General features: G+C 38.7%; 4 protein-coding genes and 2 non-coding genes across 10 annotated transcripts; 2 read left to right on the top strand and 4 right to left on the bottom strand.

Annotated features, from left to right (window-relative positions):
* The first annotated feature begins 85 nt into the window (after positions 1-85).
* Pigu (phosphatidylinositol glycan anchor biosynthesis class U) lies at positions 86-91,192 on the top strand. Of its 5 annotated transcripts, none has more exons than XM_076851719.1 (13): positions 140-225; positions 2,740-3,553; positions 11,471-11,535; positions 15,669-15,728; positions 17,170-17,232; positions 22,838-22,947; positions 25,265-25,365; positions 40,597-40,694; positions 66,025-66,179; positions 68,681-68,824; positions 70,573-70,697; positions 76,995-77,137; positions 90,759-91,192. In XM_076851719.1, exons 2-13 carry the CDS (start codon positions 3,547-3,549, stop codon positions 90,870-90,872), a joined length of 1,185 nt encoding a protein of 394 aa, XP_076707834.1. In that variant the 5' UTR covers positions 140-225; positions 2,740-3,546; the 3' UTR covers positions 90,873-91,192. The 5 variants fall into 5 exon arrangements, with proteins under 5 accessions (XP_076707832.1, XP_076707834.1, XP_076707836.1 ...); XM_076851721.2 differs by having other exon boundaries at positions 189-225; positions 2,714-3,553; XM_076851717.1 differs by lacking the exon at positions 2,740-3,553 and having other exon boundaries at positions 86-225.
* Positions 27,597-27,715, bottom strand: LOC143396171 (small Cajal body-specific RNA 21). Its single transcript, XR_013091044.1, has one exon.
* A 200-nt stretch (positions 91,193-91,392) lies between the features above and the next one.
* Map1lc3a (microtubule associated protein 1 light chain 3 alpha) lies at positions 91,393-92,997 on the bottom strand. The gene is made up of 4 exons (XM_076849057.1): positions 92,782-92,997; positions 92,430-92,485; positions 92,246-92,352; positions 91,393-91,992 (listed from the first exon to the last, which is right to left on the bottom strand). The coding sequence occupies exons 1-4, from the start codon at positions 92,819-92,821 to the stop codon at positions 91,830-91,832; spliced, it is 366 nt and encodes a 121-aa protein (XP_076705172.1). The 5' UTR covers positions 92,822-92,997; the 3' UTR covers positions 91,393-91,829.
* A 10,133-nt stretch (positions 92,998-103,130) lies between these two features.
* Dynlrb1 (dynein light chain roadblock-type 1) lies at positions 103,131-119,996 on the bottom strand. The gene is made up of 4 exons (XM_076851716.1): positions 119,917-119,996; positions 114,650-114,725; positions 107,755-107,922; positions 103,131-103,514 (listed from the first exon to the last, which is right to left on the bottom strand). The coding sequence occupies exons 1-4, from the start codon at positions 119,917-119,919 to the stop codon at positions 103,471-103,473; spliced, it is 291 nt and encodes a 96-aa protein (XP_076707831.1). The 5' UTR covers positions 119,920-119,996; the 3' UTR covers positions 103,131-103,470.
* A 4,784-nt stretch (positions 119,997-124,780) lies between these two features.
* On the bottom strand, positions 124,781-252,269 carry Itch (itchy E3 ubiquitin protein ligase). The gene is made up of 26 exons (XM_076851715.1): positions 252,184-252,269; positions 248,305-248,381; positions 204,239-204,308; positions 195,796-195,937; positions 191,668-191,792; positions 190,731-190,868; positions 178,788-178,833; positions 176,465-176,622; positions 174,257-174,446; positions 173,343-173,438; positions 171,708-171,882; positions 166,990-167,059; positions 160,233-160,317; positions 155,431-155,559; positions 148,332-148,404; positions 147,826-147,897; positions 145,846-145,934; positions 143,394-143,553; positions 143,078-143,211; positions 142,603-142,743; positions 138,518-138,638; positions 137,595-137,699; positions 135,328-135,424; positions 132,066-132,138; positions 127,853-128,070; positions 124,781-126,168 (listed from the first exon to the last, which is right to left on the bottom strand). The coding sequence occupies exons 3-25, from the start codon at positions 204,285-204,287 to the stop codon at positions 127,971-127,973; spliced, it is 2,568 nt and encodes an 855-aa protein (XP_076707830.1). The 5' UTR covers positions 204,288-204,308; positions 248,305-248,381; positions 252,184-252,269; the 3' UTR covers positions 124,781-126,168; positions 127,853-127,970.
* A 5,808-nt stretch (positions 252,270-258,077) lies between these two features.
* LOC143396006 (U6 spliceosomal RNA) lies at positions 258,078-258,183 on the top strand. The gene has a single exon (XR_013090907.1). It is a non-coding gene; the product is annotated as a U6 spliceosomal RNA (small nuclear RNA).
* The last annotated feature ends 30,175 nt before the right edge of the window (positions 258,184-288,358 follow it).

The following is a 288,358-nucleotide window of genomic DNA, read 5'->3' as shown; positions in this document are numbered from 1 at the left end:
GCTCCCAGTCGCGGAACTACAGACGGTGGTGCGCAGATCGCCAGGCTCTTCCGCTTCGCCTTTTCCTTCCCGCCTGCGCGCCCGCCCCAGATATCATGGCGGCTCCCTTGGCCCTGGTGCTGGTGGTGGCCGTGACTGTGCGGGCGGCCTTGTTCCGCTCCAGTCTGGCCGAGTTCATTTCCGAGCGGGTGGAGGTGGTATCCCCACTGAGCTCTTGGAAGAGAGGTGAGACCGCCGGCTCGAATGGGCGGCCAGACCCGGCCCGAGCTTGTCACGGCCTCTGAATGGGAGGCGGGTGGGAAGTGGCCGCACGGTTCTCAGGAAATTGACCTGCTCAGGGGGTCTTTGGAGATGTGAGGGCGCTCCTGAGGAGCGGAGGGGATGTGCGGGAGGTGGTATAAAGTTTGGGCTCAAGAGGCTGGACCACCCTAGAGGTGGGGATCTGAGGGGGCGTGCCCTACTCGCTGTTCTGAGCCCAAGGACGTGATCCGTAGAAGGTTTGGGATAAGAGAAGAGGATTCTGTGTGGAGCAGAATTTGTGAAGAGCGTCCGAGTTTGGAGCGGGATCACTAGTAGTGACCCAGTGTAGCGGAGGGGATGGGGACCCGAATGAGGGGACCAGTCTTTTAGTGGGAAGAGCGTCTGTAGATGTCCTTAGTCGCCTCTGACCAATCAAGGACCTTAGTGCAGTTTTTCCTACTGTTTCTTCTTATTTCTGTAAGTTATTCATCAAACTTTGTTTTATACTGGTGGCTACAAGGAGACTCAGAAATTGGGCTGAAGGAGCCACAGGCAAAGTGTTCATCCTGTGTCTTCCCATTTCTTTACTTAGTGTTCTAGCCTTGAATAAACTGCCCCTCCTTTTCCAATTTCCTAAGGATGGAGGATTTGCGTTGACTCTTGAAGGACGTAGTTTGCCAAAGATTAGAGAAAAGGAGAGTTCCAGGTAGCAGAATTTAAACAGGATCAAGAAATGTTCAAGGATGTGAAATGTCCAAAAGGGAAAGTAAGGAGGGGAAAGTAAGTAAGAAAGTAAGTAAGATTGGGGCCAGAGTTTGATAATTAAAAAGGTAAAGATTTTTTTTTTAACTAAAGTAAAATAAACATACAGCATACAAATTATAAGTGTAGATAGATTTCAGTGAATTTTTATGACTGTGTACAGCATATAGCCAGCACTCCAGAATTCCCTTCCTCTCCTAGAATTTTATTTTTAAAAAAATTTTTTCTTATATTTATTTTTTAGGTGTAGATGGACACAACACAATGCCTTTATTTTTATGTGGTGCTGAGGAGCGAACTGGTTCGCGCCTGTGCTAGGCAAGCGCTCTACCGCTGAGCCACAATCCCAGCCCCAATGCCTTTATTTTATTTGTTGATTTTTATGTGGGTGCTGAGGATTGAACCCAGTGCCTCATGCATGCTAGGCAAGTGCTCTGCTGCTGAGCTACAGCCCCAGCCCTAGAATTTTAAGATATAGAGTTTTGATGTTTTGATGTTACACCATAGACATTTTGGAATGGAGAATGGTAAAATGAATGAGTGTTTTAGGAATAGCATTGAAGTTCCTAAAAATACTTAATATGTATCAAGGACTATGGTAAGCCTTTTATGTGCCTTTTCTCATTTAGTCTTCACAGTAATTCTATGGTGTAGATGGTATTATTTCCCCCATTTTACATATGAGGAAACTTGAAATTGAAAGAAGTAATCTGCCTAAGTTTCCCAGTCGGTGAATGGTGATAAAGATGGTTATAGTTCATACCTGAGATGGCAAAAACTTGGGTTTATTATCTTTGCATGTAATTTTTGTTGAACTGAATTGAATCCTGCTTTCTTGTGGATACCAGAACACCCTTCTTCTGAAATCTTTTTTTTTTTTTTTAATATTTATTTTTTAGGTGAAGATGGACACAACACAATGCCTTTTATTTTTATGTGGCGTTGAGGATCGAACCCGGGTCCCCGCCCGTGCTAGGGGAGCGCTCTACCGCTGAGCCACAATCCCAGCCCCTCTTCTGCAATCTTAACCCTTTAGACATATTCTTATTAAGAGTATTTCTCATCTTATGTTATAATTATTTGTTTCTTTTTGATTTTCCCTCCACTGTGAGCTTCTTCAATGACATTGTTTTATTCCTGCCTAAGTTCATTGGTGTTTGGCCTAGAGCAGGTGCATAGTTAATGTTGAATAAGTGTGGAAGAAAAGATACCATTAAATTTGTTATTTTATAGGATAGGCAGATTAAAGGATCCAAAGATGAGGCATTGTTGTGTGGTGCTTGAAAGCATAGGTTCTGAAATCTCGGGAAGGGTCTTTCTCTGGCTTGCTACTTACTAGCCATGTGATTTCCTGTCTCTCCTTCCTTCCTTCTTTCCTTACTTCCTGGGGGTTGAACCCAGAGGTGCTATACCACTGAACCATATCCCCAGCTCTCAGGATTATTATTTGTCTTATTTTAGGGGAGGGTACAATATCTGTAAGTATCATTTGTCTTCAAAGTACACTTTAAATGGAATAGCTTAAGCCCTAAAAGGCAGGCATTTCAAAATACCAAAGCCCTTTTGGTTTCACCATGTCTTTGACCAGTTCTTTGAAAGGGCCTTCGATCCAAATAGATTTTGGTTGGCTGTAATAATGGGCTAATTTTTTAAAATGAGAACAAGTGAGAAGTTGTATACTTGGAGGGGATGATTGTTATCTTTAAGTCAGTATATTATTAATTCTTTCACATGCAGATGACAGAATCCCAACGCAAACTGGCCAGATTGCAATAAAAAAGGAATTTATTGGCCTTCATAACTGAACAGCCCAAGCAAGGATAGACCTGACTTCAGGCCTAACTGGATCCAGCATTGGCTACGTTCAGACAGGTTCTTCCAAGGTGTTGGCAAGAGTGGCCACTGACTTTATATCCTCTCAGTTTCAAGTCAAGTGAAAAGAGAGTGACTCTTCATTGAACACATCAAAAGCCTTGGAATTGAATCGCATTGAACTGATTTGGGTCATATACCCATCCTTCAACCAGTTGCTGTGGTCAGCCTGATTCATGGAAAGGAGGCAGCCTCATCCAAAACAGGGAGTACCCTATAAGGAAAATTAGGGTGCTGTTTCCAGAAGAGGGGAAAATTGAGACTAGGCAGGCAAAGATACCAGATATTTATTAAAATAGAAAAGAGATCTTTTCTTTTACCCATTTCTATAAACTCATCAGTTTGATAGTATAACTAAACAAAAAATATATATATAAATTTCCTTTTTTATGAAATATAAGCACTAGCTTCTCAGTCTAATACAAATAATAAGGATTTACATTGATATAATGCCTCCTGCATGTCAGGCAGTGTTCTAAGCATGTTAGTTATATTAATAAACAACTCTAAAATCGCCCATGATGCCAATACTGTTATTCAGCCCATTTTATAGATGAGAAAATTTATTTATTTATTTATTTATTTTAAATATTTATTTAATTTTTAGTTATTGGCGGACACAGCATCTTTGTTTTTGTATGTGGTGCTGAGGATCGAACCGGGGCTGCATGCATGCCAGGCAAGCGCACTTCCACTTGAGCCACATCCCCAGCCCTAGATGAGAAAATTTAGGCACAGATTAAAGCACTCGCCTAAGATCATATAGCTAATAATATGTGCCCCCATTACCAGCCCCCATAACTGTTATTGAACCCAGGGGTGCTTTACCACTGAGCCACATCCTTAACCCTTTCTATTTTGGGGGGTGTGTTGGGGGAGGATACTGGGGATTGAACTCAGGGGCACTTGACCACTGAGCCACATCCCCAGCCCTATTTTGTATTTTATTTTGTGACAAGGTCTCACTGAGTTGCTTAGTGCCTCGTTTTTGCTGAGGCTGGTTTTGAACTCGTGATCCTCCTGCCTCAGCCTCCTGAGCCACTAGGATTACAGGCGTGCACTATCACGCCCAGCTATCCTTTCTATTTTTTTTTTTTTTTTTTAAGAAAATATTGAAAATTTATTTAGGTTAAAGAAGACGTATGTCAATGAAAAGTTGCACATGTTCACACATCAAAATGATAATAATATTGAGGAAATAATACCACATATACCCATAGATTCAAGTCATTTCATACCAAAATGTGCATATCTACAGTCAGTTGATTTTGACAAGTATCCCAGGACAATTCAGTCAGGGAAAGAGGTATCTTCCAGACATGGTGCTGGGACAAGGGAGCACTGATAGGGGGCCACTTCATTATAACATACAGAAAGATTGTTTCAAAATGCACCATAGACCTAAATGTGAAGCTAAAAATAAACCTTTGCTGTAAAATGAAAGGGTAAATATTCTTCATTGTGGGTTTGACAGACTACTTAGACATCCCAGGGCTTAAGTAACAAAGGAAATAATGTGGCTATCATCAAAATTAAACAATTTTGAGTCACAAAACCCTACATTGAGAAAATGAAAATATAACCTCCAAAATTAGAGTAAATATTTGCAAATTGTATACCCAATAAGGAAATTAGAATATATTTAAATATATAATTAAAATGTAAATAAAGACCTGTTATAAATCAATAATAAAAGATAACTCAGATGAAAATTTGGCAATGAGTCTACATTGACAGTATTCCAAAGAAAATTAAAAAGTAGCCAGTGAACATGAAAAATACTCAAATCCAATAGCAAATCAAAAGATACCAACCACTTTTAAAGATACTACTTTAAGTCAAAGTGAACAGTTATAATCAAGAAGAAATTGAATCTCAAGTGTTGGTGAGGATGTTGAAAAATTAAAAACCTGATACCTTACTGGTTGAAAAGAGAGAATGCAATCATTCTGAAAAACAGTCTGTCAATTTCTCAAAATGTTAAACAAAGTAACGATGTCTTCTAAGTATTACAACCTTCTATACCTAAGAGAAATGGAAGCATATAATCCACATACACAAAAAATATCTTGTACACAAATCTTCAGGGTTGTCTTACTCTTAGTGGTCAGGATTGTGTACCAAATTGATGAATTAGTGAAAAAAAATACAGCATATATATATCAATGGGCTTTGAATCAGCCATATAAAGGAATGTAGTACATGTACATGATACAACATGTATGAACCTTGAAAATATACTAGGTGAGGGGAGCCAGTGATCAAAAAACATAATGTACAATTCTCTCTTTATTTGAAGCATTCAGACCAAGAAATACATAGACACAGAAAGTAGCCTAGTGGGTGTGGTATTTTCTTTTAGGATACCCTTTCTATTTTTTAAAATATTTTTTTTTGGTTGTTAATGGACCTTTATTTTATTCATTTATTTATATGTGATGCTGAGAATTGAACCCAGTGCCTCACATATGCTAGGCAAGTACTTTACCACTGAGCCACAACCCCAGTCCTTTATTTTTTATTTTGAGACAGAATCTTGTTAAGTTGCTGAGTCTGACCTCAAACTTATTCCTCTTGGGCTGGGGATGTGGCTCAAGCGGTAACACGCTCGCCTGGCATGCGCGGGGCACTGGGTTTGATCCTCAGCACCACATAAAATAAAATAAAGATGTTGTGTTCACTGAAAACTGAAAAATAAATATTAAAAAATTAAAAAACAAAAACAAAAACACTCCTCTTGCCTCAACCTCTTGAGGTGCTTGGATTATAGGCATCTGCTGCTGCACCTGACAAAGGTTTCTTTCTCATTTATTCATTCAGTCATTCTTTATTAGTATGGACCTATGGATGTTTATTTTATAATCCATACCATTTTTATTTTATCATTTAAGTTGTTTTGGTTTTGGCCTTTGGGATCTCTTTCAGATTGGCTACTTTGTCCTTTTGACATATTTCCCTCTCACTTTTTTAAATACAACATTACTTTCTAGAGCCAGAAGATGCTCCAAATTTAGCTTGTCTTTTTCTTAGTCTACTTCTGGAATTGGCTGCTTCTCCAAGGAACCCTGGCTCCTTTTATTGGAAATTTTTGTGTGTGTGTGTGGTGCTGGGGATTGAACTCAGGACCCGTGCATGCAAAACACTCTAGAAACTGAGTTATATCCCCATCCCTGGAAATTTTTTTTAAAAAAAAAACAAGATCTGGGGCTGGGGTTGTGGCTCAGTGGTAGAGTGCTCGCCTAGCATGTGCGAGGCCCTGGGTTCGATCCTCAGCACCACATAAAAACAAATATAATAAAGGTATTGTGTCCAACTACAACTAAAAATAAACATTAAAAAGAAACCAAAACAACAAGATCTGGATGATAGTTGTGTTCATTGGTACTGGAACGACTGCTTCTTTAATACCCTCTCAGCTAGGAGTATAAGAATACCCCTGCTTTAGAACAAGTTCAGTGTTTGCCCTTGATAGGGGAAACTCAGATATAATGTTTGAATAATTCTAAATGATATACTTTAATTGTTATCCGTAGGAAAATTACATAAGTATATCGAGTTACTAAATAAGAATTCATGCTTCATGGGATTATTATCAGGTAAGAGTTGAGAGTCAGGGCTGGAGTTGTAGCTCAGCGGTAGTGGTACAGTGCTTGCCTAATGTGTGAAGCACTGGATTCAATCCTCAGCACTATATAAAAATAAATAAATAAAATAAAGGTATTGTATCTATCTAAAAGAAAAAAACCAAACCAAAATATTTTTTTAAAAAAGTCGAGAGTTTATCAAAAACACAACTTTTTAAAAATAATTGGCCATCATTAATTAGTTCTTATGGTCAACTATCCTAGTAATAATTGGATAATAATAATTCCATGAAGCCAGAAATGTTAGCAGTTACTCTGGTGAACTTTTCTCAGGTTTTATTTTTGGAATGTACTCCAGGAAAAAGAGTGGCTTAAAGGTATGAGTTCTTTGGGGTTTTTATTGAGTTTTTGTGTTTTTTCACAAAAAATCTTTTTGTCAAACTGACTTTAAAATGTTCCTAGCATAATATCAGTGGAACATAGTTAAATGTATTAGAACTTGGGAGTCCCAGTTATTCTTTTAAACGTAGAATAGATACACTCTTATATTCTAAAGAGGATTTTGTCACTCTTTATCTCAGACCATGTCAGGGTTTTCATTCATATGCACCAAGATAAGAAAAATGACAGTGTAGGAAGCCAAATGTATTAAAAGTATTTTGAGTTTTTGCTCTTCCTGTACTTTTTTTTTTTTTACATAATATCTTTATTTTTTATTTTTACATGGTTCCAGGGATCGAACCCAGTGCCTCACGCATGCTAGGCAAATGCTATACCACAGAGCCACAACCTTGGCCCCTACTTTTTAATGTTTTAGTAAATTGTAGTGTTTTTAACGTGTTTTTTACATGAGATTGACTCTTCCCCCCAGATGACTTATCTGTGAGGCAATTTGATGGTATATTTAATCATCAAGAGAACTGAGCCACATTCTTTCTAGGCACTTTCTGGATAATACATTAGCAAATTTACTGATGTACAATATCTAGCAAAAGCACTGAAAGAAAAATTACATTGAGATAATTGCCTGAAAATTGTGAAGTCCTCTGGGTACATACTTGGAAATTTCCCTCTGGATTAAACAAGAATAGTAATGTTTTCAGACAACCTTATACTGGTCCCCTAAACAGTTGCTTTTACAGCTGAGTAGAAAGAAGCCATTGGCTTAGGTTGAGAGATGCCTCATGAGGTGGCCTGATGAATCATCTCCTTGGGTGTCTAGTAAAGCTGCTGGTGATTGGTTTAATACCTGTGTTACATAGCAGCCTCTTTATGTGACTCCTTAAGGGATGTTTCTTTCTGGTCCTAGCATAGAGTACCATTTTCAATTGTCTCAAACAAAAGGCTTTGTTTTTGTTATAGGGTCACCATGAATTGTGTAACCTATTAAGTTTACTTATTTAGGGTAGATCTATAAAGTTTAAAGTTGCATATGTAGCCTACTCATTACAAATATATAGTTTCTTTTTTTATAGAACCAGCTCTGTAATCTCGACTTTATTTATTTAATATTTATTCTTAAGTTTTAGGTGGACACAATATCTTTATTTTACATTTATGTGGTGCTGAGGATCGAACCCAGTGCCTCTTGCATGCTGGGCAAGCACTGTACCACTGAGCCATAACACCAGCCCCTCATTTATTTGTTTTTGAATAGGTAATTCAGTCACTTGGTTCAAAAATCCCAGTTGCAAAAGGCTATGTGATTAAAAGTCATCTTTCTACCACTTTTCTTTTTTCTTTTCTTCCTTTCCTTGAGAGCTTGTTTAGAGGTTCCAGTAGTGAAGCACAGCTACTCATACATCCTTGACTGAAGGATAGTCCTGCTGGGGAAGGTTGTCTTCTTTCACTGAGTGCACAGCTTCAGTGATCAGCACATTGAGGGATGAGGGAGGAAGAGAATACCTGCTTAGTTGACTAGATTAGCCAAACCAACCCCAGAAACCAGTGGGTAGCAGAGGTCACAGCCAAATTGCCCTCACATCCTCTTCCTTTCCTTGAGATAGGGATCTCACTATGTTGCCCAAGCTGATCTAGGACTACAGGCATAGGCTGCCATGCCTGGTCGTACCACTTTCTCATAGCTGTTAAGTTTCATTCCTTGGGGGCAACCATTGTTATTGGTTTTTTATGTATCCTTCTGAGATATTTTATACATTTATAAGCCTATCCAATTTATAGACTTTTATAGCTCCATTTTATGTCTTTTTTTAATCTTTTGTCCCCTATTTTAAAAATGATTTTTCTTGATTCTTTTTAAAAATTATAAAATACTTCATGTGTATTACTGATTCAGAAAGATGAAGAAAGGATAAAAGAAACTAAACATTTTCTGTAATCTTATCATCCAAAGATCATTATTGTTAACATTTTAATATTTTTTTTTCCAGACATTTCTCATCAAATATATATTCATTCTCTCAAATAATGAAATGAATGAATGCTTATAAAAGTTTAAAATAAAATTGTATTATATTTTACGTGCTGTTTTATGACCTGCTCTTCATTTAAGACTATTCCATGGACAGCGCTCCTTCAGTAAATATAGATCTATACTTTGTTTTTTAATTTTAACTTTTTTTTAAGACTTTTTTTTTACTTGTAGATGGACACAATATCTTTATTTATTTTTATGTGGTGCTGAGGATCAAACCCAGTGCCTCACACGTGCACGGCGGGTGCCCTACCACTGAGCCCCAGCCCTTAATTTTAACTTTTAACTTTGAAATAATTTTAGGTTTTTAAAACATTGGAGAAATAGTACATATGGGGCTGGGTTGTAGCTCAGTGGTAGAGCCTTTTAGGCAAAGTGCACATATGAGGCACTGGGTTCAATCCTCAGCACCACATAAAAATAAATAAATAAAATAAAGGTACTGTGTCCTTTTGTAACTAAAAAAAAAAACAAAACAAAAGTATATAGACTTTCTGTTTATCCTTCACCCAGCTTCTGATGTTAACATCCTATACTGCTGTAGTAAAGTGCCTACAACAGAAGTTTAACATTGATTCAGTGCTATTAACTAAAGCACAGACCTTATTACCACTTCCCTATGAATGTTCTTTTTCTGCTACTATTCAATCTGTAATCTCATTTTGCATTTAGTTGTTTTTTCTTCTTAGTCTATTCCAATGTGGGACACCTGCTCAAACTTACATTTTTAAGAGTATTCATTAGTTATTTTTTTCTCTTAATTTGGATTTGTTTGATGTTTTCTCATGAAGAAATTGGAGAAATATTTTTTTGGCAAGGGTACCACGTTTTTCGCATGAGGACCATATATATCTCAGTGAATCATATTAGGAAGAACTTGGTGTTAATATGGTTAACCTATTATTAATGATGTTTAACTTTGGTCACATAATTAAGGAAGTGAATGTCTGGTTTATCTGTGTAAAATTATTTTTCCCTTTGCATATGCTGGTTTTTATCATATTTTTTACCCACTGATTTTAGTATCCACTGATGACAGTTATTACCCTTTAGAATTATTTCAGTGGGTCAAATAGTGATTTTTTTTCTTCTGTCTTTCCTTCTACACTTGATGCTTAGAATTCTCTGTAAGGATAGCTTTCCTTTTTGTTCCACTTATTATTCAAGTATTTATAACTGCAGTTTTGGGGAAGGGGGCACCAGGAATTGAACCCAGGGTCACTCGACCACTGAGCCACATCCCTATCCCTATTTTGTATTTTATTTAGATGCAGGGTCTCACCGAGTTGCTTACTTTTGTTGATGATGCCGGCTTATTGTTGTTGATGCTGGCTTTGAACTCTTGGTCCTCCTACCTCAGCCTCCTGAGCTGCTGGGATTATAGGAGTGTGCCACTGTGCCTGACTATAACTGCAATTTTTAACTCTAAAGTATCCCATCATAAAAACATATATCAATGTATTTAAAAAATTTTTTTAATATTTATTTTTTAGTTTTCAGCAGACACAACATCTTTGTTTGTATGTGGTGCTGAGGATCGAACCTGGGCTGCACGCATGCCAGGCGAGCGCATTACCACTTGAGCCACATCCCCAGCCCCATATCAATGTATTTAGATAAATTTATATTGATAGGCATTGAGATTATTACCCAATTTTTCAGTACTCTTGAACACTATACTGAACATATCTCTTTGGGCACTTGCCCAATATTTCCTTAGGAGAAACTGTCCTAAGAACTGTCGTCTTAGAATCAAAAGGCATATACCTAAAAGATACATATGGCCCTGTAGAAAAGCTGATAACAAATGTCACACAGTCAAGCAGAATATGAGAATGACTGCCCATTTCCCCACTCTACGGACATTTCTCATCAGCTTCTGATATGTTCTGCCCCGTTCCCAAAAACATAACAAATGTAAATGAAACAGTTTTTAGAGTGTGTGGAAGTTATAAAGAGGTAGAAGGAAATGTAAAGTTTAATATAAAACCTTCTCCTAAACTAGGGGCATTGGCACACCTCTATAATCCCAGTAATTCTGGAGGCTGAGGCAGGAGGATTGTAAATTTAAGGTCAGCCTTAGCAATTTAGCAAAAACCTAAGCAACTTAGGAAGACCCTGTCTCAAAAAATAAAAAGGGCAGGGGTTGTGGCCCATTGATAGAGTATTTGCCTAGCATGTCTGAGGCACTGTGTTTGATCATCAATACCACATAAAAATAAATAAACTAGAGATATTATGTCTGTCTAAACTAAAAATTTTAAAATAAGTAAATAAATAAAAAGGGCTGGGAATGTGGCTAAGTGGTTGAGCACCCCTGGGTTCAATCCCTAGTAACAAGCAAAAACTTTCTCCTAACAAGTGTTGCCCCACAATGGAAAGGGATGCTGTGTATGAAACAGAGTTCCTCATTCTCAGAAATGTTCAACTAAAAATTTGCAAACACTTTCTGGGGATTAGATGAAAGGGATTAGATAAACTCTTAGGCCCTTCTTGGTCCCTGACATATCTAACATTTCAGTTTATGATCATCTGCTGTCTGTGAAGTCTGAGTGAACGTGGATGTCTTGCTTTTCAGTGGTCGAAGGCCTCTCACTGTTAGACTTGGGAGTATCTCCGTATTCTGGAGCAATATTTCATGAAGTAAGTGTTCTTGTTTTCTTTTCAGGGTACTAAGAGTGGTTTACCATCATAGATACCAAAGCCTAACCTTTGTTTTGTACAAACATTTAAAAGGATCTATTTTTGAAAATCCTATTTAGAAACAACCCTTTTTTAGATGTCTTCTGGATAAAAAGGTGGTTTCACAGTTACTATTGAAATGATCCAGATTAAGATTGTAACTTGGAGAAACAGGTGAGACTTCTGTAGAAGAGACTTTTATTTTTTTATTTTTTTAAAGAGAGAGAGAGAGAGAGAGAGAGAGAGAGAGAGAGAATTTTATTATTTATTTCTTAGTTCTCGGCGGACACAACATCTTTGTTTGTATGTGGTGCTGAGGATCGAACCCGGGCCTCACGCATGCCAGGCGAGTGCGCTACCGCTTGAGCCACATCCCTAGCCCTAGAAGAGACTTTTAAATGGCAAGTAAATTGTAACTATGGATAGTTGGTGTGCTGAGTAGCATGTAATTGGTTCTTTGAAACATGCTTTTCCATGAAAACTTAACATCAATGTTAGTTTCTTAAAAAGCCCACTAAAGCTTATTTAACTCAAAATTAGTTTTTAAGGTTAGTAAAAACAGTGGGCTGGTTGTGGCTCAGTGGTAGAGTCTCATTTGTGAGGGGCACTGAGGTCAATCCTCATCACCACATAAATAAATAAAATACAAGTATTGTGTCCATTTACAACTAAAAAAAAAAAAAAGTCCTTAAAAAAAAAAGAATAGTAAAAACACTCTTAATTCGATCACCATAATCTCTTGTTTGGGTTACTCCAATAGCTTCCTGACAAGTCTTTCTCAGTTCAGTCTTGCTCATTTCTTCTTCTTCTTTTTTTTTTTTTTTTTTTGGCACAGTATTGGGTATTGGACTGAGTGCTTCTCTCCACTAAACTGAATTCCTAGCCCCTTTTTTACTTTTTTGTTTTGAGACAGGGTTTTGGTAAGTTTCTGAGATTTGCCTCAAACTTGTCAATCCTCCTGCCTCAGCCTGTTGGAGTAGCTTGAGATTATAGGCATGTACCACTGAGCCCAGCTTCATTTACTTATCTTTTTGTTTTTTTTAGTTGTAAATGGACATAATACATTTATTTTATTTGGTGCTGAGAATCAAACCCAGTGCCTTACACATGCCAGGCAAGCGCTCAGCCATTGAGCTGTACAACCTTAGCCCCTTCACTTACTCTTTTCTGTTTATTATTTTTTTTTAGTTGTATATGGACACAATATCTATATTTTTATTTTTTACGTGGTGCTGAGGATTGAACCCAGTGTTTCACACATACGAGGCAAGCACTTTGCCACTGAGCTACGGCCCCAGCCCCTACTCTCTCTCTCTCTCTCTTTTTTTTTTTTTTTTAAATATTTTTTAGTTGTAAATGGATCTTTTTTATTTTATTTATTTACTTATATGTGGTGCTAAGGATTGAACCCAGGGCCTCACACATGCCAGGCAAGTACTTTACCACTGAGCCTTTACAACTCCAGCCTCTCATTTACTCTTTATTGTGCTTTCAGGGCCATTTTTCTAAAATCTGATTTTGTCACTGTTTTACTCAGCTCCTTTAAATCCTTAACCATTGACCTCAGGATAAAATCCAAATACCTTCAAGGAGCATACAAAACCCTGTAGACCCTCCTTACTACATTAACCACATTTTTTCCCCAATATTTTTTCTATTTTTTTTGTCCATTTATTTTTTTCTTAATTTTTTTTATAGTTATAGATGGACAGAATGCCTTTATTTTATTTTTTAATTTTTATGTGGTGCTGAGGATCAAAACCAATGTCTCATGCATGCTAGGCAAGTGCTTTGCCACTGGGTTATAGCCCCAGCCCTGTCCCATTTTTTTTTAATTATTATTTTTTTATTATTGTTCAAAACATTACAAAGCTCTTGACATATCATATTTCATACATTTGATTCACGTGGATTATGAACTCTCATTTTTACCATGTATACAAATTGCAGATTCACATCGGTTACACATCCACTTTTTTACATACCATTTATTTTTAATTGGCATATTATAGTTATAAATAATGGTGGCATCTGTTGTTATATATTTTTACATGCACACAATATAATAATATATTTTGGCCAGTATCATTCCCCAGTATTTCCTATTCTATTCATATATATATAAAAGAATAGAATATATATAAATAAATATATATATATATATATATATATATATTTTTTTTTTTTTAAGTTGTAGCTGGACACAATACTTTTATTTTTATTTATTTATTTTTATGTGGTGTTGAGGATCGAACCCGGTGCCTCACACATGCTAAGCAAGCACTGCACCACTGAGCCACATTCCAGCCCCAATTCTATTCTTTTTTAAAAAAAAAAAAAATTTTAAATATTTATTTTTTAGTTGTAGTTGGACACAATACCTTTATTTTAATGTGGTGCTGAGGATCGAGCCTGGTGAGCGCTAGGCAAGTGCTCTACCACTGAGCCACAACGCCAGCCTCCCTATTCTATTCTTTATCAATCATTTCTTTTCTTTTTTTTTTTTTCTTCTGATACCAGGTATTGAACCTGGAGTATTTAACCACTGAGCCACATCTCCAGCCCTGTTTTAGAATTACAGGCATGCACCACTGGGCCTGACCTCCCTGAAATAATTCTAACATATATATGTTACAGAATATGATACTGTATCATATTCTCTGTTATCTAATGGTCTTTGTTCATGCTGTTGTCTCTCTATAAAGGGCCACTCTTCCCTTTTTGGGTAGTTAGCTCTACTATTCAGATATTAGCTTAGGCTTTAATGCCTCCAAAAGCCATCCTCCATCACCTTAGACCAGGCCTTGGGTTTAATTGCCTAAAACACACATACACACACACACACAAATACACCCATGCACACACCCATGCACACATACATGCACACACACATATATTTATGTGAATAAAGCTTCCAAACATTTGGAAATTGAACATTGTACTTTTTTTTTGTGTGTGTATGCTGGAAATTGAGCCCAGGGTGTTCACATGCTAAGCATGTGCTCCACAACTGGCCTGCATCTCCAGTCTATACATTTTAAAGTAGTCTCAAAGAAGAAATGTCAGTGGAAATTAGATTATATTTTCAACTGAATAATATTGAAAAGCAATCAGCCTATCAAAACTTGTGGACTGAGGCTATATAGCTCAGTGGCAGAGTGCTTGCCTGGCATGTGTGAGGCACTGGGTTTGATCCTTAGTACCACATAAAAATAAATAAAATAAAAGCATCCTGTTCATCTACAACTGCAAAAAATAATAAAAGAAACTTGTGTGATACAGCTAAAGCCATAATCAGAAGAAAATTTATTGCCTTAAATAATAAAAACTAAAATATTATGAACAACTTTATGTCAATGAGATGAAAATTTAGATGAATGAAATGGACAGATCCTTAGAAAAACACAATTTATACTGACACAGTAAATTGGAATATTGTTTTATCTGTGAAGGAAATTTAATCTGTAACTTAAATTTCTTAAAGAACACTTGGGCAAAAATGAGTGGATTTTTTTCTCAATTCTTATGGAGGAAATAACATTTTAACATGAACTTCTCAGAGAATAGAAGGAGGAAAAGATTTCCCAGTTAATTTTGTAAGTTTAGTAATCTTGGTCCTCTAGAGTTCCCTTTGGCTGTTAGATGTGTCTTAGAACACGATTTTCATGATAACTGTGGTGTGTTATCAGTTTCTAAACAGATATTGCATACTTATTTATTTTTTGAGACAGGGTTACATTACATTGCCCAGGGGGCCTTGAAGCCCTGTGCCAGGCAGTCCTCCTGATTCAGTTTCTGTGTACTTGGGACTATAGTTGCATACCATCATGCCAAGCTAAACAGATATTTAACACATCAAAATTTTTTATTCTCTTTTGTGAAGTCAAAAAATAGTTCCAGTGGTACAAAAGGTTCAGGGTACTAAATTATTTGCTCTTATATGTACTTCAGCCAATTAGAATAGTACAATATTCCAAGAAGGAAACAGATAAACAGATTTTGCTGAAGAAGTTTTTCCCCCAACTCAGGAAACTGTTATTTCATAGTGAGATTTAACTTAATTTTTTATTTGTATGTTTGTTTTTCTCCTGCAGACTCCATTAATAATATACCTCTTTCATTTCCTAATTGACTATGCTGAATTGGTATTTATGGTAAGTAGTCTTTCAGATAAAGTCTATTAATCATTTATCTAATTTTGCAGTCTGTTTTTGTTTTGGTACGGGGGATTGAACCAGGGGCACTTGACCACTGAGCCATATTCCCAGCCCTGTTTTGTATTTTATTTAGAGACGGGGTCTCACTGACTTGCTTAGTGCCTCTGCTTTTGTTTAGACTGGCTTAGAATTTGTGATCTTCCTGCTGGGATTATAGGCATGTGCCACCATGCCTGGCATAGTTTGTTATTTTTAAGGAAAAATTCTGCCTTACAAGCTTGGGAGTTTCTCAGAAATAAAAGTAAAATTTTATATTTTTAATTTGAAATCATTGAACTGTGGCAGAATTATGGAAGTGTGAGAAGCAATCTCTGACTTCTGACTTGCTCCAATTTGTTATTCTTCTTTAGAGCTTGGTTTCTAGATTATGCAGTCTTGAATTTTCTAGCTCCAAGATTCTGTGATTGGCTTTAATTGTTCCAGTATGGGGGAAATCCTAAGTGTCCTAACTGTTCTGCCAAGAGATTCTGTGAAGAGGACATAGGCCTTGATGGGACTTTTAGGAGGCAAGAATCTTGAATACTGAAATGACAGGACTGTGGTTGTTTTTTGTTTTTAAATATTTTTTAGTTGTAAATGGACCTAATACCTTTATTTTATGTATTTATTATTTATGTGGTGCTAAGAATCAAACCCAGTGCCTCACATGTGCTAAGCAAGTGTTCTACCACTGAGCCACAACCCTGGCCCAGGACTATGTTATGAGAGCATAGCAGTTTGAAACATTTGTCTAGTTTAGAGTTGAAAAATCTGGGTCAACAAATTCCTCTGGAGCTGGGGGTATGTTTCAGTGGTAGAGCAAGCCTGGCATGGGTGAGGCCCTGGGTTTGATTCCCAATACTAAGAAAAAAAAAAAAAAAAAAGGAAATAATACATAGGAAGTCTACTGAGGTCTTCTTTTTTCTTTTCTTTCTTTCTTTTTTTTTTTTTTTTTTTTTTTGTGGTGCTGGGGATTGAACCCATGGCCTTCTGCATGCCAGCCAAGTAATCTATCAACAGAGCTAAATCCCCAGCCCTACTGAGGTCTTCTTTAATAATTATATTGGTTCCTATTTATTGAGGACTTTTATTATGTGCTAGGCACTTACATACATGAGGCTTGCAAAGCAGTGGGCATTGTTCCAATTTTGTAGAAAACTTAAGTAACTTGTGCTTTTAGAGTAGACACAGTGATTCACGAGACTTAAGTGGGCCTAGATGGGTTCTAATCTTCAGGGTTTTCCAGTTAGATCTCCCTGACTGGGTCTTACCTTTTAGTAATCAGAATGAGGGTTGACATTCTGCCTGACTGATCCACCAGAACTCTAGGGCCTGGCAGTATTCCAGTATCCCTGCATAACTGAGTTTTATATTTCCTTTTACTCTTCTTTCTTGACAGATAACTGATGCACTCACTGCTGTTGCCCTTTATTTTGCAATCCAGGACTTCAATAAAGTTGTGGTAAGTAATTAGCAGATGGGAAAAACTGGTGGAATTGGGAACCTTCTGGTCTTTGTTAATACAAAGATTCAAAGGTCCTATACTTAAGCATCTAGCTGCTTTATAAGCTAAGAAGTGGAAGTGAAGCTTCTGGTTGGTTCAACTGTACTTGGAACGACAAACCCAAATCTATGAAAGTGTTTTACTAATACATCCAGAAAGTTCAGTCTTAATCTATGTAGCTTGTTATTATCCACACACCTGTGCAAATTGAGATTTTTTAGAACAGAGTTTTGCATGACAGTTATATTAGTGAGGCCCCTAAAAAATATTCCATTCTTTTTCACCAGTTTTTCTTTTCAAAGGAAAGTGAATTCTGCTTTTAACTCACTGTTAGGACTACTGAGGTAAAATTGGATTCTTGGATTCTATTTTATTTTTTGTGGTGCTGAGAATAGAACCTGGGGCCTTGAGCATGCTAGGCAAGTGCTTTACCACCGAATCATACCACCAGCCCCCAAAGAGTAGACTTTTTTGTACTGGAGATTGAACCCAAGGGTGCTTAACCACTGAGCTGCATCCCAAGCCCTTTTTTTAAAATTTTGAGACAGGGTCTCACTAAATTGCTTAGGGTCTTGCTTAGTTGCTGAGGCTGGTTGCAAACTTGCCATCCTCCTGCCTCAGCCTCCTGAGCCACTGGGATTATAGGTATGTGTCATACCAAGCCCCAAAGAGTAATCTTAATCAGAAAATTTAGCATGTATTAAGTGCCTCTTAAAAGTATTTTTTTTTAATATTTTTTTTTTAGGTGTAGATGGACACAACACAATGCCTTTATTTTTATGTGGTGCTGAGGATCGAACCCGGGTCCCGCCTGTGCCCGGTGAGCGCTCTAAAGCTGAGCCACAATCCCAGCCTCTATTAAAAGTATCGATGTAAACTTTAGTTTTAATCCTTATTTAATATTTATCTTTTATTAGTTTTTGGTGGACACAACATCTTTGTTTGTATGTGGTGCTGAGGATCGAACCCGGGCCGCACGCATGCCAGGCGAGCGCGCTACCACTTGAGCCACATCTCTAGCCCCTTAATCCTTATTTAATAGCCAGGAGGAATTGCATAGTAGAGTCATTTTCCTTTTTCCTGGGTTCTGAGAGAGTTAACAGGTTAATCATGTATACTATCCATGTAATTACATATTTTAAAAAAGTTGGCTATAGCCTTTCTTGATTGGCTGGGAGCCACTGAGAGGATTTAGACTAGGGTGAGATAAGGCTGCATTTCATTGGCATTGCCTGCTTGTGGTTCATTTTCACTTCTGTTAACAAGTAGTAGAACCAGAAATAGCAATTTGCCTTTCTGTGGCAATGGTCATCAGTAACAGAGGAAGCTGATAAATTCTAGAATTTTAGACCTCAGATTTTTAAAATATCTAGACTGAGGGTTTTTTAATTTGGAGTCCATTTATAGGCTTAATAGGCCTATAAAATGCTTGAAATAGTATGAAAAATTATATGTGTATGTGCATGTCTGATCTTTTCCGAGAGTCTGTGGCAATTAATTGTTGCTCAGAGTTTTTGACTTTTGCTAAAGGATTAAGAACTACATTTTAGAGACTTAGTATCACTAAGGCTAATAGAGCATAACTTAAAAATTTTATAGGCTGAGCTGAAATGTGCTAACAGTATTCTCTTGAGGGTTACAGATGAAATAGCTGGGCATGAAGTTCATAAGCTGAGAAATTCAGAGATAAATTAGCACTGGCTATTTTTTTTTTCTCCAAGATAAGTTATATGTGTATACTCCAGTCTTTATTTGACTGGAGTATACACATATAACTTATCTTGGCATGTTATCTGTAGCTTACTTTCAAATGGTTTGATAAGAAAAAAAATTATGCCTGTGTGTATGTGTAGAGATAAAGAAATATGGCGAAATGTTAAGCAACTGGTAGATCTAGGTTTATTATTTGTTATTATGTTTATTATTTGATACTGGGGATTAAACTCAGGGGAGTTTTTCCACTGAGCTACATCCCCAGCTCTTTTTTAACTTTTTATTTTGAGATAGGACCTTGCTAAGTTGCTGATGCTGGCCTTGAACTTGCAATCATCCTGCCTTAGCTTCTGGAGTCATGGGAGTTACAGTCATGCACCACCATACTCAGTGGTAGCTTTCATTTAAAAGTACAATCAGCCAGATTGTTTGTTGTTGTTGTTGTTACTAGGGATTGAACCCAGGGCGCTTAACTACTGAGCCACATCTCCAGCCTGCACCCCACCCTCCCTTGTTTTTGGAGACAGGATAGGAACTCACCAAGTTGCTTAGGGCCTCAGTAAATTGCTGAGGCTGGCTTGGAACTTGTGATCCTCCTGCCTCATCCTCCTGATCCACTTGGATTATAGGCGTATGCCATGCACCCAGCCAAGTCTTTTCAACCAAATGTAAAACTGAAATGTGTTTTAATGAAACTTGATTAGAGATGGTAGTGTCATATGTTTATTCCTTGTTTTTCTCCCCTGTTCAACTATCATAAGAATACTACCTATTCTAATTAAAATAGGGCTTGGTGTGTGTGTTTGTGTATTTTGTGGAGTTGGGAATAGAACCCAAAGACTTATACATACTAGGCAAGCATTCTACCACTGTGAGCTATACTTCCAGCCTTCAAAACAGCTTTAATGGGGCAGGGGGAGCTTTATGGAGAAAATAAAGTGTGTTTCAGTTAGTTCCTAATAACCTGACTTCAGGTTGAGAACCTTTCATTTTAGAGTGCCAATTTTAATTACTTTGTTGTATCTCAGCTTATGTAGAGACCTAGAGTTTTCTTTTTCTTTTCTTTCCATAATTTAAAAGAAAGAAAAGCAATTGAGTAATTGTCAGTATCTGTATTTTGATGCACAAAGATGTACCACTGTCATCGAGACTGAATTAAAATTTAGATTTTTTTTCCTTCATTCTGCAGCAAACAAACAAACAAACAAACAAAGGTATTATGTCCAACTACAATTACAGGAGAGATTAAAAGTAATCTGCAGGGTGGTAACCTGGGTGTGTTACCTTTGTGGTCATTAATCAGTTTGTATGCAGCTTTCCATTATCTATATATTTTTTGTGTGGTGCTGAGGATCAAACCCAGGGCCTCTTGCTGAGCCGTAACCCCAGCCCCTATAATTGTTTTCAGTCTCATCATTGTCAACTCTGCTGAATTGTTATAGAAATATTTGTCTTTGATTTTAAATTATACTCCCTCATTTATTTTTATATTTCTGATTTTCTTAGGGTTATATGTGCATGTATGTGTGTATAATTATAAATTTCCTTAGATTCTAGCCACTTTCCTTTCTCCAGCTGAATGCAATGGAGATTTTTAAAAAAGGTATTTTGCCTATGCTTGGAAGTCTGATAATTGGACCTCTGAGGCCAGCTATAATGGTGACCATGGTTATGAGACTGAGAAAGAAAGTAAAGAGGGAGTGGACAACATAGGAACTATTCATCCCTCCTGGAGACTCACATTTCAGAAAATTTTTCTGCTTTAAAGTACTGTCCTTGAGAAGATTGCATTTACAAGTCAGTCCTGCTGGCCCACCATCCCCGTTGCCCAAGGATCTACACATTCTTGGTAACTTCCATCTCTCAGTGCAGCCATGCTGGCTGGCTTCCAACCTGGGAATGGGTCTGCAGTCCCACTTGCCTCTCTGTCTGCCCCTAAATGAACTCCTATTCCTGTTCCTTCCTAATAGTTGCTTTTGTTGATCTCATCCTCTCCATGTTGTCTTGCAGCAGAATGCTAGAGCTCTTAGTGGGCCTCCTTCCTTCTACACTTTTGCAGCTGTCCTCACTAAGTGCTTGGATTGCTGAGCCAACCCCCTTCTCTGATAAAAGCATATTAGTTTAAATTTGTCCTTTTAATTAAACAACCCCAGCTGTGAATGGCACCATAAATATTATTGATGATTATCCCCACTATTTAACTTGAACTCTTGCCATAGTGAGAACAGGGAGATGAGCAAAGGGATTTTTTTTGCAGGTTTTCCAACTAAGCCTTTACCTAAACCTGGGCAAGAAATATGGGGCTACCTGTATTCCTGAGATATTCTCTTGATTTTCTTTGGAATTGAAATATTTTCTTCTAAATTTTTAAAAGATTTTTAAAAAATTCTGACACATGGGGCTGAAGTTGTGGCTCAGGGGCAGAGTGCTTGCCCCTCACATGTGAGGCACTGGGTTTGATCCTCAGCACTGCATAAAAATAAATATACAAAATAAAGATACTGTGCGCATGTATAACTAATATATATATATATATATATAATATATATGTCACACACACACACACACACATACATACACACACATGTATATTCTGACACATACTTGTGAACCTATTTTCAGCTTGAAGAAAAATTATGCCTGCAGTTAGTTACCTTTCCTATCTTCATCTTCTTATTTTCCCCTTTGACATAACGTGCCCAGTAATCATTGACAACCTTGTGGTTGTCATTCCTGCACACAGCCTTAACTTTTACAACTTTTGTAAACATCCCTGAATAATGTATGGTCTTATTTTGCATGGTTTTAACTTTATGTAATTGGTGCTATTGTGATATGCTTATTTCATCATTAAATCTTTAACCATTCTCACACAGATAGTTAAGTGCTTGCTCTTCTGAAATACTCTAATAGGTTACAGCATTAGTTTTACTGTTTAATGATTCTCTGATCATTAAATCATCAGGGCTACCCATCTGTGGTTCAGAGATTTTTTAAATCTATATTCTGACCTGTGTTTACTTATAAGGTTGCCTATTGTTTTTTCATTCTGGAACACACCCATGAACTTGTTGTGACACGTCAGGAAGGCAAGAGCTTTCCACCCCCATCCCATCTTAACTCACTAGCTGCCCAGCCACATCTCTTCATTGTGACCTTTTCACACCTCCTCTATGGAAGTTAAAAAAAAAAAATGAAATAGGAGAATGAGGAAGAAAACATAAGATACTGAGACATTTGGGATCATTCCACCTGGCTTACACATAACTGCTTTGCTGATAAAATGTTTTTTGAGTTTTTACACCACTGATGATAACTCTTCAAAATGGCTAAAAACTGGTTTTCCATTCATTCATTCATTCAGCCATTCAGCAGATCTTTATTGTTCTCCCCCTGTGCCAGCTCGTAGGCATATATGGTGAGAAAATAACATGGTCCCTACCCTCATGGAACTCATACTCTAGGGAGGGAGCCAGCATTAGTCAGTTACATAAATAAATGAGATAGTTATAACTTTGAAGAATGCTGTGAAAGAATGTGTACCATAGGGTTTTTTTTTTTTTTTTTTTTTTTCTTTTCTCTGAGGAACTGATGATTTAACTGGCCTCTAAAGGCTGTATGGGAGTTATGTAGGGAAAGAGAAGAGGTCCAATGCAAAGACTTAAGGGCAGGAGAAGTGGTGACATGTTCATGGTGCTAGGAGGTAGGGAGAATGTGTATGAAATTAGCCTGGAGAGTGGGGCCAGACCAGGCAGTGTCCTGTAGGCCATGGCAAAGACTTCTTGTCTTCATCCTAAAAGCAGTGGGAAGTCATTTGTTTCATGTGTTTTGTCTTTTTTTTTCCCCCTAGTTTAAAAAGCAGAAACTCCTCTTAGAACTGGACCAATATGCCCCAGATGTGGCTGAACTCATCCGAACCCCTATGGAAATGCGTTATATCCCTCTGAAAGTGGCCCTGTTGTAAGTATTCCCTGATAAATCAGGGCTCAGTGCCAGTGAATGTGAGGAAAATCTGATGAGACTTTCCCATGTTGTTTGTTGTATTTTTGGAGATTTGCAGTCTTAGTCATCAAGTATTTGCTTTAGTTCTATTGCACAACTGGGGTTCTGGCCAGCAAAAGAGACAGAGCCATTTTGTCTTTGTTGGGACAAAGACTCACACAGGGACATACACAATCAAACCCTTCACAAATGCTTTCTGATTTGGTGCTGATCTGGGCTCCAGCTTACTTGTGACCAGTGTTTCTTAAAGCGGGGGAAAAAGTTCTTTAATTGTGATGTATGAGTTGAATAAAATTCTGGTCTTTATGTGGTTATTGTTTCAAGCAGCTCCTATGTATAATTTTGTCCCCCATTTGTGGTTCAGAAAACTGAAGTAAAATGTCAAGTAAACCTTGTGCTCTACATGTGTAATATGAAATGAATTCATTCTGCCATCATGTATAACAAATCAGAATAAATAAATAATTTTTTAAAATGTCCATCCCAGTTGTGTCACTAGTGTGGAAGAGTGGAACTTATTGAGAGGCTTTATGAAAGAATTTTCTAGAGTATTCAGTGCTGCCAGTAAGTTTAATTCTTTCATCTATTCTTATTTTCCTGAAATAGGCAATTGTGAATTATCATTCAGTCAACTAATAGTTGTCTTTTTTTGGGGGTACTTGTGATTAAACTTAAGGGTGCTTTACCACTGAGCTATATCCCCAGCCCTTTTAATTTGTTATTTGAAGTCAGGATCTTGCTAAGTTGCTGAGGCTGTCCAGGAACTTGTGATCTTCCTGCCTTAGTCTCCCAAGTCACAGTGGTGGCACTATGTGCCACTACACCTGGCAACTAATAGTCATTGAATATCAATAATTGCAAGTTTCTAGGAATACACAGTAAACAAAACAGACAAGTTTCTTCATGGAAAAATCATGCCCTTAGAACTCTTCAGAATTAGAAGGGAACTTATGAGGAGTTTTTACTCAACCCTCTGCTCTGTGTGAATTTCCTGTTTCATATAGGTTTCTTGATAGCTCCTTCTTGAACATCACCTGATATTCAGACATGACTTGATTTTCCTCCCACTGAACAATTTTGGAGTATTCAGGTCACATCTCTATATTTTAGAAATATTGTTGGGAACTCCTTTAGTAGAACCAGAGATTTATCAACATTATGAGTCCTTATAGACTCTTGTCTCCTGGGGGTAGTTTTGTAATAGCAGCAGCCATTTGTTTAAAGGTTGTGTAACAAGCTTATCTGTAGTTGCTGGGAAAAAAAAAAAAAAAAAAAACAATTTCTAGGCCTTTGGCTTTAGAGCTGCTAATCTTACAGTACTGGGAGGTATTGGATTTAAGGTCTTTATTTGTGAATAATAATTATAATCTCTCCCCAAGACACTGGTATGTTTCTTCCTGTCTGATAATCAGAATTATGTAACTGGCCTCCCTTTTACTTTGTCTGCCAGGAAAATCAGCCAGATTTGAAGCTGATTATTAAAATGCTTTAGAAGACCATTGGTCTTCTTTCCCTTGCTTTGTTTTCTCCTTTTATTTTTTTCCTCTGGTCTTGATCATGGCTATTTTTATTTTACTACTATTTTTGTTACCTGTTTTCATTTAGCTGCTGCAAATCCTTTGTATAAGCAGGATAGAAATATATACAAATAATGCATTATGACTGTACAAAATTTCTCAACTCATATGCATTTCAGATTAGTTTCCACAGTCTTTTCCTTCCCACCTCAGGAAAAGAATAAGTGTTTTGGCTCCCTCCCAGTGGAAGGTTAGGATGTCCTATGAAATCAGATGGCAACTGGCTTGTTGAATTCAGTGGGTACTTAATTCTCTCTTTGGAGTCTGCCTCAGTGGGAACTGCTTGACTACTAAGAAGAAAGTAGTAGAAAGAACTTTGGCTTTTAAGGGCTTTGAAGCCAGAGAGACCTAATTTTGAATGTACATACTAACTTGTAAAACCTTGGACAAGTTACACATAACCACGGAATCTCACTTCCTCATTTGCAAAACGGGAGTAATGTTATTGCTTGTTTATAGGATCTCTGTAATGATTAAATATAACTGTTTTCCACATTGTACATAGCATAATTTTCTTTTTGCTTATTGACCCCTAACCTCCACTCGATTCTATTTACTTGTGAGAACACATTTCAAAGAAGTTGCCTTCCTTTTAGTGTGCTTTTAGTACACTTCTTAAACTTCCTGGCTGTGGTAGCCAGGACTCCCTGGTTCATTGACCAGGATTACTAATGCTAAATATGTGTGTTCTTCCCCAGCTATCTCTTAAATCCCTACACGATCTTGTCTTGTGTTGCCAAGTCTACCTGCGCCATCAACAACACCCTCATTGCTTTCTTCATTTTGACCACGATAAAAGGTAAGGCCCTAAAGGAGAGTATGTAAAGCTCAGTTCCTGATTTAGGCAAAGCAACACTTAATATTTTTTAAAATTATGTATTTAATAGAAGATTATTATAGAAAATTTATATAAACCAAGAGGAAAAAAATAATTTAGATGTCCTGAAAAATCTACCTAAGAGGCACACTATAAAACATAGTTGTTTAAAAAAAAAATTAAAAAGTTGCGGGCTAGGGGTATAGCTCAGTTGGTAGAGTGCTTGCCTTGCATTCACAAAGGCCCTGGGTTTGATCCCCAGCACCAAAAAAAAAAAAAAAAAAAAGGCTTATAATAAAAATAGTAGTCTTCTGTCATTCTCCTCTCATCCCCCACCCCCCATCTTATTGAAGCAACTGCTTTCTGATAATATTTACTTTCATATTTCTGAATGAAAACTTATATTGCTATTTCAATGTATTATAAATTTTAGACATTATTGCATTCCTGTTATAGGAAATAATTAGTTCTATTGTACCAAAATCCCTACTTCTCTTTTGCCTGATTTTCCAACTATAGTTATATCACAGTTTTGATTAAATGAGTAGCCAGTTGCTAGAGGTGTAGTTCAGTGGTTGAGTGCCTGCTTAGCATGCACAAGGCCCTGGGTTTGATCCCCAGTGCACGTGTGAACATACACACACACACACACACACACAAATCTGTAGTTAGTAACTGGTGTTTTATGATACTATATATCTATGTATTTTTTTTTTCACTATTGGGCAAAGTAGCAACTATGATTACTTTCTCCTTGTTATACAACCTTTTATTTTAACCTAGGATTAATGATTGTCTTTTAGTTCTTGTTCAGTTTCTTTTTTTTTTTAACCAATCATTGTTTTTTTTCCTTCTAAATCTGTCAAGTACCTAGCAGTGTTTTTTTAGAACACTTAAATACATCAAGCAGTCTGTCAGTTTCATTTTTTTTCTGGAGACTTCTCTCACATATCCTCCCAGTCTGGCCTGGTTATTCTCTAGTTCGGGTACAAAGCTGTCATACTGGAATTTCCCTTCATAATTCTGTGTTATATCCTTCGTTTCTGGGTTCACTCTTTCCTTTATTGTTTTGTTCCTCTGTTTTGCTGACTTGAATCCAGTAGTAGTAGTCTAAGAAAATGTGTATGAGACAGATGTTTGGAGTCATTCTGTATCTGAAAAATATATTTTTTCTAGTTTAGCACCAAATTAATAGTTGGATAGGATAAGAATGTTAGACTGGAATAACTTTTTCTTCAGAATTTAATTTTTAAGTTTACTTTAATTTCTTTTTTTTTTTTTTTTAACCCCTATCTAGTACTAGGGATCTAAACTAGGACTTCACACATGCTAGGCAAGTGCTGTATCACTCTGCTATATCCCATCCCTTCCTTCAGAATTTTGAACACATTGCTTTACTATCTTCTAGAATCTTGATTGCTATTGGGCATTTTGATAGTATTATATATGGTCCAATTTTTCTTTCTGAAAGATTTAGAATATTCTTTTTAACTATGGTGTTTTGAAATTTCAAGATGCTGTATCTTAATGTGAGTCTGTTTTCTTTCATTATGCCTGGGTATTTGGTTGGCCCTTTCAGTATGGAAACTAGTGTTTTTTAGTTCTATAAAGTCTTCCTGTGCTATTTTTTTTTTTTTTTTTTTTTTTTTTTTTTAGTGGTGCCTTGAACCCAGGGCCTTGTGCATGTGAGGCAAGCACTCTACCAATTGAGCTATATCCCCAGCTGTACACTTTCTGTACACGTTCACTTCCTGTGCTATTTTTTAAATTCTTCCCACTCTGTTTTCTCTTTTGTTTTGAACATCTGTGGGATGTTGGACTTTGTTGCTTGATCAAATATTCATAATTTATTTTTTCCACATTCTTTTTTCTGGGATATTTTCTTGTTTTTATCTTTCAATTCTTTTGTTGAATTTTTATTTTTGGGGGGTGGGTACTGGGGATTGAACTCAGGGGCACTTGACCACTAAGCCACATCCCTAGCCCTATTTTCTATTTTATTTAGAAACAAGATCTCACTGAGTTGTTTAGTGCCTCACTTTTGCTGAGACTGGCTTTGAACTTGCAATCCTCCTGCCTCAGCCTCCTGAGCTGCTGGGATTACAGGCATGCACCACTGTGCCTGGTTCTTCTGTTGAATTATTATTTTTTTCCCATTAGTCAGTTATTCATCCTTTCCACCAGCTCCTCCTGCCAGGTTATCATGGCTAAGTAAATGTGAGGCTAGGCCAGCACAGGCAAGGCTACTTCCTCAGATATCTCTTCCATGAGAGTGGGTGCCTGGCCCCTCTACTCTAGGCTCAGCCGAGGGGAACTGGAGTAGGCTGAGCCCTTCTGTTGAATTTTTAATGTTATTTATTACACTTTTAAGTTTTTCTTGGTCTCTAGTTGTTTCTTTGAAACATCCTATATTTACTTTATCATTATAATATCTTCTTGTCTCTCTGAGTATTATATATTATCTGAGTGTATTTTTTAAGTTTTTGAGAATAGTTTTTCTTTCTTTCTCATGGGAGGATTTTCTCTTATGCCCAGGGATTTGGCTGCTTATATTTAAGAGTGAAGTAGTGACCTTTTGACTAGAGACTGTGTTTGGCCAGGGATTGTTAGATCGTTCTCACTGTATGGAGTCAGACAGTGGGTTGACTTTGTTGTTTTATTGTTGGAGGCATCCTTTAAAGTTGTTGTCAATGGGTTTTATTTTCTCTGAAACTATCCATTTTTTCAGAGAACTCCTCCAGTTTCCTGTCTGAGGGTAGCAGAGTTGGGGTTGGGGTAGTGTAGAAGGTACATGTGACTGGCTGCTGAACCTAAGAGAGCAGAAACAAGGAGGGTGATTGATTTGAGTCTGTACACTTTCATGTAATCTTGCTTTTTTTTTTTCAGCTCATACTTCTCAGTCCTTTACTGTACTGTTCGTAGTATTCCATAGACCTTCACTTTTTAAATTCCTCTATAACTGTGGCAGGTGGACTATGAAGAGGGGTGAGATATGTGAGACTATTCACCTGGCTGCACACCTTAGTATGAGACCTATCATTTTTACTACTCAGTGCCCAAACATTAAGCATAATTTTCCCCCATTTTTTCCTTTTGTTTTATTTTTGGTGTTGCGGATTGAACCCACAGCCTTGATCCTGCTAAGCACACACTCTGAGCTACATTCCTCAGCCTTGATTTCCATCTGTGTACTTTTTTCCCACCTTTCATAATACCTGATACATTCAAGTGCTAAATGTCTTAGAAATTAAGTGGGGTGGGACTGAGGTTGCATGTCAGTGGTAGAGCACTTGCCTCGCACGTGTGAGGCCCTGGGTTCAATCTCTAACACCACATAAAAATAAATAAATAAATAAATAAATAAATAAATAAATAAACAAACTGGCAAACAAATAAATAAAGATTAAAAAGAATTATGTGGAGTAAATTGGCCTTATTTTAATGTGCTGCAGTTTCTTCCATATTGCTAAGTTCTTTTTCTCTCTTTCCCCTGCTTTATATTTTCTACTGCTGTTTTAAAATGTTTTTGCCATAATCTCTTCTGTTCATTGTGGTTTAATGCTAGTTTTAATCCTATATTGTCATTCAATGAGGTTTTGGTGGGGAGAGTGGTGATCAATCTACCATTTTAAATGGAAGTCCCTCCATTATCATAATTTGGGATATATTTCCAGAATTCTGTCTCCCTCCACCCCATTTTCTTCCAGACTTATAAATTTTCTATCAGTTAGCTTATGCCACAAAAATTCTATTTAATAAACCACTCCAAAGACCAAAGGCTTAAAACAACAACAAGCGTTTACTTAACTCATACCTGTAAATCAGCTGTGGATCAGCTGATCTAGGTTTGATGTTGCTAGTCAATTGGCCAGTGTCATTGGAGCCCATTCATGCATCAGTCACTGGCTGGACTTGTCTAATCTAGACTGGGCTCTGCTCCATATCTCTGTCATCTTCCTGGATCAGGGGTCTAACTTAAGCATGTTCTTCTTGCAGTGATGGCAGAGGCACAATAGTGAACAAGCCCAATCAGGCATGTGCTTTTTGTTTCTGGTTGTATCACATGTGCTAATATCCCATTTACCAAAACATAACCCGAATCCAGGGAAGATTTCTATCTTGTCCACAGCGGAAAGGCCTACAATGTACATGGGAGGGAGGCGGAGAATTGGGGCCAGTAATACAGTCTGCTGTATATGATCAGTAAATATCTAGTCTGTCATTTTAATGTCTGCATGCTACTCCATTGCAGTGGATAAATGTATAGAAATTCTTTAATCAATTTCATTCATGAAATACTTAGATGATTTTCTAGTTTTCAGCTATTTACATAATACTACAATTAACTTTCTAACACAATAAATTTAATGTCTACTCTGTTATTTTCTTTTTTTTTTTAAAGAGAGAGAGGAGAGAGAGAGGGAGAGAGAGAGAGAGAGAGAGAGAGAGAGAGAGAGAGAGAGATTTTTTTTTTTAATATTTATTTTTTAGTTATCGGCGGACACAACATCTTTGTTTGTATGTGGTGCTGAGAATCGAACCCGGGCCGCACGCATGCCAGGCGAGCACGCTACCACTTGAGCCACATCTCCAGCCCCATCTCAGTTATTTTCTTACAATAAAGTCTCGAAATAGAATTATTTTGCTACTAAATGTGTACTTTCTTTAGGATTTTTGGAATTCATCCTTAAATTTGTACTCCTATAAGAAGATTGTAGAAGTTCTTATTTCTGTTCACTGTTGCTAATTAGTTTGCCAACTCAGGAAATAGAGTCAAAGTTGTACATAGAACCTTTTACTTAAATATGTTACTTAAGAATGACTTAGGTCTTCATAAGACATTGTTTCTCCTGGATTGGTTATGGGTGGTCTTTCTATAGGTCCTTTAGTGTAACTTATCAGGTTACTTAAAATGACCAGATATTACATTACATGAATTATCTTATTCTTAAGGTTATGGTCATTATTTCAGAAACAACTCTGAAGTAGTGAAATTGCTTGGCTATCAGAGTATTCACCCTCTCCAGAGTGTCAGGTCAGATACACTGTTCATCAAGGTGCTTGGCATCTTATATAAGAATATAAGGCTGGGGTTGTGGCTCAGTGGTAGAGTGCTTGCTTAGTATATGTGAGGCACTGGGTTCTATCCTCAGCACCACATAAAAATAAATCAGTAAAATAAAGGTATTGTGTCTATCTTCAACTAAAAAGAATATTTTAAAAAATAGGAATATATGCCACAGTGTGGCAGAAGGTACTGAGGATTTACCTTTGGAAATGTCATTTTTAGATTTTCGTTTGTTTATTTTTTTTGGTGGGGGAAATTGTTGCTGGGGTTGAACCCAAGGCCTGTGCATGCTAGGTAAGCACTCTACCAACTGAACTATTCCCAGTTTCTTTCCCCCCCACACACCTTTTTCAAAGGCAGAGGTCTCACTGTGTTGCCCAGGCTGTCCTTAATCTCCTGCCTCAGCATCCAAAGTAGCTGGTAGTGGATATGTGCCACCATAACTGGCATTGGAAATGTCACTTCTTTTTTTTTTATTTCATTTTCAACATTTTTTTTTAGTTGTTGATAGATCTTGACTTAATTTATTTATATGCGGAGTTGAGAATCAAACCCAGTGCCTCACACATGCCAGCCAAGTGTGCTACTTCTGAGCCACAGCCCCATCCCCTTGGAAATATCACTTCTAATTTTTTTTTTTTTTTTTTTTTTTTTTTGGTACCAGGGGTTGAGCCTAGGGTGCTTAACTACTGAGCCACATCCCCAGCTCTTTTTATTTTTTAATTTTGAGACAGGGTCTCACTGAGTTGCTCAGGGACTCACTCAGTTGCTGAGGCTGGCTTTGAACTTGTGATCCTACTGCCTCAGCCTCCTGATCTGCTAGGATTACAGGCATGCACTCTGCACCCATCATAAATGTCACTTTAAAAGAACTGAGTGCAAAAATAAACTGAAGCGGGGCTGGGGTTGTGGTTTAGCGGTAGAGTGCTCGCCTAGCATGTGTGAGGCCCTGGGTTCGATCCTCAGCACCACATAAAACATAAATAAATAAAATAAAAAAGATATTAAAAATAATTTTTAAAAAATAAAATAAACTGAAGATATGCCCTCTGAGAGTATACATAATAGGAGTCTTACATAAAAGTGTGAAGAGTGACATTTAAAAAAAAAATTTTTTTTTTTTAAATTGCCTTTTGACTTGATAGAAAGGCTTTATTTTTGAGGGGAAAATATATAAATAAGTTACATGAATCTCTTTAAAAGTCATATTGTTTTTCATTCCATAGAGCAATTTTTTTTAATTTAAAAATTTATTTTTTAGAAGTAGTTGGACACAATACCTTAATTTTGTTTATTTATTTTTATGTGTTGCTGAAGTTCGAACCCAGGGTCTTGGACGTGCTAGTCAAGCCCTCTACCCCTGAGCCACAATCCCAGCCCCCGCAAAGAGCAATTTTTTGAAAAAAATTTATTATGTGACTCTAGATTTTGGTTGAATGAATTCATAGACATTTTTATATAATATTGTACATACAGTTTTATTTTACTTTTTAACATTTATTTTGTATGAATAATGTTTGACATTGGATGACATGTATTTTCATTTTCTTTAAATTTAGTTTTTTTTTTTCCAAAATAAGTAGTTCAAGTACTTAGTAAAATAAAAGAAATTAAATATATCAAATGAAAAGTAATAGTCTCCTTACTGTGCCTCACTTCTACCTGTGACGGTGGCTCCATTTCTCATGCACATTTGTCCTAGAGTCCCAGCTCTTTCCTTTTGCTGAACATTTGTTTTCCATTGTTGGCTACTATAAATAGAGACTATCACAAACAACGTTCCTAATCTGTTAAAATATTTGAAGAGTTCTATTTTAGCTGGAACTCTGAACCACTCTGGCCTTTTGAGTTTATTAATAATTCCTACTAACAGTATATATAGTAAAACTAGTTCATTTACAAAGTCTACAAATCAGATTTCTGTATTTCACATTTATGCTTCCTCACTAGATATTTAATAAAATTAACAGAGGAATAGTTCATTATATTAAAAAGAAAACAGTTGGGAAGATTCACAAGAGAAGGAATATAAAAATAACTAAAAAAAATCCTGAAAAAATTTTCAACTTCATAGAAAAGTAATAGAGAAAAGCAAATTGAAATATATATGACTTTTTTTTTTTTTTCTTGTGGTGCTGAGGATTGAACCCAGAGCCTCACACATGCTAATCAAGCTCAGCCTGAACCATGCCCTTCACCTACAGGTGACTCTAAAAAAATTTTATTTTATTTAATTTTTTTAATGATATACTGTAATTATTTTTTAATACCTTTATTTTTATTTATTTATTTTTATGTGGTGCTGAGGATCGAACCCAGGGCCTTACACATGCTAGATGAGCACTAAGCCACAATCCCAGCCCAAAAATTTTATTTTTGACCTTTGAAATTGGCAGAGATTTTAGAAGATAATTCTATCAACTGGCAAAGGTTCTATCAAATAGGCATTCTCCCACTTGGTACATTGACTGATAAATTTGTATAACCCTCTTTGGAAGCAGTTTGGCAGTAATCTTAAAATGCTTGTACTTTTGATTTGTTATTTCTACTTTTAAGAACCTATCCTACATTAATCCAGAAATATGTGTAAAACTTTATGGTACAAAGTCATTAGTCGACAATTGTTTATGATTGAAAAAACCATAAAGTACTTCAAAATAGAGGAATTCCTGTTTAAGTAAAATATAGTTGTTTTATCCATGTAATGGGTACATAATTTAATATAATTAATTAATTTTTTTGTGCTAGAGATCAATCCCAGGACCTCACACATGGTAACCAAACACTTTACCACCAAGCCACTTCTCCAGCTCAGTGAATATTTTCAAATAATTGTAAATTGGTTGAGGCAGGAGAATCACAATTTCAAGGCCAGCCTGAGCAACTTAGACCTTGTCTCAGAAGAGAATTTAGCTAGGCTGGTGGTTCATGCCTGTAATCCCAGTGACCCAGGAAGCAAAGATTGAAGGGTAGAGGCTGAGATTGTGGCTCAGTGGTAGAGTGCTTGCCTTGCGTGAGATACTGTGTTCAATCCTGGGAACCACATTAAAATAAACAAATAAAATAAATGTATTTAAAAAAAAAGATTGAAGGCTGGGGTTGTAGCTCAGCGGTAGAGTGCTCACCTAGTATGTGTGAGGCCCTGAGTTCAATCCTCAGCACTACATAAAAATATATAAATAAAATAAAGGTATTGTGGCTAACTATAACTTAAAAAAAAAAAGATTGAAGGATAGCAAGTTCAAAGCCTACTTAGCAACTTAGGGAGACTCTGTCTCAAAAAAAGATTGGTATTATAACTCAGTAGTAAAACACTCCAGGTTCAATCCCTAGTATCTTAAAAATAAACTAATAAATAAAATTTAAAGGCTGACACAATGACACACACCTATAATCCCAGCTACTTGGGAGGCTAAGGCAGAAAGATGATAAGTTCAAGGCCAGCCTCAACAACTAAATGAAACCCTGTCTCAAAAATTAAAAGGGTTGAGGATATAATGCAGTGGTGAAGGGCCTCAGTTTCAATCCCCAGTACCATAAAAGAAAAAAAAAAAAATTAGGACTTGGAGTGTAGTGGTAGAGTGTTTACTTAGCATGCATGAGGCTCTGGATTCAATCCCAGTACTACCAAAAAAAAATTTGTGAAAATACAGTTGTAGTTTAAGCAGAATACAGAGTCATATATTGTAATTAACTTCAACTATATTAAAATGATAATAAAAATACAAAATAGACCCCAAAAAGATAATAGTTGTCTTTTTTAAAATATATTTTTAGTTGTGAATGTATTTAATGAATTTATTTATATGTATTTAATGAATATATTTATATGTGGTGTTGAGAATCAAATCAAAAGAGGTTCTGGGTTAGGACTTGCTTGTTAAGAAAACAGAAGGATCAGGATGTACTATCAGAAGGCACACAGGTAATTAAGAACTCAGGCTGCTCTTATGTTAGACTGATCTGGTAGCTAATTGTAGCTCCATGCTAGGTGAGCACTTTACCACTGAGCCTCAATCCCCAGCCCCAATACTTGTCTTTGTAAAGTAAGTTTTTAGTGGCTTTTTCATTACTATTTTATTCCAAAGTTTCATAAGTGAGCACATAATTTAAAATAAGTTAAATTTACTTGAGTGATAAGAAGATAGGAACAGTGGAAGTCCCTAGACTTCCATGAAGTAGGTGCTACACAGAAGGGAATGACCTTATTTGCTATGTCCTCTTGAATTTTACCTACTCTTTCTTGACTTACTTTGTAGTAGCCCAGGATCACCTGGGACACACAGAGAAATGAAGTCCAAGCCAAGCTTAGGCCATTGTATTAAGATGTCCTTATCAGAGTGTTGGCAGGGAAACATAAGTCTGTGGGAAGGGCTGATGTTAGTTTTAGTGGAGCAGCTTGGATTTCATAGCAGCTTGGATTTGAAGACTGTTGCTTTGGTCAGAAAGTATTTTGCCTTTCAGTGAGCTACTTAAAATACTCCATTCCTGTGCAGAAGTCTTCATTCAGCTTTAAAAAGGAAAATAGATCTTAATGGGTGCTGCTGCTTGTTCACCATTGTTGTTTTTCAACAATGAGATATTCCAGACTAGAAATTCTTAGTTTGCCACCTGAAGATCCTTTCATCTTCCCTTATTCCACCAAAAGAGGTTCTGGGTTAGGACTTGCTTGTTAAGAAAACAGAAGGATCAGGATGTACTATCAGAAGGCAGACAGGTGATTAAGAACTCAGACTGCTCTTATGTTAGACTGATCTGATAGCTAATTGTAGCTCCACTGATTCCAAGACTATAACACCTTGGGCAAGTCACTTTATAGTTGTAGTCCTCAGTTTCCTTATGTGTACCATGGGGATTGAAATAGCCTCTATCTACTGAGTGAATGTAAAGAATGATTCAGTCACCAGTACCACCCATCCACCCACACAAAATGAATGAGATGGTGCATGCTTTGCAAGTAGTGGCAATAGCTGGTAATATTATTGTCACTTTCTAAAGACTCTTTGAGATCTATAAAGGGTCTCAGGAAAGATAAGGAAGAAAATTAGAAGGAGAGCTTCTCTTGTTAGAGCCCAATCTTGATGATCCTGAAGCCTGTCGATCCTATCACTTCCATTTGGGATTCTTGTAGAGGAAAACCCTGCAGTGGAGTCCTAGAAGACTCAAGGACCCAAAAGAGAAGCAGCCCAAGATCAGGTTTGTCAGATTGACCGAACTTCAAAGTCTGCTTATTCTAATTACCATCTCTGTAGTCTTGTGCAGCCTCAGGACTTTCCATTTGATTAAAGAGATCTACTTCCTAGAGTGAGAGAAGGAGTACATGAGAAACATGAAATGCTCAGCCTCTCTGCTTAGAGAATCCATTCAACAAATAGTTGTTCTGTGTATTATAATTTTTCAAAAATATTTTCAGTTATAGATGGATACAATATCTTTATTTTATTTTAATGTGGTGCTAAAGATCGAACCCAGTGCCTCACATGTGCTAGGCAAGCACTCTACCACTGAGCCACAACTCTAGCCCCTGTGTATTATAATTTTTATGGTTCAGTCAGAGATTGAAATCCAGAGGGTGGTGTAGTGATGTAGTTAAGGAATGTGAGTTCTTGCGTGAGACAATCTGGGTTCAGATCCTATTCCTGTTGTTCAGTAGCTTTGTGACCCTAGGCAAACAATTTCTGTCCTTCAGTTTCCTCATCTATAAGATGAGAATAGTAATAAGACCTAATTCCTGTAGTAATGGAAAGACTAAATGACTTAAGACATGTGAAGTGCTGACAGTTGTGGCTGGAACAGAACAACTTCATCATCAGTAGTGTGGATGGGCTTCCCTGAGAGATCCTGTTTTGTTAGAAAAGCACACTTGGCAAGGGATGTAGTACACTGGGCCCTGCCCCTGGTATCACCTCGTACTCTTGGGAAGTCTTGCTTGTTGCCTCAGACCCTGGTGCAACTTCCTTTTCTGATAGTCCTGTGATAGTCCTTTTGATCATATTCCAGTCTGTCCCACTGCCTGCTCTGGGATGGGTCACTGGTGTTACTCAGTCTCTGATTCTCCTCTCACTGTCCTTGAAGTCCATGTCCTGAAGAGTCCCCATGGCCCTCCTTGGCTGCATTCTTGCTCTGCCCTGCAACTATACTACCAATCCAGGCCAGATCAAGGTGCCAACTGTAGAGGTACATTGTTACCCCAGGGCTTGCTGAGGCTTGTCCTGGCCCCCATCCTAATACAGAGAGTTAGAAAACATATTAAGATCTAGATTGCGTAGATAATGACATTCCTTGATACCACAGCCAGTGCACATACCCCCCTTGACTGATTTACCCTAATGTTCCTGTGGTCAGTCTAAAGGCCAAGCCTTGTTCAAAACCTACTGCCTGAACATCTGGGCTGCAGTAACAGACAATGGTAAATTGTATCATTTTTGGGTAAAACTCATAACCCTGTTGGCACAGTTCCTTCCTCACAAGGCTCCTTCTCAGGCATTATTTCGAAAGTTCTGTCTGGGCCTGTAGATAGATGTTTTTGGATGATTGTGAAAACTAAGCTCTCCATGATCTGACCCCTGTCTGCTTACTGAGACTTTTTGGATGAAACTTTTTATTGAAGTATAACATTATATCCAAATCATTAGTGTAGAAGTAAATGAATTTTTACAAAATGATGAATTCTAACATTCAGATTAAGAGGCAGAATGTTACCAGCACCCACAGCATCCCCTTTTGGATCCTCTTCCAATCACTCCTCTTAGCTTTCCTTGTTTAGCCATGCTGATCTAGTTACCATTTCACCCACCCGCAGCATACCATTCTCTCTCATGCTCCTGCCCCTACACATGCTGTTTCCTTGGATGCCAGGCCTCGCCTTCTCACTGCTCAAAACTCAGGTGTCAACTTCCCTTGATGGGCTAGGTCTGCTTCCTGTACTTTCCTCCCATGTTTTGTAATTGTTTACTGGGAGATCCCTGAAGTCAGAGACTGAGTCACCAGTCTCCCTGGCACTCAGCACATGCTTGCCATAGAGCAAACTCCAGCAGTGTTTTCTTATTGTACAGTTTTTCTAAAATACTTGAAGTCATATTTTACTTTTCTTTTTTTATCTTCCCTGTCCCTACCTCGAGCACATGCCATTCCAACTTTCTGCCTTCCTAACCATCCTTCTTGCCTCTTCTGGCTTATCTGAAAACATATTAACTCTTTCTTTCTTAGTTGTTGTTGTTTTGAGCGAGGGACTGAACCCAGAGTGACAGAAGGAGCTACATCCCCAGCCCTTTTCATTTTTTATTTTGAGACAGGTCTCATGAAGTTGTTGAGGCTGACCTTGAACTTGTGATCTTCGTGCCTTAGCCTCCCAAGTTACTGGGATTACAGATGTGTGCCACTATCTCCAATGAATTGTGATTTCTATCTCAGAAAAGCTGTTACAAGAAAATGAACCAAAAAGTAAAGGTTTACCAATGTTGTGATGTTTCCTGAGGGGCTTTTTTTTTTTTTTTTGAGGGCACATAAGACTTTATTCAAATTTTGGTATATGAACACAAACAAAGAGAATGACTTCAGGAGAAAAGGAAACTACATAAGAACAAACAAGATACAGGCTGGAGGCATAGCTTGGTGTTAGGTTCAATCTTTTTTTTTTTTTTTTTTTTTTTTTTTTAGTTATAGGAGGACACACAATATCTTTATTTTATTTTATGTGGTGCTGAGGATTGAACCCAGTGCCTCACGAATGCAAGGTGAGCACTCCCCCTCTGAGCTACAATCCCAGCCCTCAATTTTTTTTTAAACATGCAAAATGTATTAACACAGACATACACATTCTGCCTCTTAATTTTATGTCAGCATAACTATAAATCTGATTTTGAATGTGTTTGCAAAAGCCATATTGCCATTTCTGCATAAATATTGACCTAGATATGCAAAATAATAATAATAATAATAATACAGAGCTTTGTGATTAATCTCTAGATGCCTTTCATTTTGTTTAGAAAATAAGATATAACGGCATGGCATGATAATTAATATAAAGCAATCAATGTTGAGTGGAGTCTAACACATTTTTTGTTTCAGAGGGTTCAATACAGTGTCTAGAACCTACTAAATGAGCAATAAATGTTAGTTGTAGTGACTGTTACACCTTTGCTTGGGCTCATAAAGGAAGAGTCATTTCAAGTGACCACTGAAAGATGGGTTTCTGATAGAAGGAGGACAGGGAAGGATAGCTTAGCAGAGGGGATAGCCTGACATCAGACACTGGAATGAAAGGGCAGGATGTTTTTAAAAGTTGGGGATGGTCCAGTGTAGCTGGAGGGAAGGGTGTGTGGCAAGGGGTGAGGGGTGAGATGGAAAGCTGGAGAAACTGCCCAGATAGTGAGGCTGTTGGAGTTTGGACTTAATCTGATAGATGAAATGGAACATTCAAAAGCCTTTAAAGTCAGGCTTGTCACACTCCAAACCATTCTAGAAGGATCCTTCTGGTTGGGGCTGGGATTGTGGCTTAAGGGGTAGAGCGCTTGCCTAGCATGTGTGAGGCATTGGGTTCGACCCTCAGCACCACATAAAAATAAAATAAAGGTATTGTGTCCATCTACAACAAAAAATAAATATTTAGGGAAAAATGACTGACCACAAGTTTATCTCTAATTCACACATTGATTTAAAAAAAAAAGAAGGATCCTTCTGGTGCTTCCTCCTTTTTCTTCCATCTTTCTACTTTCTATCTACCAGGATTGTTTCTAGCTGTCATGTTTCCTTGGTTTGAAGGATTTAATGCTCAAAGTTTTTTCATTCCCTTTTCTATGAAGTTATCAGATTCATAACCCTCTTTCTCCCAAGGTGGCTTTTAGATGTTTCAAATATATAGACCACTTTGGTGGGCAAAAGCGCCTTTTGTTTGTCCCTAGAGTGAGTTGGGAAAGGGATAAAGCTCCTTGGACTGAATAGCTTCTGTTTTTATGAAACATCATTGAAGAAGATGTCTGTTATTTTCAGTGAACAGTAGGCCCCACACTAATGAGAATTTAAAATTTTTTTAAATTATTGATAGATCTTTATTTTATTTACTTATTTATATGTGGTGCTGAGAATCGAACCCAGTGTCTCACACAAGCCAGGCAAGTGCGCTACCGCTGAGCTACAGCCCCAGCCCTGGATATTGTCATTTTTATGAAACATCATCATTATAAGACACCAACCTTGAACCATCAGTTATAACAAATGATTTCTGGGCTGCTTTGAAATTCCCCTTGTAAACTCAAACTTTCTAGCCTTGATTTTTGTGTGCCCTGATGTCTTAAACCATTTGAAAGGGAAAAGCTGATTTTTGATTTTTTTAAAAAGAGAAATCAGTTGTTTTCCTAGACAAAAACAAAGCAGTTCATTTTGGAAAGTTTTAAAGTATTTAGAGAAGCAAAGAAAGGAAAATCATTTATAATTTCACCACCATCCAGAGTTAATTATTGTGAACTTTAAGGTCTCTCTTTTTTTTTTTTTTTTTTTTTTTTAAGGAACACAGAATTTACCTCTTTTATAAACTTCACTTAATAGGAAGGTTAAATATCTTTTCATATCATTACAGATTCTTTTGTATCATATTGAATGATTTCATAGCAGTATATTTTATGTAGGAAATGGGGACATTATTAGTAAAATTTATTATATTTTAATTTAGAAAAAAAGAAACTCATGATCTGAAGACAGCACATAAAGAAGGAGTGTTGTAAAGAGTGATGGGATGTTGTGAAATCAAAAAGGATAGTTTCACAGTTCTGAATACCATAAGCAATCATTGCAGGCTTAATAAATTGGTACATTAAGTAGGATGTTAATAGACTCAATCTCTTTATACATCTTTGGGCTAAAGTTTTGTAGAATCATTTTGGGTCTGAAAATTTCACAAGAAATATGCTTGTGGTATCCCAGGTTGCTAAAGGTAGATGGTTTTGACTTCCTTGGTTTCCTTTTATGGGAAATCAAGCCACGAAGTTCTCACTCTGTGTGAGTTTCAATAACACCTTGTGCACCAGGAAGCGCATGTCAGGTGATTATTTGAACAGTTATGGAAAGTTTCATGTCGATAAAGACTTGCTGAGTCTAATCTTGATTGATGAAGCTGGATTATTCCATACGCTTATTTCTTTTTACAGGCAGTGCTTTCCTCAGTGCTATTTTTCTTGCCTTAGCAACATACCAGTCTCTGTACCCAATCACCTTATTTGTCCCAGGACTCCTCTATCTCCTCCAGGTAAGTACTTGCTGGTTAGAAAACAGTGCTCTAAGTGATGTTTAATACATAGCCTGGTCCCTGCTGGGAGGAAGGAAGGGAATGGATCTATAAAGGCAATGGGACTGGGGCCCCCAACTAATATCTGCTTGCTTCTACTTGAAAAGACAAAGAAACTTGACTAACTTTAAATAAAGTAGACTAAGTGATCTTTAGTTCTGTGTTTTGTCTTTGCAAATGTGAAACTGCTTTTCATTTTACGTAATTGTATTTGGGATCTATCAACCTTCTTGTATTCTTCTCTCACCTAATGTACATAGATTCCTCTGAGCTCATTTCTTTTTAAGTTTTTTTCTTTCTTTCTTCTTCTTTTTTTTTTTTAAATAATAGCACTCACCAGTTGTAGCTCAGTGGTAGAGCACTTGCCTAGCATGTGTGAGGCACTGGGTTCAATTCTCAGCACTGATATAAATAAATAAAATACAGGCCCATCAACAACTAAAAAATATATATATTAAAAATAGCACTTATTTTCTAAAGTTCTTTAAAAAATTAAATGTAATGGGTACACTTGTTGCAATGACAGGAATATCCTAGGTGATCAATAAATATGATAGTAATTCAAGCACTATACTAAGCACTGCAGGCATCATCTCACTTCAGCCCCATCTGGATTTTGTGGGACAGGTCATATTATTTGCGATAGGTTTGTTTGGTATTATACATATTAGGCACATTAATTAAAACAGAATGTTGGGAGGTTAAATCATTTACCTAAGGTCACATGGCTGGCAAGAAGCATGCAGGAGGTAACACCAAGATTCAAAAATCCAGAAGTGTCTTGATTTCAGAGTCTTCATTCTTAACACTCTTACTAAAGCTAATAATATGCATCCTCTTGTGCAAAAAGAACATTTGCTTGTCAGTATAGGTGACTTTGTAATATATCTTTTGGTGTATACAGTGATACATGATTAGGTTGGTCTTTCTTTTATTTGGGGGAATTTGAGATATGGTCTTCAGTAAATAGCACTGGATATTCGGGCAGGGTATAGTATAGAAATTTGGTTTTCTCTATGTAATTTTCTTAAGTTATATTTCTCCAGATGATTCACTGGATCTGAGACTAAAAAGTTATATATTCTTATTATACAAGATCAAATTGTTCTCCACAGAAAAAGCCAGTTGCAGTGCCACCATCAGTATCTACAAAGAAGTGAACCAGATACCTCCCAGTCTGCCAGCACTGACTTTTCAAGTTGGATTTATAATCGCTAGTTCAATTAGATGTGTCACCATACAATGAATTATTTTGTTTTAATTTTCTTTCTATATTCATGTTGATCCAATCATTTTCCATATAACAATATACTGTGTATATTTTCTTTATATATATAAATATTTAGTTGTTGATGGACCTTTATTTTATTCATTTATTTTTATGTGGTGCTGAGAATCAAACCCAGTGCCTCACACATGCTAGGCGAGTGCTCTACCATTGAGCCACAACCCCAGTCCTTATATTTTCTTAATACTGTGCAGTTTATTCTTTAGAAAGTCTGAGCCTTAAAGAGAATGCATGCAATCAGAACTTTTATGCAACTAGATAGAAAAAAGGACTAGGGGTGTAGCTAAGTGGTAGAGTATTTCCCTAGCATGCATGAGGCCCTAGGTAGTACCACCAATAAACAGACCAACAAAAACACTTGGGCTGACCTAAACTTTCCAAATAATTTGTTAGTCCATTTATAAATACTGCTTTATATAAAATGACTTTTAAAAGTCAAGGAAATTACCTCCTGAGAACAGTGGACAATAAAACTGTGTCATGAGGTTAGGCAACTCAGCTAGTCAATTTATTTAGTCTCCCTGCCCGAATATCCAGTGCTATTTATTAAGCACTCAATATCTCTGACTCTGCAGAGATAAAGCAGGTACAGTTGCCAAGCAGGGAGTATTCCAGAAAGACTGCTGTGCTAGTAACTTATGGGGTGGTTGAGCATTGAAGACACTGAAATTGGGAAGGTTAGTCCATTGTCAGAGCAAATTGAGAGGTGAGGGTCTGGATGCAGGGGATTTTTAGGTGGTGGAATCAGCTGGCAGCAGTCTGTATCTGGGAAACAGGAATAGGAAGAGTTTGAGATGAATTTCAGGACCGCCGCATTTATGTAGAAATTAAAATCCCACCTCTAACTATTTTTTTATTTAAGAATGTAAAGTGGCCTGTAGGTCAGTAGGGCCTTCTGAGTCATGGTAGAGTATTTGGAAAATTAATTCAGTCACTTCCAGGAAACAAACACACCTGTTTAAACATGAGAGCGAGAACAGAAGAGGAAATTATCTTTTAGAACTGAGTTCCTCCTAAACCATTAAGTGGACCCATTAGGCCTGAGTTCACAGAGATTCAAAGGCTCGAAAGAGAGAAATTAGAACTAATGAGCTCAGTGAAAGGCAGCCCTGTGACAGAATGGGATGTTCCAAGTGAGGTAAGCTCCCTGTGAATCAGTTTTTAGGCCAGTGGAAAATGGCACTTATTAGGGAGTCCTAGCAATGTTGTAAGTATCATCACAGGTGGTTGGATGATCCCAAATGTTTTTCCAACTTCCAACTTAGAATGGTTTAAATAACCACAAACACATGATGGATCTGCTCTTGACATTCTGGTTTTCTCAGTTTCTAGAAGTCCTCTGCAGGCACACATTTCTTCCTGGAATGATTGTATAACATACTATAGAAAAGCACAAGCTTGATGGGGACGTCTTGTTAAGATGGAAAGCAGAGTAGTCTCATACATTAACAGGGTGATGTCAGAACTCTGAAACCAACTCAAAGAACCCTTACTGACCAAATTTTGGATATTTTGAGCACCAAAAGAATAAAGATTATAAGGGATTATAGAATGTTGAATAAATTAAAATCCATGTGTTCATAATGAAGTTCAGAAGAGAGTTGATTAGAGAAAAAAATTGGATATACCATCATTGTTCCCAATTTCTTTTCTTTTTTTTTTAAAGATAGAGAGAGTGAGAATTTTTTAATATTTATTTTTTAGTTTTCGGCGGACACAACATCTTTGTTTGTATGTGGTGCTGAGGATTAAACCCGGGCCGCATGCATGCTAGGCAAGCGCACTACCTCTTGAGCCACATCCACAGCCCCCAATTTCTTACATTGAAAATAAATGAAGGGCTGGGGATGTGGCTCAAGCGGTAGCGCGCTCGCCTGGCATGCGTGCAGCCCGGGTTCGATCCTCAGCACCACATACAAACAAAGATGTTGTGTCCGCCAAATACTAAAAAATAAATATTAAAAAAAAAAAAGTTCTCTCTTTATCTCCCTCTCTCTCACTCTTTAAAAAAAAAGAAAGAAAATAAATGAAAGGAAAGAACTACCCAGGTACAATAGTTTATACTATAATCCCAGCTACTCAATAAGCTGAGGCAGGAGGATTTCAAGTTCAAAGCCTGGACAATTTAGTGAGACCCACCCTCAAACTAAAATAAAAAGTGCTAGTACTGTAGCCCAGTGGTAGAGTTCTTGCCTAACATGCATGAGACCATTGGGTGGGTGGGTGGGTGGGGCTGCTGCCTTCCACTGAGCTTATTAGTTTTAGCTTCCCCAGTTGAATAAAGAGTCTGCTTCTAAATAGATGAAAGCCAATTTATAAGTGTAGAAATGATAGAATAGCAAATCGCCAATGAAATTATTGAACCTAGCAAAGATCATCAATGGATGCTAAAATCAAGTGAATAGTTTTTAGAGAATGTATATAATTTTGAATGATGCCAAAATTTTATCACCCCCACTTTCCACCCTCTAAATTATTTATTAATAACAAAGGAGCCGGTGTGGTTGCAATCCCAGCGGCCTGGGAGGCTGAGAGATGAGGATCACAAGTTCAAAGCCACCTTCAGCAATTTAGCAAGGCCTTAGGCAACTTGGCAAGACCTTTCTCTAAATAAAATATTTTAAAAAGGGTCAAAGATGTTGCTCAGTGGTTAAGGCCCCTGGTTCAATCCCTGGTACCAAAAAAAAAAAAGGAAATCACATCTGTACAAAGGAGTGTTCTGGAAGTCTCAGGTCAAACACATGATCCTACTCAAATTGTTTACAGTGGAACAATTGAAAAAATGCATTTCTTTTTTTGTTTTGTTTTGTCTTTTGGTACTGGGAATTTAACGAGGGGTGCTTAACCACAGAGCCATGTCCTCAACCTCTATTTATTTTTTATTTTGAGACCGGTCTCACTAAGTTGCTGAGGCTGTCTTTGAATTTGCAGTCTTCCTGCCTCAGCCTCCCAAACTGCTGAGATTACAGGCATGTGCCCCTGTACCTTGCTAAGATGTGCTTCTTGGTGAAATGCAATCTGTGTACATAGCATTAACTTTCAAATATTCTTACCTAAGAAGTTGACTTTAATTAAGCCTTTAGATCTGTTTTCTAGTTTTTAGGAAATGAAAGAACAGAGGAATAATTTAAATGATACTATAGGAAGTAATAGAACACACCAGAATGGTCTGTAAGACAGTTTATCTGGTTCTCTTCAAATTGTCAAGATCATGCTGGGCTTAGTGGCATAGCCCCTAATCTCAGCAACTCAGGAGGCTGAGGCAGGAGGATCACAAGTTTGAGGCCGGTCTTGGCAATTTAGCAGAATCCTGTCTCAAGATAAAAATAAAAAAGAGTGGGGATGTACCTTAGTAGTAGAGCACCAGTGGGTTCAATCCCAGTGCCATTAAAAAAGAAAAGAAAAAAAAAAAAAAAAAAAGAAAGACAAAATCAATGTCATGTTTCAAGTTTCAAGACTAGAGAGACACAAAAACCAAATGGAGGACTGGGGGCTGTGGCTCAGTGGTAGAATGCTCGCCTAGCATGCGTGAGGCGCTGAGCTTGATCTTCAGCACCACATAAAAATAAAATAATAAAATAAAGATATTGTGCCCACCTATAACTAAAAAATAAATATTAAAAAAAAAGTCAAATGGAATGAGAGGTTCTTGATTGAATTCTGGTGTGGAAAAAAGATATAGAGTTGTTTTAGGGGTTGTTAGAAAAATTTGAAGATAAATAAAAATATTAGTGCTTTTAGAGAACTATTATTAACTTCTTGTGCTATGAAGGAGAATATCCTTATTTTTATGAGCTGCATGCACAAGTGTTTTGGGGAGAAGTGTCATGATATGTACAACTTTTAGATACTTAAGCAAAAATTAATTTGTATACTTAGAAATAACATGGCAAAGTGGTAATCTTTAATCTAGTAACATAAAGTTGATTATTTTTTGTTTTGTTTTGTTTTTTGAAACAAGGTCTCGCTAAGTTGCTCTGGGTAGCCTTGTGATCCTCCTGCTTTATCCTCCTTATGGCTGGGATGCACGTGTACACCATCACACAACTTGATATTGTATTATTTCAGATTTTCTGCATGTTTTAAAAAATTTATGTTACGGTATGGGAAAATAGAATACAGTTTCTGACATCTCGATTAGGATATTTATTAGCTCTGTGACTCTGGAGCAGTTACTGTTTAAATTCTTTCTCCCTTGGTTTCCTTATTTACAACGTTGGATAATAGTACTTGGGTTAGAGATATAGCTTGGTGGTAGAGCCCTTGCCTAGCATGTGTAAGGCCCTGGGTTTGATCCTCAGCACCACCAAAAAAAAAAAAAAAGATTTATATATAAAAATTAATAGTGCAAAGGATTAATATATGTCTAGTATCCAGAACAGTGTCTGCTCTCAGTGGATCATAGGAGTAGTAATTAGTATTCAGATGTTTGTGGAAAGGACCAGGCTACCAGTCTATAGGTATATAAGGTAATGAGGGGAAAGGATAATTATTTCTTTTCTGGAGGAGCCAGAGGAACTGTAAATTAGTTTGTATTTCCCCCTTTGACACTATAAACCTGCCTCCATTCTGCTGAGTTTCTATATACTATAAAAGGTAGATAATGGATAAGCTAGTGAGTGTCTCATCAGTGCCAGAGTCAAAGCTATTTTTCTCTTCCCTTTTGAGGCCCAGGATCAAAGGCAGGGGTGCTGCATCTGGCTCCCTGGTGAATCACTGGTAGTTTGAGCCCATCTGTTCCCCTCCCCCAACTTTGTTCTTCCTCTGACCTTGGCTTGGAGCCTAGTTTCCAAATTAGAGAGAAGCTTACAGTGTTATGATCTGATCACATGCAATAAAATAGTCCTAACATGCACAGGATCTGGAGGCTACAGTGAAGGAAAAACCAAGTGCATCAAGAGGCTGAGGAAGACTAGGGGAAGTTTGCTGAGATGCTCATGGTGAAGTCCAGGAAGTTTCTAGTTCCCGCTTTCCTTTTGCTTGGGATTCCTACAGCCTTGGACCCCTGTGGTTTGTTTGAGGTTCTGTTTTCTTTCAAGGACAATAATAGACACTAGGGGAAAATACCTTGTGAGTGCTCCTTTGGTTTTTGCTTTAATCCAGTATGAGCTTTTCTTGTCTTTGAACTGAAAAAATGAATCCTGTAACTGTTATACTTTCTGGTGCTTGGGCAGGTTACATGATAATAGCTCAAACTAAAGGAGGCAACCCCACTCAGGTCTTTCTTGATATCTGGGTCCTTCCCCAGCCCTTCTCTGAGGCCTTATTTAGAATTTTCACACTCTGCTCTTTTTTTCTCCAGCAGCTTTTTGTTGTCTCTGCTGCTTCCTGGAGGGTGCCAGAGCAGAGGTGACAATGCTGTTAACTTCTTTTCTTTTTAGAAAAGGTAAAAATGAGGGTAAGAACTTGGTCATACATTTAGGATTCATTTTTTTTACCTGTCTTGTAAAATATCTCTCCTGGGTCTCTTCAGATTCCAAGAGTTTAGGTATAAAAACTTTGTTAGGTTCCAACTTGCTTTAAAGAGTTTATTCTGAAAATTGATCTTTTCCTTCTCACACCATGAAAGAAAATGGTTTCTTATAGAAAATGTTGTTCTCCCTCCTGTTTTATGTAGATAAAGGGAGGGAGGTACATTTTTTCTCCTTTTGAGGGCTGGTGATATAGCTCAGTGGTAGAATCTTGCCTATCATGCTCAAAGCCCTGGGTTCCATCCCTAGGACAGAAAGAAAAAAATTATTTTCTACCTTTCCTTTGTATAGTTTGACTTTTTCTGAAACAGTTTGAGAAATCTGTTCTCTAAATATTTTTATATATTAGTAACAGTGTATCTTGTGGGATAACTGCTAGTTAAATTTTTCAGGTTGAGGGTACACGTAACCCATGGACCAAATCTGACCCACAGATGTATTTCATTTCACCCTAGTGTTTAATTTTGTTTTGAATTCATTGTCACTATTTTTAAAAATTATGTTAAAAATTTTAATTTCCAGCTTCTTTTGAGGATTTTTGCCTTTACATAGAGCATACTCTCTTTACCATAGTCCCATGTGTCATCTCTATCACATTAACTCATTTATTACCTTCTTGGCTCCTGTAAGTATTTGAGAGAGAGTAAGTGTGTTCATTTGTTCACCAAAAGGTATAGAAACAATGACCAACCCATTATCTGCAAGTGTCTTAGTACCCAGATTGTGATCTCAAACCACCATTTGTCCACTAAAAGAAACTGAGGTTTCTTAGAGAAGTGGTCGATTCCATTTTCAGGGCAGGAAATGTACAGGATGATCCTGGAATGTTGTGGTACCAGACAGTGGTAGAGCACATGCCTCAAATATATAAGGCAGTGGGTTCAATCCCCAGCACTACATAAAAATAAATAAATAAATATATTGTGTTCATGTAAAACTTAATTTTTTTTTTAAACAGGACTCAGGATATGACTTGAAGTTCCCAGTGACTAAAGGTGGATAATTTGAGTTTCAATAGGATAAGATTTATAGTAGATTAAAACTTATAAATATACTTAAATCAAGAGATTCATAATGATACCAAAAGGAAACCTAATTGGTTAAGTTAGGAGAATTCACAGGAAACCAATTTATTATTTTGAAAACTAGATAAAGGAAAAAAATAAGTACATATCTTACCTTTCTTATACTAGTAGGTACCATATAGTAGATGAGGGGAAACATCTTTATAAAATTATTCTAACTTACAAATGAAAACAAAGTGATAGGATAACATCATATTGCAGCCCCTATTGGTCTAGGCATTAAGCATCAATAACAACTGACATAAAAACCAAAAATTAGTCCGAGGATGTGATTTAAGGGTAGTTGCCTAACATGTGTAAGCCCTAGGGTTTGGTCCCCAGCACTGCAAAAACAAACACAAATTATGCCTCCTCTCAAGAGAATATACTACCAGCAAAGTTTTGCCAAAGGGATCAAATCCAAAATTGATCAAGCCTCTGCAACCAGCTGCAGTTTCCAAGAAATGTTGAAGAAAAGGTGTATAGTTGGAAAAACCAGATTGTGTGGAGTTCTGTAGGTAAAATTCCCTGGGTTCTTGAACAGGTGACTTATAAGAAGGGTGAGGGGACACATGGGCAGGAGTAGCTGTAAATTAAAAGAGAGACTTAAAAATTGTATTATTTAAAAAAAAATCTAAATATAGTGTGAAGGGATGCATAGGTAAGTGAAAAACCACAAAGTAATACAAGGAAGTAATTACTGTAAAAACCAGGTTCATCATCACTTTGGAAGGAATAGTGGATTCTGGTTGAGTCTGGGAGCATGGAAGACCTTGGGGAATGGATAGAAAGTTTTTTTGAGCTGGGTCATGGCTACAAGGACATTTGCTTAATAATCAGTCACCAAGATTTCTATTTACTTTGTGCAGTTTTATAATAAAACAGTTAAAAGTTGATTTAGGTTGGGCTGAAGATGTGTTTTAGTAGGAGAGGGGTTGTCTAGCATGCTTGAGATCTTGGGTTTGATCCCCAGACCACAAAAAAATAAATAAAAAATATAAGGTATCATTTTTCTAGCATTTCTTATGTACATTTACTTTTATATACACATTTTAAGTCAGTATTTGCTGTGTAGCCAAAAAGGAGACTTATAAGAAGGGTAGGGGGAGACATGGGCAGGAGTAGCTGTAAATTTAAAAAAGAAGGTTCACCTGTCCACTGGGAAATTTTCAGTGTGATCCCCTAGGTTAAAGTTGGCTGCAGGGTTTATAAACAGCAAGCTATCAAAGGATTGCTGAAGTTTCTTTTTTAAGAATTCCAGGTATGCCTCACTGTGTAACAGGAGTAGTCCTGAAAGATTAAGTGCAGCCTCGATTTTTATAAATAGACCCAGTAAATACTCTATCATTTCAGGACTCTATTCCTCAAGGCAAATCTAAGACCATGTCTTAAAACAAAGTGATAACTGAAATACATTTTAAACACAAGAAAAAAGAATCATTTTCTACTCAGACATCAACAGTAACACATTAGCTTGAATCAATCACTGCGAGCAGAGAAGCAAACTGAAACTTGGGGGCTGCTAACAAGATTTGCAGAGTAAATCCTCATCTCCTGGGTATGTGTTTAGGGCTCCCCTAAGAGAGTGGCTTTTAATAGTCTACTTGGTTCAGTTCTTCAAGACCATCTTTTTCTACTTCCTGGCTTATTTCTTATTAAATGCTATCAGCAGGGAGGAGTAGGAGATAAAACTTTATTTTTGAGGTTCTTTTCCCGCTTTCCTGGTTTATAGTTTCCTTCCTTTCTTCTTTTCTGAATGGCAGTATTATTCAGGGAGAAGAGATCAAAAATGATCAAATGAACTCAGAACCTGAGTGTTTTCTTCAAATTTTCAAATTTATGTATGGATGTCTCTTCATTGTTATTTCCCATTCCCAGAAATGTATAATTCTCATGAAACTTCGTTCCTTTAGAGTAGTATTGTCCAATAGAACTTTTTGTGATGACTGAAGCGTTCTATGTCTTGCATTGTCAGTAGTCACAAGCCACATGTGGCCATTGAACACTTGAAATGTACTAGGAACCTGAGGAATTGAATTGTTAAAGTTTAATTAATTTCCATTAATTTAAATAGCCATATGTGGCTTAGGGACAGCACAGTTTTAAAGAGAGATAAGAGTAGAACTGTGAGTGTGGAAGCTTATTAAGGAGCCATAGGGGAGATCAGATTCTTTTTCCCTAACATCTGTTAACAGTAATGTTATCTTCAGCTTAAAAATTTTCACTCTTTATCATGGTGTTATAGTATCTAAAATTCAATCTGGGTGTGATAGTACATGCCAGTAATCCCAGTGACTCAGGAGACTGACACAGGAGGATTGCAAGTTTGAGACCAGCTTCAGAAATTTACTGAGTCCCTAAGCAACTTAGTGAGACCCTGTCTCAAAATTAAAAGGCTAGGGTGTAACTCAGTGGTAAAGCACCCCTGGGTTCAATCTCTAGTACCAAAAGCTAAAAACATCACCTTTGCTAATTTGCATAGTGAATGTCAGAATTGGATTGGATTTTTATTGGTAAGATGGATATCTTACTAATTAGCAAAATGAACATTAGAAGGTGCTCATTGGTGATATTAAAATATTCAAAAGGTGCTCTTTTTTAATATTTTTTTTTTTAGTTTTAGGTGGATACAATATCTTTATTTTTTTTTAATGTGGTGCTGGGGATTGAATCCATTGCCTCACACAGGCTGGACGAACGCTCTACCACTTGAACCACAACCCCAGCCCAAAAGGTTCTCATTTTTTAAATTAAAGTACTCAAAGGAAGTAAATTGGCTGAAATATTTTAGATTATCTTTTAAAATATATATATATATATATATATATGTATATATTTAATATAAACATATATATATATATATATATATATATATATATATATATATATATATATATATATATATATTTAGTTAGTTGTAGATGGACACAGTACCTTTATTTTATTTATTTATTTTTATGTGGTGCTAAGGATTGAACCCAGTGCCTCACATATGCTAGGTAAGTCTCCACCACTGAGCCACAAACCCCGCCCTAGATTCTCTGTCTTTTGTTCCTCCTTCCATCTCTCTTTCTCTTTTGATTGAACCCAGGACCTTGCACTTGCTAAGGACATACTCTACCACTTAGCTACACCCCAAGCCCCTACAGATACTTTCCACACTTGCATAAAGAGGGGCTGACAATCTAGGAAATCCTGTGAATTCCCTTAGAGATGTTGCCTGAGGCCTAATTCTTAAATGCTCCTTTGTCTCACTTTTGGTTAGAAGAATTTCTTGTTGCCTAATGTGAAACTAAGGGCAACAGAACTTTTTTCCAAGGACTGGTGGCACAGCTCGGTGGTAGAACATATGCCTAGCATGCTGAAGGCCCTGAGTTCAATCTCCCATACCACACCTGCCAAAGCAAGAAGCTTTTTTTCAAGATAATGATAAAGAACCTTTGAGGGCTGGGGATGTGGCTCAAGCACGCCTGGCATGCGTGCGGCCCAGGTTCGATCCTCAGCACCACGTACAAACAGATGTTGTGTCCGCCGAAAACTAAGAAATAAATATTCTCTCTCTCTCTCTCTCTCTCTCTCTCTCTCTCTCTCTCTCCCCCCTCTCTCTCTCTCTCTCTCTCTAAAAAAAAAAGAACCTTTGAGTTGGTCAGGCATGGTTGTGCACACCTGTAATCTCAGCAACTCTGGGAGCCTGAGGCAGGAGGATCATAAGTTCAAGCCCAGCCTGGGTAATTTAGGGAGACCTGTCTCAAAACAAATAAAAAGGACTTTGGATGTAGCTCAGTGGTGGAATGCTTGCCTAGCATATGTGAGACCCTGGGTTTAATTCCCAATATCACCAGAGAGAGAGAGAGAGAAAAGAACCTATGCATTGTACATGACCAAAGCATAGGCATGATTTAGCTTGCACCCTATCTAGGCTCCTCTTGAAACCTGCCCCCCCCTTATACCTCAGATCGCAATGGCTTTCTCTATTCTTCCTGTATGTTCCTTCACACATCAGGACCCATTTGATCGCTGGTGGTTCACCTGGCCTGAATACTCTTCTTCATTTTTAAAATCTATTTTTGCCTCATAATAATAATTTTACATATATGTGTATGTGTTTGTGTATGTAAATTCTTCACATTTTAATTTAAAGAATAATAAACACCTGTGTTTATACTACCCTACCTACTTAAGAAATAGAGCATTTGTCATACTTTTGAAGCCCCTTAGATTCCTCTTCCACATTATAATCATTCTTTCTACCTCAGAGGTTATGACCATCATGATTTTTGTGCTGTACTTAAGAGTTTACCACTATGTGGATCACTTAACAATATATTGATTTTTAAATTTTCTCACCAACATCTAATAATGAAACATTCCAAAGAGAACAAATATGAACCTTTATTATATCTACCACCCAACATTGTACCATTAATAATTTAGTATGCTTGCTTTATCACATACTGACCTATTCATCAGTTAATGTTATGTTTGATGTATTTCAAAATTGAAGATATCATACATGTTCCCCTAAATAGTTCAACATAAGCGTCAACTAGAGTTCACTGTGAATTTATAAACTTTTTTAACTTGAAGTTAAATTTACATACCATGAAGTGCACAAATCTTAAATGTATGTTCACAGAGTTTTGACAAATGCATACCTTTATGTATCCCAGATTCCTATCAAGATATAGAAAGTTCCCTCAAGCCCCTTCCCAATCAGTTCCTACCCCTATACTTAAGGGGCAACTGTTGTGAAAAAAAAATTTGAGCTATATACTAGTTTTGCCTACTCTAGAACTTTATATAAATGAAATAAAATATGACACTTGGATAAAGTTTTTTTTCAGTCAGCTTGTTTCTGAGATGAACCTATGTTTTTGCATGCATTATTTTTTCTTGTTGGATGCTTTTTGTGTATATGTATATATACAGTACATTTTATTTATTAATTTTCCTCCTAGTGGAAACTTGGCCTATTTTCAATTTTTGTCTGTTATGAAAGAAGCTGCTATGAACATTTTTGTACAAATCTTTTTATGGACTTAAGTTTTCATTTCTCCTGGGTAATACCTAGGAATACAACTGCTGGGACATTGAGCAAGTATATATTTAGTTTTACTGGAAACTACTAGACTTTTTTTTTTCCCCCCAAAATGTGTCATTTTATACCCCTACCAGCCAAATGTGAGTCTAGTTGCAACCTTCACCAACACAAGGGAGTGTCAGTCTTTTCAATATTAGCTATTCTGCTGGGTGTATAGTGATATCTTTTTATGAAGTTCTGCTTGTTGTTAATGTTTATTTTGAGAATTCAAACTTCTGTTTGACTAGTAAGATTTTTTTTTTCTTCTTAAGGATTTTTTTTTTTTCTTAACGTGGTGCTGGGGACAAACTCAGGGCCTTGTACATGCTAATTACATACTTTACCACCAACCTACAACCCTAGCCCTAAGGTTTCTTTTTAGTTGTAGATGGACACAATACCTTTATTTTATTTATATGTTTTTATGTGTTTCTGAGGATTATGAGGATGTGCCTCATACCTTCTAGGCAAGCCCTCTGCCACTGAGCTACAACCCCATCCCCCAAAAATCTTTTTTTTTTTGAGAGAGAGAGAGAGAGAATTTTTAATATTTATTTTTTTTTTAGTTTTCGGCGGACCAACATCTTTGTCTGCATGTGGTGCTGAGGATGGAACCTGGACCGCACGCATGCCAGGCTAGCACGCTACTGCCTGAGCCACATCCTCAGCCCCCAAAATATCTTTAAAATAGAGAAAACACAGATGGAGATAGGTAGAAGAAAAATTGATAAATCAACATCATAGAGTTTTAGCATATCCATTAAAGTAATTAGATTAAGTGCCAAAAATAAATAACTTATATAGACTATTTGAACATTACTTTTAACAAGCTTGATTTAATGAAGGTTAGAGGCAGAGAGCAGTCTTCCATACTAAGCCCTATAGAACTCTCTAATTTTAATTTTTTTATCCTTAAATTTTTTTTTAAATTTTAATATTTATTTGTTTTTTTTAGTTTTTCGGCGGACACAACGTCTTTGTGTTTGTATGTGGTGCTGAGGATCGAACCCGGCCCACACGCATGCCAGGCGAGCGCGCTACCGCTTGAGCCACATCCCCAGCCCCTCTCTAATTTTTAAAATTAATTTTTAGCCAACCCTGTAACAGATGGTTTTATCTCCATTTTTTAAAAAAAAGTTTTATTTTAGGGGCTGGGGATGTGGCTCAAGCGGTAGCGCGCTCACCTGGCATGCTTGTGGCCCGCGTTCGATCCTCGGCACCACATACAAACAAAGATGTTGTATCCGCCAATAACTAAAAAATAAACATTAAAATTCTCTCTCTCTCTCTCTCTCTCTCTCTCCCCTCTCTCACTCTCTCTTTAAAAAAAAAATTTATTTTAAATTAATTTTAAACTTACAGAAACATTGCAAAAATAGTTTCCTTATATCCCTCACCCCACTTCTTCTAATGTTAATGTTTTTTTTATAACTGAGTACAGTTATCAAGAACAAAAAATTAACACATAATATCATTAAGTAAACTATAGACCTTACTAGAATTTTGTATTTTTCTTTTCCTTTTTTCGATGTGGGGCTGGAGATTGAACGTAGGGTCATGCATTTGTTAGGTAAGTGCTTTGCCACTATGCCCCCAGTAATAGAATTGTACACTTTTCTATTAAGGAAGTTTTTTTTCATTTCAGGATCATGTCCAGAATTTCACATTGTATTTTGTTGTTTTATCTCCTTGGTTTTCTCCAAGGAAGTTCTGCAGTTTTCTTATTCAGGACTTTTGAAGTTATTTTTGTTGAATGTATTTTAAATTAGATTCTTTTATTTTCTCATGATTAGACTGAAATTATGCACTTTTGGCAGAAATGCATGTTATTCATGATGTTGCTCTTATTCTAACTCTAACCCCTAATGGTATTTTATCTTCATCTCATGATTAAGTTTGTGTCTACCAGCATTCTCTACTATATAAATTTTTTTTTTAAAGTCTCCTCTTTTGTAGTGTCTTGAGGAAGATACTTTGAGATTATATAAGTCTCTTTCTCTTCAGATTTTCACTTTTGCATCCTTCAGTATATCATATCTGCAGTAATTATTACCCAGGGTTGATTCTGTTTCCCTCCTTGTTTTTCCACTTATTACTTAGAATTCTAATTGAGGAAGAACTGTTATATCTTCTCCTTGATTTATTTATTTGATTATTTTTTATTACTATGAACTCATAAATATGAATTTTATTTTATGAGTTGAAATCCAGTACACTGACCAAGAGATTTTTTACAAGAGTACCAAGACCATTCAAGAAAAAAAGAATAATCTCAGCTAGGTGTGATCACACACGCCTGTAATCCCACTGACTTGGGAGGCTGAGGCAGGATGATTGCAAGTTGGAGGCCAGCCTGGATAATTTAGCGAGAACCCTGCCTCAAAATAAAGAATAAAAAGGGCTGGAGCTGGGTATAGTGGCACATGCCTGTAATCCCAGTGGCTCAGGAGACTGAGGCAGGAGAATCACAAGTTCAAAGCCAGCTTCAGCAACTTAGCAAGGTCTTAAAACTCAGTGAGACCCTGTCTCTAAATAAAATACAAAAAAGGGCTAGGAATGTCACTCAGTGGTTAAACACCACTGGGTTCAATCCTTGGTACAGAAAAAGGGGGGCTGGAGGTGTGGCTTAGTAGTAGAGTACCCCTGGATTCAATCCCCAGTACTAAAAAAGAACAGCACTTATCAACTGATCTATATTCCCAGCCCTTTCTGTATTTTTAAAAATTTAAATTTGTATTGTTTTTGAGAGTCTCTGTATTGCCCAGGCTGGCCTCAAAACTCAATTCTCCTGCGTCAGCCTCTGAATAGTTGAGATTTTGGGACAAATGATTTTGGGACAACTGAATAACTACATGAAAGAATGAAATTGGATTCCTACCTCACTCCCCATGGTCAAAAATTAATTCAAAATGGATCTATAACTTAAACATAGAAGCTAAAACTGTTAGGAGAAAATGGGTAAATCTTCGTGACCTAGGTTTGGTGTAGTGCATTCTTAGATTTGTGTCAAATCAAAGCAAGAGCAAGAAAAGAAAAAAAAAAGTTTAATTGAACTCCATGAAAATTTAAAATGTTTGAACTTTAGGGAACACCATTAAGAAAGAGAAAACCCAGATATTGTCAGATCATGTTTAATAAGGGGTGAGTATCAGAGAATGTAAAGAACTTTTAAATTTGAACCACAAAGGACAACAAAATTAAAAAATGGTCAAGGGGCGGGGCTTGTAGCACAGTGGTAAAGCACTTGCAGGTCGTGCACTAGGATCATGCATCAGTTTGATTATCTTCACTGAAAAGAAAGAAAAAAAGTCAAAAGGGCCCAAATAGAGATTTTTCCAAAGAAGATTATATAGATGGTCAATAAGCATATGAAACTGGGGATATAGCTTAGTGGTAGATCACTTGCTTAGTGTGCACAAAGTCCTGGGTTTGATCCCCAGCACCGAAAAAAAAAAAAGTATACGAAAAAATGCTCAACATCATTGGTTATTAAGGATGTGTGAATCCAATCCACAATGGGATACCAGTAGGATAACAGTAGTAATAACAACACAAAGAACAATAGAACTCTCTTACATTGCTGGTGAGAATGTAAAATGGTATAGCCACTGTAGAAAACAATTTGGCAGTTACTTGAAGAATTAAGCATGAAATAACTGTTATGGCTCAGTAATTCCACTCCTATACACCCAACAGAACTGAAAGGTACATAAACAAACACCTGTTAAAATGGTCATGGCAGTACTATTTACAGTAGCCAAGAGGTGGAAACAACCCAAATGATCATCAATTGATAAGTGGAGAAACAAATTGTAGTATATCCTTATAATGGAATATTACTCAACCACCAAAAGGAATTAAGTACAGATAATATGCTACAACTTGAACGAGCCTCAAAAACATTAGGTGCAAAAAGCTGGACACTAAAGGTCATGTATTATGTGATTCCTTTTGTGTGAAATACCCAGAATAGGCATATCCATAGAGAAAGAAAACAAATCAGTGTCTGCCAGAGAGTTGGAGATGGAGGAATATCGGATAATTAATGGACACTGGATATTCTTTCTTGAGTGATGAAAAGATATGAAGCTAGAGAGAGATGGTACTTGTACAACATTGTGAATGTACTACATGTAAATGAATTATATATTTTAATATGGTTGAATATATGTTATGTGAATTTGACTCAAAAAAATAAATATCTGATACTATCATTAGCTTGTTACTCAAATTTTTTCCAGATTTGACCATTAGGTGCTTCTTCAAGTATTCTTCTTCTTTTTTTTTTTAAAGTTATAGATGGGCACAATACTTTATTTATTTATGCGGTGCTGAGGATCAAACCCAGTGCCTCATGCATGCGAGACAAGCACTCTATCACTGAGCCACAACCCCAGCCCTCAAGTGTTCTTTTAACAAGCCTCCATCTATTTTTTATTTGTTTGTTAAGTTTTATTATTATTGTTGTGCTAGGGAAACCAAGGACTCAGACATGCCAGGCAAGCACCCTACCACTGAGCCATACTCCAACCCTTACATGGTTATTTAGATTCTTGTCTGTTAGCTAATAGTCTTTTGAACCAGTTATGTCATACTTTTCTGTGGTTGTTTTTTTTTTTTTTTTGGAGGGAGTGCTAGGGATTGAACCCAGGGCCTTGTGCATGCTAGGCAAGCATTTATCAACTGATCTATATTCGCAGCCCTTTCTGTATTTTTTAAAATTTAAATTTGTATTGTTTTTGAGAATCTCTGTATTGCCCAGGCTGGCCTCAAAACTCAATTCTCCTGCGTCAGCCTCTGAATAGTTGAGATTATGGGCATGCGCCACTGCGTCAGGTATGCTGCTACCATATCCAGCTCTCCCCCATCTAGTTTTAAGTGTTTCGTTTCTGGTATCACAAAATGTTCTAGGTTCATTTGTATTTTCTCATTTTCTCTGTCTCAGCTCTGAAATGATTTACTTCTCCAAAGATTCCTGGTTTCTTTTATTGGAGAATGCTATTGAGAAATCAAGGTCTAGAGTCAGTCACAGTGTTACATACCTGTAATCCTAGCAACTTGAGAGACTGAGACGGAAGGATCACAAGTTTGAGACCAACTTAGACAATTTAGGGAGACCTTGTCTCAAAAAGATAAAAAGGTCTGGGGATTTAACAGTGATGGAGCCCTCCTGGGGGTGGTATTGCATGCCACCCCCCCAAAAAAAAATGAAAGAAAAAAAGAAAGGGAAGGAAAATTTTAAAAAAGGAAACCAAGATATGGGCATTGGTGTGCTTATTATTACTAGAATATCATTGTGCTTGGGCTCACTTAGCAGACTGAGCTGTGAAGTATCTGTATGTATACCACCCAACCTTTATGTTTTTTTTATCTTCCTGCTTATACTTAAAAGTCCAACACCACAAGGCTTACTTCAGTCTCTCCCTTTTCCTCATTTAAACCTTATATCTCTACGGTTGAGAAACCCAACTTTTGTTACCTTCAATTTGCTTATTTGTTTAATTCTGGTATGCCCATAGTTTCAGAATGTGAAAAATATCCCTGTAAGAAATACATTTACTTGGGCAGCAGTTGTTGCTCAGTGGTAGTGCACTTGCCTTGCATATATGAGATGCTGGGTTTGATCCTAAGCACCGTAAAAATAAATAAATAAATAAATAAATAAAGGTATTGTGTTCATCTACAACTAAAAAGAAAATTTAAAAAATACATTTACTGATTGATTATAACACTTATAGATATTTCTTTTTAGCCTTAGAATATTTTGTCAGATTGATGTTTCATAGTTAAATGGGGCTAATTCAGTTTTTCATCCATGTGGTGTTTTTCATGTGGGGCTTCACCTTTTGCTGAGGCTGGCTTTGAACTTGCAATCCTCCTACTTCAGCTTCCCAAGCCGATGGGATTACAGACTTTTGCCACCACACCCAGCAACTGCAGAATATTTTTATCATCAAAAAGAAGCCCAGTACTGATCAGCTGTCACTCTCTATTTTCTCACAACACCCACTCCCCTATCCCTAGGCAAGCAGGATTCTACATTATTGTCTTTATAGGTGTTCTTTTTCTGTAGTGGGGCTTGAACCCAGTGGGGCTTAACTACTGAACTACATCCCCACCCCTTTATTTAGAGACAGGGTCTCACTGAGTTGCTCAGGGTCTCACTAAATTGCTGAAACTGGCTTTGAATTTGCGATCCTAGATGTGTGCTACCGAGCCGGACTCTTCTTTTTTTTTAATAGATGTTCTTATTCAGGGCATTTCTCATAAATGGAATCATATGTGCTCTTTTATGGCTAGCTTCTCTCACTTTATATGATGTTTTCAAGGTTTTTCCCAGCTTTATAATGTACAGGTTGAACATAATTTATCCAAAATGCTTGGTTAGGACCAGAAATCTTTCAGATTTTAGATTTTTTCAGATTTTGGAATATTTGCAGCACTAGTCCAAAAATCTGATGTTCAGATTTCAGGACATTTCTGATTTTAGATTTTCAGATGAGAGATGTTCCATCCGTATTATTTCTTCCTTCCTTTTTCTTATTTTTTTTTAAATATTTATTTTTTAGTTTTAGGTGGACACAGTATCTTTGTTTTATTTTCATGTGGTGCTGAGAATCAAACCCAGAGCCTCACGCATGCTAGGCGAGCGCACTACCACTTGAGTCACATCCCCAGCCCTTCTTATTTTTTTAAACAAATGTGAACGTGCTGTATTTTATTTGTCAATTCACCAGTTGATAGGCATTTGTTTTTTCTTTCTATTGTGATTTAATGATGATATGAACATTCATGTACAAGTTTTGTGAGCACATATTTTCATTTTGTTTATGGTGTATTTGTCATTTGATATTTCTTGTTTTTATGTAATTATATCTAATCAGTGTTGGGTTCTGAACTTTTCCATAGGTGAAGGTTAAGAATGAATTCACCATGTTGTCCCCTAGTCCTTATGGTCTCATTTAAAAAAAAAAATTTGGATTCTTAATCTATTTGAAATCTGATTTTGAGAATGGTCTGAGGTGCTGGTCTGATTTTATCTTTTCCAATGGTTTTGTAGCTGTCCTGGCACCAATCATTAAAAAGTCTGTATCACAGTGATGTACTACTTTCATCTTATACCAAGTTGCCATATGTTTTGGTCTAATGCTGGACTACCCATTTTATTCTGCTAGTCTATTTGTCTATTTATGTGCCAGTAATAGACTGTATACACTGATATATGCTTTAATTCTAGAGGTTTTATAGTTCCTTTTTTTGGGGGGCGGGTAGGTTGGGAATTGAAGCATACTAGGTAAGCACTCTACCACTGAGCTATATCTCTAGCCCATAGTACTTAAATGTCTGATGGCAGTAGTACCCTCTTCATAATTTTTCCTTATCAGTATTTTCTTTCTGGGAAAGAAAAAGGGATTGAACCCAGGGACACTTTATCATCCCCAGTCATATTTTAAAATTTTTGTTTTGAGTCAGGGTCCTACTAAATTGACTGGGGCTGGCCTTGAATCCTCCTGCCTCTGCCTCCTGAGTGAGTCTCAGGGATTTTAGGCATGTGCCACCACATGTAGCTTAATGTTTCCTTAACTGTTTTTGTATATATTTGTTTTTCCATATGAACCTTAATATCTGGTGTGACTACATAAAATGGCATGTTGACATTTTGATAGGGATTGAATTATTGCATTGACTTTTTAAAAATTAATTTAGGCATAACTGACATCTATATAGCATTGAATTATCCTGAACATCATCAGAGGATACCTTTCCATTGTTCAAACCTACTTTAGTGTTTTGGTCTAATGTTTAAAATTTTTTTTGTATAGCTTTGCACATTTAAAATTTTTCTTGTATAGCTTTGTACATTTCTTGTGTTGTAAATTTTAATTTTCCTTGTTGTTTTATATGTGATCTTCTGTATAATTGTTGCCTTTAATAGTTTAACATTTATATATATATATATATATATATATATATATATATATATATATATATATAAAAGCTATTAATATGTTAATTTTATATTCAGTTACTTCCCTGAATTCTTTTATTGTGTATTTTATTATGAGTATTTATTGGATTTATTTACTTTTCTACATATATCAAGGTATTAATATAATTTCTTTAAGGTGTTTGAGATATTTTTTATAAAATTGTGTGTGTGTGTGTGTGTGTGTAACTACTTATAAAATAAGTAACTTTTCTTATGTTGAACTAATCTTGCATTTTTAGAGTATACCCATCCTGGCCATAACCTGAGTTTATCATGATCTTTTTCATGTTTTACTGAATTATATTAGATAAATTTTATTTGGCATTGTTACATTTGTGTTGGTAAGTTTATAGTACCTGCTATGAAAGAATTAATGAAAGATTAGAATCATCTACTTCTTCAATATTGGTAGAACTTGCCTATAAGTCTGGCTGGGTCTGCTCTTTTGTATGTGGGAGATTTTCTTATTACTAATTGAACTTGTTTAATGATTATAGGACCACTTGAAATTTCTATCTCCTCCCTCCCTCCCTCCCTTCCTCCCTCCCTCCCTCCCTTCCTCCCTTCCTTCCTTCCTTCCTTCCTTCCTTCCTTCCTTCAGTATTAGAGATTGAAGCCTGGGGTGCTTTACCACTTAGCTACACTCCAACTCCAGCCCCTTTTATTTTTTATTTAGAGTCAGGGTCTCACTAAGTTGCTTAGGCTAGCCTCAAATTTATGATCCTCTTGGCTCAGCCTCCTGAGTAGCTGGGGTTACAGGCATGCGCCACCACACTTGGTCTCTATTTCCTCTTCTTTTTTTTTTTTTTTTTTTTTAAGAGAGAGGGGGAGAGAGAGAGAGAGAGAGAGAGAGAGAGAGAGAGAGAGAGAGGTTTTTAAATTTTAAAATATTTTTATTTTTTTTTTAGTTTTCGGCGGACACAACATCTTTGTATGTGGTGCTGAGGATCGAACCCGGGCCCATCGGGTTCAAGGGCGCTACCGCTTGAGCCACATCCCCAGCCCTCTATTTCTTCTTGAGATAGTTTTTTTTTTTTTTTTTTGGTTGTAAATGGACACAATACCTTTATTTTGTTTACATATTTATTTTTTTAGGTGGTGCCAGGATCGAACCCAGTACCTCACACATGCTTGGCAAGCGCTCTACCCCTGAACCACAACCCTGGCCCATTGAGTTAATTTTAATCTTTTCAAAAATATTCTTCAATTATCATTTTGCTACATTATCGATAGATAAAACTCCCTTTCCTTCCTCTCCTCTTTTCTTCCCTCTCTCCCTGAATTATTTTCAGGGAAGCTAAAAACAAAAAACATCTACCCTAATTCAGCAAGTAACTCTTAAAAGAGTAGGGTATTCTCAGGGGCTGCAGATATAGCTCAGTTGGTGGAGTGCTTGCCTCTTATGCATAAGACCCTGGGTTCAATCCCCAGCACCACACAACAATAACAACAAGAATAGGGTATTCTCTACATGACCACAATACTATTGTCACCTTCAAGAAGCTTAACCTTGATAGAATAACAATATCTAACATATGCTTTCCAAATGCAAATTCTTTAATTTACATATATGACCTTTATAGGATTTGAGGGGAAGGAAGGGGGTTCAAGATTTAATCAAGGGTCTTGTATTATATTTTGTTATCATCTTTGATTTTCACCTGCCCCCTTCCTGTGATGCAGGGAATGAAACCCAGGACCTCCAGCATGTTAGGCAATTGGTCTATCACTGAGTTATATCCTTAGCCCTACATTGCCATTTGAATTGAATCTTTTATATTTTTCCATGAAATGTTTCCATTTCACCTCATTTTTAAACATGTTGGTGTAAGGTTTTGTTTGCAGCACTAGGGATTGAAGCCAGGGGTGCTTTACTACTGCCTTTTGTGTTTCTTATTTTGAGACAGTGTTTCCCTAAGTTCCCCAGGTTGTTCAACTTGCATACTCCTTCCTCTGCCTCCTGAGAAGCTTTATGTCACTGCTTATGACTGGCATAAGGTTTTTTTTTGTATTTTATTTTTGGCCCTGATATATCTATAATTATGTGTCCTTTTACATTTCTAATACTGTATGTTTATTCTTCTCTCTTTCTTTTTATATCAGACTTATGAGAGTCACATCAATCACAAGTCATTTCTAAGAACTAGCTTTGTTGATTCCTCATATTATAACTGTTTTCTGTTTAACCCAATTCTGATCTTACCTTTAAAATGTCTTTTCTTTAAGGGATTATTCTGTTGGTATAATATCTTAAAATTGGTGTTTAATGTATTTTCAGTCTTTCTTCTATTCCAGAATAAATTTTTTAAAAATATTTATTTTTTAGTTGTAGTTGGACACAATATATTTATTTATTTATTAATTATGTGGTGCTGAGGATCAAACCCAGGACCTCGCATGTGTTAGGCAAGTGCTCTACCACTGAGCCACAACTCTAGCCCCTATTCCAGAATAAATTTTTAAAGCTCTACTTTTTCCTCAGCATACTATTTTATCTTCATTGCAAAATTGTCATGTATTTTCTCAACTTTTATGTACCTATTAATAGTTTTTTTTGTATCCATGTTTTATTTATTTATTTGTTTGTTTGCTTATTTATTTATTTTATTTGGTGCTGAGGATCGAACTCAGTGCTTCACGCATGCGAGGCAAGCACTCAACCACTGGGCTACAACCCCAGCCCCATCCATGAATACAAATGTATTATTAGGTACATACAAGTTTAGAATTGCTACATTTTTCTGATGAATTGACCTTTTATTATTATAGGCCATCTTTATCTCTGTAATACATTTTTGCATTAAAGTCTATTTTATCTGATAATAGAATAGACATCCTAGTTTCTTTTTTGGTTACTGTTTACCTAATATATCTCTTTCAGTCCTTTAGTTTTGAACTTTTCTGTCTTATATTTTAAGGTCTCTGTCTTATAAACAGTATGTAGCAGTATAATTGATTTCTTTTCTTTACGATATGATTTTCCTCACAGTTTGGTCCATTTGAATCGATTGATGTTTGAATTCATTTCTATTTTGTGCTTTCTTTTCCCATTTTTTTCTTTATGTTTCTTCTTTTTTTTATTTTTGGGGGGTGGGTGGGGGAGAATTGTAGTGAAGGGAAAAAATATAGAAAATAATATAAAGCCATATACCTACTACCCAGAGTAAACAAATATTAAATTTTTTACCTTTTTGGGGGGATGGGTAACAGAGATTGAGCCCAGAGGCATTTAACCACTGAGCTACATCCCCAACCCTTTTTATTTTTTTATTTTGAGACAGGGTCTTGCTAAGTTACCTAAGTCCTTACTGAGTTGCTGAGGCTGGCTTTGAACTTGTGGTCCTGCTGCCTCAGCCTTCTGAGTTGCTGGAATAGTAGGTGTGCACCACTGCACTTAACTCATATTTGCTTTTGACAAATTTAATAAAATATTATGAGATAAAGTCATGTTTTCCTTTCTCCTTTCTCGGAGGCTAATGCTAAATGACTTTGGTATATGTCCTTCTATTATATGGTATATGTCCTTCTTTTTATAGATATATTCCTGTATATCTAAAAATAATACATAGTATTGTTTAGTATAATCTCAAAATAGTTATGTTTTGATAATTAGCCTCCTGTTTTTAAGATCTGTCTATGTTGACATATATAGATGTGGCTTTTTCATTAAACCTGCTAAATAATGTATCATATGCCATTTTATCACCATTTATTTGTTCATTGAAGGACTCCTGGTGCAGTGAATAATCTTTCATTTATATCTTTTGCAACATATTTTCAGAATGCACACCTAGAATGGTGTTATTAGGTCCCAGTTAGAGGATGCACACTTAATTCCTTTTTATAATAATAATTATTAATAATAACAAAATATAATAATAAACAATATATTTTTATGTATTGGAGATTGAACCCAGAGGTGTTTTACCACTGAGCCATCCTCAGTTCCTTTTATATTTATTTATTTATTGAGTTAGGGCTTTGCTAAGTTGCTGAGACTGGCCTTGAACTTGTGATCCTCCTGCCACAGCCTCTCAAATTGCTGGGGTTACAGATGTGTCAACACCTTTTTTTTTTTTTTTTTTAAGATTTTTTTTTCTTTGTTTTTTAGTTGTTGTTGGACACAATACCTTTATTTTATTTATTTATTTTATGTGGTGCTGAGGATCGAACCCAGGGCCTCGCACACGCTAGGCGAACGCTCTACCGCTGAGCCACAACCCCAGCCCTCAACATCTTTTTAAATGTATATGTCTTTCTTGTTTAATTAAAGACCCAGTAATATTGTAAACCTGTGTATCATGGCATGGTTTTGCACAAGGGATCTTTAGGTTTAGGCTGGTAGCTTCTTCTCTTTTCTTGGCATTCCTAAATGTCCTGTTCTGCCCTTTCTCCTAGCGGCAGTACATACCTGTGAAAGTGAAGAGCAAAGCCTTCTGGATCTTCTCTTGGGAGTATGCCATGATGTATGTGGGAAGCCTAGTGGTAATCGTTTGCCTCTCCTTCTTCCTTCTCAGCTCCTGGGATTTCATCCCTGCAGTCTATGGCTTCATGTAAGTAAAGACCATATTAGAAAATTCAGTAGGTTAGTTTTATTTTCATAGTTCCTCCTGAAATCAGACTGAGGCAATATCTATAGCAGGTGTCCTCAAACTTAAGGTGCCTCAGAGACTCTGCAGGGCTTGTTTAACCCAGATTGCTGGCCCAGTCCCAGAGGTCCTGATTTAGTAGGTCTCAGGTAGGGACCGAGAATTTGCATTTCCCAAGTTTTCAGGTGATGTTGCTACTGATGATCCAGGAACATATTTTGAGAACTGCTGCTCTAGAGCACTTTTTTTTTTTTTTTTTTTTTGAGAGAGAGAGAGAGAGAGAGAGAGAGAGAATTTTTAATATTTATTTTTTAGTTTTCGGTGGACACAACATCTTTTTTTTTTTTTTTTGTATGTGGTGCTGAGGATCGAACCCAGGCCGCACGCATGCCAGGTGAGCACGCTACCGCTTGAGCCACATCCCCAGCCCCTAGAGCACATCTTTTTTCTAATGGGATTAAAGAACACTCCCTAGAAACATCCACAGCAATTGCTAGCCTCTAACTGGGAGGTTTGGGTTCAAGCAAGATTGGATATATTCTTCTACTGCCAGAAGATCCATGATAATTTCAGCATAAAGCTACCTGCTATGTGTGAGACCTTTAGAGGAAACCCAGATGGGTTTGCAGTACTGCAGGCTTGCTCAAGTGTGTATTCATGAAAATGCCCTCTGTGTGAGTGCTGAGGGCACTGCTCAAGCCTTTAAGAGCTCATAGCCTAGTGGGTAAGGGACACTTAAATCTGTTTGGATTGGGAAGGGATCTGGAGTGGTAGAACTTCCATTTGAGACTCTCCTTTTGTTAAATCCTGACACTGAGCATAACAATGACTTATTCACTTTCAGCGCTTCCTTGGATGGGAGTTCAGGATGCCTGGTGAAGAGCTTTTCCTGGCTTTCTGCTAGGTCACAGATTCTGTTTTGTTCTTTTAGAAAATTTTTTATTCAGGCAAATGTTGTGCTTATCAGGGCAAATAGTTATCTATACACAGTGATAGGGTGCTCACATGGATTAAAAGACTTATCAGGGCAACAGGTAGCTCATTAAGGCTTCTCTCAAGCTCCTTGCATCTTTGTGTCTACCAGTACAAAACTACTGTGTCACAAACTTTGCCCAGTTAAAACTGATGAGTTTTTTTTAAAGTTTATTTTAACTAGGTGTATATGACAGCAGAATGCATTTTGAGTTATTGTACACAATTACAGCACAACTTTTCATTTCTCTGGGTATACACAATGTAGCATCACACCATATATGCAGTCATACATGTACCTGGGGTAATGATTTCTATCACATTCCACCATCTTTTCTGCTCACATGTCCCCTCCCTTCCTCCCTGCCCTTGTTCTTTACTTCATTTCACAGAGACAGAAATACAGTTGCCACAAGAGGCAAAGTCTTACCCTGGGTAGAGGCTTCTGTCAGGGAAGCCTGTCTCTCTCTTTCTGGTCCCCATTTGTTTCCTTTCTAAATTGTGAATTGAGATCACTTTCAACTCTGTTACTTTTTTTTTTTTTTTTTAACATTTAGTTTTTAGTTATAGGTGGACACAATATCTTTATTTCATTTTTATGTGGTGCTGAGGATCCAACCCAGTGCCTCTCACATGCTAGGCGAGCACACTACCACTGAGCCACAACCCCCCCCCAGCCCCTCAACTCTGTTATTTTTCAAAATAAAAATATAATGAGCTGTGGCTAATGTCTGTAATCCCAGAGACTTGGGAGGATGAAGCAATAGGATCTCAAGTTTGAGGCCAGCCTCAGCAGTTTAGCAAGACCCTGTGTCAAAAAAGTAAAAAGGTGTGTGTGTGTGTATATATAAATTGTAAACTTTCAGAAAAGTTAGAATTTCAACAAATTTTTATATGATTTAACCAGACAAAAATGTCTTCTAGTTAAACCTTAAATTTCTCAAATGAGCTCTTGGACACTGAGGATTCTAGCAGAGCCTGCTGATGGTTCCTGGAGCCCCTAGAATTTTCACTGCAGGCCCAGGCACTCAGTCTTCAGGTTCCTGCTGTGGGAATGTAGAACAAGAATGGGGAGCAGCAGGACCTTTGAACTTCTTCCTTTGGGCAGGTCTTTGAATGCCCAAAATAGATATTGTTTATTTAAATCTCCTTCCTCCTTGTTATGTACTAGGAAGCTCCTGACTAAATGGACCTGAGCGGTAAAAGAGGGGCTGCTTTCTTGATTTCTAGGATAAATCCCTGCCTCGTTTTAGATTTTGTTTTGCTAAACTAATATTTATTATGGCTTATCATTCAGTGTGTCTCTGGCCCTTGTTTTTGTTAATCACCTATATCCAGGGAACCTACAGAACCATCACACCCTGTTCTCTACAAGGAGGAAGTTGTCCTTGGCTGGCTAGCAGTGACCCAAGTCTTCAGGAGGAAACAAGGGCACAGCAGACCATGTGTAACTCTGCTCTCTTTTTTCTCTCCCTGTGTTTTCTTGATTCCAGACTTTCTGTTCCAGATCTCACTCCAAACATTGGTCTTTTCTGGTACTTCTTTGCAGAGATGTTTGAGCACTTCAGCCTCTTCTTTGTCTGCGTGTTTCAGATCAATGTCTTCTTCTACACTGTCCCCTTAGCCATCAAGCTAAAGTAAGTGGGGGGACCTGCTGCTTCTTTATTCCCCTCCTTCTCCCCCCATGGCCTTATGGGTACCCTTCATATAAGGAGCCCCTGCCATCAGGTTGATGTCATCTTTGCTCAGGGAACCCTGTCCTTGGTCTCTTCATGTGCCAGTGGCCAGAGCCAGCAGTTGCGAATCATGCATGAGCACAGGCTGCAGGGAGGGCTTTGGAGCCCTGGATGTTCCCTGGACTCACTTTGAGGTGCCTACACCCACATTGCTGCTAAACCTACTCACCATTTTGGACATCAGGAGTTGTGTTAAGGGGGTTTCTTTGGGAAAAGTGGATCTGTTTGGATATCCTCCATTAACTGCCCAGTGACTGTCCATGGGGACTCAGGATGGATTCCTTAGGAGGCTAACCGCCTGAGTTCTCTTTAATCTTCTGATTGATTTCCCTCAAAAGGGCTTGTCTGCAGTGTAAGAGGACTATTCTGTTTGAGCTCTCCCCATCCCAGGCGCCTTTCTAGGCTCTCTGAAACACAGTCATACCTAACTCAGCAACTCGAGGAGGTAGCGTGATCTTATTATTGTCACTCCTATTTTATAGTTGGGGAAATTGATGCTCAGAAAGGTGGAATGGTTTTCCCAGAATCACACAGCTAGTAAGCAGTGGAACTAGAATTCCAGTTTATCTGGCTCCAGAATCTGTGCTCCTCCCCTGGCATTTTTCTAAGCTTCTGAGGGAGAGCACTGCAGTAGCCCTGGAAATGGTTTATTATCCTGGCTTCCAAGAAGCTTGACCTCAAGCATCCAGGGTCTGTGCAAAAATGGCCACATGTGTGCATGTAGATATTGCTGAGGAGGATTTCTATCCGGCTCTTCTGTTCACTTCCCTTCAGCTCTTAGACTGCTCTTGAGGAGCACTGGAAGTTGAACTCTGTCCCTACCTCCTGACCTGGGCTGTGAGGCATCAGAAGCACTAAGGACAGCATGGTGGTGGTTAGAAGCTCTGGAGACAGCTTCATCACTTACTGATATTTGGTCAACCACTTCACTTCTCTGAACCTCAATTTCCTCATCTGTGAAGGCAAATGGACAGGACTGCCTATCTTGAGGGGTGATTGTAGTTTGTGAGGGTCACTTGAGGTGATGCAGAAGACTTGAGCACAGAGTGAGGATTTCAGGAGATGGTAACCATTGTCATCCCTTATTACTAGTTTGAAATCATAGTTTAAACTGTTATTAGTTTAAGGTAACAAGAACTCCAGTTTCAGCCCTTCAGAGCTGTTGAAAAACTGCATCTAGCTTTCAGTTATCTTTCTGGACACTGAGGCTCTACTGACCTCACTGACCGTATTGTCATTGAACAGAGTATTATCTTGGAGCCTTTCTTGCCCTGGGGCCTGTTGTCACAGCAGCCTCTGGCAAGGGAGGGTGCCTGATGACTCTGACAAGCAGTCATTTAAGCCTGCTAATAAGGAGCTGACTTCATTTGTTTTCGTCCTCCTTGGCTTCTGGGAGAAGGCCTGGAGCTGGTAGAGGCAGTGGTGACTGTTGTTGGGAAATGTCTGTGTGGACTAGTTCTTAATGTTTGCCAGGCCTTCCTTACCACCTCTGGGCATTTTTGGGTCCCTGTAGTTTTCTGCTGTGCTACCCGGGTCTGGCCCATTCAAGCCAGCCCCTGCCCAGAGTCTTCTGGGACCATTTTTGGTTCAAGGGTCTCTGGGATAAACTTGGTCCCTGGCTAATCTCTGTCTTCTCCACCCTGCCCTAGGGAGCACCCTATCTTCTTCATGTTTATCCAGATTGCCATCATCTCCATCTTCAAGTCCTACCCAACTGTGGGGGACGTGGCTCTCTACATGGCCTTCTTTCCTGTGTGGAACCACCTCTACAGATGTGAGTACTTCAATTGACTCCAATCTGCTGGTGGCAGATTTGTGTCATTCTAGCTCCTGGATGAAATGCCAGGGAGAGAGGAATTGATAGGCATTTACTGGGCCCCTTGCTGGTGCAGGCAGCACTGGGAGAGAGGTTACAGCCTCAGGCAACCCTGGCACCCTATGCCATGATTAGAGATGTTAATAAACATAACCACCATTTGTAGAGTCTTATTGAGAACCTAGCCACTGTGACTAAAAGAGTGTTACATCCATAAGCTCATTATATCTTCACACCAGCCTTTGAGGTAATATCCCCATTTTGCTGATGAGAAAATTGAGGTACAGAATAGTAGAGGCACTTGTGTGAGATCACATGATTACTAAGTGGAAAAGCTGGGACTGGAATCCAGATCTGTGAGTCCCTGCCCAATGTTGTCCTATAGGGCTTTAATTTATATTCAAATTTAAGAAGCCACATGTGACTAGGCTGCCATATTGGTTAGTGTAATTCTGGCCTCAAGTTCTAAATCATTATCTAATGCTGTATCCAGAGGTTCCTAGAAAGCTGCTGGATGACACCAGATTTTCTGCCTCCTGTGAAGACCCTTCTCAATTCTTTACTCCTCCCCTTCTCAGAAGATGGCTCAGTGGCGACCTGTGTGTGTTCCCGAGGCCTGCAGTGCTGTAATGCTTCAGTGCTCCCCTCAGTTGGGCTCTTCACCCTCTCTTTTCAATGTTTGGGAGCTCCCTTAGGGCAGATACCTCTCTGTCTCCAGCACCCAGGAGGAAACCTGATACAGAGAAGTATTGGCAAATGTGTGTGGAGAGGGTTTTTTAAGCCTCCCTAAGGAGGTGGTATCAGTTACCCTCCTGATTCTCTATAGTAAAACTGGGAAGGGAGCCTTTGAACTTTCCTTACCCTCTGTGGGTGCACAGCAGAATGTCAGGAATGAACTTGGGTGCAGGCTTCAAAGGAAGTGAGTTTCCTTGTTGTTTTGATTTGTCTGGGTGTCAACCAGGAAGTGAAACTGACCAGCTGCCAGTAGGAGTGAAGGTAAACAGCTGAGTGGGCAGGCTAAGCCTGGAGGTGAGGGCCTGGTGGGGTTGTGACCACTCCGGGCTGACTGGGAACAGGAAGCAGCATCCTCTGCCTGTGACATCCTCATTGCACAGATAGGAATCACCTAGTCCAACAGGCTTAGAATTAGTTTGGGGCCCTTTGACAGAGTGGCCAGTGACAAATCATACGGCCACCAAAACATAGGGACATGCCCCATCTATAACAGGGTAAATCTTGGGGACATGGTCGTCTTTCCCCAAAAGTAGATCATTTTTCTTTAGCTGCCTGTCCCACAGAGATAGTGTCTTCAATACCACATTGCTGAACTCGTCTGTGGACAGATGATTTGAGTCTACATCCTGGCTTTCCCATTACTGGCTATGTGTTCTCATGTAAATCATTTAACCTTTCTGAACTTCTAATTTTTTTCCTCCATCAAATATGGACAATATCTTTCAGAGGTGTTTTAAGTTTTGAGAAAGAAAATGTTAATAGAACTACAGTTACCAACATCAGTGATAATCATATAGGACACACACACCCCCGCCACATTCCCTTATTAGAGCTTCAGGCTTGGTAGCCAGAGACATTGAAATAAACCTATTTTTTCAAAACTTGAAATAAGCTGTTTTATGCCTTCCGGGATGATGAGGCATAAAGAAGAAAGATGGGATTTCCAAAACCTGGATGATCTAATAGATGCTGTTGCTGGCTGGTTGGGTAAGGAGTTTACAGGCTCAGCTTGTCCAAGGCTTCTACAGAAAACAGTGACCCCCACATTTCACTCACTGCACCTGCAGGAGGGAGTACTCATGTTTGGAGTACCTGTTTGGGACTTGAAACCATGACTCATTATACTCAATTATACTCATCCACGAATGTCTTCAGCCCTGAGCTAAAGGACCTCTGACCTCTGAGTACTCAGAGACTGAGAAGTTTTCAGGCCTAAATAAATGTATTTAATGTTGTTGGGAATCTAATTTAAATACTGGTTGCCCAGTGCTAACATGTCTGCCCCCAAATCACATTACTGTGCAGTGGAGAAGAGAGGATCAGAGCCCTATCCTGAGTGAAGGACTCTGGATGCTGGCCTCTGTGGAGCCTGGGGCCATGATGAGTCAGGCAGATGCACACTTGCAGTGTTAGGGAGCAGCCTGCTGGTGGAGCCGATGTCAGCCTGCAGTGGTCCAGCTGAGAGCCACCTATCAGAGGGCTGGAGTTGACTGTATGTGTTTGTCTTGTTTTTATTAACTATTAGACAGAGATGAACTAATATTGATAAATACAAATTATAAAGAGTAGTTACATAGTAAGTTCATGTGCCTAACCTAGCACATTTTAAGAAAGGAGCATCACCTTGACCTTCGAAGCCCCTTAATCCCCTTGTGACCCTCCTAATGGGACTGAATTTTTGTTTCTGAATGCCTGAGGCTCAAAGAGAGAAAGCGACTTGCCAGAAGTTCAAGTTCACCAGTAGTGGTGCCAGAGATTGGATATGCCTGTGAATGCAGTGGGGAACCTGACTCCATCTGGCCAAGCAGGTCTGATGAAGGGTGAGCCCTTTCATCTTGTTAGGTCCTGGTCATCTCTGACGCCTCCTGGTGCCTGGAACAAGCTGTCCTGTGCCTCAGGTCCCCAGTTTCATCTGCTCTGGCATCTAGCTTTAATCTTCTGGCCTGGCAGCCAGCAAGAATGAGTAGCAGCTCCCTGTTCCTGCAAAGGTCACCACAGGCCAGAAGCCAACTGGATGCTGGTAACAGTCTTCCAAGCACATGGAAATGTCTCTGTGCAGCCCAGAAGCTGCATGTGAGCCTTTCTCATCTGTGCGCTCAGTCTCCTTCCCGTCTGAAGCCTCAGGTTTTGGCTGGAGACATAGGACCAAGGACCGCCTGGGCTGTCGGTCCCCAAGAATTTTATTTGAGAATAATGTATATTCTTTTCCTTTATTTATTTTTATGTGGTGCTGAGGATGGAACCCAGGGCGCACACATGCTAGGCAAGCGCTCTACCGCTCAGCTACACCCCCAGCCCCATGTATGTTCTTTTCAGTAAGGTAATTTTAGGGGATAAGAAAGAAAATTAGGATGGTGGAGTACAGGAGGGGAGGCTGATTTGTTCTCCTTTCTTGAGGTTATAAAATTGCTTAATAATAATAATGCTCAGTACAAACATCGCTTTTCTCTGGTTCCACACTCCTTAGAATAGATGCGGCAGAGGCTGCCCTGGGAGATCTCAGGAGGCCTGAGTCAGGACATTGGCCTCTCAGCTTTGACAACCCCAAATCATGGAAATTTCAGGTTAGGAAAGAGTACCTTGCAGGCCCTCCAGGCCAGTGTCCACATTGTGGGATTTCAGACCACCAACATTTCAAAAAACTGGTGACCAGAGTTTCCAACTTTTATTTTTCTGAAGGCATTAAAATAATCAACTACCAGCTATTTTTCCCCATTTCATAGAAGAAAGAACTTTTTAAAATCAAGAACAAAATGGCTCCTATTGTTTCCGATAAAGAATGAACTATATGTTAACAACATTTGGCTTTAAAAAGAATTTAAACTACATATATCCCCTACTGTATTCCCTCTTCCATTGATCAGTGGCATCTCTGTGGCAGACTCCTGACAAGGGTCTCATACTTGGCTGTGTATTGAAATCAGCTGGGAAGCTTATGAAATTTCCTGTGGATGCCTGGGCCCCACTCTATAGACTCCCAATTTCATCTTGGTGTGGTTCCCCTGGAATTTCATTTTGCATCTTTAATTGCAACTCATCTGTATTATTCCAACCCCTTCTAATACACAAGCTCTGGTACAGCATCTCTACCCAGTTATTGTACAACTGAGACAAGCAGCCTAACCTTTTGGGAGTTTCCCCATACCTTGAATCTCCTAAAACTCTGACTTGGAGAAGGGGTTTTCTGCAGATTAGAATCAGAAAGGAGATAAGAACTGAGATGGGAGCTTTTTGGTTCAAGGGGTGGGTCTCTGGGATAGGTTTGGTCCCTGTCTGATCTCTTATCTTCTCCACCCTGCCCTAGGGAGTGCCCTATCTTCTTCAAGTTCATTAAGTGCCTGTTAGGAATCAGGCCCAGTTCAGAGTTCGTTCTAAAAAAACATTCTTTTAATTAGTTTATTTTAAAGAATATTTACTAGTTTTTTGTTTTGTTTTTTTTTAATACAATAAAGTAGCTGGGCGTGGTGGCACACACCTGTAATCCTGGCAGCTCAGGAAGCTTAGACAGGAGGATTGCAAGTTCAAAGCCAGCCTCGGCAATTTAGTGAGGCCCTAAGAACTCAGTGAGACCTTGTCTCTAAATAAAATACAAGGGGCTGTGGTTGTGGCTCAGTGGTGGATCACTTTTCTGGCATGCATGAGGCCCTGGGTTCGATCCTCAACAGTGCATATCAATAAATAAATAAAATAAAGGATCCATTTACAACTAAAAAATTTTTTTTAAATAAATAAAATACAAAATAGAGCTAGGGATGTAGCTCAATGGTCAAGCAACCCTAATTTCAATCCCCAGTACCCCCCCCCAAATACACACACACACACACACACACACACACATACACATGTACGCACACACAATAAAGTATAAAGAGAAATAATAATATATAATGCTACTGTTGGATACTCCCTATTGAATTAAAGGAAAAAAAAGGATACCATGTGTGGGCAGAAAAATTCCCTTCCTTATCACTCCCAAAGAGGTCCACATCATAATTTCTAGAACATATGAATAAGTTACCTTGAATAGTCAAAAAGGGACTTTAAATTAAGAACCTTAAAGGAATATTATCTGGTGGGCCCAGTGTTATCATAAGAATCCCCAAAAGTAGAAGAGCTATGTGGAGGCCAGGCAGTATGGGAAATTTCTCTTCTACTCAGTTTTGTTATGAACCTAAAATGGCTCTGTGGCTCTAAAAAGTAAAGTTTGTTTGAAAAACAACAGAAGCTGGGCGTAGTGGCGCACACCTGTAATCCCAGTAGCTTGGTAGGCTGAGACAGGAGGATCTTGAGTTCAAAGCCAGCCTCAGCAATTCAGTGAGGCCCTATCTCTAAATAAAATACAAAAAAGGGCTAAGGATGTGGCTCAGTGGTTAAATGCCCCTGGGTTCCATCCCCAGTGCCAAAACAACAATAGTGGAAGAGGAGGTCAGAGTGACACACTGTGAGAAAGCCTCAGTCTACCATTGCTGGTTCTGAAGCTGAAAGGAGGTTGTGAGCCAGGGACTAAAGGAAAAGGCAAGCCAGGTGGGTTCTCTCTCAGGTCCTCCAGAGGGAACAGAGCCCTGCCCAAACCTTGATTGCAGCCTGTGAGCCCATCCTGGATTTCTAACTTCCAGAACTGTATGATAATAAGTTGTATTATTTGAACCACTATTATTTTTTATAGCAGGAATAGATAACTGATATATATACCTGGGCCAGGTTTTTTACATATTTTATGTAATTCACAGAATACTTCCTATGAAGGAGGCATTTTAACCCTATTTTAGAGATCTACACACTGAGGCTTAAAGAGACTTACTAATAAATGACAGCAGGATTTTTAACCCAGGTCTCTCCAGAGGCCAATCTACCCAACCACCTAGCTGGACTCTGCATGCCTGCCCAAGGACAACCCTGTGTAACAGACTAAGCATTCCTTCTGGGGCAGGGAGTGATTATTCAGAGATGGGGGCTTCAAAGGAAGATTTGTAAGTTATCATCTAAGGAAAAGGAAGGGACATTGGAAGAGCAATGCAGGAACCCGATTAAGGGAAAAGAAAAACCTGTTCCTAACATGGTAGGCTGGTACCATGGGACCCATTCTGTGCTGTAATCTGCCTGGTTCGTGCTATAGTTCACCCTCCATCCCATTATCCCACATGGCCAGACAGCATCTGTGTGGGTTGAGGGGAGGTTGGACACTCTGAGGTTGGGACTGGAGGGCCAGAGTCTTCCTGGAATGGCTTCTCTGTAGAGCCCAGAGGCATTCATGGCATCGCTAACTGTAGCTGGTTTTCAGCCAGTCAATGCCACAATGAGAAGAAGGACTCCAAATTTAGGAGCTCCTGCCAGCTGTGGGAGTGGGGAACCATTGACTCAGGGGCCTAAGGTTTGCCTTTTGGCCACCCCAGTGCCTTTGGTGGTGCTCTGCCTTTGAACCATGGAGCCTCCCTAGCCTCTGTCCTGTGGGATTACCCCAGTAAGAAGAAAGTGCTGGAGAGAGAGTGCTGGGCTAACTGTGACCATCTGTCTTTGCAGTCCTGCGGAATATTTTCGTGCTTGCCTGCATCATTATCGTCTGTTCCCTGCTCTTCCCTGTCCTGTGGCACCTCTGGATTTATGCAGGAAGTGCCAACTCTAATTTCTTTTATGCCATCACACTGACCTTCAATGTTGGTCAGGTAAGAATCAAAGAAGGCATGGGATCAGGGTTTCATTTTGTAAACTCAGGCATTTGACCAAGGTCCTAGGTGTCCCATCCTAGGGATTTGAACATGAAGAAAGGATGGTTTTCTCCAATCCAGTAGCTCACAGAGGGGAAGGGAAATGAAAGCAAAGTAATTCGGAATCTGCACCCAGTTTCTGGGCACATGGAATCTTCACAGCAAGCCTGTGAAACAGCTAGTGTTTTTTAGTGTACAAAAGAGGAACTGAGGCTTTCTGAACATTATCTCTTGCCCAAGGTCAGTGAAGGAGCCAAGAACCAAATTCAGGTACTTCTGAGGTGCCTTCTTTCTGTAATGGTGCCTGGGTGGCCCCTGAAGTGGGTATATCAGGTGAGGCGGGGAGAAGCTTTCTAGTCTCTGAGGACAACAGGAGCAAAGGCAGGGGGCTGTGGAATGGGATGGCCAGGCTATTGGGCAAGTCTAGTGCAAGTTGTGTGGCTGAGTGTAGTGGGGAGGGGGCAGGAGCTCAGCCCTTCTCTGTCTGTGTTCCCCAGGGAAAGTTGTTGAAAATGCAGATTCCCTGGGCAGCTGCCACAGTTAAATGGCTCTGATTGTTCTTTTAAAAGAAAGCAGATTCTCTGGTTCCACTCCTAGAGATGTTCGTTCAGTCAGAGATTTGTATTTTTAGCAAATACAATTTTTACTCCCTTGAAGTCATCCACCCTTCCTGGGATTTCCTGGTCCACTCTGCTGCCCTCTTTCAGGTCATTGTTGAGTTCTTAGGAGAATCAGTAGGATGGTGTACCATTTCAGTGCCATTGCCCTAGCCAAGCATTTTCTGTTCATAGTGGGCAGGATGGAGGCAGGGCTGGCTGGAAAGGCTGATGATGCAAGGGAGTTCTTGCCTCTACGGTTAGCTATCAGAAGAGGAATGGGTGATGGGACTGGTGTTTCCTGCATGGACTTTTCTGGAGGATTATGTCCAGCCCAACCACTTCTCTTGGTTTGTGAACAGTGGGAAAGAGATGGAGGAGTAAAGCCTGGGTGGCAGTTATTGGTGGTGAATAGGCAGCATCTTCTGTTTATGTCCCGCATATGCAGAAATCTACAGGATTCAACTTCAGATCTAAAGGATCCAGAAGGCTGCCCTGGCTCTTCTGTCACTCTGGAATCCCCTGCTTTTCCCCATATTCTCATGGTTAGATATGAGGGTGCTGGGCCTACCCTGGGCCTCCAGAGAGTTGCTGAGTTCCACAGAAATAGTCCGCAGCCTGTTGACTTGACTTGAGCCTCTAGTTTTAGTCAGGAAGTTCAGTTGCAGTGATCATGAAGCATCTGTGGAACTTTCCAGATGACAACTTTCTCCCCTGTGGCTGTCTCTATAAGAGAAGGGTCTCTGAATAGCGAGGGGAATGTTTACAAGTGGTCAAATGCTATGGAAGGCTGGAGAAACTGAATTATTGGAAAAGAAGGATTGGGCTGTGCTGGAAACGAAAGGCCAGAAGCTTTAAGTGCTTTAGTAGCTGAACTACCGAGAAAAACCAGCTGAATTCTTGGCATTGCTTCTTGTGTTTTTAAAAAATCTTTTTAAAATGCATTTTAAATCACATAAGCAATACTTCACACAAATAATAATTCATTATTGTTGGGGGGAAGAAGCAAAAATAGTGGAATAATGTGGAATGAAAGGTAAAGATATGTGCTGAATGTGATCTAGCTAGGCATGGTGGCACACATCTCTAATCCCAGTGACTGGGGAGACTTGAGGCCTGAGGATAGCAAGTTTGAGTCCAATTTCAGCAACTTAGCAAGACCCTGTCTTAAAATAAAAAGGGTGGTGGGTATAGCTCAATAGTAGAGCACTCGCTTAGCATATGCGAGGCCTTAGGATTCATCCCCAGTACCACAAAAATAAAATAAAATGTAGTGAAGCACGGTAGTGCATGCCTGTAATCCCAGCAATTTAGGAGATTGAAGCAAGAGGATTGCAAGTTCAAGGCCAGCCTCAGCTAATTAGTGAGGCCCTATCTCAAAATAAAAAGGCTGAGAATAGAGCTCAGTGGTAAGGCACCCCTAGGTTCAATCCCAGTACAGAAAAAAGTAAAAATCCGCAGTCGGTATGACTCAATGGTAAGTGCTTACCTAGCATGCATGAGGCCCTGGGTTCCATCCCTAACACTGCCAAAAAGAAAGAAAGGGCCTGGGGTTGTGGCTCAGTGGCAGAGTGCTTGCCTAGCATGCGTGAGGCCCTGAGTTCGATCCCTAGCACTCCATAAAAATAAAAACAAAATAAAGGTATTGTGTCCATCTACAACTAAAAAGAAAAAACTTAAAAAAAAAAAAAAAGAAGAAGAAGAAGAAAAAGCCACCTAACATCCATTCTCACAGAAAACAGATGTGGTCCTTGGGTCAGTTCAGTTTGTGTCTTGGCAGACTTTGTGCATTTATTGATAGCTATACAAACGCACACATTAAAGCACTTTCTGACTTATGTGATTATATGGCCTCCTAGTCTATGAGCAGTTTTTTTTCACTAATGCTGTCATCTTGAGATCAGTTTTTTTTAATTTTTATTTTTTAGTTGATAGAACTTTTTTTTTTTTTTTTTAATATGTGGTGCTGAGAATCGAACCCTGTGCCCCACACATGCTAGACAAGTGCGCTACTGCTGAGCCACTTGAGATCAGTTTTTAAATGTCTCCATATCCCATGGTTAGGATGTACCATGATTTATTTGAACAGGTAAACCCTTGCTGAGGATGTTGACATTGCTTCGTTATTTTGCTACTTGAAATGGAAGAGCCTTGCATATGCTGCCACATATTCATTCTTTCTCTTTCTGTCTCTGTCTCTGTCTCTCTCTCACTTTCACTCTCTCTCTCTTTCTTTCTTTCTTCTTCTTTTTTTTTTTCCATACCCAGGGGTGCTTTACCACAAAGTTATGTCCCCAACCCTTTTTATTTATTTTGAGACCGGGCCTCACTAAGTTACTGAGGCTGGCCTTGAATTTGCAATCCTCTTGCTTTAGCCTCCCAAGTTGCTCTGATTATAGGCATGTACCATCATGCCCAGCATATCTCCACATATTCTTATACACACATGCCTGTATTTTTTAGGATAGATTCTCAAGTGGTGGGATTAGCCGGGTCAGAGGGCATATGTATTTTCTGTCTTTGGATGATAGCACCAAGTTGCCCTTTGACAAGCTGTACCAACTGATAGGTGTCCCAGCAGGGGTCGGGTTCCCTTTAAACCTGCAGATCTCCAAGGCCTCAGGCACACCTGTGTCATTGGTCTACTAGAGTCTGGGCTCTGTGAGTCTAAGCTACAGACAGCTCGTTGGGTTAGTGCTTCCAGGGGCTGCTGATCTTGTCTTTGTTGCTGCTGCTGCCAGATCACTAAAGGGAAGTGCCAGGTATAGGGCTCTTGCTCACCAGGCAGACACTCAGATAATAGGTAGAAGAGTCCCCATCAGGATGGTTATACTACCCTTGCCCTCAGGCCTCTTGGAGCCACAAAATGCAAATATGGAACATCTACAACTTTATTAAGAATCCAGTGTTACCACTGGGCGTGGTGGCACATGCCTGAAGTCCCAGCAGATCAGGAGACTGAGGCTGGAGGATCACAGGTTCAAAACCAGCCTCAGCAACTTAATGAGGTCCTAAGCTACTCAGTGAGACCCTAAATAAAATATAAAAAAGGGCTGGGGATGTGGCTCAGGGGGCTCACTGCTCCCCTCCCCCACCCCACCCCAAAAAAAGTTTAGTGTCACCTCACAGAAGCCTTCCGTGAAGTCCTCCTGCCCCATTGTCTTTCTCAGCCCCTAGTTGTTTCCTTCATAGAACTTAACAAGTCCATCTGTAACTTGTTCTGCTCTCTTCTGCCCCCACCAGCCCGTGAGCTTCATGCATCAAGGATCTGGCTGTCCTCCTGTTGCAGGGTGCCCCTCCCTGTCATACCAATGCTTGGCAGGGAGCATTTGCTAGCAAGTGTTTGTTGAATGAATAAATGAACCAACAGCTAAGAAAAATATCATGTCATTCTTGACCAGATGTGCAGGGTAACTGCTAGAAGAATCCAGCAGGTGTAGAATAAGCTTTCATGTTGAGTGGTCAGGGAAAGCCAAAGGGACAAGGGATAAGAGCTGGGCCTTTCAGACTTGTAGAGCAAGAATGGAAGGGGACATGAGGGCCAGATCACACTCCTGGCAAGAATCAGTTAGGAGTTCTGTCTCCACTGATTTTTGGCCTCTGTGAACCCAGTCTGAGTGTGTCCTACATAGCCAATCCCAGTTCTGCTTCCTTGTGACCCAGTCAGTGGTTCCATTCCGTTGTATGGCATTTGGGGACATCTGTTTGTCTCACAGCCTGCTCTTATGAACTCTTCAGGCTGGGAAGTCGTCCAATATTCCTCTGGCCTCATTTTCCCCTTTCTGGGAAAGTCAGGTCAGAGCTGTCCTGAGAACCAGATAACCACAGATTTTAAGCAATACCTGAACCATCATTGCCAAAAACCAGGAGATTTGTTTGTTTGTTTTGGTACTGGGAATTGAACCCAGGGCGCTTTACCACCATGCTACCTCTCCAGCCCCTTTAAAAACATTTTTGAGACAGGGTGTAACTAAGTTGCTGAGGCTGGCCTTTAACTTGTGGTCCTCCTGCCTCCTCCTCCTGAGTTGCTGGGATTATAGGAGTAGTGTGCACCATACCCAGCTCCTAGGAGCTTTATTTATGTAGAATGTAGCAAACACCTTGGCCTAAAGTCTTGTTTTGAGTTGGTCAATGCTATACATATCCTGTTAGAGAATAAATTGTGTGTTTATTATTAGCTACACCAGCAGGCATACTAGTGACTGAGGCCTCGTCCTCTCCCCTGGGGGCCATTAATGTTTTTTAGACGTGGCACATATCATTTGCTAATTACTGTTGTACCTCAGAGTCAGTAACAGGAAATGACAACAGTAAACCATCCATGGGTGTGTGTGTGTGTGTGTAAGTGTACAAGTGTGCATGAGTGTGAGAGTGAAGCCAGGATTGAGATTGAGTGATTGCTTGAGGTCCTCCTCCACTTCCTCCCTGTGTGACCTTCAGCAAGTGATTCAACTTCTCTGGGTTAGTTTCCCAGTCTTAGAATCCAGGGTGACAATCCTCACTTTGTAGGGTGTTTAGTGGGTTGAACATAACATGTGGATCCTACTGCCATTAATCATGTGTTGACAGGGGAAATAGCAAGAGTAGCAGGCTCTTCAGATACCCAGAGCAAACTTGGAGCAGCATCCAGTCCATAAACCAGGAGAAAACAATCTCCTATCTCTTTTTTTTTTTTTCTTTTAACTTTTTTTGTATGGTTCAGTGAACAGTGGAAGAAAAATATTGATCAAGGATTTAATATGAACTTGCTTAAGTTTAGCCTTTTATTTAAATATATATTTTTTAGTTGTACACAACACCTTTATTTTGTTTATTTATTTTTATGTGGTGCTGAGGTTCGAACCCAGGGCCTCACACGTGCTAGACGAGCGCTCTACCGCTGAGCCACAACCCCAGCCCCAAATTTAGCCTTTTTGAAAGAATGCAGTCAAGTGTTCCAGTCACCTTAAATAAATTTAGAAACAGGGAACATAAGGAAATCTTCCCTTAAAGTTATAATTAATAGGGGCTCATGTTTAGGAGGGTTTACTACAGTTTGGCTCCATCTGATCCCTTTAATCTTCTGAATCATGTGCTCACGGGGCCTCCTGGACCTTTCTCTGTGCACTTGTGAAAATACTCATGTGCTCCTGGAGAAAGAGTATGTGTTTGAGTGTCAGTGGCATCATGATGGACGTAGGACCTTTTCTTTCTTTTAATAAAATGCCTGGGTCATCTTCCCTTGCTCACGGACGAGCAGAGCCTCTGCTTTGCTGAAGACCTGCAGTCGTGCTGTGTGAGCTCACCATGTCATGCCATGTAACTGCTCCCCTCTGACAGCCCCTTAGGTTTGTTTCCCTTTTTTTCTTTTACAAGGAGTCCCTTTAATCTTCATTATAGCCCTTTGAGTGAAGCACTCTTTGCATCTCATGACACAAATGAGGAAGCTGAGGCTTGGGAGGGTGAGACTCAGCCTGAGCCACAGAACTGGAAAGGGGTGTATTGTTCGTGGTCTTGTTTATCACATCCTCTTAGTAGCCTGCAGGTTCTAGTTGGACAGGCCCTGTGTCCATCTGGTTCGTGGCTTGTACTGCCAGCACCAAGGAGAGACATTCAGTGATGAACCGTCAATACCCTGAATGGTAGGAGCGGGGGTCAAAAGCCATATTCTATGCGCAGTGATCACACGTGGTGCTCTGCACACTAACCTCCCAGTTCCAGCCTGTGTTTCCATCAGGGCCAGGCCTGGGCTTGTCCTACTGGATTCCAGAGGTTTAGAGCCAGGTCCCCTTCCCTATTTATCCTGATGGCTATGTCTGTGTCCAAACTAGATTCCTTGCCCATCCTACATCTGCCCTGCCAGGCAGGGTGTGGAAATCTGGAACGTTGTTCTATAAGCAGTTTGTCATGAGGGACTAACCCCAACCCTTCCCTGCCTGACAGACCTTGCAGATACTGGGCTGACCCTGACTTGGCCATCTGCTTTCTGCTTCTGGGGATATCTGGAGCCCTGAGACCTGGGTACCAACCTTCCAGCACAAATGAAACCTGTCCTGCCTTATAGAATCATATCTCAGTTGGCCTGTGGTGCCATTCTGGGAATTGGACCAGTGAAGAAATGTTAGGAGACATGTTAAGTGGATCATCCATGGCTGGACGGTGTATAGTCCCCATTTCAGGTTTCTTCCTGGGGGCTGTACATGGCCCCGCCTATAGGATGCCAGGTGTGTGGGGAAGATCAGCATCTCCTGACAGCCCTTGTCCTCCTCAGCGGGCACGGTTTTCACTTTGTGTCTTTGACTGGTGGCAGTTTGTCAGTGTCTTAGTTTGTTCCTTTGTCCCTCCAATACAAGCATCCCAAGCTTTTCTCTCTCAGGCCCTCCTCGGCTGTCCTTCCCTACAGCCAGAGTGATAAGAAAAGGCCAGGCTGAGCACAGCGGGCACAGCCAGCAGGAAGACCTGGGCTTTGGAAGTCCCAGTGCCGCAGTGACTCCCAGCTTCATCTCTCCTGGCTCACTGGCCTTAGGCAAGTCACATAGCTCTTTGGAGGCTAATTTATTTATTACAAATATTTATTACCTCCTATGAGCCAAGCACTCTGCTAAGGGTGGATGAGATACAGCCCTGTTTCCAAGGAGCACAGTCTGTGGACAGAAAGAAGAAGAAGCAAGACAGGGCAGTGTGGAGGTCAGCCTGGCTGGGGGCTCACAGCTGGGGATGAGGAAGCTTCTTGGGGAGGTCATTTGTAAGTGGGGTCCTGAGGGACTAGTGGCATCTAACAAGGTTCCAGGTAGGGAGACCTGGAGGAGAGAGAAGGAGGGAGGGAAGGACGCTGTGTGCTGCCAGAGGCTGTGTAGGACTGGCCACATCAGTTGATAAGAAATGAGAACATTTCAGGGCAGTGTTGATGAGAGCCACGTGACCCTGGGGGCCTATACTGAGGCCTGCACTGAGCCTTTGGTTTTATGCTCAGGACAAATATGATTAGGTTCCTGTTTAAAAACCCCACTCTGAAAGGAGGTCAGAGGTGAGGGGTGGAGCCAAGAATCCAGGGTGTCAGAGGAGGCTGCTGTAGTCTGGTGAGAGGTGGTGGTAGCCTTGGTTTCCTCACCTGGAAGGGAGGTCGTGAGGACTCTATGGAGTTGGATGGGAAAACTTTTGAGAATTGGAAAGGGCCATATAAGTGACAGTTGCTGCTGTGGCCCCAGTCTGCAGTCTGCCTGGTGACCTTGTAGCTGAAACAGGTCCAAGTGGAGGGAGGAGCTTTTTGCCGTCCCCTCCCACACCGTGCCCATTCGGCCCTGAGTGGGCTGGTCATGCCAAAGCTCCATCCAGCTGCACAGTTGCCGCCAGTCTACTGTGGCCCCCACTTCCCTAGGCAGGTGGCCAGAGACTGCACTTTGCCAACTGTAGCAACAATGAGTGTCCCCATGAAGGTCAGTGTCTCTAACAGAAGGAAGAGGCTGACCACACAAGCTTCTCCAGGAAGCTGCAGCCCCAAGGCTTGGTCAAGGCTGCTGTCCCGACACGCTGGATTAACCATCTCTACTGCCTTTTTGCCTTTTCCAAAAAGAATCTCTTTCTTCCTGGCTGAATGACAGAGTTATAAACTAGGAGAGCTGCCTGACAGGTGGAGAGCCGAGGGGCTGTGGGGAAATGGGAAAACTCAGGTTTGGCCTCGGACTGGCGGGAATAGCAGAGTAGCCTGGTTCTTCACTTAATTGCCACGTGGCCTGGATAGGACCCGCGACTAAGCCTGGCTTGGGGATTAGAGACCCCAGATGGGAATGTCATCACATTTAGTCATCCACGCATGTCTTGGTTCCTCAGATCTCTTGCTTCTGTGGGAGACACACCGTTCCTGGGGACTCTTGTGGTTGCCACTGTCCTTTGTGTATGTTGTTGTTAAAGGGCCGAGCTCAGAGCATATTCTGAGAAACTGTTTATTCCCCTTCTCTCACCCTGTAGTGGAGCATGTTCTGACGGTCTCATTCCACTTCAGGTTTGGCCCTCTCTGTCCCTGGCCACCGTACCTCAAAGGGGAGCAGCCCTGGAGCCCTCATGGCTGCCAGTGTGAGGACTGTGGTTTGACTGAGCTGTCCCTGGAGGGCAGCGCTAAGACCAGCACATGGTACCGGAGAACTTCAGCCCTGTGCCAGTTCTGGGGCCCCAGAGGTGGAGCAGATGCCATCCCATTTGGGTCACATAACAAAGTATGGAGTTAGGGAAGTCTCCTGGTGATGCCTCTTGGGGACAAGCAGGAGCATCAGGGCTTATGGGGTAGGTAGGCATGGTTCAGAGGGCAGCAACTGCCACTGAGCTGGCCAGTGCAGGGCTTGTGTGTGTGCGTGTGTGGGTGTATGTGAGAGAGAGAGAGAAAATCCCTCTGGGTCTAGGGAGATGAGGCCTCCCGGCAGAGGTGGCTGTGGTGGGAAACTGGAGCTGCTTAGGAAGTGTGTGTGGTCCTGGGGACAGATGTGAGGGAGAGGCAGGGCCCTCGGCCACTACAGGTGGGGTAGCTTCCAGGAACAGACTTCAGGCATCTGAAAGCACAGAGGGACAGATAGCCCACCATTGTGTGCAGTAAACACACAATGCTCATGTTTCACAGATGAGGGAAATGAAGTTTAGGAAAAGGAAGTGACTCACTGGAGTCATATAGCCACATATGGACCCATGCCGTTTCTGCTGCCCCTTACCCACCTTGGCTATGCTCAGAAAGGGCAAAGCGGCTGTGGGTCTGTAGTTGCAATGTAGGCTGATTTGCAGGCTCTCTGGGAAATCCCATTTCCTCACAGTCAAAAGAGGTTGTCTGAGCCAGCCTGCCAGCAGCCCCAGGTTTCCCCTCAAAAGAGCCAAACTCCAGGCCAGCCTGGCATCCTTTCCCTGAATGCAGGGCACCCACCTAGGACTGATGACACTGAGGACAGCCTATCCTGGGACATTACCAGGAAACAAGTATTCCCTTCAGAAAAATGCCAAATACACAGAATAGCCCTCTAAGGGGTGCAGCTTAGTTCTTGCCCACTCCCCTGTCCCCCAGGGTGGACTAGACTTAGGGACTCTTTCCTGCTTGGGAGCAAGGAAAGGGAAAAGGGTCATTCTGTGCCCAAGGGCTCCACCGCTGACATGCTGATATTCTTGCTCAGTCACAATATTCAACCCTCAACCCATCTTATTTTTTGGGGGGTGGGTACCAGGGATTGAAGTCAGGGGCACTTGGCCACTGAGCCTCATCCCCAGCCCCTATTTTGTATTTTATTAGAAACGGGTCTCATTGCTGAGGCTGGCTTTGAACCCATCTTAAATTTTAACTTTATTTCAAATTGGAGTTCAGACATCAGTATATTTGCTACTGAATATCAGCATGTATATCATTAACTAGAGTTCAGTATTTATAATTTACATTTTGCTTATGAAGAATTGACATACAGTAAAAAATGCAAATCTTATATGTGTATTTGCCAAAGTTGCCTTTCACTTACCAGGAAATTTTTAAGGTTCATCCACGTTGTTAAATGTAACAATAGTTTATTGTGTCTTTAGATAAACTTTTTTATTTTAGAATCATTTTAGAGTCATAGGAAAGTTGCAAAAAGTACAGAGAGGTCAGCCATGCATCATACTACTTTCCTCTGTTGTTAACATCTTCAATGACATGGTATGTTTGTCAAAATAAGAACCTACCCTGGAGTGGGCACGGTGGTGCATGCTTCTATTCCCAGGGACTCAGGAGGCTGGGGCAGGAGGATGGCAAGTTCAAAGCCAGCCTGGGCAACTTAGTGAGGCCCTAAGCAACTCTGAGATTCTGACTCAAATTTAAAAATAAAAAGGGCCTGAGATGTGGCTCAGCAGTAGAGTGCACCTGAGTTTAATCTCCAGGGGAAAAAAACCAAAAAACCTATCCTGGGATATTACCAGGATTGATTGGGACTTTTCCACTTTTGTCTGCTTCTAATTCAAGGATGCAAGCCAGGGAGCTACACTGCACTTGAGGCCATTTCTCTCTGGGGTCCTCTGCTCTGTTCCTTATGAGGAGTTCCTTATTTTTCATGACCTTGACAGTCTTGAGGAGCACGGCCAGGTATCTTGTGGAATGTTCCCTCAGGTTAGGTTTGTCTGAGGTTAATTAGACTGGGTTTTGGATTTTTGGAAAGAATGGGCAAGGCACCCTTGCATCCCGTGGGGTACAGGGTAGCCCTATGACCTCAAGCTGATGTCAACCTTCAGCACTTGGTTAAGGTGGTGTTTGCCAGGTTTCTCCACTGAAGAATGACCCTTTTCCCTTTCTTTGCTCCCAAGCAGGAAAGAGTCCCTAAGTCTAGCCCACCCTGGGGGCAGGGGAGTGAGCAAGAACTAAGCTCTTAGAGGGCTATTTTGTATATATTGTTTGGCATTTTTCTGAAGGGAATACTTGTTTCTTTTCCCCTAACTGTTGTTTCAATCATTTATTGGCTGATAGTTTTTTTTGGATCTTTTTTTTTCTTTTTTTTTTTCTTTTTGGTACCAGGGATTGAACTCAGGGGCACAAACCACTGAGTCACATCCCCAGCCCTATTTTGTTTTTTATTTAGAGACAGGGCCTCCTTGAGTTACTTGATGCCTCACTTCTGCTGAGGTTGGCTTGGAACTCACAATCCTCCTACTTCAGCCTCCCAAGCCACTGGGATTACAGGCTTGTACCACTGTGCCAACTGGCTGATTATTATTATTTTTTTTAATCAAGGAAATACATGTACATAGTTTATAAAGTTAAGGTCATAAGGAAGAAGTAGGGCTGGGGATGTGGCTCAAGCGGTGGCGCGCTCACCTGGCGTGCGTGCGGCCCGGGTTCGATGCTCAGCACCACATACAAACAAAGATGTTATGTCTGCCGATAGCTAAAAAAAAATAAATATTAAAATTCTTTAAAAAAAAAAAAAGGAAGAAGTAGCTTAGTAAGGTCTTTAACTTGTTCTGGTACTTTTGAATAGTAATGCTTACTCTACTATTTGTATTTTTTATCCTCCAATTTTATGTTACATTATAGGATATGAAATTGCCAATATTCAAACGTTTTTAATCTGCAAAAAATGGCTATTTCATGTGTCAGCCTAATTACCTAATGGTTTGACCATACTTTGCCTTAGCCAGTTAATTTTGTGACACTTGAGGTTTTTGTTGTTGTTGTTGGTTGGTTGGTTGTGAATTATTTGCATCTGCCTCTTATCTAGCTGGCTTAGAGATCAGGCTCCCCTTCCCCAGGCAGGGCATCTTGGGGCCTGGGTGAGAAAGGAGACCCCAAGGTATGATGTTGGCCTTTCCTGTAGTCATTGCTGCTATCACTGAGCTGGGTAGCTATGGGCAAGTCCTCACCGCCTGGCATATCTGCTTGGCTGATCCCTTTGGTAGACTGGGCCCAGGCACATGGACACTAGTTCAGCTCTCTAGGTGTATCCTTAGGCCAACTGTTTGAACCCCCCAGAGTCTCAATTTCCCCATTAATGGGGATTTTAAACCTTTCCAGGGAGTTCCTGAGACTCAGTGCTATCAGCCTCTCCCAGCTCTCCTTAGCTGTTCCTGAGTTATCTTCAGGTAAATGCGAAGCTGCCCAGGACAGTGTTCTCAGGTCTTGAGGCCTAGATCCCAGGCGCAGCTCAAACTATGACTTGCCTCAGGACCCTGGCCAAATGCCTTCCTTGTTCCAGACCTCAATCTGTCTGTCTGTGCCAAGAAGCAATTGATATTGACTTTCTGAAAGGCCTCTAAGTACCTGAGAACCACAGTGTCCACAGCAGTGAGCCCTTATTCCCTCATCCTTCAAAACTCCAGGGGTACCAAGGTCCTGGGCAGCTTGGGCTGAATGGAATTATAAGACTTCAGGGTCTAGTATGCAGGAAGCTTGGTAAATCTTTGTTCTTCTCTGGGCCTTGTTGAGGGCCACAGTGGGCTAAGCTGCTGTACTGCTTTTGATTCTGTGGCCCAATATGGAAACTGAGCTGGGCACAGAGATCTTAGTAGCACAACTACTCAGGGCCTTGTCCTGATGGAGCTAGTCAAACAGCTGAATGTAAAATTGCAATTTGAGTGATTTGTGCTAGCAAATAAGAGGTTAATGGGGCCAGGCCCTAATCTGAAGGGTAAGTGACCTTTCCTGAGGCCTGAAGGGCAAATACCTGTTGACTAGATGAAAGCAAGAGAAACGCTTTCCTCTAAACAGCAAAGATCCTGCAGCTGAGTGAGGTGGTACAGGGAGAGGGTGATGCATGTCTGCAGGAAGGGACCGGCTACAAGACCTCAGAGCCCCAGAGGCTGATCTTCACTTAAGAGCCTGGGCAGCCTTTAGAGGAATTTAAGCTGGGCAGTAACATGATCAGATTTGTGCTTTCCAAAGTTCCCTCTGGCGGCCAGGGAGCACAGTACGAAGACAGGTTAGGCAGCAGGGAATCCAGGGTTGATGTCTAGGAGATGACTGACAGATGCCTTGTCCAGGGTAGTGGCTGTGAGGATGGATATGAATGGTGGGTCTGAAGGTGCAGGAGGTAGAACTGTCAGGCCTTGGTGTCTTGGTGTATGGGAGAAGTGCCAGATGAATTTGTGGCCTGGGCTCCTGGATTGGGGGATGGAGACACAGGTACCCAGTAGGAGGAGCAGGTTTGCCCAGGGAATGTGAGGAGTGTAATGGGGACCTAGTGGGGTGAATGTACCTGTGGGCACCAAGAAGGGGCCACTGGTATCATATATACTGGTCTGGAATCTAGAGGCCAAATTTTGGGATAGAGGGATGAACTAGAAGGGGAGCAGGTAGCAGAGTATACACAATTGCTGAGGGGCCCAGAAAGATCTTTCAGGTCAAGTGTCGCTTCCCTAGGCAGGGCCTCGGTTCTTGGTCCAGGGACAGGCTGGGATTTTGACAGGAAATGCCAGGCAGGTGCTCTCATGTCTCCCAACAGCTGTTCAACCCCACAGGAGCCCTGATTCAGGGGGATGTCCCACAGCTTCTCACACCCTCTTTCTCCTCCCAGATCCTGCTCATTTCTGATTACTTCTATGCCTTTCTGCGGCGGGAGTACTACCTCACACACGGTCTCTACTTGACGGCCAAGGACGGCACAGAGGCCATGCTTGTGCTCAAGTAGGCCTGGTGGGGCACAGTGCTGCACAGAGACTTCAACAAGAAAGGGCCAGAAGCTGGGCCAGGCTCCATATCCAGAGGTGCCAGCAGGCAAGTCCTCTAGCAAAAGAGGTTCGAGTCCAGGGACCCAAATCACTGGCATCAAAGATGCCAGTGGCTGGCAGCAAGGCCTGTGGGGAACAGCTGGAAGTACCCCCACTTGGACCCCTACTTTGTGGCCCTGCACACCAAGGAGTCCCCTCCCAGGCAGGAAGGGGGAAAAAGGTGAGCAGTGCTTGATAAGTTGTGGCTACTTAATAAATAAAATGTTTTGTTATAAAGATATTTACCCTGGGACCACATCCATATCACACTTAGGCCAGGAGATGGGAGAGTTGGCCTCTAATATTGCTGCGGAGCACTACATACAGGTGTGGGCTTCTAAAAGAAACAGGAAGTCCACAGAGCACAAGTGTGCCTGGGGGCTGATTGGTGTGCCACCCAGCAGCCCTCCCTAATCCCAAGCAAACAGCTGGAGGCAAAGGGCCAGGCAGGCCTGAGCAATCTTTATTCTGCAGAGGGACAATGACCACAGATCCATACACCATGAGGAGATGGGGGGAGCCAAGGGCCAGTCTTTCAGGGGTGGACAGGTCCAGGCAGGGGGGCAGAGCCACAAGTGGGTGAGGGGCAGGTGGGAAGACTGGCAGGGGCCTAAAAAAAAAAAGACAAACCACACAGCAGGGGTGCTGGGGGCCACTCCCCACCCTCCCCCAACCCAGCCAGCACCCAGGGGGTCAACCCTAACATGACTGGCCCTGAGCCTACCCAGGGCTGAGCTGGTTGGTGCCCCCTAACTAGGGGCCACACCCCTGCCCAGCCCCCCAGGGGCAGAGGCAGCTCAGTTCAGAAGTCAGGAGCTCCCTGGGCAGAGCCTGACCCGGCCCCCCCACTCCCAGGCCATTCCCCCCCTACTGCTGGCTCAGAAGCCGAAGGTTTCCTGGGAGGCGTAGACCATGTAGAGGAATCCATCCTCATCCTTCTCCTGCTCGTAGATGTCCGCGATGGGTGTGGACACGCTCACCATGCTGTGCTGGTTCACTAGCAGGAAGAAGGCCTGAGTGGGGTTCAGCTGCAGGCGGCGCCTGAGGGGGCAGGAGGGCATGCCTGTGATGGCCAGACCCTTTCTTTCCAGTGATCCAAGTCCCCAGCTTCCCACCCATTCAGGCCCTCCTACAGGCTTTCACCTAGCGCCGACCTTGACTTTTCCCAGTTTTTCAGCACAGGAACCCAGCTCCCTGCGCCAAGACCCTGACCCCACTCATATCCCTGGTCAGCGGGGACCCAGCCCCGAGCCCCGCCCCCAAGCAAGTGCCCCTCTGGCCGCTGCCCACACACCGGATGATCTTGACCAACTCGCTCATGTTGACATGGTCCGGGACCAGGAACTTGGTCTTGTCCAGGACAGGCAGCTGCTTCTCTCCCTTGTAGCGCTCGATGATCACCTGGGGGTGGGGCGGGCGGGGACGGGTGAGCCCGGGGCGGGGCTTGGGCGAGGCGGGGCCAGGGGCGCGGGACTCACCGGGATCTTGCTGGGGTGCTGGTCGCGGATCTGCTGCACCTCCTTACAGCGGTCGGCTGCGGACAGCGGTCAGCGTGAGGCCGGACGGGCCTAGGCCCTCCTCGCGGCTCCGCCCCGTCGGTCCCCAAGGGGCGGCTCCGGGCCCGCCCCAGCACCCTCCCCCGGGGCCGTCGGCCCCGCAGCCCCGGGGCAAGGGACTCGGGGGGTAGAGAGGCACTCCCGCCCGGCAGAGTGACCTCCCAACCCGGGGTCTAGCCAGAGCCTGACGTCACGGGGCTGACGTCACCTGCGGCAGTCGGGGTCGGTTGGGCCGGCCGCCTTCCCCCCTCACAGGTCGCCCACAGGGCCTCACCGAAGCTCCGCCGCTGCTTGAAAGGCCGGTCCGAGGGCATCGCGCGGGCCCGGCGGGGCGCGCAGCTGGGGATCCGGGGCGCGCTGCTTAGGGATGTGGCTGCGGTTCGGGGCTCCGGGGGCTCCGGGGCTCGCGCTCAAGGGCTCCGGGGCTCGCGCTGAGCCCGGCGGCGGCGGCTGCGGGAGGTAACTCGCCCGGGTGACGTCAGGTCACAACATTCCTTAAAGGGGAGGCCGGCGCGCAGCTCCCATTGGGCCGACGCAAAACCAGCCCGCCCGGATCCGTGACGTCACGGCGCAGAGAGCCTGGATTCCCGGCGCGGGACGCGAAGGGGCGGATCTCCAGGGCGCGTCACAGTCCCGTGACGTCACGGCCGCCGCGAGCAGCTACCCTGGCCCAAACTGAAGTGAGCCCCGCAGCGGAGCGCGCGAGGAGCTGCTTTCTGCCGCCCACCGAATTCTGTTCTGGGCCTCCGAGATCCTGGAGTGGGCCTCAGCAGGCTTCACCTTCACCAGCTACACTTCACCTTCACCAAGCTTAGCAACAGGGAACGAAAAGGGGCAGTAGACCTGCAGAAAGAGCAGGACTCCAGACAAGAACACCAGGCTTTAAAAGAATTCTAGAATAGAGCCATAGAAATCCACATCTCAAGGAGTGAAGTAAGAAAGTGGATCCAACACGGCAGAAGAGAAGAATCACTGAACTGGATGCCAGATCCACTTATCCAGAGAGGAAAGGTGATGGAGAATAAGCAAGAGAAGTGGCAGGATTAAAAAGGAGGTCCCGTCGGGATTCCAGAAGGAAAGGATAGACTGTGGAAAGGCGGTCCTTAAAGGATTTCGAAAACTTGATTAAAGACTCAGATCTTCACAAAAAAATCCAGCGCAGGATAAATAAAAACACCTGCACATTTTGCAGTGAATCTGCAGAACAACAAAGACTAAGGGTCCCCACACCCAGCCCTGGCACGTGGGGGGTTGGACTCAGTGGTGCTCTACCATTGAGCTACAACACAAGCCCTTTTTGAGACAGGGTCTTGCTAAATTGCCAAGGCCGGCCTCGAATTTGAAACCCTCATGCCACAGTTGTCTGGAGTGGCTGGGATTAGAAGCATGCGCATGCGCCCTGCAAGAAATCTTCCCAAACAGGGTGGCTTAACTAAAAAATTGCACCAACAAACAACATACTTCTCAGCAGCAAATACAGAAGCCAGAATAAAATATGATAGTATCTTCAAAATTATAGGAAAATACTGGCACCAATTGTTAATCCATGATCTTAAGTGTTAGGGAGAAAAAAAATTACAAAAGAACATTACTGAAATATTTTTTTAAGAATTTATTTCGGGGCTGGGGATGTGGCTCAAGCGGTAGCGCGCTCGCCTGGCATGCGTGAGGCCCGGGTTTGATCCTCAGCACCACATACAAACAAAGATGTTGTGTCTGCCGGGAACTGAAAAATAAATATTAAAAAAAAAAAAAGAATTTATTTCAGCCAGATGCTGCAGTGCACACTAGTAATCCCAGCGATTAGGAAGTTGAGGTAGGAGGGTGGCAAGTTCAAGACCAGCCTCAAAAATTTAGTGAGGACCTAAGCAACTTAACAAGACCCTGTCTCACAATAAAAAATAAAAAAGGCTGGGGATATGGCTCAGTGGTAAAGCACCCCTGGGTTCAATTCCCAGTACCTAAAATAAACTGGAATTTACTTCAGCTTGATGAAGTGGTGCATCTCAATGATTATAATCTCAGTGACTTGGGAGGCTGAGGCAGGAGAATGATAAGTACCAGACTAGTCTTGGCAGCTTAGAGAGTCTGTGACTCAAAAAAAAAAAAAATTATCTATCTATCTATATACATATATAGAGATATATATATGGAGGGCATCAATGGGTTCAATATAAATTACCCGCCCCCCAAAAAGGACAGACTTAAATAACAAGGACATGTAGGGCTAAAAGGAAGACATTAGATGGAAAATGAGCAAATAAAATGGTAAACATGTAGGTAAATCTAAACAATATGGATTATGAATAGAAATGATTACTTTGTGGGGTACGAAAAACAAGGTATATGTTTTTACACTTGCCTAGCTCCTGTGAGACCCTGGTTCGATCCTCAGCACCATAAAAAAATAAATAAGTGAAATAATGATATTGTGATCAACTACAATTAAAAAATATATTTAAAAAAACCCCAAGGTATATGGGACCAACACTAGACTGGAAAGAGCAATAGAGTAAAGTGTTCTAGGGAGCCTGATTTGTTTGAGAAAGGATAAAGATGTTGATTATTGTCTGGCTTAGTCGAGTGTGTGTTTCCCACTTAAGGATCACTGAAAGATATAGACGGAAAGTATGACTCCAAGGCAGAAAAGCTATAAGGATAGTAAAGACCATTAAAAATATAGCAGAAAGGGCTGGGAATGTGGCTCAGGGGTTTGATTGAATGTGGCCCTGGGTTGATTCCCAGAACCACAAAAATAAACAAATGGCACCAAAAGTAAAAAGCTGGAAAATTCTGTACAGAGAAAAACTAACAAAAAGCATACCTACAGAAAAATCAGGGCTGGGGATGTAGCTCAACAGTAGTGCACTTGCTTAGCATGCATGAGGCCTTGGATTCGAGCCCCAGGAACCACCCCTGCCCCCCCCCCCAAAAAAAAAAACAGTTTGCCTTATTGGCAAATGACATTTTCTTTTTTTTTAATTGGGATTGAGTCTGGGGCCACCTTACCGCTGAGCTAGATCCCCAGCCCTTTTTGTTTTTAAGTTGGATGCAAGGTCGTGCTAAATTGCTAAGGCTGGCCTCAAATTTGGAATCTTCCTGCCTCAGCCTCCTGAGACAGTGTGACTTCAGGAATGTGCACCAGGCCTGGCAAGGACATTCATTAGGGATTAAGACAGCCACTGCAAAATGATGAACGGGATAGTTCTTAGTTCTGAATGTATACGTTCCAGGTTTTAAAAATGAGGGTGAAATACATAGAAAAAGACAGAATATACAGCAAAATGAGAGGATACAAGAGAAATTGCCAAGTCCATCACAGTGGGAGAATTAAGACTTTCTTTTTTTAAAGAATTTAATCTTTATTTTATTGTTTGTTGTTGTTTATTTTTATGTGGTGCTAAGGATCGAACCCAGGGCCTCACCCATCCTAGTCAAACTCTCTACCACTAAGCTACAACCCCAGCCTCAAATTAAGACTTTTTTGAATAATGAATAGACCAAATAAGAGATGTAGACAACTTTTAATACCATCAATAATCCTGATCAGTGGATCTCTACAGAATCCACATATTACTTTCAGGTACAAGAATTATTTACAGCTGAGCACGCTGGTGCACACCTATAATCCCAGTGGCTTGGGAGGTTGAGGCAGGAAGATCATGAATTCAGAGTCAGCCTCGGCAATTTATGGACTTAGCAACTCAGCGAGACCCTGTTTCTAATAAAAACATTAAAAAGGGCTAGATGTGAGCACCCCTGGGTTTAATGCCCAGTACCAAAAAAAAAAAAAAAAGAAGAAGAAGAATTTACAAAAAAAAGACCCAACTACTAGACTCCAAGACAAAAACAAATATAAAATAGTAAATTTTATACAGACCATAATTTTTTACTATAGACAAGAGCCAAGTAAGCTCTAAAAATTTGGAGATTTAAACCTACTTTGAAATAACCCTCTTTACTCAAAGATGAAAATCATAAAAATGAGAAACATGTAACTTAAACAAAAATGACTATATAGCTGGGGTTGTGGCTCGGTGGTAGAACACTTGCCTAGCATGTGTGAGGTACTGGGTTTGATTCCCAGCACCAATATAAATAAAAAAGGTCCACTGACAAATATATATATATATATATATATATATATATAAAATGACTATAGAGTTAGGCACAGTGGCCCATGTCTGTAATCCCAGTGGCTTGGGGGGATGAAGTAGGAGCATCTCAAGTTTAGGACCAGCCTCAGCAATTTTGCAAGGCCCCTAAACAATGAGAGATTGTGTCTCAAAATTTAAAAAGGGCTGGGATGTGGCTCAAAAAATAGACATATTAATAACTTGGATGGGGCCAGGCATGGTGGGACATGCCTGTAATCCCTGTGGATTATAGGCTGAGGTTTGAGGATTGCGAGTTCAAAGCCAGCCTCAACAAAAGCAAGGTGCTAAGCAATTCAGTGAGACAGGTCTCTTCTCTAAATAAAATACAAAATAGGGTGGGCTTCAGTGGGAGAGTGCCTCTGAGTTCAATCCCTGATACCTCCCCCCCACCCCACCCCCCAAAAAAACTTGGATGGAGACAACTAAAATAGCATTTAGAAAATTTATAGCCTTGTTATTGATATGTTATTAGATAAGAAAAAAATATAGCTGGGTGCAGTTGGGCATGCCTATAATCCTAGCAGCTTAGGAGGCTGAGGCAGGAGGATCTCAGGTTTAAAGCCAGCCTCAGTAACTTATCGTGGTCCTGAGCAATTTAGCAAGATCTTATCTTGAATTAAAATGTAAAAAATGGTTTTGGGAGAACTGGCGATATAGCTCAGTTGGTAGAGTGCTTGCCTCGCATGCACAAGGCCCTGGGTTCAATCCCCAGCACACGGGAAAAAAAGTTTGGAGATATGGCTCAGTGGTACAGCACCCCTGGATTCAATCCTTGCTACCAAAAAAAAAAAAAAAAGAAAAGAAAAGAAAAAAGAAATGAGCAGACTATCAATATAAACTCAAAGCAAGTGGAAGGAAGGTAATAATGAGCAGAAAGTGATTACATAGAAGACAAAAACACTAGCATGGACCACAAGACATAGCTGGGAATTTGAAAAGACCAATAAACATAGTGCAAAAGTGATGTCCTTTTAGATACAGATGTCCTTTAAATAGAGATACAGCAGAAATGACAAGAATATTATAAGTTTTATGCCAATAAATTTGTTATTTAAAAAAAATTTGTAGTTGTAGATGGACATAATGCCTTTATTTTATGTATTTATTTTTATTTGGTGCTGAGGATTGAACCCAGTGCCTCACATGTGCTAGATAAGTGCTCTACCACTCAGCCCCAGCCCCAGCCCCTTTAGCATTTTTAGAAAAGCCAAAAATCAGTACTCACCTAACTGTATCTATAATACTAATGTGATTCATTTAAATATCTTGCTGTGGTTTCCATAACTACACTCTTCCAATGAAAGGGAGAGCAAGGGTGAGCAAAGTTCCTTTAAAGTGTCAGACAGTAAAGATTTTAGGCTTTGCAGGTCACCAGATCTCTGATTTTTGTTCATTTGGTTTTGTTTTTTTGGCTTTGCTGAGGATTGAACCCAGGGCCTCACATCTGTGAGGCAAGCCCTCTACTACTGAGCTACACCCCAGCCCAAGCCTCTGGATTTGCTGCTGCATCCCAATAAAACCTTATTTGCCAGGAGACAGACATGTCCCGGGGTCTCAGTTTTTTCTTGGCCCAAAGCTGTGTGTCAATGTAGACAAAGTTCACATTGTCACAGGACACTGAGTAGAACAGAGCCATTAAGGGCAGCAGAAAGAACTGGGTCAGCCATGGCCTTGGGGAAGTGGTTCCGCCTGTCTTTCATCAGGCAGCCCTGACCTGGCGCTGGAGCTGGGGAGGAGGGTTAATCCCCTACACCCTAAGGTGTGCCCTCGTCCTTCTCACTTGACCTCAGCAGGCTGATCCCTCCAGGCTCTGGTTTCCCTGCTCACTGGCCCCTGGGCTGCCCCATCTAACTGAATCCTGTGTGTGGCCTGGCTTCCATGTCTCTACTTGACTGCCTAACAGAAACCCTAAACTTGCCCTGTCCAGAACAAATCCATGATTTTTCCCCAAAAGTGTTCCAGTTGTAATCTTTTCTGTCTCTATTTTTTAGGTCAAAAACCTCAGAATCATCCATGACCCCTTCCTTTCCTTTCCCACTCCCACCTACCTCATATCCAGTCCATGGTCAAATCCAGTGATTCCACCTCCATCACTGCCATCCAGGCCAGAGCCGCCACCTTCTCCTCTTGGGTGCCCCTGCTCTGGCCTTGCCTCCGTCAGTCTGGCCTGACTGCAATGACAAGAGCAATCCTGTGCCCGCAGGACAGGCTTATGCCATCCCAACTCATGCAGAGTAAAGCCAAGGGATGGTGGGGGTGCACGAGGCCCACGGGATCCAGCCCACAGCTCCCTTGGCCTCATCTACTCACCGAGCCTTCTTGGCTTCAGCCTGGAATATTCTTCCAAAATCTCTGTATGATTCATCCCTTCACCTTCTTCAGGTCTTGCAAGGGTCAATTGTGGTTTCAAGGAGAACTTCTCAAATGGTCTAATGTAATTGCAGCCCCTCCCTCTCTCACTCCATCTCCTACCTCCCTGCTCCTTACTGTTTTTTTTTTTTTTTTTTTTTTTTTGCCACAGCAGTTATCACCTAATATGTTATAATCTTTTTTTTTTTTTTCATAATGCTGGGGAGGAACCCAGGTCCTGGCTTGCCAGGCCTAGGCCTTCATATAGATGGAATCATGTAGTAGGTATTCTTTTGTGTCTGACTTCTTTAACTCAACATAAAGTTTTTGAGGTTCATTCACTTTAGGCTGAGCGCCATGGCATAGGCCTGTAATTCCAGCTACTGAGGAGGCTGAGGCAGGAGGATGGCAAGTTCCAGGCCAACCTCAGCAATTTAGTGAGATCCTGTCTCAAAAAAAAAAAAAAAAAAAAAGGGCTGGGGATGAGGTAGCCCAGTGGTGGGATATCTCAGTAGTAGAGCAAATCCTCCTCCTCCGCCACCACCATCTCTGAGGCAGCGGATCATTTCCTCAACCTGCCCACAAGGTTCCTTCGTATGGACGCACCAGATTGTTTATTCAATCTTCCATTGATGGTTAACTGGGCTGATTTCAGTTTGGGGCAACTGTGAACAAAGCTGCTGTGAACATTTCCTGTGACAGTCATCGTGTGATATATTTCTTTTGTTTCACTTGGACATACCTAGGAATTGCTGGGTTGTCGGGCAGGAGTGTTTACCAGCCATTTTTCCAGAGCATTTTCCCACTTTTGGCACCTGTCAACAATATATGGGAATTCTAGTTGCTTTGTATCTTTGTCACTGTTAAGTGTTGTCATTCATTTTATTTTATCCATTTTGTTGTGTATAGTGGTATCTCATTGTGGTTTTAAATTTAATGTCATGTTATTTTTGAAAATTTTGTTTTCTTTTTTCTTTTCCATTAAAAGGCAAGCCCCTATGGCCAGGGTGATTGATTGACTGACTGATTGATTGATTACAGTGCTGGGATTGGAACTCAGGGCCTGTGTGTGCTACGCAAGAACTCTGCCACTATGCTACATCTCTAGTCCCCAAGCTTTTCTAGATGCTTGGATCCTGCTCTATCCCAGCACCAAGACAGGGTGTGGCACATGGCGGGTGCTCAGTAAATATCCTTTGAGTGAATGACCTTTCCTCTGGATGCCCACAGTGTCATCTCTGCCTTGCCACTGGGTGTGTCTCCCATGCAGACCATGTTCAGGGACTGAGTCTGTGGCAAGCATAGCTGCTGGGTGCTGAGAAACAGGTGTGGGAGTTTCAGCTCTGAGAAGCTTCTGGCCCGTGGTCAAGCATGCTCCTCGCAGCTCCACTCCTACCCTCTCATTCCTGCTGTTCTGTGGCTCCTGACTTGGACACATGAGCCTGCGTAAAAGCAGACAGCTGGCCTTGGCTGGACTGTCACATGAGAGTGAAGTACCACTGGCCTGGGTGGCCACTGATGACAGTGTGATCTCACAGTCACACAGTTCCTTGGAGTCTGTTTGCTTGTTTGCACTATGGCAGGCAGGCCAGAGTCAGACCTGGATCTAAGGCAGCTTCACCATTTACTGAATAAATTTGAACATGTCTTTCACTATGGAAGCCCAATTCTTCACCTGAAAATGGAGACAGTATCCAAACCTACCTCTGAGGTTGAAATCAGGGCACAACTTAGAAGGCCTGGGGTCTTGGGAGAGACAGGAATCAGCTGGACCAACTTGGGCATCGCCCACGTGATGTCTTATTTAAGGTGACGATCTCCCTTGTAAAATGGGCTTCCACTGGGAGGACCCAAGAGCGTTGGTGTTTGAGTCAGGGTCATTATCTCTGAGTAAGTACGTTGCTGTTTACAGACTCCAAGTGGGATTTTCCAAAGATCAGAGGAACTAAGACCCACGCAGGGGTCCCCAAACCTCAAGCTCAGACTCTGGCTTCACGGCCAAGACCACCAACCCCACTGCCACAGGCTTCAGGAGGCCTCCACCAGCTGGCTCTGGTCCCTCCAGCAGCTCTGGCCTCCCTCGTTCTAACCCACCTCCCCAGGGAGGGGGCCAGTGTGCCACCCCCACGCTCTAGTGTCCTCAAGCCCCGCCTTCCCCATACCGGTCCTCTGAGCTGTCAGTCACCTGGGGAGGCTGCCTATGCTCAGCTGTGCTCAGCCACCCCTGGGAGCCTGTGCCATCTGTGCTCTGACTGACTCCAGCCTGTCCCTCCAGGCTTCAGGTCGAGGCCCTGCCTCTTGAACAAAGGTCGCCTCAGCATTGGGGTTCCTCAAACTCGGCACATTAAAAGAAAGTCACTGTCTTCGCCCAGACCATGGCCTCCAGCCAATCCCCACGCCCCAACCCCATCCCAGCAGCTGACCAGACTCAGTGGACTGCCATGCCCCATCCCCACGCGCCAGTCAGCTGCTATCCCAGGCCTCCAGCCCATCTGGACCTCCCTCGCGTCTCCACTCTCACTCGGGAGGCCGCGGTCGCCCCAGCCGCCGAGGCGAGCCACCGCGCGTGCACAGGCTCCACATCCCAAGCCCTGACTCTGCTGCTGCGTCAACCTGGCAGAGCCTCAGCCCTGGCTGAATTCCGCGGTGCGTCTCCTCGACCGCAGGCCCCAGGATGCCAAAGCCCCATGGCCGCCCAGCCCGCCTCGCCCTCTGGGCCGGTCCGCGGCTCCTTCCCGGCTGCCAGCCCCTTCATGCGGGTGGGTTCCAGGGATTGAACTCAGGAGCACTCAATCACCGAGTCACATCCCCAGCCCTATTTTGTATTTTATTCAGAGACAGGGTCTCACTGAGTTGCTAATTGCCTCACTTTTGATGAGGCTGGCTTTGAACTCATCCTCCTGCCTCAGCTTCCAGAGCCGCTGGGATTACAGGTATGTACCACCATGCCTGGCTTGGCCTAGGTCTTCTTTTTTTTTTTTTTTAAAAACAATTACTCTGGACTCTCAGGACTTTTATTCTAGAAATTCCTATTTTTAGCTCTAGGAATTTCTTCTCTTTCTGGAACCCCTGTTAATCAGAGGTTGAATATCCCAGACTGATCCTTCAATTTTCTCAACTTCTCCATTTTCTCTCGTGTCTAAGGTTGGGAAATTTCAACTTTATCTTGAGACTCTTCTGTTGAATTTATTCCCCTCATATTTTTAGTTGTTCATGAGTTCTCTCCTGGGGTAAGTGGTTGTGGCCCCTGTTCTCTTAACCGTGGACTACATGGCCCTGGCAGTGGTTTACCACCCTCATGACATGTCACAAAAACCTGAAAACTAATGGTCAGAGCTTATTCTCAGGAACTGGACATGGTAGGCATTCACTAAATACCTGTTGAATGAACAACCAAATAAAGCATGGTATAGTAAAGGAAGATTATTATAAAGTAAGAACAAGATATATGTAATCTGTTCTTTGCTCATGTTTTCCCTAAATATATAGGAAAAACTAAAGAATATAAAAGTATTCGGGTATGATGGTGCACCCCTGTAATTCCAGCAACTTGGGAGGCTGAGGCAAGATGATCACAAGTTTCAAGGCCAGCTTAGACAATTTAGTGAAATCGTCTCAAAATAACAAAATAAAAAGGGCTGGGTAAAGTATCCCTGGGTTCAATCGGCAGTACTGCAAAAGGGGGCAGGTACTATTTGGTCACAACCTATGAGGCCCTGGAAAGCTTGTCTCTAGCCAAGTGGCTTTAACACTATCTGCAGAAGGTACTGTGAGGTGATGTAGCACACCAGGTGCATTCTAGGTGCTCAACAGGTATCATTCTTCCTTTCCACAGAATAGTATAATAGAAAAAAATGTTCAAAACATTGGCAGGAGTGGGAAATGATAAAAGGAGTGCCTAGAAGTGGACAAGAAGCCTAGAAACCAGGACACCAGTTACACACCAAGCTATGCTCAGGAAGTATGGCCACAGGTGCTGTGAGGAACAGATCCGGGGGACCAGGAACACAATCGATGGCTGGGCCCGGAGAGGCCACAGGTTTGGTCTTCAGACTATGTGGTGACACAGGAAGAGAGAGGCCTTTCCAACTTAGTGTTTAAAGACACAACAGCAGGGTAAGCATTCTGGTTATTTTTAGTTAAAGAAAAACAGCCTTTTCTAAGGGCAACAAAGTGAACTAAAGGTCAGAAGGAAGCTGGGTGTGGGCTTCTCATAGGCTCTTGCTCCAAAACCTGGAAGTGAGGAAAGAGAGCCCTCCCGGGAACTCTGGGGTGCCTGGAACAGCAGAAGGATTCCTCTGGTGGGGCTGGGCACAGCTGCCAGACCAACCTTGGTCACTGGATTGGTTTGCATGGGCTCTAGGGCGATTTCCACGGGCCAGTCAGTTGACATGATTAACACTAGTATTCTTTGGGGCATTACGTTAAGGAATGATACAGGGAGCCAGAAGAGTGGCTTATTCAGTTGGATTCTGAATCACAATCAGGAAATAGTCTTTATCTGCAAAAGAGAGAAATGGAAAAACAAATCACTAAATGTAAAATGGTAGAAAAACATAATAGAAAGCAAGTAACTCCTTAAGTTACCACAAAGAGGGAGGAGGGGAAGAACGTTTTAATAAAAAGCATCAATGCCAGGCTATTTCCTATCGCTCGGAAACAAGATAAACTTGCCAGCTTCCTGTGGGGGCTCCTGCTGGTGGGGTTGCTGGGAAGTGATTGCTCCCCTCAGAGACAGCAGGCCCTCGGAGCAGCCACCCAGTCTTCTTTTAGTTACTTGACAGCAGTTACTAGTTTATTAACTGACTGTCTCAAACAATAAAAAGGGCTGGGGATACAGCTTAGTGGTAAAGCACCCCTTGGTTCAATCACCAGTACCAAAAAAAAAAAAAAAAAGAGAGAGAGAGAGAGAGAGAAAAATCATAGGAAGTCCAAGTCCTCAGAGGTGAGCCTGACCATCCTTAGTGTACAGAAGAAAAATTAAAGAAGCAGAAAGTTTTAACTCTGCCCACTTCACAGTCAAATCACAAACATTTACAAAGGCTTACTACATGTGTCAGGACCTGGGTGAACTGTTTTTCACTGGTACTTTGGGTAGAGTGCTTGCCTTGCATGCACAAGGCCATGGTTTCAATCCCCAGCCCATCCGCCCATATCCTCAAGGCCACAAAAAAAAAAAAAAAAAAAAGAAAAGAAAAGAAAAGAAATATGTATATATATGGAAGAGAGGGAAGTAGGTTTAGCCTTATGCTCTGAACCCCTCTGATCTGCTGCCCCCCTGTTGAACATGAAAGAGTGGCAGGATCTCGGTCATTTGTGGCTGCTCAGATTCAAGTCTAAAGTTTGGATCTTCCCAAGATGACAGGATGTTGCAACTGGGAAGAAACAGAAACAAAGGGACTACTAGTTTCATGGCTAAGTAATCTGCATACATAAAAGAATGGTATTAAAATCAGAAATAATAAAAAGCCACTGATAAAAACAGACACAATCAACAATACCAATGTCTTTTATATCAAATCACTAGTTCCAAGTCCTATAATACCATGGCAAGTGCTCTGTGGGAGATTGTATTTTGAAGCTTGTTTATGCTGAGTCAATGTGGCTTTATATAAGTACGGTTAAAAACTGAGAACCAAATCTGTCTGAAAACGCTCTTTAGTGTGAATTGTTCTGGGCCAGGATGGGGTGAAATTGGTACTTCTATGGAAGTCAATTTCTGAAACCACCTACTGCTATTATTGGCCTGGGAAGCAGATTCTAGGCTTGACCAGGAAGTCAATCAGAGGGGCAGGAAGGAACTGTTCCTGGCAGGGCTGCTCCACGCTGCTCAGTGTGGGGTGCTAACTACAGTCCTTATGGCAATCCAGTCTAATGCCTCCAGGGCTCCCGTCAGTGGCTCCTGCCTACAGGAGTTCTGGCACCAATACCTAATATTTTTTTCTTGGACACATCAAAGTGTGTCAAAACATTGATTTTCATCCTGAATACCATGCCCCACAAACATCCCTGACCCCATTCCCATTGTTGATTCCCCCCCTGTCCCATAGTGGTGGGGTATCAGTTAGGAAGCCATTCCTTTATTTATTCAACAAATATTTATTAATAGATATTTGTTAAATGTTTACTATGCTTAGTATAAATATTTACTAAATGTTTCCAAGCCCCTGCCCTCATGGAACTTACTGTCTAGTGGAGAAAACAGACTTAAAATTGCACACAAGCAGCTGGATGGCCAAGTGACAAGGAAGGATAGAATATTCCCACAGCAAGATGGCATGTGGAAGGGCCCCAGGGCGAAGGAGGCAGGCTTTGAGAGCAACAGTGTGGCTGAGGCACAGCAGTGTGGGAATCGGAAGAAACACCCGTTTAAGGTGACGGTATTGTACCACGCACTCTCCAGAATAACACCCAGAATGTGTATGTGTGCCCGGCTGGGGGAGAGGTGAAGGTGAGCAAGAGAGCATTCACACTCCCTGCAGGACTTGTGCTGGCCCTGTGAGGGCTGGCCACTTTAAGGCCGTGGAGCCTCTGAGCCTGCGAACCCCTAACCTGGGAGCTGCCCATCCCAGACTCAAGGACATTCATGGCTTCTGAATGCCCACAGGTCCTCAAGGCCAAGTTTGAGAAGCTTGGCCTGAGACACACATGACTGGGGGCTTTCACACAACTCTGCCCTTTCAGGAGACATTCTTAGAAGCTTCAGGTTGACAGACACTTTTCATGGAGAGTTTGTCTATGTGGCAACCATGTCATTTGCCCTTGCCGCACACTCTAAGCTCCCGGGTGTGTCAACAAGGAGCCCAGATCTGTCAAGGGATGATTCCTGGGTCTACCTTGAGGGCTGTGCAGATGTGTCCTCCACAGTCATACAGCAAGAAGTTTTGGGGGATTTCAGTTCAAATTTGATTCCAAGGCTTTCTGCCACAATCCAAGCCTAGACATTTATCCAGACAAGGTCTCAGAGGACCACAGCAGCATAGTACCTGACTTGATATTTTATAGATGTGGTTATAGAGATGTTCCATGACTTGCCCATATAAGAGTTCACTGGAAAAAGAGATTCCGTGACTCCCCCAACTTTTTTCCCTAACAGAATCAGGTGTCAGGGGCTGGGGTCATGGCTCAATGGTAGAGCGTTTGCCTTGCATGTGTGAGGCACTGGGTTCGATCCTCAGCATCACATAATAAAATAAATAAAATAAATAAAATAAAGTTATAAAAAAATAGAATCAGGCATCAGTTGGTGTGAGATGCATTAAATGTGTAAGACTTTTTTTTTTTTTTTTTAAATTCCTCTTAAGTTAAGTTACCTTTATGTACTCTGTGACTGACTTGTTCTATCTCCACCCTCTAGAGACTATCCCAGGGAGGCTGGGGGCCCTGTGATTAGCTTTCTGGCTTTCTTTTTCCTATCCTTCCAGACAACTGGACTGGGTAAGAACAGACCTTGAAACAGAACCAATGCTACCCTGCTGCTGGTAGTGGCTGACTGCCTATCAAATTCCCAGAATTCTGCAGCTGGCCTTCTGCAGTGTTGCCAAGTGCAGGGACACTCATGTCCCCAGTCTACCCACTGTGCTTCTTCATCCAGGACCTACCCAACAATCATATCGTCCCCTGCCCTAAACACCTCTGCTCATAGGATCAAGTCCTCTCAGATGAGTTTGGTGTCTGAGGCTCCTTTTAAGTTGGATCAGTCTCACGTTCTACATCTACACAGGTTCTGACACTCTAGACAAGCAGTTACTACAACCTAGCTGTATCATAAAGTGGGAACTGGGCCTGGGGATGTGGCTCAAGCGGAAGCGCACTCGCCTGGCATGCGTGCGGCCCGGGTTCGATCCTCAGCACCACATAAAAACAAAGATGTTGTGTCTGCCGAAAATATTAAAATTAAATATTAAAAGTAAATATTAAAATTCTCTCTCTCAAAACAAAAACCAAACCAAACAAAAAAACAACTTCATAAAGTGGGAAACCTACACATTCAACCATGGCTCAGGCAAAACAGAGGGTGAGAGAGAAGTAACAATGCAAAAAACAGTCCTGGAGAATCACGTCTGTGAATGGTGGCCCTGCAGTTTCCTGTGGTGGTCTCCATTCCTGTGGGCTCCTCCCAGGAAAAGCATCTCATCACCCTGAGAATGATCCCAAAACCTAAAGACAGGTTTGGCTGTACCACACAGTCCCCATATACATTCCAAGCTCTTCATGGAAAAATAATATAGCCATCTGCTTTAGTGTCGGAGAAAAAGCTGACTGTATGGGACCTAGAGAGATGACATATATTTTAGCTTAGAATCAATAAATTATTTCCCCTCCAATTCTTCTTCTGCCCCTCTGCCTTGCTTATTCTTTTCTGGCCTTCAAGGTTCAGCTCCAACATCCCCTCTTTTGTTGAGCCTTTGCCAACTGCCTTGAGCAGACCTGATCATGCACTCCCCATGTCCCAAGTGCTCGTTGAGTTTCTCCCTGTCAAGGTAAGGGTGATCTGTGTTATGCTTGTGTCTTTCTTACCCCAGGAGTGATTCCCTTCTGAGGCCTACAGTCACTGTGAGAAAGGATTTGTTGGGGGACACCAGCTAGAGTCTGGCTAGTCAATGGGGCAACTGGATTCCTTCAATTCCTCAGGCCCTCCTTGGACCTGAGCAGATCCCAATGTGTGAGGTCTTCTTGATAGCTATGGAGAACCTGCTGTGAGGATCTGTTTCCAAGTGGTGAGGTGAAAAATCCCTTACCTGGTGCAACCATAATTTCATTTTTCTTGGAGCGGATTCGAAGGAAGGTGAGGTCATTCTGGGGGTCAATTTCTCGCACAGTGCTCCTTGCCTTCAAGATGAAGTTGTGCATGAGGTTGGCATACTGTGTGGTGGTGGGATTGTCCATGGTACTCTTGATGGGAATTCCTGAAGGGAAAGCAAATGGAAATTGAGCAGGATGTTAGAGCCCAACTCAAACTCCACAAAACTTTAGAGTACTGGAGTAGTAGTTAATAATGCCACTATTTACAGAGGGCTTTCTATCTGACAGACGCAGTGCTGAGTATTTAAGTATGTCAGCACCAGGCCCAGAACCCTCAGTGGATGGTGATACATCTTCATTTGCCAATGAGGCCACAGGTTCCTTGAGTGGTGGGACAACCTGCCTACAGGCACAGGGCAGACGATGAGCAGTGGGGCCAGGACTCAAACACAGGCCTGTGGGCTTCACTGCCAGGCCTCTTTCCCAGAGCCACATTGTCTATCTGGTTTTCAGCAATAAAAGGAGAGATGTTCCTTCATAATATTCAGAACCTGACCTGGAGGAAAGCTCTAACAAATCTGTAAAGACTGAAAAGGAGAAAGCAGAGAAAAGGTCAGTTTGTGCCAGGATATAACCATCACTATCCCCATTCAAGGCAGGCTTAGGGTCTATGGCCGGGGTTGTGGCTTAGTGGTAGAGCGCTTCCTTACACGTGTGAGGCACTGGGTTCGATCTTCAGCACCACATAAAAAAAAAAATAAACAAAATAGAGGTATTGTGTATAACTAAAAAACAAATATTAAAAAAATAAATGAAATAAAGTTATTAAAAACAACAACAACACACAGTCTACACATATGTTGGTGACCCTAAATCAAAGCATGTGTCTATGTCTGTGCATACCCTATTGCTATCTCTTTCAAAGAGCCCACACTGAGGGGTTCTGGGTATAGCTCACTGGTAGAGCATGGGTGCTTAGGATGTACAAGGTCTTAGGTTCAATCCCCAGGGGGTGGGGGGGGGAAGCAAACAGCCTACTATGTATGTGAACAACCCACAGACTCACCATTTCTCTGCTGCTGGGTATTTAAGCTAGGATTTTGTTAGTATAATTAACTAGGCAATGGACATCATTATTAAGTCTTGTGTGTGTGTGCGTGCGCGCATGCGCGCGCACGCGTGTTGTACTGTGACTTGAATTCAGGGGTGCTCTACCACTGAGCTACACTGAGCCCCTTTTATTTTGGGACAAATAAAGTTGCCAAGTATGGCTTCCAACTTGTGATCCTTCTGCCTCAGCCTCCTGAGTAGCTGGGTTACAGGCGTGCGCCACCAAGCCCAGTTTGTCTTTTGAGGATTAAATGAACTTAACTCACTGGACTGTGTCTATTGTCAAGGAGGTGAGGAATAACACTGAGTCATGAGGTGCCTGTGAACTGACCATGACCTATCAGCAAAAAGCTCCATCTATGAGAGTCCAAGAGCTCACCAGTTAACGTTCTCATTTGAAGGATGCAACCCAAGTTACGCCCCATATACAAGTGGCCAGACTTTGGGTCTAGGACCCCAATAATCTGGCCCACAAGTGACCAGTAACAGACCGGCCAAAGGCAGTTGTTCTCAAGCCTACCTCCAATGAGTAGCAAGAAACTGGCCCAACCTTGTCTTCTCAGGGCACCAGGAACATGAGCATGGCAAGAGGACATGGTGGCAAAAGAGGCAGCTGAGTCAGACAGGCTGTTTTGAGTCAAGTGAAATCATGTGAATGGGTTGTGGTGGTCACTTGCCTTTAAAGGACAAGAGGACTGAAACATCAGGGCTGCTGGTAGATAGCAACAATGTGCACACCAGGGTCCAATGGAGCCTGGCTTGGTGGCTGTACCTTCCTGAGGATGAGCAGTGAGCAGTGTCTGCTGTAATCTATCCAAAATGGGAGAGGTGATGGTATAGGAACACTGAATCTGGTGACCCGGGCTTGCTCCCACCTCTGCTCTTCCATAGCTATGCGACTTTATGCAAGTGATTGAATCTCCCTAGCTTCCACTGCCTTGTGTGTAAAATGATGTCTCTATTTCAAAGTGCCGCTGTGAGAAATGAATACTGTTCAATGCATTTAAGAAAGTTGAGTTATAGGACATGCTTAATAAACGTGATTTGTTACCAACATCACCCACCCAATAAATCCCATTCCTGATTCCCTGAGGGGATGTGACTGTTCCCTAAAATTACAAAAACACTGCTAACACGGAGCCTACCTGCTCAGAGTCAGGACCAGATGGTGCCCTGGGCTAACTGTTTCTGCTGCCTGGCCAGGAACCCTTCATTAGCTCATTTTTGGGTCTTGATGCTAAGTCTTACCAGTGCCAAGACTTGACTTAAAGATCTGCATAATCAGACCTCTTGACGTTAGCTTTTTTTTAGAGTAGTGCTGATATTGAACCTAGGCCTTGCAAGTGCCCTAACTCTGAGCTATATCCCCACCCACCAGACCATCTCTTTTATATACCACAAGGCCACCTTTTCACAGATCCCTTGGCCTGGAATTTTCATTCTAGTGCCTCTATTCTTTGGTCCCAGCTCTACCTAGTTTTCCTTTAGAGCAGTTTATCAAGTTTGACAACACACTGGTAGGGAAGTAATCGTTACATTCATCTCCCATCAGACTCTAAGCTCCCTAAAGGCAGAACCCACTCAGATTTCTCTCACCAGAACCCTTGGAAATTAAGCATTTCTTGCTATTGATAAATGAGTGGTCACAGGGATCCACTTTCATAGACGGAGGCCGTTTGAGAAGGAGAGGAATGTGTAGCTTGGTGGTAGAGAATGGGTGCATAGGACGTACAGGGCCTTGTACAAGGCCCAGCACCACCCCCTAAAAAAAAAAAAAAAAAAAAAAAAAAATCAAAGAGCCTACTATGTATGAGGAAGGGCTAAAGCAATGAGATGAAATAAGTCTCTGAGAGGAAGGTAGACTATGGAAAAGTGGATACCTGTGACTGGGCATTAGTTTGATAACATTTCTTTTCTTTTTTTTCTGGTTCTAGAGATTGAATCCAGCGGTGCTCAACCACTGAGGCACATATCCATAAGTTGCTGAGGGTCTTGCTAAATTGCTGAGGCTGGCCTTGAACTTGCAATCCTCCTGCCTCAGCCTCTGGAGCTGCTGGGATTATAGGCATATGCCAGTGTGTCTGGCTTTGACCACATGCTATAAGAAAGCAATGTGTAAAGGAGACAAGAAAGTAACCATTTGTTCACTCCCTCTAAAAATAAAAGAAAACATGGAGGCAAGTGTGCAGGGACCCAAACTGGGAAGAATTTCAGATTAATTACAGATTCACAGTTTACAGACCTTAAGTGACCCCAAAGGTGGCCTACCCAGCCTTTGCCTTCACAAATGGAGACTGTGTAGTCCACAGAAATGGCTGGGCGGGGGCACAATTTCTGAGCTGTGGCTCAGATCTGTCCTGGTTATGCAACCAGGTCATCCCTTCCACTACACCAAAACCTTTAAACAACAACAAAATAACCTTAAAAAAATGAACAGATACTTTTGTCAGCACCACTTCTGTGCCAGCACTGTTCTGGTTGCTGGAGATAGAGGAGAGCAGACCCTTTTCGGGATACTGCAGAGCCTGCATGATCTCATCTAGGACACATCATTTAACCTCTCTGAGCCTCTATTTCCTTGTTGGGATAATGGTTTGTTGAGAAGATTATCATCAAGGGCTAAGCTTCCTAAAAGAGGAACATTTGAGGGGGTCTTTATAGGTGGGTGACATTTAAATCAGTAGAGAAAGGAAAGACCATTTGAGGAAGAGGAAAGAGCAAGAGGTAAAGCAATAAGATAAGTAAGTCTCTGAGAGGAAGGCAGACTATGGCCTGCAGAGACACCCCCAGCCCCCACCAAGGAGAGAGACCAAGGAACTAAGGCTGGAGAGGGAAGACTGACTCCCAAGAGGTCTGCATCTTAGCCATCTCTTCATGTTGACGAGACATTCCCACTTGCATGGGTGTATCTGCAGGTCTGCCATTCCTCTGCCTGAGCACTTGGGGACGGGGGTGGAGGGGGGCACACAGGCTGGACAGAGGCCAAACACATGGACTATAGAGTTGGAACTCCAGGTCCACCACTCTTCCCTCTGTCTTTTGGATACTGCTTAACCTCTTCCTAAGGCTTGGTTTTATCATTATAAAATGGAGATATTGGTTCCTGGAAAAGGGCATTATTATTTCCAATCATGCTAGCTATTATAGATATTACTGTGATTATTAATCTAGTTATTATGGCATCTATATGCTTGCAAAAGTTTTGTTTTTTTTTTCCTTTGGGATTATTTTGTTGAAACACATTCCTCAGAATGGAATTACCAAATCAAAGGGCTGATGGCATCACTGATTATGGTTTGGTCATTCAACAAACACTCACTGACCTGAATCCAGAGCCTTGCTGGATGGACCAGGTGTCCAGAGGTGACTCAGACAAAGTCCTTGCTATCATGGACCTTCATCACCCAAGCTGCTGGTAACAGCAGCAATGCCTTCATGTACCTGTCCCAACACTGTAGTTTTTTGGTTATTTTCTTGCTAGTAAGGTGGCTTTTAAATTGGTAAAACATTTTTCCTAATTGAAACTAATACAGAAACACAAGCTAATGATCTGAGAGCAGCTGCTCTGATTGACATGGAGGAGAAGGAACCCAGAGGAAGCACATGAGCCTTAGACTAAGGAACCCAATACTGAAAACTACATTCTAGGTGGTGTCTTGAAGAGCAGCCATCAGATGCATACAGATCTGCTGTGAGTCTTAAGCCTGTAGCACTCATTCAGTGTTTTTTTTTTTTTTTTTAAATACTAGGGATTGAACCTAGGGGTATTGAGCCACATCCCCAGCCCTCTTTATTTATTTTAAGACAGGGTCTTATGAAGTTGCTGAAGCTGGCTTTGAACTTGCAATCCTCCTGCCTCAGCCTCCCCCATCACTGGGATTATAGGTGAGTGCCATCACACCAGCTCATTCAGCTTTTTATTAGAATTTGCCCTTGAGGCAGAATTTTTCAAACTTGTCTGATCAAAGAATCTCCTGGAGTGAATGGCAAACAGATTCCCAGGTCTCACCTTAGTCCTAATATATCATACTTTGTGTGGAAAGGCCTGGAAAGCTGTAGGTTTTTAAACAATAGATTCAGGTGACTAGATAAATTTGGGAAACACATTGTGGTTTAGAGACACAAAGCATGTGGTTTCCCCCAACCCAATAGGGGAACCTGACCAGGTATATGGATTCATGTAAACAAATACCTCAGAGCTCAGAACTGATGGTGACAATACCATAGTAAACAAATCATTGTTTATTCTCAGTTAATAATTTACAACCCTATAATGTAGATTATCCACATTTATATGCTTAAGTGACTTGCTGAAGGTCATGCGGCTAGTCGGGAGAAGAAGCAGGATACAAACTCAGAATTGCTTTTTTCTTTTTCTTTTTTCTTTTTTTTAAAGAGAGAGTGAGAGAGGGAGAGACAGAGAGAGAGAGAGAATTTTTAATATTTATTTTTTTAGTTATTGGCGGACACAACATCTTCGTTTGTATGTGGTGCTGAGGATCGAACCCGGGCCGCACGCATGCCAGGCGAGCGCGCTACTGCTTGAGCCACACCCCCAGTCCCAGAATTGCTTTTTTCCAGAGCCCTTATCCTTGATACTGTCCAGACATCAAGGCCTAGGGCCACAAGACCAGCAGCCACTCTCTGGTTCTTCACAGTGCAGCAGAGTGGGAAAAAGCACATAGGTATACTCAGACAGGCTCAGATGTAATTTTAACTCTGTAATGGCAGGTTAATTAAATTTCTAGACTTTTTTTTTTTTTTTTTTTTTTCCCCATTGCAAATGGAGGGCACAGGCTGTTTTAAGGAAACAGTATGGTTGTAAAGCACCAGTCCTCAGCCTGGAGTGGAGCAGGTATACGATAAAGGTTAGTTCCCTTCTTTACTACGTCTAGGACAGTTTGAGAAAATTAGTATCTGTATCATTCAAGTTGTTCAAATAACGCCCCCAGAAGAAAGGGGGCAAAAAACTATGGGCACAAAGAAGTCATCCAGAGCGTCACTTAACTAAAAGGTAAAATCAACATAAATGGATACACAATATAGATTTAATGGGTACACAAAAGAGTAGCAACAATGTAAGTGGATTAATAAACATTGTACTGGTACTTAAAATTTTTTGCTTAAAGGGGCTGGGACTGTAGTTCAGTGGTAGAGCAGTGCCGAGCAGGTCTGAGGCCTTGGGTCATATCCCCAGTATTAAAAAAAAAAAAAATTTTTTTTTCTCATGTGAACTGTGAAGCAATTTTAGAAAATTTTGTACATAAGCATATGCAAAATAGTACCAACTATGATTATGACCATCAGAAAAGTGGCTGATGGTCACAAGGACTGAAAAAGAATGGAAGTTGAAATGTGTGACTGTCAGGGCAGTAGAACTAGTTGAATTTTTCCTTTATTTAAAATTAGAATTTCAGGGCTGGGGTTGTAGCTCAGTGGTAGAGGGCTCGCCTAGCATGTGCAGGGCCCTGGGCTCAATCCTCAGCACCACATAAAAATAAAATAAAGATGTTTGTCAACCGAAAACGGAAAAATAAATATTAAAAAATTTCTTTCTCTCTCTCTCCTCTAAATAAATAAATAAATAAATAAATAAATAAATAAAATGAAGATTAAAAAAATCAGAATTTCAATAATATTGTTAGAACATGGGAAGTGTTAAAAAGAAAAAAACAGAACACTTAGATCAGATCCATGAAGGGGCTTAGTTAAAAAGTGTTATGCTGTGTTTGGGCTGTTTTCTGGGGGTTGCCAGGGGCAAGTCATAGCTGAAGAGTGTACCTTCTGTATTCACCACGATGATTCCCTGTACTCCTTTCTGGCTCTGAAGTCGCTTCAGTGTCTCCTCCACCTCTGCCTGCCAGAAAATAAGACCAAGGTTAGGAGAGGCCAGGTAGGCTGGATTAACCTCCTCATAAGATGCATCACACATTTGTCTTCCAAAAAGAAACAAGAAACACCCAGACATTTGGCCCTATCTTAAAGCTCCCAGGCCTGTGTGAAATGGTCCTCTGGCCACCACCAGCACCTAGAGAATTAGTTCACAACTACAGCATGAAGTGGGGCTGCTCTACCCACCAGGCAATATTATGCCCCCAATCCCCAGCTATTTGAGAGAATATAAAAACATTCCCAGGAGCATAGATACATTAATGATTGACATTATCAGGTACAGCTAGGGGACAGGACTCTGATGACTTAAAAAACCCCAAACAGAGGTTTCTAACAGGAGGGAGACACTGAGTCATTTGTGGCTCAAATAAGACAACTGAAAACATTTCAAAGAAGCAAAATTATCCTATGAGGATAGACTCAGTGATTTAATAAGCTGGCATCTGAGACAGTGTGACACATGGCATATAGCCACAGGAAATATCTCAGGAAGGGGCTCATTAATCCTGATTATTCAGAAACCAGTCAGGGTAGGATATTTTAGCATGGGATTTGTAAACAGAGGAGACAATAAGATATTTGGGTTCTTGTTTTGGCATGCAAGACCTTCTACATTTTTACTCCAACTACTTTATCTCTCCCTCCACTTTTATCTACCTGCCCACATGTTCTTGTCCCATCTTTTAAAACTACAAGGTCTCTTCTCTGTTGAAATTCAGAAGTCTTCTAGACCACCCAAGGCATTACCTCTGCCTGAAGCCTCTACTGATTCCCCATCTTAGTGGTGTCTTACCTGCCTGTGACCCCCCAAATCCTTGGCTGTGCCTCTCAGGGACAAGTATCAGGCGCTGGGTCTAATTACATAAAGTCCCTACAATGAGCTCGAGAAGCAGCTGCTTAACTAAACTAGGACTAACTCTTCCTGTGGCTGGAAACTGGCCTTGAGGTGTGCTTGTTTTGGGGAGGTCCCTTCCAGCCCAGCCCAGAATCTAGTTAGAAGGTTCTCAAAGGCTGAGAGTTGTTGGAAACAGAGGTTCATTCACCAAAAGAGAATGGTTCTCCATTCCCAGGGGATAATTGGGTGTGTGGGGGGGTCCTAAACACTGGAAGGAGATAGCACAATGAACTACTGTTCTTCTGGAAGGCAAATGGCGGATAGTCCAGTCACCACCACCCACTCCCCAGTGATGTAATACCCTCAAATGCTGGAGGGAAAGACAAACAAGTTTCTGCTACAAAATGGTAAGTAGCCTGATGCCTCTAAAATCTAGAGTTTGGGTAAAAGGACAGGGCTGTCTCTGGATGTGAGTACAATAGAGTGCGTCACGTGTATCTGAGATCCTAAGTTATTCATGGAGTTTGCTGAGCTCCCACTATGTGCCAGGTCCTAGTTTGGAGGGGAGGGATATGATAGGTATGTATGGTAGTATGATACGATAGGATATGATAGGTAGTATGGTAGATCAATGCTGTACAGTATTCAGCCTGACCTGGTTGCCTTCTAGGAAATTCAACCTAAGGAAATAATCCAAAAGAATGAAAGAACACAGTAAGATGTCTGTTGTAGTGACACCTACAATAGCAAAAAAAGAGAAAGCACTAAAAGGGCCAATAATTAGACAAAAGGCCAAGTAAATTATGGAATATCACTCATAAGAAGATACCATTCACATTAACAGTAGTGATTAGACTATGTGATAACACCACAGATCTGTGTTATATTGCTTAATGAAAACAGCAAAAGTATAAAATAAAGTGCTTGGTGACTGCACCCCTGTGAAAATGAGATGGCTAGAGGAGATTATAAAAAAAAATAAAGCCACTTTCAGAACAGAAAACTACAGCTCAGCTTTTATTCTTTTTCTTTTTTTTCCCCTCCCAAATAGTCCTTTCTACTCTGTTGTTTCTTTCTTTCTTTTTAATTTAATTTTTGCAGCTATAGATGGACAGAATACCTTTATTTATGAATTTTTATGTGGTGCTGAGGATTGAACCCAGTGCTTCACATATGCTAGGCAAGTGCTCTGCCACTGAGGTACAGCCTCAGACCCTCTACTCTGCAGTTTCTAATTTTTAGCACACCACCCTCCCCCTCCACCAGTGTATCCAAGATGGACTCTGACATGGGGTAATAGAGCTCTGACACAGTCAACATTTTAAGAATAACTTGGGACATCTGGGGATACAGTTCAGTAGTATAGTGCTTGCCTCACATGAGCAAGACCCAGAGTCAATATGGCAAAAAAAAAAAAAAAAAAGCTTATGTGATAATTTAGGACAGCTCAATCAACCAACAATCAACACAGGAAAGAAAGGGGAATGAAAGCTAAAATGGAAGATGTCAAAATCTAGATTTAAACTGTATCCCAGGGTTGGGCAATGAAGCTGAAAAGAAAAAGATTAAATTTCCTAAGACTGCTATTTATTAACTATATGGCTTCTATGTGCCAGACAATTTAGGCCTGGGATTGTAGTAATGAACAAAATACAACAAAAATCTTATCCCCTGAAGTTGACCTAGGCAAGGTGGTAGGATGTATTTGGGGAGTTAGACATTAAATAACAAAAAAGAAGTAAAACATAAATGCCAGGTGTGATTGAGGGGTCTAGAATGATTTATTGATGACTCTTTCTCTTTCGTTGTACTAGGGATTCAATGAGAGACACTCTACATCCCCAGTCCTTTTATATTTCTTGTTTGAGACAAGTTTTGAGTTGCTCAAACTTGCCTCAGTCTCAAGTTGTTGGAATTACAGGCATGCACCTCTGCAATTTTGTGTAAGATGATCAGAGAAATCCTAAGAGAGCTGAATGAAACGAAGGAGCTAACCATGTGGATTTCTAGAGTGAAAGTTCTAGACAATGCAAAGAACAAATACAAAAGCAACACCGTGGAAAAGTATGCTGTTCAAGGAACAGCAAAAGAGCTAGTGGGCCTGAAATGCAATGAACAAGGGGAAGAATGGTGGCTACCAATCAGGAACAAATTACAGCCAATCGGCAGACCATGACGTGACCTGGGTTTTTCTTGGGATGTTATGTGGAGCCACTAGCAAGTTATGAGGTGAGGAGAGACAAGATGTGATGTTTTTGAAGGCCAGCTTTGGCTGCTGTGTGGAGAATGAACTGCAGGGGGCACACACAGCCTGCCAGGAGTCTGGGCTTCCAGCACTCAGGCTTGGTATAGGTCCTCTCTCTATCTGAAGTATACAGTACTCCCTCTATCTGAAGGAAAGGAACTTTTTCCTCTTGTCCTTACTCCTTAACGTAACCAACTCCCAACCTTTCAAAGTCACCTCATGGTCCTCCTGGGAAAGGCCTTTAATACCAGCCCCACTCTGGACACCTGTAGCATCCAGCCTTCATGGTACAGTATAATTGACATTTTATATCCATCTTCTACTGTAGACCCAAAGTACCCTTGGAGCAGGGATCCAGTACCTTTTATAGCCCCAATACCAGACACAGGACAGGCTCAGTGAATACTTAAGAACAAATAAAAAGCATTTTTTCAACTATGTTTCAAAATCAACCCTTTTAAGTATAGGAGAGAGGATGCTACCTTATAGGACCCAGTGTAACAAAAAGCAAAAGTTTGGGTGACCTTGATTTCTGCCCCAAGTGCTGGGGTTTGAACTCAGGGTCTTGTGCAAGACACACAAGCACTCTACCACTGAGCTAAATCCCCAGTCCTTTTTAACTTTGAGACAGGGTGTTGCTAAGTTGCCCAGGGTATCCTCCAACTTGTGATCCTCCCGCCTGACAAGTAACTGGGGTTACAGGCATGTGCCATGGTGCCCAGGTAGGTGATTCAGTTTAATAAGAACCAGCTACTGAGATTTGGTTGTTCAAAAAACAAATTCACACTTACCAGGAACAGGACACATAGGCATACATTTATGTACTCAGTACCCACTATGGGTCATCCACTGCTTTCAGACATATGCTTCCATCTGAACATCTCATTCATCTTCCATGACTATTATGATCTTCATTTTACAGTTAAGGAAATTGAGGTTCAGAGAAAAAAAGGGTTTTACCCAAGAACACATAGCAGGTCAAAAGAAGAGCTAAAAGGCAGTCCCATCACAGGGGAAGCTAAGGTGGGAGGACTGTTTGAGTCTGGAGTTCCAGACGAGTCTGGGCAACAAGGAAAGACCCTGTCTTAAAAGAAAAAAAAAAAAAAAAGTGATACGAAAGATGAAATTACATATATTTGAAGCATTATCACATGTTTTTAATGAGGTGGGGACAGTCTTTGTGGTATAATAATGAGAAATGCACACAATTTGTATATTCAGTAGGAGCTAAACTATATAAAATAGAAACCGAAGCGAAAATGCCTAGAACTAATTCACTTAGTGATCATCTCTAATGACACCTTGTTTCATTTTCCTTTTCAATTTTTCTTATAAGCTTTACATATCTAAAAAGGATGACTGAAAAAGTTACATTCACATGGTTTAACGTTTAAAAGTCCTTTTCGAGTTTTGTATAAGCGATAGGGACTAACAACATACAACCTGAAAAGGTGTAAAGAGCTCAAGGTTGCAGCCAACAAGGCAGAGGGCTTGGGGATCCCCAAGGCCAGACCCTGCCGGTTCCTGACTCAGGCACCCAGTCTGAGTGTTTGGACGGAACCACAGCGAGACGCAGCAGTCACGCTTCTTAGGGCTCAAGTCCACCGCCACTTCCTGGGTCAAAGCTTGGAATTCCGAAGATTTAGATTTTAAATGTGTGGGTGGGTGATGGTCGCACACTTCCTCACAGCTCACCGCACAGAGCTGCGAGGAGGAAAAATAACACACATGACGCACTCACTTAGCAGTGCTTGCCACCTACTAGCTTCGGGGAAAACGCTACCCTTAAGGCTAGAGTCGAGCGACAAGGCCCAGGTGCTAGGCGGCAGGCTCAGAGTCTTCACTGAGGCCCCAGCTGTTTCCGGTCGAGGAGCAGCGGCATCCGGTGGCCACGCCTCGGCCGGGCCCCAAAGGCCCGCGCCATTCGGGTTCCGCCCTCCAGTCGGCTTGGGCCCGATTCCGGCCCCGCCCAGGCCACCGGACTCCTCTCCTGGCGCTCTGAGACCCCGGTGGCGGATGGGCCGCATGGCCAGGGAGGGGTGCAACAGCTAGCCAAAAGCACCGGTGAACACTCACCATCTCGGACTGATCCTTAGCTCCGCGTCGCGAACACTCAGCTCAAGTCCGTGTCTTTCTGCGCCTGCGCATAGTTCCCTGTGGTAACGGACAGCTGAGGCAGCCTATCAGGAATCAGCGGGGGTATTGGGGCGGGCAGACGGGCTGAAGTGTTTCCCCACCCAGGGCCCTGGGATGTTTGACTCTCCGGTGTCTGGAAGTGTAAAGGAAAGATGAGGATGTAGCTGAGTGGCGTTTGCCTATGATAACGAAAAGCAAAGGAGCACGTAAGCTGTAGAAAATTCCCAACTCCATCTGTACCACAAAGATATCGGTTTTAGGTGTTGGAAGAGGCTGGGTGGAGGGGTGATGGAAGAGTATGCGCCCAGATGGAGGCAAAGACAGGCGCGGAGCCAGAATGAGCTGAAGATACGGGAAACTAATGTTGGGTCTGAAGTCGGGTTCTCTCTGGAGTCTGCAGCGCGACCTCTTTGGGAATACTCCATGCAAGCTCTGAGATGAGCTGGCCTGGGAGTCCACGATTTAGGAATCCAAACTCATCCCCACTTCTGTGTTACCTTTGGAGAAGGCACTTTATATGTCTGTGCTATATCATTTTCTCACCATTAAAAACACTAAAAAAGGACATTAAAAAAAAAAAACACATTAAAAGAGGACCTTTCTTCCCAAAGCTCTATATCGTTCCTTTTTCTGCTCTATTTAAACCTTTTACTCCGACAGACCACAAAAATTTCTGGGCCTTCTATCAGGAAATAACTTCCGTTAAAACATGCTGCGGTTTAGTGAAACTGGTGCTACCTTACTGTACTCATTATCTCCAGAAGCCTCAGCATGGTGATTACTGGCATTTCCACTTTACAATTTTTTTCTTCCTGGCATTGGAATTTGCTGAATTCTGTCGATAATCCACCTCCAGATTTTCATTCTACAATATCCTTTCTAATGGGGAAGGATTTAGTGCTCCTTCCAGGGGTGTCTGCTTCTCAGAAAGAGGGCTGCATAATAACTTTCCAGATAGGAAATCTAGAAGACACCACCTTAACCAGATTAAGGTTAGTTATTTCTGGTAATGGAACATACAGATGTGTGCACCCGATATGCACAAAGGACACATAGCCTCAGTAGTAATTTTCACAGAAGTCCACATCCTTAATCATGAGAAAATTACACCCAGTTTAAGGGATATTCTGCAAGGCAACTGACCAATAACTCTTTGTTAGCACAAAAAGTCTGGGCCGGGGGCAAACTTCATGGATCAGCTGTTTATTCAGGAAGGGAAGTTCCATGGAAGTTTCATGCAAGAGCCAGGTGAAGGCTCTGGACCCACTTTCCTGGTGGAAAATGAGCCCTTGGCCACAGGGTAAGTTTATGCTTACATAGGTTATACTGAGAGGTATCCTAATTATTGCCAGAGGGTGTCTAATGGAGAGTCTGGGGTCAGTAGTATGTGGGCAGATGGAGAGTCTGAGGTCAGCAGTCTGTGGAACAGATGGAGGGTGTGGCATTAGTGCTCAGTGTTTCTCTGTTTCCCTCAGGGGTCTCATTGTACTGCCAATGAGAAAGGACTTATTTGGGGAAGGGTCAATACTTTGGCTTCTTCCTAGGGACTGCCAGTCTAGCTTGGATGGATATTTCCTCCCCAGGAAGGAATTGTCTTGTCACTGAGAAGGAATGTATTGAGAAAGGATCAATGCTATCAATGTATGGCTTTCTTCTTCACTCCCTTTTGTCAGGCCTCACTATTTTGGGGTTTGTCATTTTCCATATCTAATACTGTTCAAAAATCTCAAGGTCATGAAAGACAAGGAATGAATGAGGGACTGCCATAGATTGGAGGAAACTAAGGCAAAAGAAAAACATCGGTGGAAATATTGATGAAATATGAATGAGGGTTGTAGTGTTATTTACTAATGTTTATTAGCTTTTTGACAACTGTACCAGAGTTGTGTGGAATGTTAACAATGGAGAAAGCTGAGTGAAGGGTGTGCAGGAGCTCTGTGCTCTTTGCAACAACTCTGCATATCTAAAGTTATTTCAAAATAAAGTTGTTTTTTTTTTTAATATGGTTACAAAGGAATGATTATCAAATGCTGGAAACACTAGGACATTTAGCAAGGGGAATAAGTGTGGCAGTGACTAGATCCCAAAACATCCTGGAAGACAGTTACAGGAGGGATCATCACTGCCATCTTACATGTGGAGAACTAGACCAAAGAGTGAAAAGATTGAAAAAAATCATGAACCCAGAAGCAAAAACTAGAATGGCCAGTAGTGTGAGTGGAGCCAAAATAGGGGTCAAAAAGGATAGATGGTTGGAAGCTAGTCTTGTGACTTGGCATTAGAGCCCTCACCTAGCGTGTGAGAGGCCCTGGGTTCCATCCTCAGCACCACATAAAAATAAACAAAGCTACTGTATCCAACTACAACTAATATATATATTTTAAAAAAATAAGGAGATGGTGGTAGGGCCAAGAATGGCATTGAGTGGCAAGCTTTTAAGTTTTGGAGTTTCTTCTATGGTAACGGAGGAACCATTGTAAGATGTTAAGTGGCAGAGAGGCATGAAATACTTTCCTCAGATCATGTAGAGGGAGCATAAGATGGACTGGAGAGGGGAGAATGGGAACAAGGATGTTGGCAATGTCAACCAGATTAGGTGATAAGGATGAGGAAACGAATTCAAAGTTTTGGAGATAAGATTTGATAGGACTTGGGAGTCCAATTAGATGGGATGACTGAATTGTTTATGGAAGACTCCCAGGGCTGTGGTTTGTGTATAGCAATGCAGTAGAAGGGTTTTAGAGACAAAACAGTTTTGGATCCAACTTGTACTCTTTCCACTTAATAGCTGTAGGTGTATTCAATCATTTTGAGCCTATTTTCTTTATCTGTAAACAGAGGCAGTTATTCTTCTCTCAGAGTGGCCATGGAAACTAAAAACAGTTCAGGTGGCATATCTATCAGTGCCTGACACTTTCTGATAAATGTTGGTAGTTGCTTTGAATGATACTTTGATGAAATGAATATGGATATGATACTGGTTACTACACTAGAGAAAGTGAATAGAGTTAAGTCTGAGTTAGAAAAATATCAGTGACTTAAAGCAAGAGTAGTGCAAGTTTGATGTCAGCCTCAGCAACTTAGATACTTGGCAGCTTAGTGAGACTCTGGAGTGGGGAGGGGCAGTGGAGATGGGTGATACAGCCGGGTGGTAAAATGTCCCTGTCTTCAAACCTCCCAGTATACCCTTGCAAATAAAGAAAGAAATGAGGAAAAATAACAGTATGACTGTTTTCAGTGACCTGCAGGTATGACTACAAATTCTCAAGGTCATTTCCTTGATAAATGACATTCTTGGCCCTACCACCAACCATCTCCTTCTTGACCCCTGTTTTGGTTCCACTCACACTACTCACCATTATAGTTATTTTGGGGTTCCTGATCTTTTTCAATCCTTTCACTCCTTGGTCTAGTTCTCCAAATGTAAGATGGCAGTGAAGGTCCCTCCTGTAAACTATCTTCCCGGATGTTTTGGGATCTAGTCACTGCCACACTTCTTCCCCTTGCTAGGGTGCTGTGAGGAGATCCTCTTTTCTTTTTTCTTTTAACATTTTTAAAAATTTTTAATATTTATTTTTCAGTTTTTGGCAGACACAACATCTTTGTTTGTATGTGGTGCTGAGGATCGAACCCAGGCCGCACGCATGCCAGGCGAGCACGCTACAACTCCCCAGCCCGAGATCCTCTTTTCTTTGAGCCTACTCAAAAGGAACCAACATGATCCTTCTGGGGTCTATGCTGACTCCTACCTTTCCCTGTCAACCAAGAATATTACCCAGGCTCTTCTTCCCAAATGTTTTGATCACAAAGGAGCCCTAGAGACACAGAAAATGAATTGAGAGTGACAGCAACTTCTGTGCTAGAGTTACACAAGGTGACACTCAAAAATCCTGAGAATAACAGCCAGTCAATCATAGCTGAGTCCCAGTTTGATGCTTTGTAGAATTCAGGCCAATGTTCTTAGCTACACTGAAGCTAGAGCTTTCTAGCTGCTTTTGTAGGACAGATAGGGTTCATTACCCTGGGAGGGGCCTGCACTTTGTCTTACAGTAGCTGTTAGACCAGTATGTTAAAAATTCTACTTCCTGGAGTCTCCACTGGTTCCTTTTTAATTTTTTTTTTTTTTTTTTTGGTGCTGAGGATTGAACCCAGGATGCTTAACCACTGAGCTATATCTCCATACCTTTTCTTATGTTTTATTTAGAAACAGGGTCTTGCTGAGTTGCAAAGTACCTCGCTGAGTTCCTGAGGCTGGCTTTGAACTTGTGATCCTCCTGCCTCAGCCTCTGGAGCCCCTGGGATTACAGGCATGTACCATGGCACGTGGTTCCACTGGTTCCATTTTAAAGGAGAGCCTGATGACATTAGTTTCCTAATATGTCTACTGACACTGGTAAGCAGGCCAGCCTGTGGGTAGCTGCAGGGAGCTAACTGGTGGGTCTCAGCACTCACACTGGGGTCCTATTTTACAGCATTTTTTGTTGTCTCAGAAAAGTAATTCAGATGGAGGGGCCTCATTTATGTCAGTGGCCCCTGCAAATGTTTTGGTCAATGCAAGTACCAAATCCAATCTCACCTGAGTAAGAGATCTTTTTCTTCCCACCTCATAGTATAGACAGGTTGTAACTTTGCAGAGAGGCAAAAGTCTACATGACCCAGTCACACAGAACACTTTTCTGCAGGTGGGGAAAACCTTTTTACCGAAGACTAACAGAGAAGTGAGCAAATGAAGGACCAAAAAAGTTTTAATTATAAACAGTCTTACATCTTTTAAGAAATTCACGTGAGGCAACCCCTTGAAGGAACTTTATAAAAGCACTTGGCTCCCTGTTATATTTGTAGAGTTACCTGAGTATGTGAAATTACAGTCCAAGAAAACAAAGGTACTCCAAAACAGTAATATACAATCCAATGCTGCCATTCATTTTTAATTAATGAAAACATAAATATAAGGGGGGCTGGAGATACCAACAATACTAAGTAGTCAGCCCTACAGGAGTTAAGAATGGAGTCATATCAAAACAAGGAGGGGTATAAAAATAGAGGCAAAGCCTAATTACATGAGTCACCAAGACAGTATTTCAGATAAGTAAAAAGTGGCAGGGAGGGCTTGATTGAAATAGATCATTTGGGATGAGACCTTTGTGGACAATGATTAATTGACATTGTTATGTTCAATACCTTGATGAAAAACCAGTATCCGCATTTAAATAGAGTTATTGTAAGTCTTTGAAATTGGATTCTTCTGCACTCAGATAAAAGATCATAAGAGACAGAGTGAATTTATTATTATGAGCTGCTGATGAGTTTAAAATCATTCCATCTGATAAAACAAAATAAGGTCCTTCCCTCTTAACTCAGGTAAGAAAACGCTGCCTTTCCCAACCCACCAAAAGAGCAGAAGAATAAGGCAGTGGTTCATTTTACTTTGTTTTTATTTCAATGTAACATGCAGTTAAAATAAAAAGAAAAAAAAAGAATTAACAGGATTTATTAGCATTTACAATGCTTTACAAAGAAAAAGGACTTTAAAAACAATTTAGTTCAGACTTAAGAAAAAGCTCTAAACACTTACAATAAATCTATTTCCAAATGTTCAGTTTGGACCAAAATTTAAGATAGCATTTGGTAGATATTTATGTCTGCTGTCTATTTGTAGTATTTTTTTAATATAACCTCTGATTCTTGGGATATCCAGCCCCCATTTTCCTAACACAGCAGGGAAGACATATACATGTGGCCACTTAAATTAAAGGAAGAAATGGAGTAGGGAGATCCCAGGCTGCAAAAATATATACAAGCATTTACCTTTTCCAGAACTAAACGTTTCTTCCATAAAAATATTAAATAGCCAAGCCCTATAGAACTAGGGCCAGGGCTATATCAAATATACCTATTCTGTATTTTAAAAATATAGGGTAGAAAGCCTTTTGGGTGATATTTATACATTTCACACAATATTTCTAGGTTCCTAAATGAATTATGAAGCATTATGTAGAACCAAAAAAGCCTATTTTCTTACATCTCTTAATTTAATCTCCTAAATCTCTAGTAAATATTGTAGGTAACTACATTTCAGAATGAGAATTCACCTCAATAGGAAGTCTTTATAGAAGAAGGCTTAATCTTCATGGCCATATATTACCAAAGTTCAGGCTTATATAATGAATGGGTAGTTGGCAGACATTCGCTCTGTAAGACAAAGCAACAGGGTTTTTTTACCCTACCAACAAAAAGGCAGAGAGAGACCCTACTTTGGAAACAATAGGCTTTTAGAGATCACATTGTATTTCCTAGGGTATGTGGAGTTAAAAAAAGATAGGGTTGGGGAGAGCCTAAACTCTCCCTTTACACTGACAGTTTCTGGATGAGGCAACCCTTTCATTCAGGCAAGTCTCTGCTTTATGATGGCAGTGTCAAAGAGTACAGATATACAAGTTAAAAATGTTTTTGTTCTTCCAGGATTTAAACAGGAAGAGCAGTTTGGAACATAAAAACATTTTCTTTCCAGGGTCTGCTACTCTCTGTGTATTCTTGGCTTAATGAATGCTACTTGTTCACTATGATACTTAAACATGCCAAAGTCCTTGTTACAGGAGTTATAAGGCTGTCCTCAGGGTTCAGCTATGATAGGGACTCAGCTGGCTTAGGCTTCATCTCACTGCCCATAAAATCAAATCTATGATGACAGCTATCCTGACATTCTAAGCTAAGCCAAGTTAAATTAAATAACTATAGAAAAGGTGAAAGTGCATCAGTTAGTTACTAACGGAGCAGTCTAAAATAAACTAGTCATGGGGAAAAAAGAAAATTTGCCAAAATTTTTAGGGGTGAAAAGAACATTGTAGATGAGGGATTTCAATTCAATTCAGGATAATGTAAAGAATGGAAATGACTACTCCAGAATGTGTCAGAGAAATAATAATTTTGAAGATTTTTAATTCATACAGAGAATACATTTATGTGGTTACTAGATGTTATCTTCCCTTCTTTTTTAGCCAGTATTATAGTTCTCCCTCCCACATAAAAATATAATTTCAGAGGCTGTTTCATTAACCTGTATTTGAACTAGCAATACTCTAGTTACAACTTGAACTCCTTAGCAATAATTAAATACAACTGAAACTGTTGAAAAACTATAAAGCCTCAAATTATATATAATCATACAAAAATCATCAATAATGACCTTTGATGAATTCAGCTAAATTAATTCCAATTCCAGATTATTTTTTAAAAATAAAAGTGAAGGAACCACAGTGTTAATATAATATTCTTTGTTTAGTATTTGCAAGGCAATTAAAACAATCAAACTTCCAATTGAAGAGAGGTATGAAGTCATTTGCCATCTGGAACCAACTTTTCCCCTGAATTCAAAAGACAAAACTGCTTTGTAGAGAGATGCCAGAGTCTTATATTACTTCCATGAATAACATCAAAATATAATGCATGTATTCATGCTCCAGAAAGGAAGAACAGTCAGGCCAGGCTGAAATGGGAGGGAGAGCACAAGCTAGAAGTCTGCTCATGTGCCCAGAAACTGGGCTAAGCTTGCACTTTTATTAAATACCTTTCAGCAAGAGGCTTAATAGGAAGATCTTGTATATTGCAGTTACCATGAGACTTCCCTGCATATTTGCAGAATCTCTCTAAAAGTAAAAAACCTACTCCCAAGTGAGACTTTTGACATACACACAAAACTGTTAAGGAAACAATCTAGTGGAGTAAGACAAGGCAGATTTCATTGCTGTGTTAAATCTCATGTTAAGTAAGGTTGTGACTAATCATTTATAGATCTGATCTCTGATCTCTGGAAATGTTGAATAGAAATCCAGAATCACTGGGAGATAAATCTCAATGATAACATTAATTTACTTACACTCAGATAACTTTCTAAACAGTCATAGTCCAATTTTACAACAAGATGTGCAACAGGCAGGAAATGGACAAACACTGCAAGTAAGTTCTTGTCCTTCAGTGGTACAGGGTCTCAGAAGTTATTCTTGTCCAAATCCTTCTGTTTCTTCAATGGCAAACAACAGCTTTTCCTTTAGTTGCTCGTAGCTTTTGTAGGGTGGAAGGTCCAGGCGGTTAAAACTAAAAAAAGGTAAAATTGTTAGTTTGAGAAAAGGATAAAAATGTTATGTATAGGGCTGGGATTGTGGCTCAGTGGTACAGCACTCATCTACCATATATGAGACCCTGAGTTTGATCCTTAGCACCACATAAAAATAAATAAAATATTGTGTCCAACTACAACTAAAAAAAAAAAAAAAAAAAAAACTTATGTATAACCAGGTGCTATGGGACACACCTATCAGAGTGTGTAGTAATTCCCAAATACATGAAGGCTAAGGCCAGAGGATTGAAAGTTCAAGGCCAGCCTAGGTACCTCAGCAAGAACCTTTCTCAAAATAAATATACAAAGGACTGGGGATGAAGTTCAATGGTAGAGTACCTCTGGGTTCAAGCCCAGTACTGTAACAACAACAACACAAATGCTGGCAAGGATGTGGAGAAAGGGAAATTTTCATATACTGTAGGTGGGAATGTAAAAAACAAGAAATGTAACTACCATATGACCCAGAAATCCCACTACTGGACACAAATCCAAAGGAATTGAAATCAGTATGTCAGAGACATCTATACTTGCTGTTTATTGCAGCACTATTCACAATAGGCTGCATGGAATCAACCTAGGTGTCTATCCATAGATGAATGCATAAAATGCAGTATAGGTACATAATGGAATATTATTCAGCCATAAAAAGAATAAAATTCTAGGGCTGGGGATGTGGCTCAAGAGGTACCACGCTCGCCTGGCATGCGCGGGGTGCTGGGTTTGATCCTCAACACCACATAAAAATAAAAAATAAAGATATTGTGTCCATGGGCTGTGGCTCAGTCAGTAGCGTGCTCGCCTGGCATGCGTGCAGCCCAGGTTCAATCAATCCTCAGCACCACATACAAACAGGGATGTTGTGTCTGCCGAAAACTAAAAAATAAATATTCTCTCTCTCTCTCTCTCTCTCTCTCTCTCTCTCTCTTTAAAAAAAATAAATAAGTTGTTTCAGGCCACCTTGAGGATGTAGCTGGGTTTAATCCCCAATACCCAAAAAAAAAAAAAAAAAAAGATACTGTGTCCACCTTAAAAAAACTTAAATATTAAAAAATAAAATTCTGGGGCTGGGGATGTGGCTCAAGCGGTAGCGCATTCGCCTGGCATGCGTGCGGCCCGGGTTCGATCCTCAGCACCACATACAAACAAAGATGTTGTGTCCGCCGATAACTAAAATAAAATAAATATTAAAAAATTCTCTCTCTCTCTTTCTCTCACTCTCTCTTTAAAAAAAATAAAAAAAATAAAATAAAATTCTGTCATTTGCAGCAACATGGATGGAACTAGAGGACATTATATTAAGTAAAATAAGACACAAAAAGACAAATATTTCATGTTCTTATATGTGGAAGCTAAAAAGCTGACTTCGAGAGCCTTGTGGAAGGGTGTGGGCAAGGAAGGAAGGAATGGGGAAAGGGTGGTTAAAAGGTATAGGAGTAAATTTGGGTAAGAATGTTCTATAGCACAGCAGGATAACTATGATTGATAACAAGCGATTGACTATTTCAAAACTGCTAGCAGAAAGGATTTTGAATGTTCCCAACACAAAGAAATGATAAATGAGGTGATACATTTGCCAATTACCCTGACTTGTTCATTACAGATTATACATATATATTGAAATGTCACATAAATATGTACAAATATTATGTGCCAATTAAAAATATAGCTGGGGGGCTGGGGCTCACTGGTAGAGCACTTTCCTAGCATGGGTGAAACACTGGGTTTGATACTCAGCACCATATAAAAAATAAATATAATAAATAAAAGTTATAAAAAATATATATATAATATATATTATATATAATTATATATTTTATATATCTGGGAGGCTGAGGCTGGAGGATCACGAGTTCAAAGCCAGCCTCAAGAACTTAGCAAGACTGTCTCAAAATAAAAAAACAAAAAGGGCTGGGAATGCAGGGCACGGTGGTACATGCCTATAATCCCAGTGGCTTGGGTGGCTGAGATAAGAGGATCATGAGTTCAAAGCCAGCCTTGTCAGTTCAAAGGCAAAAGTGAGACACTAGTCAATTCAGTGAGACCCTGTCTCTAAATAAAATACAAATAAGCTGGACATGTGGCTCAGTGGTTGGGTGCCCCTGAGTTCAATCTCTGGTACCCACCCCACAAAAAAGGGCTGGGAAGTGATTCAGTGATTAAGCGTCCCTGGTTCAATACCTGGTACTACATAGATTCCTCAGCACCACATAAATGTAAAATAAAGATGTTGTGTACACCGAAAAAACTAAAAAATATTTTTTAAAAAAGTGATAAATAATTTTATGTTAATGTTTTACAATAAAAAACTAACTAGCTAATAAATAGAAATGAAATACTAACCCATACCACAACATGGATAAATCTTGAAAACATTATGCTAAATGAAAGAAGCCAGAAACAGGGGCTGGGGATGTGGCTCAACCGGTGGCGCACTCGCAGCATGCACGGGGCGCTGGGTTCAATCCTCAACACCACATAAAAATAAAAAATACATTGTGTCCACCTAAAACTAAAAAAAAATATATTAAAAAAAGAAGCCAGAAATAGAAGGCTACAAATTATGATTCCATTTATATAAAATTTCAGAGTAGGAAACCACAAAGACAGAAAAAGCAGAATAGTGGTTACCAAGGGTTGCATGAGGGGCAAATAGGGAGTGTCTACTGATGGGTACAGGGTTTCTTTGTGGCATCAAAAAAATGTTCTGCAATTAGATAGTGGTGATGATTACACAACCTTCTGAAAAGACTGAAAAACCACTGACCTACACGCTTATTTAAGAGAGCAAATTTTATGATATGTGAATTATGTATCAATAAAGTTTTCATTTAAAAAAAACAACTTGGGCTGGGGGGTATAGGTCAGTAGTTGAGTGCTTGTCTAACATACATGAGGCACAGGTTCAATCCCCAGTACTGCAAAAAATTAAAAACTACTGCTCGCATATATGTGTATTAAAACATAAAGGAACAGATACTAAAATATCAAAAAGGTACTGGGCATGGTAGTGTACACCAGTAATATCAGTGATTTGGAGGCTGAGGCAGGGGGATCTTAAATTTGAGGACAGTCTCAGCAATTTACCAGTACCCTTTCTTAAAAAAGGGCTATGATGTGGGTCAGTGGTTAAGCTTCCCTGGTACCAAACCAAACCGAAAACAGCAAAAAGGTTAGATGGCAAAAAGAAAAAAATATCCATCAAGGTCTACATATATGACTACTAGAGATAATGTCCCACAAAATAGTACTTCAAGTTCAAATATATTTTCCTGTCTTCAGAGAGAAATTAAAAGTATACTAAATACCAAATTTTAAAAAATTGGAGGCGGGAAAAGGGATTGATGGTAAATATGATAACAGATCATTCTGAGGTGAATGAAATGCTCTAAAACTAGAATAGTTAATTTTATGGTACATAAATTATGCCTCAGTAAAGCTGTTAAATAATTTAATACCATGGGGAAAGTTCTGTTTCATTTTTAACAGGTCTCTTTCTTTCTTTCTGATAGCGATGGGGATCGAACCCAGGAGTGCTCTACCACTGAGCTACATAACCAGTCCTTTTTATCGTTTTCTTTTTGGTATGGGGGATTGAACTCAGGGGTATTTAACCACTGAGCCACATCCCCAGCCTTTTTAATATTTTATTTAGAGACAGGGTCTCACTAAGTTGCTTAGGGCCTCATTAAATTGCTGAGACTGGCTTTGAACCTAGATCTTCCTGCCTCAGCCTCCTGAGCTGCTGGGATTATAGGCCTGCACCACCACACCCAGCCCTTTTTTATTTTATCTCGAGACATAGTCTCATTAAATTGCCTAGGCTGGCTTTGAACTTGGAATCTTTCTCCTTCAGCCTCCCAGATAGTTGGGACTACAGGTGTGTGCCATTTTAGAACTGGTTAGGTTCTAAATAGCTATAGGATGCTGGAAAAATAAGGCTTGTTTTTCTATTCTTTCTGATTTTGCTTACCAGGTATGACTTCTGGGTAACCAATTTTCTTTCCCAACTTTTTCAATGCAGAATTTCTGTGGTCCATTGCTTCCTAAAACAATAAAATCATAAACAGTTTTTCAGAAGTTCTCAATTGTGTGCCCAATCCAATAGCAACAGAATTACCAGGTTGGAATCACAAATCCACAGGCCCTACCCCTAAACTACTGAATCAGAAATTCTAGGGGTAGGGCTCTGTAGTATGGGTTTTAATCACTTCCAGTGATTCTAGTGAGTGCTAAAGTTTGAGAATGATTTTGCTAATGTATGTCAAAGAGAAAATGCAGTCTTATTGAGTATTCCTTAACCAGAATAACAATGTTATGTATAAGAAGCTTATTTAAAAAAAAAAAAAAGCTCCTAAAAAAATTTTAGGAGCTTTAACTACAATAAGGAAACTACAACCTACTTTCTAGTACAAGAAAACTTGATTTAAATACAGAATTGTTGGGGCTGGGGATGTGGCTCAAGCGGTAGCGAGCTCGCCTGGTAGGCGTGTGGCCCGGGTTCGATCCTCAGCACCACATACAAAACAAAGATGTGTCCGCCAAAAAAAAAACTAAAAAAAAATATTAAAAAATTCTCTCTCTCTCTCACTCTTAAAAAAAATAAAAAAATAAATACAGAATCGTTAAAACTTTATGAAATGTACATATCCTAGGCAAATTCGTCAACAGTGCTTATGCTGAACATAGGTCCTGCACCTGTACCCTTAAACACGCAGACATACCAACTCATTTCCTTTTCTTTTTTTTTTTTCCCCTGTGTGGTGCTGGGGATCGAACCTAGGACCTCCTGCTTGCTAGGCAAGCACTCTACCAATGAGCCACATCTCTAGCCCCAAACATATTAATTCTTGCCTGTTCATCTACCTTCTGCTAGAAATAGCTATGACTGGTGATTATAAAATACTGCCTTAACAAAGGTCACTATTGCTCCCTTGGAAGAAGCATTTACTAGTGATCAAAATGGTAGAACCACTTAACTTTTTTAATTAGAAGTAGCCAGGCACATTAAATAGTATGAAATGTGTGGGATAGTCATGCATAAGAATTTTCTCATATCTCACTGACTAAATCTAGTATAGATATACACTTGTAGTACCTTTATATTTAAAAACAATGAGTTGTTTTCACAAGTAGTTATGTGAAAGGCCATTATGAAAAAGTATAGGAAACCCAGGAGTGGTGACATACTCCTGTAATCCCAGAGGCTCGGGAGGCTGAGACAGGAGGATCTCGAGTTTAAAGCCAGCCTCAGCAAAAAGTGAGGCGCTAAACAACTCAGTGAGACCCTGAGTACCCTCCCCCCACCCCAAAAAGCAGATGCAGACACATGCCATGTTTTGTATTTTATTTAGAGACAGGATCTCACTGAGTTGTTTAGCACCTCGCCATTGCTGGGACTGGCTTTGAACTCAAGATTCTCCTGCCTCAGCCTCCGGAGCCACTGAGATTACAGGCATGTGCCACTGGCAACTCTGGCCCATTCTTTAAGTTGGCCTCCAGGCTATTTCTGTCTCATCCTTACATACAGATGTTTTTAGCAACAGCACTCTATTATTTTCTATATTCTATTTTTTAAAAAATTATATATATATATTATATTTTGGGCCTAGGGTTTGGCTCAGTGGTAGAGCACTTGCCTCAAATGTATGAGGCACTGGGTTTCATCCTTGGCACCACATAAAAATAAACAAACAAAATAAAGGTATTGTGTCCACTTACAACCAAAAAAAAAAAAAAAAAAAAAAATATATATATATATATATATATATATATTTTATTGTAGTTGGACACAATACCTTTATTTTATGTGGTGCTGAGGATCGAACCCAGCACCTTGCACATGCTAGGTGAGCGCTCTACCGCTGAGCCACAACCTCAGCCTCTATATTCTGTTTTTGTATAAGGCTATTTATTCTCTCAGATCAAAATGTCATTGTTCTATTGTTTTAACTTTCCCTCTTCTCTTACCTCTAACTCATACATTATTTTTACCTGAAAAAAAAATGCTCTCTGGAATTTTCTACTCAGTTATCTGGCAGTAGTCACCTTAAACTCAGCAGATTCTAAACCACTCATCATCCTTCTACAACATCTCTAACTATGTTCTTTACACTTCACAGCTTCTCCATTTCCCTACATTATTCTTTTTATACCTTAAAATCTAGCTCTGTTTCTACTTTTGAAACTTCTCTAGCATTTATTCTTTCCCTTGTATTTCCACTTCAATCTCCTAAGATCAGGTTCCCATTATTGCTGCAATAAGTTCTTCATATCCTTCAGGGTCTCCCCATCTTTGAGTATTACTAGGATTTAATCCAGGGTTGCTCTGCCACTGATCCACACACACAGTCCTTTTTTATTTTGAGACAGGAACTCACTAACTTGCTAAGGCTGACTTTGAATTTATGGTTCTTCTGCCTCAGCATCCCAAGTAGTTGGGATTACAAGCATGTGCCACAGTATCCAGCCCCATCTTTTAATATGCTATTTATCTTCTTATCAAATCTTCCTAAAATGCAGCCTCTACAAGTTTTCCTTTTTTATGAAATGCTTCCATAGCTTCCAGTATCTTCCAGGTAATATCCAAATTCTTTTGGTATGATTAAAACATCTTTGTTAAACTGATTTCACACTTGCACCACATACAAACAAAAGATGTTGTGTCCGCCGAAAACTAAAAAATAAATAAATATTAAAATTCTCTCTCTCTCTCTCTCTTTAAAAAAAAAAAAATTCTGACTAAGCTGAAGCAGTCTTAGAGATCACTTATGTGTGCAGCCTTCTGGGGTACTTAGCATAATGCTCACATTCACTTAAATAACCATAAAATAATTAAAATATGACCTATATCTCAAACAACTCCCAGTCTATTAGAAAAGTGGTTTCAAACAAAATGGGAAACTATTGGGAAGGCATTAGGGAAGTAATAACCCACTGTGGTACAATGATCTTCTCACATCATTAAACAATATTTTATGACCAGTAATATTTCTCATTTCAGAGAAACTAAGATGTTTGCCAAATGATTGAACAAAGTTCACATACAGAAGATGGATATCCTAAGTAAAGACTACAAAATGATTTAGAAGTTTACAAAATCCAGGTTAAATTGTGGCTAGTTGAAAAAAATGGTTATACTTGTCTTTTTATTTCTGATACCTTACATAGACACTTACCTAACAGCAGTGTGATAATGATTTTCTGTATAGGAAAGAAGTATCTGGTATACATACCCATGAGGTCAGCAAATCCTCCTACTGGCAATCGGCAAGTTCCAGTGACAAATTGCAGAAGTCTCATTCTCTTCTCGTTATCAATTTCCTTAACAAACTGTTAAGATTATATTTAAAGAGATATATAGGACATGTTACATTTGGCTCACTGCACATGAAAGAAAAATCATTTCAAATCTTAAATGAGCTGGGCATGGTGCTACATGCCTATAATCCTAGTGACATGGGAGGCTGAGGGAGGAGGATCATGAGTTGAAGGCCAGCCTCAGCAACTTAGCAAGTCCCTGTCTCAAAATAAAAAGGGCTGGGGATATGGCTCAGGAGTTAAGTGCCCCTGGGTTCAATCCCCGATACAAAACCAAAACAAACAACCCCCCACACAAATATTAAATGAAACTTCCCTCCCTCCCTTATTTATTTTTGTAGTAGTAGATGAACAGAATGCCTTTATTTTATTTGTTTATTTTTATGTGGTGCTGAGGATCAAACCCAGTGCCTCACGCATGCTAGGCAAGTGCTCTGCCGCTGAGCTACAGCCCCAGCCCTAAAGGGGGCATTTTCATGTTTATCGAAGCTTACCAACTTCCCCTAAATCAATCTCAGGACAACATGTCTAAAAAGAAGCATGCTCAGGGCCTAAGAGCTCCCTACTCATGCAGTTGGAAGATGAGCTCTTTTAGGAAGTCCCTGCTTTCCCCCTCCTAGATCTGCCTAGCCTATCTATATAGTTATATAGGACATGGAGCTTCAGTCTATATGGACTTTTTTGGTAATATAAACCATCAAGCTCACGGAATTCTGATCCAGATAGAATTCAATGACTTCCTTTTCTTGATGTTTTTTAAATGTTCATGTACCTATATGTAGTATTATGTGCCTACAACTTTTTTTTTTTTTTTTGGTACCAAGGGATGCTTAACCACTGAGCCACATCCCCAGCCCTTTTTATTTTGAGACAGGACCTCACTAACTTGTTGAGGCTAGCTTTGAACTAATGATCCTCCTGTCTCAGCCTCCCAAGCTGCTAGGATTATAATTTGCACCACTGTGCCTGGCTACTTCCTTTAATTCTTACTCAAAACATTAGGTTTTTGGATACTGTTTCTAGTATGGGTCAATTTTTTTTTTGGGGGGTGTTAGATTTATAGGGTTTAATAATAGTCCATTATAAATATATAGCACATTTTATTTATCCATCTATTGACAGGCATATGGGTTAATTTCACCTTTTGGTGATCTTAAATAATATTGTGACGAACATGTATGTGGCAGTATCTGAGTCTTTCATTTTTGGAGTGGAATTACTGAATCATATATTAATTCTATGTTTAACTTTTTTATAAACTGCCAAACTGTTTTCCATATTGGTGCATTATTACTCTCATCAGCAAGACTGGAAAGTTTCAATTGCTCAGATCCTCACAAATTACCCCCAACCCTTGATAAAACTAATGAGTATGAAGTGGTATCTCCTTGTGGTTTTGACTCCACTTTCTTAATGACCAATGACGTTGAACATCTTTTCATGTTATTATAGCAGACATTTTTTTGAAAGACACCATTATGATTTTAAACCAGGTCTCTTAAATTTTGCCACCTGAACACCTTAATGAAGTATGAATAATGAAAACCATACTAACAGTTTTATACTATTCCAAACAGCATTTAAATCAAATGTGAATCTAATTTACGGGAATTGTCTTATAATCTGGGCAAATGGGTAAGGTATATATGTTGGTTACTTAGTCTTAAAAAGAATGGTGATAAAAGGCTAGAGGACACATGTCTATAATCCTAATGATTCAGGAGGCCGAGGCAGGAGGATTGCAGCAAGTTCAGGGTTAGCCTAGAAAACTTAATCTGTTTCAAAATAGGAATATGGCTCAGTGATAGAATACCTCTGGGTTCAAACCTCAAACCCCAGTATGAATATGATAGTTGTTCAAATCTATAATCTGTGATTTTTTTTTTCCTTTACTGGAGATTTAATCCTAGGGCACTTTACCACATAATTATTTATTTTGAGGCAGGGTCTTGGTAAATTTTAGAGGTTGGCTCAAATTTGCAATCCTCCTGTCTCAATCCCTAAGATTATAGGCGTGCACCCCATGCTCAGCTATACTTATTTACTATAACATGGTATTATAATGCATAGGATGGACTGAGGGGACTGCACACATTGGTATATTTTGTTCTTTTACTCGTTGTGGTAAATTTGAAGAAATTTCATGCTGTGGTTACCAACTGAAACAAATTTTGAAACAAACCTGCCAAAACCACATGATTTGTTTGCTTGTCCTAGTGTAATGACGATAGATAGCATGTCTTTGCCAGTCATTTAAATCAATCTCTTGCATTCCACATAAAAGGACCTTTAGGGATGAAAAAGACAAATTGTTTCTTTAGGTGACTTTATAAAAAAATGATTGACATAAGAAAAGATAATATTAATAAAAACATTAACAGCAGGTATAAACTGTACGTCAAGAATTGTATCTATGACCTAGGAAAGCAAGTTTCACGTATGGTTCCATACATACATATATTCAAGGAATATCTACTCAAGTGTAAAGAAGTATTAATGTAACACTTTTTTTTAAAAATAATGATCTTTCATTTTTGGATAAATTATGATTTTTCTTTTTTTAATTTTACATTTATTTATTCTAATTTGGTATACATGACAGCAGAATTCATTTCAATTCATAGTACACATATAGAGCACAATTTTTCATGTCTCTGGTTGTACATAAAATAGAATCACACCCATTCATGTCTTCATACATGTACTTATGGTAGGTGAAGTCCATCTCTCTTTTTTTTTTTTTTTTTGAGAGAGAGAGAGAGAGAGAGATAATTTTTTAATATTTATTTTTTAGTTTTCAGCAGACACAACATCTTTGTTTGCATGTGGTGCTGAGGATCGAACCCGGGCTGCACGCATGCCAGGCGAGCACTCTACCGCTTGAGCCACATCCCCAGCCCTGAAGACCATCTCATTCCACTAGCTTTCCAATACCTGTGTCCCCTCCATAAATTTTGATTTTTTTAACCATTGAGGATGTTTCAAAACATCATACCAGCAGAAAAAATACTACTGCCACTGGAAAGATGGAAAAATGAATTTAAAGTAGACACCTGAAATTATTATTTACTAGCATGCTGCAAGGAATGAAGAAAAATTCATTACCTCTAATTCCTTTGCATCAAAGTATTGCAAATACTGCTGAGGAAGAATTTCATTAAAACCCTCAAAGAAAGCTTGTGTCTGTTCTTCAACACCTCGAGATAACCGCCACTCAGCTACCATTCTGGCAAATAAATATGAAAAAGCTATCAGGAAATCTACATTTTACCTTTAAATTCTAGCATAAAGTTAAACATTTTAAACTTTATTATTATGAAAAACCTGAAACATAAATGTAGAGTATAATGAACCCCTTTGTAAACATATCCAAGCTTTATCACAATGCCTATCTTATATCATCTATGCCATTAGCTCATACATTAGAGTAATTTCCTTTGAAAAAAATAAATTAAAAAAAAAATTTCAAGCATCTCTTGGCATGAAGTTTCTTAAAAGCATAACCACACCATTATCACAACAAAAAAGAGAATGATATTTCTTTAATATCAAATATTCAGGGGCTGAAAAGCTGTCCCGGGACTCCTAGCAATATAACTTCAGGTGTTGGTGTTTCCTCTTATCTGGTGATGTACTTTCTTCTTTTTCTCACCTATCACTTTTGCTTTTGCTCTTGCTTCCATATAATTACTCAAATAAATGCCATCTTACATTAAAAAAAAAGTGTCTTTACTGTCTATCAGATCCAATCTGCCAAATCCAGCAGCTGTACACATACATAACACTTTAGCATTACAAGGTACTATGAAATTTGTAATATATGCATAAATATAACAACAACAGAACAAGGACTGGAATTGAAATAAGTATAATTATAGTCTTATGAGCTTCTTATATTGTAGAAGAGGTGCTATAATATAAATTTTAGGTAAATATAGACAAGTTAAGAATGCATATTATTGTAATCATTATTGTCATCACCAAAAAAGTTAAGTTTAACTAAAATGTCAGCAGAATAGATTAAAAACCAATAATAATTGATCTATCAACTCAAAGAAGGTAGGAAAGGAGAACAGACTTTAGGAAACAAATAGCAAGGTGAGACTTGAAAATAGCAAAACTTAGCCATTATATATAAAAATAATAAAAATCATAAAAATAATAAGACTTAGGAATACACTGCTTTCAAGAAACAAATTTAGATATAAAGATACAGATAGAATGTAAATGGCTGTATGACAATATACTATGTAAATATACTCATCACAGGAAAGCTGGAGTGGATGTTATGGTTTTGATACAGGACAATCTGAGGTAAAATTATAGGATTATGAGAGCTGTGACCTAATCACTCCATATTAGTTTCAATGTAATAACTGGGTGGTGACTGTAGGTAAATGGGGCATGGCTGGAGGAGATGGGTCACTGTGGGGCATGCCCTGGAAAGATTCAACTTCCTTGTGACCCCTTTCCCTTTCTCTCTCTACTTTCTAGACAACCATGAATAGTACTCTTCCAATGTGCACTCCACTATGATGCTCTGACTCACCTTGGGCCCATAGCAATGGGCTTGGTTAATCATGGACTAAGCCTCTGAAATCCTGAGTCAAAAATAAAAATGTCTCTTCTAAGTTATTTCTGTCAGATATTTTGACCATAGTGATAAAAAAACTAATTAACCCAGGGGATAATAACAGAAATAGAAAAATGACATTTCATGAAAGCCAATTCATTAGTTGTAAGCATAATATACATGAGAATATACTATAACATAGCTTCAAAATACATGAAGCAAAAAATAAGACCAGGGGTGTGGCTCAGTAGTAGAGCACAGGCTTAACCTGTGTGAGGTCTTGGTTTCAATCACCAGCACCAAAAATTAAAACAAAAACAAAACCATCAATAAGGATATAAAAAAGTTTAGTATATCATCAACCAATCTGACCCTAATTGACATTTATAGAATTTTAACCTAACAATGGTAGTACATAACATTTCAAGTGTACCAGATATAACACACATTGGGTTATAACACAAGTTTCAAAATATTTAAAATGTAATAATTTATAGACTCTTCTCTGACCATAATGGAATTAAATTAGAAAACAAAGGTAGTTGGAAAGAATCCCCAGACTTTGGAAATTAAACAATATACTTCTAAATAACTTATGGATCAAAGAAGAAACCACAATGAATATTAGAAAATATTTTTAACTAAATGATAATGAAAACTATCACAATTGTGGGACATAGCTAAGGTATGTCCCACAATTGTGATAGTTTTAACTAGAAACTGCTTTAAATGCTCATATTAGAAAACGGAGATGTCTAAAATCAATGATCCAGAATATGTAAAGAACTCTTTAAAACCAATGAAGGACATCCCAATTACAAAATGTCCATCATAAAATGGGCAAAAGAGCTACAAATAATCAATATGTACAAAAAGTGAAGGAAGAAATGGAAGTTAAAACTACAAGGATATACTACAGACAATACTGAATTGGCAAGATTGTAAAACAAAAATGCAAACACTGCTAGTAGGCCTATAAAATGGCAGGACCACTTTTAGAAACTGGCAGCAAGTTTCTAATGAAGTTAAGCACCCACCCTAACACCCAACAGTTTCACTCCTGGGTATTTATGTAAGAGAAATACAAACATGGTTCACAAAAAGGCTCAATAAAAATGTTCAAGGCAGCTTTACTCATAATAACCCCAAAGAGGGTAACAACTGAAATGTCAATGAGAGAATGGATATACAAATTGTGATGTACACATAGCATGAAACATGTCTCAGCAACAAAAAGGAATAAAATACTGAAACATAAAACATAAAACAAACAGATACAAAAAAGTACATGATATGATTCCATTTTAGGAAGTCCAGGATCTGATATAGAAATAAAAACTAAACTGAACCAGCTGCCTCTCGGCCAGGAGAAGGGAAATGCATATGGTATTGCTCCGTTATAGGGTGGGGGGACAGAAGAAGGAAAAAAAAAATGTCCCATAGTTTGATTTGGGTCATCTTTATTTTGTTTGTTTATTTTTATGTGGTGCTGAGGATCAAACCCAGGGCCTCACACGTGCTAGACGAGCACTCTGTCACTGAGCCACAATCCCAGCCCTTAGGTCATCTTTATAGGGACATGATGCTATATTGAATAATGTTTACAAAACTGACATTTAAGAGTGATTAGCAGTTGGGGACAATGGCACATGCCTGTAATTCCAGCGACAAGGAAGGGTGAGGTCCTAAGAAACTTATCAAGACTCTGTCTCAAAATAAAATAGTAAAAGGGCTGGGAATGTGGCTCAGTGGTTAAGCACCTCTGGACTCAATCTCTGGTACAAAATTGCCAAAATATTAACTATTTACTTAGGTAAGCTCTCGGCATTTTACTCTAAATTATACCTCTTAAAAAACAAAACAAAAAAAATGTATTTATTTATTTATTTGGGTGGGACAAGAGATTTAACCCAGGGGCGCTTTATCACTGAGCTACATCCTCAGTTCTTTTTATTTTATTTTGAGATAGGGTCTCACTAAGTCGCCCAGCCTGGCCTTGAAGTCACAACTCACTGCCTCAGGAGTAGCTGGGATTATAGGTGTATGCCAACGCATACAGTTTAAACTAAATTTTTGAAAGGCTACATTATGTAACTAATAAACAATGATTGTACATAGTAGTTGGTGATGGGTACAATTGTACACTTCTAATTATGAAGGGAAAATCAGGCAAGAGACATAGAAACTGAAACATAAGCAGCAGCAGATACACTCAATTTAACCCTGATTAGATAGAACTGGTGTCGAGAAGACACGAATGGACCAGTAACTACAAGTATGAACCAGTGCAAAGCATTATAGAGGAAATACCATAAACCATTATTTTATTATAAATTTTGCCCATTTTTTTAATATTCGGCATGAAAATTTGAGATTTTTTTGCACTGAAATGATATTTAGCACAGTGGTTACAGAATTGAAATTTAAAAGAAATGATCTAGCATTTCTACCCTTGGAACTCCCACTTTTGGGCTGAAACTGTAAGTGAGAAATAACTACTTACATAGAATAATGATTAGTACAAAGGAAAATTTTTTTTGAAATATTGCCAATTACTATTAATAGGAAATTATCAACAGAAATGCTAAACTATATCAAAAGGAACATTCTCTCTCACCTGATATATTCCTCTTTATTTTCTTCTGTTACAAGAATATTGCCACCATTGGGTTTCAAGTCATGACTTTTAATTTCACCAAGAATTTCTTTATCCACGGAGAAGTACATTTCCAAACCACATTCTTCAATATTGTTTTCTCTGTAAAAATAAAATTAGCACTATTTGTCAAGTCCACAAAATCAAACATAATTCAAGTTTTGACTTGAGGCCTCTGGTCTAAAATAATTAACATTAAGCTATAACATCAAAATAAGAAATTAGAAGGTTATATGTTCTTAAACCATCATATTACTACCTGGTTTCTTAAGGTACTCCTGTGAAATTTATCACATTAAACAGAGAGACAAGTTTGACGTGCAGATCATTTAAATTCAATAAACCAATTACATGCCTATAGTTTGATAAGTTACTAATACCATAATGAAAGCATATAGACTCTATTCTAATAAATTAAATATATATAGAAACTTACTTAACCCAGATGAGAGAATTGTAAAATTCTGGATCAATAGATTCTAAATCCTTAAGTCCAACTGGTTTGTTCAAGATACATTTATAGAATGGTAAAGAAAAACCTGTGTCTATGAATTTTCCATGGAACAGAGCCTATACAAAAAGAAAACAACATCATTTCAGATAACTATATGAAAGTAATTTTATTTCTAAACATTAGGTGTATTCTTCATTTATAAAAACTCCCCTGTCAAATGATCTTTTCTGGCATATGTAAGAAAATTTAATATTATTGATTTAACAAAATAAACACACAGTTCTCCACCTGCACTTACCATGGCAATAAACCTGCCAATAAAACGAAAATATTTCAGGTGATCTGGATTGATGTAAGAAGCGGGGTTTATCTGCAGGCAGTAGTTATCCTTTCCTGCATATTCAAACAGGCAATACATTGGGTTCAAAACTTCATGTGACAAAAGAAAGAACCACTCTCTGAAATCAAAAGAAAACTCAGGATGAAAAATCTCGTAAGTAACAATGCCAACAAATCAAAGATCAATGCTACAAAGTTCTCAGGAATCTACATTCCTTAGGTGGTACTAGTTGTCTAACCTCTAATCTAATCTGTTGATTTTCATTGCTTCTGCTCAAATGTGTTGATATTTATACATTGCTTATTGTTAGATTTCAAAAAAATCTAACCCATTATTGACTTTAAATGCACCTTTATTCGATGAACCACTAACATTTTTTTTCCAATTATAATGGTAATACACAGTCCAATTTTGAAAATATTGGTCTTGGGACTGATGAAATGCTACTACATGTAGACAAGTTAAAATTCACTATTGACTCATGTGATGAGAGTGGCTGAAATGCATCTAATATTCCATGTATTGCTAAGTCCCATGGTGATCTTCAACAAGTGCTGCCACTACCTACATTTAGGATGAATGTGAACAACCCTCCAATTTCGGAGGTAATAAACCAAGTAATTCCGGCTCCTTAAAAATTAAGAAAATGCTGTTAAAAGCACCAATTCAAGTGCTCTGAAAATATCTACCCATATTAACCTGAGATTGTGGTTATTAACTATGTAACATGTATGGGTTTGGTAGAACAAATCTGGAACAAAACATTGTGGTATCAGTTTCCTAGACCTCTTTTCCTGTTAGTTCATGGCCTCTGGTAATAATGCTGCTTTTAATATTGTTAGTGGTTTTCTAAATAAGACTGAATAATTGGCTTCTTCCTGAATTATCTTTACCTTGTACAAAATTAAAGGTTTCTACTCACTTACTTTGTTTTTTAAAAAAATATATTCAATTTTTAGTTGTAGTTGGACACAATACCTTTATTTAATTTATTTATTTTATGAAGTGCTGAGGATTGAACCCAGGGCCTCACACATGCTTGGCGAACACTGTACTCCTGAGCCACAACCCCAGCCCCATTTACTCTTTTACTTCTGACTATTTCATATACTTGAAAGAAATTTATGTCACAATATAAAGGATTACTAAAATGTAGTCACCAGTTAGTGAGCACAGAAAGTCTTAGGCTCTGAATTAGGTTACTAATGTATTTCTATTAAAGTATTTCATTAAAGTATTTCTATTCTTCATAGTAATCCAAGATAGACAGACATTATTATTATTTTACAGCTGAAGATATTTGCCTAAGATCACACTATTGAGTGCAGAAAAGAAAACATTAATACCACTCCTGACTCCAAAGTCCTTGCCTTTCCACATTGCCACTACTATGTAAATTTTTGCCCTGGTATGACATATTGCTATGGAATAAGGAAAGTGATTTTTTTTTTCTTTCTTTCTTTTCATACAGGGGATTGAATTCAGGGGCACTAATCTACATTATCACGAATCTACATCTTCAGTTCTTTTTCTTTTTTATTTTGAGAAATGATCTAAGTTGCTGAGATTGGCCTTGAATGCGTAATTCTACTGTTTCAGCTTCTAGACTTGCCTGGCTCTTTTTTTGCTGTTCTGGGGATCTACCCCAGCATCTCCACTTTGCTAAGCAAGCACTCTACCACTAAACCACATGCCCTGCTCAGAAACACAATTTCTTCCTGAAGGCTACCTTCCAGGGCTTGATTAGTAGCTCCAATATGAAGAAAGTAGAATTAAGATTTTCGGGCTGGGGATGTGGCTCAAGTGGTAGCGCACTCGCCTGGCATGCGTGCGGCCCAGGTTCGATCCTCAGCACCACATACAAACAAAGATGTTGTGTCCGCCAAAAACCAAAAAATAAATATTAAAAAAAAATTCTCTTTAAAAAAAAAAAAAAGAATTAAGATTTTCAATTCTATTTTATATAGTCTCTGTATTCTCATGACAGATTTTTAATATCAGTTAGGAATTGTGTATTATCTGTATCAGTACTATGTAGAGGAGGAAATGACATGAGTGCTATAGGGCCTTGCATGCTCTGTGAAACAGACATGAGGTGGTTGTATCCAGGCTATACAACTTATTATGTGTGTTAGATGAATCTCTAAACTTCATCATCTGTAGAATTCTATCTCACAGGGTTGTTCTGAGGGCTAAATGAATGATGTAGGTGAAGTCAACTAGCAATACCTTAGACAGTGCTGAATTAATGTTTGTTGAAATTCTGTAGCTCCAGCATAATAAAGCTACAATAATTTGTCATATTTCATTTTCCTGAATTATAAGATTGAGAAAATAATACTTGCAAGCAAAGTGCAATGATACCTTTGGAAGAAAGGAATTAAGTTCTGAGTATTCATATTATCACTACCTTGCTACACCTCCATAATCTAAACCTTCTTCTCCTGGAAAAATCACCCACAAACGCCTTCGCAGATCTTGGGGACTGAAGTTCATTATCTACAAAATAAGAAAATTGGTAAAAGCAGTTGTGGAAACATCATTCTATCACTTCCAAATCTGACACTTTCTTCATTAAAGGTAACTTAAATCCCCTAGGACACAAAATGCTGTTTGTGATCTAATTAACACCACACATATAGAAAACACATTAAATTTCCATAACATTTTATATGTTGTACGTATCTGTATCTTTGTGTACTTTATACATATATAAATTTCTTTTTTTCTTTTGATACCAGAGATTAAGCCCATGGGCACTTAACCACTGAGTCACATCCAATATCTTTTTAAAATATTTTTAGACAGGGTCTCAATAAGTTGCTGACAATGTCTTTGAACTCCCAATCTTCCTGCCTTAGCCTCCCAAGGTGCTGGAATTACAGGTGTGCACCACTGCACCCAGCTATATAATTTTCTTTTAAATAGTGTTATTCTTTTCTGGGGGGTCATTTTGGGGATTGAATCCAGGGGTGCTCTACCATAGAGCTATGTCCCTAGTCCTTTTTATTTTATTCTGGAACAGGGTCTCCCTAAATTGCCAAGTTTGGCCTCATACTTGCAATTCTCCTGCCTCAGCTTCCTACAGCTGGGACTACAGGCTTGCATCACCACATCCAGCCTATTTCACAGCTTAACACTAGCTGTGTTCCAAGTTATGTTCCAAAAAACCCACTCAACACAGACTAATTACTCAGTGACAAAAGGGTGATTATGAATATGAAAACTAGAAATAGGCAAAGACTAGGGTATAGAATGATCTTGGAGACTTACATCAGATCAAGGGGTATGACCACAATTCTCTAAATGGTGTCAGTCAAGCTCTAAGTCCCACTAAAAAGTTGTCTGCTCCTACAGAGCAGGATGCAAATTGGCTTTCCCTTTTAATGTTAATAATTGAGGTTCCTTTAGAAAATGAACACAAGTATTTCTAAAAGCAAGTAGCCAGCTACTGCCAACTATCTCAATCTCTTTCCCCTTTGCATTCAGTTACTTCTTGAGTTGTTGCTACAACGATATCTTGAAAATAATCACTTCTACAGTTGATCTTAAACAAGGATTAGCCAGATGTTTTCAATTCAACACATTTGCTCCCATAGGCATGGCCAATCACTTAACATTTAGTTATAGTTGGTTGTTAGTAATATCTTCAAGATAGGGCTGGGGTTGTGGCTCAGCAGTAGAGCGCTTGTCTGGCATGTGCAAGGTCCTGGGTTCAATCCTTAGCACCATATAAAAATAAATAAATAAAATAAAGGCATTGTGTCCAACTACACCTAAAAATAAATAAGTATTTTTTTAAAAAAGTAATATCTGCAAGATAAAGTTGATTGATTGATTCAGGTTCTGGGGGCAAGTAAAAAAAAATTGTTGACTATTTTGGAAATCTAACACATCCTTTATCAGATACTGCCATCAATGACCATTTATTTTGTTTCCTACATCTAAATAATTTTTAATTGTAACAGTAATATGTTTATAATAAAAATGTAAGTAATTCAGAGTGTAAAAATGAAGTCATCCCATCTCCTTTCCCACTCCACAATGTTCATATGGATATTTCAAGACCTTTGCCCATTGATAGCCTATTTCCCAATTTTTACATCTATTTCAAATCAAACACCAAACAGCATAGAAATGGAAATCAGAAACTCACTAATCACTATGAGTAACAAACACTGAGGCACACAAGCACACGCGCGTACACACACACACACATACACAAGACTATGTACATGTTCCTACATGATAAATACTAAGGTAGTCTGTAATGAGATTAAATTTAAAAATTCAAGAACTCCAAACTCAAGTTCAAAACTATTTGGGTTAAACTGTTAACACCAAAAGGTGGCTCTGGCTTAGCAGAACTACTCAGTACACAAGACAATACCTGCTGAAAGGAATCCTCAAACAGTGTTTTTCTTGTTACTGTAATCTTTATGTGCTGTGGCATGGCCAATTGCTGAAATATAAGAATGATTTAAGTCAATTCTATTAAAATTACCTACCAAAAAACAAAAAGGGAAAAGTCTTACTTGTTTATAGAAACAAACAAACAAAAAATAACATGAATTTATATTCAGTAGTGTTTACCAATGCATTTGTGAGTATTCATGCTGATTACATATTATTTGATATAGGAGAAACAGAAAAAAAAATCTTATGCACAATGCTTACTTTAGTGACTCAAATAAATCTTAATTTTATTTAAAAAAAACTAATTGATTCTTCTGGCTTCTCAGTTAATTAGAGGATTTTGAAGTTTGGGGAAGGAGGTTCTAATGTTTCCCATTTTACCTGTTTTTCCAGGAGTTAATCATTTTGAAAACCACTGTGTAATAATATAAGTAACTTAATAAATTAAAGTAAGTATAGAGATACAGTCCCAATACTAACCTGGCACCAGAACCGGAAATACTGAACCTTTGCCTTGAAGTCCCGAACATAGGCTATCTGAGGTCCATTGTCTCTGAGGAAGAACAAGGGTTAAGTGACAAATATGGCTGCTTGTAAAAGAACGCTGAAAGAAAGCAAACACCCCACTCATTTCATAATTTAGGGTAAAACACAAAAATACTCAGAATAGCACATTCCAAACACAAAATTTGTTGTTATTGAATGTTTTCCCAGGTTCAATTTTTAGGAAAAGACAGAAATTTTGATCTTGCTGAAGCCACTGTTGTGGATTTTTTTATATATAGCCAAACCTAACAGGGCTGGTTAAAGGAAGTTCTGAGAATGCTATCTATGCTTTTTCCTTAAATAAAACTCTTCATAGTCATGTAGGCAAGACTGCTATCTAGGATAAAGACTGTTTCTCAATTCATTCATATCACTTCAAGTCTGGCTAAGGAGCTCTAAATGGAAATGTCATAGGAGACTTTCATAACAGAGAGCTGGAAAGGGAAATTTCTGGTTTTGTTTTTTCCCATTCCAATTTTCCCTTTCTCCATATTCCAGTATGGGAGTGTAGACTTTGACAGAAGAAGTTTCACAGCAGCTATCTGTCACAGACCATGGGCTGATATTGAGGATGGAGACCAGGCTTTGGATGGTAGGACATAAAGAAAGAAACCTAGGACTGGGGCTATGGCTCAGTGGCAGAGTGCTTGCCTGGGATGTGCACCACATTAAGAAAATAAATAAAACAAAGGTATTGTCTCTAAGTATAACTAAAAAATAAATATTTAAAAATAAAATAAAGGTATGTGGAAAGAAGAGGAAGGGAGGAAGGGACGAACCTAGATCAATATGATGTTCTGGGGCTTCCCAGCTAGCCCTGGGCTTCACACCAACTGGTTTTCTCCTTAGCCTACCTTAAATTTCATTTTCTAAATGTTGAATGTATTTCAGTATAAAAATAAAATTGATTTAATATATTGACTTTGTATCCTGTGACACTGTTAAATTAACTTACTAGTTCTAATATATTCTAGACTCCTTAGTATTTTCTATATATGTTATCTGTGTGTGGTGAAGGGGAGACAGTTTTACTTCTTTCTTTCCAATTTTTTCTTTTTCTTATCTCATTGCCATGGCTATAACTACCAATACATTGTTGAATGACAGTAGTGACAAGTAAACATTCTTGTCTTATTCTTGATCTTTTGGAGTACTTCATCATTAAGTGTGATGTTAACTATAGTTTTTTGTAAATGCCTTTTTGTGGGTAAGAGCTTTTCCAGGTAGCTAGGGCTTTTTATCATAAATTTGTTTTGTATTTTGTCAAAAGCTTTTCCTGAAATGACCATAGGTTTTTCCTCCTCTAATCTATTAATATGGTAAATTTTATTGATTTGGATATGTTAAAACTTTCATTATTGGGATAAACTTCACCTGATGGTAGTAAAATAATCCCTTTTATATCTGGCAATTTGCCATTATAATGTTAAGAATTGTAACAGCTATGTTCACAGAAATATTAATAAACAAATTATTAGTCTTATTTTGTTATACTTTTCTTATCTGGTTTGGGTACCTGGATTATAGAAACTTCATAAAATGATTTGGGAAGTGTTCCCATCCCTTATGTTTTGTGGAAGAATTTCAATAGAATTGATGCTATTTATTATTTATAAGTTGGATAAAATTTACCAGTGAAGCTGTCTAGACCAGTGTTTTTTGTTGTTGTTGTTGTTTGTTTCTTTTTCTTTTTTTTTTTTTTAAAGAGAGAGAGAGAGAGAGAGAGAGAGAGAGAGAGAATTTTTTTTTTAATATTTATTTTTTAGTTATCGGCGGACACAACATCTTTGTTTGTACGTGGTGCTGAGAATCGAACCCGGGCCGCACGCATGCCAGGCAAGCGCCCTACCACTTGAGCCACATCCCCAGCCCCTGTTGTTTGTTTCTTTATCGTGCTACTAGGGATAGAACCCAGAAACCCTGTAACACTGAGATACAGTCCTTATTACTTTTCATTTTGAAACTGGGTCTTATGAAATTGCCCAGGCTGGCCTCAGACTTGTAATCCTCCTGCCTCAGCCTCCTGAGTTGCCGAGATTACAGGTATGTGTCACAGTGCCTAGCTGCAAACCAAAATTTTGTTTATGGAAAATTCTTTAATTATGAATTTCATTTTTTTACTAGATAAAGGTCTTTTGCTTTAATACTAGTAATTTCTATTTTTTCTTTTTTCCTTTATCAAGCTTACTAGGGGCTGTCAATACTATTACTGCTTCTCAAAGATCCTTCTACTTTTGATTTTTCTACTGTTTCATTTCCATTTCATTGATTACTGCTATTATTTTTATGTCCTTTCTTGTACTTACTAGGAGATTAGTAACTTTCCTCTTTCTAGTTTATTAAGGGGGAAGTAGAAATCACTGATTTCATGCCTTTCTTAATTTTCTGATCTAATCATTTAGAGCAATTAACTGTCTTCTCAGGATTACTAACCTAAATCTCACAGACTGTGATATGTTGTACTTTCATTAGGATTTAGTACAAAATATTTCCTAATCTCTCTTGGGATGTTTTCTTCCCCCTCCCTCACCTTGAGCCACAATACACATGGATGTGTCTCAATGGATATTTTTTAAATTCTTTTTCTTTTTTTTGCAGTGCTAAGGATTAAATCCAGGGCCTTGTGAATGCTAGGCAAGTACCCAAGAAGATACACTCTTGCCTGAACTATTTTTAAAAGATGGAGAGAAGCAGCATAATTCATAATAATGAAACTATGGAACCAGCCTAGGTGTCCATCAACAGATGCATGGATAAAGAAAATGTGATGATATATATATATATATATATAAAAAATGAAAGTTTATTCAGCCATAGAGAAAAATGAAATTTTCTCATTTGCAGGAAAATGGATGGAACTAGAGACCATCATGTTAAACAAAATGAGTAAAACTCAGAAGGTTTTAGGTTATTTGAAGGGTTGTATTTTTTTCCTCCTATGTGGAAGCTAGAGAAAAAAAGGAAAAGAAAGGTGGGGCAGATTTCATGAAAATTAAAGAGAGATCAGTAGAGGAAAGGGATCAAAGAGTTGGAGGCAGGGAGGGACAGGGAAAGTGCTGAGGAGTGATTGGCAAAATTATATTGTTATATTGACTAACTTCTCACTGAGACATTCATTTAGATTTCATGCAATTATTGAGATGTTTAGGTTTAGGTCTAACATTTATTGTTTTTTTTTTTTCTTGTATTTTTTTGTTTTTCTGTTTGTCCTTTTCTGCATTCTTTTGGGTTATTTGAATATTTCAGTTTACTTATTATTACTAACCATCTATGTGTCTACATAGGCATACACATGAAAATAAATAAATAAAAAGATGGAGATAAATGTACTTCTACTTTTATAAGCCACTATTGTTTTCGGTTTTCAAGTTATATGTACCCAAACTTAATTATAACTAAAATGAATGATACAACAATATCTATTTATTTATTTCCATATAAATTATCTCTGCAATTTCATTAATACTCAATTGGCCTCATTTCTCAGTTTTTGCTTTAAATATGAAAGCTTTTAATATGCATAAGTATAAAAGTAAATGATAATGGGAGGGGGCATGCAGAACTGCCTTGATAAGAAAGTCACATAAACGCTAAAAGAAAACTATAAACAAATACCTCTTACCAATACAGATACAGAAATCCTCAAGAAAATATTAGCAAAAACTTTTTGCAAAATATTAAAAGGATTAGCATTTTAATCCTTTTGATGAAGTTGATAAAGTAGGATTTACTCTTGGACTGAAAGGACAGTTCAACATATAAAAAAATGAAAAATGCCACATTAGCAGAATGAAGAGGAGAAACCCACATGATCATCTCAATTGATGCAGAAAAAGCATTAAACAAAATTCAATACCGTTTTCATGATAAAAAATACTCAACAGATGAGGAATAGAGGGAAACTACCTCAACATAATAAAGGCTGTATGTAAAAATCTCACAATGAACATCACATTGAATGTTTAAAGAATGAAAGCTTTTCCATTAAGATTAGAAATAATATAAGGATGCCTAATTTCATCGCTTCTGATCAACATACTATTGTTAGTTACAGCCAAAACAATTAGGCAAGAAAAAGAAATCAAAGGCATCCAAAATGGGAAGGAAGAAGTAAAATGATCTGTTTGCAGATGATATGACTTTTTTTTCTCTTCCTTTTCCTGATACTGGGACCCAAGAGTGTTCCACCACTAAACTACACCCCCAGCCCTTTTTATATTTCATTTTTGAAATGGGGTCTCACTAAGTTACCATGACAAGCCTTAAACTTGGCAAACCTTCTGCCTTAGCCTCATGAATCTTTGGGATTACAAGTGTGCACCACTGTGCCTGTATATTGATTTGATCTTTTGTGCAGGAAATACTTTGAAGATTCCACATAAAAAAGCTGTTAGAATAAGCAAATTCAGAAAAGTAGTAGAATATTAAAAAAAAAAATTTCTTTTATAATAGCAGCAAAAATAAAATTCTCAGGAATGAAATGAAGGGTAAAAGACTTGTCTATCAATTAAAAATAAACAAGTAAATGGAACAATATCCACATTTCATGGATTAGAAGAATCAGTATTGTTAAAATAACCATACTACCAAACAGATCTATAGATTCAATGTAATTCCTATGAACATCTTTGTAGAAATAGGACAAAAAAATCCTAAAATTAGTACACAATATCAAGGAATCCCAATAGCCAAAATCATCTTGAAAAGGAAGAACAAAGCTAGAGGATTTATACTTCCTAATGTTAAAACATACTACAGAGCCAGTAATCTAAACAGTGTTGCACTGGCATAAAGACAGACATTTAGACCAATAGAATGGAATATGGAAAGCCCAAAAAGAAACCTTCACCAACATATTGAATAATTTTTTGACAAGGCCGCCTCCATGGTTTGGATATTGAATATCCCCAGGGTAATGGCATTAGGAGTTGCTCTGGATCTTTAAGATGTCAGACCTACTAGGAGATCATTACATCATTAGGGGTGTGTTCTCAAGGGGGACTGTGGGATCCAGATTGTACTTTCTTTCTACCCACTTCAAGAGATGACTGTTTGGGCTGGGGTTATGGCTCAGTGGTAGAGCACTTGCCTCACATGTGGAGACCCTAGGTTTGATCCTCAGCACCACATAAAAATAAATAAGTGAAATGAAGGTATTGTGTTCAACTACAACTAAAAAATAAATATTAAAAAAAAAAGATGACCAATTACTTCTACATATTCTTCCACTGTGATATACTACCATCTGCCATGAAGTACTGTAGGCAAGTGGCGGTCCTCATTCAGCCTGTTTAGACTCTGGTCAAAACTGAGTGGAATAAATTTCTGTACTAAGTAGCCTATGTCAGGTATTTTATTAAAGTGATGGAAAGCTGGCTAATACAGATGCCAAGACTAAGTAACAAAAGAAGAAGCCTTTTTATCAAATGCTGCTAGAAAAACTGGATATCCACGCATAAAAAATTCAGATTGCACCCTTATCCAATATCATATACAAAAATTAACTCAAAATGAATCAAAACACCCAAATGTACAAGCTCTAACTCTACAACTCTCAGAGGGAAACCTAGGAGAAGAAAAAACCTAGATTTGGCAATAATTTCTTGGGAATGACACCAAAGACATGGGCACCAAAATATAGACAAAATGGACTTTATCAGATTTTCAAGCTTTTGTGCAAAGAGCACTATCCTAAGTAAAAATGGGAGAAAATGCTTTTAATTCAAGTATCTAATAAGGAATTAATATTCAGAATATAGTCACCCATGGTATAATGATGTTTCAGTCAATGACAGACCACATTTAAGATAATGGTCTCATAATGCCACAGCCATCTTTAATATCGTAGCACAACATATTACTCATGTCTGAGGTGATGCTGGTATAAACAAACTTACTGCACTGCCAGTCATAGTAAAATATTGCACATACTATTATACACATACTATTATGCACATACTACTATGCATAGTACATAATACTTGATAATGATAATAAAAAACTATGTTACTATTTAATGTATAACCAATAACAAACAGTATAACACAATGCCTTCAATCATTATTTTAACTGTACTCCTAGTTATATAATAACAAAGAGTTTACTGTAAAATAGTATGCCATGTTATGCTGGCAGCAGCCTCACATATCTTGTGTTTACTGTGTCTCTTGATTACATCATTTTATCCTGCACTTGATTTAATCGGGTAATCTGTTCATCATGGCCCCAGAAGCAAAAGACTACATCATCTAGGTAGGGTGTGTATACCACACAGCCTAGATTCACAGAAAGCATGTGGGTTTGTCTAAGTATACTCTTTTGTTCATACAATGATTCATTTCTCAGAATGTATCCTCATCATTAATCAATTCATGATAGAAAACTAAAATGTAACCCCAAACCCCCCAATGACTTGATTAAAAAATGAGCAAAGAAAAAAAAAATGGGCAAAGGACAGTACATAGAGCTCTATTGGCAAGCCAACTCAAGAAACAGTAAGAAGGTGGGTATTGTGGTGCACACCTGTAATCCCAGCTACACAGGAGGCTAACGCAGGAGGCTAAGGCAGGAGGATCCTAAGTTCAGGGTAAGCTGAGCAATTTAGTGAAACCCTGTCTCAAAGAAAATAAAAAGGGCTGGGGTTGTAACTCAGTGGTAGATTCAATGCTTAGAAATAAACACACACACACACACACACACACACGCACACGCACACGCCCGCACTCACAGTGGGGGTGGGGGAAAGAAATAGTGAGATTTCCCCTTCCTTGCTAATTCAGATCTTTGTCAAAATTAATTATCAGGCACAATGGTGAATGCCTGAAAGCCCAATAACTCAAGAGGCAAGGCAGGAAAATGGCAAGTTTGAGACTCGGTAACTTAGCAAGAGCCTGTCTCAAAATAAAAAATAAAAAAGGTCTGGAAATATAGTTCAGTGGTAGAATGCCCTTGGATTCAATTACCAGTAACTGTCCCCCGCCCCAAAACAGAGAAATTTATTTTATTTTCAATCTACAATGTTTGGAATACTTACAGGGCAGATTTTCCTGTGCGTGGATCTATATAGGTAGTTGTTCTTTTATTGTGGTCTACAAAATATGGAATTCCATCCACTGTGAATCTCATTTCCCAGCCTTCAGGTAACGGCTTTTCATTTAACTGACTACAAAACATAGAAAAAAAATATAAACAAAGATTTTAAAAGAGTTGTTGATTTGTCAAGTACAGAAACTAAAAATATCCATAAATATATATTAATGTAGTATAAAATCTTTTAGAAAACAATTTGGTGTAAGATTTTCAGTTGTGCACTAGACACTCTATTTGGACATCCTATGTATACGTTAAACACATCATTAGAACTTAACATTAAAAACCACTCAATCACCCCTCAATTTTCCACCATATTCTTGGTCTACGCTCTTCTATCTGCTTCATAACCCACCTTAAACATCTCATGATTACACAAGTTCTGCCCATTCTGTCTTAAAAGTCTTTATCTTCATCCCTATTTTCTACCTCCACAACCATTCTTACTCTGGGCTTTAATTGTCTTTTGTTTAAACATCCAACAGTCACCTAAATGGGTTTTCCTCCCTCTAGTCTCATTCTGCTCTGGCTCTTATATTGATATGGCTGACAGAGTATCTTTCTCAAATAAGAGATTGTATCAAATTAGTTCTTCCTTTAAAGTGTTATACCACTGTTATACCACTTCCAATGTTAAGTTCTATATTCTTCCACCTGGCATTTACTCAGTTTCTATACCTTGGCCTTGAATGTTCCCTTTTACATTTTCTCTGCACCCAAACTTCTAAATTCTTTACATAAATCCTGTGATTTCATGGAATATGGCTAGTCATCATTTTCCCAATCAAGACATGATCACTCTCATCTCCAAGTGAAGCCTTTGACCCAAATCTCTATTATTCTTTTGTTAAGGCAACTCAAAAATTTTTTTTAAATTAAGTATTTCTATTTCTTTAACACCTATCTTTATATCTTGAAAATTTGTGATTTAGGAAAACAACTAAATCTCTCTAAACTCCATCTTCTTTTGCTGGGTGCAGTGAAACATCTGTAATACCAGGGACTTAAGAGACTGAGGCAGGAATATGGCAAATTCAAGACCAGTCTCAGCAATTTAGCAACTTAGCAAGACCCTGTCTCAAAACAGAAATTTAAAAGGGCTGGGGATGAGGCTCAGTGGTAAAGTACCCCTAGGTTCAATCCCCAGTTCTAAAAATAAAATAAAACAATTTTCTTTATTCATAAAATGAAAATAACAATGTTTATTTAATAAGATTATACGAGGAATGAGGTAAGTAAGAAGTTTAGTATAGAGTAATGCCTCATATTGTAATTATTATTATTCCTCCTACTACAAGAGATTGATGACTCTTTCCTGAGCATCTCAAAGTACTTCCTATTTATACAACTAGCAGAGCATCTAACACATGTTGCAGTATTTGTGTTTGACAACAACTCCTCCCCCTTGCAAATATTATATGAAATTTAGAATAGGAATTACATAATTGACTTAATTTTAATCTGTTAAACACTTAAAATAAGTGAGGTATTAGAATAAATAAACCTAAAACTTTTCAAAATATTATACTAGAATAAATAGGGAACTATGGAATACCTCTTTTGTTGTCTTTATTTGTGTATCTGACATAATGGTAACCAGTCTTTTTAGCTGGTTAGGTGTAATAAATGTTGCAATATTTATCCATATGTGCTCGTTCATTTTTTTCTATTTTACAGATTCAATTTTATCATCTGGTGGGTTTGGTACAAAAAAGAACAATAGAAATGTACAAGTTCATATCAGAAAAGAACAACAGGAGGATCTGGAGTCATTTAGGCATTCAGCCACTATTGCTCTTTATAGTGTCACTTTCCTCAAGTGTACTTCTGCAAAATAAAGGGCTATACTTCAGAAAAACCACTGTTTCGAACCACATTTTGTAAACTACATCAAAAGATTAGGAATATCTAGCTGTATGCATATAATTGAATACAAATATCAAATAAAATAGATTATCAAAAATACAAAAAAGTTTTGTTGAAATTTTGGTTGAAGGACAGGCTCAGTAACAAGTTGTCTTGAAAACAAAATAAATTAGAACTAAGTCAACTTATTGAAATATTATTCTACTATTTAGCTCTAAATCTTTAAAATTAGATCAAGGGTGAAAAAAATTATAGAAAGATGCTTGCTCAATTCTCTCAGTACCAAAGTCTGAATCAGAGTGTTCTATCACTGAGCTGTATGTCCCTATCCCTTTTTATTTCTAATATTAAGATAGGATCTCACTTAGATGCTCAAGCTGGCCTTAAACCTGCCATCTTCTGCCTTAGTCTCTTGAGTAATAGGAATCACTACTGTGCCTAGCTTGATTTATTCAATTCTATCCTTAGATATATTTTTTTAGCGGGGTGGGGAGTGGGGGTGGGGGGGGTAGTGCTGGGGATGAAACACAGGGCTTTGTGCATGCTAGGCAAGTACATAACAACCAAGCTAAATCCCCAGATCAAAGATAAAATTTTTGAAAGAAATTAAAAACATCTCATCTTTGAAAATCTTAATTATTTTTTCATGTAATTGAATATATTCAAATTAAACATAATAATTCCATAAAAAATAATGTCATCTGTTGGTACCCAAAGTATATATATTTTACATTTAAAGAATATCTTTAGAACAAAAATTATTGAAACACGTGTCATGAGGAATTAATCATTCCCAAGAGAAGTCTGGTCTTTGTCCTCAACTACTGGGAAGTGATGTGATGATAGAGACCTGGGACATACTACATCAGTTTTGACTTCAGGAGGAACTTGAAAATAGGTCTTATCCCAAACCTCCAGGTAGGGATAAAGACAAAGATGTCAGCCAAGAGAGAAGAATATGATCAAACCCAAATAAAAATTCTAGATACCAGAGACATCCTGTTCAAAACTGAACATCGGAGGCTGGTAGCATGCTTGCCTTGCATGTGTGGGGCACTGGGTTCAATTCTCAGCACCATATAAGTAAATAAAATAATAAAATAAAGGTATTGTGTCCATCTACAACTTTAAAAAAAAATACCGAACATAAATATATATTGTTCCACACTGTTGGATATCTAGAACTCTCCCAAACTCTGCTCTATAAATCTCTTCCTTCTGCTGGTTCTATTTTATATTCTTTCTTTATGACAAACATGGTTGTTGAGTATAAGGTTAGTGTAGATATGAATGAATTCTGAGTATCTCCAGTGAGAATTTGTAGGCAGCTGGTCTGAAGGGGGAATTGTCTTGGGGACCCGCAAACTTGTGGTTACTATCTAAACTGATTGTACAATTTGCCAAATTCCTTGCATAATGGAAACATTTGGCAATCTGATAAATGAATGGTTTTATAGACTGTTACAAGTTGAATGTGTCCCACCTCCAAACGCTTAAGTTATAGCTACCAGTACCCTGGAATATGACTTTATTTGGATAAAGGATTATTGCAGATGTTTCAGTTAAGATGATATCATATTGGCATATGGTGGGGGGGGTGGTCACTGGCTCTGAAGAACAAGTGTTCATATAAAAAGGAAATTTGTGAACAGAAATGTATACACAAGAAGCCATATGAACACTGAAATAATGCTGACAAGCCAAGAATTGTAAGAAACTAGAAGTAAGGTCTGAAATAGATCTTTCCCTAGTGATAGCAGAGGAAGCATGGTCTTGCTAACACCTTGATCTCTTGAGTTCTAGCCTCCAGAATTAAAGACATTAATTTGTTGTTTAAGCTACTCCATTTGTGATAGAGTTTGTTGCAATGGCCCTAATAAACTAATACACAGACTATTATGTAATGTTACTAAGATAAGCAATGTACTCATAGGTGCCACTTTGGTGTAGTTATTAAAACTTTAAAGACAAATTTGTGAGTGTGTCGCTTTATTAATACATTAACTAGCAAGTTCTTTTTCTTTCTTTCTTTCTTTCTTTTTTTTTTTTTGGTACTGGGGATTGAACGAAGGGCTTCACAAATACTAGGCAAGTGCTCTACCATTGAACTCTACCCCCAGCCTTAAGTTGGGTGGGGTTTTTTGTTGTTTTTTTGGGTTTTGGTACCAGGGAATGAACTCGGGGCATTTGACCACTGAACCACATCCCCAGCTCTATTTTGTATTTTATTTAGAGACAGGGTCTTACTGAGTTGCTCAGCACCTTGCTTTTGCTGAAGCTGGCTTTGAACTCGCAATCCTCTTGCCTCAGCCTCTGGAGCCACTGGGATTACAGGCATGCGCCAACATGCCTGGCTTATAATTCTTATAATGATGTATGCAAAGAATATTTTGAGATATCTACAACAATCACAAAATGCTTTTTCAAACCTTGTGATTTCTTCTGGTGGCAAAGTCCTAGGCACTGCTAATTCTACTAGGTCATAGCCTTATACCCATAATAGAAGGAAATAATAAATTTTAGGTAAAGATTAGTAAAACTGAGGACATATTTTTTCCCCTGTAAGACACATACCCCAAATTTTATCCAGTAATCACAGATTAAGAAACCCTGCTTTATACTTACTCATCTGATTTTACTACTAATAAATATATAGAAGTGAATATTTGAACATAAGACTATTTTCATGTATAAGGAGTATTTTTTCAGACTTTCAAGAAACTCTTAAGCTTTTCACTACATGAAAGTAAAAAATTTTCTCCATTGAATAGAAAGGAGATCAATGTTTAAGGCCTTTGAGGAAAGAATATGCAACTGAGTCAGAAATAGGTAAGCAATTTTTAAAAAGTTATAAATACACTAGTAACTAAAAGTTCTTACCCTTGATTTCTGGGGTCTTCCCATTGTGTAATTCGAGTATTGTGGTTGACAAAATATACTCTGCCATTGCTATCAGTTCTCTTCTCTTTATTATACAAACAAACAAACAAACAAACAAAAACAAAACAAAACATTAATGTTGGCATAGTCTTTTTCCTGAAACTAAGACAAAATGAACTGAATTTGCCCATCTCATTGCATTGTTGATTTTGTAGTATCACATCTTTTAAAAGGTTTAATTTATTCTTTGACTATTAAATACAAATTAACTAAAGTTATAAAAATAAAATTACATCCCAGAAGCCAGACTTAAATCAATGTCCTACCCACCGGACCCTTCAGTTCAGTCAAACCAATAGCAGCAAAATAAGTTTTTTAGCTTCTTACATATGATATTTTTAAATTTTTTGTGGTGTTGGGAATTGAACTCAGGGCCTCACACAACTAGGCAAGCATTCTATCACTGAGCCATACCTTTAGTTCAAAAAAAACCTTTTTTTTTTTTTTTTTTGGTATTTTTAGTTGTAAATGGATCTTTTATTTTATTTATTTATTTATATACAATACTGAGGATTGAACCCAGGGCCTCATACATGCCAGGCAAGTGCTCTACCATTGAGCCACAACTCCAGCCCTCATTTTATTCTTTTTTTTTTTTTTTTTTAATGATCAGTTTTAGAGAGAAAGAGAGAGAGAGAGAGAATTTTTAAAATATTTTTTAGTTTTCAGCGGACACAACATCTTTGTTTGTATGTGGTGCTGAGGATCGAACCCAGGCGCACCGGCTTGAGCCACATTCCCCAGCCCTCATTTTATTCTTAATAGCTCCAAGAAGTAGACAAGTTTTATTCATTCATTCATTCATTCGGGTACTGGGGATTGAATTCAAGGGCACTTGACCACTGAGCCACATCCCCAGCCCTTTTTTTTTTCTTTTGTATTTTATTTAGAGATAAGGTCTCACTGAGTTGCTTATTAGCGCCTTGCTTTTGCTGAGGCTGGCTCTGAATTCACAATCCTTCTGCCTCAGCCTCTCGAGCCCTTGGGATTACAGGTGTGCACCACCATGCCTAGCAAATGGTTTTATTTTTATTCTGAAGATAAAGAAAACTTAAAGAGGTTAAGTGACCTACCCTCAACCCCCATAATTATGAAGTAGAGATAATATGGAAACTCAGATCTACAGAGATTTTTTTCTCACACTACATTACTATATCACCTCATTTCTTTCTTTCTTTCTTTCTTTATTTATTTATTTATTTTTTAGTTTTCAGCGGACACAACATCTTTGTTTGTATGTGGTGCTGAGGATCGAACCCGGGCCGCACGCATGCCAGGCGAGCGCGCTACCACTTAAGCCACATCCCCAGCCCCATCACCTCATTTCTTAAACATAAGTGGGAGTTGGGGGTTAGGGTAATAACTTATTTTGTTGGTATATGTTTGGCATTATTCAACTAAGATAGACATTATTTATTTCTTTCTACATACCTACTTATTAACTTAATTATTTTGCTGTGTTGGAAATAAAATCCAGGGCCTTGTGTATGCTAGGCAAGCATTCTATCACATAGCTACACACTCAGCTTACACTGATTCTTTTTAATGATTTTGTTCCTTAATATAACCAGTTCCAAAATCTTGAATGTTTATTGTAACTTTCTATATACAAGCTGGGCAGTAGGGCTCAATTATTTAATTACTGCATCTAAAGTTATTGTTCACTGGGCACAGGGTCACATAGCTATAATCCCAGCTATTCAGGAGGCTATTCAGGATCCCGAGTTTGGTGATAGCCTGAATAACTTAGCTAGACCCTGTCACAAAAATAAGAAGGGCTGGACATGTAGTAGAGTGCCCATAGTTTCAGTACCCAATACCACTGAAGAAAAAAAAAAAAGAAAAGAAAAGAAAAACAAACAAAAAAACCCTGCTGCTTATTCCCCACCTGCCTCTTGCTTTACTATTCTTGTTTTCTTATTCCCATTCCTCAAAATTGCCCCTGCCTGAGCTTTCCCTATTAATATTCAATATTAAGCTATCTTTAAACTATAACTTCTCTGTTTTATTACCAATTAATTCTTCAAAAGATGGGATTATTTCTGTATCTGAATTTCTTTGACTACATGCCTCAAAATGAATACTAAATTGATATCCATTTTCCAAATAACACATTTAGATCCTTTGGATCTTTCTTTAAACAACATATTATAGAATGAGTCTTCTCTTTATTATACAAACAGATTATAACTTATTAAGTTAGTATTTGGTAACAATTATATTTGCAGCATTGATTCTCTGATATCAAGTAGCAGTGATGTTATGGGTTACAATGGATACACTAGTGAGTATTAAGAATCCACTTCTGACATTTCAGCTACTTTCTATATCAGCTAAGCCTAAAACATAAATAGAACTGCAGTTATGCACAGTATACAGAAAATGAGATTCTGTGACTGGTGACCCATTCTGGATATTATTAACACTGGTCAAGGCATCTTAAGTGTGGAAACATGTCACCAACTCTAAGCCTGTTACGTAAGGCAAAAATAATCACTTACAGCTTGTACTAATGTTACATATAGCAAGGTAAGTTCATGCCTTGGTAGTCATGAATTTAAATCTGAAAAAAATGTACTTGTGGAATCTAAAATTATCTTTCTTGCTCAAAAAATATGTATCCAAATGTGTAATACACACACACACAACATGCAATATATATGTGTGTCTTACTGCAGATTGAACCCATGGCCTCCTACATACTGAGCATGTACTCTACCACTGAACTACATCTCTAGCCTCACCAAATGATTACCCAAGTACACAATTGAGCATATATTCATCTTTTATCTGCCATGTAAATTCAGGTGTCACACTAGAGATTTTTCCCTTCAAAAACTATCATAAAACAAGATAAGTTAACTTGTTTCCTATGTATGTTCTAAGTATATACTACTGATATCAGCATTTTTTGGAAAAGGCTGTGAAAAACAATTTCAAAGGTACAAAACTTTTCACTTGCAAACTGAAGGCTCATCTACTTAATGAGAGGAAGTACTGGGGCTGTGGAGCTGATTTCTTACTTTGTTGAAAAAAAACAGATGATAAATAATACTGAAATTACTAAACATCAACTTGAATGCAGTTCAGAGCACTTCCTGATTTGATGAATAAAACAGTGAAAAGCAAAAGCTTATTGCTACTCTATGTAGTGTTTCATAACTATGAAAATGAGAAAGTGTCTTTATACTTGATGAGTGTACAGAGCCCTACATTAGACTGCATTGTTGAACCAAAAGCATTCTTTATTCTCTAGGTCCTATGATGTGTGCACGTGCTAAAATTTCTTTGCTGCCTGATGGTAATGTCTCAACCTATCGCATAAAAAGTTGGACTTAAATATATATTCTTTCACAAAAATAATGCTGTCGATCTCAGAAAGAAACCACAGTGCATAAGATGGGATTCTATTTCCTGGGACAATATTGAAGGTCAGTTGCATCTCCTCATCTGATACATGATGACCAGTTCCAAAACTAAGGCATGGGCCCCAAAAGCAGAGAATCACAAAGCAGTGCTCAGATTGAGTTGTAGGATAATCATAAACTCATATAGGGAGAGGATGCAGCACTTCAACTTTAGAAGTGTAAAACCCAAATATATGCAGATAGTGAAACAGCAACATATTAGCAGGGCAAGAAGCTGGATACCAGGGATTGAAACCAGGGGCACTTAACCACAGAGCCACCTCCCAATTTTTTTAATCAGTGTTTTTTTTTTTTTTTTTTATCTTGAGATAGAGTCTTGTTAAGTTGCTGGGGCTAGCATTGAACTTGTGATCCTCCTGCCTCAGCCTCCAGAGCCTCTTACAGGTATGCACCACTGCACCTAGCAATAAGCTGGGTCTTTAGAGGCGGTATTAAGAAAGTGTTGTTGGCTAAAGGAAAAAGGAAAAAGATCTAGATGATTGAGTTAATGATCAATACAGAAGGCAAGAACCTGTTTACAGAAAAGCTATTCTAATAAAGGCAAGACAGGGGGGCTGGGTTGTGGCTCAGTGGTAGAGCGCTTGCCTAGTATGTTTGAACAACTGGGTTCGATTCTCAGCACCACATAAAAATAAGTAAATAAAATAAAGGCCCATCCACAACTAATAAAAACATTTTAAAAAAATAAATAAATAAAGGCAAAACAGTGCACATTTCAGGCTTCTATGAGCAAGAGGTGCTCCAGAGAAAAAGTCTGTTTCTGACCATCATCCCAACGCAGGTCTTAGTTTTTCTGCAATAAAATTAGGGAGATAAAACACATAACCTTCAGATATTCCTTTTCCTTTTATTTCATCAATTTCTCTTTCTGTAACATGGACATACAACTCTTTAAATAAATATGGGCAAACAATTCATGTCTGGGAATGCAATCTGACAGGTCAAGTTCAACAAGCATAAGGGCAACAGCCCTCATCTAAAGTTCATCATATCAACCACACATTGACCACTCTGAGGATCCAATAGAGCCAGAAGACTCTACCTATTATTTTACACTACAAAACAGAATCTGGTAGGGTAGACACATCTTAAAGTCTATTAAATAAGTTTTAATAACTAAGGTATTAAGCGTACCAATAACAGGGCATACTCATGTGCTCCATGGTGTAGGACACAAAGTTGCCACCCTTATGTATTCCCCTTCCATTGTTTTATAAGGTAATCAACCCCACCAAATTCTGAAATGCACTTTAGAAAAACCAATGTGGCTTGGTGAGATGGCGCACACCTGTAATCCCAGTGGCTCAGGAGGCTGAGGCAGGACTTCAAAGCCAGCCTCAGGGGGCTGGGGTTGTGGCTCAGTGGTAGAGTGATTGCCTAGCACATGAGGTACTGGGTTCAATCCTCAGCACCAAATAAACACACACACACACACACACACACACACAAAGGTATTGTATCCATCTATAACTAAAAAAAAAAAAAAAAAAATTAAAAAGCCAGCTTCAGCAAAAGCCAGGTGCTAAGCAACTCAGTAAGTAAGATCCTATTTCTAAATAAAATACAAAACACAGCTGGGAATGTGGCTCAGTAGTTGAGTGCCCCTGAGTTCAATCCTCAGTACCCGCCCCCCCCCCCAAAAAAACCAATGTGACCATAGTTGAGCATGACTGTGATCTCAAAGAATCATGAGGCTCAGATAGGAGGATCACAAGTTCAAGGTCAGTGTAGGCAACTTAGCAAGAACCTGTCTCAAAATAAAACATAAAAAGGGCTGGAAATGTAGTTCAGTAGTACTCTTAAGGTATTTTCCCCACAACCCCAGTATTTAAAAAAAAAAAAAGGAGGAGGAGGAGGACAAAGGAGAAAGACTGATGTGATCAAAGACCAATGTGTTTTTTTAAGCTTTTTACTTTGAAATTATTACTGTGTTATAAAAAATGTACAGAATCTCAATCTCAATGTACCCTTTAACCAGTTTCTCCCAATGGTGGTATCTTATCTAAGTATAGTACAATATTAAAACTAAGACATTGATACATCATACCTAACAATGGAATTTTCAATGTTTACCATTTGTTAAAGCTGAATCCATGTAGATGAATACAAATTTCTATATATTTTTGTCCCATGTATAGATTTACGCATTCATCAACACAATCAAGACAGAACTTTTCCAACATCATGTAAGAACCCCCTTAGCACTATCTCTTGTATTTGTACCCAACTTTCACCTATCTTGTTCCTGACAAATACTAATCTGTTGTCCAGATCTAGTTTTGTGATTTTTTTTTTTTTTTTTTTTTGTACCGGGGAGTGAACTCAGGGGCATTTAACCACTGAGCCACATCCCCAACCTTATTTTGTATTTTATTTAGAGACAGGGTCTCACTGAGTTGCTTAGTGCCTCACTTTTGCTGAGGCTGGCTCTGAACTGATGATCCTTCTGCCTCAGCCTCCTGAGCTTCTGGGATTGCAGACACACGCCACTGCACCCAGCTTAGTCTTGTAATTTTGCGAATGTTGTATGAATTGAAACATACAGCATTGTTAAAGTTTATATATGGTTTGAGTGTGTCCTACAAGGGTTCTTGTGTTGGAAGCTTGGTACACAGTGTGGCAATATTGGGAGGGAGTGAACCTTTAAGAGGCAGAGACCAGTGGGAAATGGTAAGGTCACTGGGAGTGTGTCTTTGGAAGGCATTTAAAGTCTCACTCTAACTTCCTGTCTTACCACATAATTACCCTCTCTCACATAACCTCCCACCATTATTATGCTATCTGACTTGAAGTCTTCACCAGAGCCAAGCAGAAGACTATGCCATGCCCTTGAACTTCTAGAACTATGAGCTAAAAAAACCTTTCTTCCTTATAAAGTATCTACTTTCAAATATTTGATTATAATAAAAAAAACAAAGTAATAAAAGCATATAATCTTATGAATATTGACTTTGCTAAACATAATGCCTGTGTAGTCCACCCAGATTGCTGTTATCAGTATTCCATTCCCTTTTGATTGCTGAGTAATCAATATTTTTATAAACGTTAGAAGAGCAAAATAATTCTACATTCCAATAAAATTTTCTTACAACGAAAAAGTGAATTTACAACCTGAATAAAATTTAATGCTTATTTGGCACTGTCAATTAAACAGATAGATGTACCTGAAAAGTCTCCCAGGTATTTACTCAAATAAGAGAGAATATCATCTATAAATACCTAATTTTTTAAAATGATAGAATTTAATGAAAAAAACTCATGGGACTTACCCCATCCAGGTGGCAAAGGACCAAGGGGATCAAATTCTTTATTTTGTGATGTAGCAAACAAATCTTGATTCTACAAAGAAATAATTAAATTAAACAGATCATTTCAGAGCAAATATGAGTTCTTGTCATTGAGTTCTAATACGCATTCTTTGGTAATGTGCAACATAACATTCTTACAGAATTCACATCATAGGAAGTGCGATATATTGTTTAATAAATACCAACATAATTTATTTTGGTGATGCAAAACAAAACACAAAACTTGGCAAACATCATCTAACATTTAAAATTATTTGAAATTGAAATACTACACAATATATAATTCTCACCCCACCGTACAACCAAGTTTTTATCTTTTTGCTGCAAATTTTACTATATTAGTAATATAAAATTTAGAAATGCATACAAATCCCCAAAAGTCAGTATAATACCAGTACCCAGAGTCATCAGATGGCTGAGAAAAATATTGTATATGTACTCAAAACCAAAAGATCACCAAAGAACATGAGACATAAAGAATTTTGAAAAGAGTTGGGAAGCAGAAAGACCAGGCTGCCAGATAAGTAAAAGAAAGAACTCCAACTGGAAGGTGCTAATGAGCCTCGAACTAAATGTATGGAAGACCTTAAAATTTTGTTTGTGATTATCACACTGGTGAATAGCATAGTTTGACTAGATAAAATAACCTTTGAAGGAGTCAACCTTTAGAAAAAAGAGAAGTAAAAGTCATATATTATAGGTTTAACGATTGTGTTTTAATTTTAATGTATAATAGGCAATAATTTTGTGGTGATTCACTAAGACTTGATTAAGTCCTTTCCTCTTGAGTAAGACAAGACAAGTAAACAAATAATAGATTCTAATTGCTGTGTGTGCGTGTGTTGCTGGGGATTGAACCCAGGGCTTTGTGCACATGAGGCAAGCTCTAACTATTTTGAAAATAATTTTACTATGGAAAAAAAAAAGGGGGGTAAGATATGACAATGAACTCCTTATACCCAGTACCAAGATTCAAGAGTTAACAAGACTTTGCCACATTTCTTTATGTATCTTTTTTTCTTATACTTTGCTAAAGCAAAAATCAAACATCATTTCAGCCTACATATTTTAGTATGCCTCTCTAAAATTTGTGGATACATTCTTATGTAATCTCAAGATCATTATTACACCTTGCAAAATATCAATGTTAAATTTTTAATTATCTAATACTTAATACAAGTAAATGTCTGGTTGCTTATGTGTTAAAACCAGATCCATTCAAAGTTCTAACACTACATTCAGTTGGGTTGGGTCTCTTACATCTCAATCTAGAGACTACTATATTTTTTAAATTTTTTCTCCAGGTCACTGACCTATTACAGAAACTAGGTTAATTCCTAAGTTTAAAGAATAAGAAAGATATTGCACTTCTGATTTAATAGCTCTTGGCAAAGATATTGAGAACAAAACTTGTTACTCTTTATAGATGCAGTTATGAAAAGGATTTAAGAGTAGAAAGGCCATGTCATAGACTGGGTCTCAAAATTTTGGCATATGACAAACTGTTCTGATAATAAACACTAGTTTAAAACACTAGTTTATTCCACTGGCTCTCCTTGGATAGATCAACTGGAAACATGCACCGTGAATACATAAGCCAGGAAAAATCATTACACAATGGTTCATCATCAGTCACATCAATTTTGAGCTTTAAAATGCTGAGTGTATGAAAATCTACTATCTTTTAACTAGGATCAGAATAGTAGTGACCAAAGACCACTTAATTCACCCAATAAACAGATTATTTCTTAACAATAGCCTCCTTCTCACCAATTTCAAGTAGGTAATTAAAAATGTTAAATTCATTCAATTCACAACTTTGCTTTTTTTTTAAATAAAAATATTCATTTATTTATTCTAATTTCAACTTTGCTTATTTTAAGGGTAAAATAAGCTGTTTAAATTCTATATGATTTATTAACACTATAAAAAAAAGTAAGAATTTCAGAAAATTGGTCAGTTGTTTTTTGACAGGAGGGAGACGAACAGAGGTGATGAGGTATAAATTATAACTCAAAAAAAGTTTCAGGGGCTGTGGCTGTGGCTCAGTGGTAGAGCGCTCACCTAGCATGCGTGAGGCACTGGGTTCAATCCTCAGCACCACATAAAAATAAAATAAAGATATTGTGTTTACTAAAAATAAATATAAAAAAAGAAGCTTCAAGCCAGACACAGTGGCAAATACCTATAATCCCAGTGACTTGGGAGGCTGATGTAGGAGGATCACAAGTTTGGGACCAGACTCAGTAACTAAGAGAGGCCCTCAGCAACTTTGGGAACCTGTCTCAAATATAAAAAAAATAAAATGGACTGAGATGTAGCTAAGTGGTAAAGCAACCCTGGATTCAATTCCCAGTACCAAAAGAAAAAAAGAAGTTCCAAAGATTGTGAATTCTACATTGATTAAGTTTACAATAAGTCAGTATACACAGTAGGTACTCCAGAATTTTTAAAATCTAATCTTTAAAAGGATTGTTTTGAGGGCTGGCACTGTGGCTCAGCAGTAGAGCTCTCATCTCACATGTGAGGCCCTGCGTTTGATCCTCAGCACCACATAAATAAAAAATAAAAGTATTGTGTCTACCTACAACTAAAAAAATATATTAAAAAAAAAAGATTTGAGGGCTGGGGCTCAGTGGTAGAGCACTCACCTGGCACACATGAGCACCACATAAAAATAAAAGTATTGTGTCCATCTACAACCAAAAAATACATATTAAAAATTTTTTAAAAAGATTGTTTTGAGCAGGTGTGCATGGGCACACGCCTGTGATTCCAGTGATCTGGGAGGCTGAGGTAGGAGGATCGCAAGTTCAAGGCTAACCTCAGCAATTTAAAGAGGCCCTGTTTCAAAATTACAAAAAATAAAAACAACAACAAAAACAAAAATAACAAAAATTCCATAATGTTTTGAAAGATTACATACTACCAAAATGAGGTCAAGGGCACATTTATTTACAGTTTGGGATATGAAGGAGAGAAGAGATGAGAAATAAAATTTCTAGGTATCTAATATGTGCCGAACACATTAAAAACTTTTATTTTATGGAATCCTAAAAAAATACAATAAAAAAATAAACCAAAAAAATATTTGAAGCAATTAAATATATCTATTTTACATATAAAGTAAATGAGTCTTGATGAGGTTAAGTAACTTACTCAAAGTCATATAGAGAAAGTAACTGTGGAATCAGGATTCGAACCCAGATGTGTGTGACTGCAAAGCCCATGCATGATCTTTCCACTGGACACCCATGTGGAAACTAGTTTTAAAGAAGGCAGGCAAGCTAAGCATTCAAACCTAGAAGAAATGTGGCGAGGTATACCAAAGGTGATTATAACTTAGAAAGAAAGGAATATGTAAAAGAGCATAGAAAAAAAAATGAGTAAGATAGACAAGAATCAAAAATTAGTTTCACCTTTAAAACCACCAGTAAGGGGAATATTGTGACATATGTCTATTGGAAGTGACAGATAAAACTGTTATTCAAAAGAAGGATGTTTTAGTCTTAACTGGGGTGTGAAGGAAAGGCTTCTGATAAAGGTGAATTTGACGATGATAATAAGATCCAGAATAGGCAGGAATATAGAAAAAAGTAAAAAAAGTTAAAGTCTAGTGAGGAATATGTAATGTGTTGTTTTACTCTGATGGATCTAACAGGGATAATACCAATGGCAGTGGAAGTGATGGCAACTGGGTCATCCTGTCTTGCAGTTTTACAGAGTTGGGTTTAGCATGTGCTAGGCAAACTTTCTATCACTAAGCTATATCCCAACCCTTTCTGTTTTATTTTGAGACAGGATCTCACTAAGTTGCCCAGGCTGGCCTAAAACTAGTGATTCTTTTGCCTCAGCCTCCCGAATAGCTGGGATAATAGACGTGCACCATTGTAGATGGATGAGAATCAAATTTCTCAACAGACTATTTCCTTTCCTCAAAGAAAAGATCTGTGATATTTTATTACTTGAGAGATTATAAAATAAGCAGCAAAGATCATACAGCAAAGAAAATATTAACATATTTTGGTGTACTTATCACTACCGTTATACCATTACTCTAAAGGGAAATATATAAAATTTAAACCATTTGTTTCCATAAAGGAAATGTCTCTATACTAAAAATAATGTATCTGTGAAGTCAGAAAAATATAATTAGTATAATCCTATAAGAAATCACATTTATTCAGTTTCCCAGCGCATTAATTAATTTGTTAGGTAAACTTTACCTCTAAATGTTAAAAAAGGATTCAACTCCATTATGAATTCTACACAAAAACTTAAAGGTCAAGTTCTTTGAGATTCAAATCTTTAAATATTCTGCTAAGTTAAATGCAGTACTAAATTCAGAATTTTTTAAAAAAGATTCCTTTCAAACTACTTAGGTTTATTTTTACTATTCTTTTGTTCATGAATTTTAAGTTGTTCTCACTTTTTTGTTTATTCTTGACATTAACAAACAGAAGGGGGATGAAACTCAGGAAATTACAGAAGGAAAGAATAGATCACATAAATAGAATAGTCCAGAGAAGGTCTTAAAATAATACCTATTAAGAGCAAAAACTGGGCTGCCCTTCTATTTGTACCTTCTTTTATAAGTGCTTTAAATGATAAGCAGGAAAGGTTTAAAAACTGAATACATTTATCAGTCATAATAATCAACAAATCAATAGGTTTCTTACTCCATAAATGAATCTCTGGTTAAACTGCTGCATTGCTCCTTGAAGCTGACTACGTTGTAGCTGCCACTGTTCATAGTTCCGGACAGATTCCAATGTTGGCCTCTGCCATGTTGTTGTTCTTGTGAAATGGTCAACATAATAAATGCGTCCCATATTGTCAACTCGACGTTCCCAGCTAAATCAGAACAAAAACAAATTTCAGCAAATACTTGTAAAACAGATAAAAGATTTTACCTTGAGAAAATATTGATTTTCCTGAATTCTTTCATATATTTTACAGTAGTCTACAAGTAAACATAAAAGGAATGTTTCTAAAGGTTTATTTCTTAAAAACTCTTAAAATTTATTAGTATTTTATTTATATATTTTTACTTGTAGATGGACACAATACCTTTCTTTTATTTATTCATTTATTTTTATATGGTGCTAAGGATGGAACCCAGAGGCTCACACATGCTAGGCAAGTGCTCTGCCAATGAGCTACAACCCAGCAAAATGCAATATATATTGAGGCTGGGATTGTGGCTCAGGGTAGCACATTTGCCTAGCTTGTGTGAGGCACTGGATTCCATTCGCAGCACCGCAAATAAATAAATAAATAAAGGTCTATCAACCATCAAAAAAAAAAAAAAAAAAAATATATATATATATATAAAATGCAAGGCATATTCAGTGAGTAAGTCTCAAAGAGTCATTAAAAAAAAGTTCATTTTTATGCCAGAGAAATTTTACTGTTGTAATCACAAAAGAGACATGATTATATAGAGCTTTTCAAAGGTATCAAAAAGAACTTAGACACAGAATACGACTGATTTTTTTTTTACTTATATTTAATCAAGTTAATATTGATAGAGTAACTTGATTTCTACCTCCATGGTTGTTTAGGTTTGTCTTTCAATATTCTAATATTATAAATAATAAGATAATAAATAACCTTGATATAGCAAAATTTTTTCTTCTTTTGAATTATTTCTCTATGATAAACTTCCTAGGGAAAATTACTAAGGTTGCAGAGCTTCCTATAAGAAATTTACACTATACCAGCAGTGTTAGGAGGTAAAATTTCTCACACTTGACATTAAAGCAAAATAGTACCTTTGAGATGTGCATTTCTTTAAAACTACTAGCAAGGTTAAATATTTTTTCATGTTTGGTATAGACTTTTCTCTGGATTAAAATATATTTTCTCTGGATTACAATATATTTTCTTCCAGTTAAGTGCTTAACATTGTGTGTTACTATATCCTTAACATTCTCAACTATTTTACAATTATTTAATTACTATCTGTTAAATTTTTATCTGATAGGGACTGTATCTTAATATATAAGAGTTACAATTTTATTCTATATAAATAATTACTCTTGAAGAAACTAATCTTCTAAAACTTTGTGGCTCTGAGCCAGGTAAACAGTTCAGACAGGAAAATTTGAAGAAAAATAACTATGAAATCTTTAGGTGGAAAATGGGTGAAAATAAAAATAATTCTCTGAATCAACTCTCTAGTTTTCTTCTTTCTAGTGAGCACCTACCACAGAACAAAGAGGACAGAGAAAGAACTGACAGAAGAGGAAATATAGGAATGAAGGGAAGATGGAGTACAGGTATAATCCATACTTCTGAATCAACACACTTACCCAGGAGGTAGAGGCTCAGGTCTATCCCACGTTGTTCTTTTTTCAACATGATCTACATAATAAACTCGCCCATGCTGGTTCACTCTTTGCTCCCAACTTAAACACAAAATTAAAAAGATTGGTAGGTAGGGCACTTGTGTGAGTAAGTTTGGCTTTTCAATGCTGTCACTGCCTTTTGCCCTTAAATGACCATTTTATAGAACTGAGGAAAATAAGCATGTTAGTTGTTAAAGAAATATGATAGAAATAAAATAAAGTCAAAAACTGACATTTTCTGGGGGTGGCATATAATAGATGAGATTTATTCTACATATGTGTCTGCTCTAGAAGAGGACTTGTTTTTCTCTGTTTTTTGTTTGGGGGTGGGTGGGTACCAGGGATTGAACTCAAGGGCTCACAACCATTGAGCCACAACCCCAACCCTAATTTTGCATTTTATTTAGAGACAGGGTCTTACTAAGTTGCTTAGTGCCTCATTTTTGCTGAGGCTGGCTTTGAACTCATGATTTTCCTGCCTCAGCCTCCCAAATCGCTGGGATTATAGGCGTGCGCCACTGTACCCTGCTAGACTTGTCTTTCTCAAGAAGCTGGAGGTCAGACTAATTAGACCAAAGTCACTCTCAATCTGATCAGGTTATACTCAGGACCTGAGTGGAAAAGAATGCTATGATTAATGTTATGAAATCTTTCATGTTTGGTATAGACTTCAATTAAAGAAAAAAAAATCATCTACTTTTCCTTGAATAAAAGTAGCAAATTTCTAATGTGGTGAGCTTTTTAAGATTCCAGACTCCACCAAAATCTGTAACAATTGCTTAAAGATAGTTACTGAAAAAATGTAGCATTATTTTCTTTATTAATGAGACATGCAAGATCCTAAAGAAAATAAATGTTAATCAAAAAAAGTTACTTACCCAGGTGGTAGGGGAGCTTGAGTTACAGGATTCAATGGCCTAGGACCTGAGCCTCCAGATATAGTAAGAGGAATTATTAATCCAGATGTTGCTCCTTCAGATGTATTTGTATTTGTATTTGTTGGTGGCAGAGAACCTGTACTAGATCCATCACTTTCAGAAGTGGTAGATGGTGAACCATTGACAGATGCTACAGAAGATTTAGGAAAAAACAGGAAAAGAATACTCTCTTAATTTAAAAATCAGAATAAAATTTTAGTTTAAAAAATAAAAAGGTATTTGACAAAATATTAAGATGCAAGTACACAGGTGAAAATTACTTGAAGAAAATAATGAGAACTAGACAATGTTGCCCCTTAAAAGCCTTGTTTATAACTTCTTTTTTAAAAAATTTTTTATAGTTGTAGATGGACAGAATGCCTTTATTTTATTGCTTATTTTTATGTGATGCTGAGGATCGAAACTAGTGCCTCATGCATGCTAGGCAAGCACTCTGCCACTGAGCTACAGCCCCAGCCCCTTTTTTATAACTTCTTAACTCCCATCAACCCTGTCTCATTATTAATTACAAGACATAGATTCTGACTTCATAAAATCAAAAGAAATAAAAATCTTATATCTACTTATTTACTTGGCAGAGTGCTCTACCACTGAACTACATCCCGAGCCTTTTCTTTTTATTTGTATTTTGAGACAGTGTCTTTCTAAGTTGCTGAACTTAAACTTGTGAACCTCCTGCTTCAGGCTTCTGAGTAGCTGGAATTACAGGCATGTCACCAATGCACATAATAGGCAAGTGCTCCACCAATTAAATAGAATCATCTAGAAAAGCATTAATAGTCCTTGGTATTATAAGTTTGTTTAGTAATTTTCTAGATCCTTAACTGTCTTTTCTAAAATACCATTACAGATTAGCGATTACTTTTTTTAATGCTAGCTGTAAAATGAATGATCTGACTGATAAACAATAGTATTCTTACAAATTTTTTTTCTGGGGTTGGGGGTACTAGGGATTGAACCCAGGGGTGTTTTACCACTGATTTATATCCATAGCCCTTTGCACTTTTTATTTTAAGACAGGATGTCACTAAGTTGTTTAGGGTCTTGCTATGTTGCTTAGGCTTTGAACTTGAAATCCTCCTTCAGCCTCCCAAGTGGCTGGGATTATAGGCATGTGCCATTGATCTGGTTTACTAATGTTAAAAACAAACAAACAAAAAAACATTTATTTTTTAGTTGTAGGTTGACACAATACCTTTATTTTATTTTATTTTTTAATGTGGTGCTGAGGATCAAACCCAGTGCCTCATGCATGCTAGGCAAGTGTTCTACCTCTGAGCCACAACCCCAGCCCTACAAATATTTTTGAGCACTTACTACATTTTCAAGAAATATTTGATGACAAAGCAATTTCTGGAGAAAATTATCAATATTATAACAAAACGCATATCATTTTAAAGACCTGGATTATATTGTTAATACAACTATCTATGAAGGGATGAAATAATCGAACACAAATTCATTTAATGAAATGATTTGTGGATAACCAATTTACTTTTCTAACAATATTTGGTTTATTATTTTGCATTCCCTACCCACGCTGTAGCAGAGGGAAATAATTAAAGATGATATCAAAGATAGATCTATAGATGTTTATATTGTTACTATATGAAATATGTTCATTTGCTGTATTTTCACCTTAAAATCTGATTATCATTTACCTTTGTTGGACTACTTGCCATTTATGAATTGTCCCATTGAAGGATAGAAGGGTACAAGCAAACAGATTCTTGACTGTAAAACAAGTTTATAGACAGACATGTTGGCACAAACCTATAATCCCATCCACTCAAAGGAGGTTTAGGCATGAAAATTGCACGTGTGAGGCCACCCTGGGCAACTTAGCAAGACCTTCTCCTAAAATAAAAAATAAAAAGGGCTGGGGATATAGCCCAGTGATTAAGTGCCCTTGATTTGAGCCCCAATACCAGGGGATTTACCAAAAAAAAAAAAAAGACATACTTTGGAAGAAAAACTTAAGGAAAAGGTACTTCTTGGTTACATATAGAAAGATCACACTTGGCCAAAATCATAAATGTAAAAATGTAGCCAAGTAACTAACCTAAAAGATCTTCAAAATTTACCTAAGGATCAACTCCCAATTAGAACATACTTTACAAAAAAAGTATTTAGATCTAGAATACACACCTGGTCTACGTGGGGTGGGTGGAGGTGGTCGTGAAGGTCTTGGAGGTCTAGAAGGTTTAAAACCACCATTTGAGAGTGATGGAGAATTGTTCCCATTGACCCTTCTATTTTCACCAGACCCTCCATCCTCAGGGTCATCTGAACCACTTGTGTTCACTCTGGGTGGGGAGGGTAAAGAAGGAAAGGAGGAGAAGCAATTTAAAAATCAGCTTGGAATCTACTTGGTCTTGCAATAATCTAAGGCACTAACCTGAGTTTTTTCAAACAGCCTGTTTTCCTAGCTTATTAATCTAAAATCACATTCTTTTCTGCAGCTTTTGAGTGTTAATACTCCATCTTTAAAAAAAAATTTTTCAACTTCTATTGTTGGTAATCTTGTATTTCTACTTCTAATCATCTCTTCTTTGTTTTCTTCTTCCCACTCACTAAATATACACTGCTATAATTCTGTTCTTTCCCTCCTTTTTCTTCTCCAGATTTGCCCCTAGGATCTCAAATTACATGATTTCCACAATTATCTATGAGAATGATTCCCAAATCAGAATTTCTAGTTTTTTTCTCACTCCCATTCCGGTATCAAATTATCAACTAAACACAAATCTAGAATAACTCTCCAATCCAAAAGGAAGAGAACTGCCTCCTATCCTCCCAGATAATTTTAATTTTCTTTTTCCTATGACTCTTGACACAGGTACTTGGGAAGCTGAAGCAGGAGGATCTCAAATTCAAGGGCAGCCTAGGAAATCTAGCAAAGCCCTGTCTCAAAATAAAATTTAAAAAGGGATAGGGATGTAGCTCAGAAGTAGGCTCTATGTAAGGTCCTGGTTTCAATTCTTAGTATTGGGAAAAAAAGTTTTCTTGTGATCTACAGATATATTTATGTAATTTTTATTTTAGTTTTTTAATTTTGGCACCAGGGATTGAACCCAGAGGCGTTCAACCACTGAGTCATATCTCCAGCCTTTTTTATGTTTTACTTTGAGATAGGGTCTCTATGAGTTAGTTAGGGCCTTGCTGAGTTGCGGAGGCTGGTTTTGAACTTGCAACTCTCCTGCCTCAGCCTCCCAAGCAGTTGGGATTACACCATGCCTGGCTATTTACGTAATTTTAAAAACCTTTTCTATTGCTGTTTCTGGCAAGGAGTTACTACTATTCCTAAATATTCTACCTCTTGGCTGGGGATGTGGCTCAGTGGTAGAGTGCCTGCCTACCATGTGTGCCAGGCTCTGGGTTTGATCCTCAGCACAGCAAAAAGAAAAAAAAAAAAAATACATCCACTTCTACTGATATTAGTATAGGACACGATTCTTATCAGAAATGAATCTATAAAGGTAGATTTCTATTTAGTAACTACTTTATAAACTTTGGTTTTCCTAACCTTGGTAAATTGTCTTTTAAAAAATATTTCATTATGAAAATTTCTATATATCACAAAAGTAGAAAGACTAATGCAACAAACTCCCATGTACCCATCAATCCAGCTTCAACATTTTGTTCTATTGCTTCACCTATCCTCCTTTGCAGCATGTGACACAAAAGCATCACCTTATTCTAGATAATTTCCCCTTATGATCTGTGATGATACTTATCTGGTTCTCCCATTCTGACTACTGTTTCATCTTCTTCTCGCCCACTGCGTAACCAATTTGGGAAAAACAAAGATTCCAAAGGAATTTTATAATCACTGCATACTGTATTTAAGATATGTTGCTTATAGCTTTAAGAGTAGGGTCATTTCCTTTCCTAATTTTTCTCCCATTATCAGCTTCCAGAATAACTAATGAACAAAGTTTGTTAACTCAATTAAAATGATCCAAGGTTTTCAACACATTGTATGCCCAAACCTACAGACAGACAGACATAAAAAAGTACTGAACCTAGGCTAATAGCAAACAGATGGTACAAGTCTCTGCCCCTTCTAATGATGGCTCACAAGATACCACACAGCTAGTGATGACTTTCACACATTTGCAGAATTCCTACTTCAGCTTTCCTGGGACAAAAAAAAAAAAAAAAAAGCCTAGTGGCTGACTGATAACCCTGGGATTCAGAACTCCTGCCTTTTGAAGGTATCAATCTATTCACTTTCTTCAAACTAAAGGAAATAAACAATTTTTTATCTCTGGCCTCCCCTAGACAGCTGCAATCAGATAAACTATGAGTCTTCAATATTTCACAAATATTTCCTTTCTTCCCTTGAATCTTGAACCCTTTTTGACATCATTCTTATATCAGTGTGAACCTGAAGTTTTAATGAATCTACATTAATTTTCCCTCTATCCTTCCTTCTGCATTCTGTGGTAGGCAATCAGTGAACTCTTACCTCGTTTCATCCTTGGATCTGGAGCCATCATCATTCTGTGAAGTACCTTTAACATCAATAAAATTTAAATAGAAAGTAAATTTCAAGACAGTAGATTTTGATGTTCTTTTTCTAAATATGCCATGTGAGCAAAGCCTTTTATTACATCATTTTAGTATAGAATTAACTCCATGAGTTTTGCTTTTGTTTTTGGTGAGTGCCTTGTGCATACTAGGCAAGCACTGTACTACTGAGCTATATCCCTAGCCCCAACACCAGTTTTGAAGGAAAATATGATAGGTATTCATATGATTGAAAGACGTTTTACTAAAATTTTATACAGATGTTCATCATTATGTGTAACAGATGTTAACAGTGAAGGTATATTTCTCATGAACTGTGTCTGCCTTTTTTGAAATATATATTTGACTCCAATTCAAACCAGTATTTAGTCATCTCTTGTATCTCAAATACCTCAAGAAAAGCACACTGATCACAGTAGGATGATTCATAAACAAGATTCTGAAAATAGAAAACCAGTACAACTTCTATCTCATGCAGGGCCCTGGAGAAGAACTTCAAAAATAGGAAAGGCATAGATAAGTTTCAAAGTAGCCAAAATGAATGCCATGATGTCCATGTTTTGTTCCCATTTTATATGTGGAAAATATACCCAGAATTCTGTCAGGGCTCATGTACTTCAAGTGCTAGAGGTAGGCTCAATGATAGCAGAATGCAGACAGTGAAGAAGGAGAAAAAAACTATAAAATGTAGAAACAAGAAATCAGGTTCAACAATTTGGGTCCAACTGGTGAAGAACAATACTGACTAGATGAAATCATTTAAAATTACTACATTACACTAGAGTATATTAATGGATTAATTAATTAAAAGATGCTGAGTCACAACCACATTATACCATTTTGAGCGAGGTTGGCAAGTATCTAATTCAGCCTAGAAATATAAATTTTAGGGCTGGGGGTGTACATTACTGGTAGAGAGCTCGCCTAGCACACATAAGGCACCACTGGGTTCCATCATCAGCATGGCAAAGAAAGAGAGAAAGGAAGAAAGGAAGGAAGGTATTGTGTCCGTCTACAACTAAAAAAAATTTTTTTAAAGAAATATTTTTATATTATCCCCAGTATTCCCTAAAATGACTAATAAATGGGACATCAGTAAGAAATCAGTCAACCAGTATTTTTCTCCTCTCAAAATCAAGATAATCACCTAGAATAACCTATTTAAATGTACAAATAACTGCTACTTCAAAACTTCCTCATTTATTACAGTGAAGCATAGTTAACTACAGGTTCTAATGCCAAATTGTGTGAATTTTTATCCTAGATTCACCATGTACTAACTCTGTGACCTTAAAAAAAAGTATATTTGGCTTTTCTTTGCCTTTTTTTTTTCATGTATAACATGGGGATAGTGCTGGGAATGTGGCTCAGTGGGAAAACACTTGCCTAGCATGCACAAAGCTCTGGGTTCAATCCCCAGCACTGCAAAAAAATAAAAATAAAATGGGGATAATGATGACACCTACATTATAGTGTAGACATGAGCATTAAACATATATACATTTAGAATAGTATCAAAATTTGTATCTCATTAGCCAAGTTTTAAAAAATTTAATAAAAGTGGCCCTTGTTATTTCACTTCAATATGGGGGTAAACCATAACTACTGCATTTTGACATATTATACATACATGGAATATAACATATTCTAATTAGGATCCCATTCTTGCAATTGAACATGATGTGAAGTTTTAATGTACAGTTCTTTAAAAGTATTCCCAATTGGGCTGGGGATGTGGCTCAAGCAGTAGTGCGCTCGCCTGGCATGCATGCGGCCCAGGTTCGATCCTCAGTACCATATACAAAAAAAGATGTTGTGTCCGCCGATAACTAAAAAATGAATATTAAAGTTCTCTCTCTCTCTTAAAAAAAAATAAAAATTAAAAAAAAGAAATTAAAAAATATATATATATTCCCAATTCATAAAATTTCCTCAAGAAAAACAGATCAGATTTCTAAATGCAATCACTTTGCCCACAAGAAACTCTGGATGATCTATAAAAATTCTTCTACTCTATAAGCAAAGTCAAAAGGGCCCTCCCACCACAAAATAACTGGCTTCTGGATAAAGCTGTGTAACACATTGTCCTTATTTCCTGGATGCCTAGCAATCTCAAAAACAAATAAACAAAAAAACTAAACTGATGTATCAGATGCAGTAAGCAAATGTAACAAACAGGGTTACCGTAGGGGCAATTATCAATTCTGAAATGGATTAGAAAGCCTTGGGCAGCAAGGTGGGGGCACTGCGCCACAGATTGTCACAATAGGCTGGAAACCCTGGAAAGGAGCTCGGGTTTCAAAATCTGTGGGACATCCTGGCACCTAAAAAAAATTTTCTTGGTACAAACAATTCCCAATTTAGGATCTTAAGATTTCAAGAGACTAAAAGAAAATATAAACTTGCAATCAAAGAACAGCAAACAGGCTGGGCGCAGTGGTGTGCGCCTGTAATCCCAGCAGCTCAGAAGGCTGAGGTAGGGGATCACAAGTTCAAAGCCAGCCTCAGCAATAGTGAGGCACTAAGCAACTCAGTGAGACCCTGTCTCTAAATAAATACAAAACAGGGCTGGGGATGTGGCTCAGTGGTCGAGTGTCCCTGAGCTCAATACCCGGTACCAAAAAAAAAAAAACACAAACAAACAAACAAACAAACAAAAAAACAGCAAACAAATGAGCACATGAGGGAAAGACATAAAATTATTTATACTCCCAAAGATTTCAGATGCTGGAATTATCAAATGGAGAATGTAGAGAAAAACTGTGTATCAAAAGTGAGGCACTGGGTTTGATACCCAGCAGCGCATTAAAAAAACTAAATAAACAAAATAAAGATATTGTGTCCATCTACAAACAAATATATTTTTAAAAAATAAATAAAAATTAATGAGAAATGAGAAACAATTAAAAACGAACATCTGTAATTCTATTCCTAGATCTACACCCAAGAGAAATGAAAACATATGCCCATATAGAAACTTGTACCAAAATGTTAATAGCAGCATTATATACAAATAAACATAGCCAAAGGGAAAAAAGCTAAATGTCCATCAATGGATGAATAAACAAATATGCACAACGGAATATTAAATATATATACATATACATAAAAAGAAAATACTAATCATGATACAACTCAGAACTTAAATTCTCATACTAAGAATCCATTCATGAAAAGTCAATTATAGTTCCTTACTATAATAGGCAAATCCATAGAGACTTCTAGAAAGCAAGTTAGTACCAGAGGTTAGAGGAAGAAGTGAATTAATTCTTTTTCTGAGATTCTAGTTTTGAAACATTGTAGTATTGTAGTATTGTGAATACACTACCACTGAACTGTATACTTCACAATGGTTAACTGTATGACAAAGAATCAAAATTAGGGCCTGGGGATGTGGCTCAAGTGGTAGCGCATTCGCCTGGCATGCGTGCCGCCCGGGTTCGATTCTCAGCACCACATACAAACAAAGATGTTGTGTCCGCCGATAACTAAAAAATAAATATTAAAAAAAAAATTCTCTTGGGGCTGGGGATGTGGCTCAAGTGGTAGCGCGCTCGCCTGGCATGCGTGCGGCCCGGGTTCGATTCTCAGCACCATGTACAAACAAAGATGTTGTGTCCGCCGATAACTAAAAAATAAATATCAAAAAATTCTCTCTCTCTCTCTCTCTCTCTCTCTCTCCTCTCTCTTTAAAAAAAAAATTCTCTCTCTCTCTCTCTCTCTCTCTCTCTCTCCTCTCTCTCTCTCTCTTTTAAAAAAAAAAGAATCAAAATTAAAAAGGAACGGAACATATACATTTAGAACCATATTCTAAAACCTATTCCTAAATACACCTGAAGTTGGGCTGGGGCTGGGGCTGGGGCTCAGTGGTAGAGCACTCATCTCGCATGTGTGAGGCCCTGGGTTGGATCATCAGCACCACATAAAGATGCATAAAATAAAGGTATTATGTCCACCTACAACTAAAATAAATAAATTTTATATATATATATATAAATACACCTGAAGCATACATGACAAAGAATAAAGATCTTTACAAGAATATGTTCCTATTCTATAATCATGAATTTTAAAATAAAATGGATTTTTCTTTCTCTTTAGGGAAAAAAAAAAAAGATAAATAAGAAGTTCATATGTGAACTCTTACAGATACAAACAACTGCCCACAATCTGTTAATTTAGATATCAGGGCTACAAAAATAAGTAAATTAATAAAAGACCTCTTCCTATAGACTCATAAAAACAGATTAATTCTATACTTAAGTGGAGGAAAACACTAGGACAAATTATGTGGGTACTTTCCAAAATAGAGAAACAAGAAAAAATATCAAGGGAAAGATAATAGAGATTCTTAGTGGGATATGAAACATTTTTCAGGGTTGGGGAACAGGGGAACACATAAAGCTCTCTAGTTTTTAAGGACAACTTAAAGTAGGAAGTAAAGTAGGAAGAAAAGGGAAAAAATGCTGAGTAAGTTTTGTTTTACTTGTAAAAGGTTTACTTATAAAACTGCCATTTTAAGAAGTTTATCCACCAAAAAGAAAGAACTAAAAATTTGTTTTTAAATACCAAAAGACAGACTATAATCACATTGAAAAAAATCCAAGCAGAGCCTATTCATGCCTATAATCCCAGCTACTCAGGACATTGAGGCAGGAGGATTACAAATTTGAGGCCATTTGAGGCCATCCTTGGTAATTTAGCAAGACTCATCTTCCGCCCACAAAAAAGGCCTGGGAATATAGATCAGCAGTAGAGCTCTTAGCTAGCATGTTCAAGGTCCTGGGTTCAAGTCAGAGATAGGTTGAGAAAGGGGAAGAGAAAGAGAGAGAGAAAGAAAGGGAAGGAGGGAAGGAAGAAGAAAGTAAAGAGAGAGGGAGAAATGCAGGCAGAAAGAAAGAATGAGGGCTGGGGATGTGGCTCAAGCGGTAGAGCGCTCGCCTGGCATGCGTATGGTCCGGGTTCGATCCTCAGCACCACATACAAACAAAGATGTTGTGTCTGCTGAAAACTAAAAAATAAATATTAAAAAAATTCTCTCTCTCTCTCAGAAAAAAAAAAAGAAAGAATGAAAGATTTAACCTAATCTTCACATTATAACTGAATATACAGCAAGTTATTATTTCGTGACATTTAATACCAAAATTCAGGCAATGATTTGCTTTTATAAATATTTAAAAATACACTGAAGAGCTGGGGATGTAGGTCAGTAGTATAATATTTATCTGGCATACTCAAGGCCCAGGATTTGATCCCCAACAATAACATAGAATAATAATAAGTAAAAAATGGGGAATATTAAATCTGCCAGAATAGATCCCTCTCTCCCTTCCTTCCATACTGGGGATTTAACCCAAGGGCACTCTACCACTATGCTACACCCCAGACCTTTTTATTTTAACAAGGTTTTACTAAATTGTCCATTCTGGCCTCAAATGGTTGCATACAGTTAACCATTGTAAAAAATCCTCCCACTTCAGCCTCCAACCTCTCATGTGCCACTGAGCCCGGCTAAGGAGATTTCTTGTAAGAACCACCCTATGTGTTCTTTCTCAAAACAATTGTAAATAAGCATGGTCAAGGAAAAAACCCTAAAAATCTATAACATTTGAAAAATTATCAGAATACAAAAACAAATCACCTCACCTCAGTTCTTATAAAATCAAACAATGCCCCATGCCAAAGATTTAATTTTTTAAAAAATACATTTTAGTTGTAGATGGACACAATATCTTTATTTACTATATTTATGTGGTGCTGAGGATCAAACCCACTGCCTCACATGTGCTAAGCAAGTGCTCTACCACTGAGCCAATACCCTAGCCACCCCCAAATTTAATCTTAGTACTAGACTCTAATTTTCACTTTGGCCTGTAGTTAAAAGTTACAGAAATGGAGGTAATCAAAGGATATAGGTAGTTCTCACCATATATGCTTGTGGCCCTTACTGGATGTTTTTTCTTATAACTCACAGTTTGATTTTAACAACTAGATTTAAAGTCCCTAGAGTACCAGGTGCAGTGGTTCACATCTGTAATTCCAGCTACTCATGAGATTGAAAGAGAAAGACCACAAATTTGAGGCCAGCCTAAACAACTTAGCAAGACCCCTTTCAAAATAAAATTGTAAACGTCTAGGGATGTAGTTTGATGGTGAGAATGCTTGCTAGCTTGCATGAAGCCCTTGGTTGAATCCCAAATACCACAAAATAAAGTTCCTAGGATTTGAAGTAAGAAACAAAAGGTGTATTTAAAAAGGCAGTAGCTGGGTACAGTGACACATACCTGCAATCCCAGAAACTTGGGAGCGTGAGGCAGAAGGATCACAATTTCAAGGCCAGTCTGGATAACTTAGCAAGAACCTCAGTAATCTAATGAGACTCTGTCTCAAAATTAAAAACAAAAGAGGACTGGGGATATAGCTCAGTGGTAAAATGCCCCTAGGTTTAATTTCCAGTAGAAAGGAAGAAGGCGGGGGAGAAAAGGAAGAAGGAAGACAAAGCAGTATCAATAAATGTGTTTCAGTCTTGACTCTATAATATTAGTTTGTATGGGAGTGGAAATACTATTTAAACTCTCAGAGGCTCACTTCCCTTATCTGTAAAATGTAGGCAATGCTTTACAAAATTAAGATGGTTAATAAGAATATGTCAGCACAGTGTCCCTAACTATGGTAATCACTCAACAAATGGCAGCTATGATATCTGGCATCTCCAGTTCTAAAATCCACTGTGACTTCCCAATTAAAACCTCTCTTTACTTCAAAGAACAAGTTAAATTCTCACTGTCAACTGCTTTTCTATTTGAGAGGAAAAATGATAATATAGAAATGTCTATGTATGTAGAAAAAAATGGAAAAACTGCAAAATACATATGCAGTTAAGATTCTACTGTGAAACATGAAGACCAACAAGCTTTACTTTTGCCTGCTTACTATTCTTCATAAAAATATGAATACTGATAAGCTTTATTTTTGCATTAATAATTGTTTCAACTACTAGGGGGAAAACTTATTAGAAAGCAATAAATACCAAGGTTTAGGGCAGTTTAACTATGAAATTTAACTTGTATTTTATCTTCCAGACTTTCAACTTACATAAAGAAAAATATTTCCTGTGAACACTAATCAATTAAAGTGTCAATTCTGAAGTAGTATAACCATTAGAAATTTCCATACGACTTCATTAACGTTAAAGAACCCAGTCTGGGGGGTGCTGGGGTTGTGGCTCAGCAGTAGAGCACTAGCCTACCACATGAGAGGCCCTGGGTTCAATCCTCAGCACCACATAAAAATAAATAAATAAAATAAAGGTATTGGGTCAGACTACACTAAACAATAAATATTAAACAAACAAACAACAACAACAACAAAAAAAAAACAGTCTGGAAGATACCTCAGGACTATCTTGAAAGTCCTGCTACGGAGGCCAATATCACCCTGATTCCCAAACCAGAGAAGGACACCTCAAAGAAAGAAAACTACAGACCAATATCCCTAATGAATTTAGATGCAAAAATCCTCAATAAAATTCTGGCAAATCGTATACAAAAACATATCAAAAAGATTGTGCACCATGATCAAGTAGGATTCATCCCTGGGATGCAAGGCTGGTTCAATATACAGAAATCAATAAACGTTATTCACCACATCAATAGACTTAAAGATAAGAACCATATGATCATCTCGGTGGACGCAGAAAAAGCATTCGACAAAGTACAGCATCCCTTTATGTTCAAAACATTAGAAAAACTAGGGATAACAGGAACTTACCTCAAAATTATAAAAGCTATATATGCTAAGCCTCAGGCTAGCATCATTCTAAATGGAAAAAAACTGAAGGCATTCCCTCTAAAATCTGGAACAAGACAGGGATGCCCTCTCTCACCACTTCTATTCAATATAGTTCTCGAAACACTGGCCAGAGCAATTAGACAGACGAAAGAAATTAAAGGCATAAAAATAGGAAAAGAAGAACTTAAATTATCACTATTTGCGGATGATATGATCCTATACCTAGAAGACACAAAAGGGTCTACAAAGAAACTACTAGAGCTAATAAATGAATTCAGCAAAGTGGCTGGATATAAAATCAACACGCATAAATCAAAGGCATTTCTGTATATCAGTGACAAATCTTCTGAACTGGAAATGAGGACATCTACCCCATTCACAATATCCTCAAAAAAAATAAAATACTTGGGAATCAACCTAACAAAAGAGGTGAAAGATTTATACAATGAAAACTACAGAACCCTAAAGAGAGAAATAGAAGAAGATCTCAGAAGATGGAAAAATATACCCTGTTCATGGATAGGCAGAACTAACATCATCAAAATGTCAATATTACCAAAAGTTCTCTATAGGTTCAATGCAATGCCAATCAAAATCCCAATGGCATTTCTTGTAGAAATAGATAAAGCAATCATGAAATTCATATGGAAAAATAAAAGACCCAGAATAGCAAAAACAATTCTAAGCAGGAAGTGTGAATCAGGAGGTGTAGCGATACCAGATTTCAAACTGTACTACAAAGCAATAGTAACAAAAACAGCATGGTACTGGTACCAAAACAGGCGGGTGGACCAATGGTATAGAACAGAGGACACAGAAACCAATCCACAAAATTACAACTATCTTATATTTGATAAAGGGGCTAAAAGCATGCAATGGAGGAAGGATAGCATCTTCAACAAATGGTGCTGGGAAAACTGGAAATCCATATGCAATAAAATGAAACTGAATCCCCTCCTCTCGCCATGCACAAAAGTTAACTCAAAATGGATCAAGGACCTTGATATCAAATCAGAGACTATGCGTCTGATAGATGAAAAGGTTGGCTCCGATCTACATATTGTGGGGTCGGGCTCCAAATTCCTTAATAGGACACCTATAGCACAAGAGTTAAAAACAAGAATCAACAAATGGGACTTACTTAAACTAAAAAGTTTTTTCTCAGCAAGAGAAACAATAAGAGAGGTAAATAGGGAGCCTACATCATGGGAACAAATTTTTACTCCTCACACTTCAGATAGAGCCCTAATATCCAGAGTATACAAAGAACTCAAAAAATTAAACAATAAGAAAACAAATAACCCAATCAACAAATGGGCCAAAGACCTGAACAGACACTTCTCAGAGGAGGACATACAATCAATCAACAAGTACATGAAAAAATGCTCACCATCTCTAGCAGTCAGAGAAATGCAAATCAAAACCACACTAAGATACCATCTCACTCCAGTAAGATTGGCAGCCATTATGAAGTCGAACAATAACAAGTGCTGGCGAGGATGTGGGGAAAAGGGTACTCTTATACATTGCTGGTGGGACTGCAAAATGGTGAGGCCAATATGGAAAGCAGTATGGAGATTCCTGGGAAAGCTGGGAATGGAACCACCATTTGACCCAGCTATTGCCCTTCTCGGACTATTCCCTGAAGACCTCAAAAGAGCGTACTACAGGGATACTGCCACATCGATGTTCATAGCAGCACAATTCACAATAGCTAAACTGTGGAACCAACCCCGATGCCCCTCAATAGATGAATGGATAAAAAAAATGTGGCATTTATACACAATGGAGTACTACGCAGCATTAAGAAATGACAAAATCATGGAATTTGCAGGGAAATGGATGGCACTAGAGCAGATTATGCTAAGTGAAGCTAGCCAATCCCTAAAAAACAAATGCCAAATGTCTTCTTTGATATAATGAGAGCAACCAAGAACAGAGCAGGGAGGAAGAGCAGGAGGAAAAGATTAACATTAAGCAGAGTCATGAAGTGGGAGGGAAAGGGAGAGGAAAGGGAAATTGCTTGGAAATGGAAGGAGACCCTCATTGTTATACAAAATTACATATAAGAGTTTGTGAGGGGAATGGGAAAAAAATAAGGAGAGAAATGAATTACAGTAGATGGGGTAGAGAGAGAAGATGGGAGGGGAGGGGAGGGGGGATAGTAGAGGATAGGAAAGGTAGCAGAATACAACAGTTACTATTATGGTATTATGTAAAAATGTGGATGTGTAACCGATGTGATTCTGAAATCTTTGTAATGTTTTGAATAACCAATAAAAAAATAAAAATAAAAATAAAAAAAAAATAAATAAAAAAAAGAAAGTCCTGCTACGAAAAAACTTGTGAGAGAGGACATAGGACATCCTCTACCGCAATAATAAAAGCATTTGATAATCAAAATATGTTTTATAATCTAGTTCTACGTAAACAAAGATATCTTTGTTTTAATAGATATCTTAATTAATGTTAACAGATTAATCAAAGAAACCATTAATCTGCTCTCAGCCTTGGAGTCTCTCAAATTTATATTTCAAGTGAAAATAAACTTGGCAAATTACTAAGTGTCAGAAGTATCTGTTAGGAACCTACTAGCATTTGCTATTTAAATGCTCAGGTGCCACCAGAAACTTCTTACATTGCTTATATTTATTCCCTTTTAACACAACCAGAAAATCATAAATTATAAGATTTACCAACTTACATATAATAAATCAGTTTTATGATTATAGTAACATGCAACTTACAGAAATAGAAAAGGAATGGCAAATGGATTGTACTGGCTGTCTGAAAGAACACTAAGAAGAACCTGGAGTCATTTTTTAAACTCAACCAGACAATGTTACAGAAAATAAACAATGTTTGCTACTAGGAATGGAGGGAATGAATATGTCATCAACCATACTATATTAACTACCCCGACTGGCATACAGAATAAATATTTCATAAATCAATTCACTACTCACAGGGCCAGCAGAGATTCAACTTTTATTCAACTAGCTTTCAAATTACAGAAAAATACAAATGCTTTTTACTTAAAGAAACAATGCAGTAGCTGGGCACAGTGGTACATGCCTATAATTCCAGAGACTTGGGAAGCTGAGACAGGAGGACAGTGAGTTCAAAGCCAGCCTCAGCAACTTAGTGAGACGGAGACCCTGCCTCAAAATAAAACATAAAAGGGGCTGGGAACATAGCTTAGTGGTTAAGTGCCCTGGGATTCAATACTGAAAGAAAGAAAGAGAAAGAAAGAAGGAGGGAGGGAGGGAGGGAGGGAGGAAGGAAGGGAGGAAGGGAGGGAGGGAGGGAGGGAGGGAAATGGAGAGAAAAGAAAAGAAAAGAAAAGAAAAGAAAAGAAAAGAAAAGAAAAGAAAAGAAAAGAAAAGAAAAGAAAAGAAAAGAAAAGAAAAGAAACAATGAACTAAAGCTGGGCATGCCAGCAGATGCCTATAATCCCAACAGCTCGGGAGGCTGAGACAGGAGGATCCTGAGTTCCAAGCCAGCCTGGGCAACTTAATGAGACCCTATCTAGAAATAAAAAAGGCTGGGATTCAGCTCAGTAACAGAGCAAACCTTGTTTAAATCCGTAGCACCATCAAGAAAAAAAATAATTAAAAAAAAAAATGTTTAAAGTGATCAGTATCTATTTTTTCTAAATATTTGTTTATTTAGTTAGTTTTAGGTGGACACAATATCTTTATTTTACATTTATGTGGTGTTGAGGATCGAACCCAGTGCCTCATACATGCTACACGAGCACTCTAACACTGAGGCACAAGCCCAGCCCTATCAGTATCTATTTTTAAAAAAGGAAATCATATCATTTCTTTCTTCTGAAAAAGAATAGCAATGACTCCATGAAGCATACTACAGTGACTATTTTATGTCAGAAGACTCATGAAAGATCTTGAACAGGACTGGGGCTGGGGCTCAGCAGTAACACATTTTCCTGGCAGTAACACATTTTCCTGGGTATGATTCTCAGCACCACATATAAATAAATAAAATACAGGTCTATCAATATCTAAAAAAAAAAAAAAAAAAAAAAAAAAAAAAATTTTTAAATCTTAAACAAAAAGTGATCACTTACTTTCTGAACATGTTGTTTCACCATTAGTAACAACTTCAGCTTCTAACTGCAGCCCATCAAGACAAATTGACAAGTCTCCCATTGTCTCTGTTGGCTCTTTGTCACCTGCAAGCTGCAAAGTCACAATCACTTCTTCAACTGAAAGAGAATAAAATTATAGAAAAATGATTATTTTTTCTTTTAAACCATCTTAACTGTTAAAAATCTAATATCAGAAAAAAGTACATATGTATTTTAATTGTTTTGCTATGCTTCACCCAAAGTTGAGGCCTTTTGACATCAAAACATTGTATTTTAACAAGAGACAAAATTTGCTAATGTTTAATATCCATAATGTAAAATATTTAAAATCTCACTAATTTCACTTATATTCATTTCACCCTTTTAAGATGAAAAATAATATTATTTAGCAATATATACCTGTATTATATTAAATGAAAACAGAACTTGAGAATGGATTATATCTCATAAGCCCTATATAAGAAGAAAATTCTTTGAAGTGTATTTAAGCAGCCAAGAAATAGAAAAACCATGTTTTAAAATCATGATATTAAATAAATAAGCTATGAGTTTTATAAATGTAAATAAAACCAACACCACCTAAAATGAAATAAGCATTTTAAATAAGCATTGAGAAGTCTACCTATGTCTGTTACCTCCAAAATGTCAAAATATTGACACATACTCTGAAGTGAGATTGTTTTTCCTTCACCTCTGCTCTAATTTTTTTACTAAGTAAATATTTACTAAAAATTGTAGATGTAAAATGAATAGAAAAACCAACTATTAGACAAACTATTTAAAATGCTTTAAATAGTTCAAGATTCATCCCGTATTAACCCAATAACCAACATGAGTTCTTCACATATTTGACATACAAATTTCTTCCAGAAAAACAAACAGCTAAGCACAATTTCTATTATTTTTATATACATACGTTTCATATTGTTTGACTTTAATGTTTCATAAATATCTAATGCAGCAGTTCCCAATAAAACATCAGACTTCAGTGTCTGGTGACTCCACACTCGAAAATGTAATTTACTCACAGGGGTAACGATACTAAAAATGAAAAAAGAGGGAAAATATTATTTTCATTAAATATCACAATGGGATCCTAGGGAAGTTACAATTAAGTTTTAATGTCTAAAGTCTTCTCATGCACCCTTATAGTTTACTGTATAACCAATACTAACCTATGTTCTATAATCTAATGAAAACTGTGTTTGAATAACTATGCTTGCACAGTTATTTTCACCTGTGGTTGAATTACAAGAGGAACTTCATGCACATACTGTCAACAAATCAAAACTGCTTATATACTGCAACAAACCTTTAAGAAAGTGAATTTACTAAAACATCACATGGTATCCCACAAATATGTAATATTCTATCCCACAAATATATAATTCTTATGAGTCTATTTGAAAATTAAATAAATAAAAATTTATTTTTAAAGTGTGAATTTACAAATCAAGTCCTTATTTTGTCACAGCCTGCCAAGCTTGAAGTTGTTTCATTTACTCTTCACAGTAACTTTATGAGGTAGGAATTATCATTCCCATCTTTAGACACTGAAACTGATATTTAGAGGTTAAGCAAATTGCTCAAGGTTACACAGTAAGTGGTAGAACTACATTTGAACAAAAGTCAACTATTAAAATTTATACTAAAAAGTTCCACATTATATTAGAGATACCAAGGTTCACATTGAGAGAGGCAAAGTGTCTAGGACAACTATCAAATATAGACTCACTCTTATCTTGCTAATATGAAACCAACAAAGAATATACTTTATAATGGTATTTTCCAAAGAAAATGGGGTATCAGAATTAGAATAAACATAAAAACTATTTTAGAGCAAAAAGTAGAAAATCAGGAGCATATCATAGTTCTTTCTATGGTTCAATTCTATAAACACAAATTCCAAAAATGTATGAATTTCTTTATACTTCATTCTAAAATGTGATCAAATTTTGGAGTTAGAAGTCCACCTATGCCTTTTATTGTCATCATCATATTTCCACCATCATTTAACAGTAGTAAGTAGTAACTTAAACAAACTAAAAATTTTTCCATTTTCACATTGTCCCCTTTTGGCAGAAGGGGATAAGGTACTTTTCTCTTTTCAACATTCTCAGATATGACTTTCAGGAGAGCACATAAAATATATTATTTTAAGGGGTTATTAATAATGGTGGAATGTGACGATCATTATTATCCAAAGTACAGGTATGAAGACACGAATTAGTGTGAATATACTGTGTATACAACTAGAGATATGAAAAATTATGTTCTATATGTGCATTCCACTGTCAATATATAAATAAAAAAATTAAAATAAAAAAATGCATTTCTCTAGCTAGGCATAATAATAGCACATGACTGTAATCTCAGTGACTTGGGTGGCTGAGGCAGGAGGATCACATGTTCAACGCCAGCTTTGGCAACTGGGTAAGACATTGTCTCAAAAATAAATAAATAGGGCTGGGGAATGTAACTCAATAGTAGAAAACCTTTGGGGTCAAACCCAAGTACTAGGGAAAAAAGAAAAAAGAACAGGAACAAGAAAGTATTTCTTTATAAGACAACAGGAAAACATTATGGGGAAAAAATAAAAGGCAAATAAATTTTAACTTCACTTTTTTCCCCCTATGGAAAAGGATACAATCAGATAGTTTATTTAAATTTCAATTTGATTCTAGACAGCAGCTTATAAAATCTGCTGTACAGCAATGGAAACTGTGTTAAAATTGCTGATCAATATGCTACAACTTAAAAATATAAGAGAAAAACTTGAGTTGTGAGTTTCCCCAAACATTAGGCTCAGCAACATTTCAGCATATAGGGCTATAAGTTTATTTCTTCCTAACTTCTGAACTAAGCAGTTCATGGCATTAATAGCCTAAGAGTCAGTCTAAATGCCTCAAAGTGCAAATTTAGTGAGCACTAATAACAGCTGCAAGTTAGATGAGCAGTCATTCTATTATTAAGCTGAGCGTCTTTGGTCATTGTAGATGCTATGTGACCTTTTTACAAATATCACTTATTTTTTACATTTTTTAATTATTATATTGCTTAAATTAGACTTAATCTATAATGGGCCACCAATTAAAAACAGCCTAAAAACCATTAATGCTGAAATAAATGTAGATGAAGAACATCAGAATGATAATTCTATAAAACAGGGCTAGTGCTATAGCTCAATGGTTAAGTGCTTGCCTAGTATGCATGAGGTCCTGAGTTCAACTCTCAGCACCAAAAAAAAAAAAAAGATTTGATAATTTTGCAAAATGGAACTCAAAATTCAAGAAAATTCTTAAATTTCATTCATTTGCTCAAAATCATCATAAAATACATCAAGATGCCCCTAGAAGGTTAATACCCATGTTAAAGATGCAGGTATTTCAAATTATTTTGTCATTTACAGGAATATAATCCACATAAGCATGTATAATGGGATGAGAAGAGTTTACAGTTTCTAATGTCTTATCACGCTATGTAGGAATAAAGACCTTGTCAATAGTTTATTTTCCTAAGAGGAAAAAAAATTCAAGAATTCCAAGTATAATGTAATGAAAGTAACCTGTCATTGTAATATTTTATGTGGAAACAATTAGAAATATTTTGATCTACACTTTACCACACATTTGCTTCCCTAATCAAATGTGCTACAGTATTTTAAAATCCTTTTGTTGATTTAAAAAAAAAAAAGTTAAAGTTTTTTTTGTGTGTGTGTGTATGTGTGGTGCTGAGGGTTGAACCCAGGGCCTTGTGCATGTGAGGCAAGCACTCTACCAACTGAGCTGTATACCTTTGTTTATTTGTTTTTATGTGGTACTGAGGATCAAACCCAGGGCCTCTCATGTGCTAGGCGAGCGTGCTCTACCGCTGAGCCACAATCCCAGCCCTTCTTACCTTATTTTTAAAAATGAAAAATTATCTATAATTCCTTTTGGTGAGTAGTCAATATCCTAGGTTATGGTGTCAATATTTGGGATTTTATTACTTAGTGTTGAAACTGAGCTTTATTTTACTTCTATGAATTTCTACTACAGATGAAAACAACAACATTAAAGATATATGCACACAGATGTGTATTACACTAGTCTACTAGCATAATATTAGAAAATATTAGAAACCAATCAATCAATGGGGAACTAAATAAATTATAGTCCATCTACATTAAGAAATATTATTTAAAAAGGAATATGTAGTTATAATAGTGATGTTAGACCCCTTTATGTATTCAGATAGAAAGATAAACATAATAAAAGTATTAAGTACAAAAACAAAGTTGTAGAATAAATGTACAGTGTAGCATTTTTATAGTAGAAAAAAACTCTTGTGTTGATTTGTAGAGGCACAAGAATTTAAACAAAAAATGATTTTTAAGAACAAAGTTAAAAATAATGGGAGTTAGCTGGGTGGAATGACACATGCCTGTAATCCCAGTGGCTTGGGAGGCTGAGGCAGGAGGATCACAAATTCAAAACCAGCCTCAGCAACTTAGCAAGGCCCTAAGTAACTTAGCAAGACCCTGTCTCAAAATAAAAAGGGCTGGAGATGATGTGGCTCAGTGGTTAAGTGCCCTGAATTCAATTCCTAGTATTCCCCCAAATAATAATAAAGTGAGCTGCTTATAACCTCCTAATTCAATTCCAAGGTAAGAAAAGAGCTGCTATAAATTTTTCTAGCTTCATGAACATGGGCCCTCCCAGTTGTTCAGCAATCATAATGATATCATAACCTTCTAAACTGGAGAAGATAAAGAAAGAGACTAGAAGAAGAGAGAGAGAAGTAGCTAAAGAAAAACAAAGGAGAGCTGGGAATATAGCTCATTGGTAGAGTGCTTGCCTCACATGCACAAGGCCCTGGGTTCAATTCCCAGTACTACAAAAGAGAAAAACAAAAGAGAGATTAGAGGAAAGACTCCAAGGAAAAGAGGGGAGAAAATTGGTGAAAGAGAAAAAAAGATAAAACAAAGAAATAAGTACATTAACGTTCCACTTCTGCTCACCTAATAAACAAAGTATTATGCTGTAGAAAATATTTTCAAACTTACACTGTAAGGGGTTGCTTCCATTTGGGGCTGTTGGTATTGTTGCATTTTTCTGTCTTTTTTGACTGTCCATCCACTGTGACTTCCACATAAGGACTTGGTCCAAACCAATTCTTTTTATTTTCTTTAAGTTTTGCTGAGATGACTATGTAAAAAAATATTTTGAGATGTTATTTCAATATTGAAATCAATTTAACTTCATAAAGATTATGGGCTGGGGATGTGGCTCAAGCAGTAGCGCGCTCGCCTGGCACGCGTGCGGCCCGGGTTCGATCCTCAACACCACATACAAACAAAGATGTTGTGTCCGCCGAAAACTAAAAAATAAATATTAAAAAAAAAAAAAATTCTCTCTCTCTCTCGCTCCCTCCCTGTCTCACTCTCTCTTTAAAAAAAAAAAAAAAAAAGATTAAACAGCTTTGCTCTAAAGTATTTACTAATTTTATCCACTTATGACCTTTGTAATTTTATTCACTTATGACCTTCCATCTAGTAAATAAATATACAAGCCACCCAAATTCCCATTAAAACATTTCAACTATCAGTATCAGTAGTTTCAGAATTCAGGTACATTAAAAAGTACATGTACAAACTTGTTCAAAAAAACCAAAAAAAAAAAAAAAAACCACACACACGCCTACCATATGACAAGACACTGCTTTAAACTTTAATGGTGTATAAAATGGCTTTGGCTCTCAAGAAGATTACATTCTAGTTACAATGACTTTGTAGTAAGGAAGACCTATAAGGAAGTACTTTTAAGCAACCACTAAATGACAAGGAGACAACCATATAAAGGTCAGAGATGTGGAAAAGAGTGAATTCCAGAAAGAGGCAAAGAATTTGGCATATCTGAGAAAAGTAGAGCAAAACACAAGAAGGATAAATGAAATGAGATGAGCTGTTTAAGTAAATGAGCTTTGAAAGCTAAGGAATTTGGGTTTAATTCTAAGTGTGTTTGAAAATCACCAGAGGAAAAGAATTACAAACTTAAAAGATTTAAAAGATTTTTTAAAATATATATCTTATAGTGTCTCATTAGTACATAAGCAAGAGCTTCCAATGTTGCATATCTTGAGACACAGACTCAGCCTTCAACTAAGAGTTAGTCAACTTTGTCATAAATAGTCTTATCGGGCTGGGGATGTGGCTCAAGCAGTAGCGTGCTCGGCTGGCATGCGTGCGATCCAGGTTCGATCCTCAGCACCACATACAAAACAAAGATGTTGTATCTGCCAAAAACTAAAAAATAAATATTAAAAAATTCTCTCTCTCAAAAAATAAAAATAAATAAATAAATAGTCTTATAGAAGATCCATGGAGGGAACTGAAAATAGATTGGAATCTAGAAGAATATCCCCTGGTTTCTATGTGTAGTAACTCCCCATATGAGAAAATCACAGCCAAGGAAATATTCTACCACCTAGATAACTATTCTAGCACCAAAGTTCAGAGAATGCCAGTGCATATTAAGTTTAAGAAGCCCTTAGAGGGGCTGGGGATGTGGCTCAAGCGGTAGTGCGCTCGCCTGGCATGCGTGCGGCCCGGGTTCGATCCTCAGCACCACATACAAACAAAGATGTTGTGTCCGCCGAAAACTAAAAAATAAATATTAAAATTCTCTCTCTCTCTCTCTCTCTCTCTCTCTCTCTCTCTCTCTCTCTCTCTCAAAAAATAAATAAATAAATAAATAAAATTATTAAAAAAAAAAAAAAAGGAAGCCCTTAGAGTTCCTAGATGAGATTATATAGCAGCTACTCAAGAAGCACAATGTATAATGCAAAGTCTGGGAATCAAGAAGGCACAGTTCCAGGTGGTGGCCCTGAATCTCTGATTTCACACATATTAACTATTTCTGTCCTCTTATGCTTATGTGCCTCTTTGGTGGAAATCAAGCCATTCTTACAGTGTATATACATTCTTTAAATTAGAACTTCATTATAAAAAAGTTGAATAAGATTTGAAATCAACATATATTATTTTTAAAACATGCCAAAGAGGGACAAAGAGTTGTAAGAGATAACATTAAAGAAGTAGTCAGTAAGAAATCACTGAGGAATTTTCAGTAAAAGGTACCCACAACATGTAACAGGTTATTACTTTGGACACTAAGGATGAAGCAATTACCAAATTAACACTTAAAGACCACCACAGATCACTGTTGCAGTGGGGGAAATAAACTGAAAGGGAGACAAAAAGTAGAGGTTAAATGGCTACTGAAGTCATCTGGTCAAGAGATGACAGTGGGGGCTGGGGTTGTGGCAGAACGTTTGCCCAGCATGGGTGAGGCACTAGGTTTGATTCTCAGCACCGCATATAAATAAAGGTCCATTGACAACTAAAAAAAAAAAAAAAAAAAAAAAAAATTAAAGAAAGAGATGGCAGTGGTTTGGACTGGGGTGGAGAATATGGAATGGAATAATCCTTTCTATGGGGAAACAACATGACTAGATTACATAAAATGAATAGGAAAGGATAATCCCCAAGCTTCTGGCATGAATAACTAGATGGAAGATGGCATCACCTAATAAGATGGAAAAGAACAAAAGGGTGGCAGAACCAGAAATTAAAAATTTTATGATGAATGTGTAATACTTGAGATTGAAGTATAAGACATCAAAGAGGAAACATGAAGTGGGAAATCTTTTCTAGAACAGAAGGTATTTCCAGGAACCAGTCTATCTCAGTTTAAAGTGTACTATAGGTAAAAAGCTCTAATACTTAATATAGAGCCAAATTTAATAACAGGATTGCCACAGAAAAATATAAAATCCCTATTTTTAATACATTTCTAAAAAAGTGAAACAACTCAAAACAATTTTGTATAAGATTCTGTGGTCCTCTGAAACTGATTAAATTTATTTATTTATTTATTTATTTATTTAAATATTTATTTTTTAGTATTCGGCGGACACAACATCTCTGTTTGCATGTGGTGCTGAGGATCGAACCCGGGCCGCACGCATGGCAGGCGAGCGCGCTACCGCTTGAGCCACATCCCCAACTCCTGAAACTGATTAAATTTAGAACAAAGAACAATGTGAATCTGACAGGAAGGAAATAATCTACTCACAAGTAGCTTCTTATGATTAAAAAAAATTATTACATATTTTTAAATTAACACATAATTACACATATTTATAAGGTACAACAACACTTGTATATACAATACATAATGATCAGATCAGGGTTATTGGTATATTTCTATCACCTAAAACATTTATTTATTTATTTTTTATTCATCTATTTATTTATCTGTTTATTTATTTATTTATGTTAGAAGCATCCAAAATCCTCTCTACTAGCTATATAAAAATATATAATTGTTAGCCACTGTGATTCAAATTTCTGACACTGATTTTGCCACATAATCACCCATAAACCCACTAAAGTCAAATTTTTCTTTCTTTCTTTCTTCTTTTGGCAGGAACCCAGGAACACTCTTGTGGTAGAACAGAATGGAAACTTTAGCAAGTTTAAGAACTCACAGACTGTGGTTTTGCACACTGCTGATACACAGCAGCTCTGCTTACTGACATTTAACCATAGAAGCCTATAGAGGCTAATAGGAACCTACAGCAGACAACATCAGTAGCAGGAAACATATAGCAGGGACAGAACAATCCCCCTTCAGGCTTAGCACAGTAAAAGTCCCTAGCTGTAAGAGATAAGAGAGTTCCTAGGTTGTTGACAAGTATGTACCCATACAACGAATGTAGAATGTACCCTCCAAATAGAATTATACCAACTATCTTGCCTTAATGTACCCCAAATTTGCTTATGTATACAAGAAAAAGTCCTACTGTGCTTGGAGCTCAGACTTTAGGAATTATACCTCTGGGCCATGGTGCTACTAATAGTGCTGCTTCCAGATCTCAGTGTTCTGACCCTTATTTCTTGCTACACTATCATTGAGCTGTATCTCCAGTCTTTTTATTAACTTTGAGGCAGGGTCTCACTAAGTTGGTAAGGGCCTCCCTAAGTTGCTGAGGCTGGCCTTAAACTTGTAATACTCATGCCTCAGCCTCTGGAGTCGCTTGGATTACAGGCATGTGCCAATGCACCAACAGTTTAACAAACTTTAAATGGAGAAAATAGGATAAGGAAAATTAGCATAATTGTTAATTTATTGCTTGTCTGGCACTTAAATACTGTCATTTCAATACTCACTACTACTCTTGAGATAGGTATTACTGTCTTAACATTACACACAAAAAGACAAGCTCAGTGTGGAATTTAAAATTTACCCAAAGCCTGGACAGGAAAGATTATTTAACTGTTTAAATCTCAAAGTCTGATTCATAAAACCTTTGTTATAGTCCTAAATAATAAATACTTAAAAAAAAACCTATATAAATTATAAACTGGAAGAAAGGGGAACAGAAAAATGTCAAACTACTATAAGAGGCCTCTAAACAACTGTCTTTTTACTTCTGTAATCAAATTCCTTGCAGCTACCAAAATTATCTTCCTAAAATAGATATAATCATGTTATTACTTCAAAGATTCTCCACTGCTTGAAAAATGAAGTTTAAACTCTTATGAGACAGTTTACATTGTTTATCATGTAACCATAAACATATCTTTCCAGCCCCTTCCTAAACCAACTCTCATCTATCCCCATATTCCAGTCACCCTTAGTTAGAATTTTGGGGCCATGAACTTCCATGCTTCCACACATTCTGACACCTCTACTCAGAATGATCTTTGTTCCTTTCCTCCTCAATGAAATCCTACCTCTTAAAAGACAAAAGCCCCTGCCATTCTTCTTTGATAAAATGCTTCTTTAACCCTAAGAAATTAAATTGTTCCTGCTTCCATGTTTCCACGGTATTTTCATATTTATGATGGCTCCTACAGCTTTCCATTCTTACTAGTTTTTACTTGTTTAACTCAAACTATAATCCCCTTCATGGCAAGCATGTAGCCAGTCTTTATAATTTCTATAGCACTTTGTGATTTACCTTCAGAGGTGATTACTACACTTGTTGAACCAAATGATTATCAATTATGGTAGAAACAATTTGCTTGCTTTATAGTTTCCTTCTTGAAAGAACGAACAAGGCTCGTTGGAGAAAATGCCCGTCTATTGAGGAACAGCTCTGCATATTTATAGAGTGTGTGTGGGGGGGTAGTTTGACAGTTATGACAGTTTAATGGTTGAAAGGTTTGACAGTTGGCATGGGGTGCTTTCTGATTGGTGGGTAAGGATCATGTGAGTCAGTGGGGCTAGTCTGGTTGGTGGGTAAGGATCAAGTGAGCCAGCAGGGCTAGTCTGATTGGTGGGTAAGGATCATGTGAGCCAGCAGGGCTCACCATTGGATGGCTCTTCTAGGGGGGGATGAGGAAGTTAGTCTTTGGAGCAGGGGCAACTCCCAACACTTCTCCCTTTTGCTTTCTCTGTTTCTCTCCCTCCCTACTTACCTTCACCTCTGGCCCAGACATTCTCTACCAAATATAGTTAACTTTGATCCTTCTGCTCTAAAGATTAATGCTTTGAACCAATTTTGATTTTTACTTAGAAGCCTTAGAAAGGAGGATCAAAAGTTCAAGGTCAGCCTCCACAACTAAGTGAGAGTAGAGAAGGAATGGGAGACGGAGAGAAGACTATTTACTTATCCAACCAATTCCCAAAATCAGGAGGCTATAGTGAATAAGGTAAAAATAAGGATGCTAAGTCCTGATAAATCAGCTGGATAAGGAACAAGAGAAAGAGATACAACTCACTGGATAACAGTTAACTCTGGGGTTAAAAATTAGGTTAGGGCTGGGGGAGGTGGCACATGCCTGTAATCCCAGAAGCTCAGGAGGATGAGGCAGGAGATCAAAGTTCAAAGCCAGTCTCAACAATTTAGTGAGGCCCTAAGCAATTTAATGAGACTCTGTCTCAAAGTAAAAAGGAATGGAGAGACATGGTTCTGTGGTTAAGCACTTCTGGGTTCAATCCCTGGTACCAAAACTAAATAAAAATTTAAAAGACTGGGAATGTAGCTCAGCAGTAAAGGGCCAGTGAAAGGGCCAGTGTGGGGCCCAACCCCTTCGCTATTTTGGAACCCAACTATTAGGTAAGTAGCTTTACTACTATCCATGCTCCCACCATGATATGCTGCCCCACACCATAGCCTAAAAGCAATGGGTCAACCTAATAATGGACTGGAATCTCTAAAATTGTAAATGAAAATAACACCTCACTCTGATTTAATAAGTTAATTACCTCAGGTACTTGTTACAGTAATAAAAACTGACACAATATTTAATGATATATTGGCTAAACATATAAATTTTATCCATTATTCGTGGTTTGTTTTTATAGTTTTTCTCACTTGCACATTTTCAGAATTTAAAAAAAAAATCATGGGGCTGGGGATGTGGCTCAAGTGGTAGCGCACTCGCCTGGCATGCGTGTGGCCTGGGTTTGATCCTCAGCACCACATACAAACAAAGATGTTGTGTCTGCTGATAACTAAAAAAATATATAAATATTAAAAAAAATTCTCTCTCTAAAAAAAATTTTAAAAAATTAAAAATTTTTTTAAAAAATTTAAAAAAATAAAAAAAATTAAAAATGAAAAAAATTATGAATATTTTTTAGTTGTAAATGAACACACATTATGTAGTGCTGAGGATGAAACTCAGTGCCTCACACATTCAAGACAAGTGCTTTACCACTGAGCTACAGCCTTAGCCCACATTTTCAGAATTTTTAAGCCCAACATTAAATTGGCTATGATTAGAACTTTCTGTGGTGGAAACATTTATTAAATCATTTTCTACTATGATAATAACAATGATATCATATAAGACAGCAGTTTATGCAAAAGAAAAAGACAAATTATTAGCAATGGTTTGCTGAGATTATAATTCATCATTTTATTATTTTACTGATTTTTAAAAATAAAAAGCATATACATTATATTACGGTTTGGAATATAAGTTGTTCCCCAAAGGTTTCTGAATTAATGCAGGAATATTTGGAAGTGAAATGACTGCACTGTGTGGGAATTGGCTGGAGGAGGTAGATTACTAGGGGCATGTCCAGGAAGGGTCCATCTTTCCTGAGGCCTCTTCCCCCTTCCCTCTCTCTTTGCTTCCTGATCCCTCCATGAGCTGAGCAGCTTTCCTTCACTGGGCCCTTCCCCCATAATGTGCAGCCTTACCTTGGGCCCAAAGTAAGAGTCAGCTGGATATGGACTGTGAGACCTCTGAAACTGTGAGCCCCCCCCCCCAAACACTTCCCCTCCATTAAGTTTTTCTTGTCAGGTATTTTGGTCACAACACAAAAGCTGACTAAAACAATTACTATGTAATCTGAAACATAAAGGCTATTTTAAAAGACAATTCCAATCAAAGGTTTCAATATTAAGCTCTTTCCTTAGTCCACCCAAAGATATAAGAAGACTGGAAGGGAGAGGGAAAAACAATTATAATCTAGCTTTAGTAAAGAAATATTAATATCTGCCAGTAAGAATCAAACATTGTAAGAAAATACACTGGAGCTAGTGAAGGAAATCCAAAAGAAAATTCTAGGGTAATTACCTTAAGACAGTATTAATTTCATATAAGTCAATCACCTTCAGATTTTAAGAAGGATAATAATTCTATGGTCTGTGACTAAACATGATTCACAATACAGAAGAGGATAAGCCAGGTACAATAGAAACTGAAACAACATGTAGAGGATGATAATTGTTCTATAATCAATAAATGCTGTTAAAGGAAAGAGATTAGGCTTTTGTCTGAAGAAAATCTAGTGACTCTTCCTAGTTAGTACAAAGGTTCCCTTATAAAAGACTTAAAAAGATACCATATGGAGCCAGGCTATGAAAGTCTTAGCTGAGGCTAAAGAAGTTCATTGTTTTGTTTTTTGCACACAATAGGCAAGCATTCAACTACTAAGCAACATACCCAATCCTGAGGTTAAAGAAATTCTATACCAGACCAAAAAAAAAAAAAACAACTGAAGAGGCTATCTGTGATCCCAGCAGTTGGGGAGGCTGAGGCAAGAGGATGCAAGTTCAAAGGCAGCCTCAGCAAAAACAAGGTGCTGAGTAACTCAGTGAGACCCTGTCTCTAAATAAATAAAATACAAAATAGGGCTGGAGATGTGGCTCAGTGGCCAGGAGTCCCTGAGTTCAATCCCGGTAACCCCACCTCCCCCCAAAAAAACTGTATGGGATACGAATTATAGCTCAATAAAGCTTTTAGTTCAAACAAAAAACCAATAGCCACTGCTCAGGCACCTATGTTTAATGAGGGAGGTGAAAACAACATACCTGAAAAATACCCTGAAATAAAAACATAATTTTTATATATCTAAACATTTTATTAATTTAGCGAACATTAATTCAGCATCTGAAATAACAGTCACTGAAGATTTTTTCTTTTAAGATTAAGATCTTGGGTGGGCAGGGAAGGGAGTAAAGTTGTGGATCTTTTTAAGACTTACCAGTGATCTGAAGTTGTGACTTCATGATCAAGCTACCACTGTCAGACATATCACCAATAGGACAGCAAACCTGAACACAGCAAAGAAAACACTGTAAACATCATTAAAAATACATTTAAAAATACATAAACAGTTCTAACCTGGTCATTTCCAACTGAAAACTCCATTAATAAGCAATGACCTTCACGTTGCTAAATACATATTTTCAATTCTAGTATTTATCCTACCTAATCATCAGCAAAATCTAATGGTTGATCATCCCTTTCTCTGGGGTTTAACTATAAAATTCAGCATTTTTTATTCTTTCACATACACATAAAAATGCTCAAAGCTAAAATTTAGGTTAAACTATACTGACTAGCTCATTTCCTTCATTTGGGCCAAACTATATTGACTAGTGTGATATAGATTTTTTCTTTGACTTCTTGATTTAAATAGCACCAATTCAAATGTTTATGACCTACAGTCTACTGAAAGAGCCCTTTTATTTTAAATAGAGAAAGTACATACCCTAAAGTCATCAGTGATCACGCAGAAGAGAAATGAGATATAATATAAAATCTTAACACTGTGATGCACAAAGTATGTGATTCAAAATGCTATTATGGGCTGGGGATGTGGCTCAAGCGGTAGCACGCTCGCCTGGCATGCGTGCGGCCCAGGTTCGATTCTCAGCATCACATACCAACAAAGATGTTGTGTCCGCCAAAAACTAAAAAAAAATAAATATTAAAAAAAATTCTCTCTCTCTTTCTAAAAAAAAAATGCTATTATACATGGGCTGGGGCTGTAGCTCTGTGGCAGAGCACTTGCCTAGCATGTGTGAGCACCACATAAAAATAAACAAATATAATAATGGCATTCTGTCCATCTAAAACTACAAAAAATAAAAATTTAAATGCTATTATACAGAGAACCTCAAATGGACATCATTACCACATTCTGTACAATTATTATTTCTTCCTCACTACCCAAAAGCCTGTATGCCAAAGCACTATGATATCAAGAGAAGTAAATTACGAGGCAGTGAGAAAAGTCCAGTATAGGGGTGCTGATTTTCTACATGATACAAGTACTATTTTAGTTGCTGACCTATATGTATACTGTTGACAAGTTATTAATACCCAAAGTTTCAAAAAATAAATTTAAAGTCGCTACAGAACTAAAATATTTAAAAAACTTAAATTGACTTTACGCAAAAAAAAAAAAAGATTAATGAAAGTATATATTGCAAACATTTTTAGGATCAGGAATTCTCTCCAAATAATTACAGAGAACCACTATGGTATAACTATGAGGTGCTCTGCCAAAAAATATATTGGTAATTTCAATAATTTATGTACTTCTACAAACTAGTTTACAAAATTAAAATTAATTAGATTCTTGAAAGAATAAAACTTAGCATTTGTACATTGGCAGAGAGAAAAACAACCTAAATGTCAACAGCCAACCAGTTTAAGAAATCATGTTTTTGTAACAGAATAGACTAGGATGCATCTAAAAGATACTAAAACAAGTATCTTACTAATGACTGAAATGGAATGATTTCAAGAACTTTTTGTTTGTCTGTTTTTTGGGACTGGGGATGGAACCCAGGGCTTGTGCATGATAGCCAAGTGCTCAATCACTGAGTTACATCCCCAGCTACCTAAGAACATTCCCAAACTGGTAATAGTTACCTTTGGTAGGACGGGGCGGGTCTGTGAACTAAAGAAAGTGATTATGTATACCTTTCAATTAAAAAAAAAAAAACATATTGAGCTGGAGTGGTGGTGCATGCCTGCAATTCCAGCAGCTCTGGAGGCTGAGGTAGGAGGATTTCAAGTTCAAAGCCAGCCTCAGCAAGGCCCTAAGCAACTTAGGAAGACCCTGTCTCAAAATAAAAAATCAAAAGGCTAAGGATATGGCTCCGTGGTAAAGCACCCCTGAGTTCAATACCCAGTACAAAAAAAAAAAAAAAAAAAAAAAATCTTTTGATTACTTATAAAAATTTAAAAAAAAAAAAAATAGGCAAAAAATCCATTCTTCTCCCTTGAGTTCCAGGTTTGACTATTACAACTGCATACATAGTTAAAGAGATTCCAAAATCTCCATACCTAAGCATACCCACTCCAGCCTTAATAGCACCATTATCCATTTAGTAGCTCAAGCTAACAATACAAGCATTTTCATTGATTCTTCTCTCACCAAGTTCTAAAAATTCTATCTGCAAAATATACCCTACCAAATAACTTGAAGATACCTATTTTTCTTTGTCTTTTTAATCATCATTGCCCAAGCTACAGACATACCTTTCCTTTCAAATTACTCCAAAACATATTGGTTTCCCTGCCTCTGCACTTGCTCCCTCTCACCATCCATTCTCCACACAATAACCTGAATACTCTTTTTAAAATGAGTTATATCATGCTCTATCTGCTTAAAACATCCAAAATTTCCTATCTCACTTAAAACACAATCCAAACTCCTTATTATAAGCTTATAGAAGTACCATTCTGATTATGACTATTATTCTGTTCCCACCTTATATTATTCTCCCCTTCACCCACTGCAACTTCAGCTTTTTATTTACCAAATACACTCAGGTTATTCCAGTTTTAGGAGCTTTATCCTAACTTTTCCCTCAATCTTTAAATGCCTAACACCTTCTTAAATCAAATACCATCTCCTCAGAGAGGCATGCCTTGCCTGCCCAATCTAAAGTAAACTTCTTGATACTTTGTAGTACGTTAATTAAAAATTTTCCGACTTATTTGACTACAAGTCCACAGGAGCAGGCATCTTCTCTACCTTGTGACCCAGTGTCTGGAGTATTCTGTTTGTTAATTAACTCAAGTCCACAATTTACATTGTTTAATTTTTGGTCTCATAAAGTTCTATGGGTTTTGACAAATGTACAATGCCATGATTCCTACATTACAGTATCATACAGAATAATTTCAACACTGTAAAACTCCCATATTCTTAACCTATACTAATTCCGCTCCCTTTATCCTTAATCCCTGGCAACCACTGATAATTTTACTGTTTCTATAGTTTTGCCTCTTTCAGGGTGTCAAATAGTTTGAAACATAAAATAGTCTTTTCAGGCTGGTTTCTTTCAACCAACAACATGATTTAAGGTTCTTCTAAGATTTTTCATGGCTTAGTAATTTAAAAAAAAAAAAAAAAATCTTTTTTTTTTTTTTTTTTTTTGCAGAATATTCCATTATGTGGTTATACCACAGTTGATCCATTCATCTTGGTTGTTTCCAGTTTGGGGCAATTATGAATACTAAAAATATTAATTTGCAAGTTATATGTGAACATGAAATTTTTTTTTTTTATATTTATTTTATTTTAGTTCTCGGCAGACACAACATCTTTGTTTGTAGGTGGTGCTGAGGATCGAACCCGGGCCGCACGCATGCCAGGCGAGTGCGCTACCGCTTGAGCCACATCCCCAGCCCAGTGAACATGAAATTTTAACTCAATTTGATTAGTAGCAATGCAACTACTAATTCAGTAAAGATAATACTATGTTTTAGCTTTGTAAGAAATTGCTACATGGCCTTCAAAAGTACCTATACCATTTTTACATTCCCATTAGGATTAAGGGATAATTCTTGTGACTCTATATGTCACCAGCATTTAGTATTGCCAGATTTTTATTCTTCAGTCATTCTAGTAAGGGTACAGGGATATCTCATTACTGTTTTAATTTGCAATTCTCTTTTGACATATAATGTTGAACATCTTTTCATACACTTATTTGCCATTTATATACACTGTTTGTTAAGATCTGTTGTGTGTGTGTATGTGTGCATGCATGCACATGTGTGGTATTGAGGACTGAACCTGGGGGACATTCTACCACTGAGCTATACCCTAGTCCTTTTTTTGTGGGGGAGGGGCGTCCCCAGGATTGAACTCAGGGGCACTGGAGTACTGAGCAGGATCTTGTTAAGTTGCTGAGGCTGGCCTTGAATTTGCAATTCTTTGCTTCAGCCTTCTGCTTCAGCTTTCTGCTCACACTGAGATGATAGATGCTCACTTTTTAACTGGGATATATATAGTTGTGTAGTTGGACACAATACCTTTATTTTATTTATTTTTATGTGGTGCTGAGGATCGAACCCAGTGCCTCGAGCATGCTAGGCAAGCGCTCTACAGATGAGTCCCAGCCCCAGCCCTTAACTGAGTTATTTTATTTTTATTATTGTTGTGTTTTAAGAGGCTTGTTTTTGGCACCAGGGACTGAACCCAGGGAGGCTTAACCATGAGCTGCATGGTTATTTTTATTTTTTATTTTAAAACGGGGTCTTGCTAAATTGCTCGACTGGTTTCAAACTGCAATCCTCCTACCTAGGCCTCCATAATCGCTGGGATTACAGGTATGTGCCACTCACCTGGTTAAAGAGTTTTTAAAATATAGTTTGGTTACAAGACCTTTATCAGATGTTTTGCAAATATTTTCTCACAGTTTGCGATTTCTCTTTTCACTCATTTAACAATACCTTTCTTTCATACACTAGGAGGTTTAATTTTTTTTATAAAGTCCAAGTTATAATTTTTCACACATAATGCTTTTGGTATTCATATCTAAAAATTAATCACCATCTCTACACAAATGGTGCTGTGCCAAATGAATACCTATCTATATGTTAAAGATAGTACCCCCCCAAAAAAAACAAGGATCAAAGAGGGATCAATATTGTTCTCCAAGAAGGACTGATTCAGTACCTTTTCAATGCTACCTTAATTGCTTTTCAGTGTAAAGGCAAACTTATTAACCACTGCAACCTGAGGCAAGGGGTGACAATTGGAGCAAAGAAAGTGAATAGATTGGAAAGAGGATAGGAAAGAAAATACTTGGGAAGAATAAGGGCTTTGAAAAGCTCTGGAGTACTGCAGGAAATCCAGAACTTCATGCATGTGCCCACAGTTGAATTGCATGCTCAAAAAAACCCTGAAAAGACCCTAAATTCTTAACTCAGTGGCTAACAGGCTCTAAGAAAGCAGGAAATGAAAGCTAAGACAGTTTTAAACTGCCTGCCTAAGCACTGGAGTGCCCAAGAGAACCAAATCTGCAAACACCAGGTAGGTTGGTTTGTTTGTTTGTTTTGGTGTGAGGGATGGTATTCAGTAGTTTAAGGAAATCTGTCAAATCACTAGCTAACCACTAACCTAAAAGAAAAAAGACTTTAGTGGCCACATGTGTCAAGAATACAGACTTTACAAAAGTAATTCAGAAAAGTCACTAAACAAGCAAACAACAATGATCATAAGCAGCAACAAGCAAACCACAAGGAAGAGGAAGAACCTGGTTTCAACAGTTCCCATATTAAAACATTCAAAATGTTCATAAACTAAACTAAACATGATTCAATGATTCAAAGGATCAAATACCATGATCAAATGGGATTCATCCCTGAGAAGAAAAAATGGTTCAGCACATGAATCATTTAATGCAATATACCACATTAACAGAATGAAGGATAAAAATCATGTTATCATCTCAATGGGTGCAGAAGGAGCATCTGAAAAAAATTCATACCTTTCCATGATATTTAAAATAAAATAAAATAAAATAAAAAACAACAACAAAAAACTGTCAACAGGATTGGGATGTATCTCAGTGGTACAAGCACCTGTCTAGCATGTACCAGGTCTGGAATAAGATCCCCTGCAATACAAAAAAGAAAAAAGAAAAAAAGAACTCCCAAAAAATAAGATCAGAAGGAAACTGCCAGAACATAATAAAGGTCATGTATAAAAAGTCCACAGCTAACATCCTACTCAAATTTGAAAAACTGAAAGCTTTCCTCTAATATCAAGACTTAGACAAGGATGCTTAGTATTTTCCATTTCTATTCAAGATTGTCCTGGAAATTCTAGATACAGCAATTAGGCAAGAAAAAAAAAATAAAGCCATCCAAATTGAAAAAGAAGCAGCAAAATTATCTTTCACAGGTGAAAAAAAACTTAAGATTCCACCAAAAAAAAAAAAGTTAGAAGTCATTAATGAATTTAGTAAAATTACAGGAAACAATATCAAAATACAAAAATCAACATTTCCATGCACTAACAAAAAAAAAAAAACTATTTGAAAAAGAAAATAACTAACAATTTCCTTTAAAATAGCATAAAAATGAATAAAATACTTAGGAATAAAATCCCAAGGAGGTAAAAGACTTAAAACAGCAAATGCTATAAAACACTGAAGAATATACAATATACAATAAATGGAACGACATCCAAATGCATTGACTAGAAGACTTAATATTGTTAAATGTCAATCCTACCCAAAGCAACACACAGATTCCATGCAATCTCTACCAAAATCTAAATAGGCTTTTTTGTAGAATAGGAAAAAAAAATCCTAAAATCCATACAAAACCAAAAAGGACCCCAAGTAGCCAAAACAATCTTTAGAAAGAACAAAGATAAGGCATTATACTTTATTTCCAAAATGCATTACAAAGCAACAATAATTAAAATAGTATGGTAATCCAGGCACAGCAGTGCATGCCTGTATTCCCAACTACTGGGAAGGCTGAAGCAGGAGGATCTCAAGTTTGATATTGCCAGCCTTGGCAATTTAGGGAGACCCTGTCTCTAAATAAATAAATAAATAAATGGGGCAGGGGATGTGGTTCAATAGTAGAGTGCCCCTAAGTTTACTCCCTAGTACCATCCAAAAAAAAAAAAAGCCCAAAATTCTAATTACAGCTTGTTTTTTCCAGTGACCAACCTCCACCCAGTAGCACACCCAAGAATTACCTCACCAAAACAAATGATGGTCCTATCAACCAGGAAATTCCAAGGGATTTAGGAACTTTATACCAGATATTCCTATCACTCAGGATATTACATAGCTCTAAGGAGCTCTGTATCAGGAACGGAGGACAAAGACCAAACTACTTACTATATTTCTTACTATAAATCACACTATCTTAAGGGTGAAATGGGGAGTTGTTATTTAGCAGATATAAAAGTTCAGTTCTACAAGATGGATAAGTTCTAGAGATTTGCTGTACAACACTATACTCATAACTAATTTTATACTTAAAATTTTGTTAAGATAATAGTTCTTATATTATCTGTTTTTGTTTGTGGTAATAGAGATTGAACCCAGGATCTCCCATATGATAGGCAAGCATTTTACCACTAAGCTACATCCCCAGTCCTTTTCATTTTATCTTAAGACAAGGTCTCATTAAATTGTTCAGACTGGCCTGAACTTGGAATCCTCCTGCCTCAGCCCCCCAAGTAGCTGGGATTACAAATGTGTGCCCTCACACCCAGGTCCAAAATGTTTTAAATGTCCAACTTAACAAAAAAATTAGCTAAGCCAAGCATGGTGGCATATGCCTGAAATTCCAGCAACTCAGGAGGCTGAGGCAGGAGAATCACATGTTGGAGGCCAACCTCATCAACTTTGCAATACTCCACCTCAAAATAAAAAGGGCTGGGGATGTAGCTCAGTGGTAGAGTGCCCCGGGGTTCAGTCCCAGGTATGCATTTACTTACTAAATAAATTAATAAATGGCAGGACAGGGGCTGGGGATGTGGCTCAAACGGTAGTGTGCTCGCCTGGCATGCATGCAGCCCGGGTTCGATCCTCAGCACCACGTACAAAGATGTTGTGTCTGCCAAAAACTAAAAAAATAAATGTTAAAATTCTCTCTCTCAAAATAAATAAATAAAATAAATGGCAGGACAAGAAACAAAAAGTATAGCCCATTCACAGCCAAGAAGGAAAATAATAAATTGTTCCTGATGATGCTCAGACACTGGAATTATTATATACCCAAAAGACATGACTTAAGTAATCCCAGCAGCTCGGGAGGCTGAGGCAGGAGGATCAAGAATTCAAAGCCAGCCTCAGAAAAAGTGAGTTGCTGAACAACTCAGTGAGAGTTGTTATTTAAAAGAGGAATGGGAGTTATTGCTTTCTAGATACAGTGGTTCCATTTGTGGTGATTTAAGTTTTTGAAATAGTAGTGCTAGATGCATAACAATTGAATGCAATTATTGTCACTGAACTATACAGTTAGAAATGGTAAAAGTGACAAATTTTACATTATAAGAAAGAAGGAAAAGAGACGCTGAATAGACCTATAACAAGAGTTGAATTAAATAATGAAAACCATTCCCCAAAACAAACACCTAAGGACAGATGACTTCATAGGTGAACATTTATAGAGAATTAGTATCAATTCTCCACAAATTCTTCCCAAAAACACATGAAAATACTTTCTAACTCATTCTAGGAGGCTAGTCTGACTCTGAGGACAAAATGTGACTAACAAATACAGAGGCAACATCCTCAAAAAAATACCAACAAATTAAATCTATCAATATATTAACAGGGTTATACACTATGACCAATTGAGATTTATACCAAGAATACATACCTGATTAAAATTCAAATTTTATAAAAGCCACAAAAGAAAGGAATCAGATTACATAGGGAGAAAACAATTAGGTTATGTATAGATTTTTCAACCCAGGCCCTGAAAGCTAGAAGATCCTGGAACAACATATACGAAGCTCTGAAAGAAAATGGATGCCAACCAAGAATCTTCTATCCAGCAAAATAAGCCTTAGATTTGATGATAAAATAAAAACTTTCCATGATAAACAAAAGTTCAAAGAATTTACAACTTGAAAGCCTGCACTACAGAACATCCTCAGCAAAATATTCCATGAAGAGGAATTGAAAAAACAACAATGAAGATCAGCAAAGGGAAATATTACACTAAAGGAAAAACTAATCAAAGGAGAAACCAAGTCAAGTTAAATACCAAAAATAAACAAAAATGTCTGGGAATACAAATCATGTCTCAATAATAACCCTGAATGTTAATGGCCTAAACTCACCAGTCAAAAGACATAGACTGGCATAGTGGATTAAAAAAAAAAAAGACCCAACAACATGCTGCCTCCAAGAGACTCATCTCATAGGAAAAGACATCCACAGACTGAAGGTGAAAGGTTGGGAAAAATCATACCACTCAAATGGACTGCAGAAGCAAGTTTCTATCCTCATATCAAATAAAGCAGACTTCAAGCCAAAGTTAATCAAAAGGGATAAAGAAGGATATTTCATACTGCTTAAGGGAACCATTCATCAACAAAACATAACAATAATAAATTTATATGCCCCCAAACAATGAAACATCTACATTCATCAAACAAACTCTTCTCAAGTTCAAGAGTCAAACAGACTACAACACAATAATTCTGGATGACTTTAACACACCTCTTTCACCACTGGATAGATCTTCCAAACAAAATCTAAACAAAGAAACTGCAGATCTCGATAATACAATCAAAACTGAGACTTAACTGACATAAGTAGAATATTTCATCCTTCAATGAACGAATATACTTTCTTCTCAGCAGTACATGGATCCCTCTCTAAAATAGACCATATATTATGCTACAAAGCAACTCTTAGCAAATCTAAGAAAGTAGAGATAATACCCTACATTCTATCAGATCATAATGGAATGAAATTAGAAATCAATGATAAAATATAAAAATACAAGCTACTCCAACACCTGGAGACTAAATAATATGCTACTGAATAAACAATGGGTTCCAAAAGACATCAAGGAGGAGATTAAAAATTCTTAGAGGTGAATGAAAACACAGATTATCAAAATCTCTGGGACACTATGCAGCACTAAGAGGAAAGTTCATTGCATAGAGTTCATTCCTTAAAAGAAGAAAAAGTCAACAAATAAATGACTTAACATTACATCTCAAAGTCTTAGAAAAAGAACAAATCAACACCAAAAGCAAGAAATAATTAAAATCCAAATAATTAAATTCCAGAGACAGGAAATAATTAAAATCAGAACTAAAATTAATGAAATTGAAACAAAAAAAACAACTGGAAAAATTGACAAAATAAGAAGCTGGTTCTTTGAAAAAAAAATAAATAAAATTGACAAACCCTTAGCCATGCTAATGAAGAGGAGAGAGAAAACTCAAATTACTAAAACATACATGATGAAAAGGAAATATCACAATAGACACTACAGAAATACAGAAGATAATTAGAAATTATTTTGAAAACTTGTACTCCGGTAAAATAGAAAATGTCGAAGGCATTGACAAATTTCTAGAATCATATGATTTGCCCAAATTGAATCAGAATGATATACACAATTTAAACAGATCAATTTCAAGCAATGAAATAGAAGACGCCATCAGAAGCCTACCAACCAAGAAAAGTCCAGGAGCGGATGGATACACAGCCAAGTTTTACAAGACTTTTTAAAGAAGAACTAATATCATACTCTTCAAATTTTTTTCAGGAAGTAGAAAAAGAGGGAGCACTTCCAAACTCATTTTATGAGGCCAATATCACCCTGATTCCAAAACCAGGCAAATACACATCAAAGAAAAAAAAAGACTTCAGACCAATATCTCTAATGAACATAGATGCAAAAATTCTCAATAAAATTCTGGCAAATGAAATACAAAAACATATCAAAAAGATAGAGCACCACAATCAAGTGGGTTCATCCCAGGGATGCAACGTTGGTTCAACATACAGAAATCAATAAATACAACTCATCACATCAATAGACTTAAAGATAAGAATCATATGATCACCTCAATAGATGCAGAAAAGGCACTGGACAAAATACAGCACCCCTTCATGTTCAAAACACTAGAAAAACTAGGGATAACAGGAACATATCTCAACATTGTAAAAGCTATCGATGCTAAGCTCCAGGCCAACATCATTCTAAATGGAGAAAAATTGAAAGCATTCCCTCTAAAAACTGGAAAAAGACAAGGATGTTCTCTTCCACCATTTCTATTCAACATAGTTCTTGAAACACTGGCCTGAGCTATTAGACAAAAGAAATTAAAGGGATATGGATAGGAGAAGAAGAACTGAAATTAGCATTACTTGCTGACAATATGATTCTATACCCAGACAATCAAAAAAAAAAAAAACAAACAAAAAAAAAAACCCACCAGAAAACTTCTAGACCTAGTAAATGAATTCTGCAAAGTAGCAAGAACAAAATCAACACCCATAAATCAAAGGCATTTCTGTATATCAGTGACAAATCCTCTGAAAGAGAAAAGAGGAAAACTACCCCATTTACAATAGCCTCAAAAAAATAAATAAATAAAATACTTGGGAATCAACCTAACAATAGAGGTGAAAGACCTTTACAACAAAAACTACAGAACGCTAAAGAAAGAAATTAAAGAAAACCTTAGAAGATGGAACAATCTCCCTTGTTCTTGGATAGGCAGAATTAATATTGTCAAAATGACCATACTACCAAAAGCACTATACAGATTTAATGCAATTCAAATCAAAATCCCAATAACATTCCACATAGAAATAGAAAAGGCAGTCACGAAATTCATCTGGAAAAATAAGAGACCCAGAATAGCTAAAGCAATGCTTAGCAAGAAGGGTGAAGCAGATAGCATCACTATACCAGACCTTAAACTATACTACAGAGCAACAGTAATAAAAACAGCATTGTATTGGCACCAAAATAGACTGGTAGACTAATGGTACAGATTAGAGGACACAGAGACTAACCCACCTAATTACAGTTATCTTACATTAGACAAAGGCGCCAAAAACATACATTGGAGAAAAGATAGCCTCTTCAACAAATGATGCTAGGAAAACTGGAAATCCATATGCAGCAAAATAAAATTAAACCCCTATTTCTCACCATGCACAAAATTAACTCAAAGTGGATTAAAAACTGAAGAATTAAACCAAAGATCTGTGTCTAATAAAAGAAAAAGTAGGCCCAAATCTCCATCATGTCAGATTAAGCCCCTACTTCCTTAAGAAGACTCCTATAGAGTAAGAATTAAAATCAAGAATTAATAAATGGGATGGATTCAAACTAAAAAGCTTCTTCTCAGCAAAAGAAACAATCAGTGAGATGAATAGAGAGCCTACAGCTTGGGAGCAAATTTTTACCACGTGCAAGCACATCAGAACACTAATCTCTAGGATATATAAAGAACTCAAAAAGCTAAACACTAAAAAACAAAATAACCCAATCAATAAATGGGCCAAGGACCTGAAGAGACACTTTGCAGAAAGTGATGTACAATCAATTAACAAATATATGAAAAAATGTTCAATGGGGCTGGGGTTGTGGCTCAATGGTAGAGCGCTCACCTAGCATGAGCAAGGCCCTAGGTTGGATCCTCAGCACTACATATAAATAGAGGTATTATGTGTAACTACAACTAAAAAATAAATAAATATTTTTTAAAAATCAGAGAAATGCAAATCAAACTACTCTAAGATTTCATCTCACTCCAGTCAGAATGGCAGCTATGAAGAATACAACCAACAATAAGTGTTGGCAAGGATGTGGGGGAAAAGGTACACTCATACATTGCTGGTAGGACTGCAAAATGGTGCAGCCAATATGGAAAGTAGTATGGAGATTCCTTGGAAAACTGGGAATGGAACCACCATTTGACCCAGCTATCCCACTAATGTCGCAGTCTGGCTGGGCACAATTCAGGAGCCACTTGTCAACAGAAACGAACTTTATTTTTAGAACACACACACTGCGCCACACAGCTCTTCAGGAATTCCCTAAGAGGCCAACTGCCACCACGGGCTTCCCACAAGCCTCTCAACCTCCCCCACTCCTCCTGCTCTTGAGGGGATTGGCTGGGTTGCATGGGCGGAGCCAAAAAAGTCCCCCACTGAGCAGCTCCCTGGTCTGAAAGGGTGGGGAAACAGCCCAATGAGCATCATCGCAGAGGAGCCAATCAGTTGGCAGCTAGAAGTTTGCTGGGGCAGCTGTGAACCAATCATCAGCTGGCAGCTGGAAGCTTGCTGGGGCCCCTTCGGCTGTGGCTCTCAACATCAGTCTATATCCAAAGGACTTAAAAACAGCATACTACAGGGACATAGAAACATCAATGTTTATAGCAGCACGATTCACAATAGGTAAACTGTGGAACTAATCTAGATGCCCTTTAGTAGATGAATGGATAAAGAAAATGTGGTATATATACACAATGGAATATTATTCAACAATAAAAGAGAATAAAATCATGGCATTTGCAGGTAAATGGATGGAGCTGGAGAATCTAATGATAAGTGAAGTTAGCCAATCCCAAAAAACCGAATGCCAAATGTTTTCTCTGATATAAGGTGGCTGATTCATAGTAGGGTTGGGAAGGGGAGCATGGGAAGATTAAACAAACTCTAGATAGGGCAAAGAGATGGGAGGGGAAGGGAGGGGCATGGAGGTAGAAAAGATGGTGGAATGAGACGGACATCACTACCCTAAGTACATGCATGAAGACAAGAATGGTGTGAATATACTTTGTATACAACCAGAGGTATGAAAAATTGTGTTCTATATATGTAATATGCATTGTAATGCATTCTGCTGTCATATATTACAAATTAGAATAAAAAATTTTAAAAACCCAAATTTTAATATGTCATATCACTAAAGGGCAAAACGTGATTATTTCAATATATGCAAAAAAGTATTTAACAAAATTAAATACCTTTTATAATTAAAAACACTCAGCCCCTGGGAGCAGCTCAGGAGGCTGAATATAAGGATAGCCGTAACCTAAGAAGGGCCTTAGCCCATAACTCCATTTTGAAATAAAACTGCAGTCCCCACCAGGCACCTACAGAGCCCTCCAATATGGTCATCAGGCATAGCCTGATAAAATAATTCACTTTCCACAATCCTGATAAAACTCAAGAGTGAAATCTCTGTCATTTGCCTTTGCCCTGATAAAGGAAGGCATAAGGCAAGAGATCAGAGCAGAGACCACCAGACCAGATGGCTTGACCTCAGAACACAGACTCTGATAGGGATTGAAAAGGTGGTCAGAAGCCCCCAAATTTAGTATGAATGATGGAGTGAATGAACAGACATTCAGCCAGTCGACACTGATGCCCACAAGCCTGAGAGCCTGATGAGGACCTGGACTGACATCCCAACTTTTCTCATTTCTAATCCTCTGCCTCATCCTTAAACTCTACAGCAGCCTCTAGACTCTGGTGAAAAAAGGACTTCTCCTTATGACCATCTCCTCAGCCCGCCATCAACTATACTCCAGGAGAAGCCTCTTTCAATTCCTGACCTGGTCGCTGCAGTTTGTGTGAGTGTAAATTTGCTGGACTTGAGACCTAAGACTTAAGACTTTAAATCTAGCACTTAAGCTTAGCCATGCAGAGGGACTGTCTGTAATAGGTCTGTCATGATTAAGAATGTTTGCCATGCTTAAAATTAACTTAGAACTGTTTGCTTTGAATTGATTATGTCAATTGCAATGCCTAGCATTAAGGATTGTCATTCCTTGATTAAGAACCTTTAAAGTAAAATTGTATTAAGTGATTTGAGTGAATAAAACACTGAAAATGGCAGAAATGCGTGAATATTCTTTATTTCTCCCCTCAACTGCAGAAGTCACAACTTTTGCCCATCAAGACACTGGCGCAGGAGGATTTTGAGTTCAAAGCCAGCCTCAGCAACTTAGCAGGCTCTAAGCAACTCAGTGAGACCTTGTCTCTAAATAAAATATAAAAAAGGGCTGAGGATGTGGCTTAGTGGTTAAGTGCCCCAAGTTCAATACCCAGTAACAAACAACAACAACAAAAATACAACAACAAAAACAAACACACAAACAGCAAGGAAAAAATAACTTTCCTCCACCTAATACAGGGTGTATCTGTGAAAAGCCAATAGCTGACTTACAGTGAAAGACTAAATGCTTTTAAAAGATCAAGAAGAAAACAAAGATAAGTGCTATAACTACTCTTTTTTTGGGGGGGCATGGGTGGGGTTGGTACTGGGGATTGAACTCGGGGGGCATTCAACCACTGAGCCACATCCCCAGCCCTATTTTGTATTTTATTTAGAGACAGGGTCTCATTGAGTTGCTTAGGGCCTCACCATTGCTGAGGTTGGCTTTGAACTTGCAATCCTTTTGCCTTAGCTTCCCAAGCTGCTGGGATATCAGGCATGTGCCACCAAGCCTGGCTATAATCACTTTTTATTTGGTATTATACTAGAGATTCTAGAGATTATTCTAGAGATTATGAAAATAAAAGATATACAGACTTAAGAGGAAGAAGGAAAATTACCTTTGTTTGCAGATGGCAAGATCTTACATATAGAAAATCCTAAATAACTCACTTAAAAAAACCATTAAATTTATCAAGGTTGAGAAATACAAAATTAATATACAAAGACAACTCCTCCTAGTAGCAATACAATATATAAAATTAAGGAAATAATTTTATTTATAACTGCATCAAAATTGCCTAGCATGCATACGCATTAGGAGCTGGATTAGATACCTAGCATGGGGGAGGAATGATTTTGCTACCTTCATTTTTTACAAAAATTCACAAGTTGATGGAAATGCTTCAAAGGATCACAAATAGCAAAAACAATAATGAAAATGGAAAAGCTGAAGGACTCACACAGCTTCAAAACATACTAAAAGGGAAAGGCTGGTGTTATAGCTCAGTTGTAGAGTTCTTGCCTAGCACGTATAAGGCACTAAGTTCGATCCTCAGCACTACGTAAAAATAATAAAATAAAGGTATTGTGTCCGTCTACAACTTAAAAAAAAATACTAAAAACTATAATAATCAATACAGTGAGGGGCTGCGGCTAGGGCTCGGTGGCAGAGCACTTGCCTAGCACGTGTGAGGCTCTGGGTTTGATCCTTAGCACCAATACAAAAATAAGCAAATAAAATGAAGATATGCTGTCCATCTATAATTACCAAAAAATACATAAATAAAACAAAAGACAGAGTGGTAGGGACACAACCATAACACAGATCAGTATAATAGAACTGAGTCCAGATGGCACTGATTTTTTACAAAGGTGCCAAAACGATTAAAATGTTCAACAAATGGTATTAGGACAATTGGATATTTACACGCAGAAGAATGAATTTGGGTCCTTGCCTCACAGCTTCGGTTACCTTAGATCACAAACTGAAATGTAAGAGTTATCACTATGAAATTCTTAGAAGAAAATAGGTGCAATTTTATGTGACCGTACATTAGGCACTGTTATCTTAGGTTTAATACCACAAGCACAAGCAACAAAAGAAAAATAATAAACTGGACATACTCAAAATTTACTTTTGTGCTTCAAAAACACCAGTAAGAAAGTAAAGACAACCCACAAAATGGGAGAAAATTTTTGTAAATCGTACATCTGATAAGAGGATCTACAATATACAAGTAATTATTAGAATTCAACACAAAAAGGCAAATGGCTCAATTAAAAAATAAAAACCACAAACAGCCGATAAGCACACAAAAAGATGTTCAATATCATTAGGCCTGAGGACTTGCAGATCAGACCACAATGAAATATCATAGCATAATCACTAAAATGTCTATAACAAAAAGATATATAATAAGTGTTGGCAAGGATATGGAGAAACTTTTGGGAATAGAAAATGATGCAACCACTACGGAAAACAGTTTATCAGTTCCTCAGAAAGTTAAAATAGAATTACCTAGTTATTCATCAATTCAACTCCTAGATATATAACCTAGGAACTGAAAACACACTCCTCACAAAACATTGTACACAAATACTCACTACCTGGGGCTAGGGATATAGCTCAGCTGGTAGAGTGCTTGCCTCACATGCACAAGGCCCTGGGTCCAATCCCCAACACCACAAAACAAACAAAAAAAGACAACAACAAATACTCACTGCCTTATTCATAATTACCAAAAAGTGAAAAAGACCCAAATGTCCATTAACTAATGAACAGATATGGGATACTCACAAGATGGAATATTATTAAGCAAAGGAAATGAAGTTTCAATAAATGCTACATCTTGAAAATACTATGCTAAATGGGAAAAGTCAGTCAAAAGGACCATAGATTGTATAATTCCATGTATGTCCAAAACAAGCAAATCTATAAAAGTAATAATAAGCACTATTGACTGGCTTGAACTAAGGAGATGAGGGATTGTGTACAATTCCTAAGGGACACAGGATTTTTTTGCGGGGTTGGGGGAGATGATGTTTCAAAATTGTGATGAATACAAAACTGAATATACTAAAAGTATTAAAAGTCATTAAATTGTACATTTTTTATGGGTATATGCTATGGAATGTGAACTATATCTCAACAATGGTACTTAAAATACAATGAAAATAATGAAATGAAAAATCTATTTTCTAGATGAAAATAATTTATCACCAACAGACTCTCACTGGAAGAATTCTAAATAATATACTTTAAGAGTGAGGCAGGCTGAAGATGAAGCTCAGTGGTACAGCCCTCATCAGTACCACCAAAAAAAGAAACAAAAACAAAGCAGACTGACCCTCAAAGGGAGTTCTGTACCTCAAGATGCAACAATGACTTAAAAAAAAAAAAAAAAAAGGTAAGCATTAGGTAAAGGTAAATTCAAAATACACATAACTATGTCTAATTTGAGGATCAAAAAAATCAATGTAAAAAACTAAAATATTGGGGCTGGGGTTGTGGCTCAATGGTAGAATGCTTGCCTCACACATGGGTTCAATTCTCAGCACCACATATATATAAATGAATAAAATAACGGTCTGTCAACATAAAAAAAAAAAAGCTAAAATATTGCGGCTAGGGTTGTGGCTCAGCGGTAGCGCACTTGCCTGGCATGTGTGAAGCACTGGGTTCAATTCTCAGTACCACAAATAAATAAATAAAATAAAGGCATGGGACCTCAGCCTCTTCCTCTTTTTGTCTTCCCCGAGTCCATTGCTACATAATACACTCCCCCCATGATGTATTATCCCCATAACCAGAGGCCTAAAAGCAATGGGAATGCCTGATCATGAACTGAAACCTCCAAACTTGTAACCAAAATAAACCTTTATAAATCCATGTGTTTCAGGTTTCTGTTACACTTACCCAGGAAATGCGGATATTAACTCTCTTGATTTCTCATGTAAAATAACAACTTAGCCAAAAATAACTCACTTTGGTGACAACACGGAACTTAGGATGAGTGACTCCATTTTGATCTACGAGGGTCTATTGGGGCTTGTGTAGGGGCTTAGTCCAAAATTATAGCATCCTATAATTTTTAACAAGGATAGGAATAGGAATGACTGAAGTTAATTGTTCTAAGAACAATATATTCCTCAGGACAAAGCAAAGACAATGATTAACTTTTGTAAAGTTAATATGCAAGTTAAAATTTCAAGGGTAAGCAATAAGGAAATAAAAGGTGTACAAATTCCAAACAAATATGGGGAAAGAGGGAAAAAAGTATTAATCCCCAAAGAAGGCTGAGGCAGGAAAATGGCAAGTTCAAGGCCAGTCTGGGCAACTTAGCAAGACTGTCTCAAAATACAGAATTTTTATTTTTTTTATTTTTTTTTAAAGAATATGTGTTTTATAACAAGTGAGATATGTCTTTTTTTTTAGAGAGAATTTTTTTTTAATATTTATTTTTTAGTTTAATATTTATTTTTTAGTTTAATATTTATTTTTTAGTTTTCGGCAGACACAACATCTTTGTTTGTATGTGGTGCTGAGGATCAAACCGGGGCCGCACGCATGCCAAGCGAGCGCGCTACTCTTGAGCCAAGGGCTGAGGATGGAGCCTAGCGGTAGAATACCCCTGGGTTCAAGTCCCTGTACCACATGTACACTAAAACACATAAAATATCAATCCAAACAAATGAAAAAAGTAGACCAGATAGAAAAATTAAAATTTGCAAGACAAGTACATTTACAAAAAGATGAGAGGTTAAACACACACTTCTGAATACCCTTTCTAAACTCTAGAGAAGGAATTTTAAAAATAATAGTAAAAGTCAAGAAAAAAACGGAAGTAGACAAGGAGATGATCCACATGATACCATGATTATAGGCACAAGTCACTGTACATCTCTGCAAACCTACAATGTCCTATGCTGAGAGTATATACTGTGATAAATGTGCCACCCTGATGCCAGGTGTTAACAGCAGAGGAAATTGTTCGTCATGGGAGAAAGCCTATATTTCTGCTCAATTTTCTGTAAACCCTAAGCTGTTCTAAAAATAATTTTAAAAAAGAAAGGAAGGAAGAAAGAAAAAAACAGAAGTAGAAACAACAGCAAGCAAGACTTCACAAAACTAGAAAGCAGATGGTCCAATGCTAACTGACAGCACACCCAAGAAAGCTGACTCCTATCTGGGTAATAAAACCAAGACAGCTTACATTCATTGCAGCATCTTCACTCAAGAGGAGGTGCCAGGGAATTCTGAAAGTAGGGAGTAAGGTGGGACAAGTAAGCCAGGACTGGAGCCAGGCATGGTGATGAACACCTGCAATCCCAGTGATTTTGGAGGATTGCAAATTAGAGGCCAGCCTCAGCAATTTAGCAAGGCCCTAAGCAACTTAGTTAGACCCTGTCTCAAAATAAAAAAGGCTGGAGATGTAGCTCAGTGGTTAAGCACTCCTGGATTCAATCCCAGGTACAAAATAAAAAGCAAGCTTGTTTATCAAGCTTTTTAATCCTTAAATCCCCTATTTTCACACTAGAAGGCTCAAGGTTTTTTATTCTAGGAAGGATAAAATAGAGCTTCTCTGGAAGAGGTAACCCCAAGCACAGTTCAAGGCTAGAGAACAGTATCAAAACTGGGGGTATATACAAACTGAACGACTGAACTCACCAAGTTCTCTTCTAGATTGGCTTCCAGCCTACTGTAGCCAGGTCTTAATCAACTATACAGGAGTAAAGACAAGTCTTCTCATTAAAGTTTCCCAAACTATCTATCAGATAATCTTACAGTGAGGTTCTCAGTTACCAAGCCTTCCCTGCACTACACACACATTAGAGCTTCCAATGATATTTTGTCTCCCACCATCAGGCATGATATGTTAGTAGGCAATATGAAAAATGTCTATTGTGAAAAGTGATGACAATGGAAAAAAAATTTAAAAACAAACAACAAAACCAACATTAAGGGCTGGGGTTGTGGCTCAGTAGTAGAGAGCTTGCCTAGCATGTGTGAGGCACTGGGTTCAATCCTCAGCACCACATAAAAATAAATTAATTAATTAAAGATTTATTTACTACAATTTTAAAAAAAAATTAATATCCTAGAAAAATAAAAAGGTACACATTCATGAAACAAAAACAGGACGCCACTAAAAAGGACACTGAAAGACAAGAAAAGAAACTGGTATGAAAACTCTTCCCCAATAGGAATATGCTATGGAGATAGGCTAAACTAACTTGGTCAGATTTTAAGAAGCCTGAAATTGCTAGTTCTGTATATATATTTGTTTGTACAAACACTGGAACAGGGATCAATTGATACTAGCTACTGCCAACCTGACAAAGAAACTTGGCTGCCAGAGCCATGATGTAATGTTTTTGTTTTCTTTTGTTTTGGGTACCAGGGATTGAACTGGGGGGGGGGGGGGCACTCAATCACTAAGCCGCATCCTCAGCCCTATTTTGTATTTTATTTAGAGAAAGGTCTCACTGAGGTGCTTAGCACCTCACCATTGCTGAGGCTGGCTTTGAATTTACAATCCTCCTACCTCAGCCTCCTGAGCTGCTGGGATTACAGGAGTGTGCCACCACACCCAGCATGATGTAATTTAAATAATCCAACTTTAAACCAAGTTTTTTTTAGTTTGTGAAAGGGCAACATATTGCTTTTCCTGACATCTAAATGCATAGTTGAGTATCCTATTCTGTAGTTTCATATTTATATTTAAACTCTCATTATCTAAGAAATTGTAATATAAGATGGTCTAATGCATATATCTTCCAAACACATTATGGGTAGATTCTGAAAGATTGATATAGTCAATGTCATCTCATTGATAATGACCAATAAACAGTATTAAGTAAGCACCACCATATTCGCTGTAGTTATTAGATCATATAACATCTCCAATCTGAGGCTCTGAAATAGAGGTCTGCAGAGATTTTCTGTAAAAGGTCAGCAAGTAAGAATTTTAGGCTTTGAGGGTTTTGATTCTCTGTCACAACCACTCAATCCTGCCACTGTTGTGTGAAAGCAGCTATAGATAATGCAAATGCAAGGGATTATGCTCCCATAAAACTTTACTTAAAAAAATAAAAGCAGAAAGCCAGATTTGGCTAACGGACCACAGTTTGGTAACCCCTGCTTTCAGGCATTACAGTGAAAAAAACAGGGACTATTTGAGAACAACCTACATCACTTTCACTGCTGAAAACTGGGAACTATGAAGAGGCAAAATTCCTTGAGACATCAGAATAAAAAAATGGGTATAGATGGAAAAATCCTGTAATTAAATTTTCTTTTTTCATCTTTATCCCCATTACTACTTCCTTCATTTGGGTTTCCTTGAACTATCATAGTAAATTCAACATTCCTCCATGCCTCGTGCTAACATGTCAACTACAACTATAGTATTACCAAAGGATAATTTTGGGGGGTGCAGAGGAGAGGCGTTACAGGTGCTCTGTTCACTGAACTACATACCCAGTCTTTTTTTGTAATTTTGAGATAGGGTCTTACTATGTTATTGAGGCTGGCTTCAAGCATGCCATCCTGTCTCAGCCTCCCAAATCACTGGGAATATAGGTGTGCGTGTATCATTGTGCCTGGCTGCCAAAAGAATTTTTAAGACCTCTGAAGATCCTCCATGAATTTGGCTTACCCACTTCTCTAATTTCACCTGCCATTCTCCTATACAAGCCTCATGTTTTGAGTACAAAGAATTACTCGTAGTACACCAACATGCCATCTGTTTAATGCTTCTATAGCTTACTTATCTTATTATTCCTTCTGTTCAAAATTTGGCTTCTTCCCCAGGTTCCCATTCATCTGGTCTTCTTTTATCCTTCACTCTGCTTAAGCATCTTATCTAGTTATCCTTCCCTAAACTACAAAGCAAAAATAATCAATTTCTTCTTTTTATCAAATTTCTTCTTTATATACTATAGGATTCATTATTACATGTTAAGTAGTACATAGGCTTTAGAATCAGACAGATCTAGACCCACATTCCAGCACTGTTGCTCTGTGAACTTCAGTAAATTACTAAAACTTCACTGAGCCACATTTTCTTCATCAATAAAGTGGGCATATTTAATATCAATGTTCAAAGCAGTTCAATTCACAATAGCTAAGCAATGGAACCAACCAAGTGTCCTGCAACAGATGAATGGATAAAGAAAATGTGTTACATGTACACAATGGAATATTACTCAGCCATAAAGAAGAATGAAATTATGACATTTGCTGGTCAATGGATGGAACTGGAAAGTATTATGCTAAGTGAAATAAGACAATCCCAAAAAACAAAGGCAAAATGTTCTCTCTGATATGAGGATGCTGACTCACAATAGGTGGGTAGAGAGGTTGGAGGAGTGAAGATTCACTGGATGGAACAGGTGGTATGGGGGTATGACAGAGAGAATGGGAATGGGAAAGACAATAGAATGAATCACACATAACTTTCCTAAGTTCATATATGAATACACAACCAGTGTAACTCCACATCATATACAACCACAAGAATGGGAAGTTATACTCCACGTATGTGTAACACATCAAAGTACATTCTACTGTCACATATAACTAAAAAGAACAAATTAAAAAGTGGGCATATTTAATTGTAGTTTTGTTGTTTTACAGACTGGGATAATACTGTAAAATGCAAAAGACACTCTTAAGCCTAGTAAGTGTTAAACAGATGTCTCCTATTATCTGTTTGCAAAACTGTTTCCCCTTTCAAACCCTCGAGGTCAGGAACCATTCATCTTTACAATGCTAGAACTTAATGATGCCTGAAGCACATAATAGCAAGCTCTCAGATATTTAAATCAGTAAATAAATGAACATGAAAAGATTATGTGGGTTCAGTGGTAAAGTGCTTGCCTAGCAAGTATAAGGCCCTGGGTTCAATCTCCATCAAAGAAGAAAAGAAGAGGAAGAGGAAAAGAAGGGGGAAAGGAAAAAGAGGAGGAGGAAGATACTAAAGATGAATTTTTCTCTAATACCTAAAAAAAACTATTGAAGTTAGAATATCCTTGTTATTGAAATAATAATAACCAACCTAGGTGCCCTGCAACAGATGAATGGATAAAGAAAATGTGGTACATGTATACAATGGAATATTACTAAGCCATAAAGAAGAATGAAATCATGGCATTTTAAGGCTTAAAACTACCATTACAATCCAAGCTACTCACAATTCACCAAATAAATGGGAGCACTAATAACATATACAAGAGTTTATATTTATGAATGACTTCAGTTACTATTTATTTATTTATTTTGGTGCTGGGGATTGAACCCAGGAGCATTTTACTGCTGAGCTATATACCCAGTCCTTCTCATTTTTTATTTTGAGATATGGACTCACTAAGTTGCTGAGACTGTGGCTCAGCCTCCTAAATTGCTGGGACTACAGACATGCACCACCAAACCTGGTATGAAATTACAACTCTTTTTGGCTACAGTGATAATGTAAAAGCAACTAATTAACATACACTGCATAAAGTTTCACACTCGTCTCCATCACAGTAGTAAATAATACAGATTTACAAAGATAAGCAGGCTTTTAACTTCCCCGAATACAAAATATGAGAGAAAACTATAATACAAATAATTTTAATTGGCATTCTATTCTCTGAATGTACAAGTAACATACCATATGGAAACAGCCAGGTTAGGTGGTTCATGCCTGTAATCCTACTGGTTTGGGAGGCTAAGGTAGAAGGATTCCAAGTTCAAAGTCAGCCTCAGCAATTTAGAGAGGCCCTAAGCAACTTAGTGAGACTCTGTCTCAAAAAAATAAATATAAAATGGGCTTGGAAATGTCGGTCAGTGGTTGAATACCCCTTTGTTCAATCCCTGAAACAAAAAAGAAAAAAGAGAAAGAAAAAAAGATGTACTGGCCATAATAACCAATTATAACTTTGTGGTAAAGGGGAACTTGAAAGTGAAAAATATAATAGGAGGGGCTGGGGTTGTGGCTCCATAGTAGGGCGCTTGCCTAGCATGCGTGAGGCACTGGGTTAGATCCCCAGCACCACATAAAAATAAACAAACAAAATAAAGGTATTGTGTCCATCTACAACTAAAAAAAAAATTACATATATATATATATATATATATATATATATATATATATATATATATTAGGAAGAGAATAGAAGATTTGCTCAAGTTTTGTGAACAGATAGGAAACAAAAAAAATGTAATAGAAAACATGTTAATCATAAATTCAATTCTGTCATTAATTACAAATATTAAAAATAAAAAGTGTAATTCACAGGCAAGGTGAATGTCTTATTAGAAAACTATGAGACTCTATCTACATAACCAATAATAATGTAGAAAACTGACCAATATCAGGAAAAAAATTAAAAGGAGAAAACCTTTCAAGAATCTGTGGGGCAGTATATACCTGTAATCCCAGCCACTCAGGATGCTGAGGCAGGAAGATAACAAACTTAAGCCTAGCCTTAGCAACTTAGTAAGACCCTGTCTCAAAATAAAAAATAAAAAGAGCCAGATGTGGTGTTCCATGCCTGTAATCCCAGTGATTCAGGAGGCTGAGGCTGGAAGAAGGCAAATTCAAGTTGGCCTCAACAACTTAACAAGATCCTCTCTCAATCAATATGTATAATATGAAATGAACTGCATTCTGCCAGCATGTATAACAAATTAGAATAAATAATTTAATAAAAAAAGAACACTAGTATGAGCAACAATGAAAAAACAAAACAAAAAAAAAGATCCTATTCTCAAGATAAAAGGAATGGGGATGTGGCTCAGTGGCAGAGTGCCCTGAGTTCAAACCCTAATACCACAGGGGGGGAAAAAAAATCACACTGAGAAGATGAACTCCTTCCTGGCCAATAGAAATTTAGAAGGTATAATAGCTAACTTCCAAGATAGTTCCCAAAAATCTTCACCCCATGCCATTCAAACAATGAATTAAGACTGCCCTCTATGACCATCAGAATATGGTAGAAGTGGGCTGGGGTTGTGGCTCAGTGGTACAGCGCTTGCCTAGCATGTGTGAGGCCCTGGGTTCTATCCTCAGCACCATATATAAATAAAATAAAGATATTGTGTCCACCTAAAAAACTAAAAAAATATATATATATTTTTAAAATTGTAAAAAAGAATATGGTAGAATTACAGTGTGCTACTAAGTCACAAAAGGCATTACGATTTTTTTTAAGTTGTAGACAGACACAATTTATTTATTTATCTATCTATCTATCTATTTATTTATGTGGTGCTGAGGATTGTACCCAGGACCTCACACGTGTGAGGTAAGTGCTCCATCACTGAGCCACAACCCTAGCCCAAGACTTTACATTTTTGTTTTAGACAACATCTCTGTTTTTCAGCTTGGCCTGGAAGTCATGATCCTCCTCCTGCTTCAGGCTCCTAAGCAGCTGAAATCACAGACATGGACCATGCCCAGCATAACAATTTTTTGCCTTGATTTCTGAATTTCTTGCTCTGGGAGAAGCCAGTCACTAAAAATGAAGACACTAAAGCATTCCTAAGTGAAGAGGAGCCAAAGCCTTCCACCAAGAGCCAGCACCAATTTGCGAGGAATGAGTGAGCCAACTTGGAAGGAGATGCTTCAGTTCCAATCAAAACTACAGATCAATGTAAGGTCGCAAATGCAAGAGATTCCCTAAGGTAGAAAGAGTGAGCCAGGTGGCTCCCAAATCTCTAAACCACATAATATCCTTGCTCCCCACAAAAATATTAACTTGAATCTAATAATGAAGTAACAATTACATTCACAATATAAAACACTCTCTCAACTAGCAGGACTCTTCAAAAAAGTTAACACCAGGGAAAGCAGGGGCACAAGCCTATGATCCCAGCAACTTCCAAGGTTGAGACAGGAGGGCCAAAGTTCAAAGCTATCCTCAGCAACTTAGTGAAGCCCTAAGCAACTTAGCAACATTCTGTCTCAAAATTAAAAAGGGAAAAAAAAAAAAAAAACAGGTTGGGGATATGGCTCAGTGATTAAGCCCCTCTGGGTTCAACTTCTGGTAGCAAAAAAAAAGAATACCTCATGACCCTGAGATATTGCAACATTACTATTAGAAAGGTTAAAATAAGAAAATACTGGCAATACCAAAAGCTGACAAAGAAGAGTATCCTCCTTTATTGCTGACTGGAATACAAAATGGTAGAGTCATTCTGGAAAATACTTTGACTATTTTTTATAAAATGCAACATATTTACCCAGCAATCATGTTCCTGGATAAGTAGAAATTCTCAATCAGAGGCTATTTCTGAAGACTTTTTTTTTTGGTGGGGGGGGGTTACAATTGGGAACAGGAAGGTACCACTAGCATCTAGAAGCCAGAAATGCTGCCAAACATTCTATAATGCATAAGACAATCCCACTCAACAAAAATTATCCTATCTAAAAAAGCAAACAGGGGCTGGGGTTTGTGGCTCAGCGGTAGAACGCTTGCCTAGCACATGTGAGGCCCTGGGTTCGATCCTCAGCACCACATTAAAAAAGAAGTAAATAAAATAAAGGTATTGTGCTCAACTACAACTAAAAAATAAATATTAAAAAAATAAAAATAAAAAAGCAAACAGTGCCAAGATTGAGAAATCTTGAATAGAGAAATAAAAACATATATCCAAATAAAATCTATACAGGAGTGTTTATAGAAGCTCTATTAATAATTAACAAAAATGCTAAATAATCAAATGTCCTTCAATAGGTGAATAAGTTGTGTAATACATCCATACATTGGAATTATACTCAGTAATAAAAATAAACAAGTTACTGATACCTGCAAAAATTTACAAAAATCTCAAAGGCATCATGCCCAGTGAACAACCCGGTCTCAAAAGGTTATATATGGCCAGGCACAGTAGTGCATGTCTGTAATCCCAGCACTCAAGAAGCTGAGCCAGGAAGATCACAAGTTCAAAGCCAGGCTCAGCAACTTAGCAAGGCCCTAAACAACTTAGTGAGAACCTGTCTCAAAATAAAAAAATAAAAAAGCACCCCTGGGGTCCAATCCCCAGTACCCAAAAAAAAGGTAAACCACTGTGACTGAAACAATGCAAATGTCAGTTTGACTCTAAATAAAACATAATATTAAAATAATCAACTACCTGCAATCTGTCAGTTACCAAGAATCTTGAAATAGGGTCAATTCTTAACACTTTTATAACATTTATTTTGAGTACATTTTATTAACACACTAAAAAAAAATGTGACAGATAGAATGTCTAATGTAGAAAGAAGGTGCTAAACACTGCCAGAGGTAAAAACTAACCTTAATATCTTCCTGAAAGGCAGAAGAAAAATATGGAACGGTATAGACACACTTGACAAATTATCTCAGTAACATCACATAAGCAACAAATATTTATACAGACTTATTTCAAAATATGTACCTATTTATAGGCAATTATACAAGATATTATAAAATTTCCTTGGTTTGTTTTTAGAAAAAAGTACAATATAATTTTATAAGGTCACATCTATTTGGACTTAAAAGAAACCTTAAATAATTTCATATAGGTCTAACTGTTCTTAAAGTAAGCCATCAAAAACACATTCCAGAAAACATACAAAACTAGTAAGAGCCAGGCATGGTGGTGCACACCTATAATCCCAGCAATTTGGGAGGCTGAGACAGAAGGAATGCAAGTTTGAGACCAGCCTTAGCAACTAAAGAAGGCAGCCCTAAGCAACTTAGTGAGACCCTGTCTCAAATAAAATAAAAAGGCTGAAGGTGTGTGTGTGTATGTGTGTGTTAAGAAAAATTTCTTGTTGAATCAGAAAGTACAAATTTCAAAGACCAAAAGTACACAGTGGTACTCAGATAACTAAAACCCAATAAAGTCAAACTCTTAAATAACCTTACTAAAATAAAGAACAACACATAGTAAGGAAATACTGAGTAGTTGCCCTCACACAGGGCTACTCTGTCATATTCCACATCACTATCCAAGTGAAAGAGTCATCTATCAAAAGATTCTGTTTTAAGAAATTTCTCTTCATTAACTAGCCAGTACCACAAGAACGGATTAACAGCTACAATTCAGTTCGAAGTAGAACCATGGAGCTATTACTGGTTCTTGATTGAAAACTACATCCTGATCCCTAGAGCCATAGCAGGAGAGATTAGATAGGAAGAACAATTTTTAGATTTCATTCTCCACTAATAATAAATAGCAAAGAAGCTACTGAAGGTATAGGCAAACAGAATCAGAGTTCTTCAATTTGTGTAGAAGGTAAGTACATATTTCCATAACTTTTTCCCAGTAAAAAAAGTAGGAATAAACTCAAACCCATTCATGATGAAGAAAGGCTGCTTTTCTATTTACTGGAGAAAGGTGTCTTAACAGAACAGTGACATCTTGGCTATGAACATCACACAAAGATCTCCTGTCATTGAAAACTCCTTCAACATCTTCCAACCAAATATATCAGCATGTATTCTAAAGCATATGCTAAAAAGACAATTATCTTATTCAAAGAGAAAAACAGGAAGCTACAACTTTCAAGATTCAATAGTATGAAAACAGAGATTAAGAAAAGGATCTACCAATATGATTCTGCAACCTGTACACTTAGAAAACTGAGAAAATTATACCACATTTGATTCAAATGCATGATATGTCAAGATCATTGTACGTGGAACTAATAAAAAAAAAAAAAAAGGATCTAACTTTTAACATTCATTTGCTGGTTCAACTCTGTACCTTGTTTCTTCTCTATTCTCACCAACAGCATTCCAGCAAACTTCCTCCTCCCCCCCCCACACACACACCCCCCCCCCCCCCCCCCGCAGGGCCAAGGACCAAACTCAGGGCCTTGTGTGTGCTAGGCAAGAGCTCTGCCACTGAGCTAAATACCCAATTCCAACCCCCTCCCCCCAAAATATTTTAATATTAACTACTATTATAAGTTGTTTCTGGCTTTGACTACTTACTGCTGGAGTTTCTCAAAAAAAAATGTAACTATTGTGCTACTATAAATATTGTTCCCTTCAAATAATGCTTGTCTCTGTGAGGAGTTCTCTGGAGATTAACAAACAGGACTCTGTCGGGGATCATTTTCTGGGCAGCTGCAGGTTATTTGTGTGATAAGGGAAGGAGGCGAGAGGGCATAATTGCAACTGTTGAACAAAATTGCTGAAGTTAGTTTCAGACAGAGAGGGTGAAACTGGGAGCAACAGTTAGGGGAGGAGGAGGGGCAAAAAAAACAAAAAACAAATAATGCTTGTCTGCAATTATACAACCTAATTATATATAAAATTGAATTTCCTGGCTCTCAAGAAATTCTTGTTTCTGACCATCTTTTTTTTTTTTTTTTTTTTTGATACTGGGAATTGAACCCAGGAGTGCTTAACTACTGAGCCATATTCCCAGCCCTTTTTATATTTTATTTAGAGACAGAGTCTTGCTGAGTTATTTAGAGCCTCACTAAGTTGCTAAGGCTGGCTCTGAACTCCTGCCTCAGCATCCCAAACTGCTGGGATTACAGGCATGTTCCACTGTGCCTGGCTCTGATCATCTTTTTTTTGGTGGGGATGGGGTAGGTACTGGAGATTAACTCAGGGGCACTCAACCACTGAGCCACATCCCCAGCCCTCTTTTTGCTATTCAGATTGTATTTTATTTAGAGACAGGTTATCACTGACTTGCTAAGCACCATGCTTTTGCTGAGGCTGGCTTTGAATTCAAAATCCACCTCCTCAACCTCTAGAGCTGCTGGGATTACAGGTGTGCACCACCACGCCAAATTCTGACCATCTTTCAATACCTATAAATTCTAAAAATGTAAGACCCTGATATCACTATACCCCATTGCTGAGAGCCATTGCCAAGTAGGAATGACGCATGGCCATTTCTTTGTCAGCCTACTCCATGTTGCTTAGAGGAAGGACTCTCCATTGTGGAAATGGGCTTGCCTTTGGACCCAGGTCATTTGCAGTGACATTGCACGTATGCTTGAGTAAAGTGACCTTGCTCAAGGACCAGGGTGGTTCAGGTTTAGGGTGTATCCTGCTGGGATTAGGGAGTATCCCGCTCCTTGGGTTTAGGACACTTCCAGGTTTAAGGTGTACCCTGCTGGGAATAGGGCTGCCTCAGGTGCTCCTACTCCTGGAGTTCCCGTTGAGTTCTCGGGGGATTCAGACAGTATTTGGGATTCAGAGCCCAGTGGAGTACGTGGATTTTGCTCAGAACGTGGATTTCCCCAGAACGTGATTGTAGAGTGCCGGTGAGAGTTCGGGAATAAAGAATTGCTGTTTGAAACTACAAGGCTGTGAGTGGCTCATGATTTTGTGCCCACCCAGACTGCGGCACCCCATCCTTCTTTTAAGCCCTTCTCAGATCATTTCTAAACATTATTTTAAGATTTATGAAGTAAGCCAGTGTGATAGCCCACACCTGTAATCCTAGCAGCTGGGGAAACTGAGACAGGAAGATCACAAGCTTAAAGCCAGCCTCAGCTACTCAGAGAAGCCCTAAACATCTTAGTGAGACCCTGTTTCAAAATTGCAAAAAAAAAATGGGGTGTATCTCAATGGTAAATTGCTGTTGGGTTAATTCCCAGGAGAGAGAGAGAGAGAGAGAGAGAGAGACACACACACACGCACACACACAAAGATTTATGAAGTAAACTGAAAGTCAATACTGTGTGAGTTACTGAGTAATGTGTATAAACACCTTACAAATAAAATCAATGTATTTTTCTTAGAAGAAGCCAAAAAGCATTGCTATTCAGATTATATTAAAAATCCAGAAAACACTCCCACCTATAACTCAAGTAGCTCTGAAGGCTGAGGCAAGAGAATTGCAAGTTCAAAGCCAGCCTTAGCAACTTAGTGAGGCCCTAAGAAATTTAGTAAGACCTAAACATAAAAAGGGCTAGGGATGTGGGTCCATGGGTAACCACCCCTGGGTTCAATTCCTGGTACCAGAAAAAAGAAAAAAAAAAAAAAAAAGATTTTTCACTTAAGTGTTCCAAACCATGAGATCTCAACTACTTTAAATCTCAAAAGGAAACGAATACAAATATTATTCCAAAGAAGGCTGGGCAAAGTGGTAAATAATCCCATAATCCTATAATCCCAGCTACTCTGGAGTCTGAGATAGGAGGATCAAAATTCAAGGACATCCTGGGCAACTTAGTGAGACGCTCTCTTAAAATAAAAAATAAAGGGTTGAGGGTATACAGCTTAGAAGTAGAATACCCCTGGGTTCAGTCCCCAGTACCTCCCCCCCAAAATAAAATAAAAAGGACTGGGTGGGTACTCCTCCCCAAGAAAAAGGGGTGTGTGTGTGTGTTTCTATATATATTATTTCAAAGAAGATATGCCACACATATCTTATTTGTCCTCACAGGCAAACAAATGGAAATCCAAGAAAATTATGGACTGCCCAATTGGTGGCAGAACTTTCTTATATATGACACCAAAACTACCATAAATAAAACAGCCAGATGGAGCTGTAATTCCATCTGCTCAGGAGGCTGATAGGAGGATTGCAAGTTCAAGGCCAGTCTAAATAACTTATTGAGAACACTATCTCAAAATTTTTGAAAAGGGGCTGGGGATGTTGCTCAGTACAGAGCAAACCTGAGGCCCCTGGGTTAAATCCCTAGCACAGAAAAAAAAAAAAAAAAAAAAGACATCACTAATAAAACAAAAAGATAGCAAAAGACTGGAAGATAACATTTAAAAACATATCTGATAAGGCTTATCTGCAGAATTTGCAAAGAATTCTAACAACTCAATAAGATAAGTCCATTAAAAGAGATTACCCCAGAACAGCACAAGATTTATGAAGTAAACTGGCCCAAAACTGAGATCTCCAGCCTTGCTCAATGTTAATTTTATGATTTAAAACCATGGTTTTAGCCCCCCCCCAGTGGGGGGGGGGGTGCTGCATGTTGTAATCTCGGCAATTCAGGAGGCTGAGGCAGAAGGATTTTGAGTTTGAAGTCAGCCTCAGCAAATTATCACGGCAATTTAGCAAGATCCTATCAGAAAATAGAAGATAAAAAGGGCTAAGCACATAGCTGTAATCCCAGTGGCTTAGGAGGCCCAGACAGAAGGGAGCTTGAACCCAGCCTCAGAATTTAGCAAGGCCCTAAACAACTTCATGAAATATAACAAAGGGCTGAGGATGTGGCTCAGTGGTTAAGCACCCCTGGATTCAATCCCCAGTACCAAATACAAAGAAAAGAAAACCATGGTTTCATAAAAGAAACCAAAAAAGATAACAGAGAAAGAAACTAACAAAAAATATTTATGTCAGCTGGGATGCAGCCTAGAGGAAGAGCATTTGCTTAGCACACTCAAGACCCCGTGTTTGATCCCCAGTGCCACAAAAAAAATAACTAATGAGTTTAAGTAATTTTTTTTTTAAAAAAATTATGTCACTGCTATACTTGAACTTACTGAGTTTGATCTTTTTCAAAATAACTAAAATATATATTTAGGTTCATTCCTACTCCTTCACTTGGCCAAAATAAGAAATTCCAAGCCATCAATAAAATCAAGAAGTAAATCACTGAAGGCACAGTACTTGCCTAGAAAGTGTGAGTATCTAGATTTATTCCCTACTATCACAGAAGAAAAATTCTGAAAGTAGTAAATAACTAATATGATTAAAAAGATTTCCTTCCCATTAGGAATTACAAAAGGCAAAAAACTTTTCTTTGAATACCTCAGGGCAACTTAAAATTTCTTAGGCAATCAGTAATAGCAAGTCCTCTAAGAATCAAATTTTTTAAATAAGATTCTGTATTTTCCTTCCCTAAAATCAACTTTAAATGACATAGGAACTTATTTGCCTACCAGCAGAATCCTTATTTAAATGTCTACCCCATAGGTAAATGGTTAAAGGGGAAGAATAGAGAAATTCAAAACCAGACAGAAACATAATGAAGGTTCTGCTCCTGACCAACATTCACCTTTTCAGAAAGCACTACTTTTAACTTTTTATCCTCAAACATTTACTAAGGGACTATATATTTGAAAGTAGTTCCAGCTGCTTTGTCAACAATGGGAAAGGATATTAAAAAAAAAAAAAAAAAAAAAAAAAAGGACAACTAAAAGAGTTGTCTGGATAAGCAGTAGAATCAAAAGCAGAAAAGAGGTAGGCAGTAGGCTACACAACAGCAGACCAAAAATAATCCAAATTTTTAAACCTGCAAAGGCAACATGCAGCTATAATCCCATCAACTAGGAGGACTAGGCATGAGTATGTAGGGGCCAGCCTGGGCAATTTAATAAGACCCTGTCTCAAAATAAAATAAAAATGGCTGGGGACACAACTCAGTGGCTATCATACTTGAGGCACAAAGTTTAATCCCCAGTACTACAAAAACAATAAAAGGCCAACGAATACATGAAAAGATGTTCAATGCTACCACCATTAGAGAAATGCAAATCAAAACCGCAAGATGCCATTTCATATCCATTAGGATAGGGGGTAAAAATGAAAATAACGAATACTGGCATGAATGTAGAAAAGTGAAACTGGTAGAAATGGGCTGCTGGTAGAAATATAAAATGATACCGCCTCAGGAGAAAACAGTATAGTGAGTCCTCAAAAAATTAAAAATACTATATGATCCAGCATTTTGGGGTATATATACAAAAGAAATAAGCCAGGTACAATGTACTCACCTGGAATCCCAGCTACTACTAAGACAGAGGACTGAGTCAGAGTTCCAGGCCAGTCTAGGCAATTTAATGAGATTCTTCTCAAAATAAAATAAAAAGGGGGGCTGGGGATGTGGCTCAAGTGATAACGCGCTCGCCTGGCATGCGCAGGGCGCTGGATTCAATCCTCAGCACCACATAAAAATAAAATAAAGATGTTGTATCCACCAAAAACTGAAAAATAAATATTAAAAAAATTCTCTCTCTCTCGCTTCTCTCTTAAATAAATAAATAAATAAATAAATAAATAAATAAATAAATAAATAAATAAAAATGGGTGGAAATGTAGTTGAGTAGCAGTGCACTTGCAGGTCAAGCATGGGGCCCTGGGAAGGAAAAAAAAAAAAAAAGAACAACTAAAAGAGTTGTCCATATACCAGTGTTCATAGCAGCATTGTTCACAACAGCAAAAAGGTAGGGCTAACCCAAATGTCCATCAACTGCTAGACAGATAAAGCAAAATAAGGCCCAATACAAAAGGACAAATATATTTATATTTGGGGTACCTGAAAGAGTTGATTCACAGAAAGTGAAAACAGAACAATGGTTTCCAAAGGCTTGAAGGAAAATGGGGGATTGTTCAATGGGTACAGAGTTTCAGTCAGATAATGAAAAAGTTCTGCAGAAGGCTGGTGGTAAAGTTTGCACAGAGTAAATATACTTACAATCACTGAACTGAAAAGCTTTAAAATGGTGCAGGCATCCTGTCACATGTCTGTATTCCCACCTACTCAGAGGCTAAGGCAGGAGAATTGCAAGTTCAAGGCCAGCTTTGGGAACTAAGCTAGACCTTATCTTAAAATTTAAAGAACAGCAGGGTGCAATGGCCCATGCCCACAATTCCAGCAATTTGGGAGGCTGAGGCAGAAGAACTGAAAGTTCCAGGCCAATCTCAGTAAATTAGTGAGGCCTTCAGCAACTTAGTGAGCACCTATTTCAAAATAAAAAATGAAAAGGGCTGGGGATATACTCAGTGGTAAAGGGCCCCTAGATTCATTCCCCGGTAAATTAATAAATGAATACATAAATAACGAGATAAAACAGGGACCGGGATGGAGCTCAGTGTTAAAGCACCCTGAGTTCAATACCCAGAACCACCAAAAAAAATTTTTTTTTTTTTTTTTTTTTTTTTTTAATGAAAATGGTTAGGGCTGGGGCTGCAGCTCAGTGGTAGATGGCAGAGCATATATTTAGCATGCACAAGGCTCTGGCTCTGATTCCCAGCAGCATAGGGGGCATAAAAAGTTAAAATGGTAAATTTTACATTTTGCATGTGTGTGTGTGTGTGTGTGTGTGTGTGTGTGTGTGTGTGTGTGTTTCAATACTGAGAATTGAACCCAGTGCTCTACTACTGAGCTGTATCCCCTCTCCCCTTTTTTTTAAAATTTTTGAGACAAGATCTCACTAAGTTGCTCAGACTGGCATTGAAATTTCTAGCCTCCTGCCTCAGCCTACCTAATAACTAGAATTTCAGGCACGTGCCATCATATCAGGCTGTTACATATATTTTAACCATGAAAAACAATACGAATTAGGCCAGATATCTTCATAATTTTCTGTCCCTTAGAAATAAAAACATCAATTTATATAGTAAAATCAACCAACTGAGCAGAACATATTCACTCCACATCTGCTCCCTCCCTAAATTTCAGCAAAATGAAATAAAGGAATAAAAAAATAGAGAAAGGAAGGCTGAGGTTGTGGTTCAGCAGTAGAGCACTCACTTGGCATGTGTGAGGTGCTGGGTTTGATCCTCAGCACCATATAAAAATAAATAAATAAAATGAAGGTATGGTGTTCAACTACAACTAAAAAATAAATATTAAAAAAAAAAAATAGGGAAAGGGGCTGGGGATATAGCTCAGTAGAGTGCTTGCCTTGCATGCACAAGGTCCTGGGTTCAAGACATTAGATAAATGTCAGCAATATTGTGGACAATTAAAAGCAGCAGAGCAAGGTTCTGCATATTTCAATATATACAGGATAGAACTGGGGATCTGGATCAGTGGTGGAGTGCTTGTCTAGCATGCATGAAGCCCTAGCTTCAATCCCCAGCACTGGAAAAAAAAAAGGGGGGGGGGCAACATAATATAGCTTTTTTCTTCTAAAAAATTCAAGAACAGAATAAAAATAATCTAGTATTTCCCTTTGACTACTGACTTTCTACAAAATCAAACCCAGCTAATTTTTCTCCCATTGTTCTTTCCTTCCCATTTCCAAAGCAGAGCTATAATTAAATGAACCACATAAAACTCCTTTTCATTTTCAGAACAAATGAACTCCAAAAACTAGGTTAGACCATACTTACATACACATACACACACACACACACACACACACACACACACACACACACACAGCTTTCTTCATCAAATGAAACTAAGATGTAGTTCATTTGACCCTACTGTTGCATCCCTATGACAGCAACAACTTTGTATAGTTTTTAGAAACTCAGTTGTTTTGTCTGTTTTCCAGTACTGGGAACAGAATCCAGGGTCATTTTACCACTGAGCTACATCCCCAGCCCTTATTTATTTTGAGACAAGTTTTCACTAAATAGCCAAGGCTGGCCTCAAATTTGTAATCCTCCTGCCTCACCCTCCCAGATAGCTGGGATTACAAGTATGTATTATCACACCCAGTTAATATTTTGCATTTTAATCAAGTATAAAGAATAATTTTCCTTGCCCTGGGACCCAAGTGGTAAGATTGGCCCTAAGAAGCCTTTGCCTGACCACGTGAGCATCGTGGAACCCAAAGATGAGATCCTGCCCACCACCCCCATCTCAGAACAGAAGGGTGGGAAGCCAGAGCCCCCTGCCATGCCCCAGCCAGTCCCTACAGCATAACAGGGTCTTCTTGGCAGATATATATGGTGTCTGGATGTTACTCTTTAAAGACATTTAATAAAATCTTGTACAAAGAAAAAAAAAAAAGAATAATTTCCCTGAATACATCAAGAAATATTTCATGAGAAAATATAAACAGAACAAAAAAACCTGGTGAAAATCAAATCCTAAAAATTACTCTCAGACTATACAGAATAAACATATATTCTAACTTTCTACAACATTTATCAGTTATTCTGAATCATAAATTATTGTGTCAAATTTCTATATAGTTTCCAACAGTGAACCATTTGTTTCCAAATCTTAGTAAATACAAAAATTCCATGTACAAACTAAAGCCTACTGAAATTTATCAGAAAGTAACTGAGATCACTAAAACCCCAAGCTAGAAATGTGATAAGTAGTCAGGCATGGTAGCACATATCTGTAATCCCAGCTACTTGAAGCCTGAGGCAGGAGGATCACAAATTGGAGGTCTGCCTGGGCAAGTAACTTAGTGAATCCCCATTTCAAAATAAAAAGAGCTGGGGATATAGCTCAACGGTGAGCACCCTAAATGTGATCCCCAGTCCTGGGGAGGAAGGAAAGAAAGAGGGATTGGGCTGGGGATGTGGCTTAAGCGGTAGCACGCTCGCCTGGCATGCATGCGGCCCGGGTTCGATTCTCAGCACCACATACAAACAAAGATGTTGTGTCCGCCGAGAACTAAAAAATAAATATCAAAAAATTCTCTCTCTCTCTCTCTCTAAAAAAAAAAAAAAAAAAAAAAAAAAAAAGAGGGATGGAAAGAAAGAGGAAGGGAAGGAAGCGGAGGGGAGGGAAGGGAGAAAGGAAGGTGATAAGCAGATGAAGTTAAACTACTTTAGTTTTTCCTTTTCTTTCTTTTCTACTTGTATAAGATGGGAAATCATAATATATATGAGATCCATCATTAAGAAGGGTGCTGGAGGGCTGGGGATGTGACTCAAGCGGTAGCGCGCTTGCCTGGCATGCGTGTGGCCCGGGTTCAATCCTCAACACCACATACAAACAAAGATGTTGTGTCCGCTGAAAACTAAAAAATAAATATTAAAAAAAAAAAAAAAAAAAAAAAGAAGGGTGCTGGAGCCAAGAGGGATGATGTAGGATCCAAAATATGGGGACTGGGCATATGGTTTAGTGACAGAATGACAAGTTTTGACTAGCACATGTAAGGCTATGGGTTTAATCCCTAGCACTGAGGAAAAACAAATTTTAAAAAGATCCAAAACATGAAAAGAGGGGTAGCCCTTACAAAGTATTGTCTTCACACATCCTAGTTTCTACAGGAGAGAGTAGGGGGAAAACTTCAAAACTGGCCCTCTTTATCTATAGCAATTGTTGGCCTCTTACACAAGCTTTTGTTCCTTTCTTTTCATTTCCACTGCTACCTCTGCAACCAGATTGCCCCAGCCTCTAGACCTCCCCAGCCCTATACTACAGACCTCAATCTTGCCAAATAAATCTTCATAAAATAACATTTTATCCTCTCAGTCAATAGGTCTCAAGTTCATCCCAAAATAAGACTGTCTTTAAGGGCTAGGGATGTAGCTCAGTGGTAGAATGCTTGTCTGGCATGTGTGAGGCCCTGAGTTCATTCCTGGTACCACAAAAATAAAAACAACAGCAACAACAACAGCAAAAATTCTTAGCTTTTCTAAGCTTTCTCCTATTACCAGGACCACACAAACCCTCTTAATCTCCTACCTCAAGTCCATTCCTGCCTCTGCACAACTGCACATTCTAAATCCAAATCATAAATAAATTCCTTTCTCTATGCCTTAACAATTATTCTATTTAGGCCTCATTCAGCACTCGACTGCTTTGAGGTATTGCTTGAACTATTTTAAATCTTTATGTGGGTAAGGACTTTCTTCCCAGAGGGCAGAGAACATGGGTTATGCTACCAAAAGTCAAGTCCCAGATCAGAGGTTAAAAAGTGGTAACCCACAAGACAAATTCTGCCCACAGTAGTGATTTGTTTGGCCCACAGTGTTTATACTATAAATTCATAAGTTGCCAACATTTGAAAATGAAGATTTCTTATAAACTCAGAATATCCAGATTCTCTTTAGGAAAAAAAAAAATTAAGATAAATGTAAGATATGAAGAGCTCATGCTGGAAAACTGAAAACCAAATAAAAGTAAAAACTGGTAAGTTAAGATGTTCAGGCTACATTCATTCCACACATCCCCCCCCCCCAAGGATAAGAGTGATTCAAGTGAATTACGCACTTTAAAACAGGGAATTTGGGTTGGATATATAGCTTAGTTGGTAAAGTGCTTGCCTTGCATGCACAAGGCCCTGGGTTCAATCTCCAGAACCAAAAAAAAAAAAAACAGGGAATTTTGCCGGGCATGCGCAGTGACTGGCACAGGCCTGTAATCCCAGCAGCTCAGGAGGCTGAGAAAGGAGAATCACCAGTTCAAGGCCAGCCTCAGCAAAAGTGAGGCACTAAGCAACTCGGTGAGACCCTATCTGTAAATAAAAATACAAAAACAGGGCTAGGGATGTAGCTCAGTGGTTGAGTGTCCCTGAGTTCAATCCCCTGTAACCACCCCCAATAAAAAAACAGGGAATTTTGTTAATTTTATATCAATTTCCTTATTTAACCTTTTGAAAACTTTCTATTTTTTATGACAAATATAGTGTAGATATATACCTAAAACCTTAAATAATTTTTAATTTACTTTTAATTGATAAAAAGAATATGTCACGTACAACATGTTTTGAAATACGTACGTTGTAATAAACTGAGCTAAATAACATATATAACCTCATATACTTATTTTTTGTGGTAAGAATAAATTTTGCTTCAATTAAAACAAAAAAATAGTAAGCCAGCTGGGCACATACATTTTCAGCTATTTAGGAGGCTGAGGCAGGATAACTATAAATTTGAAGCCAGCCTGGACAACTTGGCAAGGCTCTGTCTTAGAATAAAAAATGGATAGGGTTGGGGTTTAACTCAGTGATAGTGCATCCCTGATTCAATCCCTAGTACTATAAAATTAATTAATTAAATTTTAAAAAACAGTGTGCCAGGGCTGGGATTGTGGCTCAGTGGTAAAGTGCTCTCTTAACCCACTGGGTTTGATCCTCAGCACCACATAAAATTAAATAAATAAATAAAGGTATTGTTTTCACCCATCTACAACTAAAAAATATTTTTTTAAAAAGTGTGTCAAATTTGCTTTAACAGCTAACCCTTTGAAAGAATATGAATTTTCTAGCTTAAAGTACCAATCTGATATGTCATCACTGACAATTATTCCTCTTGCTCTTGTCAACATTTGAATCTATCATATTCACCCTAAATAATCTTACTGAATGAATACATTATAATTTAAGGAAAGAAGGTTGGTGGTAATAATAACAACAATTAACAACTTGCATTTCATTTTTCTGAGAGCCAAGCCTTGTTCAAACAGAAACCCATGATCTCTATGGATATATATGCCTTAACTATTCCCAATTTACAGATGAGGAAACTAAGGCACAAACAAGCAGTTTGGGCAATGCCACACTGCCAATTCATGGTAGAATCAAAATTCAAAACCTATCTAATTCTGCTGGGCCTGGTGGCACATGCCTATAATCCAGCAGCTCCAGAGGCTGAGACAGGAGGATCTCAAGTCCAAAACTAACCTTAGCAACTTAGCAAGGCCTTAAGCAACTGAGTGAGACCCTATCTCTAAATAAAATATAAAAAGGACTAGGGATGTAGTTCAGTGGTTAAGCATCCCTAAATTCACTCCCCAGTACTTCCCCCACAAAAAAAAAATCAAATTCTAATATACAACGTTAACCTCCACATTGATTCTTTGCATCCTTTCCTCTGTGATCAAAAATCAAGACTAAGCAGGTACTATGGCACACACTTATAATCCCAGCATTTCAGCAGGGTGAGAAAGGAAAATCACAAGTTCAAGACCAGCTTCAGCAACTTAGGGAGCCTCTGCCTCAAATTTAAAAAAAAAAAATTTTAAAAGGATAGGAGTGATGCAACTCAGTAGTAGAGCAGTCCTGGGTACAATCCCAAGTACCTCATGCATACAAAGAACCAAAAGACTAAGCAAAGCATGATGGCGCTTGACTATAATTCCAGCCACTCATAGGGCTAAAGCAAGAAGACCATAAGTTCAAGACCAGCCTGGGCAATTTAACAAAACCTTGACTCAAAAAAAAAAAAAGGCCAAGCGTGGTGGCACACATCTGTAATCCCAGAGGCTTAGGAGGCTGAGACAGGAGGTTCACAAGTTCAAAGCCAGCCTCAGCAAAAGTGAGGTGCTAAGCAACTCAGTGAGACCTTGTCTCTAACTAAAATACAAAATAGGGCTGGGGATGTGACTCAACAGTTGAGTGCCTCTGAGTTCAATCCCCAGTACCAAAAGCAGGGGAAAAAAAATTAAGATAAACATGGCTTCTCATTTATGAAGCACTGGATATTAGAAAATCTTATAATATTTCTGAAACTAGTCCTATATTGTGTTGTCAACAAAGCCTGGAAAAAAAAGTCAATCTGCATATGAGTCACTAAGTATAATCAGAGTAAGCCAGAAAGAACCTGAGATATCATATTCAAAACATCCAATAAACAAGTGAGGAAATGAATCCTAGAGAGACTTAAGTGAACTGCTCATGATCACAGAATTTAAGAAATGAAAATTACCATGACTAGACCCCACATATCTTTCCAAAAAAGAACTGCTTTGTGAACTTGGGATAAAATTGATACTTAAAGAAATATTTTAAAGATATTTGATATAGAAAATGATCTTTCCCAGCACATTACTTTTTGTAAGGTACCAGATCATTAAAGAAATGTCACAGGACAGTAATCCCAGTGACTCAAGAGGCTGAAACAGGAGGATCACAAGTTCAAGGCCAGCCTTAGCAATTCAGCAAGGCCCTAAAATCTTACTGATACTCTGTTTCAAAATAAAAAATAACAAGTGCTGGGGATATAATTCAATGGTAAAATGCCTATGGGTTCAATCCCCAGTACCAAAAAGAAATGAAAGTTATGAAAGCTACCTTGTTTCTTTGCTGCAGAGAACACCATTCCTTTTCCTCTTTTCTGTCCTCCATATTTTCATTTTCATGTCTTTTCACCTGTCATCTTTTAAGACTTCTTCCTTTTACCATCTTATTTAACTGCTTTTCTTCTTACCCACTTCCTTTCTAGTATCACTCACAAATCACCCCACCATCTCCTTCCTTTCTCTTCATAATTATCAAAAGAAACAGATTAAGCATACATTTAGTAATAGCAAATGGGATACCATGATAAGCATATGACATCCCTAGTCTGTCTCAAGCATTTGTAGGATAGTTAGTTAATAAAAATATAAAACAAAGGGTCACACAGGTGAATTAATAACAAACATTAGTGCTTATAGTGGAGACAAGAACAGAGGTATGAATGGGTATGTCAAGCAAGGCGATGAGGACAATGTCTACTAAAAGTCTCAAGATTAGGGTTCAGCAAATGAGGGACTACTCTCTTCCTTGCCAATGTTTAAAGCAGAAATTAATATAACATGACTTCTCACGTATAAACCACTGGATATTAGAGAGTCTTACATTTTTAAGTTTCTTTTTTACCCCCAGCTTATTGGAGGCATAACTAATGAATAAAAACTATATATATAAAGAAATGAAAGTTAGTCAGGCATGGTGTCACAGGACAATAATCCCAGTGACTCAAGAGGCTGAAACAGAAGGATATATATAGATATAGATATAGATATAGATAGATAGATAGATATAGATAGATATATGGAATATATGTATGTATGTGTGTGTGTGTGTGTGTGTGTGTGTATATATATATATATCAAGGTGTATATGTATACCTTGTTTTGATATCTGTATACAACATGTAAAGTGATACAATCAAGCTAATTACTACACCCATCCCTATAGTTATCTTTTTTGTGTGTATGGTAAGAATGCTTAAAATCTATTCTTTTATATTTCATAATGTGTATTTGAAATTATACATTATTATCCACTCTAGTTACCATTCCGTATATTAGGTCTCCCAAATTTATTCAATTTATAATCATAAGTCTGTACCTTTTAACCCAACATCTTCCCATTTTCCCCATTCCCCCACCTAACTACTGCTAACGACTCTTCTACTATTTTTATAAATTTGACTTTTCTTGATTCCATATATAAGTGAGATTGTATATTTGCTTTTCTGTGACTTATTTCACTTAGCATAATGTCTTTTAGGTTTACCCATGTTGTCCCAAATGGCCAGATTTCCTTCTTTTTTAGGGCTAGGTAATATTCCATCATTTACATACCACAATTTCTGTAGTCCCTTCATTGTCAACAGACACAATAGCCATTATCTTGGCTATTGTGAATAATGCTGCAACAAAGCTAAGAACTCAGGTATTTCTCTTAGGTAGTGATTTTATTTCCTTTGGAAATGATTGAATCATATAGAATTTTGCCTTTCTCTCCCTACTAACCTTTTTTACCTAACAATTCACCTACCTACTCTATTTACTCCTATTCTTTCACTGTTTGGCTTTATGGTCTACTTCCCCACCCCCCTTAATCAGTAGTCTTCCTCTTCTCTCTCTTCACATTTTTAATATGAAATCTCTCTTGTCCTCATGCTTTCCTTACAATAATATTGCCAACACTTCTTCCACCTCATAGATCTAGACAATATCTAAATAATATCTTTTTTTTGTTTGTTTTTTGGGTTTTTTTGGGGGGCAATACTAGGGATTGAACGCTCTAACACTGAGCTACATCCCCAGCCCTTTATATTTTATTTTGAGACAGGGTCTCACAATATTGCTGAGGCTAACCTCAAACTTGCAATCCTCCTGTCTCAGGGAAAGTTTCTGGGATTATAGGCATGTGCCACTGCACCCAGCAATAATGTCTTAAATTGTAGATTCATAGTCTTTTCTGAAGATTTAATATGCTTTATTTGACCCTCACAACCACGCCAAAATGGAAGGTAAGAAGCAATACATCTGTGTTAAAGATAATAAATTGAGGCTGAACAAGACTAAATAAATTGCCAAGTCACACAGCTTGTCAGTGACAAAATCAAACGAGAATCCAGATCTTTTCTTTCAACTGTTTCTACTATACCATGTTGACTTCTTTTTAATTCCTCCACTTCTTCACCACACATATGCCCGTGTCTGGACAAGTTTACAGAGATAAATATTTATAAAACAGCACTAGTGGAAAAGTGTGTATATATATATAAGGAAGTTATAAAAACAGAAAAGTCAGAGGACCCAAATTAAGAGACGATGTGGTTCACAGGCTTATCCTTGCAAAGGATTTGGGTTACAGATCCAAGTGCAAACTGCCTATTTGTTTCTTCAACCAATTGATGCAGCCAGCATCAACACTGCTCTGTCCCCACATCTTCCACAGCAGTTATATGACCAGGGCTTGCCCTCTGTACCATCCTGTCCCCAAATATCACTCACAGGAATGTCACTGTACCTGAATTTCTCACTGTTCGAGTCACTTCTTTGGGTTAAGGCGTTGTCTCCAGAAGGCCACTGTGAAATGCATGTTACCTGAGAGGGGAAGGAGGGTCCATTAACAAGTTACTCCCATAAATACATCAGATTTGTAATGACCTTGTGAATCTCACAGAACAAGGTTCTCCCCACCACCACCACCACACAGGTCTTAAAAAAAAAGGGGGGGGGGAATTTTTGATGGAGCAGGAAGGATAAAAGGGCAAGTTAGGGGAAAATGACTCACACACAGTATGGGGTGATACCCATCTGGGTATAATGGACATGTGCAGCAAAATGAGGATGGCCATATAAACACACATTCTGTCTATAAGGGTCATTGCCTATAAGGACATTTTTTGCAATCTGGAGGCTCCTAGGGACAGGAAAATAAAAAGCACTCCAAGGATCCGGGTATAATCAGTTCTGAAAAGAAGCAAAAAAGCTGAGCTGGCAGCAGTTTTCCAAGGACAGTGCACTGCTAGAACGAAGGAGGAAAGGGACAAGAACAGCTTCTAGTTAACTGCTTCTAGTTATGAGGATAGTTTCCAACTGAACATTTTTAGCTGAGAGCCAACTTCCCAACCAGAGAAGGCTAGAATTCAATTCTGCAAATCCCCTTGCTGATTTATATTGACTCAAAGCCAGTATCACAGCCACAAAAATCAACATGCCTTTTAATAATGCTTATTATGAGCCCAGAATTTGACTAAACAACACAAATACAGGGGGGGAAAACATAATAACTTTGAGTACCTTTCCTTAATTCATTTAAAGGAAACTAATCCCCAAAACCCAAAACTGAGAGGAAAGGAGAACAAGAAGGGAAGTGGAGAAGGGAGGGAGGTATTTCCTATCAGGACTAACACAAATTTCTTAAGCCAGAATGAATATAACAAAACTCATATCTGGGCCAAAGTTCCTCATTAAATTCTTGCCTAAACAGTTAAGAGGCATAAGCTAGAAATATCTTTTTTTATTGGTATAATTCCAGAATTTCTTTAATAGCACAATTCACCTTGATAAACTGAAGAATACCAAGAGTTGCAAAACCTGGTTCTAGTTCTAGTTCTGACTCTTAACTTTCTTAGGCAAAATGTGTAATTTAAAAAAAATAAACAGATAATTAAGAGGTTGCCACCAGTCTAAGAATAGAATATAACTAACATTATAAATCACCTATTAGGCAATTGTCCACTGGTAGCATCACTAATCAATCAACACTTCCCCACAGAACTCACACAACCAGAATCCCTAACAGTGTTGCTGGAAGCTATTTCCAGTTAGCCTATAAACCATATTTGCTACTATGGAGTAGATAATCTCTTCCAACTGTAAAACTCAAATACAAAGTTTCTGTGAGCCAGAAGAAAAACACTTCTAAATCAATAGTGCTGATAGTCACAAATTTCAGTTCAAACTCCAAATCTGTTCCAAATGACACCTAATTTGGTTCTAATTTCTCAAAGATGAGTATAAACAATTCACTTTGATATTATTAACATATATAACCTGTCAATATTATTCAGACATGGTAATGGGTTTTTTTGAAAGAAAAAAAAAGGAGCTCTTTACTCAGATTATATATATATATATATATATATATTTTGAATATATGTGTGTGTATGTATCCAAAAATCTGGCAACACAATTGCAATGGTAGAAAAATAAATCCAACTTCAATCATATGGTTAAAAATAATAATAAAATATAAAAGAAAAATAAACCCAACTTCTTGATCATTCCTACCTCCAAAGTCAAGCTTTACCACTTCTCAAGACCTAGACTTCTACAACAGTTATTCTTCTATCCTTTCTCTTGTCACCAGAGCCATCTTTCTAAAACACACATGTATTCACATCTCTTTCCTGTCTAAAAATCTGTTATTTCAAAAAACATGAAATTCAAATTTAGAATTATACTTAGAACTGTTCATATAGTTGCCTCCGTTTTGTTTTTTTTTTTTTTCTGTTCTCATGTCCCAAAAATGCTCTCTTTCCCCATTCCAATCCCGGTCCCCCCCCCCCAACCCTTTTTCTCCCACAATCCCCTGAATATGCACATAACATTAAAGCATTAAGGTATTTCCTCTGCCTGCTCTTTCTTTTTCCCCACCTCTACTACACTCCATTTATCATCCAAGATGGAACTTCTACTCCACAGGCAAGCTTTACCTCCTCCTCTGGCCAAACCCCAGAAAGAAAGAGAAACTTTCTTTTCTGTCTCAAAGATTTTTGAGCTGTCCTTGGTATGTCTACAGTTTAGTAGTTCCCAAGACCATCAAAATTACCTGAGGCATGTTTTTAAAATAAATTGGGAGGAGTCAACCCAAACCTACCAATCATATCAGAAATGAGATCCTGGGACTTCTACTTTTAAAAAGCTCCAATTATTCTAGTGGTCAAATCTGGGGATCACAAGCTTATCTCTCTCCCAGTAAGTACAAAGATGTGTGTTTTTTTTCCAAACAAATAAAGAAATTACTTTTAACAAAATAAAATGAAGAAGTATTCTGCCATTGTTTCTTATTTCATATTACATCCCTGTGATTTGTACGCTGAAGATGAATGAATTCCTTTTGGACATACATTCACTGTTCAAAAGAGAATTTCCACCTTCATTTCTAAATCTGAAAAATGAAATAACTGCACCTGGAGTAAACTGTGGACTACACAGTGACAGCTCTCGCCAGATTTCCCATGAGAACTTTATTTCCAAATGAGAACCAAGTTCTTTGCCAATTTTGAGAGTGAAAATACACTGCCTTTACATACTCAGGATCTAATTATATTAGGAATAGATATAGGAAATCCCACTTAAGTGCAATGATAGATGGCTGGCTTGTGTTCCCTAATTTTCAAAGAAAAATCCCACTCCCCCCCACACTTCAAAATAAGTTTACTGCAGCCATTGAAGAGTGGCAGAAAATGTAACAAGATTTGGATACGAAAGTAGCCAAGAAAACAAGCTGATTTACAGGGCAATAGCGAATCTCCGGTACTTCGCAAGTTCACCCGATATGTCTCTAACTTTAGGCCCACGCTCTATCTAGGGTGTACAGACTGACCCTTGTGTTTCTGTTTAAGTTGCGGCCTGGAACTAAGTCTGAAAAGTTTAATTCCCTACTTAAAAGTTATATCCCCATCATGTTTCGACACTCCGAATGGTTCACGGCTACTTTTTTCTTTGCTCTGCCAAAGAAAAGGGCACTCTCAGGAAGAAGGACAGTGACAGCTCCACGTCTGCAAAAGTCGGCGCCGTGGCGGCGGGCGCCAGGGAGGGCGCCCAGGCCGGGACCACCGCGCTAGGGGACAATGGAGAGAAGAGGGGAGTGGAAAAGAGAACGGGAGGCAGCCGCCGTGTCGGGCTCTCCCTGCGAAAGGGGGCTTGGAAAACTCTCGGGAAAGCCAGCCAGGTGGCAGGTGGGCCCGGCCGCCGCCCCTCAGAGAGCCACGTCGCCCGGGCGGGCCGCTGCAGCCGGGCCCCGCGCGTAGGCCAGACTGCTGGAGAGTGGCCCCCGGGCGCGGCAGAGGGGCGCGGGGCCGGACCCTGCCCACGTCCGACACAGCCCGGCCCTCTCACAACTTGCAGCCGGCCAGGCGAGGGGCTCCGGGCGCCTCGACCAGGCACTGGCCTCTCGGGGAGTCGGGCTGGCCCCTCCACCCCTGCCCAGCCCGGGCCACCAGCCCAAGCTCCCCGCGCCCCCCACGGGCACCGGCTCTGAGAGAGGAAGGAGCAGCCACCGCTTGGGCGCCCCGGCTTGAGCGCCGCATTCATCTCCCCTTCCTTCCCCCAGGCACTCTCATCCAGGCTCCCTCCGGTCCCCAGAACGGCTCCCAGCCCGCCCGCGGGTGTTTACCGGGACTTGGGGCGGCGGCGAATCTTCAGTCCCTTCGACTAAGATGGCAGCCGGTCCCGAGCCCCGACCACAGCGACTAGACCAAGTTAGCCGCCAGTGCGCAGGCGCCTTCCCTCGGAATCGGTCCGGACTACAAGCCCCAGCAGGCCTTGCGCAACAGATCACTAAGTTTTCCCACCTCCACGTGAGAGAGACCTTGAGCTGTTCACCGCAACTTCAGGATTTTTTTTTTTTTTTTTTAACATCTGCCTTATCAGAACCTTTAAAGACTATAGCTGTGATATCCAAACTCTAGTGTGCATCAGAATCACCTGAAGGGCATTTTAAAAGTTAGATTGCTGGGCCCCACCCCCAATTTCTGATTTGGAATGGGATTTCATAATTTGTATTTGTAACAAATTGTCTGATGATGCTACTGACAGCTGGGATCAAAATTTGAGATCACATTGGACTATAGTCCTTAGGAATGTACACTTCGGAGACACATGATTGGGTTAAAAATCCTCCTTTCTCCGCCCTTTTATCAGGGTGTTCTTAGGGATGAGACAATTTATTGGTGCCAACATGGCAGGTATTAAAGAACGAAACAGCAAGCAACCTCCCGTAATCCTTGCAACAGACCTGTGAGAGAAGTACACCGTTATTACCCCCATTTTACAGGTCCATAAACCAAATGGCATCCTGGATAGGAACACAGGCAGAGGCTTCCAGAGTCGCTCTTCTTAACCTCCTTCGTGGATTCTGAGAATAGAACTGTTCAAGTACAATTCAGAGGCTCGACTAAGTGTTCAGAAATTAGTGACCTTTGCTATTATTGTTTATTCTGTTTCCTCCTAAGTAAGTAATGTTTTACCATCTGTGATGTCGTTTACACTTTTCAAGTACTTTTGAAACTGTCTTGTCAATGTTTCTTTCCTACATTATGTCTTAGGAGAACTTTTTAAAATCATATATTCCTGGTCCCTTACCCCATTCAGATTCTATAAGGCAGTAGTTTTCAAACTTTACTATTCATCGGGATCACGCAGAAAGTTTTTTAAAACCATAGATTGCTGGTCCCCATCACCAGAGTTTCTGATTCACTAGTCTGAGCAGACCCTGAGAACTTGCTTTTCTTCCCCCTGCTGTTCTGGATTGAACATTGAACTGAGCTATAAACCCCAACCCAAGAATTCGCATTTTTTAACCAAGCTCCTCATTAGCAGAATCACTGCACTAAGGCATGTTTCTCAACACCCCCCTCAAGAAGCATTTTTAGACATATTTTCTTCCTAATCATCCTCTCCCTGAAATTTTAATCTTATAGCATGATACATTTCTATTTATGTGCTTTAGACATAAAAGAGTAAAATAAATAATTCTTATATACCACAACCAATATTTGTCCTGTTAAGAATTATCCTGTAAGAAAGCCAGACTTGGTGGCACATGCCTGTAACCTCAGCAACTCCTCGGAAAACTGAGGCATGAGGATTGCAATTTCCAGACCAGCCTCAGCAATTTAGTGAGACCCTGTCTCAAAATAAAAAATAAAAATAAAAAGGACTAGAAATGTATTTCAATAGCAAAGAGCCCCTGGGTTCAATCCCCAGTAAACCCTACACACACACACACACACACACACACACACTTTTTTAAAAAGATTATGCTCTAGGGCTGGGGTTGTGGATCAGTAGTAGAGCACTTGCCTAGCAAGTGTATGAGGCACTGGATTTGATCCTCAGCACCACATAAAAATGAATAAAATAGAATAAATTTCTATCAACAACTTAAAATAAAGAAATGCTCTATGGGTTGGGGATGTGACTCAGTGGTAGAGCACTTGACTATGCATGAGAACTTGGGTTTAATAGAACCACTAAAAAAAATTATGCTGTTGGACTGGGGTTATGGCTCAGTGCTCGGGCACTTGTCTCACACGTGTGAGGCACTGGGTTCAATCCTCAGCGCCTCATAAAAATAAATAAATAAATAAAGATATTGTGTCCATCTACAACTAAAAATTTTTTTAAAAAAATATGCTGTAAGGGAATCTGGATTTTCTTTGGTGATTCTTGTCATCAGGCAATTTTGGGAAACGTAGCAATCCTTTCAGGTATGAAATATCTGTATGACTATTAGAGAAGAAAACTGTGTAAATGAAATAGACTGGTCCGAGAACCAGTCAAAGAACTAGGAACCAAACATCCAACTAGCTCCTTGTTGTCTATAATTTAAAAAAATTGTATGTTACCACAAAATGACCGAGGCGGGCACAAACTTCACAGGTCAGCACAGCCTTTATTCAGCATCTGATGGACCCACTTTCCTGATGGAAAATGAGCCACTGGCCAAAGGAGGAATCTGTGCTTATATATGTTACACTGAAAGGTGACCTAATTATTGACAGAGCGTGGCAGTTTGAACACTCAGGAAATAATTTGTGAGAATTTGAAATTTGTTTTTAATGGGCAATGTTTTTACTTGGGGAAGAATGGAGGGTCTGGGGTCAGTGTTCAGTGCTTATCTCTTCGAGGTCCCATTGTACCATCACTGGGAAAGGATTTATTTGGGGAAGGATCAATGCTTTAGCTTCCTCCCAGAAACAGCCATTTTAAACTTGATGGATATCTCCTTCCCAGAGATTGTCTTGTCACTGGATGATGTTTGTTTCCTTCCCAGGGATTGTCCTGTCACTGGGAAAGAATGTATTGGCAAAAGATCAATGTTACCAATGTGTTGCCTTCTTCCTCACTCCCTCTTCCTAGGCCACACTATTTTGGGGGTTTTGATCTTCCATATCTTTTACTGTATAACATTTGGAAAAATTAAGGTGTTAGAAGTCAGGACAGTGATTATCCTTTGAAGGGAGGTAGTACCAGGAAGGAGACACAAAAGGGCTTGTTCTCTGCCCTGATCTGGGTGACCAGGCATGCTCATTTTGTGAAAATTCATCAAGATGTATATTTATTTGTGCATTTTTTCTCTATTTACATTATATATCAAATAAAAGTTTACAAAAGACAAATATATGTTTTAAATATATATTAATTTTGTTCCAAAAATGCATCTCCTTTGAAAGATATGGAAAATGACAATCACTGGGAAAAAGACAAACATTAATCTTTTCCTGGTGACAATGAACCCCGGAGGAAGAAGATAAGCAATGAGCGCTGGGCTCGAGACTTTTCATCCTTTCCCAGAAAAAGTGGGTTTCAGATTTTACAGCCTGTTTTATGACATCCCAAACCAATATGTTCTGTTGAAGTCTGCAATGATTAAGTCATCCTCATTGTAACCTATAAAACACAGACCCCGCTTGTAACCAGTCACCATTTTCTCCCTTGAAAATGTGCCATATGTCATTCCACCACTGTTTAAAAAAAAGACAGCTTGCTGATCTGAGGTCTGCTCCCATTTTCAGTTATTTTTGCTTATATCCTTCTACTACATGCCGAAGATCCTCAGACTTTAGAATGCATCAGAGACTTGGAAAACTTGTACAGATTGCCAGGCATCACTCCTAGAATTATTGCTCCACCCCAACTACTGGGGAATAAACCTAGCATTTCAAGCTTACTAGGCATGATCTCTACCACTGAGCTATTTCCAGCCTTCCCCAGAATTAATTTATTTCTTTCCTTCCTTTCTCTCTTTCTCTCACTCTTTTACCCAGAGGCACTTTATCACTGAGCTAAATCCCCTGCCTTTTTAAAAAATTTTTCTAAAATTTTTATTTTGATTCGGGGTCTCTCCTTGCTAAGTTGCTAAGACTGGCCTCAAATTGCAAACCTCCTGACTCAAGTCTCTGGGATTATAGTCATGTACCACTGTGTTGGTTCATTTTCATTTTCTTTTTTCTTCTCCTTTTAGTGCTAGAGATTGAATCCAGGCACCAGGCATACTAGACACAGGCACATACTGTGCCACAGAGCTACACCCTCTGTCCCAACCCCCAGAATTCCAGAGCCAGGAAGTTCTAGGATCAGACCCCAAACTGAGCATTTCTAACAAGTTCCCAGGCAATGTTGATGCTCAGGGATCCCATTTTGAGAACTATTAGACTGTGCTATCATAATCTTGTTAATCCCAACAGCTATGATCTGGGAGACAGTGCTCTAGCAAGAGTTAATAATTTAGGCTTTCAAGGTATATGGATCAAAAATCCAGTCCTTCTCTCCACAACTTGCTTGCCTCTGGAAGATCAATATTAGGGAGACTAGAGTTGGTGGGAAGAAAATCAGTTTTATTTACTGGGACCAGCATCCTGAGAAGATGGGGTGGGGAGCACTATTGCCTCAGAGCACCATTTTAGGGAACTCAGAGGCGCATGGGGCTTTTATAGGGAAGGAAAGGAGCGATAGGCAGGAAGGCTACGTGGGGGTTGTGCTGTCTTCTAATTCCAGGGCTTGTATCTGCCCACCCAATCAACTTTGACCACCAAGGGCTAGTTACAAACATATTCTTTTTCTACAAGTTCCATCACAGCAATGTAAATGCTTTGTATTAGGAGATGCACAGAATTAAAGAAGGGGAGCAGTTTACAAATCCTGATGTTATCTGAGGGTCAGATGTTCTAGATTCTGTAAATCTAAAGAAAAATTATTTAGCAATTAATGTCTTAACCATTTAGGTGCAGCTTTCCTTTAGAATTTAGAATGCCAGGCAAAGGGAGGGGAAGAAAAGAAACTGCCAAGAAAGACTCTCAAAGGAGCAGCCACTACTGTTACATTGCTTTGGGGGTCTTAGACAAAGTCACCTGGACCTCAGTATCCAAATCTCTATGAAAATAATGAATTCTACCGCTAGGGTACTGTGAAGATTCAAGGAGATTCAGGGCAGATACTTGATGGTTCTCCAGAGAAGCTAAGTTGAAGTCCCCCAATCCCAGCCATGCCATTTCCTCATTTTTTTTCATGCTGTATGTCTTTTTCTTCCAGGTTCCTTGATCCAGAACTCAGCCCAGTCTTGATCTGTTAAAAAAATACAGGAACAGTGGGTGATAATGCCTTGTGCCACCTTCACCCTTCTTCTGCTCAGAACACCTGGGTCATCTGATGTCCTGGGTGCTGAGCCTGGGCTGGGAGCCTGGAAGAGTCTGAGGCCAGCAAAGGAAAGAGGTTCCAAGGCCTCTTGGAAGAGGAGGAGGGAAAGAAGCTGGTTGCAGAGCTGGAAGGACTTGGGAGAGAAACCCCAGCGGCCCACATGCCGCCTGTCACTTACCAGCTTTCCCTGCAGAACACTTAGTCATGAGGCTGTCCCCTTCTTTCCTGGATCTGCTTTGCTTTCAATTGCCAGAGGCAGCAAAAGACTTGAAAAGCTGTGTGTTAATGGAGAGAAGACACTGGACCAGGCTTCAGAGAACCTGAGATCTGGATCCAAAGAGACTATTTAAGACCTGATGCCATAGCTCTATTATTTTCTCTCTTTGAGGCTGTTTCCTCATCTGCAAAATGAGGTTTGCAAGTTCTGCCCCAGATAGGGTTGCCAGATTTAGAAAGTAAAAATATAGAATGCCCAGTTAAATTTGAATTTCGAATTAACAATGGATAATACTATAAACATGGTCAAACATTGCATGTAACTTACTTGTGATAAAATTTTTTTCACTCTCTAAAAAACATCCTGTATGTTCTTGGGCACTGCTGTTTCCAGTAGTAATCAGGGATAGTAAATATAAATGCCTCCAAGTAAAATAAAAAAATAACATCTAGGCTGCGGCTGCAGCTAAAAAAATAAAATTAAAAAAAATAACATCTAATGTTTATTTTCTACACTGTAATTACTAAATGGTGTCCTAAGTGTTTCATATGCACTCCCTTATCAAATACTCACCCCAACCAGTGTGCTCAGTTTCCTCATCTATAAAATGGAAATAGTGTACTCAGTTTCCTCATCTATAAAATGGAAATAGTGTACTCACTTCATTAGCAGATATGCTAAAATGGAATAATACAGAGAAAATTAGCATTGTCCCTGCACAAGGATGTCATGCAAGTTCATGAAGCCATTCTTTTTCTTTCTTTTTTTTTTCTTGGTACTGGGGATTGAACCCAGGGATGATTTACCACTGAGCTATATCACAGCCCTTTTTATTTTTATTTTGGGAAAGGATCTTGCTAAATTGCTGAGACTGACCTTGAACTTGCAATTCTCCTGCCTCAGCCTCCCAAGTTGCTGGGATTACAGGCATGTGCCACTAATGGATGCACATTCCATATTTTAAAAGAACTAAAATCAGCATACTACTGTGATACATGCATACCAATGTTTATAGCAGCACAATTCACAACAGCCAAATTGTGGAACCAGCATTGGTGTTTGACAAATGGAAAAAGAAAACATGGTATATATACACAATGGAGTTTTACTCAGCCATAAAAAAAGAATGAAATTATGTCATTTGCTGGCAAATGGATGGAGCTGGAAAACGTCAGGCGAAATAAAATAAGCCAGACTCAGACAGTCAAGGGTCAAATGTTTTATCTCATATTGAAGCTAGAGAGAGGGAGAGAGAAAGAAAAATAAGTTAAAAAAAAAAGGAATATCACAAAAATAGAAGAGAAACCAATAGAGTAGAGGAAGAAGACTGAGAGGGAGAGAGAAAGGGAGACATGGGGAACTACTGGGGACAAAATCTACCAAATTATGCTATGAGCATATACACATATACCACAATGAAACATATATATTTATAATGCACTAATTAAAATAATAATGAGGGGCTGGGGTTATGGCTCAGCAGAAGAGCTCACACATGCGAGGTCCTGGGTTCGATCCTCAGCACCACATAAAAATAAATAAATAAAATAAAGGTATTGTGTCTGACTACAACTTACAACTAAAAAATAAATATTTTTAAAAAATAATAATGAAAATGAGAATAGTAATGTGCCTTATCTTGAGGATTGTTGTGAGGATTAAATTAGCTAGTACATGAAAAACACTTAGAACAAGGCCAGGCAAACACTCAATAAGCAATAGCTGTAATTTACCCCATTATGCAGATGGGGAAACCGAGTCTCAGAGAGGCAAAGTAACCAACCTATAGTAACATAGCTAGTAAGTGGCAGAATCGGTTCCCCCTTTTCTTGTTTTCAAATCTGTGGTCTTTCTTCCAGTAAAGCACTATCAGCCCATGTCTACACAATCACTTTTTCTTTTTCTTGAGTTCTCACTGAAGATGTGAACTCAACCAGAGTCTGCATTTAAAAAAAAGAAAAGAACTCAGGAGGCTGAGACAGGAGTTCAAAGCCAGCCTCAGCAAAAGTGAGGTTCTAAGCAACTCAGTGAAACCCTGTCTCTATATAAAATACAAAATAGGGCTGGGGTTGGGGCTCAGCGGTAGAGTGCTTACCTTGTACATGTGAGGCCCTGGGTTCGATCCTCAGCACCACATTAAAAAAATACATAAGTAAAATAAAAATAAATATTTTTAAAAAGCAGGGGGCGGGGGGTAGCTGGGGATGTGACTTGAGTAGTATAAAGCGCCCCTGGGTTAGATCCCTAGTACTCCCCCTCCAAAAAGAAAAAGAAAGAAAGAAATAGAAAACAAAAGAAAGAAAAAAGATTAAAACCACACCTACAGATTCCTCAAGCAAAGATGGAATCAAGCAACCAGCACATCCAGGTCACCTTATGCAAGCTGGGAAGGTATCAGATTGAAACACTCCCAGGAATCTCAGAACTCAAACTTGATTCATGCAAACTTCTCCTGACCGGGAGTAAGGTATAATTAGAAATATGCAAATGTGTGACTTTGTGATCAGTGCTTGAGGATCTTCTAGATTTGGATGGAGGAGGGGCAGGTTCCACAAGGTCAACTGGTCCAGTCACCTGGGTTCAGGCTGTTTCTTCATCTTCAAGAAGGAGTAGAGGTAGTGCCTTACCTCTTAGGTTTATGAAGGGAGGACAAAATAAGAACTGACCCAGGACAGGCCCAAGTGTGAAGTAAAAGTTAGAGTTTGGTTTTTCATATGTGGCAACTGTGTCCAAAAGCCATTAGGTGACCAATTTGAAATCAGCTAGTAACTGGTAGCACTAGAATTCAAATTTGGCAGTCCAACTCTAGGGCCCTCACACTTCACAGTTAAGCCAAAGTCTTTCCAGGGGCTGTGCATTGATGGATATATACAAGATGATTTTAATAGTGCCATAAATGGTCATTCAAAACAAGCCAGGCAAGGTGGGGCACACCGGTAATCCCAGGAGGCTGAGGCAGGAGGATCAAAACCAGCCTCAGCAAAAACAAGGTGCTAAGCAACTCAGTGAGACCCTGTCTCTAAATAAAATACAAAATAGGGCTGGGGATGTGGCTCAGTGGCTCAGTATTCAAAACAAAAACACAAAACACTTTGATAAAAAATTTTAAAGATATATAAAATATGAGAAAATAAGCCAAGTACAGTGACACATACCTATAATTCCAGCTACTTGGGAGGCTGAGGCAAGAGGATTGTTAATTCAAGACCAATATGGGCAATTTAGAGAGACCCTGTCTCAAAATATAAAATAAAAAGGGCTGGGGATAAGGTTCGGTGGTAAGCATCTCTGCAGAAAGAAAGAAAGAAAAGAAAATGCAGAATGGCTAAAAAGCAAATGACAAGATGCCAACTTTGTTAGTCATAAGTTAAATGTAAATTAAAACCCCAACAGGATGCCATTTTACACCCACTAGAATAGTTATAATAATGAGACAATAACAATATTAACAAGAAAGTGGAGGATTAGAAGTCTCAAATATTGCTGATAGGAATACGAAAAAAGATACAACCATTTTGGAAAACTGTTTGGCAGTTTTTTTTAAAAGTTAAACACAAATTTATCATGCAACCCAGTAATTCTACTTCTACGTAGCTATCCAAGGAAAATTAAAAAATATACCCTGAAAAGGTGAATCTTCAATGATAGAAAGTATATGAGTGGTTACCTGGGGCAGGGAGGTAGAATGGGATTGAGGGTAGGAATTGGGATTTCATTGTAAACAGCCATGAGAGATCTTACCAGAGTGAGGAAAATCTTCTAATGGTTTGCACAGCTCAAGAAATTTACTATAAATTGGGCTGTTGGTACATGCCTGTAATTCCAGCTACTTGGGAGGCTGAGACAGGGGGATTGAAAGTTTGAGGTCAGCCTTGGCAATTTAGTAAGATCTTGTCTTAAAATTTTAAAATAAAAAATTTTAAAGGACAGGGAAGCTGGGCATGGTGGTATACTCCTGTAATCCCAGCAATTTGAGAGGCTGAGGCAGGAGGATCAAGAGTTCAAAGCCAGTCTCAGGAATTTAGCGAGGCCCTAAGCAACTCAGTGAGACCCTGTCTCTAAATAAAATACAAAAAGGGCTGGGATGTGGCTCAGTGGTTGAGTGTCCCTGGTACCAAAAAAAAAAAAAAAAAAAAGGATAGGAAGGAAGGAAGGATAGGGGATTTGGTTCAGTGGTAGAGTGCTTCTGGGTTTAATCCCCAGAATTTAGAGGAAAAAAAGAAAAAAGAAAAGAAAAAAAGAAACTTACTATAAACTATTGGACTGTATATTTTAAATGGGGTGAATTTTATGGTATTACAATTATATCTCTACAAAGTTATCTTAGAAGACAATTATCCTAAAATGTTCAACATCTTTAGCAATAAGGGAAATGCAAATCAAAATGACACAATTTCATCTCACCCAGTTAGAATGGCAACCATCAAGAACACAAATAACAGGGCTGGGGTTGTAGTTCAGTGATGGAGGGCTTGCCTCACAGTATGAGGCACTGGGTTCAATCCTCAGCACCACATTAAAAATAAGTAAAATTAAGGTATTGTGTTAATTTTTCATCTATAACTAACTTTTTTTTTTTTTTTGATACTGGGGATTGAATCCAACCACTGAGCCACATCCCCAGTCCTTTTTACATTTTATTTAGATGCAGGGCTTGCTAAATTGCTTAAAGCCCCACTAAGTTGCCCAGGCTGGCTTTGAACTTGCAATCCTCCTGCCTCAGCCTCCGGAGCTGCTGGGATTATAGGCATGCACTGCTGTGCCTGTCTAAAAATACATTTTAAAAAAGAATACAAATAACAATAATTGTTGGCCAGAATGCAGAGGAGGGGTACACATGCTTGGTGGGACTGCTCATTAGTAAAACCACTTTAGAAAGCAGTATAGAGATTCTTAAAAAACTAGGAATGGCCAACACAGGTGGCACAGGCCTGTAATCCCAGTGGATTGGGAGGCTGGGTCAGAAGGATCACAAGTTCAAAGCCAGCCTCAGTAAAAAACAAATGCTAAGCAACTCAGTAAGACCCTGCCTCTAAATAAAATACAAAACAAGGCTGAGGATGTGGCTCAGTGGTTGTGTGCCCCTGAGTTCAATCCCCAATAACCAAAAAACAAAACAAAAACTAGGAGTGGAACCAACATATGACCCAGCTATCCCACTCCTTGGTATTTATTCAAAAGAGCAAAAATCAGCATACTATAGTGATAAAATATATATATATATATATATTTCTTGATATTTATAGCAGCACAAGTCACCATAGCCAAGTTTGTCTGTCATGGACAAAGAAAATGTGGTATATTTACATAATGGAGTTTTACTTAGTCACAAAAAAGAATGAAATTGTTTCATTGTCTGATAAACATATGGAACTGGAGAAAATCACACTAAGTGAAATAAGCCAGAGTCAAAGCCAAAGGTCAAATGTTTCCACTCATATGCACAAGCTAGAGAGAAATAAGGAACAAAGAAAGGTGGTGGAGAAGTCTTATGAAAATAAACAGGAGAACATTGGAGGAGAGGGAGGGGATTGAGGGGAAGAGTGGAAGGACAGGAAAGGAGATTGCTGAATGAAATTGACCAAGTTATTCTATGTGCATATATGAATACACTGTAATGAATTCTACTTTTATATATAACTCTAGTTATATATAAAAATTATAGAACACTATTATAGAATACTAAATGTTACAAAAATCAGTAGAGAAGGGGGAGAGGATCAGAGTTAGAGGGGAGGGGAGGGACGGGGGCTGGAGTTGTGGCTCAGTGGTAGAGCACTTGCCTAGCACACATGAGACACTAGGTTAAATCCTCAGCACACCTAAAATAAATAAATAAATAAAGATATTTTGTCTATCCACATTAAAATGAAAGAGAGAGAGAGAGAGAGAGAGAGAGAGAGAGAGAGAGGCATGAGAAAAGAAAAGTACTAGGGATTGAAGATGAGAAAATTAGATTACATGCATTTATGATTATGTCAAAATTAACCCCTCTATTACATAAAACTATAATGAACTAATAAAAACATTTAAAAGATAAGAAAATACATAGGCTACTAGGAACAGTGGCATACCTGTGTAACCCCAGCAACTTGGGAGACTGAGGCAGAAGGCTCAAGCTCAAGCTTCAGGTCACCTTTAGGAACCCAGCAAGACCCAGCTTTAAAATAAAAAATAAAAAGGACTCGGGTTGTGACTCAGTGGTAGAACACTTGCCTGGCATGTGTGAAGCCCTGGGTTCAATCTTTAGTACCACATATAAACAAACAAATAAAGTAAAAAATCCATTGGCAACTAAAAAATATTAAAAAAAAAAAAAAAAAAAAAAAAGGACTGGGAGTGTAGTTCAGTGGTAAAGTGCCCCTGAGATCAATCCTCAGAAACAAAAAAGACATAAAATACACGTTAGTTGTTCCCAGTGGTTCTACTTCTAGGAATTCATCTTTTAGATAAATATACAATTATCAAAATAACAGATGAACATATTTATCATAAGTTGTGACAGGAAAAAATTGGAAATAAATTCAATATGCATTAGTAAAGAACTAGATAAATTAAGGTACTAGAAAACTATTTAGTCATACAAATAAGAACAAGGCAGATCTCTGAGTACAGACATGCAAGTCTCCAAGCTATTTTACTTAGAAAATGAAGCCTAACAGTTGATTTTTAAAGATGGTATGTCCATTTGCTTGTATATGCATAGGCAAAATCTCTGAAGGTCACAAGGAAATTTAATAAGGTAGGATGTCTCCGCACCCCCTACCCTTTTGATACCAGGATTGAACCCAGGGGCTCTTAACCACTAACCCACATCTCCAGCCTTTTTTTATATTTTATTTAGAGACAGGGCCATGCTAAGTTGCTTAGGGACTCTAAATTACTGAGGCTGGCTTTGAACTCATGATCCTCCTGACTCAGACTCCCCAGGAATTATAGGCATGCATCACTGTGCTCTGCTTTGATAAGATGTCTCTTTTTTGATAAGATGTCTCTTTGATAAGATGTCTCTTTTTTTAGAGGGGTGGAGGCTACTGGGAATTGAACTCAGGAGCACTCGACCACTAAGCCACATCCCTAGACCTATTTTTGCATTTTATTAGAGACAGGGTCTCATTGAGTTGCTTGGTGCTTCACTAAATTGCTGAAGTTGACTTTGAACTCAAGATTCTCCTACCTCCACCTCCCAAGACACTGGGATTACAGGTGTAGACCACTGCACCTGCCGATAAAATGTCTCTTAAAGGATGTGGGTGGCTAGGGTACAAGGATAAAGGAAAAAACTTTTCCCTCTATACTGTTCAAATAATGTATCAGATGCTTATATCATCTATTTGAAAGGCTTTTATTTATTTGTTTGTTTGTTTGTTTACTTTAGCCAACTTGAGGATTGAATCCAGGACTTTGTATATGTACTCAGTACTCTACCACTGAGCCCCAGAGGTTTTTTCTTTTTTCTTACCAGAGAGTGAATCCAGGGTGCTTTATCACTGAGCTACATCCACAATCCTTTTTATTTTTTGAGACAGGTCCTTGCTAAATTGCTTAGAGCCTCACTAAATTGCTGAGGCTGGCCTAGAACTTGTGATCCTCCTGTCTTAGCCTTCAGAATCACTGGGCACCATAACCAGAACTTTTTTTTTTTTTTTTCTCTTCAGTTTTCAGTGGACACAAGATCTTTATTTTTATTTTATGTGGTGCTGAGGATCAAACCCAGCGCCCCACGCATGCCAGGAGAGTGCGTTACCACTTGAGCTACATCCCCAGCCCATGCCCAGAACTTTAAAAAAATAAAATAAACCTTTTAAGTTTAAAAAAGGTGAGTTGACTTAAAGAAAACTATGACTAAGTTATGTCACAGAGTATGTGCAGAGGAGGACAAACTACTAAGGAGGATGTGGAGTTGGGAGCCAGCCCAGGGAGAAAGAGACCAACCAGCCCTAGTTTGACTTCCTGATGGCTCCACACCCTGTCTGCCCAGTCTGGGTCAGAGGTTGGGCCCCTGAACCTTGAGCCTACCAGACATTGACCAGTGCAGTGGTCATGAAGGAAGCTGCCAGGTCTTGTGATCACTGCTTAGGAGAGTCGGAATGGGTTCCTGTTATAGGCACAGAGTTTCCACCCACCAGGCAGTCACAATCCTACTGCCACCAGTGACAGTCAGACCACCCACTTCTTTGAAACAAGCAGGATGGTTCCTCCGCCTGTGGAAGAGGAAAGAGGAAGAGCTTTCTCCCACCCCTCTGCAGTTAAGATGCAGAGATCAGGATGTAGAATCTGAATCTTAGTTCTGCTGCTTATTTGCTCTGTGACCTCAGGCAAGTTGCCCACCTTCTCTAAGTCTTTCTTTTCTCAACTATAAACATGGACATTATATGCTTTAGAAATACATAGAGATGAGGACTTGGGGTGTAGCTCAGTGGCAGGGTGCCTCCAGATTCAATCACAAGTAACATAAAAACAAACAAAAATTCCTAATTAAATAGCTCAGCATAATACACATGGTATACAAACCTGATGAAGTTGTTATGCAGTATACCACCAGTCAAGATTTTTAGTTGCTAGACAAAATAAGAACAGAAAACCGTAGGCCAATACCCCTGAGAAAACAATTGCAAAAATCCTCCAGACTATAGCTCAGTGGTAAAGCACCCATGGGTACAATCCCTGGTACAACAACAACAACAAACTCAAGAAAATACTAGCAGGTGGCAAACGCCTGCGGCTCAGGAGGCTCAGAAAGGAGGATCTTGTGTTCAAAGCCAGCCTTAGCAATGGTGAGGCCCTCAGCAACTCAGTGTGCCCCTGTCTCTAAATAAAATACAAAATAGGGCTGGGGATGTGGCTCAGTGGTTGAGTGCCCCTGGGTTCAATCACCAGTACAAAAAAAAAGAAAATACTAGCAAACTGAGTGCAACAGCTCATCCAAAAAATTATTAATCATGAATAAGTGGAATTCATGTCAGGGATGCAAGTATGGCTCAATTGATATGCAAATCAGCAAACATAACACATGACATTAACAGAATGAAGGACAAAAACCATATGATCATTTTGAATGATGCAGAAAAGGCACTTGAAAAAATTCAGTATGTCTTCATGATAACAAACTAGGTATAGAAGGAAATGTACCTCAGAATAATAAAGTCCACATATGATAAGTCGTAGCCTATATCACACTGATTGGGGAAAATCTGAAAGCTTCCATCTAGGATCTGGAACAAAATAATAATACCCACTTTCACCATTTTTATTCAACATAGTTCTTACCAGAGCAATTAGGCAAGAGAGAGAAATGTAAGGCATCCAAATTGGAAAAGGAAGAAATCAGGTGGCCCCCTTTACAGTCAACATGATCCTATATATAGAAAAGCCAAAGGTGCATCAAAAAACTTAGATCTAAAAAATAAATTCAGTACATGTAGGATACAAAATCCATTTGCAAAAATCATTAGCGTTACACTACCAGCAACCTATCTGAAAAAGAAATTTTTTTAAAAATCACATTTACAATAGCTACAAGAAAAATATAAAATACTTAAGAATAAATTTAATCAAGGAGGTGAAATATCTCTATACTGAAGACAATAAACTATTGATAAATTAAACTGAAGAAGATACAAATAAATGGAAAGATATCCTGTATCCATAGATTCAAAGGATTAGTATTGCTAAAATGTCAATACTACCCAAATTGATCTATAGATTCAGTGCAATCCCTAAAAAAATGCCAATTGATATTCTTCACAGAAATAACAAACAACAACAAAAAAATCCTAAAATGTGTTTAGAACCACAAAAGTGGATAGAGAGGAACAAATAGTTTGTTGAGGGATGAGGGTGGGGAGAAATGGGAAATGACTATTAATGGTTATGGAGTCTCTTTCTTGGGCAAAGAAAAAAATTCTAATATAATTTGGTAGCCAGGAATACCAGCAGCTTAGGAGGCTGAGGCAGGAGGATCACCAGTTCAAAGTCAGCCTTAGCAATTTAGAGAGAGCCTGTCTCAAAATTAAAAATTAAAAAAAAAAAAGGGCTGGAGGTGTGGCTCAGTGGTTAAGTGCCCCTGGGTTCAATCTTTGGTGTGTTTGAATAAACAAACAAACAAACAAATAGATAAATAAAACAAATAAAATGATTTGGTGATGGTTGCACAACTCTGAACATAATAAAAACTAGTAGATTATAGACTTTATTTTATTATTTTATTTTTATTTTTGGTGCCAGGGATTGAATTCAAGGGCACTTAATAACTGAGCCACATCCTAGCACTTTTTATTCGTTATTTTGAGAGGGGATCTCACTAGGTTTCTTACAGCAGCGCTAAATTGCTGAGGATGGCTTTGAACTCCTGACACTTTTGCCTCAGCCTTCTGAGTGGCTGGGATTACAGTTGTGAGCCACTTTACCCATCCAGATTATAGGGTTTTTAAAAAAATATTTATTTTTTAGGTGTAGTTGGACACAATGCCTTTATTTTATTTATTTATTTTTATGTGGTGCTGAGGATCAAACCCAGGACCTTGCATGTGCTAGGTGAGCGCTCTACCGCTGAGCAACAACCCCATTCCCAGATTATAGGTTTTAAATGGGTGAATTATATATGTGAATGCTATTCATGAAAACTTTCTTTTGTTGGGGGGTACTGGGAATTGAACCCAGGAGTGTTCTACTACTGAGTTACTTTCCCAATCCTTTTTATTTTATTTTGAGACAGGGTCTTGCTAATTTGTTGAGACTTGCCTTGAATTTGTGATACTCCTGCTTCAGCCTCCTAAATCACTGGGATTACAGGCTTGTGCCATTGCATTCAGCTCAAAAAAGCTATAAAAAATGTTTTTAGCTACAAATGAAAGAAACCAACTGCCGGGTTTCTGTTCTCGTGACTAAAAGGCTCAGGGGTCACTCTAGTTAAACTGGGCTAACTGGGCTGCACGAAATAACAACACTAGAGACACAAATACCTTTTTCTTTGGGGTCGCTGTGACGGCTCCTCTGACTTTAAGGGTCCACAGAAAGAGAGAGAGAGAGCATGCGCTGACCCCTTTTATTGAGGAGAAGCTATTCAAATGAGGCAAGGGGTCAGGTTTCAGGGGCTGAGTCTATCTTCATGATGTCCACTGTCAGCAGGTTGACTGACACCTGGGTAGGCCACACCCAAGGGCACAGTAAGAGGAAGGGACACACACAAGGCACTTCCATGGAAGATTCTATCCTAAACAGGGCAAGGGGTTATATTACAACCCATGGGGCTGTAGCAAGACACACCCATTTCTGTGACTGAGCACCTCAGCACCCAGCTGGGGAGTGTAACTCAGTCACCCATAAGGTTGGCCTCCCACAACCAACCAATCCTGCTTTGATTTGAGCAAGTGGTTCATGAAATCTCCATGACAGCCAAAGCACCAGTGTTGGGGGGCTGTGTATTGGTAGGAACAATTCCCAAAATCACCCTGAGGAGTCAAACCAGTGTGATTTCACATTATGTACAACCACAAGAATGGGATCCTAATTGGAATGGGTTGCACTCCATGTATGTATTATATGTCAAAATACACTCTACTGTCACATATATCTAAAAACAACAAGTAAAATCAATCAATCAAACAATATCCTATTGACCAGGCTAGATCCCACTTCTTCAGAAAAACTTTGCCTTTAAAAAACCTGTTGTCTTATTTGAGGCTGGGGTTGTGCTCAGTGGTAGAGAGCTTGCCTAGCATGCATGAGGCACTGGGTTTGAGTCTGAGCACCACATACAAATAAATAAAATAAAGATCCATCAACAACTTAAAATTTTTTTTTTTTTTAAAGCTGTTATCTGGGACTGGGGCTGGGGCTTAGTGGTAGAGCGCTTGCTTGCTTGCCTTGCACATGTGAGATACTGGGTTCAATCCTCAGCACCACAGAAAAATAAATGAACAAAATAAAGGTATTGTGTTCATCTACTATATATATATATATATATATATATATATATATATATATATATATATATGCGTGTGCGTGTGTGTGTGTGTGTGTGTCTGTGTGTGTGTGTGTATAAAAGCTGCTATCTGTGCTCAATTCTAATCGCCTCAAAAGAAAAATAAAGTAAATGCACCAAAACAACAATAACAACAGGGGAGACACCAGAGTTACCACTGCAGGATAAGAGACACTGTAGCTCATTTTGCCAATCCTGAGTTCTAGATGTGACCAATAACAAACCATCCTAATTTCTCTGTGCTTCAGTTTCCTTATTTATTAGATACAAACATTATTCATATACTTTAAGGATATTTGGACACATATATTACATCATGTGGGTTAAGTGCCAGGTCAGATGCTAGACACAAGGTAACTTCTTACCAATTAGGGTTAGAAGGGTTAGCATTGGCAAGGTCATGTGGCACCTTGTAGGACTTGTTCTGAAATGCAGGTAAGACATTCTGAAAAGTTCCCAAGCCATTCTTGGAGGAGTCTTGACAAGGAATGCCAGCTGTACCAGCAGATTGGGACTCAGTATCATAGAATTGTTTTTTAAAATTATTTTAATGAGAATATGTTAATTGGTGCACATGCTAACGAGTCCTTATCTTTATTTTAATAATTTGCAAAAAGGCAGGAACTGGGAGAGCCAGAAATATTCAGGATTTAATCCACCTCTGCAACTTCCCAGCTGGGTGGTCCTGAATAAGTGATTTCTTTCCTTTTCATTTTCCTTTTTTTTTTTTTTTGTGTGTGTGTGTGTGGTACTGGGGAAGACACTCAGGGATGCTTTACCATTGAACTACATCCCCAGCCCCTTTTTTAAATTTATTTTGAGACAAGTTCTCACTAAGTTTCTCAGGTTGGCCTTGAATTTGGGGTCCTCCTGCCTCAGCCAAGATTACTACTGCAATTCTTACTAAGGGCTGTTCCACCTTGTGTGGCTGAGATTTCATCTTTCTGAGCCTTGGTGTTCTCATCTGCAAATGGGGATGATAATGAGATGATAATGAGATTTTGGCTCAAATGAGAAGTAGTGCCAAGCCTGACATAGAGCAGGTGCCTGATAAAGGTAATAGAAACAGGTATTACTTTCATTATTGTTATCATTGCTCTTCTAGTCCATGTAAGAAGCCCAGTCACGGGACAGCTTGTACCATAAACAGCAGGATGTGGAGTCATAAGCTCAGTGCCCAGTATGGGACAAGTTCTGGAGGCAGAGCCACCTAAAGGTGGGGATAAGTTTATTGTAGTGGTCAGAATGACAGTTCAGAGAGGATGAGGACAACCCAGTTTGTCAGTTCACATGATAGCAGACCAGTTCCGGAGGATGAATTCACAAACTCAACAGGAGATCAGTAGTTTGATCCAGGCTCTGGGGTTAGGCAAAGCTAATTTCGAAAACCTATCACAAGGTCACTATGTGACCTAGGAGAAGTTCCTTATTTTCTCTGACCTTTGTTTTATGTACATGAAAGGATTTATTGTCTTTCTTTCATCCTTCTTCCTTTCATCCTTCTGAGATGTTTGGTTCAACATTAGAGCCTTCCTTAGTCTCTTTGTCTTCTGATGATCTCTCAGGGTCATACATGCACACAAAGTATGAATATTTTCCTGCCCCCTCCTCTTCCATCTCTAATCTCACAAAAAACCCACAGGCCCTCACATACTGCTGCTTGTCTCCTCCTCTTCCATGTATCACTGGTTGACTTGGATTCCCAGCTCCAACATTGGGATCAACCTCTTGCCCCACCCTCTGCTAAGTAATCCACAACTCAGGACAGTGTTCTCTGGCAGCCATGGTAAACATAGTTGGAGAAAACCATATACATCCTAGCTTTGTTTGACTTTAGCTACAAGCTCATAAGCCCCAATGGGGTCTCAAACAACTGATGTGTTTTCCTCTTCAAATGTCTCTCACAGATCTCTTGGCACTTACAGTTGGCAGTGTTGTCTCAAGTGTTTTTTTTTTTTTTTGGTACCAAGGATTGAACTCAGGGGCACTCGACCACTGAGCCACATCCCAGCCCTATTTTGTATTTTACTTAGAGACAGGGGCTCACTGAGTTGCTTAGCACCTCACTTTTACTGTGGCTGGCTTTGAAGTGGTGATCCTCCTGTCTCAGCCGCCTGAGCCACTAGGATTACAGGTGTGTAGCACCACACCTAGGGGTGTTGTCTCAAGCTTTTTGAGGAAGTAGAAGTCAAAAGAACTCCCTCTGGGCCAGGGCTATGTTTCAGTGGTAGAGTGCTTGCCTAGCATGTATAAGGCACTGGTTCAATCCTCAGCACCACAATAAATAAAATAAAGGTATTGTGCCATCTAATATATATATAAACATGAACTTACTTACTTTCTTATCAGCATTAAAGAAATATTTTTCACTCTAACTAAAACCATCCCTTTGGGGGTGTAACTCCGTGGTAGAGTGCATATTTAGCATGCATGAGGCCCTGGATTCAATCAGTCACTAAAACCATCCTTCCATGGATGCTCTGAGGCTCAAGGTCCCATCACTTTCACCTTCTCAATCGCAACTCTTCTTTGACTCCACTTTCTCCTCTGTATTTCCATTGTGTTTCCTTCCACAGGCATGTGCCACTGTGCCCAGTTACCACAGGCAAACTTCCTCAAGGTACTTACTCAATTCAGTGTCTCCACTTTCTCATCCAAAATTCACTTTTTAATCATATTCCAATTTAACTTCTTTCTCTTCCTTTCCACTGAAAATGCTCTCATCCAGGTCACCAACAAAGTTGATGCTTCCAAATCCAGTGAGCATCCATAGTTAGGAGCATACTGGGTGAGAAACCAGGTTCCCTCACTTACTTGCCGTATAGCCTTGAGCAGGTTGTCTTATCTCTTTGAAACACAATAGCAAGTGGAGGATGAACACAATAATAGTGCCTACCCCACAGACTTCTATAAAGATTCTTTGTGTAATTGTGTGTAAAGCACTAAACACAATGCCTGGGTACATAGTACAGTATTCAATACATACAGCTTTTGGGGGGTTATTGCTAGTATCATCAGTCTGTCTGAGTCAGTTTTCTGCTGCTGTAACAGAAAACTGCAGATTTGATAATTTTTAAATAGTATGAATTTATTTGGCTCATAGTTCTGGAGGCTGGGCTGTCTGAGGACACTGCACAAGCATCTGGCCATGGCTTTTGTGCTGTGTCAAAAAGCAGAAGAAATCAGGCCAAATTCATTCTTTTCTCAGCAGGCCACTCCCTTAATAACTAACCCACCTGTATAATGGCATCAGTTCACTCATGAGGACAGAGCCCTAATCACCTCTTAAAATTTCCACTTTTTTTTTTCTTTTTGTACCAGGATTGAACCCCGGGGCACTTAATCACTGAGCCACATCCTCAGCTCTTTTAATTTTTAATTTTGAGGCAGGAGCTTGCTAAGTTGATGAGGCTGCCTTTGAAATTGCAATCCTCCTGTCTAAGCCTCCAGGTTGCTGAAGGTATAGGCATGCACCACTGGGTCCAGCTGAAAGTTCCACTTCTCAATACATTCACAATGGCAATTAAATTTCAACTTGTGTTCTGAAAGGGACCTTCAAATGGTAGCACTGTCCATGTTTGAAATCTCAGCAGCTGCCAATACAATTGTGAACCCTACATTGGTAATGAAAACTTTGCTTTCTGAGACCGGGGTATGTCAAATTGCTGATTTCCCTCCTGCCAGTTATTCTACCTGACATCCAAACACTGCTGTCCTCAGGAACTTGCTTCTTTTCCTGCTGTCATATTCATTGCCCTGGCTTCAGATGAGTAAGGAAGCATAACATGATCTTTGAACACAGCCCTCTGAGTATGCATACTTAAAGAGATACATTCTGAGGACCAAAACTTTATTTGGCATTTTTTATTTATTACTATTAATGTTGGCATAGTAATTTTGTAATTAATGTATACAGATTCAGTATATATACATATATAAGTATATATAAGTAAACAAGATAATCTTAGGAATAGAATATTTCCATTTAAGAGAAAAGAGATCCTAATATAAAGTCAGAGAAGTTTAAACTGGGTGTGATGGCAAGTGCCTATAATCCCAGCAGTTCAGGAGACAGGCTGAAGGATTCCAAGTTTAAAGCCAGCTTCAGAAATTTAGTGAGGACCTAAGCAACTTAGTGAAACTCTATCTCAAAAAAAAAAGGCCTGGGAACGTGGCTCAATGATTAAGAGCCCTGGGTTCAAGCCCTGGTATTCAAAATAAAAATAAATATTAAAAAATTCAAGCTGATTATGTGATGCATGCCTGTAATCCCAGCTGCTCAGGAGGCTGAGGCAGGAAGAAGGAAAGTGCAAAGCCAGCGGCAGTAATTTAGTGAAGCCCTAAGCAACTTAGCAAGTCCCTGTCTCTAAATAAAATATAAAAATGGGTTGGGGGGCTTGTTTTGTAGCTCAGTGGTAGAGCACTTACCTTGCTTGTGTGAGGTACTGGATTTGATCCTCAGTTTCACATAAAATTATATAAATAAAATTAAGTCATTATGTTCATCTATAACTAACAATATTTTTAAATACTAAAAAAAAAAAAAGGGGAGACTAGGGATGTGGCTCAGTGGTTAAGCACTTCTGGGTTCAATTCCTGATTTAAAAAAAAAAAAAGTGCTGGGGATGTGGTTCAATTAATCAGTGCTCATTTGGTAAAGCACCTCTGGATTCAACCCTCAGTACTGCAAAAACATTAGAATTTAAAAAGTAATGGGCTGGGGATGTGGCTCAAGCGGTAGCGCGCTCGCCTGGCATGCGTGCGGCCCGGGTTCAATCCTCAGCACCACATACAAACAAAGATGTTGTGCCCGCCGATAACTAAAAAAAAAATTAAAAAAATAAATAAATAAAATAAAAAGTAAAATAAAGGGCTGGAGACATTGCTTAGTGGTAGAGCACCCACCTCGCAAATTCAAGGTTCTGGGTATAATCCTGAACCTAGAAAAAGAAAGTCCAGAAAAACACTTATGAATTATGGATTAGAAATAATCATATAACCTCATGGTGTATGTGTGTGTATGCATATATATATGGTGTATACGTATCATATATATTCACACATATATTCATTAATACAATATTATTTGGATAATTTCTTCACATGTATTTGCTAATGAGCACTGAAGCTGATACTTGGGTGGAACTCCAGACTTCCCTTTTCAGCTCTCTTTTCCAGGGCTCTCTCCTGCAAACTCCAGCCTCCTTGGTCTCCCCAGATTCTCAGCTCCATGTCTTCAACTCAGTCTGCTTGACTCTAGTTGGGTTACCCTTCCCTGCCCCATGGTCTGAAAACTATCTAAACAGTAGTTTTGGGAAATCATGGTCTCACTTCATTTGTTTCCAGTCTCTCAGGGATCACTATCCCTCATTGTTTCATGACCCCTTTCTTGAAAAAAATAGTTTCATGTCCCTCCAATGTTTGTTTTCAGATGGAATGTATATCCAGTGCCTTTAGGGGAGTGGGGCAGAAAGGCTTCACAAACTTCAATGTCTAGGCCATATCCTAGACAATTAAATCCAGATTTTTTTTTCACTAGGGATTGAACTCAGGGACACTTAAGCACTGAGCCACATCCCCAGCCCTTTTTGTATTTTTTATATTTTATTTAGAGACAGGATCTTGCTAAGTTGCTTAGGGACTCACTAAATTGCTGAGGCTGGCTTTGAACTCTTGATCTGCCTGCCTCAGCATCCAGAGCTGCTGAGATTACAGGAGTATACCACTACACCCAGTCAAAGCCAAATCTTTGAGGGTTGGGAGTGTAGCTCAGTGGTAGAATACTTGCCTAGCATGTCCAAGGCCCTGGGTTTGATCCCCAACACTGCCAAAAAAACTCCAAATCTCTAGAGATGGGACACAGGTATCAGTGTTAACCCCTCAGGCTGATTCCAATGTGCTTCCAAATTAAAGGGCAAGGATTTTACAATATAATTTTACTAATTTAGTGATTTTAAAATAAAATATTTATTTTAGTTGTAGTTGGACACAATTACTTTATTTTGTTTATTTATTTTTGTGTGGTGCTGAGGATCAAATTCAGGGCCTCACACATGCTGAGTGAATGCTCTACCTTTGAGCCACAACCCCAGCCCAAAATAATTTATTTTAAACCAGGATTGACCATAGGAAGAAACACTAGAGTACATTTTCAAGTTACCCGATTAAAGAGATGAAATCTTTTTAAAGTTCTCCTGATTAAATGCGAAGTTCATCTTAAGCCCCAAGCAGGGCAGAAGCTGCATGTGAGGGAGAAGTGTTGGGGCAGTGCGGTGGGGACCACTTCCAGTTTTTCCCCTCACTAACCTGAAAGCAAAATTCACCATTTCTTTTGGGTAGCATGTCTCATGCTGTAATCCCAGGGACTCAGGAATCTGAGGATTGCAAGTTCAAGGCCAGCCTGGGCAATTTAGCAAAATTGCCTCAAAACTTAAAAAGAAAGAGAAAACGGACTGGGATGTATCTTAAGGGTAAAGTGGCCCTGGGTTCCATTTCCCAGTACACACACACACACACACACACACACCCATACCCACACACACAAAGTAAAAAGGACTGGGGTATAGCTCAGTGATAGAATGCCTAAAGAAAAAAGAAAGAAAAGAAAAAAATCATTATTTTGGTTTGGTAGATGAGGAAATGGGGCTTACAAGGTTGAGTGACTTTTCAAAGGGCAAGTATGAAGCAGAGTTAAAATTTAAACCTGTTTCTCAGAGACAGATTAAGGAGCAGAACGGTCCTTTTCTGGGTATCTTCCAAGGGTCAGGGAACATCCCTGAAAAGTGCTGAGATGGAGCATATTTCTGTTGATCAGGGCTCCTAATAGATGAGCAAGACATTTCCTTCATAAATTCTGGAGATAGGGTTTGGGGTGGTAGAGACCACTTCCAAGGGGAGTGACAAATGGCCTCTAACTTGCCTTCTAAGGAGAGGAGGTCAAGGTTTCCTACAGGACTTCTTTCATTCTTGAGAGCAGGTATTTAAGAGCTGAATTGCCAGCTGAATTGCCCTCCTGGTCATTCTTCAATCTCTGCTCTCAATATAATACAATATTGGCATCCATGAGCTTAGTGTTTGCTGTAAGCCAGACCCTGTTCATGCATCACCTTTATATACTTATTTATTTATTTCTAGTGTTGGACAGTAAACTCAGGGCCTCTCACATGCTAAAGTAGTAGCATTCTACCACAGAGCTATAACCCTAATCCTTTTTTAAAAAATATTTTTAGTTGTTGATGGACCTTTATTTTTATTCATTTATTTACATGCAGTGCTGAGAATCAAACCCAGTGCTTCACACATGTGAGGCAAGCACTCTACTATAAGCCACAACCCCCGCCCCCGCTTTTTTAAAATTTCCAGTGACTTTAAATTTTATTTTATTTTTCTGTGACATAGATACTTCTTTTTAAAACTTAATTAATTTTTTAAATTAAGTATATATGACAGCAGAATGCATTTTGATTCCTTGTATACAATTGCATCACAACTTTACATTTTTATGGTTGTACACAATGTAGCGTCACCCAATATGTGCAGTCATATCTCATTGCACCATCTTTCCTGCCCCCTTACACCCTCCCTCCCCTCCCACCCCTCCCACCCCTCCCTCTCCTCTGCCCAGATAAAGTGCCTCCATTTTTCCCAAGCCTCCCTCCTCCGCATTATGGATCAGCATCCACTTATCAGAGAGAATATTTGGCCTTTGGTTTTTGGGATTGGCTTACTTGGCTTAGCATGATATTCTCCAACTCCCCTCCCCCCAAGTCCTTTCATATATATATAATTTTTTTTAGTTGTTGATAGACCTTTATTTTATTTATTTATATGCGTTGATGAGAATTGAACCCAGTGCCTCACACATGCCAGGCAAGTGCGCTACTACTGAGCCACAGCCCTCCCCCCCACCCAGTCCTTTTTAAGTTTTGTTTTTTTTTTTTTCCTATACTGGAGATAGAACCCTGGGGTACTTTACCCTTGATATACATCCCCAGCCTCCCACTCTTTTTTTTTCAAGATAGTGTCTTGCTCGATATTAAGAATAGAAACAACAATAGGTATTGGCAAGGATGTGGGGAGAAAGGCACACTCATGCATTGCTGGTGGGACTGCAATTGGTGCAACTAATATGGAAAGCAAAATGGAGATTCCTTGGAAAACTTGGAATAGAATCACCATTTGACCCAGTTATCCCACTCCCCGGTTTATACCCAAAGGACTTAAAAACATCCTACCATAGTAACGCAGCCACATCAATCTTTATAGCAGCACAATTCACAATAGCTAAATTGTGGAACCAACCAAGATGTCCTTCAATAGATGAATGGATAAAGAAATTGTGGTATATATACACAGTGGCATATTACTCAGCAAAAGAGAATAAAATTATGGCATTTGCAGGTAAATGGATGGATTGGAGAATATTATGCTAATGAAATAAGCCAATTCCAAAGAACCAAATGCCAAATGTTTTCTCTGATATGAGGATGCTGATCTATAATGGGCATGGGGGGAGGAGCATAGGAGGGATGGAAGAACTTTAGATAGAGCAAAGGGGAGGGAGGGAAAGGGAGAGGGCAGGGGGTAGGAAAGACAGTGGAATGAGATGGACATCATTACCCCAGATACATGTATGAAGACATGAATGGTGTGACTGTACTTTGTGTACAACCAGAGACATGAAAAATTGTGCTCTATATGTGTACTATGAGTTGAAATGCATTCTGCTGTCATGTATAACAAATTAGAATAAATAAATAAAATTTTAAAAAAGAAACTAAAAAAATAAAAAGATAGGGTCTTGTTCAATTGTCAAGGCTGGCCTTGAATTTGGAATCATCATGCCTCAGCCTCCTGAGTCACTGAGATTACTGGCATGTGATGCCACACCTGGCTTTTAAATTATTTTTTAAATTAAAAGTGTTTTTAAAATCCCGAGAGTCTCTTGGGCTGGGGGATATGGCTCAAGCAGTAGCGCTTGCCTGGCATGTGTGCGGCCTGGGTTCGATCCTCAGCACCACATTCAAACAAAGATGTTGTTCGCCAAAAACTAAAAAATAAATAAATAAATATTAAAATTCAAGAAAAAAAAAAAAATCTTGAGAGTCTCACTAAATTGCCCTATCCTCCAGTATTGGAATTACAGGTCCTGGGCCCCATATATAATCTTATTGAATCCTCATTATATGAAGCAGGTATTATCACCCTCGTTTAAAGATAAGAAAAAGAAGGCAAAAATTTATTGTATTAATAATCTGTTGCTGCATAAGAAATCAACCCAAAATGTAATAGCTTAAAACAGTAATCATTTATAATCTTATCTATTTTCTATGGGTTCAGAATTTGGTAGCAGATTAACTGGGTGTTTCTCACCTGGAACATCTCTTGAGGTTCTGGTCCAGATATCAGCCTGGGATACAGTCATCTTAAGCTTGACAGGGGTTGAAGCATCTAATTCCACATAGTTCATACCAAGGCAAATTGGTTCACTGCTGGCAAGGATCTCAGTTACTTGCTGCTATGATTTAAATGTTCTCTCTCAAACTCATGTGGATATTTAATTGCTACGGTAACAGTGTTGAGAGTTAGGATCTTTAAGGGGCAATTATGGCATTCATAAGGGCTGATGTCATTATCCTGGAGTGGGTCAGTTATCACGAAACGGGTTTGTCATAAAAGCAAATTTAGTCCCCTCTTGACCACTCTCTTGCATGATCTTTCGCCACCTGATGCCTCCTGCCATGTTAGGATGTAGCAAGAAGGACCTCACCAGATGTGGTCCCTAGATTCTGGACTTTTCTGCCTGCAGAACAAATAAACTTCTACTGTTTATGATTTATCCAGTCTGGGGTATTACTGTAGGAGCAAAAAACAGACTAAGACATGTGCTATGTGAACCTCTCCACAGGGTGCTCAATTGTCCTTAACATCTGCCCTTGTCCCTCAGAGCAAGTGCTCCAAGATATCTAGGTAGAGCGGCAGTATCTTCTCTGACATAATCCAGAAGTCAGACTGTCATTTCTGCAATCTCCTCGTGGTTACGTAGGTCCATTTTTTGGGAAGGGACAGGGACACAAGGGAATGAATACCAAGATGTGAGAATCATTCAGGGCCATCTTGAAAGTGACTGCCACAGTGACAAAGTAATTTACCCAAGGACACACACAGGAAGGTGAGGGGTAGGCTTTGAACTCGGGCAGTTCCTATGTCACAGTCAGTGTTGGCTGGAAGGAGCAGGACAGGCAGGTGCTCCCAGGTCTCCCATGTCCTGCAGGCATTCATACCTGAGATCCCACTTCTTATTCCAATAATCTGGTGGTGAGATAGTATCTGATGTGTCAGACGGGCATTTTATCAGAACAACATAGTTGACACATTCATAAGAGTTTGCACAAGGTGTCACGTGATGTGGACTTGCTGTGTCAAAGGGAAACTGGATCCTGGGTCCAGCTTAGCTGTGAACTTACTGTGGGACTTCGAAGTTCCAGTCCCTGTGGGAGCCTTTGTTTTATCATCTGTACACTGGGAAGATTCAGTTCCACAGACTCTGAAGTCTTCAGGGATTCTGTGGATAGGGTTGTTCACTGGGGATACTGCGGGGGGGGGGGGGGGTTCTCTCTTTAACTTCTGTGGCTCTTTTGGACCTTTGCCTAAGTGGAGTGGACCCCTCAGGTGCAAAGGGCACTCTTCTGGACCCAGGCCAGATCAGGTCAGGCTGTGCAGCCCTGCTTCACCCATAGCTGGCTGGCACCATTGTTCCCCCATAAAGCCGGGCCCCTTTCCAGCTGTTGCTGCCCTCGGGTCAGAGGAAAGGCTCAAAGGACTTAGTTGTGTGGCCTCCCTCCTCCCCCAGGGCAGGCCTGGTTCACCCAACAGGCTGACTCAGCCCATGCAGGGGAACAAAGAAGATAAGAGATGTTTTAGGGAAAGAATTTGACATTTACCATCCCCCCCCCCCATAAAACTTCAAAATAGTCATCATGGGGAAAATGCTAATTCTACAGCTCATTTGCATTTTTAAAAATTAGGGTGAGGATACTGCTTCCTATTTCAGTGCTGAGGGACCCGTATCTTATGTTTCTCTGGTGGACATTGTTTGCCTTTGAAAACTTTTGAAAATGAAATATATGTAATAACTGATAAGACATTAAACTAATTTCAGTATTTAAAAAATTATATTGTCATATAACATAAGGGTGCATGTCACAATGTTGGATCTTAAATTTGATGAAATATGGTACTTAGACCATCTCCTTAGAGCTTGAACCTACTAGATGTCTAGCTTCCCCATCCCCTTACACAAACTCCTTTATACTACCCACCCATTTGTCCTTATCCTGGAGTCTTGACTTTGTCTCCAGCTTTTTTCTTTCTTTGGTACCAGAGATTGAACCCAGGGGAACTTAACCACTGAGCCACACACATCCCCAGCCCTTTTTATTTTTTATTTTGAAACAGGGTCTCACTAAGTTGCTTAGGGCCTTACTAAGTTGCTGAGGCTGGTTCGAATTTGTGATCCTTCTGCCTCAGCCTCCCAAGCCACTGGGATTATGGACATGTGCCACCATGCCCAGCTTGTCTCTAACTTTTTAAAGCTTCCCCTCACCATAACATCCCGCAGCAACTTTGAGGTGAAGCTCTCCCCACCTCTACTCATGACCAACATAGAGAGATTATTTGATATCATGAAAAGGCATAGGAGAATAAAGAGAAATTTAATTACAATCATGTGTAACAGGCACTATTGTATATGTTTGATGTGTGTTAACTCAATCCTTAGCAATCATTTTTCAGGTGGCTTCCAGTAAATCTCTAATTTTACCCATGGGGACAATTTCAGAGAGGCAATATAACCAAGCATAATTCTTTTGCCCCTTCAGCCAATCCTTGCCCCAGAGGAAACATGGTCATAAGTGTGCTTATCTGCCAGCAAGACCTTGTTTTTATGCACTTTTGGTATAAACATGTAGAAAAATATCGCTTTTCAAGAGGGTCTTGTTGTTCTAGCTTTTCCTACTTACCCCCATGACTTAGGTGTTTCCTTTCTTTCTTTCTTTTCTTTTTTTTTTTTTTTTTGGTACTGGGGATTGAACTCAGGGCACTCAACCACTGAGCCACATCCCCAGCCCTATTTTGTATTTTATTTAGAGACAGGTCCCTCACTGAGTGGCTAAGTGCTTCAGCATTGCTGAGGTTGGCTTTGAACTCGTGATCCTCCTGCCTCAGCCTCCTAAGTCACCAGGCTTACAGGCGTGCACCACCACACTCAAATGGCATATTTTTTCTATATAAGTATATATGGAAAACCAGCTCTTTAACTGCCAGCCAGTATATTGTGAAAATACGCCCAAGTGCCCATGAGGTTCCAGGCCCTGTTTTATATGCTTCTCATACATGTCTCTTTCAAGCAGTCTGAGGTCACTAGTGATTTTTCCATTTTAAAGATGAAAAAAGGGAGTGGAGCATGGTGACTCACGCCTATATCTCCGCGGCTCAGGAGGCTGAGGCAGGAGGACTGAGAATTCAAAGCCAGCCTCAGCAAATTAGGAGGCTCTAAGCAACTCAGCAGTGGTCCCATAAGATTATACTGGAGCTGAAAAATTCCTACCACTTAGTGATGTTGTAGCCCTTGTATGTAGTGCAACATATTATTGTGTTGTGGTGATTCTGGTCTGAATGAACCTACTGTTCTGCCAGTCAAGTAAAAGTACATCCCATATAATGCTGTACAGTAATAATACTTAATAATGACAATTAATGACTATGTCACTGGTTTGCATATTATTTACTAGACCTTTTTTTTTTTTTTTTTCCTTTTTGGTATTGGGAATTGAACCCAGAGGTTTTTTACCATGGAGCCACATCCCCTGTTCTTTTTTATTTTTAACGGTGTCTCACTGAGAGTCTTGCTAATTTTCTGAGGTTGGCCTTGAACTTGTGATTCTCCTACCTCAGCCTCCTGAGCTACTGGGATTAGAGTCATGTACCACCACATGTTCTTTTTTCTTTTTGAAATGGGTATTTCATATGTAATCCAGGTTGGCCTCGTCAAACTCAGATCTTCCCTTGTCGTAAGGATTACAGGTGTGCACCACCTCACCCAGCTACCAGTGTCTTGATTGCATCACAAGGCCACATCCAGTGATTGACCTAAGCCACCTAGATTTGCGTAAGTACCCTACAATGTTTGCACAATGACAAAATTGCCTAAATGATGCATTTCTCAAGATGTATCCCTGTCATTGACGGATGTATGACAACATGTTAAATGAGTGAGTGAAGCAGTATTTGAACTGAGAGTCCACATTTGACTACTGCTTTCTAAGTGTCTTTCTGAATAGAAGAGTTTGTTTAAGATCCCTGATCTTTAGGATGTTTCCAGTTTTTCCCCATTGCAAATGATGCTGAAATAGACATCCTTTACGTGCAACTTCATGTCTACATGGATACATTTCTTAGGGTGGGTTATGATGGTGAGTTTCTAAGTTCAACTTCTGAGGTCATTACATTTTTTTTCCTTAGCCATACTGCTTAACCTCTATTCAAAAAGTCCTTTTAATTTATCCTTCTACCAACTAGAGATCCTGAGACCTCACTAAAATGCACAGGGTTTGGGAACACCTACGTTTGTGTCCTATCATTTCAACATGTTTTTGTTCTTGTTTTGGGTACTGAGGATTGAACCTAGGGGTGCTTCACCACTGAGCCACATTCCTAGTTCTTTTTAGATTTTTATTTTGAGACAGGGTCTCACTCAGTTGCTGAGGCTGGATTCGAACTTTTGATTCTCCTGCCTCAATCTCCTAAATCATGGGGAGTACAGGCTTGCTCCACTGCACCAGTTCAACATGATTTTGGACAAGTGACTTTTCCTTCTTATAGACTTGATTTCCTCCTGTGTTAATAATTATAATAATAAAAAGATAATAGGGTTGGGGTGTATCTCATTAGACCTAATAATCCCAAACTCATAGAGACTTGTGAAGATGAGAGAGAATGTTAGAATGTCACTCATATGCCTAGCACTCAGATAGTGCTTAGTAAACAGTGTTCAATAAATGATGTCCAATAAATAGTTCTGATTTTATTATGAAACATTAAACATGAACACTCCTGGCACATTGCCCCTGAGAGGACAGCCTTATGATGACTATGGAACCACATGTTCCATGAGGCACATACATGAAGAAAGGGCTAAGAGCATCACAATGACACAAGCCATGACATCACCAAATCAGTGAAGCAATAGGAACAGCTCCCTGTGTTGAGACTTCCTGTGAGACAAAAAAACTCCTTAGCCTAGTGTTTGGTCAGGTTTTCTTTCCCTTGCAACCAAGGTCATTCTCAGGCAATATTTGACTCTTCTCACTTTCTACTTGAGAAAACAAATGCTTAAGAGTTGAATTGACTTGGTCACAAGAAGAATTCAAATCCTAATTCTGGTTTTCTTCCTTAGCTTCTCAGAGACCAAGGAAGTTTGGGCCAGAGAAAAGTGTAGCAATATTTTTAGCCATGCATCTAGTTTCATGAAAGAAAACACTACATTTTCCCAGATGTAACCAAATGTGGACATATGACGAAATCTGGTCATAAGCTGTGAGATGTTGTGGATTTCTAGGCTATCATGGGAGAAGAAGGGTCATACCTTTTTTTCTTCCCTTTTTTCCTTCTGACTTGAAAGAGGATGTTATAGCTGGTTGTATTATGAAGTGACCTTGATGGAAGCCACACTGAGAATATTGGAGTAGAAAGATAAACTTCTGTGTTTCAGATGATGTCATGAAGCTGCCCTATCAGTCCTGGACAGACTACTTCCAAATGCTTTGTACATGAGAAACATTTCTCTATAAGTCCATTTTAATTTTTTTTCCTCTCTCCTCTATGTAGCTTTGCCTAATCTTGCTGATGGACCGGCACTGTAATTAGGCCCGGGTGGGTGATGCAGTGCGGGTCATGAGGAGGCTTCTGCTAAGCAATGGGAGTGGGAAGGAAAAAGCCCATCTGGGGAAGTTTTCTTGTCATGTTAGGAAGTGAGAAAAGGAAGAGAAATCCCCTCTCTTCTGCCTCTGGACATTGAAGTAAAGCTGTGACATTTGAACCTGGGGTAACCACATTTTTGTGAAAACAAGCAGGAAGCCAGTTTGTTGACAGAGCAGATACCTGAGGGCAGCAGAATGGAGAGAAAGGAAGAACCTGGGTCATTGAGGAATTACTGTACCCTGAGCCCACCTACCTCCAGGTTCTTCTAAACATGAGATAGCATTCCATGGTTCATTTTCAGAATATAATGTTTGTCTTAATTGGGATGTAAGATCCAACTGTAGCTATTTTAACTAGCCCTTCCTTTTGCCCACCCCGATTTTAAAATTAGTCAATTGCATAAACTGTAACCCCAAGCTTCTCCAATCAGAGCAAGGGGAAGTGCTGCCTTAGGGATAAAAACAAGTGGACCCCTGCTTGCCAGATTTTTTGGGTTAGCACACCCTTCTGTAGAAGTTTGCCTTGCCATCTACTTCTGAGCACGTGTTTGATTCCTTGAGGCACCCTGGCATTTCTAACAGTTTGAAATTATTTGTTGCTAAATTTCTGACTAGTGGCAGCAGGATGATAAGGTCTAGGATGTGGCCAGTGGAGTGGGGGAGCTGAAGTAAAGTGCAGGTGAAGGGCATCCATAATCAAGAGCACAAGGAATCTGGACGTGGAGGTGGAGGACGGGTGGACCTCATGGAATTATAAATCATACAAGAGGATGGCAGGGCTTGGAGGGAGAGGAGAAGCATGGGGCAGGAACCAAAGTCTTCAGTGAATGAAGAGGAGAATGACAGAAACAGCGAAGTAGTGGAGGGGAATGTGATTGAATAGCATGAACTCAAAAGAGCTGTCTTATTAATGAAAGGAAGAATGTATCAGTCAGGATCATTTTCATTGTAAGGAACAAAAAATTATTCTGCCATGTAAGTATCCCATTTCATGAAGAGCCTGTTCAAGTCTTCAGCCTTTTCTTCCATTATTATTATTTGTGTGTCTGTGGTTTTTCCTGGGGATCAAACCCAGGATCTCACACATGCCAGGCAAGAGCTGTACCGCTGAGCAACACCCTCAGATTGATTTTTTCCCCCTAGTATTGGAGATTGAACCCAGGGCCCCATGAATGCTAGTCAAGTGTTCTACCACTGCGCTATATTTCCAGCTCTCTCTCTCTCTCTCTCTCTCTCTATATATATATATATATATATATATATATTTTTTTTTTTTTTGTTTGTTTGTTTGTTTTTTGGAGACTGGGCCTTACAAAGTTGCTAAAGCTGTCCTTGAACTTGCAATCCTCCTGTCTCAGCCTCCCAAATTGCTGGGATTACAAGTATGTGCCACTATGCCCTGCTCAGCTTCTACTTTTTGGGGTACTGGGGATTGAACTCAGGGGCACTCAACTACTGAGCCACATCCTCCTCAGCCATATTTTGTATTTTATTTAAAGAGAAAGTCTCACTGAGTTGCTTAGCACCTGGCTTTTGCTGAGGCTGTTTTGAACTTGTGATCCTCCTGCCTCAGCCTCCTGAGCTGCTGGGATTACAGGTGTGGGCAACCATGCTCCAGCTCAGCATCTACTTTTTAGGGAGATTCAAGAGTTTAGAATTGTGGAGAGCATAGGAAGTACTCAATAAATGGTAATTAGTATTATTATACTATCATTATATCTCATATGACTACCAACGTCCAGAACAGATGGGTCCCTGGTCAAAGACCACTTATCAGCAAGGTTCACCAAGCTTCCTTGAGTTTTCGCTCGTTCTCCAGTGGGAGGAAGCTGTGAACTGCATTTCACTTGTCTCCCAGGGCAGATGGGAGGTTTGTAGATCAGCCATCCAAATGCCACCCCTTAGGAGGGATTTGGTCTGCCAGGGGCTGAAGCTAAAGCTGGGAGTAGGGTGCCCTCGCCTGGCAGAGTGGGGTAAAAGCGACTCTAACCTGATAGGCTGACCTAGGAAGTCTAGGGTGCTAAGATGGGGTGCTGTCAGAACACGGTGCTATCAGGCAAAGGGAGACAGGCAGAGAGGCAGCGGGCCAGCGGGCTGGGGAGGAGCCTCTTGCAGCTCCGCAGCTTGGCGTCCCTGCCTCCCTTTTTGTCTGCTGAGCTCTTCCTTCAGATTGTTCCAGAGACATTCCGGACACCCCCACACCCTCTTCTGACTGACCCAGGTCTCCTGTTATACGCTCTTAGGGCATTTGTGTGCCTTCTGCATTCCTCTGTGGGGTTATAATCTGAGAAATGAGGGGGAGTGGCAGTATCCTCGGCCATTTCATTCCTAGGGTCCCTGCACCAGGTTCTAGCAAACGTTAGAATAAAAGAATTGTGGAAGCCCAGCAGGCTCGAGTGGGAAGTGACCTCAGAGGCCATCTGGCTCTATCACGGACGGCTCCAGGCTTGTTCGGGACATTAGAGACGAATTCAGGGAATCCACTATCTCAAGGACATTCAGGACTGTGGGCTGAAGCCAAGAGTCCTGGGCAGACATCCAGGGACATTCATTCATTCCACAAATATTGTGTGCTTTCTGTGTACCAGAAACACAAACCGGACACATTCCTGAACCTCCTGGAAGTAGTGGGGCAAATATAACCAGACAATTTCGATATAATGAAATTATACTTCATACATCTCATGTGCATATTCAAGCACTCGCCCTTGTACTTACACACCCCATTTTTCAGTTGGAAAGGTTGAAGCTCAGAAAAAACACGCGGCTAGTGAGGAACAGTCTCCTATTGGATGAAGTCTGGAGAACTCCTCCAACTGGAGAGGCGTGTCGGTGACGGCCCCCTCTTCACCCACAGCACAGCAGTCCCGGATCAGAGGGGGTGGGGGAAGGGAAGTCTTGTTCCTAGATCTCTATGAAGTTTTCCGCCTACTGGTGACAACCGGGAGGACCCAGGGGGTGTTTACACTTCATAGGGGGCCTGGAGAGAAGGGAGTGGGCGGAGGGGGGAGGATACACCCGGACGGGGCGGAGCAGTAGGGAGTCCAACCAGAGCTTCGCAGTCCCGCCGAGTCCCCAGCAGCTGATGTCCTCTGCACCTGGACCTCAGGCTTCCACCTGGTAGACACCCAGCAGACCGCGGTGAGAGGCTGGACCGCGGGAGATTGAGATCGGTGCCGCAGCACAAGCTGCCCACAGGTCCCCCGCGGCCAATGGGCGGGCTCCTGCCTCCTCCGCCCCTCGGGCGGGTGTGTGCAAAAGCAAACACTGAAAGGGTAGGTGCAAAGGGCGAGACCGGGGCCCCTGACCTATCCTGTGCCCACGGTTTCCAGGGCTCTGTGCCCGCCCAGAGGTGTCCCTAGAGCCCGGACCCGAGAAGAGTCGTCTGACGGTTATTTGTTCACTGTGCCTTCAGCAGAGTGGATTGTCGGCCTCTCCCCCACAGGAAGCATTATTAGTGGTTCCTTGTGTATCTGGCGCGCGCGCACACACACACACACACACAAATACCTGCTTACGTGTGTGGGTTTTTTTTGGTTTTTTTTTTTTTTTTTTTTTACACAAATAATAGCATACCGGGCACACTGTTCTACAGGTAGCTCCCTCCCACCTTCTTCCTGTAATATTATATCCTAAAAACCGTTTCATATTAATAAACTTCTTTTTAAAAAAAACAACTTTTTTTTTTTTTAGTTGTAGATGGACACAGTTCCTTTGTTTTACTCAGTTATTTTTATGTGGTGCTGAGGATTGAACTCAGTGCCTCATATAATGTGTGAGGTAAGCGCTCTGCCACTGAGCCACAATCCCAGCCCTTAATAAAACGTCTTTAAAAAGACTGCCTCAAGGGCCAGGGCTGGGGCTCAGTGGCAGAGCGCTTGCCTAGCATGCTTGAGGCACTGGGTTTGATCCTCAGCACTACATTGAAAATAAATAAGTAAACAAACAAAACAAGGGCATTCTGCCCATC

Source organism: Callospermophilus lateralis, chromosome 3 (genome assembly GCF_048772815.1).
Source record: "Callospermophilus lateralis isolate mCalLat2 chromosome 3, mCalLat2.hap1, whole genome shotgun sequence".
NCBI classification, from domain to species: Eukaryota; Metazoa; Chordata; class Mammalia; order Rodentia; family Sciuridae; genus Callospermophilus; species Callospermophilus lateralis.
This window is presented reverse-complemented; position numbering and strand designations above follow the sequence as displayed.

Excerpts from the sequence above, each read along its gene's own strand:
- Dynlrb1 (XM_076851716.1), bottom strand. Across the intron at positions 107,923-114,649 it reads CATCGTGGTGAATACAGAAG|GAATTCCCATCAAGAGTACC; the intron begins GTACACTCTTCA and ends CTTTCCCTTCAG. Across the intron at positions 103,515-107,754 it reads TGAAATTATGGTTGCACCAG|ATAAAGACTATTTCCTGATT; the intron begins GTAAGGGATTTT and ends TCTCTTTTGCAG.
- Map1lc3a (XM_076849057.1), bottom strand. The coding sequence starts at position 92,821 with ATGCCCTCGGACCGGCCTTTCAAGCAGCGGCGGAGCTTCG. Across the intron at positions 92,353-92,429 it reads AGCACCCCAGCAAGATCCCG|GTGATCATCGAGCGCTACAA; the intron begins GTGAGTCCCGCG and ends CCCCACCCCCAG. Across the intron at positions 91,993-92,245 it reads GAGTTGGTCAAGATCATCCG|GCGCCGCCTGCAGCTGAACC; the intron begins GTGTGTGGGCAG and ends CTGCCCCCTCAG.
- Pigu (XM_076851717.1), top strand. The coding sequence starts at position 96 with ATGGCGGCTCCCTTGGCCCTGGTGCTGGTGGTGGCCGTGACTGTGCGG. Across the intron at positions 17,233-22,837 it reads AGGACTTCAATAAAGTTGTG|TTTAAAAAGCAGAAACTCCT; the intron begins GTAAGTAATTAG and ends TTTTCCCCCTAG. Across the intron at positions 77,138-90,758 it reads TGACCTTCAATGTTGGTCAG|ATCCTGCTCATTTCTGATTA; the intron begins GTAAGAATCAAA and ends TTCTCCTCCCAG.
- Itch (XM_076851715.1), bottom strand. The coding sequence starts at position 204,287 with ATGTCTGACAGTGGTAGCTTGATCATGAAGTCACAACTTCAGATCACT. Across the intron at positions 195,938-204,238 it reads GTCACAACTTCAGATCACTG|TCATCTCAGCAAAACTTAAA; the intron begins GTAAGTCTTAAA and ends TTTTTTACATAG. Across the intron at positions 190,869-191,667 it reads AAAGTCAAACAATATGAAAC|TTGAAGAAGTGATTGTGACT; the intron begins GTATGTATATAA and ends ATTCTCTTTCAG.